This window comes from Eschrichtius robustus, chromosome 19 (genome assembly GCF_028021215.1).
Source record: "Eschrichtius robustus isolate mEscRob2 chromosome 19, mEscRob2.pri, whole genome shotgun sequence".
NCBI classification, from domain to species: domain Eukaryota; kingdom Metazoa; phylum Chordata; class Mammalia; order Artiodactyla; family Eschrichtiidae; genus Eschrichtius; species Eschrichtius robustus.
This window is the reverse complement of record NC_090842.1, coordinates 664,251-881,713: the sequence shown is the minus strand read 5'-3', so window position 1 is coordinate 881,713 and position 217,463 is coordinate 664,251. Positions and strand designations below refer to the sequence as shown.

General features: G+C 56.1%; 12 protein-coding genes, 1 long non-coding RNA gene and 2 other non-coding genes across 37 annotated transcripts; 9 read left to right on the top strand and 6 right to left on the bottom strand.

The window, feature by feature from the left end:
- Positions 1 to 9,414: 9,414 nt before the first annotated feature.
- SPG7 (SPG7 matrix AAA peptidase subunit, paraplegin) lies at positions 9,415 to 39,466 on the top strand. The gene is given in 18 exon segments (XM_068527369.1): positions 9,415 to 9,607; positions 11,794 to 11,896; positions 13,070 to 13,159; positions 19,619 to 19,860; positions 22,145 to 22,284; positions 23,286 to 23,388; positions 24,492 to 24,617; positions 24,884 to 25,046; positions 25,277 to 25,450; positions 31,716 to 31,840; positions 32,972 to 33,074; positions 33,631 to 33,741; positions 34,974 to 35,089; positions 36,267 to 36,423; positions 36,932 to 37,098; positions 37,626 to 37,703; positions 39,134 to 39,284; positions 39,287 to 39,466. Coding segments are annotated over 18 exon segments (2,379 nt in total). The 5' UTR covers positions 9,415 to 9,424; the 3' UTR covers positions 39,334 to 39,466.
- Positions 11,466 to 11,572, bottom strand: LOC137754013 (U6 spliceosomal RNA). The gene has a single exon (XR_011071692.1). It is a non-coding gene; the product is annotated as a U6 spliceosomal RNA (small nuclear RNA).
- A 5,935-nt stretch (positions 39,467 to 45,401) lies between the features above and the next one.
- Positions 45,402 to 47,689, top strand: RPL13 (ribosomal protein L13). Its single transcript, XM_068527415.1, has 6 exons — positions 45,402 to 45,488; positions 45,665 to 45,785; positions 45,908 to 46,049; positions 46,250 to 46,423; positions 46,916 to 46,972; positions 47,506 to 47,689. The coding sequence occupies exons 2-6, from the start codon at positions 45,682 to 45,684 to the stop codon at positions 47,662 to 47,664; spliced, it is 636 nt and encodes a 211-aa protein (XP_068383516.1). The 5' UTR covers positions 45,402 to 45,488; positions 45,665 to 45,681; the 3' UTR covers positions 47,665 to 47,689.
- Positions 46,111 to 46,194, top strand: LOC137754039 (small nucleolar RNA MBII-202). Its single transcript, XR_011071717.1, has one exon. It is a non-coding gene; the product is annotated as a small nucleolar RNA MBII-202 (small nucleolar RNA).
- A 2,114-nt stretch (positions 47,690 to 49,803) lies between the features above and the next one.
- CPNE7 (copine 7) lies at positions 49,804 to 59,177 on the top strand. Its single transcript, XM_068528806.1, is given in 16 exon segments — positions 49,804 to 50,050; positions 50,533 to 50,600; positions 50,786 to 50,968; positions 53,420 to 53,494; positions 53,640 to 53,709; positions 53,712 to 53,734; positions 54,248 to 54,331; positions 54,767 to 54,856; positions 55,093 to 55,191; positions 55,449 to 55,536; positions 55,911 to 55,969; positions 56,603 to 56,687; positions 56,690 to 56,732; positions 57,151 to 57,320; positions 58,044 to 58,336; positions 58,856 to 59,177. Coding segments are annotated over 16 exon segments (1,764 nt in total). The 3' UTR covers positions 58,943 to 59,177.
- An 11,910-nt stretch (positions 59,178 to 71,087) lies between these two features.
- LOC137753707 (uncharacterized) lies at positions 71,088 to 74,829 on the bottom strand. Of its 4 annotated transcripts, none has more exons than XM_068529006.1 (5): positions 74,631 to 74,755; positions 74,384 to 74,495; positions 73,941 to 74,053; positions 73,191 to 73,371; positions 71,088 to 71,731 (listed from the first exon to the last, which is right to left on the bottom strand). In XM_068529006.1, exons 1-5 carry the CDS (start codon positions 74,676 to 74,678, stop codon positions 71,709 to 71,711), a joined length of 477 nt encoding a protein of 158 aa, XP_068385107.1. In that variant the 5' UTR covers positions 74,679 to 74,755; the 3' UTR covers positions 71,088 to 71,708. The 4 variants fall into 4 exon arrangements, 3 of the variants coding, with proteins under 3 accessions (XP_068385107.1, XP_068385108.1, XP_068385106.1); XM_068529007.1 differs by having other exon boundaries at positions 73,288 to 73,371; XM_068529005.1 differs by having other exon boundaries at positions 71,088 to 71,676; positions 73,288 to 73,371.
- An 11,272-nt stretch (positions 74,830 to 86,101) lies between these two features.
- Positions 86,102 to 92,378, top strand: DPEP1 (dipeptidase 1). The gene is made up of 10 exons (XM_068529004.1): positions 86,102 to 86,380; positions 89,916 to 90,048; positions 90,264 to 90,396; positions 90,547 to 90,697; positions 90,843 to 90,912; positions 91,231 to 91,407; positions 91,497 to 91,581; positions 91,655 to 91,730; positions 91,865 to 92,000; positions 92,078 to 92,378. The coding sequence occupies exons 1-10, from the start codon at positions 86,277 to 86,279 to the stop codon at positions 92,243 to 92,245; spliced, it is 1,233 nt and encodes a 410-aa protein (XP_068385105.1). The 5' UTR covers positions 86,102 to 86,276; the 3' UTR covers positions 92,246 to 92,378.
- Positions 92,379 to 94,965: 2,587 nt separating this feature from the next.
- CHMP1A (charged multivesicular body protein 1A) lies at positions 94,966 to 101,945 on the bottom strand. Its single transcript, XM_068528440.1, has 7 exons — positions 101,658 to 101,945; positions 99,874 to 99,893; positions 98,106 to 98,183; positions 97,358 to 97,504; positions 96,978 to 97,106; positions 96,589 to 96,776; positions 94,966 to 96,339 (listed from the first exon to the last, which is right to left on the bottom strand). Exons 1-7 carry the CDS (start codon positions 101,662 to 101,664, stop codon positions 96,318 to 96,320), a joined length of 591 nt encoding a protein of 196 aa, XP_068384541.1. The 5' UTR covers positions 101,665 to 101,945; the 3' UTR covers positions 94,966 to 96,317.
- SPATA33 (spermatogenesis associated 33) lies at positions 101,882 to 111,159 on the top strand. The gene is made up of 3 exons (XM_068528439.1): positions 101,882 to 102,006; positions 102,263 to 102,430; positions 110,939 to 111,159. The coding sequence occupies exons 1-3, from the start codon at positions 101,970 to 101,972 to the stop codon at positions 111,142 to 111,144; spliced, it is 411 nt and encodes a 136-aa protein (XP_068384540.1). The 5' UTR covers positions 101,882 to 101,969; the 3' UTR covers positions 111,145 to 111,159.
- A 165-nt stretch (positions 111,160 to 111,324) lies between these two features.
- CDK10 (cyclin dependent kinase 10) lies at positions 111,325 to 121,546 on the top strand. Of its 7 annotated transcripts, XM_068528438.1 has the most exons (14): positions 113,429 to 113,752; positions 115,249 to 115,352; positions 115,482 to 115,554; positions 116,203 to 116,274; positions 117,290 to 117,392; positions 117,532 to 117,613; positions 117,714 to 117,781; positions 118,644 to 118,696; positions 118,865 to 118,934; positions 119,559 to 119,618; positions 120,006 to 120,129; positions 120,205 to 120,344; positions 120,583 to 120,635; positions 120,837 to 121,546. In XM_068528438.1, the coding sequence occupies exons 4-14, from the start codon at positions 116,256 to 116,258 to the stop codon at positions 120,941 to 120,943; spliced, it is 879 nt and encodes a 292-aa protein (XP_068384539.1). In that variant the 5' UTR covers positions 113,429 to 113,752; positions 115,249 to 115,352; positions 115,482 to 115,554; positions 116,203 to 116,255; the 3' UTR covers positions 120,944 to 121,546. The 7 variants fall into 7 exon arrangements, with proteins under 7 accessions (XP_068384536.1, XP_068384533.1, XP_068384534.1 ...); XM_068528435.1 differs by lacking the exons at positions 113,429 to 113,752; positions 115,249 to 115,352 and adding an exon at positions 111,325 to 111,708; XM_068528432.1 differs by lacking the exons at positions 113,429 to 113,752; positions 115,249 to 115,352 and adding an exon at positions 113,128 to 113,265 and having other exon boundaries at positions 120,217 to 120,344.
- SPATA2L (spermatogenesis associated 2 like) lies at positions 121,534 to 125,879 on the bottom strand. The gene is made up of 3 exons (XM_068528430.1): positions 125,799 to 125,879; positions 125,271 to 125,574; positions 121,534 to 123,393 (listed from the first exon to the last, which is right to left on the bottom strand). The coding sequence occupies exons 2-3, from the start codon at positions 125,571 to 125,573 to the stop codon at positions 122,479 to 122,481; spliced, it is 1,218 nt and encodes a 405-aa protein (XP_068384531.1). The 5' UTR covers position 125,574; positions 125,799 to 125,879; the 3' UTR covers positions 121,534 to 122,478.
- LOC137753323 (uncharacterized) lies at positions 125,751 to 137,131 on the top strand. Its single transcript, XR_011071449.1, has 4 exons — positions 125,751 to 126,102; positions 127,856 to 128,086; positions 135,027 to 135,409; positions 136,647 to 137,131. It is a non-coding gene; the product is annotated as an uncharacterized lncRNA (long non-coding RNA).
- On the bottom strand, positions 128,377 to 140,471 carry VPS9D1 (VPS9 domain containing 1). 4 transcript variants are annotated; one of them, XM_068528420.1, is made up of 16 exons: positions 140,104 to 140,471; positions 138,748 to 138,823; positions 137,269 to 137,361; positions 136,640 to 136,802; positions 135,203 to 135,395; positions 135,066 to 135,128; positions 134,634 to 134,686; positions 134,438 to 134,525; positions 134,236 to 134,321; positions 133,325 to 133,833; positions 132,116 to 132,245; positions 131,718 to 131,926; positions 131,371 to 131,455; positions 129,998 to 130,102; positions 129,626 to 129,711; positions 128,377 to 128,461 (listed from the first exon to the last, which is right to left on the bottom strand). In XM_068528420.1, exons 1-16 carry the CDS (start codon positions 140,200 to 140,202, stop codon positions 128,433 to 128,435), a joined length of 2,067 nt encoding a protein of 688 aa, XP_068384521.1. In that variant the 5' UTR covers positions 140,203 to 140,471; the 3' UTR covers positions 128,377 to 128,432. The 4 variants fall into 4 exon arrangements, with proteins under 4 accessions (XP_068384521.1, XP_068384523.1, XP_068384522.1 ...); XM_068528422.1 differs by having other exon boundaries at positions 135,203 to 135,314; positions 137,269 to 137,358; positions 140,104 to 140,470; XM_068528421.1 differs by having other exon boundaries at positions 135,203 to 135,314; positions 140,104 to 140,469.
- ZNF276 (zinc finger protein 276) lies at positions 140,389 to 157,718 on the top strand. Of its 2 annotated transcripts, none has more exons than XM_068528429.1 (11): positions 140,389 to 140,447; positions 145,733 to 146,036; positions 146,304 to 146,353; positions 146,446 to 146,892; positions 147,852 to 147,930; positions 149,128 to 149,211; positions 153,497 to 153,607; positions 153,688 to 153,763; positions 153,935 to 154,052; positions 155,183 to 155,282; positions 155,357 to 157,718. In XM_068528429.1, exons 2-11 carry the CDS (start codon positions 145,753 to 145,755, stop codon positions 155,595 to 155,597), a joined length of 1,590 nt encoding a protein of 529 aa, XP_068384530.1. In that variant the 5' UTR covers positions 140,389 to 140,447; positions 145,733 to 145,752; the 3' UTR covers positions 155,598 to 157,718. The 2 variants fall into 2 exon arrangements, with proteins under 2 accessions (XP_068384530.1, XP_068384529.1); XM_068528428.1 differs by lacking the exon at positions 140,389 to 140,447 and adding an exon at positions 140,947 to 141,236.
- Positions 154,449 to 205,141, bottom strand: FANCA (FA complementation group A). 10 transcript variants are annotated; one of them, XM_068528414.1, is made up of 43 exons: positions 205,038 to 205,141; positions 204,147 to 204,256; positions 203,694 to 203,787; positions 197,413 to 197,555; positions 197,227 to 197,322; positions 195,496 to 195,569; positions 190,258 to 190,370; positions 188,876 to 188,958; positions 188,498 to 188,531; positions 187,987 to 188,053; positions 186,500 to 186,612; positions 185,664 to 185,740; positions 185,254 to 185,395; positions 184,810 to 184,943; positions 183,451 to 183,561; positions 182,512 to 182,607; positions 182,359 to 182,418; positions 181,474 to 181,562; positions 180,649 to 180,849; positions 175,251 to 175,324; positions 173,827 to 173,940; positions 172,030 to 172,166; positions 171,623 to 171,693; positions 171,181 to 171,277; positions 170,580 to 170,767; positions 169,184 to 169,280; positions 168,093 to 168,269; positions 167,109 to 167,182; positions 165,617 to 165,745; positions 163,323 to 163,407; positions 161,897 to 162,060; positions 161,330 to 161,435; positions 160,438 to 160,494; positions 160,203 to 160,307; positions 159,420 to 159,532; positions 158,564 to 158,702; positions 157,621 to 157,683; positions 157,225 to 157,327; positions 156,746 to 156,821; positions 156,451 to 156,604; positions 156,222 to 156,314; positions 155,898 to 156,038; positions 154,449 to 155,761 (listed from the first exon to the last, which is right to left on the bottom strand). In XM_068528414.1, exons 1-42 carry the CDS (start codon positions 205,114 to 205,116, stop codon positions 155,931 to 155,933), a joined length of 4,440 nt encoding a protein of 1,479 aa, XP_068384515.1. In that variant the 5' UTR covers positions 205,117 to 205,141; the 3' UTR covers positions 154,449 to 155,761; positions 155,898 to 155,930. The 10 variants fall into 10 exon arrangements, 9 of the variants coding, with proteins under 9 accessions (XP_068384515.1, XP_068384518.1, XP_068384519.1 ...); XM_068528417.1 differs by having other exon boundaries at positions 154,449 to 156,038; positions 180,649 to 180,698; positions 180,789 to 180,849; XM_068528418.1 differs by having other exon boundaries at positions 154,449 to 156,038; positions 156,222 to 156,266; positions 180,649 to 180,698; positions 180,789 to 180,849.
- Positions 205,142 to 217,463: the final 12,322 nt, after the last annotated feature.

Sequence of the window (217,463 nt, the reverse complement as noted above, 5' to 3'; positions counted from 1 at the left end):
ACTTTACATTAAAAACAAATTCCCCAAATTGTCCCTTGGTACTTGAAGTTGTCTTAGCTGGAGAAGGGCCCAAAAGGAATAAACTTTTTTTTTTCAATGGTCTTCTTTTTTTTTTGAATTGAAATATAGTTAATTTACAATGTTGTGTTAGTTTCAAGTGTACAGCAGAGTAATTCGATATACATATATATACATATACATATTCTTTTTCAGATTCTCTTCCATTAAAGGTTATTACAAGATATTTTATATACAGTAGTGTGTATGTGTTAATCCCGAACTCCTAATTTATCTCTCCTTCCCCCCCAGCCCCTTTGGTAACCGTAAGTTTGTCTTCTATGTCTAGGAATCTTGTTTTCGTTTTGTAAATAAGTTTATTTGTATCATTTTTTAGATTTCACATGTAAGTGATATCACATGACGTTTGTCTTTCTCTGTTTGACTTACTTCACTTACTATGATATCTCTAGGTCCATCCAAAGAATAATCTTGAATCTAACTTCCCTTGTTAAATGTATGATGCTCATGGGGAATTCCCGGGTGGTCCAGTGGTTAGGACTCCGCACTCTCACTGCCCGAGGCCCGGGTTCAATCCTTGATCAGGAAACTAAGACTCTGCAAGCCACGCGGTGCGGCTAAAAAAAAAAAAAAAAATGTATGACACTCATAGATAACTTTGGTAAAAAAAATAATTCTAGTTGCATAAGAATTGCCATGTTTACCTTAGACCACAGCTTGCAAAGCGAGGTTCAGGGGGAGGTCCCCAAGACCCTTTGTGGGTGTCAGCAAGGTGAAACTCTCTTCCTGACAATGCTAGGAGGTGTCTATTTCCCTCTGCTCCTGAGTGCACACGCATGACGTGGGACAGCGACGTCCCTCTGACAGCTGAGGAACAAGCCTTCTTGTGTCTTAAACATTTCTCAGTTTTGATATGAACATGGTAAACATCAATAGACACAACCCACGTAATCAAAAAGTCTTGGGCTCTTACGTAGTAGAATCTACATATTGAAAGGCTTAGCTGGAGGCAAGGGTGGTGCAGCTGTGAACGCGCCAGGCCTGCACTGACCAAGCACCAGTCATGCCAAGGTCAAGTCCCGAAGAATATAAAAACATTTTAAGATAATGCATAGGGACTTCCCTGGTGGCGCAGCGGTTAAGAATCCGCCTGCCAGTGCAGGGGACACGGGTTTGAGCCCTGGTCCAGGAAGATCCCACGTGCCGCGGAGCGACTAAGCCCGTGTGCCACAACTACTGAGCCTGCGCTCTAGAGCCCGTGTGCCACAACTACTGAAGCCCGCGCGCCCAGAGCCTCTGCTCCATGAGAGAAGCCACCGCAATGAGAAGCCCACGCACCGCAACGAAGAGTAGCCCCCGCTCGCCACAACTAGAGAAAGCCCGCGTGCAGCAACAAAGACCCAACGCAGCCAAAAATAAAAAAATAAATAAATTAAGTAAAATAATGCATAATGTGTATTTAATACATGAACGGCAAGATGACCATGACTACGGACTCCGGAGCGGGCGTGTGCTCTGTCTTTTGTAGACAAGGCCCCACGGATCCCTCTCCCACGACAGTAGTCATTAAGAGCACACACTCTGGCACCAGACTGCTTGGGTTCAGACCCCAGCTCTGCCCCCTATTAACTGTGACCCGGGGCAGCGCGTTCACTCAGGGCCTCGGTTTCCCCACCTGCAATGGGGGATGAGAACACCTACCTGGCCGGATTCTCAAGAAGAATAACCCACCCAGCACGGTTCACACAACGCAACCGACACCTGTTAACCGTGACCACAAACCTAAGGAAATGCTCACATTAGTGCTGGGAGTGCCCTTCTGTATTTGATTTCTAGAGTTACCCTGCATCAAGCTCCAGTTCTCGAATGCCCACGGGAGTGAGCAGGGTGCACAGATGCTAGGCAGCCTGGGGGCCGTGGCTGGGCTGTGGGGACGGCTGTTCTCAGAGCCCTGGGGTCCAGAAGACGGAGCTGTGTGCCACCAGATGGGCGGGCGGGAGGACAGCAAGGAGGGAGAGAGGAGGCTCGGCCCTGGAGATCACGGGGAGATGGGAAACGGTGAAGCAGCGCATAAAGATGGAGCTCGGCCCAGCCTCGGTGGCTCGTGGGCTTGCACATGGCCCCGGAGCTGTCCTGCATGTCACTCACGCACCTGCCGATGGGTTTGCTGTGGAGGACGTGCCCTGCCCAGGCCCGGGCTGCAGGGCCTGGACGCCAGCCGCCCAGCTCCTGCCCTGACCTCAGCCTAAGAACCGGCCCCTGCCTGCTTCTCGGGGTCCTGGGCGGGTGCTGTGCTCGTGCACCTAACTCCCACGATATGGTAATCTGGGGACAGCGTGGGCATTCGGTGTTACAGGAATTAGTACAGTTTGTCACTGAAACCCAGATTTACTTCACAACTTTAAAGGGGATTCTAAAAGGACAGCTGTGCATGTAGAAGCACTCTGGCTGCCCCTGGGCTCCTGTGTTCGGGGCTGTGACCCCTCTCGCATCCGCCAGCTCCGGCCAGGCCAGCTTCTCCCCGCCCACCCTCAGGGTGCTTCAGTTCTTCCCTTCTGCCAGCAGAGACGGATTGTAAACACAGTCTACCGGATTTGTTCTGTTTATTCTGTTTATTAAACTGTAACCTCATATAGGATTGCCTTAGGGCCCAAGTAACAAATAAACTGTCAAACGAAATAAAACATAAAGCAGCAGGGGTGGAGACGGCAAAACCCAAACTGCACACTGCGATCTGAGGCATCTGTGAAGCCAAAGTATCCTCCTGTCTCCAAATAATCTCCAACTTGACCTGATCAACTCTTGTGCCCTCTCCAACCAGGGCTGGCTGGAGGGGGCACAAGAGGAATTCCAGAAACACAGGACCCCTTGGGGGAAGCTGCTGGGAGATCCTGGTGCCCAGCCGCCCGTGCTGGTCTATCTTTTCAACGATCCACGGGGGAGGGGGGAGTATGTGAGCCATGGTTGAAATTCTATGTAGAAGCGGCCACCTCTTCCTCTGTCAAATCAACCCTGTCAATCACAGAGAAAAGGCAGCAATGCCTGCGCCCCGGAGCCTCGTGGCCGCTGCCGCCGCAGCCCAGCCCTCACTTTGCGCCGCATCTGCGCTGAGGCTGTCCAGTGTGCTGACCCTGTGCTCGGCCAGCCTGGCCTCCCTGGGACTGCGAGGCAAGCCAAGCGGCCCGCCACTGGGGGAAACTGGAAGCTCCCCAGGTTTCCAGGGCCTCCTGGAGACCAGCCCCTGTCACCGCACCTCCCCTCCGCCCACGCAGGGTCTTCCTGCTCTCCCCTTCCCCACCTCCCATCTGTCTAGAGTCTGCTCGCCACGAAGCAGTCCAAATCATGCTTATAAAACAGAGCAATTGGGCCTAGGCTCAAAACCCTCCAGCCCCTCCAGCACAGAGGAAGGGTCCTGACCACTGGGCATTCTGGCCCTGGCCTGAGCCCAGCCCTGCCTCCCTCCCCTTCCCTCCACCCAACCCGGCCACAGAGCATCTCCCACCTGCACATTCCCAGCTTCTGCCTTCCCTTCCCTTCCAAGAGAGCAGATTTTATGTTATGCGTATTTCACCACAATTTTTCAGAAGTTCCCTTCTCTGTGGAGTCTGATCATCCCGCCTCAGGGTTTGTCAGTAGAACAGGAGGCCACTGAGACCAGCCATCACTTTGTTCACGGCCGTGTCCTCGGCACCCAGGACACAGCCATGCAGTAAACATCTGTCAAAGGCAATTTCAGTTTATACCACAAAAATCTCCCTATCTCTCCAGTTCCTTCCTTCTCTGCAACTGCTTTGGAGGCCTCTCACCAATCCCCCCCCAAAACTCGCCCCCAGAAACTCCAGCCTCCTACCCCATCTCCCCATCAGCTTTGCTTTGGACCAGTAACAGCACTGGTGTGTCTTCCCCATCCTCTGCCTCTTTCATCCTTTCTTTTGAGCTATTTTTGTCCTTTGTCTTTCTGTTCTGCCCTACAGAGTATCGAGAATGGGCCAGCCACCTCCGAGTTTGAGGGGACGGGACAGGAGGTCGGAGGGAGGCAGGTTTTCCTCAGTGGGCTGGCAGGAAAGGCCAGGACCTCTGCAAGCACTTGCTCGTCACTGTCTTTTCCCGTTTTGCTGTCACTGTCCAACTTCAATGTGGTTTGTGGAACATCTGCAGAGGCAGGCCCACCGCTGATGTGCTGATAAATCGTTAACAGCCACAGACCTCTGGGGTCCAGAAGCAGCCAGCCGGTGGCCACTCTGTGTCTTAATATGGAAAAGCACAAAGGCCTAGGACCGTCCTCCTTCCGGGAGACGGCATGCTCTGTCCAGCGGGTGAAACGGAGCCTCTCTGCGACAGCTGCTAGCTGTGTGTTATGGGCGCACAATCTGACTAGTGGCTACAGGATCCCAGAGCATCCTGTTGGCTACAGGGCACGTCCGATGGGGATCTCCCGGGAGACCAAACACAGACGAGCGAAGCCTTCCTTCTTTCCTTATCTTATCATCCCCCTAACAGGTAACCCGAGGGACCAGAGACATACCAAGCCTGTAACTTTCAGATGCTGGCTATAATGTGGACATCCAGACACGATCCCTCTTTCCTGCCAGCGGGACCCAGACAAGGCTGCTGAACAGGTGGCAGGGCGTGGAGGTGAACCTCGGGTGTCTGGCTGTGGCTCCCCAGTGGCTAAAGGACCTGGACAGGCAAACCCCAGTTTGAACAGACAGAAAACCCACTGCAAACTCGCACTGTAGGAAAGGGGTTGGCCCCTGACAAGGGAACGATGGGGGTGCCCACTCACTGTGACTGGATCTGGCGCGCACACCGGGCTGTCTGGAGGCTCCCTTGCAGCCTCCCCCTTTGCTGTGGGCGCGCCCACTCCAACCACAGCTCAGAGGGTGCCGGCAGCACTGTCAACTCACGCCTCTACTCCGTGAGCCCAAAGGCAAAGTCCTCTCCCCGTTTGCAAACACGAGTCCTAGGAACTCCCTCACGGTCCAGTGGTTAGGACTCAGAGCTTTCACTGCCGGGGCCCAGGTTCAATCCCCGGTCAGGGAACTAAGATCCCGCAAGCCATGTGGCTCGGCCAAAAAAAACACAAACTATGAGTCCTGAGGAAGGACTTGGGGGATGACTGTCCTCTCCCTGAACTAACAACCAATGTGGTGACTAGTGTGACGCTACAAAGGGCTAGGGCCACACGATGGGCAGTGAGGAACCCAGCGGATGGGCTTTACTGAGCAGGTATGAACAGCAGACATCTTCTCCAACCATCACTGCGGGCAGCAGCCTCCAAGCTGGCCCTCGATGACCCCTGCCCCCTGGGATTCATACCCTTCGGTTGTCCCTGCCACGTGGCACCACATTACATGAGAAGCCCATGGAGTCACACGGTGAGGAGCTGCTGCCACCTGCCAGGAGCCAGGCAAGGGCGTTACCTTGGACACTTGGCAAGTTTCAAGTGACCACAACCCCAGGCGTCACCTGCACTGCAGCCTGGTGAGAGGCCAAGCACTCTGGAACCATGTGGCAATAAACACTGGTTGTTCTAACTTGCTGAGTTTAGGGTAATTTGTTACACAGCAATGGATAACTGATATAATCAACAGAGCAAGTGGTTAAATTAGTGAATTTGGCATGTGCTGTCCAGAACTCTGGGTGTTAACACAGACCTGCCCTTTCCAGGCCCCTCCTAAATGTCTGTCCAGAATCCCACGCCCACGTCTGGAGAACTATTGAGGAATACATAGCTACTTAGTCATGTGCGAATTCCTGGACAGGTTTTTTGCTAGTGATAATGGACTTTTCCCCTTTCAAGAACAAATCTGATATTATGAAATCTTGTTGTATGTGTGAGTAAAACCCAATTAGTGAGCCATACGAGAAGAAATCGTTTCCTAAGAAAGATGTGCAGTCCAGAAACAAAATTTACCAAAATTCAGAGGGATGATGACTTTATTCAAACATTCCACAGGGGAGTGTATTTTATAGATGACAACCTAATATTGGCCAAAGATCTAGGTATAGGCCAGGTCATTCAAAGCTGCAAGACAGCCTCAGCCCAGCAGCTCACCATTATGGGAACAGTTACAGTCATTACCTTATGCGACAGCCAAAGGGTTCCAAAGGTCAGGCCCAAGTGTGGAGTCACTATGCTTTTTTAAAAATTTTTATTGAAATATAGTTGATTTACAATGTTGTTAGTTTCAGGTGTACAGCAAAGTGATTCAGTTACACATACATATGTGTATACATATATATATATATATATATATATATATATATTCTTTTCTATTTTTATTTTTTTAATATTTATTTATTTGGCTGCGTCGGGTCTTAGTCTTAGTTGTGGCGCTTGGGCTCCAGAGCCCGCAGGTTTAGTTGCCCCGAGGCATGTGGGATCTAGTCCCCCAAGCAGGGATCGAACCCCCATCCCCTGCATTGGAAGGTGGATTCTAAACCACTAGACCACCAGGGAAGTCCCTATCTATTCTTTTTTTAGATTCTTTTCCATTATAAGCTATTACGAGTTACTGAATATAGTTCCCTGTGCTATACAGTAGTTCCTTATTGGAACTGTGATTTTTTAAAAAAAGTTTAGCACTTTAGTTGCAGCCAAGCTGCCTAATTTGCGAAGAAGCAAATAATTATTTGCTCTGATATTAATAATGAAGCTTATATCTTAAAACCAAAGATGGCCCAAAAGATCAACCTCTGTCCCAGACTGCTAAAGTGTTATTCCTATTTTACAGACAAGGGGACGGACAGATGTCCTCAGAGCAGCTTGCCTGAAGCCCCTCGGCTGACAGCTGGCGGCACAGGAGCCCAGCAAGGGTCAGAGGGACAGCAGCAGGACGAGGCGCCTTGCTCCCCTGCCCTTCCCGCCTGGTGTCAGGGAGGTGATACAGAGGCCTAGACAAGCCTGGGCCGCAGCCAGTTCACCGTGATTGCCTCTGACACAGTTAAGGGAAGCCAAGACCAAAGGTCCTGATGTGCACAGGGTTCCGAGAGCTGAGGAAGTAGAACTGAGTAAACACAAGTCACAAGGTACAGAAAGAACAGAGAGCAGGTGATGGACAGGAGTGGCTCAGGAAAGTGAAGGCGGTGCCTCAGGAGTGCGGCCCGGGAGGAGCCGGGTCTGCTAAGGCCACCCCCCAACCCCAGGTCCTTCTCTTCCAGGGTCCAGGCCACTGGGCGTCTGAATTCTCTAACTGAACCCCCATCGCCCGAGGCCACTGCAGTGGTGGGACTGAGCAGGGCGGGGTTCAGAGTCAAGGTTCACCTCTCACCCGAGGCCTGGGTTGCAGCCAGTTCTCAAAGCACAGTAGTTCAGTAAATGTGTTTGGATGAGTGAATTAATATTTCCCAGAACCTCATTTCCCACGACATCCTGGATGTGGACGGCTTCCCAGCTGACGAGCTGCTTTCATGTATTTTTATTGCATTTTATCTTTACGACAACCCCGTGGGACACCCAATATCAGCCTCACTCTGCAGATAATTTTATCCCCATTTTACTGATGAGAGAATTGAGGCTTGGAGAAGGTAATCACTTGCTCAAGGCCACAGACTCAGAAGGACAGAAGCCAGCACTCCTTCCCCAAAGCCCAGCTCCTGCTATCACCCTGCACTGCTTCCAAATGAACCTCCTGCAAAGAGCTTAGGTTCCAGTAACACTTTTTACTTCAAACAATGTTAATAGGACTGCATCTTACACTCTCCCCAAACACGTTCAAATTTGTTAGAGGCTGTGAGTCACAAATTCTCTGTGCTGGGTGAGGAGGGAACCGGGTGAGGGTGGGGCTCAGCCACTTCCTGTTAGGGCGGCGTTGCACAAGCTTTGATAGGGTGCAAGGGGGCAAGAAACTACTTGGAAGCCTGGTCACGGTTACGGCACTGGTCTGGGGAGAGTGGACAGCATAATGTGGGTGGGACAGTTTAACCAGTGAAAGAAAAATAGTGAAGGAGGACACCGGGGAGGATGGATGGATTGTTCAGAGAGAAAGTGAGAAGGCAGGCAGTCCAGCTGTGCAGGTCAGGGGCAGCCCCCTCTCCACAATCAACCACACTCAAGAACCTGGCTGCCAGAGCTGGGACCTATAATCAGGACACTGCATTAAAAAAAATGTCCCTAAACCTTTGTAGCTTCAGGACCGAGGGGGGGAGCACATAGGACTTTTACAGCCATAGGGCAAAGAACACAGGCCCTGAGACCAGTCAGACCATCTCTGAAACTCTGTGCCATTAATTCTTAGCTGCGACCTTGGAAAGGTTACTTTAAAGTGTTCTGAGTCTGTTGCCTTATCTGTAAAATAGATGTAAAAGCATTTACTTCGCACACTTGTGAAGATTAAAAGAATGTTTGATACACAGCCAGGCACTAGCTGGCACTCAGTGAGACTGGTTATCGTCTAATGACCTTAGGAATTTGGGGATTACAGAAAAACACACAAACAAACTTAAGTCACCATAACACAATCAGCAGTCTCAGAGCTAAGGGTTCAAGCACCAGACCTCCCGGGGACTGGGAAAGAGGCCGGGACCCTGGGGTCCGGAATCCCAGGGATAAAACCACAGACTCCCCCACCCCCTCCCAGGGATAGAGCGGACTACCTCCCCCGGGCTGTGATCCTGGTCTCCAGAGCTGGGCACGACTTCCAGAGGGAGTCAGCCTGCCTCCAGGAGAAAATAACAGTGGACGAGATGGTTACCTCTCCAAAATTAAGCATCTGTAGGCCAAGATTGCCAGCCGCCTGCGCCGGGGGGCTCAGCTACCCTCTCCTGAAGTCCTTGCTCTTACCCTAAGTCCCTTCCTCGTCCGCTCCGTCCGCAGGACCCTCCGGGCACACCCGGGCAGGCTCTGCGGCCAGAACCCGGACCAGCGAAGCCCTCCTCCCCTCGGCAGCACCCTCTTAGCGCCAAGACCGCGCCGGGGTCCAAGGGTCGGAGTAGGGGTTAGGGTCCAGGTCTGAGGGTCGGAGTCGGGGTCAGGATCCGGGTCTGAGGGTCGAAGTCGGGGTCAGGGCTGCGGGCAGCCCTGCCATCTGCGCACGCTCCGCGTCCCTCGGGCTCCCTCGCTCGCTCTGAAGCCCCGGGACCCGTCGCGCCAAGTCCCTACGGGAGCGGCGGCTCGGCGCGGCGTTCCGATGTCCTCCTTGGCTGCAGCTCTACTCGAGGCGCTCCGCACGAGGTGGCACCTCAAACCGCTAGAGAACTCCAGTCGGATTAGGGGCGCGGCGGACGCCGCGAGCGGCGCGGGAATCCGCGAGCAGGGGACTGAGGTTTGGCAAACTTGACCGCTCAGGTGCCCCAACAAGGCCCGGACCGCGCAGGCGCCCCGAGGAAACCGCCCCCCCCAACCCCCGACCGCGCAGGCGCCCCGAGGAGGCCCCGACCGCGCAGGCGCTGCTTCCGGGTCAACATGGCGGCTGCGTTTCTGTTGCTTCGCGCTCTCCGCCTGGGTCCCGGGCCAGGGCCTGGGCGGCTGCGGGGCCCCTACTCTGGCTGGAGCCCAGGCAGCTCCGCCAAGACCGGGTGGAGGTGGCCGTATGTTGTCCACAGGCCTCTGATGGGTGTCGTCGGGCCTGGAGGCCGAGTCCTGCAGGTAATGTGCGGGGAAGATGCCCTTCCGCCGCCGGGTCTTCGTCGTCCGAGAGGCCGCTTCGGCCGGCAGCCCGGGGAAGGAGCGGGGGCCGAGGCGGGCGGGCAGGCAGCCGGGGAAGGGGCGGGGGGCGAGACGGGCGGGCAGCCCGAGGGAGGGGCGACAGGCGAGGCCGCACAGTTCATGCTTGGACTTTTCTAGTCCTTGTTTCGTGTGTTGGTATTTTCTGCCCGTCTTCCTGGTATTTTGAAATTGAATCGAGTAAGAGTTTCGTCCATTTCTGGCAGAGAACTATTAGCTCATATAGATCAGATCCCACCCAGATGAATTCCAGCACCTTCCAGATGCTCTAAGGGGGCTGTCAGAAAGTTTTTTGTGTGAGCAAATTACCTTGTAACTGTGTTTTACTTTTGTCGTGTAGCTTGACATGTTATGGATTCAAATTCATAGACCCTCTTTGTGAAGGGTGTGTTCCAGTCACTGTTAATGTTAATATTTCACTCTGAAAACAAAGACCCTAAGTTCTAAGCTGAAAAATCAGCTTTTTTCGCTGATGTTTTTTAGCCCTCTCTTAGGACCTCGACTCTCACATTTTAGGTTATAATGTATTATTGTTATTGTATTTCACCATAACTTGAGGACCAATTTCATATCCTAATCCTATTCTAGATTCCTGGCCACCTTTCCTGAGTCTGAGGGCAGCTATGGCTGCATTACACTTGTTTTTGTTTTTGCTGTTTAGTTCTGTTGAGAAGGAAAATCATAATTTATTATTTTTAATCAGATTCTTTGATTATTCTATGAAAATAAATAAGGACTGAAGTGGGCAATTCACACATACTTGTGAAGTCTAAACAGATAACCTCACCAGTGGCTATAATAGTAATAAAACAAAGTCATCTGGTTTAAACAAGCAGTGTTCAGGGCTGACTTTGAAGAATGCCTTTTTTTCCCCCACTGTATCTAACATGGTGATGTTTCTCAGTTATTGGGCCCAGTCCACACTCTGTGGTCCTCCCTTATATGCCTCCTGGTCATCACTGAGCCAGGAATAGTAGTATTAATTAAATGGGACAATAATTCTATGGACGAGGAATTTTTAACCTGCTGCTGACAGGAAATTACATGTAACATACTCCTTTGGTAAGGAGTTACTTTTCTCCGTAATAACAGCAGACCAGGGATGAACTAAGGGAAAAAAAATTAAAACTAAATAAGTAAATAAAACAGAAATGAAGAAATTGCCACCACAGAGATAGAAGAAATTAAGATGGACCGTTGACCATAACATAAAACACATTCAGACGGGAAACTGGTGGACTACCTGGGAACGTTCTACAAGGAATAGTCGTCTGGAGTTGTGGGGAGCAAAGGGTCTGGGCAGCCACTGTGGCCTTTGCTCCTTGGGTCCTGCAGAAGGGTTGTGAGCCTTGGCTCACAGAATGGCAGCCAGTGTTCTGCACCTTGAGTTCAGCATTTCTTTGACTTGCTCACTTGCTTTTAAGGTGTTTTGTTTTGTTTTGTTTTTTTATCAACATCCCCATTTTATTTTATTTAGTTATTTTTTTTTTACTATTTTTTTTAACATCTTTATTGGAGTATAATGCTTTACATTGTTGTGTTAGTTGCTGCTGTATAACAAAGTTAATCAGCTATGTGTATACATATATCGCCATATCCCCTCCGTCTTGCATCTCCCTCCCACCCTCTAGGTGGTCACAAAGCACCGAGCTGATCTCCCTGTGCTATGTGGCTGCTTCCCACTAGCCATCTGTTTTACATTTGGTAGTGTATATATGTCCATGCCGCTCTCTGACTTCGTCCCACCTAACCCTTCCCCCTCCCCGTGTCCTCAAGTCCCAAAATTATGGAACACTTCACGAATTTGCGTGTCATCCTTGCGTGGGGGCCATGCTAATCTTCTCTGTATCGTTCCAACTTTAGTGTATGCGCTGCCGAAGCGAACACTGCTTTTAAGGTTTTGATGTTGTTTGTTTTTTTCTTTTGATGTTATGTTAAAACTTTGCAATAATGCTCAGACTGTTGCTTCATATTTCAGGACAGTGTAAATATTACAAGTAAATAAATGTCAGAGCTTTTAGGAAAGATTTTGCAGCAGGGAATTAGCCTGCATTGCCTGGGCGCGCTGTGGTGTTGGTGTGACTGATTCTCTGTACCGCTCTTTTCAGAGTTTCCAGTTGCGACTGCTAACCCCTACGTTTGAAGGAATCAGCAGATGGTTGGTGAAACAGCATCTCGTCCAGAATCCAGTCGGACTCTGGAAACTTCTAGGTGTGTATCTTTTGAAGACAGAGGTGACAGGCAGAGCCTATGGCATTTGTGAATAAATTCAGAAAATGTTGCTTGTTTGGCATCGTCAGAAAAACGAAATCACGAAGAGGACCTTCGGCCGCTACTCATTGTGAGCCCTCAGATGCTCTGAAATGAAGTTTATGAGGAGGAAATTTGTCTAAGGTCTGAACAAGCCATTTTTGCTTCTTTTGAGTTGTCTCTCTTTTTTTTGTTTTTAATTCTGGTAATAATTGGGCTGCTTGACAAAGGTTTTTCATGTGCTGTAGCCAACTCTAGGAACGTTTAGTAAGGAGCTACAAACTGGCTGTGTATGTCTTACGTACAGAAGGCAAGTAAACACAGCCTACAGATAACGTGCTTTTACACTGGAGTTGCACCGTTTAATGAGATCTTGTGACATCCTGCCGTCTCTTTTGATCTTGGGTCAAAGGACCATAAGCGTTGACACCTGTACTTTTACTCCCCCCCCCTTTATTCAGTTGGAACAGGGAAAAAGTGAAATCTCCCACTGCTACATACGTGCCCACCCCGGTCACGGCAGCCTACACGTGCCCCCAGTGGCACAGCCGTCACCTCCAGACACCCCCGTGTCAGGGGGACATCGAGGCAGTTTTATTTGTGATTTTCTTAATGTGTGTGAAGAAAGGTGCAGCCCAATCACGTTGTGAGACGCTTTCCCCCGTTTTAAGCAGTGGTTGTTTCAGACCTTGGGCGAGTTAGAGCCTTTGGTGTGAGGAGTGGTCCAGGGGCGTGTCTGGGTGAAGGTGGTGGCCCGGGGCTGCTGTTGCTGCATCATGCGGAAGCCACTCGCCGCTGTTCATTTGTTTAAAGTCATTTAAAGTGACTGCATGTCTTAAAAGTGCTGTTCTCCAACAATTTCATGACACTTTCTCAAGTTTGTGTTCATCATTTTTATTTCCTCACGTTGGCTAATTTAAATTACAAAAACACGTACTTCAGTTGAAGTAGTTCATTATTTATAATGAGTAGATATTAGAGTAAGAATGACTACCCCAGCTTCTAGATCCTGTGCACGTAGCTCTCAGATAGTTTCTGTTTTGTTTTGGTTGTCTGGGAATACACTCTTCTCCTAAGGGTTCTCTTGTAGTTGCAAACCTGTTTGTTGTTAAACACTTTCCCTATTCCTTGTAGGAGGCACGTACTACTTTAACACCTCAAGGTGGAAGCAGAAGACTAAAGGCAGTGATAAAGCCAAGGGGAGGAGCCCTGAAGATGACGAAGGTATATCCATCAGATCTTAAGCGATGGCTGCCTTGGTTGTCTGCACGTGTGTGCTCTAGTCTAAGGAATAGGAAGTCCGTCCTAGGATCACACCTGCCCCCGTCCCTAATGCAGTTGCTGGATTCTTCCTGCCCATCCTTTTGGGGACGGCTTCATCAGTGCCTGTGTCCCGTGTTCAGAGTACCTGAAGGCGGGTGGGGTTGCTGTGCTCTGTGTGGAGAGGGTGGACCTCGGATCCGCCCTGGACTCAGAGCTCTGGGGGAGGAAGGCTCCAGGACTCCCGGGCTGAAGCCCCGCTCTCGTGCGCACCTGACTGGTGTTGGCACTGCCTCCAGGCCTGAGGAGCAGCCCCAGAAGCCAGGATGGTACGGGGCATGGCCCTGGGGAAGGAGTGGGGCCCCAAGCCCCGGGGCACAGCGAACTCGCTTGCAAGCCTCCTCTCGACTCTGGAATTAGGACTCGATGATTGTGTGAAGGGGAGGGAAGTGAAAAGGGAACTTTGGACTGAATTGACCTCTAAGATGACAGCTGGCTGCGGGGAGCTGATACACATGGAACTCGCTAGGCCTTAGGAGTGCTTGGAGCGTGTGCTCAGTGATTTGTGCGCTCCCTCTTCAGAGTGACCCCGTCACTGGCCCTTTCTACACACGAGGACGCTGGATGCCTGCTCTGTGCTGGGTCCAGGGAGGGACACACGCGTGGGGAAGTGGCGCCGATTTTGACGTGGCTGCAGTGGGTTGTGGTACGGAACCCGAGGCCCGGGGGCCCTGGAGGAGGTACTTTACCCAAAGGCCAGCCATGCTCAGAACCAGGCTCCTGTGAGCCCCAGACGCCTCAGGGGGGACGGCAGCCTGAGAAACGCTTTCTTTATCGGACCCCGGGCCTGTCACAGAACTGCACACAGACTGGTCCCGTTCCCCAGGCCCCATCTTTCCAGAAGGGTGCAGCCATCCTGGCAGCTTAGTTGGAACGAGACGGCTTCCCGACCAGGTTATGGTAACCGTGGGGAGGACCTTCCTCCCTAGTCTGGTCCAGAAACGTCTTCAGGAGCTGGGGGTCTGGAGGTTCGGCCCCAGAGCCCACTGGTTATGAGGTGAAGCCCCTTGTGCTCGACTTTCTAGGAGGGGCTGCGTTTTCCTGATGCTCACGTCCATTCTTCGCTGGCGGCCCCTTCGTTCACCTTGAGAGGAGCTGTAACTTTCCATTGGTCTTGACTCCTGTAGTGCCCTTGGTTGGGTTCAGATTAGACGTTTCTGGTTGTCGACCTCCTGGCCGCAGGCTCAGGGAGTGTGGGTGCTGCAGGCTTCCTTCATCATCACCCTCGGGGGAAAGCCCCCAGGGGACTTGGCTCTTCTTTTTTTTTTTGTCTTTTTATAAATTTATTTATTTATTTATTTTTGGCTGTGTTTGGTCTTCGTTGCCGCACGCGGCCTTTCTGTAGTTGCGGTGAGCGGGCTTCTCATTGAGGTGGCCTCTCCTGCTGCGGAGCACAGGCTCTAGGCCCGCGGGTTTCAGGAGTTGTGTCATGTGGGCTCAGCAGTTGTGGGTCACGGGCTCTAGAGTGCAGGCTCAGTAGTTGTGGTGCACGGGCTTAGTTGCTCTGCGGCATCTGGGATCTTCCCAGACCAGAGATCGAACCCGTGTCCCCTGCATTGGCAGGTGGATTCTTAACCATTGTGCCACCAGGGAAGTCCCCCCATGCATTCTTAAACATTTCACTGCGTGACCTTTGACCATGGGTATTTTTCTTTATTTTTCCTACTTTTTTTTTCTCCTGGCCTCACCGTGTGGCATGTGAGATCTTAGTTCCCAGACCAGGGATCGAACCAGTGGCCCCTGCACTGGGAGGGCCAGGGAATTCCCTCCTACAATTTTTTTTGATATTACTTTTTTATATTTTTCCTGCAGTTTCATTGGTTTTGTTAGCAGTTCCAGGTCTCTTACGCCACACGTTTCCACGTGAGTTTACTTTGCAGATTGTACTTCTTCTACCTTCCTGGGGTATGGCGCTGGCAATGCCAGTTTTCCCCGAGGTTTGTCGGCACCTGACTGTTGAAGGGGATCCCGGTCAGGAGCCCTCTGCTCGGCGCTTGGCAAGTAGCACTTTAATAGTGATAACTTGTAGTTTATCACCGAGATCATAGTTTTCCTTTAAAGCTGATTGTTTGAACACATGTGTCTTCATGTTCTGAGATATGTGATGTGTCTTCAAGTGTGTCATTCATTTCAGAGACATTCTGAGCTGGAGGAGGAAGGTGAGGGCTTGCTTGATGAGAAAATACGCAGGGTTATGGAACGCTGAGGAGGCTGATACTGGCAGATGTGAACATTGTTTCCTCCCAACAAGTCAATGCTGGATCCAGTAACACATAGATTAATGGAACAAAGTAGGAAACCCAGAAGCAGAGTCTACTTTGTCTAAGAATTAGCAAGTAACTAAAGTGGCATTTCACACGGTGGCAGAAAGGGTGGATTGTATGAGAAACGGTTTGGAACCATTGCTTAGTTGTTTGGAAAGAGATTAAATTAGACTCTCATTCCATGTACCAACATAAATTCTGAGTGGATTGAATCATTAAATTTAAAAAGCAAAACCGGAAAAGAATTAGGAGAAAATAGAGGGGACCATTCCTTAACTTGAAACGGGCAAAGCCTTTAGAAGGAGAAGGTAGGTGGGCCAGAGCAGCTTCTGCGTCTGCCTGGCCTGTGGCCCGTCGCTCAGGCTGGTGCGTGGTCCTGCGGATACTGACTTCTGGGAGGAGTGGCCAGGCCACTTCCTTTCTGCAGCTCCTGACCTGCCGTGGCTGCGGACACGTGCTCCCCCCGCTGAATCCCGTCGCAAGTTACCATCAGGCACTGTAGCGCCGGGGACCAGAGGCAGAGTCAATCTGGAGAAAGGGGCGCACCGGCTCCTTCCGTCCGCCCGTGCCGCCGTGCGCACCTGGTGCACACCTGGTGCACACCTGATGAGGCGGCGGCCCTGGGGCGGGTCTGCGCCTCCCCGCCGCCTTCACGTGGTTGTTGCATGCTTGTTCATTTTAGGCTGAACTGTAGCTTGCTTTGAGAAAACGGGATAAAGTTCATGTCCGTTAAATTTGCATTAGACGATAATTGATTGCTTAAGCAAAGATTTTTTTTCCGTGAGGGAGTCTTCTGGACTGTGAGGGAGTTGACTGGCCCGTGAGCTCTCAGCTCTGCAGACTGCGTGCAAGCAGCACAGCCCAGCGTCCCGCTCAGACCTGCCCTCTGAGAGCCTTGAATGAGAAAGGCCAGTCCTGAAAGGTTATATACCGTTCGATTCTCCCAACACAAGATTACGGAGCTGGAGAACAGATTAGTGGTTGGAGTGATGGAGTTGTCGTGTCTTGACTGGTGATGGATACGCAGACGTTGACCTGGGACGAAATTGCACAAAACTAAAACCACACAGGAGCGCGGGTCACAAGGGGTGGCTGTGTCAGTAGTGTCCACGTCTTGGTTGTGATGTTGTTTCCGGTTTTGTCAGATGACTGTTGGAAGGCCCTGAGCCCAGTAGATGCGGAAGAGGGGCCTCTGTTACTTCTCACGAGTCCGTGGCGCCTACAGTTACATCGTCGTGAAAGGTTAACAAACAGTGATGGCTGGCATTTCCAGAACACCTTTTGTGGACGGTGCCCCTTTATCCTCTGCGAGGTGCACCTCGTCTCCATCTTCAGGTTTCTCTCCAGGCTGTGGGTCAGGACCAGCCCCGTGGTGGTATTAACGAGAGCCGGGGTATCGCTGCGTCCTCCCAGTGTTCACGGCACAGTGCTCACGGCTGGGGTGAACACCTGGAGGGCTCCTGCAGTGCTCTCCTGCACGTTCAGCAGTGTCGTAACTTGTTCATTTGTCTTCAGGTGGCTGGTTCAGGTGACTCACCGCAGCAGGTGACATCCTCCGACCCCCAAGAAGGACTTGTGGGACCATAGTTTTCCAGCAGGCCCGCAGGCTGCTGTCCAGCGGGTAGACAGTCTAACGGCTTAGGAGGCAGCAGCCTTTCCTGGGTGCTCCGGGCAGTAGAGAGTTTGGGGTGATCCTCAGCTCTCCGCGAGCTGGATGTGGGAGGAGCTGTGCTCACGAAGGCCGGTTCACCCCCTGCAGACAGAACACGGGCAGAGGCGCCGGTCGGCAGCCTCGTGTCCCTGAGTCTGGAGGGATGATGGACTTGGTGGGAAGGAGACAGCGGGCCTTCGGAGTGCAGGGAATGTCCTTTCTGCCCAGAGCGTTCACATGCCTTTTCTATGTAGAGTCTCAGGGTCAGATCTTGTTTCATCTCTTACACCTCAAGAATCTTCCATCTGTTTAGCCGATCCTGTGTCTCACCTTCGTATCTTCCCTTATTGTTTCCCGTTGTCTTTCTTGGAGCGGCCCTCATGATTCCATACCTGATCAGTACTACGGATGTATGTCTTGTTACATTTGGTTTCCTTATGTTAAAGTTTCAGAAATAGAACTAGTTCAGCCAGTTCCAGCTGGCGTGGCAGGGCTGTCGGGAAGTGCGGGCCGGCGTTGATTGCCCCCCGCTGGGTTGTTAGAGAGCAGGGCTGAAGGTTAAATATTTGAGAGAGATGGCTTCTCACCTGAGAACATGAATCTGCTGTCCACAATCACAATAAGTGGTCGTCTTTATGAGCTTGAAATATCAGATACACTGTTATAATCTATTGTAAGATAGGGTAATACCCAAAATGTACCTTCGTGTTTTCTAAATGGCTGCTGCGACAGTCTTCTCAGGCTTCAGGTTTTTACTTTTATTTATTTTTTATTTTTTAAATATTTATTTATTTGGCTGCGTCGGGTCTCAGTTGCGGCACACGGGATCTTCAGTTGCAGCATGTGGGATCTAGTTCCCTGACCAGGATCGAACCCGGGTCCCCTGCATTGGGAGCGCGGAGTCTTAACCACTGGACCGCCAGGGAAGTCCCTCAGGCTTCAGGTTTCTAAACCGATTTAAAATGCTTTCGAATTCCTCCAGGCTGCCCGTTGGAGAAGCAGGTGGTGTGTGTGGGCGGCTGCACCTCCAGGCTGTGCAGAGGGCAGGGGGCCTGAGTCCCTCCACAGTCTGTCCTTGGAGAGGTGACCACGGCCAGCTCCGCTGTGTGTGTCGGCATGGCCTCTGGGGAGGGTGAGTGAACGGTGGAAGCTTTGGTTGCTGAGACAGGTCTGTCTTGGGCAGAGCTGGTGAAGAATTGTACACGCATTTCTCAAAAGGCGTCGTTAACCGCAGGTCTTGCAAAAGCTACATGGAGTGTTAGGAAGGATGGGCCCACCCTGCACAGGTGAGCGAGGCCGGGTTGTTCCAGGGCCTCCTGGGGTGTGGATGAGGTGTCCGGTGGGTGCAAGGACTGGGGAGGTGGGCTCCTGGGGGCGGTGGGCTAGTGAGACCATGTGAAGTGCTGAGTCGACAGCACCGTGTCAGTAAAACGCAGCCCCTGCCCGCGTGTGATTGGTGGGAGGAGCACTGTGGCCTGGCCTTTGCTGGGACCCTTTCCCATCTGTGCTGTGGGCCGGAGGGAGGTGACGCCCCGGGAGCTCCTGTGTCAGGTGTGAATCGGGGGAATTGATCTGGTGGTTCTGATAAAGAACGGGCCTCCAGACTCTGTGTTTTGCACTTCTAAGTGTGCTGTTTTTCCAGTGTTTCTGTGATGGGTGCCGTGCAGCTCACCTGAGTGTCACTCCCAGGTGGTTGTGTGGGGGGAGGGCAGGTGGTGGTGGAGAGGCTGTTGTCATCAGGGACCTGGGCGTGTGCCGCAAGCACTGGGAACGGGTCGGTATCTGGTCGAGCCAGGAGGGCCCGCGAGGGTCGAGGGTCGTAGTTGGGCAGATGTGCTGTCAGTGAGATGTGGCGTCACTGTGGAGCTGCGCTGGTCCTGGGAGCCTTTTTTTTTTTTTGGGGCTATGTTGGGTCTTTGCTGCTGCGCGCGGGCTTTCCCTAGTTGTGGCGAGTGGGGGCTACTCTTCGTTGCGGTGCACGGGCTTCTCATTGTGGTGGCTTCTCTTGCTGCGGAGCACGGGCTCTAGGCGCACGGGCTTCAGTAGTTGTGGCTCATGGGCTCTAGAGCGCAGGCTCAATAGTTGTGGCGCACGGGCTTAGTTGCTCCGCAGCATGTGGGATCTTCCCGGACCAGGGCTCGAACCCATGTCCCCTGCATCGGCAGGGGGATTCTCAACCACCGCGCCACCAGGGAAGCCCCCTGGGAGGCTTTTGACTTTAAAAATGGTTCCATGTTATCCGAGCAGGTGGGACCTCAGGGAATGGGATGTTGGTGACCTTGGACGGCGTGTAAGCAGTCACTGTGTTGAGGCATCGGCTAAGGCGCAGGATCATACCGGAGACAGACACTACCGCGGGGACGTGGGTGGGCGGGGCGGGGACGTGGGTGGGCGGGGCGGGGGCGGGGCTCCGCCCTGGCCTCACACCCGCTCCCCCCCACCCCGCAGAGGAGCGGCGGCGCCGGGAACGCGAGGACCAGATGTACCGCGAGCGGCTGCGCACGCTCTTTGTCATCGCTGTGGTCATGAGCCTGCTGAACGCGCTCGGCTCCAGCGGCGGCAACATCTCCTGGAGCGACTTCGTGCACGAGATGCTGGCCAAGGGCGAGGTGCAGCGGGTGCAGGTGGTGCCCGAGAGCGACGTGGTGGAGGTGTACCTGCACCCCGGCGCCGTGGTGTTCGGGCGGCCTGTGAGTGCCGGGCCCGGCGGGGTTGCTTAGAACAAGCTGTGAGTGTCTTGATCTAAGGAGGAGGCCTGGAGGCTTTGAGAAGGGGGCGAGGCAGTGCGGTCCCGGCGGGGCTGTGCAGAGAGGAGGTGGGAGGGCGGCAGGGGCTCTGGGCTGAGGGAGAGGGGGCAGCGGGCGTCCCGGCTCTGCCTGGCGGGTGGGTGGCTGGAGCCCAGCGGGCAGGGGAGGGAGGGGATGGGGCTGTCCGGGCTGAGAGAGGAGAGACGGGTGGGCAAGGGCCGGCCCTGGGCAGGAGCAGGAAAGAAAGGGGGCGGAGGAGAGGGGCCCTGCGAGGGGGAGGGGAGGCTGCAGGCTTCGTGCCAGGTAGAGGGTTGGGCGTCAGGGAGAGGGAGAGACGCCCAGTGACAGCGCTGCTGCGAAGCAGGTGGGTGGGCGCACGGAGAGCGGCTGTGCAGACCCTCCTGTGAGGATGAGTCCGTGTCCAGCCTGCCTTCCCATCTCCGACCCCTCTCATTTACCCCCAGGAACACGACGCCAGCGTTAGGCCCTGGAAAGGTGACATCGATACCAGAGTATTTTCTTTTTTTCTTTTAATATTTTATTTATTTATGTGGTTGTACCGGGTCTTAGCTGCGGCAGGCGGGCTCCTAAGTTGTGGCACGTGAACTCTTATTTGCAGCATGCATGTGGGATCTAGTTGCCCGACCAGGGATCGGACCCGGGCCCCCTGCATTGGGAGTGTGGAGTCTTATCCACTGCACCACCAGAGAAGTCCCCCAGAACATTTTCTAACACACTTATCCTGTTTGTGTTTCCCAGGTGCCTCTATATTGGCCTGAGAGCCTTCTGTGTTAGTACTTTTAATCCAGGATCCAGTCCAGGATCATGAGTTACACTTAATTGTTGTGTTTCTCTAGCATCCTTCCCATCTTCTGCTAAAAGCTTAGCCAGTGGGAACCCAGGCGCCTCTCTCCACGCGGGGAGGCTGAGGGCTTTCTGGCTGGACTCGCTCTGCTGCCTGGAGCTCAGGCTTGCTCCCGTGGGTGGAGCGCTTTCTCCCCGATGGTTCCCTCCCACGGTGCCCCAGAGCACGCCCCGCGGGCACCCCGGGCGCTGCTCTGCTTCTGGGCTGGTTGGGTGCTGGGCTGAGGGGGCTCATCCTGCCCGAGCCAGCGCGGCCATGGGCACAGCCCAGCCCTGCCAGCCTCTCCTTCTTCACGGCTGGGCAGATAGTAGAAGTTAAATTCCAGTGCGCTTGAGAGGCCAGGGGCAATGGTAGCCGCTGCCGGCCCGAGGGCGAGGGGCCTGGTGGGTGCTGCTGAAGCGGCTGATTCGGGCCCAGGGGATCAGAGAAGGCTTCACAAGGCGTGGGGTTGAAGGGGCTTCTGGAATCATACGTTTTGCCTTTGGATTTTGAAATAGAAAGAGGATCCTTTCCACGTTTTTCCCTTCCATCCAAATGGGCCAGGGAAGGTGTTTGAGTGATCAAGGATCAATGAAGTTCAGACCAAGCGTTTGGGGTCCGTTAGGTTAGTCCAGCCACTAAGGCCAAGGGGCGTTCCAGTGCCAAGCTTGGTTGTGATGGGTGGGGCCGCTGTGTGCTCCTCCATCTGGCCTTCTGAGCCCACAGAGTGGAGCCTGAGTGGCCACTCGTAACGGTGGTCATCCCGCAAGACTTTCAGGAGACTTCAGAGCAGGGGGAAATCTGGTTGCTCTGTTTAGATTCCAAGAGTGTGCTTAGAATCTGAGCCTGGAACAGTCTAACCCTGGAAAGCATGGGCTGGCTGCCGGCACGACGACTGACGTGGGCTTAGGGTGGAGGTGATGGGACTGTCCCGCCAGCGTCCGGGAGACGCCGCCCGCTCCCTCTTCCGTAGTCTCCCGTCTGCCTGAGGACCGAGGAGCCCACTCGGTTGACTGTCAGACCCAGCCGATGGTTAGACAGGGAACCTTCTTTCGCAGGGTGACTGGGGCAGCGGGGTCCAGCACTGCAGGTTCCTCGCCGAGGCTCTGCTGGGCCCTCACAGCGGACTGCGATCCGGGTGCTGAGTTTAAGGCGCACGTGCTGCCCTTCGCTTGCTTAAAATGTGTTTTCGTGAACATCTCACTGTAACTGTGTTGGAGAGAACGAACTCTCCCTAGACGTGGAGGGGTTTCTGAGTGGCAGGCCTCTGCTTCTGAAGCCCTGCCGTTGTCCACACACTGTGGCTGGGGCACCGTTCTCTGTCCTCAGGGTCAGCGGTCTGGCCTGTTCATCACTCGCGGTCCCTCTGCTTTCTGCCCCCAGCGGCTGGCCTTGATGTACCGAATGCAGGTGGCAAACATCGACAAATTTGAAGAGAAGCTTCGAGCAGCTGAGGATGAGCTGAATATCGAAGGCAAGGACAGGATTCCGGTTTCCTATAAGCGGACGGGATTCTTTGGAAAGTAGGTTGGTCATTTCTGTGTGCCTCTGAACTAAACCAGGCTTGACTTTGTAATGTGAGAAACAAGCCCCAGTAAAAATCTCACACTGGCTCTGCCTGCAGTGAGCTAGAGCCCCTCATGGGAGGCGGGCGCGTGAGGGGCGGCATGAGGTGGGCCAGCTTGGAGTCACTTTTAGGTACCACTTCCGCTGTCTGTGGTGTTTCCGAATTCGGCCCAGGTTGGGTTTGCTGTTGCCTGCAAACAGGAAGATGAGGCAGGAAAGGGAGAAGCAGGGTGTCCAGTGGAACTTCTTGGTTCCGTGCTGAAGAGAGACGTAGAGACGGTGCAGGGCCTGTGGGCGGCGGGGCCTGCAGACTCCTTGGTGGGAGCACGTTCATCAGCGGGTCACGGGCCATGTATCTGGACGCTACTGTGTGCAGAGGTCTGCGTCCCCTCGTGGTGACCGGCGGCGTCTGTGAGGTGCTGTGTGTCTGTCCCACAGCCTCTGGCTCCCGAGGGTGCAGGGCCCCTAGGCTGCACCTCTGCTTGTTGTAGGGAATGGAGGGGGCACACCTGGACGGGTCCCCCTCTTCATCTGGGGGGTGATGCCCTACAGTTTGCTCTTTTTACTGTTATACGGATTTTGCCTTAGTGACCAAAGTTGATGGCCTACTTTTGAAAACAAAATACGTGGAAGGTGGAGAGCTGCTCTTGGCAGGCATGAGTTCCCCCGGGGCTCTGGACGGCGGGTGACGTTCTGGCTTCACGCCACGGTCGGGTTCTGCGTGCCCAGCGCTGCTGTGCTCCAGATCTGAGACTTTGGGAGCATTTGATGCAGGAGGGTAGTTGGTGAGAATGGGACAAGGAAACCCCTTTTCAGCGCTGGTTCCACAGGCTGATCTCAGAGCGAGGGAGCCCTTCTCATCTTGGGAGCGTCTGCGGGCCCAGCCTGTGTGAGGCCTGTGTGTCGGCTGCCCGGCGGCTGGGCCTGAGCCTGTGCCCACCTTTCTCTCTCATGCTAGCGCCCTCTACGCCCTGGGGATGACAGCCGTGGGCCTGGCCATCCTGTGGTATGTTTTCCGTCTGGCTGGAATGACAGGACGGGAAGGCGGATTCAGTGCTTTTGTAAGTTGTACGAATCGTCTCCCCGAGCTTGTGGTCCTGGGATTCGTCTGTGTGTGCTGACCCTTTCCCGTCACCTGCAGGATGAGTGCACAGTGGACGTCAGCCTGGACGTCGTCCGGCAGCTCTTCTTTCCTTCCGCTTGGCTGACCTGGGGGGCGCAGCACCGGCTCCAGCCGAGGCCCCCCTCCTGGCGTTTGGATGGCTGAGCCAAGGGGTTTACACTGCACTGTGTCCTGCATTTTGCACTCTCAGCTGGACGTGACTATTTGGGGGTTTCCCCTGCTAGCTGAGACAGCTTTAAAGGTTGTCTTTAAAAGGCCGACCTTTATGCACTTCAGAAGTATTCTTCTGTTGTCATGGCATTCACTGTAACATGCACTTTCCCTCCCCCTCAAGTCGTACCTGGCCTGTCAGCCACATCAGCAGAGGGCCGTGGAGGAGCCCCTCCTGGGAACCGGCCGGGGGGACAGAGCGCCCCAGTTTCCCCTGGGACTGGGGCCCTCGGTAGCTCAGGACGTGCACACACGCTGTCAGTGGCAGCATGGTGTCTCGTGGGGTGCGCCGTACCTGGCTCAGCCAGTTTGATAGTTCTTGCACGCTTTGGGCTGTTTATTGTTGTATTTAAATAATACTGTGGCAAATCCCACGCAGCTGCATCTTTTGAGAGCCTGTCCTGAAGGAGATCGTGGCTGAGGTTGAGCCCCTCACCAAGAGCTTGTCTGTCCAGCCAGGTTGCGCTCCAAAAATTGACCAAGTAACTTTTTTACCAACATTCCCCAGAACTGCGTGTCGTTACATAACTTTTATAATCAGAGAAAGAAATCACACGATAGTGGGGAAGGTCACATAGCGAAATAAGATGGCTCATGCAAAGACGTTGAGTCACCTAGTTGACATGGGGAGTGTTTTCCTTTAAGGCAGATTGCTGGATGCCGGGCAGCTTTCTAGCTGTCAACGTCCTCGTGTGTCTGGACCGTGCCCTTAGCTGCCGTCTGAGTGAGTGGGGACGGTGGGGCAGGACGTGCAGGTGAGCCGGCACCCAGGGCTCCTCCGCCCTGCCCTACTGGGCTGCACAGGGCTCCGCCCTTTGTCTTTCTGCCCAGAATCAGCTTAAAATGGCTCGCTTCACGATTGTGGATGGCAAGACGGGGAAAGGAGTCAGCTTCAAAGATGTGGCAGGAATGCATGAGGCCAAGCTGGAGGTCAAGGAGTTTGTGGATTATCTGAAGGTGAGCGCGTGGTGGCGCAGGGGGCGGGGCCGACTGCCCGGCCCGGGGCCGTGCTACACGGTGAGCCCCCTGCTTGGCCGGCACCTAAGTGGTGGCTTCCGTGACCATGGTGCCCTGCGCTGCCTGTCATCTGTCACCGCAGAGCGCTCTGCTTTCCCAGAGCCACTTGGACGTGGCCAGTCCGTGACCCAAACCTCCCGAGAGTCACGTCCCGAAGATTGTCTGGAGCGCCGGAGGTCAGTGCGTGTCCTCTGCTGCTTTTCTAGAGCCCAGAGCGCTTCCTTCAGCTCGGAGCCAAGGTCCCGAAGGGCGCGCTGCTGCTCGGCCCCCCCGGTTGCGGGAAGACACTGCTGGCCAAGGCGGTGGCCACAGAGGCCCAGGTGCCCTTCCTGGCGATGGCTGGCTCGGAGTTCGTAGAGGTCATTGGAGGTGGGCCCCCCGACCACGTGTCCGGGGCGCGCTCCTTCTGCAGTGGCCGGGTTGCCTTAGGGAGTCGTGGGCATGGAGGGAACGGGGCGCTGATGTTCTGGGGAGCCGTGGTCTGGGGGGTCCAGGAGGGAGTGGGCCGGCACACGTGCAGCAGGGTCCGCCTGCTGGGGTTTCTCCGGGAGCAGGGTCCGTGCCCCTGACCTGCCCGCTTCCCCATCCCATGTCCTCAGGCCTCGGCGCGGCCCGCGTGCGGAGCCTCTTCAAGGAAGCCCGCGCCCGGGCCCCCTGCATTGTGTACATCGACGAGATCGACGCCGTGGGCAAGAGGCGCTCCACCACCGTGTCCGGCTTCTCCAACACGGAGGAGGAGCAGACGCTCAACCAGCTGCTGGTGGAGATGGACGGTGAGCGCCGCTCGGGGCCGGGTCGGCGGGGGTGCTCGTGGGCTGTGAGGGTTTGTCAGCACTGGGCACTCCTTCTCCCGCAGGTGATAACCAGAAACACAGCTCTCACTTTCCCACAGGCAGGGCAGTAGTACAAAAAGAAAAAGGAAGAAAAGGTGGGAACACCGTGTCGGGTTGGGTCACGACGGTGGTGGTCAGTCTCAGAGGAGCCCAGGGAGTCTTGCTGCTGTGAGAGTCTCTGTGCCCAGCGTGGGTGCGGCTGGTGCCTCAGATGCGCGGCCGGGGGTGCTGTGTCTGCTGCCCTTGAGGTGACCTCTGGACTGGCTTCCACACAATTTCTTTTTCTTTTTAATGGAATTGGGTTTTTTTTGAGCTATTCCTGTAAGATCCTCTTTGGAGTGTGTGTGTGTGTGTGTGTGTGTGTGTGTGTGTGTGTGTGTAGATATTGTGTTTGTTTTCATTGTGGTAAAATATACGAAACATAAATTTTACCGTTTTAACCATTTTTAAGTGCAGTGTTTAGTGGCAGTAAGTACATTCCCATTGTTGTATGACCATCACCACCATCTGTCTCCAGAACTTTCTCATCTTCCCAAACACAGATTGTCCCCATTTAATACCAACTGGGCATTCTCCCCTCCCCCAGCCCCTGCCCCCACCCCCACCATCCTACTGTCTGTGTCTGATTTAAGTGGGAATGTACAGTGCTTGTCCTGTTGTGACTGGCTTATCTCACTCAGCATCATGTCCTCAAGGTTCATAGGGTCTTAGTTCCCTGACCAGGGATCGAACCCACACCCCCTGCATTGGAAGCACAGTGTCTTAACCACTGGACCGCCAGGAAGTCTCAGAATTCCCTTCCTTTTTAAGGTTGAGTAATGTTAAACCTTAACATTACTCAACCAGGTGTGGATGGACCACAGTTGGTTTACCCACTCATCTCTCGATGGACTCTTCTGGCTGTTGTGAATAATGCTGCTATGAACATGGGCACACAGATATCTTTTCAAGTCCCAGCTGCGTAGGATCCATTTTTAATTTTTCTTTAATCAGAATTCTAGTGCTGTTTTAGGTATTGTAGATAAGGAAGACACTTTTTTCTCAAAGTAGTTTTGGTCTAAGAGAACCATTTATTTATATATATATTTTTAAAATATTTATTTATCTTTTATTTTGGCTGCACTAGTCTTAGTTGCAGCATGTGGGATCTTTAGTTGCAGCATGTGGGATCTTTAGTTGCAGCATGTGGGCTCTTAGTTGTGGCATGCGTGAGGGATCTAGTTCTCTGACCAGGGATTGAACCCAGGCCCCCTGCATTGGGAGCGCAGAGTCTTACCCACTGGACCACCAGGGAAGTCCCTATTTGTGTATTTATTTTCCTCTTTAAAGTATTCTCAGCGTTTGGGATGGTGGATCTGGTGGCCAGTGTGTGGACAGTGGAATCTGATTGTATGTGGCTAAGGGTGAAACTTTTTTACTTAGCCTCTCATTTTCAAATAGTTTCAGACTTACAAAAACAATGGAAAAGCAGTCAGAGTTCCTATAACTATTCCCTTACCGCACGCAGCCCAGAGGCCGACGTGGATGAGGCCTGACGCAGGTGTCCGGCAGGTGCCTCTGACCCGCAGATGTGCCCTTTCTGGCCCAGGGTCCAGTCCAGCCTCACGTTGCTTACCTGTCCTGTCTCCTTGGTCTCCGCCAGCCTGGGCCTGTCTCTATGCCCTTGTCCTTGTGACTGTGGCACTTCTTCCAGGCCAGGCCCGGGAAAGGACGTCCCCTGAGTGAGGTTGAGCCCCGCACATGTGGCAGGAGCAGCACAACAGCCTCCGTGGCATCACTGCGCACGGCGGTGGCCCCGTGCCCCGACTCTGGTGCTGGGACGCGGGCCTGCAGCGCTGGGCGGGTCGGGGGCTGATGCACGGGAGGCACTTTGTCATCTGAAAGCTCTGCAGGTTGAAAAGCGCAGTGTGATTGCTCACGGCAGAGGAAAGGGCTGCCTCGTTAGGTCCTGAGAATCATTTGCGTCCGGAGCTGCCCCTGGAGACCTGCGTCTCCCTCTCGTCCGGGTGTCCGTCAGGATGGCTCAGGGACTCTGCCCCGTGGTCAAGGTCTGAGGAGCAAGCTTCCTGGGGAGGACGTGCCTGGGAACTCGGTGTCTGTGCACCTGGGATGAAGCTCTGGGGGTCGCTCCCTGGAGACGGGGGCCCTCCTGGGGCCCCACCCCCGCTGCCCCCGGCTCTGACCAGCCCCTCCCGCGTGCTGGGCTGTGAGCAGCTGGACCCTGAGCGCACCGTCTGGTCGTCTGCACGTGAGACTCCGAGTCTCTGGAAACCCCGGCGCAGGGTTTGATGAGCCTGCTGTCAGAAGTGCTGCATCTCAGCCGTGGCGGCGGCTTCTCTTTAGAAGGACGGGTAGCCTGGGTGGTGCTGTGGCACACGGCAGAGTGTCTCCGGAAACCCCGGCGCAGGGTTTGATGAGCCTGCTGTCAGAAGTGCTGCACCTCAGCCGTGGCGGCGGCTTCTCTTTAGAAGGACGGGTAGCCTGGGTGGTGCTGTGGCACACGGCAGAGCGTCTCCGGAAGCCACGGTCGAGCTCCACGGCCCTGGCGGGTGTGCCAGACTCACGTCGTCCTGCAGCTGCCCACCCGAGTGCTGGCCCCGGGGGGGCTTGTGGGCCATGGGGGGACGCGGCGGGGTGCGCGCCCCTCCCCTCCGCTCCCCTCCTCCGAGCCGGAGTTTCCTGGCGTGTCGAGCGAGGCTAAAGCGCGACCTCACCCATAGTTGTGACTTTGTGTGCGTGACAGGGCTCCCTCGTGGCCCCGCTGTGGCCGAGCACCTGGGGCCCGGAAGCAGTACCCCCCGTCTCTCTGCTCCTGTTGCTTTTTGCGCTTGAAGCCAGAGACCACCCTTCCGGGTGACGTGCGCCCACAGGAAGCATTCCCAGCTGGCGCCTTCTCGGACGGGCCCCTCTGTGCCGCCAGGAGAGAAACAGCTTCCATCGGCTTTGCTGCAGCCGTGGCCCCCCAGGACCCGCCCCCCGGACCCCCGAGCACCCCCTCAGGGGCCCTGGCAGGGCTGGACCGCCGCCAGCGGGCCTTTGTGCGCAGACACAGCTGAGCGTCTGAGGAGCCTTTGTCACCCCTCGGGGAGGGGCGGTGTCTGCTCATCCAAGCGCAGAGTGTGCAGTGGGCAACCGGCAGGGGAGGGAGGAGGCCCACTGCACGGGCAGGGGCAGGGCACCTGCATTCCCGCTCACAGCCCAGCGGGCACAAAGAGGCCTTCGCGCCTCGCACCCCACGATGGACGTCTCCATCCACACCCCTGTGACCTCGATTCTGCCTGGAGTCCGTAGAAAGGCCCGGGTGCCTAACCCACAAGGACCTCCTGTATAGCATAGGGAACTGGAGTCAGTATCTTGTAATAACCTGTGATGGAAAAGAAGCTGAAAAAGGATATACGTACATATATACGTAAGCATAACTGAATCACTGCGCTGTGATTCAGTACTATACCTGAAGCACTATAAATAAGCTATACTTCAGTAAGAAAGTAAAAATTAAGGAAAAAGAGGAAACCGCAGGTAGCGCTCACACGGCCTTTTCCCTGTTAGTCTGTGACCCGTGTTCAGTGAATTTCTGTGTGCGGCGTGAGGCTTGGTCACAGCTCACTGTGTGTGTGGACGTCCAGCCGCTCCAGCACCTCTTGTTGGAGTGCCGTCCTTCCTGCACTGAGCCTTCAGCGTTGCGTGAGCCCAGCCAGGCGCCTCTGGAGAGCATGTTCTCGGACCCCGGCTGCTGGACTCTGTCCTCCTCACACACGCGTCCCTGTTACTTAGCTGTGCACTCGGTCCTGAAAGAAGGTAGAGATTCCTCTCACTTCATTCAAAATAGTGGCAAGAGCAGACGTGGTGAGGACGTGAAGCGACTGGATCCCAGGTCTGTGCGTGAACCTGGACTCTAATTTGAGTGAAGCAGCTGTGCAAACGCATCTGTGAAGCGGCAGGGGAAGCGAACCTGACCCCCTGCGGCGGGAGGGGGAAAACGTGCAGCCTCCCGGGAGACAGCTCGGCTGGCTCTGAACACACACGGCACGTTGACCCGGTGTCCACAAAACACGCGTGCACCGGTGTTCCCTCACTTGTAACAGCCGAAACCTGGAAAGAGGCCGTGTGTCCTGCGGTGGGTGCGTGGCTACGCCCTGGTGTGTTCTCATGGGGGCACCGGGCAGCAGTGAAGAGACGCTTGCTGTTGTTACGCCCGACTGCCTGGCTGGATCTCGGGGTTTATGCTGAGTGAAAAAGGCCAGCCTCAAAAGGCTACAGACCGTATGCTTCAATTTATACGAGACCGTGAAAACGACAGTTCTGGGAAGGAGAACACGCGAGTGGCGGGGAGGGGACGGGGCTGTGCAGGGAGGTCTTTGTGGTGGTGGGATCTGCCTCAGTCCGGGGTGGAGGCTGGGCACCGTGCAGAGAGATGCGTGCCCGGCACATGGGGTTGCAGCAGCTTCGGCTCCATGTGGGAGTCACCTGACACGCAGCCACGGGGACGTCTGTACAGTTTCTGCCACTTGCGGTGTGTCCACAACTATGCCAGTCCCTAAACAAGCCCTGTGGGCCACTTGCTGACACACAGGCCGTAGCCGTTCCGCGGAGCCCCCGCCTGGAGCTCCTGGCTCGCGCTCACCCTGGCCCGGCTGCTGCTTTCTTCTGCACTTGTTGTTCCTACTGTTTTTCAACGTTTTTTCACTGTTGTATAGTCTCAGGATTCTGTGTCCACAGCCCTGGCCTATGGCAGGCAGGCATTTGGGGAATCTGAGTGGGGAGCCCCGGCCTACAGCAGGCAGGCATTTGGGGAATCTGAGTGGGGAGCCCCGGCAGGTGTCCCAGGTAGCACTCTGGGACTCGAGGCGGAGGGGCTTCTCCGTCCCCAGGTGCCCCGGGAAGTGGACCCGGCCAGCTCTGCCCAGGGCCCCTCCCTCCAGCAAGCCTCTCGTTTCCATGTCAGAGTTTCGCTTTTCCTAAGACTTGAGCATAGGCAATCGGGGCAGAGGGGCTGGGGCATCACGTATGCTGGGGGTGCTTGCTTTTGTCTGAGTTTATTTCAAAAGTCTGGGTTATTTTAAGACGCCGCCTTTGTGTTGGGAAGCAGACGCTTTTCTGCACTGTCCACTCTCGAGCCGTGAGTGGGCCCAGGCTCCATGAGGTGTCTGGGCTCACCGCATCCCAAAACGCAGAGCCCAGGCTGGGAGCCTGGTCTCTGGGAGGCATTTCTTTGAAGTTCTGGAGTGATTTCCTTGGGGCTGGGTGTGGTTTGGGCTGTCCTGGTGGTGTCAGCCCCTGGGCGAGGTGGGTGCCCTCCCTGGGTCGGGGCTTGCTGGGCCCCTGGCTGCTGTCCTGGGATCGTGCAGTGGAGTGAAGGACTCTGATTTCACTTCTGTTGAAAGACTTTGTACAGGTGATTTGAAATTGTATTTGTCGATGTCAGTTTATTACAGATTCAGTTAGCAGAAGATGGATCGTGGCATCGTTATTTTTTAAACCGTGTGTTACCGAACTTTTCCGAAGCGGGGAGGGGCCTGCTTTGAGTGCCACGCCCCAGCCCAGCCTCGGTGCCTGTCGTAACTGCGGCCAGTTCTGTCTGCCAGCACCCCTGCCTCTTCCCCGTGGGTTAAAGCAGACCCAGAGTTCTGCTCCTTCATTAGGAGGAATACCTCCACATCATTGTGACACTGGTTCTTACTAGCGTCTAACATCCAGTCGGGGTCAGATCCCCCCGGCTGCTTCGTGGGGCGTTTTTGCAATTGTTTTATTCAAATTAGCGTCCAGCCCAGGTTCACACATAGGTGTGGGCCATTAGTGATGGTTTCTGGACTTGCTTTTAAATTCTCATGAGAGACCTGGGCCCTCAGTCCCAGTGTTGGAGGGGACATGTCCCCGCTGTCCCTGGCAGTGGTGTGGGGAGGTGCCCCTCGCACCCCGGGAACACTCTTCCTGCAGGGCTGCTGTCTGGATGTGGAGGATGGCCGTGGAGGGCAGAGCCGGGTTCCAACCTGCGGTTCTGCCTCTGGGCCGCGGCCTGGGAAGGAAGCGTTGGGTTCTTGCTCTTGTGGTTTTGGTGGAAGCGCTCAGGAGGGACGGGCCCAGGTGGGTCCACAGCTCTGCGTTCAGGTGCCCCGCCTCTCCCACCCCATGTCCCTCAAGGGGGTCCGTGGGGAAGCTGCCGGGTTGGGGGCCCCACCCTAACAGCCGCTGTCTGTTCCTTCAGGAATGGGCACCACCGACCATGTCATCGTCCTTGCGGCCACCAACCGAGCTGACATTTTGGACAACGCTCTGCTGAGGCCAGGCCGACTGGACCGACACGTGTTCATCGACCTTCCCACACTGCAGGTCAGTGCGGCCTGGCTGGTCTGTCCGGGCCTCGGCTCCCTGCTCTTCTGTTTTTTTGTTTTTAATTTTATTTATTTATTTATTTATTTATTTATTTATATATTTTTGGCTGTGTTGGTTCCTCTTTGCTGCGCACGGGCTGTCTCTAGTTGCTGCGAGCGGGGGCTACTCTTCGTTGTGGTGCGCGGGCTTCTCATTGCAGTGGCTTCTCTTGTTGAGGAGCACAGGCTCTAGGTGCGTGGGCTTCAGTAGTTGTGACGCGCGGGCTTCAGTAGTTGTGGCACGCGGCCTCAGTAGTTGTGGCGCACAGGCTTAGTTGCTCTGCGGCATGTGGGATCTTCCCGGACCAGGGCTCGAACCTGTGTCCCCTGCGTTGGCAGGCGGATTCCTAACCACTGCGCCACCAGGGAAGCCCCTGTTCTCCTGGTTTTGATCCTTGCTGTTTTCCTCTTTATCCTGAAACGTCTAGGCCGAGTTCTGCGGCACGGCCTTTGCAGAGCCTCAGAACCGTGTGCTGCACGGCTTTGGAGCACGAGCTGCATGGCTGCCCTGACGGGGTGGAGGGTGCGAGCCCCAAGGACCTCTCGGCCCCTCTGGCCCCACTGCCTCAGGCCTCTGCTTGGCCGTCCACCTCCAGGGGGTTGGGCCTTCGTGGTGGCCCCTGAGGGAGCAGGAGCCTAGCGTGGCCGAGGACCCAGCAGGGGCAGGGAAGGGTCTGGAGGGTGAGCGTAGCAAGTGGCTGGTGGGTTAACGTTCCCGCAGAGACCGACGTGGGGGGCAGGGCTGGGCCCGGGAACACCCAGCCTGGTCCTGTCCTAGGTCGTGCCCTGCCACTGCTTCCGAAGGCCTGGATTCCCATCTTCCTGACGTGGGAAACGCTTTGTATCACACAGGATACAAAATAACCTTTGCTACCTGTGATGTGCGATGTGCTTTATCTTCTCTTGTTTCCTTTTTTCCTTCCGTTTTTGAAACGCCGCCTGCAGCTCTGAGTTGGTTTCTCAGAGTAGAAGCTGACCTCGCGGCCGGTGGCTCCTGCCTGCAGGGCAGGACAGCGGGCTCCCTAGTGTCAGCTGGCGGGAGCCTGCACCCGTGCCCTTTGACCCGTGTCCCCTGTCCCGTGTCCCGCAGGAAAGGAGGGAGATCTTTGAGCAGCACCTGGAGAGCCTGAAGCTGACGCGGGCCAGCAGCTTTTACTCCCAGCGGCTGGCGGAGCTGACGCCGGGCTTCAGCGGTAGGGGCACTGGTCTTTGTCTGGGGCTGGAGAGGGCGGAGGGGGCCTCCCCAGGGACCCTCCACCCCTGCTCTGGGGCCCACGGCCAGCACAGCCGGGGTGGGAGTGAGGTGTGCACGCCCCCCACCCCCCGCCCCGGCAGTCCTGGTGGTCCTGCCTTTGTTCCACTGCTCCCCACTGGGGGCTGCCCCGCAAGGCCGTGTCTCCTCCCGGGCCCCCAACTGCCCTCCCCCACGGTCTCCGTGTTGTCACAAATCGGGTTTCTTTTCTGTATGGCTCTCGTTTTACAGGGTAATGTAAGTAGAAACCCCTTTTATTGTGGTATAAATTTCTTCCCTTTGGACTTTCTTTAACGTCCTGAAGTAGAACCTCATGGGTGCCAGAGAGCCCTTCTCACCCCTCGACGTGTGTGCGGAACACTAGGTGGAAGGAACCAACGGGGGTCCAGAGAGGCGGCTGACCTCGGCCGCGCGGCCACTCGAGGGGGGTGGGGCGGCCCCCTCCTCCCGCCCCCCATCTCTCTGTGTCTGCTTGAGTGCCACCCCCGTGCCCACAGGCGCTGACATTGCCAACATCTGTAACGAGGCCGCCCTGCACGCTGCGCGGGAGGGGCACACGGCCGTGCACACGTCCAGCCTGGACTACGCCGTGGAGCGCGTCTTGGCCGGTGCGTGGACCCGCCCGCGGGTGGGGGCAGACCTAGACGCCACGCGACGCAATTATTGCCCAAGAGGGAAGACGGGTCAGGTGTTCCTGTTTTTACGTCAGGCCCTAACAGTGTGACTTACCCTCTTTAGTTTAAGATACTGTCCAAACAGAAATATAAAAGGGTGTCACAAGCTCACATGTGAGTGTCTTCGGCCCATCGGCCAATGTGCGGGGCCTGAGCGCCAGACAGGCCCCTGCCCACGTCGCCAGGGCTTGGCAGCTGCCCCCCGGGCGAGGAGGAGGCCTGCTCTGCGGGAGGCTCCGTGCTCTGTGTTGGGCGGGGGCTGGCGCCTGCAGCTGTGCTCACCTGCTGGGCTGCACGCAGGGTCCTTGGCCTTCTGTGAGGAGAGCAGGACGAGCTCCCGTAGCCCGGGGGCAGCACCAGAGGCCATCAGTGCGCCTCGTGCTTCCACAGGGTTTAGACCGAGTCGTTGAGGACGGCACCGAGGAGCAGGCCCCTCCCACAGATGGGCCCGCCACCCTCAGTTTGAGTTCAGACCTAGGACAGGTGCCTCTGCAGCCTGGGCACAAGCCAACGTCACTGTTTCGCACATAAATTACATTTTGTGTAAGCCATTTCTTTTACGTGGAAGGTGGTGCGCTTACAGCGAGAGTATCCGAGCAGGAAAGCCTAGAGGAAACCCGTCCGGAATCCTGCCTGGTGGGTGGTGCCTCTAGCGGGGTGCTCCTGAGCTGCAGCGGCCGCTCCTGGGCCCGGCTCTGGGGCGATCCGACGGCCACGGCCCGTGCGTCTCAGGACGTGTCCCCTCACAGCAGGCGCTGGGGGTGGTCCCGGTCGCGTGATTTACCAAGTACCCTGAACCTAGAGCTTGTTCAGGGTGCAGAGATGGAAACGTGCGGACGTGTGGACGGTTGGGGACAGCGGACAGGACCTCAGCAGTGACTTGAGGGGGATGAGTGTAAGGTTGCGCGGTAAGGGGTCAGCTACTCGGGCAGGAGGACCGGAGAGCGGGGGCTGCGGCTGCCCTGCCAGGTCGGGGGGCCGGCAGGAGACCCGAGCTCGTGCCGTCGGCCCCGCAGCCCCGTGAGGGCCTTGCCGGAGGGGCTGCTGTTGGCAGTGTTTACACAAGTGGGGCGAGTGAGGCCTCGCTTTGGCGCCACGAGCACGGGTCTGGCCGCGTATCCGGGGTGGCCGTGCGCCTGAGCTCACCTTCCCGGGCATTCTTTCAGGGGCCGCCAAGAAGAGCCAGGTGCTTTCCAAGGAAGAGCAGAAGGTGGTGGCGCTGCACGAGTCGGGCCACGCCCTGGTGGGCTGGCTGCTGGAGCACACGGAGGCCGTGGGGAAGGTGGGTGCGGCGGCCGGGGCCTGGCCCAGCCCGCTGTGGAAGGCCCACGCGCTTGTGCGTGGAGGGGGTGCGGGGCCACGCCCTGGTGGGCTGGCTGCTGGAGCGCACGGAGGCCGTGGGGAAGGTGGGTGCGGCGGCCCAGGCACAGGGCGGGGTGGCCGCGGTCGCCCGTGGAGCTGAGGATTGCCAGGGTTGCCGTCGGCTCCGGGATGTGCTGATTTCGTGACTCCTGAGTTTAGAAAGCAGTGAGTTAGTGCACGTCGTGTATTTGGCAGGCGTACCGTCGTAACGCCTCCTCAGCTGTGTGCTTTCAAGACCGGGGGTCCCTGAGTGGCCCCTGCGGACAGTGCCCATGTTTGGGGCGTGGGTGCCCCGTGTGGAGGGTTGTAACCGTGCCCTCCACGTGGGCCTGAGCCGGGGGCTGGGTCCCCCCGGCTGAGGAGGAGCTGCCTTGCTCCTTGTTCCGTGACCCCCGAAGACGGGGTGTGCGGCAGCTGCAGCCTGCGTGTGGTGTTTCCCGGGGGTGACGGCTACAGCAGCGCGTTGCTAGTTGGGCTTCGTCAGCCGCTGTCCTGCTGCTTAGGCCGGCCCCCGCTGTGTCCTGGGCAGAGGGCTGTGACGAAGACGGTGTGTGCAGGAGCCGCCGGCCGAGAAGACCCAGTGATCAAGATGAATGTTTTCATGCAGTATCTCGAAAAATTAACATGGGAAAGCCCATGGTGAAGTAAAAACCCTAATTTAAAATTTCCTGTTCTTAGGGTTTTCCATTCGACGACAGAGAGTCGTGCTGAGAAAGCCCCCTTGCCCCGTGCTCGGCACTCTGCCAGGCGAGGTGGGGACGTGTCCTCCTCGGAGCCTCAGGGTGGCCTCCTGCTGCCAGAACCCTGCCCCGGGGGCTCACCAGGCGCGGGCTGTGGGTGGGAGCACGGGCAGCGCAGGGCCCTCGGCGGGTCGTCCCGTCCTCGTCACCTTTCCTTCCCTCGCGGACGCGTGGTCATGTGCAGGGGCCTCACGCCCCGACAGTGTGGGAGCCCTTCCCCGTGATGCGGTTATAAACATGGGGACAGTCACATTTGCTCCCTGCTTTGAACCCTCTGATTGAAGACTGTCTTACTCCACCCCCCGATCTCTGAGGCCTACATCCTGCCCGCTAACTGGGGCCACCTCTGTTCCGCAGGTGTCCATCGCGCCGCGGACCAATGCAGCCCTGGGCTTCACTCAGATTCTCCCAAGAGACCAGCACCTCTTCACCAGGGAGCAGCTGTTTGAGCGGATGTGCATGGCCCTGGGCGGCCGCGCGTCCGAGTCCATCTCCTTCAACAGGGTCACTTCCGGTGAGGGGCTGGCGCCCACACGGCTTCCACACCCTTCAGCCATTCTGCGTGGGGGCGGGGGTGAACCCAATGGCGGGGTCTGAGTAGCAGGTGCAAATGCAGTTTTGAATTTCATTAAGTGTTTCTAAAAGACGAGCTGTGGTCAAAGGTTTGGAGCTAAGCCAGACTTTCTAGATGATCTAGTTGTTACAAAAGCTTTTCCCCACGTGCAGACTGTAAGCGGAGTCTCGCTGGGCCGTCAGGAGGTGGAGGAGGTTCCGGGAGACTCAGGGCCCGTGTTGTCAGCTGCCCCACGGACCTGGATGGCGCCAGGTCGCTGCCGGTGCCGTGAATCCAGAGATGCATCCCGAGGAGTTGTTTTTTAAACCAAAGAGCATTTTTTTAAGTTTTAAGGACAGGATACAGTTGTCCCCGGGTACCCACCTCTGCTCTCAGGGGCCGGCAGGGCCCCGGGTGCCCCGGCCTACACCTCCAGGAAGGAACCCCCTTTTCTGACCCCGCACTCCAGGGGCGCAGGACGACCTGAGGAAGGTCACGCGCATCGCCTACTCCATGGTGAAGCAGTTCGGGATGGCGCCCAGCATCGGGCCTATCTCCTTCCCCGAGGCCCAGGACGGCGTCCCAGGCATCGGACGGCGTCCCTTCAGCCAGGGCCTCCAGCAGATGATGGACCATGTGAGTCCTCCCTGGTCCCGAGCTGCGTGTGGGTGGGAGAGAGGTCTCTTGTGTGCTGGCTGCGTGCCCAGAGGAGTTGGGCGAGGGCCTGCTGGCGCCCGGTGGGACCGTAGATGACACAGGACTGTGAGGGACGTCAAATAAGTACATGTCTCCAGTGATGGAGCCAGCACCCGTGAGCCCTGCTCACGAGCTGCCCACGAGAGACGACCGCAGTGTCGCTGGCACGTAGGCACCCGTGGGTGTGGAGGACAGATGCGGGTCCGGGGCTCCAGGAGCTGGCGGGCTGTCTGCTGGGCAGGCCCCTGGAACAGGGCATTCCCGGGGCTGGGGTGGGGGCAGGAGGCCCTTGACAGCCTTGCTCTCCTGTTCATTGTAAGACACGAAAGGCCGTGTTCCTGAACCCGTGTTTCTTCTGTGTACCTTAGCGCCAGGGCCGGGCCGCAGGGGACGCCGGGCCGCAGGGGACCCCACGCGCGGTGGCCAGCCGCCCTGGCCCATCACAGACTCTTGTCTTCCCTTTGCAGGAAGCGAGGCTGCTGGTGGCCGCGGCCTACAGGCACACTGAGAAGGTGCTTCGGGACAACCTGGACAAGCTGCAGGCGGTGAGCCCCCGCCGCCCCCGGGCCCTGCGCACGCCTGTCCCGCCAGGAGCTGGGCCTGCCGTCACTGCCCTGCTGGCGCGGCCGCTCACCCCTCCCGTGCACAGGACTCCAGAAAACGACATAACCAGCGAGCCCCACCCAGCTCAACCGAACGTAGCGCCTTTCACACCTCGTTTAGCTTTGTGTCATTGAACCTCTCAGGCCAGTTCCCTCAGAGGAGACGGGGGGACATCGCCAACCCTCCTGGGCCCGTTACCCAGTTTCAGCCAGCAGTGGGGTCTGGTCCACGTTGTTTAGTCCCTTTCCAGCTCTTACGTCTCCTGGAACTTTTAAACTAAATTGTAAAGCTTAGCATAGTTTCAGGTGCCCATGGAAGCACCAGATACAGCACAGAGCCCTCTGCCCCCGGCTGGTCCCCTCGTGTTAACATCTCCCATCAGTGGGGCGCGTTTTCCACAACACAGTGACCAGCCGGCACGGACACGTGGCGTTAACCGCAGTCCACGCTTCAACCACCTCGCCTAGCGCCCACCCCGCCCTCCGGTCCGTCCTCACGTCCGTCAGGCCCTCCTGGCTGGGACGGCTCCCCCTCCTGTTGCTCATGGCAGTGCAGGAGGGCTGGTCTGGTGTGTGTGGAACGTCCCCCGGTTGGGCTCTGTCTGGTGTCCTCATCGCGAGCCTGGGCTGTTGGGTTTGGAGGCGACCGCAGAGGTGAAGCTTCCGTGGACCCGGAGCGGGGGCAGCTCTCTGTGGACGGGCCGCTGTTCCTTCAGCGTGACGTTGTGGGCGTCGTGTTGTGGGGTCCCGGGAGCCGTGCGGAACCCGCCGGGGCCGGCCCGCTGCTGTGCGGGGCTCCCATGTGCGCCGTCGGACGTGCCTGGGCTGAGCACCATACAGCTGGCCCCTGAGCGCCGCCTTCACAGCCGGCCCTCCCTGCCCGCAATTCTGCACCTGCGGGTCGTGGGTCTCGTAGTCCTGCAGTCACGTTCACTGAAGAAATCTGCGTAGGAGCGGACCCGCGCAGTTCAAGCCCGTGTTGTCCCAGGGCCAGCTGTCGGAGCAGCCAGCGTGGGAGCGATGGGAACCCCTCAGCAGCGGCCGTGGCGGCTCTTCGTGGGTCCCTCCCCTGGTCCCATCGAGGCGGTCCTGCACGCCAGCTCCACTGCCCACATGCTGACGCTCACACGTGTTTGTAAAAGAAATTGAAGTTGCCTAAAATAAACACGCTGGGAAGGGAAGTAGAAAACTTAATGAGGCTGGCAGCTGGCCTTGTCTTTAAGGTGTAGTCAGGGAGCGATTCTGTGCTCGGCCGCCCGCCTGCCCGGGCCGGCGGGTCTGGGGGCTGGGCCCTCCCTCCACCGCGCTCTGCTCTCAAAGGGCTCTTGTCCGGGCCCTCGTCAGTCGCTCACACTGCCCTCTTGTTCTTCCAGCTGGCGAACGCCCTGCTGGAAAAGGAAGTGATAAACTACGAGGACATCGAGGCCCTCATCGGCCCGCCCCCCCACGGGCCCAAGAAGAGGATTGCGCCGCAGAGGTGGAGCGACGCCCAGAGGGAGAAGCCGGAGGCGGGGGAGGCGGAGGCGGCCGGCAGCAGCCCCTGCAGGGGGAGGAGCCGTCCTGGCCCCGGTAGCTGGACCACCTTGCTGGCCGCTGGAGCCGGTCCCTCCTCTCAGCCCTCGCTGGTCTCAGCTCAAGGCCCCTGAGATCTATTTATTGACTTCCCTGTGCAGGACAAGTAAATGTCTCTGTAGAGACGCACGGTTTCATTCGTGTTTGTGGGTCGTTCTTGCCTGTGGGAGGGTCACCGGTGCGCACGGAGCGGCCCCGTCTCGTGGGGGCCCTGAACGGCCTCGTGGTGCGGGGCCTGGGCTGGGCTCCTCCGGCTCCTGTGACTTGGTCAGGATTCTCAGGGCTCTGCCGTGAAAGGGCCTCCAAGCCCCTCGTTGCCCATCCTCCGCGGGGCCCCGTCCTGGGCTCGCTCATCAGTGGGTCCCAGGGACAGGCACTGGGCCTGGAGGAGTAAAGCAGCGTCACCTGCCGCCGCGTGGACGGGCGCACACGAGGGGCTCTGGGGGACACCCGGTTGTGGATGGAGGCCTGTGTTTCCTGCGTGGTCAGCTCTGCCCCGAGGGCCGTCCTGGGTCACGGGTACTGTATTCACAGGGTGTGATGTCAGCTGCGAGGTGACCAGTTGGGACGACTCCCTCTTGTAGGACTCTGGGAGGGAGGGCGTGGGACAGACGGACGGGTTGCAGTCGGCCCCCGAGTCCCTGGCAGTGTGACCCACGTGGGGGCTCCCACCTGCTCCTCGTTGCTTCCACCTCCCCTGTGCATCGGCGCCCCGAGGAAGCTCACGGGGGCGGGGCAGCCCAAGAGATGCTTCGCCATCTGCCCCAGTTCCCCAGGTTCCTTCTCAAAGACTAGCCGAGGGTTCAGAGGGTGAGGCTGGCGTCTTCGCCGTGGGGCGGCCTCCTCTGTAATCTCACACGGATGTGGCCAAGCTCATCCCCTCGTGGTTTACCATTACAATGGCCCACGTCTGGTGACGCTTAGCCAGGAACAGGATGTAAGTGGCGTGAAGCGGGCTGCCCTGCTGTAGTGGAGGAAGGTGCAGCCCGGCTTCCCAGGGCTGCCCAGTGAGTGGGCTCACGGCCGCCCAGCAGGGAGGGCTGCGGGGACAGCGCTCCGCTCTACAGAAGTGAGTTGTCCTAGGTGACGTGACCTCCTGGGCCTCAGACACGGCACCCGGGGAGCGCACTGGGCACAGGGCCTGTGCACCTCTGCTGCCTCTCACGCCTCCCTTACAGGGCTCCTGGAGGTGAAGGGGGTTCTCCCAACAGCAGCTCGTGGTCCCCTGGAGCAGCCAGACTGCACTGGGCAACCTGCCCCTGCCCAGCAGAGCAGGTGTATCGTGGCCTGACGGTAGCTTCTGGGACTGTCTTCGTCCGAGTCAGGTGTGTGAGGGCTCCTCGCTGAGATACACATGTTCTTTAAGTAAATGTACATTTAATACAATCAGAGCCCCAGAAAACCAGTAAAGACTATTAGATGAATTAACTTATAGAGTTCTTACATCATAATACAAGTTGTTTTCCACTCTCGCCTATGCTCATATAAACATGGGTTTTTGTTACGCTTTTTAAAAGTTTTTTAAATTTTTTTGTTGAGGTACATCATATTAGTTTCAGGTGTACAACACAATGATTCCTATTTGTTTGTATTGTGCCATGATCACCACGGTTAGTCAGTTAACGTTGGTCACCACACATAGTTACGGAAGTTTTCTTGTGTGTGATGAGAACTTTTAAGATCCGCTCTCTTGGGGCTTCCCTGGTGGCGCAGTGGTTGAGGGTCCACCTGCCAACGCAGGGGACACGGATTCGGTCCCTGGTCTGGGAAGATCCCACATGCCGTGGAGCAGCTGGGCCCATGTGCCACAACTGCTGGGCCAGCGCTCCGGAGCCCATGAGCCACAACTGCTGACCACAAGTGCCACAACTGCTGAGGCCTGTGCGCCTGCAGCCCGTGCTCCGCAGCAGGAGAGGCCACTGCAATGAAAGGCCCTCGTACCGTGGCGAGGAGGGGCCACCGCTCGCCTCAGTTGGAGAGGGCCCGTGCGCAGCAGCGAGGACCCAACACAGCCAAAGATAGACAGATAAATTAATTAATTTTAAAAAAAAAAGATCCACTCTCCTAGCAACTTTCAGATATTTGTGATTATAATAACATACTTCCAGGTGGTCACTTACGTTAGGTGTCCCTCGTATTACAGGAATCTCTCAGCCTCTATCAGGTTTACGTGCCGGCTGCGACTTCGGTAAGTTGAGAGGCTGGATGGTTGAGTTCTGTGATGAAACACTGTAAAATTATCCTGTCCCTGCTGAGTTGTTCGGCTCCTGCTTTTCCTAATTCAACCAGCAGCCCATATTTATGACACTGTTAGCGTGCTAATTTTTGCAAAGTGCTCTAGGAACATGACTTGTGTGTGTGTCAAAACACAATAAAAACATGTTGCCGCTGTGAGATTAATTTTTTTTATTAACTAATTTTTTTTGGCTGTGCCCAGCAGCTTGTGGGATCTTAGTTCCCCCACCAGGGATTGAACCTGGGCCTCGGCAGTGAAAGCACACAGTCCTAACCGCTGGCACACCAGGGAATTCCCTGAGATTAATTTTTAAAATCAAGACTGTGTGTCAGGGACTTCCCTGGTGGTCCAATGGCTAAGACTGCGGTGCTCCCAATGCAGGGGGCCTGGGTTCGATCCCCGGTCAGGGAACTAGATCCCACATGCTGCAACTAAGAATTCGCATGCCACAAATAAAGATGCCACGTGCTGCAGCTAAGAGCTGGTGCTGTCAAATAAATGAATAAGTAAACACTGTGTGTTAAAGGGCTCCAGGAGCTAGTGTTGACTGTCTTTGGAGGGGGCCAGTCAGGTGTAGGTGTGGGGCAAGCAATTGGGGCACAATTACAAGGAAATTCTGGGAGGCTGTGCATACCCCACCCCTCTAGGGCGCTCCTCCAGGAACCCTGACCCCACTGAGTGCTGAGTCCAGGGGCATTAGCCAGTCCTTTCAGTGGCCCTTGGAGGCCCAAGCCCAGGACAAAAGCCCTTCGGCAGAGTTGTGCCGTGGAGTTCTGTGGCAAGGAGGCAGGGGCTGTCCCTCTAGCTGAAGACTTTTTTTTTTTTTTTTAATTTATTTTTGGCTCCGTTGGGTCTTCGTCGTTCGGTCCTCATTGCTGCGCGCGGGCTTTCTCTAGTTGCAGCGAGCCGGGGCTACTCTTCGTTGCGGTGCACAGGCTTTTCATTGCGGTGCCTTCTCTTGCTGCGGAGCACGGGCTCTAGGCTCGCAGGCTCAGTAGCTGTGGCTCGTGGGCTGTAGAGCGCAGGCTCAGTAGTTGTGGTGCACAGGGGATCTTCCCAGACCAGGGATCGAACCCGTGTCCCCTGCATTGGCAGGCGGATTCTTAACCACTGCACCACCAGAGAAGTCCCTAGCTGAAGAGTTTTAAAACCCTGAGCCAACAAGTCTGTGTGTCAAGAAGGACGCCTACATAACAGTTCACTTCTTTAATCTTCCCAGCTGGGAAACTGAGCTCTCAGCAGAATGTCACATGGGAACTTTTGGCCTTGCTATTCTGCATATTCCCCAAGGATGTAAGTATGGACTATTCAGGCGTCGAAAAACTGTGTGGCTGGGTTGCCGGGTTGTGTGCAGCAGACCGAGGTCCCTGAACTGCAGCTTCAACTTCTTACCACTAACTCCAGACTTCAAACCCTCCCTGGTACCCCGGGCAGCACCCTATGAGCAGTCGGAGCTGCATGAGTCTGTGGGTCTGAAAGGGGGAATGGGGACAGGAATGTGTTTGAGATTAGAAAATAGCAAGGTATCCTGGTCCATGGCGGGATTACTGAAAGGCGTCTGAGATAGACATGGGAGGTGTGGGCTAACGTTTGTGTCCGAGGAAGTACGTCCCAGGCCAAGGCAACCGTTTATTCAACAGACATCTCCTCCAGGGCCTCTCTGCTGCAGTTAGGCTGCCAGATGGAGTGTGGGTTCAGTTCCAATGGACAAAGTGATTTGCGAGGCAGATGATGACCCCTCGCTCTCCCCCCCACCCCTTCTCGCCTGCACTGCCTTCCCTTCCCTGTCACCTGGAAGCAGAGCTGTGTGACCTTGACTTACCATGCATGCACTGGGCACTGCGCTGTGTTCTGTGGCCTAACAGCAGCTCCTCCCATTTCACACCAATAACTTGCCCAAAGTCTCAAAACTAGTACAAAGATTTTATACTAGCTACTTTCCTGTGGGTCACTGACCTTCCAGTTTAGCTGTCTGTGTCTGTGAAAGGATGCAGAGATTTTTTTTTTTTAATTTTTATTTTTGGCTGCATTGGGTCTTCATTGCTGTGCGTGGGTTTTTCTTTAGTTGTGGCGAGCAGGGGCCATCTTCATTGCAGTGCGGGGGCTTCTCATTGCGGTAGCTTCTCTTGTTGCGGAGCACAGGCTCTAGGTGCATGGGCTTCAGTAGTTGTGGTGCACGGGCTTAGTTGCTCTGCGGCATGTGGGATCCTCCCAGACCAGGGCTCGAACCCGTGTCCCCTGCATTGGCAGGCGGATTCTTAGCCACTGCGCCACCAGGGAAGTCCCAATGCTAATTTCTTAGCTTTGCCAACCTTACCATTGCCACGTAGGATGTTAATATTAGAGGACTTGGGTAGACAATATAATGGAACTCTCTGTACTACTTCTTAAATTTATTTTTATTTTTTATTTTATTTTATTTTTTTTTTAATTTTCTTTTTGGCTGCGTTGGGTCTTCGTTGCTGCGTGTGGGCTTTCTCTAGTTGTGGCGAGCAGGGGCTACTCTTTGCAGTGGTGCACAGGCTTCTCATTGCGGTGGCTTCTCTTGTTGCGGAGCACGGGCTCTAGGCGTGAGGGCTTCAATAGTTGTGGCACTCGGGCTCAGTAGTTGTGGCTCACGGGCTCTAGAGCACAGGCTCAGTAGTTGTGGGGCACACGGGCTTAGTTGCTCCGTGGCATGTGGGATCTTCCCAGACCAGGGCTCGAACCCGTGTCCCCTGCATTGGCAGATGGATTCTTAACCACTGCGCCACCGGGGAAGTCCCTGTACTACTTTTGTAACTTTGCTGTATATCTAAAAGTATTCCAAAATAAAAGTTTATGACCCTAACTTCACAAACACCACTTCCGAGTTTACCGAGAAGTGCTTTCTTGCATTTGCTAACAACTGTCGGCCAAACAGGACTGATACCGCCCTTGCTTCAGAACTCAGCACGTACCTATTAGGTGGCAGGGCTCCAACCTTCCACACAGCCTTGGCACGTATGTGTTAAAAAACTCCTCTGCCCTTTCACATGTTCTGGTCTCCCCAACCATAACCCTGTAATTCCTCAATGACTCCCAACCTGATTTTTCTAATACCCGAGGGTGTCTCAACAGGGCAGAAAACTATCAGCATCAGTATCAGCTACCTGTTTACTCAGTGTAGGACACAGGCCACCAAATTTCTTATTTTGTGTCATGAAATTCATAAAACATTGATTAGGTTTCAGGGGAGGAAGCTTGGTGACTGGGGTGAGGGTGGGAAAGGAAAGGGGTTGCTGGGTGTCAAGGCTTACAGATGGCAGGATGTGTTGGCGTCGTCCCAGGCTGTCCCGGGAACAGGAGGCGCCAGAGCCCAGGTGGCCCGGCTACTTGGTGTTTTTACGACGCTCATCTGCGTGGGTGGCAGTGTGCACAGCGGAGCGCGGGACAGCCGCGATCCGCCATGCGGTTCTTAGTTCCACACTCGCTGCGGGGTACTTGCCACCAACGGCCCGACCGCAGACCTCCGTGCGACACGCGCAGGGCGCTCTGGAAGGCCCGCTCCTAAGTGTACGCTCCGCCCACAGGGAGGGCAAGCAGGATCCACGTGGTGGCCGGGGCCTCAGACCAGGACGCGGAGGGCGAGGCCTACCGTGGTGCACGAGCAGGCCGGCCGGCCCGGGCTTCGTGGGACCCAGCCCGTCCGTGGGGCCGGGGGCGCGGGCGTCGCGGGGGGCGCGGGGGAGCGGGGGCGCGGGACTCGCGTAGCACGGGAAACGCGGCGCCATGTCTGTTAGGGCAGCGAGGGCCGCCGAGGGGAGGGGCCTCACGTCACTCGGCGGCCCTGGCTCTGATTGGTCAGAACGTTCCGTCGCTTCTGATTGGCCGGGCCCAGTATCATCCCAGGGTGCTCTGCGGTGTCCTTTCTTTTCCGCGGCCGTGAAGCCTCGGAGGAGGTGAGTACACGCGAGCGTGGCGCCATCGCTGATTTCCGACACCATCCGGCCCCATCTGCCGTCCCCGGCGTCCGCCAGCCGCCGTCGGCGTCGGGCCGTGGCCCGGGCTCTGTGCGCGCGCCGGCGGGCCACCGCGCCCGGGCCCTAACTCGCTCCGCGTTCTCCCCGCTCCCCAGGCTAGTCGGCCTCAGCCATGGCGCCCAGCCGGAATGGCATGATCCTGAAGCCCCACTTCCACAAGGACTGGCAGCGGCGCGTGGCCACGTGGTTCAACCAGCCGGCGCGCAAGATCCGCAGGTGAGCCGCCCCCGAGCGAGCGCGCCCCCTTTCTCTGCGCGCGGAGGGCGGCCGGGACTCGCGCGCCCGGCCCGCTGCGGGAGGGGCGGCGGGTGACCGCCGCTCGGCTTCTGTCTGCGCAGACGCAAGGCCCGGCAGGCCAAGGCGCGCCGCATCGCCCCGCGCCCCGCGTCCGGCCCGCTCCGGCCGGTGGTGAGATGCCCCACGGTCAGGTACCACACCAAGGTGCGCGCCGGCAGGGGCTTCAGCCTGGAGGAGCTGAGGGTGAGTGTCGCCAGTCCGCGTCCTGAGTCCCACGGGTTGTCCCTCGTGGCCCACAGCCAAGTGATGACATTCTCCGGAATCGCTGCACTGCTGTGATGAAAATGCGCTTGAACCCTTTTCCATCTGACGGCTGGGCTCTCCCGGCAGGGGGTGGGCACCGGGGAGCCCTCGGGGCTTCATCTGTGTCTGTCTCGGGGCAGGTGGCCGGCATCCACAAAAAAGTGGCCCGGACCATTGGGATCTCGGTGGACCCGAGGCGGCGGAACAAGTGCACGGAATCCCTGCAGGCCAACGTACAGCGGCTCAAGGAGTACCGCTCCAAGCTCATCCTCTTCCCCAGGAAGCCCTCGGCCCCCAAGAAGGGAGACAGCTCTGTGAGTACCGGGGTCCCTCTGTGCCCAGCCGGGTGAGGGCGTGGAGGTCTCACTGTGGGTTTAGCTGGGCTGAGAAGAAAACATATCTGTCTGTAGCTTTTTATTTCTCCAAAACCGGGTCTTCGTGCAGGGTAGTAGAGAGTTGGTAGATAACTAGAAGAAAGCCTCTGAGAATCCACAAACTGATCGCTAGGACTGCCGAGATTCACGGCGGGCAAGAGTGGTGGCACTTGGAGTCAGCTGTTTCAGAATTGGGAAAGTGATTTTCCTGTTACTGACCTTTGTGTGAAATTAACAGTCCATCCATATGGGCTTGTGAGAGTTGTTGTACGTGTGTATCTGCTTCACACGTGGGTGGCTCATTTTCATCTGCCTGTGCCTGCCATCTACTAGATGGACAGGAATCCATCGGCAGACGGGGGCCCCCAGCCAGGGGCTACAGGCTTGGGGAGATGAGCTGAATCCATCTAACTCCCTTCTCACTGCAAACAGGCTGAAGAGCTCAAATTGGCCACCCAGCTGACCGGACCAGTCATGCCCATACGGAATGTAAGTGGGCATGTTTGGAGGGAGCAACTGAATGACAGGGCGGGGGTTGGGTTGGAGGGAGTCGGCCTGGCATCTGGGGCCCATGTTGAGATTTACAGGTTTGTGGAAAAGACCTTCCTTCCACCCTGGGGAGAGCCTCCTGCGTCTTAACAGATGGACTCCTCGAGGGAAGCTTTGTGCACTCTCACTTGTCACCACTCCCTCTGTTGGGTCCTTTTTCCCTTTTCGCTATTTGGAAAGGCCAGGCTGTAAGCAACTCTCGGCATGTTTGGTGATCCTGTAACCTGAGTGGCAATTGACCAGGCCCTTGAGGCTCCTGCGAGTGGGGCGTGGGCCTGAGCCTCCCCTTCTCCAGGTCCTGTCCAAGCACAGTGCCCCGCCCACCCGTCACATGACTTGGGGTTGTTTTAAATCCACAGGGGAGTGGTATAGCCTTTTGGTGGCCTCCATGTAGCCTTTCTTGGGTGGGCAGATACCCCTCCAAGTCCTCTCAGTTTGCTGACAGCTGCTTCTGGGCCTGTGCTCCGTTCCAGGTCTACAAGAAGGAGAAAGCCAGAGTCATCACAGAGGAAGAGAAGAACTTCAAGGCGTTCGCCAGTCTCCGCATGGCCCGTGCCAACGCCCGGCTCTTTGGCATCCGGGCAAAAAGGGCCAAGGAAGCTGCAGAACAGGATGTTGAAAAGAAAAAATAAAGTGCTCTTGGCAACTTGTGATAAACCTGCAGTGTCCACGTGACCTTCGTTGTGTAAGGAACTGGGGCCTGGGGAGCTTTCTCCTTGAGGGGAACCTGGAGCACGTTCTTGTCCCTCGTCACAGCAGGCCTGCTCTGAGGGAAGCAGGTTCGGGGTCTGGGAGGCTTGTGCTTAGTGAGTTTTCTTGTCGGAACCCTCCAGTCCTGCAGGTGCTGTGCATTCGGTACCAACTACCTCAGGTAATTTGCAGGACTATTAAACCACTATTCTCATCTCTAAAACTAGCAGTTTATAAGGTGCTGATTTGACGTCCATGCTCACTTTGTATGTTGGGAAGTCATGACCCACAGAAAGGTCAGCTGGCGTGGAGGCCTGGGGGTTGGAGCCTGATGAACCATCTGTGAGAGAGGGCACATGGGGGGCTGCCTCTGGACAGCCTGGAGACACTGGTTCCATTTGCTTTGTGCTCAGAGACCTGGCAAGGAGTTAAGAAGCTACCCGAGGGCAAGGTAGCTGCCCGTCTGCTGGAGCCCCGGCTGAGGTGCTCACAGGGTGGGGGGCAGAGAGGCCTCTGGGTGGGTGTGCAGGGCCGGGGTCCACTGTGCTAGTGTCCACCTGGGCAGAACTGTTTGTGGGTTGTAGGTGCATCTCCTGGACAGATAACCAAAGTACGTGTGCTGGTGTCACCCCCAGTGCCTGCAGTGGCCACCAGTGGGTGCTGGGGCATTTGTAGGAGACTAGCGTTGGTCTGGGCAGTTACAAATAATTTTTGTTTAATATTCCCAGGCTGTGTTTTTCCTTCTTTATTTTTAAGTTACGTGGTATTTTTTATTTTGGAGGGAAGGTATGCATCTTTGCATTTTAACCCATGGGAGTGTCACCCCTCCAGGATGAATTTTAATTTGATTCTGTATCCTGTAGTTGCTTTGTTGAAATGTAGATAATTGTGATATTTTTTTAAAAAATTGAAAATCTAATTCCCAGTTGATTCAAGTTGTTGTAGTTTACAGGGAAACTATAGTCATTTTAGGTTATTTAGGGTTTTTTTCTACTTTACTCAACTTAGGTCAAGCCAAAGAGTAGACTAAGGGGCAGCTGTGCGAAGGGCGAACAATCCTTTTTTCTTGATGTCTCGCATAGGTGGTTGCACTTGCCATTTTTTTCCTTGTATGTTTTCTGGATGTTACAGGAGAGAAATATGGTCTTTGCATCACAAAAGGTCCAGAGGAGAGGAGAGGCAACGGCCTCCCTTCCCTAACCCTGGCCTCTGTCCAGAGCAGTTCATGCCCAATTCCAGGAATTTCCCAGTGTCCTTGTTCTTTTTTGCTCTCTCAGCTAGAATCAGTTCTCAGTTGCTTAGAACTAGACCAGAGGAAACTGAATGAGCCGACCCACCTCTGACCTGCCTGGCATGGACCATCCTGGGGACCTGGACGGTGGAAGCTGGTGATGGAGCAGGTGTGGGTGGGCCAGGGAAGGTGGAAAGTGATGTGCGGGGAATTGTCTAAGAACAGATGGATGAGAGAACGGGCACTCGTTCAAGTATTTATTGAGTATCTGCTGTGTGCCAGACACAGTCCCAGGCTGCAGGGACATGGCAGTAACCAAAACAAACTATCTTACCTTTGTGGAGATTGCTTTCTGAAAGACCTCTGGCTCTCACTGTAGCGTGTTGGGTGCGTGTCAGCCTTGGGTAGCAGTGAGGACTGCTCAACAGGAGGACCATGGTCCAGGGCCTGGTGAAGGCCTGCAGCCCAGGAAGAGAGGGCTGGCCTTCCAGATTCACCTCTGGGCCCACCCTCCTGGGAACAGCTCAGAGCTTTCTCGGGGGTTACATCTGGGGAGGCTGAGGACCTGAGGAGCAGTGGGAAAGGTGTGTGTTAGGCCTTGGTTCCCACCCTCCAACTGTGGTGCCTCAGCTGGGCTCCCCTCCTTTGAAAGCCCCAGTTGCACAGTGCTGGGGGACGAACAGATGAAACAGTGCGTGGTTAGTTCCTGCCCTTTTGAAAATTTCCCCAGGAAGGATGGTGCTTCCAGCAGAGGAGGTAAAGCTGGGTCACTGTTGAAAGGGACTGAGGGGGGAGGGGCTGGGAGCGCCATCAAGGCGGCTCCTACCAAGGGTATCCTCAGAGCCCCCAGATGAGCCAGGCACGAGGAAAACCAGGCCTCCCTCAGCTGGACGGCCCACCCGGTGGACACTGCTGCCACCTGCCTCCCTGGCTGCACTGCCATCACCCCTTTGGGGACTTTGGGCAGCTGTCCTCGTGGTCTTCCCCTCCTGCCCTGGCCCAAGGTCCCACCTTTGTGTCCTTGTCTGTGCTGTCCCTGAAGTGTGGGCTGGACCCAGCAGCTTGCTTCTGCTTGAATGGAACAGAGGTGAAGGATGGTGGGCTGAGGTTGGGTTATGAAAGATTTCACTCCCCCAGGAAAGCAGGCTACCATCCTGGGAGCAGCAGTATTGGGTGCCCAGGGCCAGCCCTGTGCAGAGTGGCTCCTGGTCAGGGGAACCCAGGAGGGGGATAGCCAGACTTGGACAGTGTCCCTTGTTCCATCTGGCCCTGGGCAGGTGTCCTGACTATGACTTCACAGGGGTTCGGATGGCCCTGCCAACTTGAGAGGGGAGGGGTTGGTGCAACAAAGCTGCGGAGACACGGGGGGCCTGGAGGGTCAAGGGAGGTAAGAGTACTGGGTTCTGGGTGGAGACGGGGGTCCAGGTGGAATCCCCCTGCTGAGTGAGTGACCTCACAAAGGCCCTTGGACACCCCCTCCCCTCTCCAAGCCTGCCTGCCTGTCTGTGGTGTGGGGATGGAACAGGCCATGTGGGGATGAGAAGGCCCTCGGGGGGCCAGAGGACTGCCTTTGTCTCAGGGAAGAAGGTGCCCTGGGTAATGACCCCCTGGGGCGTCCAGAGGCCTCAGCAGCAGGTGGTGGGCGGGGTGAGGGGGAGGGGTTGTCTTCCTACAGCAGGGCTTGGAAGCAAGTCCTCCAGGACCACCCGAGGGCAGATGGGTGGGAGAGGGGGCTCTGAGGGCTAGAGCCGGGGCGCAGGGCCTCGGGGAGTGCTCAGGTGGACAGATCCCACCCCCACCCTGGGGGTCTGCTCACCCAGGGCTGCTTGCAGGTGGACAGAACCGAGGTGGTCCGGAGCAGCCTGCATCTGGTCTTCTCCAAGGTCTTCACACTGGAGTACTACTTTGAGGAGGTGCAGAAGCTGTGCTTTGAGGTCTACGACACCCATGGGCCCAGCAGCCTCAGCTACCAGGATGATGACCTCCTGGGGGGCATGGAGTACACCTTGGGGCAGGTGGGCGCCCGTCCCCTTGGGAGGGAGAGGGAGGAGGGCAGCATGGACACCTCAGCTGGTCCTGAGGGCCGGTGCGATGGCAGTGGTGGCCTGGGGACAGGGTGATTACACACAGACTGTGTACCACGTGGTCTGTCTGACTCCATAGTTCCTTAAAAAATTTTTTTGAGTTAAAAAAAATGTTATTTTGAACTGGGTAATACATTCATATGGACCTAAATTCAGAAAGTATAACAGGTACACCCTGGACCATATCTCCCTCGTGCCCTGTCCCCAGGTTCGTTACATCCTTCTGGAGAGATTTATTCTTAACAGAGCAAAGGAACATAGTTTTTTCTCTAGATAACACTTTTAAAAACACAAACGGCATATACTGTTCTGCAGCTTGCTTTTTTTCACTTCCATGACATAAGGGAGCCCTTCCCTTGTCTCTCCCCATGGCAGTGACCGGTCTGAGGTCCAGCTGCCACCTGAGGGACACTGCATCCTCTGGTGAGGTCATTCCCGATTAGCTCTACCATTGTCAGTGTAACGGGAGCTCTTGCCACCAGCCACCAGCCACCAGCCACCAGCCAGACTGCTTAGCACAGGCTCTGGGCCAAACACTCGATGTGTCACACATTAGATTCTCGTGAGTGCTCTGGGGGTGCTTCTTTTTTATTGAGGTGTAATTTACATACAGTAAGATGTGTAGACCTTGAGGGTTGGGATTGATGGGCTTAGACAATTGTATACACCTGACCATCACCCAGATCACACAGGACATTTTTGTCATCCAGCAGGTCCCCTGCTCCTCTCAATCCCCTTCCCCAATAGTTTTGCCTGTTTTAGAATTTCATGTCCATGAATCACACAGTATGTTCTCATTTGTGTCCGACTCCTTTTACCCAACGTGAAGCCTGTGTGACTCATCCCCATTGCTGCCTGGGTCGGAGCCGGCAGGGTAGAGCCTTCCATCAGATAAGAGGACCAAGATTTAGGCAGGGCACAGCCCCACGTGAAAGCAACAGGGAAGAGTTCTACCCAGTGTGGGCCTCTTACCTGCCCTCACGAGCATGGAAGATGACAACACACAGGGACACACATGCACGGGCACACGTGTATTGGCATGCAGGCACGGACAGACATGCATGCACACGTGGGTGCAGATCCACGGACACACACAGATACGTGTATGGACACATCTGGACATACACGTAAACTTTAGTTTATGGAAAGGACCCCCCAGAACTGCCAGGTCTGTGGGGTCATCAGGGGCGCTACAGTCAGTGGCCAAAGGCTAGGACCCTGGCTTCAGATTCCAGTGGTGCGCCCTTGAGCAAGTCCCTGACCTCTGCTTGAACCTCTTCTTCCTCATCTGGGAAACGGGGACCGTGACAAGGCCACCTCCGTGGGAGCTGAGGAGCTCACAGGAAGCATGGTCACTTGTCAAACCAGCTAAACCAACTATCCTATTACTCCTAATAGGAGAGCCCAGAAGTGAGTCTTCAAATGGGAGAATCTGGGGGGCCTGGCACGTGGCCCTTTTTGGCCTCTGCTTCCCCCACCTGGGATGGGTTTCTCTTCTGCACAGGGTGTTCCTGTGTGCTCGGAGCTGTTAGCCAGGCACATCCTGTTGGGGGTGGGGGGCGGTCCTCTGTCCCTTCTGTCTCAGCTCGTCGGACAGGAGCCTGTGTGGAGCAGGGTGAAGAGGGTCAGCAGTGCCATCACCCACCACGGCCATAGCTGAGGACTGTCTTCGCTGGCCAGTGGAAGGGGGGGAGTCCCCACACATACAAAGTCCCTGGTCCACCAGCAGCCACGAGGGTGGTCGTCCTCTATCTTGTTTGCAGACCACTCTGAGAGCTGCCCCTGGTGAGCCGGTGTTGCTGGCTGCACACAGCATTCCCGGGTCAACTCTTAGCCCAGTCAGGGGCTCATAGCCCAATGGGGAATGCAGCCCCGGGGGGCCTGGTGAGGGAGGGGGAGCCCTGGGCAGGGGGCTGAGACCCCAGGGAGGGAGCAGCCCGGGGGTCCTGGATGAGGCTGGGAACCCCCATGGCCGCTCGCTCGCTGGCCTTGGGCTGTGGTAGGGGCTGCGCTGTCCTTGGCCTGATCCATGGAGGGTGATGGGTTCCCAGGGCATGGCTTCTGCTGCAGGTCGTACACACGCGCTCACCAACATGACTCTGGGCGGTCTCCCAGAGCCTCCCATTCCTCACCTGATGCGTGGGCGGTGGGAGGGCCCAGGAGGCGGTGAGGTGCGCTGAGCTGAGGGCCTGGTGGAGCGAGAGAGGGCCACGGGCTGGCCGCTGCCAGGCGCCGAGGGCGTGGTGCCCTGGGTGGTAGGTTTGGGGAACCAGGCCACCGAGGGTGAGTGGGGGCGTTGGGGAGGAGGCAGGGAGACCCAGGGCGGGGTTAGGGTCCTCAGGGGAGCAGGTGCGGACCCCTCCCTGAGACTCTGACTTCCAGATCGTGGCCCAGAAGAAGGTGACCCGAGCACTGTTGCTGAAGTTCAGCAGGAACGCCGGCAAGTCCCCTATCACGGTGAGGCCCCGCCTTCCACCAGCCCCGCCCCCTGCAGGCCCGCGCCCCTTCCTCGCTGAGGCCGGGGCGTCCAGACGCCTGCCCGAGGCTGGACTGCAGCCGGGCAGGGAAGGGTGGGGTCAGGCCCCTCCTGCCCAGCCTGGAGCATTGGCGCTCTCCCTCTGCCCGGGTGATAGCCGGGGACATCTCTGGGAACAACGGCCATGTGGAGCTCTCCATGCCAGGAAGCTGGATGACAAGGTGAGGGGCGCCCCCCTGGGGCCCAGCTTTCCCTCCTGTCAGGAGGTGTAGACAGAGCTACACTGTGTCCGCAGGGAGACAGGTGGCTGAGGAGTGGGACGCACTCAGAGCCGTGGGTGGGGCTGCCCGTCCAGGCGGTTGTGCTGCTGTCAGGGTCCTGTACGTGTTGCTGCCGTCAGCTCATCCTCAGCTCCCTATGCCGGGCACTCAGGGAGGTCCCCGTCCAGACAGTGAAGGAATTGGATCTGAACTCGGTTCTGGTCCTGCTGGCTCCTCACATGGGGTAGGGGCACAGAGCAGGGGTCTGACCTGGCGTTGCCTGCTGCCTCCCCTGGATGGAGACTGAAGCGGGGGTGGGGCAGGTGGGGGGCAGGGTGGGAGCTGGACGCGGGGGAGCCAGGGACGCTCCAGAGGGGAGGGCGTTGCTCTTCGGGAGGGCTCTGCCCTCACAGCCAGCAAGTGGCGGAGCCTGGACCCCACCGCTTGCCAAGCACACCCTCTGCTCCCCTGCAGGACCTCTTCAGCGAGCCGGACCCCTTCCTGGAGCTGTACCGGATCCACGATGATCAGCGTGAGCTGCTGGCGTACAGGACGGAGGTGAGGGGTCCCTGGCCAGCACCCAGGGACAGCACGAAAGGACAGGGGAAGGAGCAGCCCCGGCCCTCCCTCATCTCCCTGGCCCCCCATGGCTGTAGGGTCTTGACCTCCAAAACCGCCATCCCCCTTTGAACAGAGAGTGGCCAGGTGGGCATGCAGCTTCTGTCCTAGAATGAAGAATCCGGATTTGTTGTCACTACCTGCCCGTAAAACAAGATTTCAGTTACACCAGTGGGAAGGCGTTTCTTTTTGAGATAAATTAATTTGAGTAAAAAAAGGCTATTTAAGGAAAAAGAAGTCCAGGTGGTCCAGTAATGTGGGGGGTTAGGAAGGTGGCTCCAGAAGGAACGAGGTTCGGAGACGCAGCTCTGGGTTCGCAGGGTCCTGCCTGGAGCCTGAGGCAGGACCTCCTGAGCCGCCCCTCCCGGTCCCCAGGTGGTGAAGAACGACCTGAGCCCCACCTGGCAGCCTTTCAAGGTGTCTCTGAGCAGCCTGTGCAGCTGTTAGGAGCTTCGGCCTCTGAAAGTGGGCGGGGCGGGGCCGGCTGGCGGAGGGTGGGTGCTGGGGAGGGGACAGGGCGGCTGGGGGCGGGACTGGGGCGGGGCTGGGGCAGGGCGAGTCCCTCCAGACCACACCTTCCTGGAGTTGAGGTACGTGGGGAGGGATGGTGGGAAGGGAGCGGCCTTCCTGCAGGGGCATGGAGACACCCAGGCTGGGGGCCTCAGAGGGGCAGGCGGGCTGAGGGGTCCCGGGGTCCCCAGTGCCTCGTCTGGGATTATGACTCCCGCGGGAAGCACGACTTCATCGGAGAATTCTCCACCACCTTCGCGGAGATGCAGAATGCCTTCGGGGAGGACCAGGTGAGAGCAGGGAGGGCCCGCCTGTCCCCCAGAATGCGCTGGGACGCTGGCCCTGGGCTGGGTTGCCCCAGAAATTGTTGTGATGGCTTTAGAGAGGCTAAAGATGATGACAGAGCAGGACACCCACACCCAGAAGGTGACTGGAGTAGGGACCACCAGCCTGTGGTGAAGTTGAAGTGACAGATGCCGGTGGGGCAGGGCTTTCAGGCCTTCCGTGCCCCTTGCGGTGGGTGTCTCTGCCTGTCCCTGTCCCCCAGGCCCAGTGGGACTATGTGAGCCTCAAGTACACGCAGAAGAAGCACAGTTCCAAGAACTCGGGGGTGGTCATCCTGGCAGACCTGAAGGTGGGCCTCGGCCCAGCCTGCAGCCCCTCCCCCCCGCAGTGGGTGGAGGGGGTGCTCCCGCCTCAGCTCTGCAGAGAGTGAGCCAGGCTGGGGTGGCCGGCCACTGCCTGGAACCCCCCGTAGTCAGATGGACCCTCACGGGCCCCCATCCCAGAGGTCTGGTGCCCCCAGTGTGTGGAGGTGGGAGGGATGGAGGGGAGGAGGAGACAGAAGGGAATAGATGGTGGGGGGAAGATGGGCATTCAGGCGGCCTGAGGGCCTGAGAGGAGGGGACTGAGGCTGCTGGGCTCCTGGGGGAGGGCAGGTCCCAGGAGCCCCAGAGGTCCCGACCCGAAGCCCTGGCCTCAGTGTTCCCGGGGTGCGGGTGCCGGACGTTCTACAGGGTGTACTCGTTCCGGGACTACATCATGGGCGGCTGCCAGATCCACTTCACGGTGAGTCCACGGACCGTCCGCACAGCCTGCTGGGTGCATCCCAGCAGGATGGGTGTCAGCGCCCGGGCCCCACCCCAGGGCTCCCAGCAGCCCCTCCCCACCTTGGATGTAACTCAGAGCCCGTCTGGCACCCAGGATGGATGGGTGCAGAAAAGGCCCTTCGGCAGGGCCTGCAGGTCCCTTCTGTGTGGCCTCTGCACTCCTTCTCGTGACAGCCAGAATGGCCTGAGGAAAGTGAGTGGGCGGGGGGCACACAGGGACCCCAGCTCAGGGCTTGCTCCTCCCAGGCCCTGCCTAGTTCCTCCCCCACCCCCGCCTCCACAGCCCCTGCTATAGAAGGAGGTGCCGAGGGTCCGCTGTGACCGCGCTGGCTCCCTGCAGCCGCTGGCTGGTCTTGCCCTCAGAGGCGCTGGCCAACCCTGGGGACCCAGGAGCTTTGGGGTTGGCACATCCCTTCTGTGATCCCGCCAACACAGTGCTGGGCCCTCGGGCTCACACCTCCGGGTTTCCCTGCAGCCCTGGGCGAGTGGCTCCCCAGGCCTTAGTTTCCCTTACCTGTCAGATGGGGGTGCAGGTGCCCACCCCAGCCCAGGAGGGAGGGGCTCCTGGGTCTTCGCACTGTGGCCTCTGCAGGTGGCCGTTGACTTCACAGCCTCCACTGGGGACCCCAGGAACAGCTGCTCCCTGCACTACATCAACCCCTTCCAGCCCCACGAGTACCGCAGGCCCTGGCGGCTGTGGGCGAGACCTGCCAGGACTACGACAGTTGTGCCAGCCCACCGCCTCCCAGGCTCTGCGAGGAGTGTGGGTCAGCACCCGCAGGGCCCGAGATGGGAGGTGGGGCCGCCCCCCAACCGTGGTCCCCTTGGTCCTTCACACAGACATGGCGTCTGAATCCCACCTCACAGACCGTAAACTGGGGCCGTGGCGGGGCAGAGCCCTCGCCTGGGAGGTGATGGGGGCAGAGGTCCCGCATCCCGTCGGCTCTGCCCCTGCCTGCCTGCACGCTGGGTGGCTTCTTCATGGCTCTGGGCCTCAGTTTCCCCCATGTGGCTCGGGGCGGGGCCTGGACCCCCGTAGAGTTTCATCCTGGTCTCCTGGCTCTGTCGGTATCTCTCCAAAGTGCCCGCACCCACCCCAAGGGAGATCAGGGACCCTGGGTGATGGGGCCGTCTCTCTTCCAGCGACAGGAGGCTCTCTGCTTTGGGGTTCTGAGCCTGGATCCCTCCCAAGTATGAGGTAGGCGAGCCCGGGTCCCAGGACCCCTGGCTGCTGCCTCTCCTGCTGGGAACCAGCTACCATGTGACCGGCGGTGGGCAGGTTGCAGGGACCGCCTGCCGGCCAGAGGGCTGACCTTTGACCTCCCAGCACTGCAGCCCTGTCAGGCAGAGGGGGCCATTAGTCTGGAACCTTCCAGTTAGAAAGGACATTCAACTGGCTTAAGCAGAAAACTTGGGCGGTGGGGTGGGGGGGGGGCGGATTTATTGGCTAATGCAACTCAGAAGCTTCAGGTCCCCCTGGCTCCATGGCTGGAGCGATGCCCGTCACTGGTCTGCCCTTCCGCCCTCTGTGCGAAGGGTCTTTGACCTTCTTCTCTTGAATGTTTTCTCTCGTCCAGATTTTTAGGAACGATTTCTGAGTGGTTTTGGTTTTTTCACGCTGGAAATGGACCTTTATTTGAAGCAAGTCCCAGTCTGTCTTCTGCAGATACACTGGGCACCGGGCCAGGCTGGACCAGAGTGTGTCCTTTCCAAACTCTGTTCCTTGAATCTCAGCAACTCTTCAGGGTGTGGGAGCCCCTTCCTACCCAGGGCCCACAGACCTCTCCTCCTCCGGCCTCAGACCTGGGTCAACCCCGGCTCCCCCAGCCTCGGTCTCCCCATCTGTAAGGTGTGGCCGTTCCAGTATCCGCCTCAGGGTCAAAGAGAGCACGTGCTTACAGTTCATTGTGATTGCGTGTGTGCGTGTGTACGCATGCGTGCGTGGGTTACGCTTCAGCAAATAACGCTTTTAGAAAAGCTTGGAAACCATGGTCACCCCCAGGCCATCTGGTTGGTGGACTTTGGAGTTTGAGTGGGGGGAGACGCAGCTGCCCTGCAGGGTCCCTGTGACCCCTCCCCGCTGTGTCCCCAGCAGTACTACATCCTGCTGATCCTGACAGACGGCGTGGTGGCCAACACGGCGGACACGCGTGAGGCCATCATGCGCGCCTCCCACCTGCCCGTGTCTATCATTGTGGGGATGGGCAACGCCGACTTCACCAACATGCAGGCCCTCGATGGCGACGACGGTGTCCTGCGCTCCCCACGGGGCGAGCCTGCCCTCTGTGACATCTTGCAGTTTGTGCCCTTCTGGGAGCTCAAGAGCGTGAGTGCTGGGCGGGTGGTCGGGCAGGTCCCTCGGGCAGCGCATTGGGGCCCCGGGCCCCCCGCCGTCCTGAGCAGCTTTCAGCCCCTAGAAACTTTTGCATTAGAGAAGTGTCACACGGATGCCCCAGAGGGCAGGGCTCCTCTCAGGCAGCTCCCCCCTCCCTTTGTGACGTGGTAAGAACTGCCTGTCCCGTGGACACACACTCACAGCTTCACTGGGGACCCGGGCCTCCCCTCCTGCCTCAGCCGCTTTGCCCTGTGCCCAGAGCAGGGTCACACCGGCCCAGAGGGGCCCACCTGTGCCACCCGCAGTGCCAGCGCGGACGGACTGCCCAGCGACCGCGGTCTCATCGTTAACACAGGCTCACCCGGCCGCCCACTGGGTGAATTCCTGGTCGTGGTCCCAGGAGCTGGTGCATGACCCATAGCGGGTGGAGGTCATGGTGTGAACGGCGGCTCTAGGGGAGGGGGCTGGGGGATGGGAAGCCGGTCGGAGGCACACTGTCCCCACCCGCAGGTGTCCCCTGCGGCGCTGGCCAAGAGTGTGCTTGCCGAGGCGCTCAGGCAGCTGGTTGAGTATTACAGCCACAAGGAATGCCTCTGAGAGACCTCGGCGAGACCAGCCCAGGCTCCACTCCGTGAGGACACACGGTAGGGGGCCGGCCAGGACTGTCCACCATCTGTCTCTAGCACCCTCCACCCTGACTCCCCAGGGGCCTCCTGTCCCCCAGCCTACACCCACCATTGGCTCCGGTGACCCTGCTGCCTGGTGGGCCAGCCTCCCTCCGGGCCCCAGGGCTGAAGGAGGGACAGGTCCCCCTGGGCACGCCTGACCCTGCCTGAGCCTGGTGGGTGGGGGAGGGGGTCTGGGGGATTCCTGCTTTGCATCTGATCTTCATGGGGGAGGGGGCAGCAGGCAGCGCCCTGTCTCTGAGAAAACCCAGACCCCCCTGGACACCCATCCCTATAGCCAGATTCCTCTTTGTCCCAGCTGCATCCCCTTGTCTCTCGGTGTCTGTGGGGTCTCTGGGGGTGGGGGCAGGAGGCTTAGGCAGAATAAAGTGTCATCTTGTCCTTGCAGCGGCTTTGCGCCTTTACTGCCCCCCCAGCAGAGGCCTGCAACCCCTGGAGGGATGGGGCGGTGCACGTGTGCCCTGCAGCTCCCACACTGGAGCCGGGAGCTTCGAGTCAGGCTCACCAGCTCCTTCCTGGACTGAACCGAGGGCCGTCCCAGGAATGAACGGGCGCAGGGGCCAGTGCTTGACCGTGGGAGGGGCCAGACGGTGCGATGGCCGCCCCTCCCCGAGCAGCCTCCCCTTGGCTCCTGTGATTCCCTGCCTGAAATCTGCCGCAGCCAGGCTCGGGTGGGCAGGGGCTCCATGCACTGGTCTCTACGAGGACCCACTGTGGGCTGTGTGCTATGGGCTCTGTCAGGGGAGGGGGCACCACCTGCCAGCGCCTCCCAGCCCTCTGGGGGTGGATTTCCAATTGCGATTTCCCCTAAATTATCTTGTCGGGGAGAAACAAACTGTTCCGACCCTGAATCCAGGCCCACCCACCCCTCCATCCCTCCATCCATCCACTCTGGGGGCCTATTTTTAGCTCCTGATTCATCTCCCGTTCAGCGGGGATAATGGGTATCGCCATGGTAACCTGGCTACCACTGAATTCCAGAAGGGCCGATATTGGTCTCTTCGGGGATGCGAGGACACCCAAGAAGCAGCCCCTCCATCCACATCTGGGCGGCAGCAGGGCTGCAGAGCGGCGGTGATGTGGTCCCGAGCAGCGAGGGCGAGTGTCAGCAGCAGCCCAGCCGCTGAGTCCTGTGGGAGTGGGTCACCATCTCAGCGGCAGAAAGCCTTGGACAGTTCCTGGGCCCGGCTCAGGGGCGAAGCCAGCAGAGGCTGGTCAGCTGAGCTCCCTGGGGAGGCAGAAGCCAAGAAGAATGGGAGGGGTCCATGCACAGCACGGGGGCGGCCGTGATGGCCCCGGGAGCTGTCGCCTTGGTGGGACGTAGCCTCTCCCAGAGCATGTGGAGCAGGGAGGGGGCTGAGGTGTGAGACCCCAGCCTCTCACCTCTGGCCGACAAGAAGCAGAGAGCAGTCGGGCGGCGAGGGGGGTGGGGGGCAACCCTCAGAGGATGCCCTCCTGGGGCCAGAGCAGGTGTGGACGCGAGGACGACGGGGGGCAGTCGTGGGGCCCGGCCAGTGGGTGGTTTGGCTGGGCACGTGCAGGTGTAGGGGGGCCGCTGAGGGTGGTGGGGGCAGGAAGGTATCAGCTGGCTTAGCTGCACAGATGTGGTGATTTTACCAGCCGGTGCCCAGCCTAAGAAGGCGGCCAGCTCTGCCCACAGGCAGTAAAATAATAAAGTGATTACTGCCCCAGGGGCGGTTCAGATGGGCACCGACTGCTCTTGCCCCCCGCATCCGTTCCCACCTCCTTCCTTTGGGGGCCATCTCTCAGTCCATGTATTTCATGGGCCTGGACCACTGTCAAAGTCCCAGGGTGGACACGACCCAGGCCTGGCCAATCAGCGAGCGTGCTGTTCCCTGGCCACTGTGATTGGCTCTGGGTGGGCGCTCCACCTGGCTGGCCAATGAGACTGGGTCCTGAGACTTTCCCGCAGGTTGCTAAGCTGATGGGGTGGGACCCAGGAGCAGCTGGTGACCACTGCTGCCACGTGGGCAAGGCCTGCCTGAGGAGGAAGCCGGCACAGAGGAGGTGGACAGAGAAATGGTGCCGGGGGCACGTGGATCCGGCTCTTCCCTTTCCGCTCAGGCCAGCTGGGGCTGGGGGTGGGGCTTCTGTCTCTTGCCACCTGAAGATTCTGGCCCAGAAGGATGGCAAATACTCTCAGTTCACAGACAAGAAAAGCAAGGCTCAGAACAGTTAAGTGACTTGCCCAGGGTCACACAGCTGGCCAGTGGCAGAAGCGGGACCCGCCAGCCTCTTGCAATTCCTGGAGGTACAAGGTCCTCCATCAAGGGCTCTGGAATCCAGATGGGATCCCAGGGAGGGAAGCCCAGGTAGGGCTGGGCTGAAACCCCGGCGGCTGGCGTGGAGACCGGCAGACGAGACCGGCCAGCCCCCAGCTCTTCAGCACCGCACGTGGGGTTCTCAGCAGGCGGACGCAGAAGGTGCGCCGTGGCCTGGGGCCCCCACGGAGGCACCTGGGCCTGAGTGTCTTTAGAAGTTGCCTGCAGCACACTGCTCGGAGGGTGGGTTTGGGATTTGCAAAAGCCTGCAGTGGTCACTGACTTAGGCACCGGTCCAGAGTCAGGCGGACGCCTGGCCCAGCTCTCCGTGGACGGTCTCCTCAGCCTGCACGTGAGCCTCTGCTGTCACTTGGGGGCGCGGCTGCTTTAAATCACGGCCCTGGAGTCCTTGGCCGCCCCTCCCCCCGAGAGGTGGGGTGGCTGCACTTCTCCCCGAGTCCAGGCGGCCTTGGTGCTGTGTGTCTCCAAGGCTCCGTCCTGAACACACCACAGGGCTGCCCTGGTCCCTTGCTGCCTGGGTAGGGGCTCCCCAGCTCCTACGACACCTTCCTGCTCTTTCAGGACGGAGCCGGCCGTCCCACAGAAACGGGCGAGTTCATCCGTGTTTGCCAGTGTTCTAAGCCACCGAGTTTTGGTGTAACTCTGCACCCTCTTGTAAGGACTGCATGGGAGGGTGTGCGCAGGGCCTGGCACAAAACACCTGTTGGTAAATAAATACCGGTCTCCCGCGGGAGCGGGCTGCCTCTTCCTCGTTCTCTGCAACCCTGATTGTGGATGTTCCCTCAGCCTGCTGGCCGTCTGCCTCGCCCTGGAGGGGGCCCAGGGCTCTGGGCCCTGCGCCCCGCCCCGCCCAGTGTCCTCAGAGTCAGCCGTGGGCTGAGTCAGCGGGACAGGGGTGGCTCGGCAGCCGGGCTGCTCTTTCCTCTGCTGTGGCGGGGAAGCAGCAGCAGGCAGCTGTGAGTGCTGTAATTGACGTGGGCGGCAGGGCCGTCAGATGCCAGGCGTGCGGCCTTGGGCCCCGGGGGCTCTGGGCGAAATCTTCCTCTGCTTTGGCGTCCGCCCCAGAGCAAGGGCACCCTGGACCCTTGCCCAGCGCATACCTGCCCCCACACAGATCTGCAACAGCTGCCGAGCCCCGGCTGTGAGGACTTGGTCCTGGCTAGCTGCCGAGCGTGGCTCAGACCCCAGCAGCAACCCCGGGCCAGACTGGTGGGTGGCATCTCACAGAAGGGGACTGAGCTCAGAGACAGGAAGTCATTGGGCCTGGGATGCACTGGAGCGGGGTCCTGAGTTGGGCCACCCAGCCCGGTTCCCAGGGCCTGAAGCCCACAGCCAATAGGCCTCAGCTGTGGTGTGTGCGTGTGTGCGTGCGTGCGTGTGTGTGTGTTCCTGGGGACATGGGGAGGGGTCTGGGGGGGGTGGGTCTCTGTCCTCAGCTGCTTTACCAAAGCCTCTTTCTGACCCCCCTGGCCACCCTGGGCCCGGCCAGTCAGCCTCCCTCTGTGGGCCCTGTCTCTCTCTGGTCACCGAGCTGGGAGTCATCCAGACCAGGGTGTGGGCTGGTGGCCGTGAGCGTGTCTTTGGAGCTCTGTGCCCTGCCCAGCATGGACACTTGTCACTCAGTGTTGACCAGGATGTCCCTGAGAACATGAGACGTGATAACTTTCTCCAGCCCTGGGAGGGGCTCCAGAACAGTGCCCCAGGCTCCGTGCCCCAGGGGGCAGGATGGCCAGACCCGGCCTCCCTCCCTCCCTTGCCATGTGGCTGAGGTGAGACCCAGGGATTTGGCTTCAGACACTGGACAGAGCCCAGTGCCAGGTTGAACCAAGCCAGGGAATTGCAGGTTACGTCTTAAGGAACAGAAGTCACTCCCTGCCAGCCACGGCCCGGCCCTGGGCGCTGGCCAACCCCCTCCCAGGCCCTATCCCCGGACATTGGAGTCTGGTCATTCTGACCCTGCAGCTGGACCAGCAGAGCCGGACAGGAATCTATATCTGAATTCTCGCCCAGGAAAATCAGAGGAGATGCCGCGCTGTGGCGCCCTAGGCAGCCTCTTTCCGGGGATTTAACTTCCAGGGGCCCTCATGCCTGATGCTCCGTGGAGGCTCCTGGAAGCCTGGGACCCCGGGAGGGGGCAGCCGGCCAGATGCAGGCTCAGGTGGTCCCAGCGAGGAGCCCAGCTCCCATCCCACCGTGGCAGTCAGCCACAAACCAGGGACGTGGCGGTCCTGCCTCCTGTGGCTGGGGTGGGAGCCACCAGCTGTCAGCCCTGGCGGGGCGGGGCAGACCTGTGGTGTCATGACCGCCCCCCGCCCCAGTCGGTGGGTTTTTCAACTATGGGCCCCTCAGGACCCCAGCTCTTCATTCTGGGAGAAACAGTGGGTGTGGCTACAAGCTCTGGACCTGGAGGCTCCAGGTTCTCACCTGCTTCCTCACTCTATGTGCAGACGTGGGCATCTCCTGTCACGTCCCCCACCCGTGTCTGTCTGTGGAATGCGTGGGCTGACCCTGCAGGGCTCCGAGGGTGAAATAAGACGGCGAGCGTGGCCCACGAGGAGCGTCACTGGTGTTCCAGCCTCCATTCCCCCCCGACCCCCGACCCCCGTGGCTTCTGTTACTGACTCCAAGCTCGCTGCTCGACAGGCCAACAAATCAAGAGGCGAGGTGAGGGGCAAGGAATAGGGACTTTATTCCGAAGCCAGCAGCCTGAGAAGATGGTGGACTCGTGTCCCAAAGGACCACCTTCCCTGACTTAGAATTCAGGCTTCTTTTATAGTAAAAGGGGGGAAGGGGGGAAAGCCCTGGTTTTGACCAGGCTCGGGAGGGATGTGAATTTCTTTCCTCACAGGTGGGCTGGTCAGGAGGTTTCCAGGGAGCTAAACAAAGGTATTTTACCTTAACGCTCATTACCTGGGAGGCAGGGTTCCCTGGGATGGGCCATCGTGTATAATTTAAGCTATAGGCAGTGTCCCTCTCTTATTTTTTTTTAATAAATTTACTTATTTATATGTATATTTTTTGGCTGCGCTGGGTCTTCGTTGCTGCATGTGGGCTTTCTCTAGTCACGGCGAGTGGGGGCTACTCTTCGTTGCGGGGCGCGGGCTTCTCATCGTGGTGGCTTCTCTTGTTGTGGAGCACGGGCTCTAGGCACGCGGGCTTCAGTAGTTGTGGCACACGGGCTTCGTTGCTCTGCGGCATGTGGGATCTTCCCGGACCAGGGCTCAAACCCACGTCCCTTGCATTGGCAGGCGGATTCTTATCCACTGTGTCACCAGGGAAGTCTGGCAATGTCCCTCAGAGTGATTAACTCGTAATAGAATAAAGGCTCTTCCCTCTTACATGCCTCCAGGCTGACGCAGCTGTACTGGTGGCCCCAGAGCTTGAAGGTGACATCGCCACAGTGTCCTGTCCTGCAGAAAAGAGGTTGGGCCTTGGTTCCATGAGAGGTGAGCTTCCCATGGGTGACAGTGGGGAGGGTGGGGTCCTCAGAGCGGGCCCCCTCTCTTACTGTCAGGCCCAGGTGCAGGTCAGCACTGAAGGCCCTGGCTGGGTGGCCAAGGGCAGGCCAGGAAGAAGCAGGTTGAGGGTCAGGGACGGGGTCAGTCTAACGTCCAGGGGAGGTGGAGGCCGGGTCGCCCATCTTGGCCTTTAGACATCACTGAGTTTCGAGCTTCTGCTGGAGTAATGTGTTCAGTCCCCACAGAGGCGGGAGGGAGGGCAGATGGAGGAGAAAGCTCACATTGTCCTGGGGGCCCCTGGGCTCCTCGGGGGGAAGGCCAGCAACCGTCTCCCCTGTCCTTAGGGGGCACTCTCAAGTCCTAACCCCGGTCCCGCGGATGGGGCCTTCTTTGGAAATAGGGTCTTTGCAGGTGTGATCAAGGTCAAATGAGGTCATAGGATGGGCCCTGAGTCCAGGGATTGGTGTCGCCATAAGAGGAGGAAAGTGCCAATGATGGGACAGGTGCTGTCCCCGCCCCCCCCCCCCCCATGGCAGGCTGCACAGGGAGCGTGCCCCGACACCTTGGTTTTGGACTCCCAGCTCCAGGACCTGGAAAGAGTGAACTCCTGTTGCTTGTGGTTTTGTGCGGCAGCTCCCAGGAGGTGGGGAGGCTGGGGACCCAGGGGCTGCCTGGGCTTTGGTGCGTCAGGGGCGTCGAGGGACATCTGCGCTTTGTCTTATTTTTCAAATTTTCTAAAATAGTTTATTGTTTAAACAGAAGGACTCCATAACCGCACTTTGTTTTGATACACTATTTTCTCACACCAGGCATACGGACCTGTGATACGGACCAGTTATGACCGACTCTCCCTCCCAGCCCTGCCGGCCCTGGGGGGCGGCCACCTCCTGGGGTCCAGGGCCTGGGGTCCCTCAGGAGCTCCGTCCACCCCTACACCCAACGCTGCACAGAGCGCAAGGTGGCAGGACGCTGGCTTCCACTAGGGGGCGCCCCAAACCAGGCGCTCACAGGACCCCGTTCCGCGCTGACAGCAAATCTGCAGCTTCTTCCCCAGCTTTACTGAGACGCAGCTGGCAGGTAATATGTGTGAGTTTAAGGCGTGCGATGTGATGATTTGATACACTTACACATTTTGGGACAATTCCCACAACAAGGCTGGTTACCACCAGCATCACCTCCCATAATCACCTCTTCTTTGTGTGTGGTGATGAGACGTAAGATTACTCTCTGAGCAGCTTTCAGCTATACACACAGTATTGTGAGCTGCGGTCACCATGCTGTACATCAGATCCCAGAGCTTACTCACGACTGGAAATTTCTGCCATTTGACCAACACCTCCCCGTTTCCCCTCCCCCACAGTCCCTGGCCACCACCCTCTACTGCCTGTTTTTATGAGTTTGGCTTTTTAGATTCCGCATGTAACTGAGATCATACAGTGAGAACAGAGAGTCTTTTTCTGTGTGGCTTATTTCGCTGAGCATAATGCCCTCTAGGTTCATCCGTGTTCTAGAAATGGCAGGATTTCCTTCTTTTCTATGCTGAATGCTATTCCTCTGCGTGTGTGTGTGTGTGTGTGTGTGTGTGTGTGTGTGAGAGAGAGAGAGAGAGAGAGAGAGAGAGGGTGGGGGTGGGCAAGGAGGGAGAGACAGTCCTCTTTATCCATCGTCCACTGATGGACACTTAGGTTGCTTCCATGTCTTGGCTATTGTGCTGCTATATTGGAGTATATATTGGAATAGCACTATTGGAATAGTGCTGCTGTGGATGTTGGAGTGCAGATGTCCCTTCGAGGGTGATTTCATTTCCTTTGGATAAATACCCAGGAGTGGAATTGCTGGATCATACGGTAGTTCTGTTTTTAATTTCTTGAGGAAACTCCATACTGTTTCCATAGTGGCTGCACCAATTTACATTCCCACCAACGGTGCGTGAAGGTTCCTTTTTCTCCACATCCTCGCCAATGCTTGTTTTTTCTTGTCTTTTTGATAATAGCTATTCTGACAGGTGTGAGGGGATATCTCACTGTGGTTTTGATGTGCATTTCCCTGATGATTAGTGATGTTGAGCACCTTTTCATGTCCCTGGTTACCATCTGTATGTCTTCTTTGGGAAAATGTCTAGTCAGGTCCTCTGCCCACTTTTTAATTGGGTTATTTGCTCTTTTTTTGCTGTTGCGTTGTATGAGTTCCTTATATATTTTGGATATTAACCCCTTATCAGATGGATGGTTTGCAAATATTTTCCCCCTTCTGTAGGTTTCACTTTCATTTTGTTAATGGTTTCTTTTGTTGTGCAGGAGCTTTATAGTTGTATGCAGTCCCACTCATTTCTTTTTGCTTTTGTTGCTTGTGCTTTTGGTGTCATATCCAAAAAATCGTTGCTGAGACCAATGTCAAGGAGCTTTTTCTCTGTTTTCTTTTCAGGGTTTTGTGGTTTCAGGTCTTACATTTAAGGCTTTAATTCATTTTGAGTTAACTTTTGTGAGTGGTGTAAGATAGCAGTCCAGTTTCATTCTTTTGCATGTAGCTGTCCAGTTTTCCCAACACCATTTATTGAAGAGACCCTCCTTTCTCCATTGAGTATTCTTGGCTCCCTTGTCAAATGTTAGTTGACCAGATATGCAGGGGTTTATTTCTGGGCTCTGTATTCTGTTCGTTGGTCTATGTATCTGTTTTTAGGCCAATACCATACTGTTTTGATTACTGTAGCTTTGTAAAATAGTTTGAAATCGGGCCGTGTGATGCCTTCAGCTTTGATCTCCTTTCTTAGGATTGTTTTGGCTATTCAAGGTCTTTTGTGGTTCCATACAAGTTTTAGGATATTTTTTTTTCTGTGAAAAATGCCATTGGAATTTTGATGGGGATTGCATTGAATCTGTAGATGGATTTGGGTAGTATAGACATTTTAACAATATGAATTCTTATGATTTATGAACATGGGATACCTTTCCATTTATTTGTGTCTTCAATTTCTTTCATCAGTGCCTCATAGTTTTCAGTGTACAGGTCCTTCACCTTCTTGATTAAATTTATTCCTGGGTATTTTTATTGTTTTTGATGCTATTACAAAGGGGATTTTTTTTTTCTTTTTCAGATAAGGAAAATTTATAATAATTTTTGTCTCAGAGTGAGTATTCTAACATCTCAAGGCAGAAACAGTCATGTGTGTTGTCTGGTGGTAGCTGCTGCTCATTCCCCACTGGGCATTACAGTAGCTGTGGAAATGGGTTAACTCCAAATTCCTAAACACACTTGTTTCCAAGAGCTTGGGATGAGGGATTGTGGACATCTGAGAGGTCAGCCTTGTAAAACCAATTTAAAACATGTGACTGAGAAATTGATTTCAACGTGTGATTTAAAGTTGAAATCTTGGGCTTCCCTGGTGGCGCAGTGGTTGAGAATCTGCCTGCCAATGCAGGGGACACGGGTTCGAGCCCTGGTCTGGGAAGATCCCACATGCCGCAGAGCAACTGGGCCCGTGAGCCACAATTGCTGAACCTACGCGTCTGGAGCCTGTGCTCCGCAACGGGAGAGGCCGTGATAGTGAGAGGCCCGCGCACCGCGATGAAGAGTGGCCCCCACTTGCCGCAACTAGAGAAAGCCCTCGCACAGAAACGAAGACCCAACACAGCCATAGATAAATAAATAAAATTAAAAAAAATAATAAATAAAAAATAAAGTTGAAATCTTACTGGGTACATACAATATTGGACCAGCTCAGAGAGCTTTGGGGGCTCCAGCTTCACAAGTGTAATTTGCTAGATGTACAAGTTTCTACTTGTTCTGTGAGACAACTGTAGGAGCTAAAAAGAAAGTCAAATGGATTGAATATTAATACAATTAAACATGTTTATAGGAGCTTGTCTACGTTTATAAATGGAATCAAACGTGAATCAAAGACTTTAAAAGTGATGAATAAACAGAATATTAAACTTCGAAAACTGAATGTGTAAGAAACTGGGATTGAAAGTTTATATCATTAATAAAATGAATTTTATTAAATGGTAAAAGGCACAGTGAACCACATGAAAGCCACCAAATCTCACAGGTCACATCAGTTTTGGGAACTGGAACCATCCCTTTCCCAGGACAAGTGACTCAGGCCTTTACCCACCCCCCACCCCCCACAATGAACTGGCAGCCAGAGCAAGGGCTCCTGCATGGACCCTGCCTCTGAGGTCAGGTTTCTGCATGTTCGCCCCCCAACCCCCTCTCTTCTGGGACTTGTGGATGAAGTGAGACTCCAGAACCCCCAGACTCAGCTCTGATTGGGCTGCTTGGAGGCCAGCCCCTTACCCAGCCTTGGACTCCTTCAGAGCAGGGTCAGGGCCCTGCTGGAGGTGGGTAGTGAGCGGGTGATGTCAGGAGGGTCCAGCAGTGGCGGTGGGTGAGGACTGGGGGCGTGCATGCTGGGCAGGCGCCGGGGTCCTGCCGCTGCTCCGCCTGGGGCCTTCGTCGCCCGTGGAGCTGGCTGCCAGCTGGGAGACAGGCCAAGGGCAGCTCCGGGCCGGCGGGCAGCGGCTTCCACCCTCCTGGCGGATTCCCGAGTCCTGCCCGCACCTCGCGGGCTTCCCTGAAACCTCACCCCACCCCCTGAGGGGCCTCGATCGAGGCCAAGGAAGTGTGGATGCTGCCTGGAGACCCTTTGTCTTCAGGTGCGTGGGGGCAGGGCGGCGGTGCCCCGTGTGAAGGGGGAGACGTTCAAGCTCAGCCTGCCTGGCAAACGCGCAGGAGCTGTGGGAAAACGCTCCTTGGATGTTGCCGCTCGTGGGCAGCCTTCCGGCGGGTCCCGGCAGTCACCTTTGAACCACAGAGTAGCGCTGGGAGCTGACCGGGCAGGTAAGGGCACACTTAGAAAACGCTCTCAGCCACCCTCGGGCGCCAGTGAGACGGGGCCCGCTGGGGGCTCCAAGCCACGCCGTATGCTGCAAACACCCAGCACCCACCGTCCTGACAGACAGCAGGGTGCGTAAGGGCGCGCACACGCACGGGCACACGCACGCGCACACACACGCATGCGCACACACACGCACGCGCGTCTGGCTGAAGAAACACAAGAAGAGAACACACACAAAGCGCGTGTACGGATGAAGTGCCCTACCAGGCGGGGAGTGAGGGTGGTGTGGGCACCAGAGACGGGGGCGTGATTTCCCGGGGTGTCCGTGGGGACAGAACGGTCCCCAGAGCTGCCACCCCTGATTCCCAGAACCTGGCGCAGGAGCCCCAGGTGGGCCCGATGGAATCGTACAGCGTTAACCGAGCACTTCCCCCAGCCGGTAATCAGGAGTCGACTCACGCCCAGCCGTGGAGCGGGCCTGAACCCGCTGCTCTTCCCCGGGGCCTCCGGGTCAGGGCCGCCTTGGTTTGGCCTGTGAGACCCAGGGTGGGAGAGCCGGCCAGCGCCCCCCGGACTCGGACCCACAGAACCAGATTCTGGCAGCCTCAGCGTTTGTGGTAGTTTTTCGGTGGTGATAGAAAACTCCTGAAGGTACCGTTTAAAATCATCTTGATTTTTTGGAACCCTGTGAATGTATTACCCGTTCAAAACAAAGAGCCAAACACAAAAGTCAAAATTAAAAAGGGAAGCCCTGCCGAAGAGGGGGAGCTGGTGCTCTGGGCCGTGGGCTCCTCCCAGGCAGGGTCCTCCTGGAGTCTCCCTCCCGTGGCCGCTGGTAGGACCCACGCTGGCACTGAGCTCCGGTGGTTACCCCGAAGCAGTGGTGGCAGCGGATGTGGGGTTAGCAGCTCTGGGACGTTTTGCCCAGAGGCCCCACTGACCGGGCAGAACCCTCCAGCCAGCGTGCACCAGCCCCTCCGTCTCCTACAGCAGCCAAGTCGACCTCGAGGCCGCGGGGCCTGACCACCCGGCACAACCCGCCCATGTTTGCTTGTGTGCATGTGTATTTGTGCACATGTGTGTGCGTGTGCGTGAGCTTCTACACCTGTGGAGGGTGAGTGTGGCTCAGGGGCAGCTCCCAGCCCAGGGTGAGGTCCGGGGAGCCCTAAGGGAAGGGTCGAAGTGAACTCTGGACCAGTCAGAGGAGCTCGCAGGGCAGGGGGTCTGCTCAAGGCCCTGAGACAGGCTGGTGAGGGGGTGGTTCCGGGGCCTGGAGCAGTCCCATTACAGCCACGAGGTGCCCTCAGAGGGCTAGAGCCTACACTTCCCAGGCCGCCAAGGAGGAGAAGCAGGGGCTTTAATGTGTATGCTCAACGTTGACCACGCTCGAAACACAGCACAATATAATTACGCCCGTCAAAAGTCTTTAAGGAACATTTATAACAAGTGTTTCTGTACACGGCCCAGCAGGGGAGTGATGGGTCCTGAGATCCCACTGAAAGGGCTAAGATGAGCCTTTTTCGTCCTGTCTGACGACCCCCAGCATGAATAGCCCACCATAAAGACAGAAGTCTGGGAGCATGAATGGCGCTCCCTGGGTCTGGGGTCCCTGAGAGCCCCCCATACCCTCTGTAGCTCCAGGGGGAAGACAGAACCCCCGGGGACCCCCCGAACCGTCCGAGACCCCACCCACCAGGCAACTCTCCTGGCTCTGCCTGTCTGCCAGCCTTGGAGGACGCCTTACCCACTCAGGTTGGCCCAGAAAGGCCCCAAACTGGAAAATTCTGGGCTTGCAGCCAGGGGGCTGGGACTGAGCTGTATTTGGGGTCAGATGACAGAGGCGGGCCACCCAACAACCCCCCTCCGGCCCCCTGGGTGTGGACGCTTCTCTGGAGGGGAGGTGGGAAAGGGCCAACCCCGACCCCACCAGGACCAGAAGAGCGTGCGGCCCCTTCTTGAGGATGATCGAGAAGGGAACCATGGCTTTGCTTTCCCGTCTCGAAGTGCTGCGCGGGGGGACGGGCACAGAGCCGGCTTCCCTGTTGGTCTCAAGAACAGAAGAGGACAGACACGTCTTTATCATCTAAAACCATGGCTGTCACCTAATTAAAAGACATATTTGTTGTAAGCAGCGAGCACAGTAACACCCTCACGTGGTACAAAGAAATCCAAGTCCTGGCAAGGTGTGTCTGGACATCCTACTGGTGGCCTTCCCGCCACTTTGGGCCTCCAGCCAGGTACCATCATCTGCAGTAACTAATTACAGGTGTGTCCACCCCTCCCTCTGGACCGTCCTGCTGACTTCTGCTCGTCAGTATACAGAGAGCGTCCTCATTTCTCAACAACTGCAGAGAATACCTCAGTTTTTAAATCATTCTCGTCCAGGTGAACATGGGGCAGTGAACCCTGTGGCAGAGACACTGTCTTGTGTGTGTGTGCGGTGTGTCTGTGGGGTCGGTTTCCCAAAGTGGGGCTCCTCGTTCACAGGGCAAATGCAGTTTGATTTTAACTAACTTTTGGAGTTTGCCAGTCAGATTGGTACAAGAATCTTGCCGTAGTTTAAGTTGCCTTTTTCTCATTCAGCTTTTTTTTCTTTTTGGTCATCTCTTTGTTCATGCCCTTTGCCCGTTTTTCTGTTGGATTGCTTCTTTTTAAAAAATGACTTATTAAGGCCTTTTGTGCTGTAAGCATTATTAGAAATGTGTTTTCCTAGTTTGTCACTGGTCTTTGATACTCTCCTGGGGTGTGTTGGCCGTGCGTCTGTGTTTTTCTCTAATGCCCTCTATCTGCTCCCTTCCAGTGCTTTCTGATTTGTAGAATATGAGGCGGGGAGTCCAACCTGACCTGTTTTTCAGATGGTTCTATCCTTGCCTGAATACAATTTACTAAAATCCCACGGGTTTGATGGGCTGCTGTCTCCATGGGCTGCCTGCCTAAGCAGGGCAGTGAGTCCTGAGCGGCCGCTGTTCAGCCGGCACCCACCCAGCTCTCTCACGCAGCACGGCGCTCGTTAAGGAGGCAAGCGTTGGGTCTGGGGTTCCCTGGTGGTGCAGTGGTTGAGAATCCGCCTGCCAATGCAGGGGACACAGGTTCAATACCTGGTCCGGGAAGATCCCACATGCTGCGGGGCAGCTAAACCCGTGCACCACAACTACTGAGCCTGCGCTCTAGAGCCCGCGAGCCACAACCACTGAGCCCATGAGCCACAACTACTGAAGCCTGTGCGCCTAGAGCCCCTGCTCCGCAACAAGAAAAGCCACTGCAATGAGAAGCCCGCGCACCGCAACAAAGAGTAGCCCCTGCTCGCTGCAACTAGAGAAAGCCCACGCGCAGCAACAAAGACCCAACACAGCCAAAAATAAAAACAAATAAATAAATTTATAAAAAAAGAAAAGGAAAGAAAACGCTGGGTCCATCCCCCACCCCGTTCCCTCACTTTTGGACATTTGGTGGATAAAAAATAGCACCAGTTTTCCCACAGATATTCTTCCACGTGATAAAGTGGTAACCAAAGCTGTTAGCAATCTGTCCACTGATGTTTCTGGAATGTATACTTTATACCTGGTTTAGAGATACAGTTGTGAGCAAGACAGATACTGCCGTGACTTTGGGGGGCTCGCCAGCAAATGGGGGTCAGGCCACAGTAGCAGACGCTCACCAAGGAGTTTGAGGGAACTTCGGGGTCTGTGGGGTCAGAGGTCAAGATTCCTGTTGAGCGGTGGCGTTTGCTATGCATTACTGTCTGGAGAACAAAGCAAACAAGAAAAAAGCAAACAAGAATTTCTTCAACGTGGAGAGGTCGGGCTGGGGAGCAGTACCTCCTTCTTACACCCCAAGCACCCTGCCCTTTGCCAACTCCCAAGGCCAGTGCCTGGGGGCCCCTTCCCGCTTTTGTAGATTCCTGCTCCCCCAATGACTGAGCCCGGCTCACCCCTCAGTCCCCTTGCTCGGCACAAACGCAGTGACTGCAACGTGGGATTCTTGCCCTTTCGCGATAGTTATCACTGATTGAAATCTGGCTTCCACGGTCGGTCGGTGCCCCGTTGACTCGGATTCAGTCCAGCTGTTTCCATTTAAAGGGCCTGGAGGCCGAATTCCAGCCTTATTTTTCCTGAACCGACGACCCTCCTGTAGTGACCCCAGAGAGCCAGCCCCTGGCCCCGCCTTGATCACTAGCTCGCGGTGTGACTCGGATAAGTCACTCCTGGGCCTGGACAGTCCCACCAGCCGGGCCCTGCAGGCAGCGTGTGGGGTTTGTCCCCTCCGGGCCCCCAGCAGGGACAGTGCCGCCCTCCCCCCACCCACCGTCACCTTCACAGACAGGCCACAGGCGCGTCCAGCACCCCCGTCCTCAGGTGTCCCGGGGAGCCGAAGTGCTCGGAAAGAATTATCTGAGATAAAAGGTGGAGTCTGATGGCAATGTTCTGCGACGAAAGGAAAAGAAACAATCAAACAAAAAGTCCCCAGGAAAAAAAAAAAAGTCCCCAGAGCAAGCAGGGAGGACAGGGACAGCCCGCTCTCCGGCCTGGCTGCAAGGCTTCCCTCAGGAGGTGTGGGCGGCAGCCCAGCTCTTGGCTCCCAGAGAGAAGCCCCCCCATTGCCGGCCCCCAGCCCTGGGTCCCTGACACCCAGCCCGGGCTGGTCCATGGGGCGCCTCGGAGAGCCCAGCTCTGGGATGGAGGTGCCAGTGCAGGCCGGCCTCCGAGGCTCCCCGGGGGTCTCAGCAAGTTTGTCCCCCATCGGGGGCCGCTCACCTCTCCCCTCTGTCACGCTGCTTTGCCCTTTTCCTGTGACATCTTCCTCCCGTGAGAAGGACGTGTCAGTGGTCTCCCGGGCCTGGCATTTCAGGGCCTGTGTGACGCCCTCCTGCGTGGAGGGCAGGGCAGTGTCCCAGAGTGACCTCAGGGCACACAGCCCCCTCGTGCCCCGCCTGGATGAGGCACACGTCCCTGCGAGGGGGGTCCGTGCACTGGTCTCTGCACCCCCTGGTCTGAAGCTCACCTGCCAGCTGGGTGGCCTCTGCAGGCCATTTGGCACCCATGAGCCCATCTGTGAAATGGGGCACTAATTAGACCCACCTGCAGTGGGTGGGATGGTGGCCTCCAGAGGTGTGACCTCCAGGCCTGTGAACGTGACTGTGTTTGGGAAAATGCAGCTGTAATCAGGCCAGCATCGGCCTGGCTGGCGGGAGGACTTGGGCTCTGACTGGACCTGCAAGCGGCCCTGGGGCGGGGCCCAAGTCCAAAGCCGCTCTGCCTCGTGTGGGCCCTTTCTCCCCCTTGCCGGCGTGGCCCGCAGCTGGCCCCTTGGCCTCCCAGGGCCCAGGGAAGGCGCAGGCCTCTAGTCTTTGTCTTCCTTGTCCACCAAACTGCAAAGTGCACCCTGACCTGCCTGCCACCTCCTGAACCCTGTCCTTCAGATTTTCCTAGAGAAAGTCAGCCCGTGACCCTCAAACCTCCAGGGACAGAAGTCCAGTTCTCTGAGTTTTCACTTGTTCACACGTGACGCGATCATTACGTAGATGAGACATGACACGTCTCCCCCAGAAACTTCCCTTGCGCCCTCACCAACCCACAGCCCCTCCCGACCATCCCACCGCCCGGGTTACCCATCCCAGGACCCTGCACCCAGGAACTAAGGCTGAGTGTCCTTCTGTCCTTCTTCACGGCGTTCAGCCATGTTGTTGTGTGTCCACAGTTCCCGTTCATTCTGTGTCAGGCTCCACGTGTGGACGCGCTATAATCTGTGGGTCCGTTCACCTAGGGGTGGAGGTCACGGCTGCCCTCTGTGCTACGGTTGTGACGGCCTGGTTGCAATACAGCTCGCACGCTGTCTGCTATGCACTGAATGTTTGTGCACATCCCCTGACAAGGCGGGCTTGAGTCAGTAGCCCCTCTATTGTCCTTAGGGTTCGGTCCAGACCCGCTGAGGCCGGTGAGGCCCCTGCAGGCCCCTGCAGCTTTCCCTCTCCCACATCTCTGCTGTCCTCTGCCTAGAACCTTTCTCCCTGGCCACCTGCCCTTCGAGATTCAGCTAGCTTGTCTCCTCCTCCAGGAAGCCTTCCTGTTCTGCAATTCTGCCTGGCTGCCCTGCTGTCTGCCCTGCCCACTGCCGTCCAGGAACCTGCAGCTCTGAGCCATGTGGCCTGGGTGCGTGCGGCCCGTGCCTCGGTTTCCAGGGCTGGGAAAGGGGGGCTGCACCTGTGCTGCCCTCCAGACCCTCAGAGTATGCAGGGGGCTGCCCCACAGGCACGACCTCCGGGCAACACCGTGTGGCCCGACCAGCCACCAGAGGACAGCAGTGGAGGGGCGGGGGTGGGGACAGCTGCCAGGGCCACCTGGGGCCCATGTCGCGGGGTGTGGGTCTGAGGACCACGGGTGGCCCTAGGGGGCCCCGAGCCCCTGGTCTCACCCCCGAGTGTCCACCAGCCTCAGGCTGAGCTCGGGGCTCCAGGCCTGTTTCACAGACAGGACAGGGAGGCCGCCACACAGCGCTTAGGAGACCCCGAGCATTTTCCCACGAGCGTCTCCTTCAAATCTAGAGGGTCCCTGTGCCGGGCACCATTGTCCCCATCCTACAGTTCAGGGGGGGAGGCCGGCCCCAGCGGGAGGCCCTCGCCTGCCCTGCCCTGGTCCAGCCCAGTGACTACCCTGCCCTGTGGCAGGGCGGCCGGGCCGGGACACGGCTTCCCTGTTGCCATGCTGGACAGGGGGTGTAAACGGGCGGCACCCCAAGATGGGGGCCTCTGCAGGGAAGGGATCTGCTGAAGGAACAGCTGGTGGGGCCCCCAGACCTAACCCCCTTGCGGGAGGTGCTCCCAGCCTCGGGATTGCCTGTGAGGCCCACAGGGAGGGTGGCCTGGCAGCCCTGGGCAGGACCCTCGGGCACTGTCTAAACGTTCCTGGGATGTCTCATGCTCAAATACAGAAGCCCACCAGCCAACAGGAGACCCGGTGTCCCTCACAGGAGCTCATCCAGTGGCCACAGGCGCAGGAGGGGAGGAGCCCGGAGGCCAGCCTGGAGGAGGGAGCGCACTGGAGGCTGCCCCCACCCCTGTGCCCGCCTTTGCTTTGTCACACATTCTGTGGTCCTGGCTTGTCCTGGCAGCTGAGGACACACGAGGGAGTGAGACAAATCAAGCCCAGTGAGGATGGGGCCTCGGGGGCGACAAACGGGGAGCCCCTGCCCATCACACATCCTGCCAGACCCTGGCAAAGGCAAGACTAAGAATGTCAGCGCGCGTCACACAGCCCGGTTCTGACTGCGAGCCACGCGGCCTCTGTCTGAGCCTGGCAGCCCTTCCCAGGCCCCAGCAGCCACCCTGGGACAGATGGAGATGTCCCCCTGCCAGGCCCAGGTGCCGGCTCTGTGAGCTGGACCGTGCTGGCCAGTGTTTGGTGGCCCAGGGCACCCCAACCCCAGAAGGAAGGGCAGCCGGCCGTGGCGGTGTGCGTCCTTTGACCCCAGGCCTCCCGAGGAAGCCTCTCCGAGGGGCGTCCCCTGGAGATTACTGCTGACTCACCCATCTGAGCGTTCCCCAGGCTCAGGCTGACGAGGCGTGGTTTCTCTCTGGGGACTTTCAGAAGGACAGATGTGTCCCCCAGGGTCACAGATATGAAAGCAGGAAGGGTGCAGTGCAGCAGACGGGGCTCCCGTGTCCACACACTTGCTGGCAATCCCTGAGCCTCCTCCCTCGGGGACTCCTGGCCGGCCAGCCCCACGGTGGTGGGGGTAGGTGGGTGTGAGGGGGGAGCCTGAGCCAGCATGTAGGGTCTCACCTGACACCCCCGTGAACGGAGGGCTCAGGGCTGGGTTGGGGCCCTAAGGTGCCCAGACCCCCATCTCTGTGCAGAGCCCGCTTGAACCCTCTGTTTCTGGTTTAATTAATTTGATTTTTCCGTGTTAATGCACATGCTAAAATTTTCAAACAGTACAAAGAGTAATAACATCAAAAGCAGAACTCTCCCTCCCGCACCCCGTCCTCAGTGCCTCTGGCCCTCCGGCCATCCGGCTATGCCAGGGCCCGGGCAGACCCAGTGGGGAAGTTCTGCTCTCCAGCCTTTGTGCCCCCGGAGTGGTGCCACCCCACATGTGGAACTGGGACGTCGTCCTCCAGGGAGGGGCTGCACCTGGCTGCCTCCCCCGGCCCTGGTCCACAGTGCCCAGGGGGGGACACTCAGCCCTTCTCCACCCTGACCCGCCTCTCCTCCCGGGCCCTCCCTTCCCGGTGCCATTCACCCCGCACCCGCGCAGGGGAGGGTCAAGGGAGTTGATTTCCTCCAGAGCCTCAGCAGGGGGCCTCCTAGCTCTGCAGCCTCTGCTTAGATCCCCACCGCCTCCTCACTCTGGATCCCCTTGAACTTTGAGGTGGGGAGCGCCCCCAACCCAGGCCCCATGGCCACGTCCCCTTCCTCGCAGTACTGGCATCTGAGCTCCTCACAGCAGTGCCCCGACTAGGGGGCTGTCCCCACTCAGAGCCGGCCAGGGCAGAGGGCAGGCGGGAGTGCGGCTGTGCACGCCCCCCTGTGCCCCCGCCCGGGCTTCGGGGAGCCAGGGTGGGCCCAGCTGTGTGTGCCCTCCCCGGCTGGCGATGGGACTGCCAGGCTCCTGCCAGCGCCAACCGGGCTGTTCCCCACTTCCCACCCTAACCCCAGAACCCTGAAACCAATGAGCGCAGCCAGCCCCGAGCTGGGCCGGGTCACCACCCAGACCCTTCCCTGGGTTTGAAAGTCCCGTGTCTCTGCCAGAGGACGTTCCGATCCCTGATTGCTTTTGAGCCTCCTGTAGCTGGGAATGTTACATATATAGAAACCAGGGCCCCCTGCCTCTGGGCCCGCCCGCAGCCGAGGATGCCTTCCAGCCCTGAGACACAGCGGTGTTCCACCCCAGCAGTGAGGGCGGCGGGCAGGGGTGGAATCCCGGGCCCTCAGGTGCCAGGCTGCCCCCTGCCTGGTGACGCTGTGCGCCAGGCGGGAGGCACCCGGGGCCCAGGTGTCCCCCGTGAGCCTCCTCCCCACAGCTCCTAACTCAGCCCTCCCACCGATGCCAACGGCCTGCCCGAGGCGGCCCCCACCCCCTGACCGCCCGGCGCCCAGCCCAGCCCTGGCCCGAGGCCTGAGGCCCAGCCCGAGAGTCAGAGGGCGCTGAAACCCAGTGGGCCGTGCGTGCCGGGCACGCCTGTCTCACGTGTCTGCAGAAACGCGGACCAGCTGACACGTGTGCGGCATTCAGCCCTCTGTCCCGCGCTCTGAGGTGCGTCGAGAAGGCCCCCGGGGGAGTTGCTGTTCTGCGTAAGGGAGGTGAGGCCGCCTGCGGAACTCGGGTAGATGGAACTTGAGAAAAACAGAAACAAACCCCCAGGCCTCGCGGGGAGCCCGGCGCTGTCTGGGCTGCAGGATGGCTGTCTCCTCCTGCCACCGCAGGCCGCCTGGGCCAGGGAGCTGTGGAGAAGCCACCAGCCTGAAGGCCACTCCTGGGGGCTGGGTGGACGGGGTGTCGTCCATGAGGAAATTGGGCAGTGAGGATCTGGGGGCAGAGGTCCAGGTGGTGGCTTCATGGCTGGGCGTGGATGGTCGAGGGGCCTGAGGACAGCCCAACCCAGATGTAGCCGGGTCTGACGCTGTCTGTGCCCCAGGGCCTCCTGGGACACACCCCACAACCCACCAGGGGCGGTCGTGTGCCAGGCTCTGTGGGTGGTCACGGGCTGAGGGCATGGCTGCCAGCCCTGAGGTGGGCATGGGGGCTGGGTGGGCACAAGGACACAGAGACAAGGGCGTCTGCAAGGCTAAGCATGTGTGTGTTGTGTGCTGTGTATGTGACAGGACAGGCCTGGTAAGAGTGGGTGTGTGAGTGTGTGATCACATCTTTGTACTTACGTCTGAGTGTTTGTGTGATCACATCTGTGTACTTATGTCTGAGTGTGTGTGCTTATATTTACGTGCTAAGTATGTGTGTCTCTGTATGTGCACATCTGCATCTCTGAATGCATATGTGCTGATCATGTGTACAAGTCTGCATGTGTGTACTTGTAAGCATGTGCTGTGTCTGCACATGCAGGTATGGGACGTGTCTGAGCGTTCTCGTCTGCGATGTTCAGGTGCGTACGTGTGCAGGTATGGGGGTCACGGGTAGGTGTGTCTGCACGTTCGCTGTGTTGGTGTCTCGGGGCACAGGTGTCTGCACGCAGGTGGTTGTGCGTGTACACCTGTGTAACTGTGTATTGGATGTGGGTGTGCTCTGTAGCCTGGGTGGTGTGTGGTTGGCTGTGTTTGCACATCTCTCTGTGTTTGCTCACGCACATAGCGTGTGTATTCCTGAGGGATGGGCTGTGGACTCAGGCCCTGCATGCTGTTCTGGGCTGTGTCGGGGCCTGGGCTCTGGTCCCTCCTGGCTGGTCGACAGCCTGGCCCACATGGGTGGGGGCAGTTTCGGTGGACCCAATCTCGGTCCTGGGAGCTCGGGTGAGCGCCTGGCCTGCCGTGCAGGGGCCTCGGGTGTGTGAGGATCCAGTTGGGCCCTGACTGCTCCCTGGACGCAGAATCTGCTGTCTCTTCATGGGCTGCCTCTCTGTGGCTCTGGCCGAAATTTAACAGCGCTGTTTAGTTTCTGTGTGTTTATTTTCCTGTGTTCCTTCTGTTTATGGCAAGTGACATTGATGTTTCCAGTTAATAATATTACTCTCCTTATTTAAATAAAAAGTGATAATGCTTTAAAGCAAACTATTAAGCGGCTCCCCTGAGAGCTGAGCTGGCTGCAAGGCTGGGGCGTCCTCCCAGGGACCCGCCGGGGAGAGCACGTGTCCTCGGCCGCCACCGATGTGGGGCTTCTCGTTACTAAGGCGACTGTGGGGTGCGGCCATCTCCAGCAGGCCGAGGCAGTTTGGATTACTCACCCCATTTTACAGACCAGGACACTGGTCACCGGCAGCGGGAGAAGGGCCAGCGGGTCAGCTCCCTGTCGCCGCACAACACGTCCTCGGCGGTCTCCCATCGCTCACGTTTCCGGGCCCGGTGGGGCCAGCTGGTCTCTGGCCCGCAGAGTCCGGCCTCAGCCGGGAGCTGGCAGGGGGGCCGGCGGTCGGCCAGCCGGCGGGGAGCTGGGCTGGTGTCTGCCTTCCCGATGGAGTGTCCAGCACAGGAGCCAGGCGGCAGCACGGAAGTCACGCCCGCCGCCTTCTCTCTGCGGGTCAAGCCAAGTGCCCCTCCTCTCGGCGGACAATAAGGAGGGCGCGTGGATGGAGACGCGGGTGCTGCCGGCTCCGGAGTACACAGTCGGCCACGCGGGAGTTTGAACCCGGGGTGGCCTGGTCTCCAAGCTCGTGCCCTTAACAAAGCCTGTTCGCACCTCCTGAGAGCCAGTCTCTAAAATCAAAGGACGGGGGCCAGGCCGTCAGGCGCGGCTCTGTCTCTGAGGCTCACGTCCCTGGGCGCCGAAGCGGAAACCCTGTGAGAACCTCTATAGCGACACCCACCGCATCCTCCAGGTCAGAAGGTCAGCCTGGGATGGGCATCTCCTCGCCATGTCTGTCAAGGTGGGAGGACTTGACTCAAGCAGAGCCTGCTGTGTCAGAGAAAGGAAGGATCCTCAGCAGGCAGGTTCAGCCTGTTTCTGGGGACGAGAAGCTGGACAGAGGTGGCCCCTTCGGGAACACGTACAGAGGGGGCGGCAGGGGGGCAGGGGGCAGCAACCCAGCAGAAATCGGAGAGGAACTCGGTTCAGACGTCACGGGAGGGGGTGGGAGTGAGAGACGTGGCTGAAATCGGGCTTGTGGACGGCTGGATCGTGGACCAGCTGACCCCCAGCGCCCAAGTACACAGATGCACGACCCTGGTTGGCCCACGGCCAGGCTGACTCTGGGGGAAAAGACACCAGTGGGTCCTTCCCTAAAAAACCATTTGTTTTGAGAATCAGGGTTGCTACTGACATGCTCATGTTAGATGCTGACATTAAGGGCCCCCACTGTAACGGCGGCCCCCCTCTTGAAGCTGGGAGGCTGCCCGTGTATCCACAGCACAGCAGCTTGGCTACCACTACATCCTTAAATATTACGTATGAAGTGACCAAGACCTCCAGCTGGTTGACGACAGCCTGCACGTGCAACAAAAGGTCCAGATAAACAATGGAAAAAAAAAGGTCCAGAGGAAACATTATCATACAGTAAACAGGAGAAAACGAAACTTCTCACTGATATCAGACAATATGGCTTCCGTAACAAGAACAAGGTGCAAAGGAAAAAAAAAAAACCCACCGTCAACAGAAACACAAGAAAGCACTCTTGGGAGATTAAGTATATAATTCCTGAAAGAAAACTTTGGATAAAAGTGCTCGAATTCAGAACTGAGGAAATTCATAGAATAAATTCAAAGAACAGAATTTCTATTCTATTCATAAATTCACAGAACAGAAATGCATAGAATAAAAGCACGAGGAAACCTAAAACAGGAGAGAAAAACACAAGAGACAAAAAGGATCAACGCGGGATGGCCAGCATCTGACGGAGCGCCGTGCCCAGGAGAGTGGGCAGAGAGGAAGCAGGAGAGAAGGGACTCCAGGGCGTGTCCTGGGACCAGAGGCAGAGCTGGTGAAAGTGGGTGCAGGGCGGTCGGATGAAACAGAGTCTCCAGTGAGGCAGGACACTGAGAAAGTGCAGAGCCCACGGAGAAAGAGGGGATTCAAGGAGACTGTGCAAGAAAGCAACACGCCGCCTACAAAGAACTGGATTCCCGGCAACAGTTCGGTGCAGATGGCCCCGGAAACTTCACTTTCAGAGAGGAAACGGTTTATGACCCAGAACTGCATGGCCAGCAAAACTGCTGCTCAGTTATGAGGGCATAATAGTCATGTGCAAACCCTCCAGGACTTGGAAATCCACTTCCCGCACACCCACTGCTAGGGGTGGTTTGGGGACCAGCTCTACCAAAAAGGACATAAACTAAAAGGCAGAGGGCTCAGGGCAGAAATTAAGTGGGAACTATAGATCCGAAGCCAGGGGTGGTGAGGTAGGAGGCCCAGAGCTTGGAAGATTGTGAGGACATGGTAACAGCACCCAGTGGAAGGAAAAAAAGGCAACCAGAGACCCCAGGATGGACACTCAAACTCCAGAGCACACAGGTTCAAGGGTGAGTTCGGGAGCCTGACCCGCGGGGCCACAGGGCGGCGATCCCAGCAGGAGGTACCACGGTGACTTGTGTTCCGGACAGCTGCTGTGGCTGAGAAGTGTGAGCGCTCACACAAGCGGCCTGACCCTGAGCGCCCCGGCCAGCCGCAGGCTGTGAGTCACCAGAGAGAAGGTGTGGAGCACACGCTGCACAGCACGAGCCACCCTGGGCGTGGACTTGGGCCCTTTGGGTGTCATATTCCAGGGCCGTCGCCCTGGACATCCTCTCCTGTTTGAACAAGGGTGTACCCAGCCTTGAGTCTTCTCATGCTCGGGTCACCCTGGCAAGTGTGGGCACGCCCTCAGCTTAGCTCCTAGAAACGCCGGCCTCTGTCACCAACCTGCAGGAGCATTCCGCAGCTGATGTCACGAAACCTAATGTGAATGGCCCGGTGAGACCAGCTGTGCGGAACCGCGGGGGGAGCTGGGACCAGAGGAAAGGTCAGATGTGGCCTTGACTCTATCTAAAAGTTTCACATTTCGTTCATCATGGATTTTTTGGGGGGGCAGGAATTTTTGATTTTTAAAAATATTGCGTTAAAATACTAGTTATCTCCATGACTGAGGTTCCTAGTGTCCCCACTTTGAAATTTGCCCCTGAGACAGTGCCTTGCTCTCCCTGCCCTCGCCCGACCCGGGCACCTGAGCTGCAGAGGTGGGAGGCTGGGGCCAAATCTTACCCCGGGGAGGAGAGAGTCCGTAGGTGACGTGCAGAGTGGATGGTGGGGGGCCCGTCCCTCGGTGACATGGCAACAATGAGAAAATAACACTGAAAGTCCCCCTCCTGCAGTGCAACTGGGCCGTGGGCCCCTCTCCTTCCTTCCTTTCCACTGGGCTGTTAAACTAATGAAGTATTACAGAGGAATGAGCAGAGAATTTAAAATCCTTTAAGCAATTAAATGAATTCTGAATTTAAAATGAAAAGGTCAAAATCAAGTGTCTGGCAGATTTAAAGAGACAAACCCACGGAGCCACCTGGGGAGGGTGGAAGGGGTAAAGGAGAACTGGCAGACCTGGAGGGCCCGCGTGCTCACAAAGGAACGGTCAGTCTGCCGCGGGGGTCGTGGCTGCAATGCTGAGAGATGGCCCCTCAGCCACGGAAGCAGAGACACGTGGATCACACAGGATGCCACTATTCCCAGGGAAATGGCGAAGGAAGTGCCGCAGACAAATGAGAAAGAAATCAGAATGAATATCTCAAGAGAGGAGGAGACAAAGTATACAAGACACAGCAAACCTAGGAAAATGTGTGGTTACATTTAAATGAATGTCATGCCCCGTGGGCTGTAACTCTAGTGGTATGGAGTTTATATGTTGAAAGAGGCACACAGACTTCAATACGACTGTTACAAGTATGAGGGAAGACAGTAGCAAAGTAGTGACACGCAGAGGAACTTTCTAACCGTGGTAGGAAGGGAATCGAAGTAACACGAAGAACACCGCAGAAGCAAGAAACGGGAGGAGCACGGCCGGCCATAGCTTGGGAGGTAGCAAGGCTAAGGGAGGATGCAGTGCTGTCACCGTCATACTGGCTTACACGGTCACATTTACAGACAGAGACGCTCAGATGAGGTGAAGAAATAAAACACAGTTATATGCTCTTGCAACTTCCCTGGCGGTCCAGTGGTTAAGACTTCGCCTTCCAGCACAGGGGGTGCTGGTTCCATCCCTGGTCCGGGAGCTAAGAGCCCACGAGCCTCGCGGCCGAAAAAGCAAAACGGAAAGCAGAAGCAATTGTAACAAATTCAATAAAGACTTTAAAAACGGTCCACATCAAAAAAAAAAAAAAAATACAATCACATGCTCTTAAAAAAAGCCAACTCTGAAACAAAAATGATAAGGGGAAAATGTTGAAAATACGTAGAGACAAATGGAGCGGGCCGGTGTGAACAAGGGGGGACGTGTGCTCACAGCCGTGTCAGAGAGGAGGGTTCCGGGGAGAAGCCCCCCCAGCTGCAGATGGGCATCGCCCGCCACAAAGCAGCAGCGTCGGGTCACAGAGACAGGCCGGGGAGGTGGAGGGGGCTGGACACAGAGCACGGAGGACCGTCGAGGTGTTGGGGCCATGGGGACAGTGTGAAGGGCAGACGGGGTCCTGGCTTGGCATCGCGGAGGGACACCCTCGGCTTTAATGCCCGTGTCCCGGCCCAGCACCTGCTGGGCCACAGTTCCCAGGCAGCGTGGTCGGAGCCCTGGATTCCTCACCCTTCAAGGGGGTCTTTTCTGCACAGAGCGGTGAAGAGGGTGGAATCCCAGGGCCTGGCACTGAGGATGCCCCGGTGGGGAGCGGGGGCAAGTCCTCGATGGGGTCTGGGGCTGGCGGCCTCATCCCCGGGCATCTGGGTGGAGGACAACCCGGAGCCCCTCCTCCCGGGGTGAGTGGTGGGTGGAGGGAGGGAAGGTAGACGGCCCCACCTCTGCTCAGTCTCCCCTGCAAGCTGCCATTTCAACAGGAGGGAAACGGGGCTGGAGGCCCAGGCCCCGGGATGCACAGCTAATGACGGCAGAGCCAGGGTTGGGACGTGACCCCCTTCCCAGGCGGGAGAAAGGGCTTGGAGCTGGGCCCGTCCTGTCCTTGGGGCCGGGTCGGGGCTCAGGGAGGCCACCGGCCTGGGACCTGGTCTCCACAGGGCTGGTCTGCGTGAGGGTCCAATGCCATCCAGGGACAGAGGTGGCAGGGAGCCTAGCGAGGGGGTAGGGTCTCCACAGCTCAGCAGCCCTGAGGATCCAGGGTGGGCTGGGGTCACCCAGCTGCCCAGCAGAACCCTGGATGCTGGCCCAGCCCTGGGACCGGGATTCATGATTCACTGGGCCCAGTGCTGCCTGGGCATCCGGTTCTCAGAACCGTGCCCCCCACCCTGCAGCCCCTGCCTCCCCCAGGAGACCTGAGTGTGCGCCCCCCAGCAATAAGGAACTGCAAACGCTCCAGGCTTCCGACCCCAAGCCCCAGCATCCAATGTGCTCGGTCAGAAGCCTGCAGCCGGAGCGTGGGTCGCTGTGCAGACGCCCCCAGCACTGCGGTGGGGTGTGGTGGGAGTGCGCCTGCCGGGCTGTGCCCCACCTTCCAAGGAGAGTAACAAAAAACTACTTCACAGGCAAACAAAGGGGTACATTCAAGGACACAAAACTGAATCTTGTTTGCAGACCTCAGACACCGGGTCCTTGGGGCAGGACACAACAAACACTGGCGGCCCCTTTCCCTGCGCTAGCCCATCCTCTGCCCCGCCCCTGGGCACCAGCCCCGCCCCTGGGCACCAGCCCCGCCCCTGGGGTTTTACTACACTTGGCCTGGCCCAGACAGCGACGCCCAGCCTCAGGGGCGAGGAACTCCCATCTATCCACCCTTGCGGGGAATGTGCTGATTACTGATAAACAGGGGAGGTCCTGGCAACAATCACCTGGACCAAAGCCCTCTGTCTTCTGGCGCCCAGGACGGCGGTGAGGACAGACGCACAGGAGCAGCAGGGGAGCGCGTCCCTGGGGAGCGTGGCATGTGGAGCAGCTGGTGGTTCTGGCCCCTGGTGGCCGTCTGCACTGCGGACCAGTTCCGGGACACAGCGGTGAGGCTCATGCAGGGCACGCCTGTCATTGACGGGTAAGCCGCCACCCATGTGATGGGGCCGGGGGTCCGGGCCGGGGGAGCTAGGGTCGAGGCTCATGTGCCCTTGACCTGAGACAGGAGCTGCCCTGTCTCCAATGGGACTCAGTTTCTCCAACTACACTATGGCCTTTGCCCTTTGCTGGACTCAAGTTTTTTTGTGGGCTCTCTCAGGGCCCCAGAGACTTCAGTAGATGAGGGCCTGTGGGGAACGCGGCAGGAAGGAGGTGAATAGTGAGGCCCCCAAAGCCTCAGCAGCTCCCGGGACACCCCACAACCTGGACCTCTGGGGGCTGGATCCCAGCTCAGAGTGGGGCTGGGGCTGGGGGCCGTTGGGGCCTGGCCCAGGGTCCTGTGTCACAGGAAGTGCAGGTGAGGGTGGCGTCTGCTCTGGCCCTTGGGGGACCCTGTCGGCCCTCTTGACCCTCCTTCCTGAGACCCTCTCATCAAGCCTACCCCTCGCTCCATCCACCTGGGGTGACCCCATCAGGCTGTGTGCGCCCGGCTTGACCTCACCGAGGCATCTCACGCTTCAGTGCCCCAGGCCAAGCTCCTGGGTGCCCACTCCCCCTGCCCCCCTTCCAGCCAAGACCCTGGTGACACCTTGTCACTCTTTCCCTGGTGTCACAGCCAACCTGGCTGCGCCTGTCCCCTTCACTTACCCTCCACCCCCGCCCCTGTGCCTCTGACTGCCCCCTCCTGCCACTGGCCTGAGGTCACGTCTCTGCACTGCAGCCAGAGGAAGTCTTGGAGACACAAGTACCAGCCCCTGCCCTTCCAGCTCCAACTCCCACAGAGCTCAGAGCAGTAGCCGGAGTCCTCCCAGCGGCCCCCAGGGCCCCTTGACACTGCAGGCAGGCCTGGCACTGCCCTTGCCGCCCTGCCCCCGCTCCCACCCCCAGCTCCTCGGGGCTCTCCCAGCCCTGGGAAGGACACCACCTGTACACACACACTCCCGCCCCGCCTGCTGTTTCCCACCGGGTGCTGGGAAAGTTGGGGTACCCACTTGCCCAGCCTTTATGGGACAAAAGCTCTGCAAGAAAAGCAGAGAAAACGGGTGTCTCATCACATAAGACTGGCAGGGAAATGCGGGGCAGCCCTAGATAAGGAAGTGGCCATCAGGGGTCAGAGTGCACCCTTCCATCCCTCCCTCCCTCCGTCCTCCCCTGGTCCCTCCCCTCCCCCTCCTTCCTGGACCTCCCATCCCCCTGCCTGCATCTGAGGGTCCTCACATGGCTGGGTCTCCTCACAGGCATAGGAAGTTTGCTGCAGAGGCCGCTGCCCTTTGCTCCCATCCTGGAGGCCCTGCTGTCTGGCAGGTCTGGGCTCAGGGACCAGGCATCCCAGGCCAGCAAGGGCAGGTAGAATATGCCAACAAAATGAATGTTCCTTCCTTCCGGGGGACTCAGGGCAGCTGGGCACAGGGAGAGGGGGTCCGAGTTTAGGTGCTGGGAGCTGTCCAGAGGTCCATGTGAGGGGTAAGATGGCTCAAAGAGCCCAGACAGCCAGGAGTACTCAGGAAGCTGGGATCTGGGGAGCTGGGATTATCCAAGGTCTTAGAAAGCCAAGACTAGGCTGACAGGATCTAAACCAGTTAGTATTAGCTACTCCTGTGGGTAAGAGAGACCCAAATAAGTAGCTTCAACAACAGAGAAGTCCAGATGGAGTCCTGGCACAGCATTCCATAATGGTGTGGCCACCATTCCCACAGTTACCTCATGGTTTAACGTGGCTGCACCAGCTCCAGCCATCACATCTGTAAGCCATAGCTGGCCTAAGTGTGTGTTTGGCTGTCGTTTCTAGTACTTCCCAGCACTCGGAATCCTCCCCTCCCCTCTTTGGGTAGGATGGCAGGGTCCTCTATCACAGCTGAGGATGCTACCCAGGCCACACAGATAAGGAGGGTAGATCCGTCAGGCTCCAGAACAGACTCCAGAATGTGGCGTTGACCTTAGTGCCGATACCTACAAAGGGAGGACAGGCTGAGCCGAGGAGGGAAGAGCAAAGTGGAGGCAGCTGGAGCGTGGGGCTGGATTTCCTAGAGGAGCAAAGGAGTAAGGTCCTGCTCAGCGCTGCCTCGGAGACAGTGACCAGGGCCAGCCCCCCCCAACTCTGCAGTGAGGCAGTGACCTCGCCTTGCTGGAGTTCATCCACCCCTCAGTCAGCAAAGGCGTCCTGACCACCAGCCCATGCCCAGCAGTCAAACCTCACAGCTGGGGCAGGAGCTCCCCAGGAGACCAGGGGCAACTTCCAGGATCTGGAGCCCTGTGTGGGGCCCAGGGAGCCCTCACTTCCCACCGGGAGCCATGGCCACCTTGCTGTGGAAGAGCCCACCCCAGCGGGCCGGACGACCTGGGCCGTCACGATGTTGACATTGTTAGTGACCCTCACAAGGCAGCCCCGTGTTACAGATGAAGAAACAGACACCGGGGAGGGAGCCAGGGCTGGGGGTGGGAACTAGGTGTGGGCGAGGGTCCTGGGGAGAGTGGGCATGGCTGCTGGGCTGGGGAGGAGGGGTGGATGGGAGGGCCCGCAGTGGGAACAAAGTCCCCTCCGGGCTGTCCTCACAGCCCCCTTGTCACCAGACTAGGGATCCGCTGGTCAGCTCCCTGGATGTCCCGTGTGTGTGTGCCCGTTGGCTGGTAAAAGCCAGATGCCGACTGGTGGGCCAGGGCTGGGCCTGAGACTCTGAAATTCTAACCAGCTCCCAGGGGCCGAGTTCCCTTCCGGCACCTGGAGCTTATGGCTCCCAGCGGTCTCTCCCCTGGGGGCTGCTCCTGGTCCCCCTGTGACAGTTCCTGGATCCAGGGAGGAATGTGCCCCATGGGTCCTGCCCTGGAAGACGCCCACCTGACAGCCCTCCCCGTCTATCCCCTCCTCTCCTCCACCCGCACCTCACCTCCTGCAATGCACTCACCGCCTACCGGCTCCTGGGAGAACTTCAGAGGGCCTGTCCTTTGGAAGCACAGAGGGATCTTCTTGGAAATGGTGCAGGACTGTCCCCAGGGACAGAGGCAGCAGAGGGCCTCTGGGGCCCCCAGATCCCGCACTGGTGCCCTGCTCCCGTGGCTGCCCCCCAGGGTAGGCCACGCCCCACACTTCCCCACCCTCTCCCTGCAGCAGAACGATTTCATCTTTAATCTGTGAATCTCCCCCAGGCCTACACTCAGGAACCCCATGTCAACCAGCCTTGTTCATGGAGATTGTTTCAACTCCAAGCTCCCCCGACCTCCACGATTTTGAAGCCAAGCCGGCATCTGCCCTCCCTCTCCCCCAGTGAAAGGCTCCGGGAGGGAAGACCTGTCCACTTAGGGCTCAGCTCAGTGACCTGGCCTGGGGGTGCGGCCAGTTGAGAAGCTCACCTGTGCTCAGGTGTGTTCAGATAACAGCAATCACCCTGTGACCTTCCTAGTACTCAGTCCACGAGAAGAGGAGCTGGAGAGGGGACAGCCTGCCTGGGAGGGAGCTCGGGGGGCCCGGGTCCAAGTGGCCATCCTGACCTGCCCCTGACCCCTCCTCCTGGCCCCTCCAGGCACAATGACCTGCCCTGGCAGCTGCTGAAACTGTTCAACAATCAGCTTCAGGACCCGAGGGCCAACCTGACCAGCCTGGCCCACACGCACACCAACATCCCCAAGCTGAAGGCTGGCTTTGTGGGTGCCCAGGTATGGTCCGGCCCGGAGCCTGAGGCACTGGAGCCCATCGCCTCCTCCCTTGCTGCCCTTTCCTGGTGGCGGCGTACCGCCCCGGGCCCTGAGAGGGGGCTCCGATAGCCACTCAGGCTGTGGGGAGGGCTTCCGTGGCCGGAGGGAAGCCAGAGCCCGTGTGCCTGGGGCCCGGCTCCTCAGCTCCCAGCGCCTCCCCCCCGTGACCCTCCCAGTTCTGGTCTGCGTACACGCCCTGCGACACCCAGAACAAGGATGCCGTGAAGAGGACGCTGGAGCAGATCGACGTCATCCACCGCATGTGCCAGCTGTACCCCGAGACCTTCCTGTGTGTCACCGACAGCACAGGTGGGTGCCAGCGCCCACCAGCCCCGGTCCTGAGCAGGGTCTCCTGTGCCGCTCTGCGGTTTGTTTCACGTGGAAGCCAGTCCCCACACCCGGCACCCGGGCACACGTGTCGCCCGGTGCCCACCGCCCCTGGCCGGGCTCTCCTTGCAGGCATCCGGCAGGCCTTCCGGGAGGGAAAGGTGGCCAGTCTGGTCGGCGTGGAGGGCGGCCACTCCATCGACAGCAGCCTGGGCGTCCTGCGGGCGCTCTACCACCTGGGCATGCGGTACCTGACCCTCACCCACACCTGCAACACGCCCTGGTGAGCGGCCCCGGGGGGGCCGGCCGGGCGGGAAGGTCTCAGGGCAGGGGCCGCCCCGGCACCGGTCTCTCCTCCTGCGGGTCCTGAGGTGGGTGGGCCCGGGCAACCACGCTGCCTCTCGGGCGCCTGCTCTCTGCTCTCCCAGGGCCGACAACTGGCTGGTGGACACGGGAGAAGACAAGGCCCGCAGCCAAGGGCTGTCACTCTTTGGGCAGGTGAGTGGGGGGCGGGGCCTTGGTCACCCTCAGGGGACCCGGCGCGTCACCTGTTTCCTCATCTGTGAGATGGGCCAGCAGGACGGGTCTTCCACTGGAATCCACAGGTCATTAGAGTGGCCTCCAGTCTTCCAGCCACTGAAGGGCTTGTTAACGCCTGGCCAGTGCCCTTCCCCACACCTGGACTTCCCAGGCGGCCGCCAGAAACCCCAGAAGGTCGTGTGAACCCACGTGTGCACGGCACAGCCTGCCTGGTCCCAGGGTGCCGGCTGAGACCCTCCAGGCTGTGCGGGTCCCCTGAGCCCCGTCCCCCCTCAGAGCGTCGTGAAGGAGATGAACCGACTGGGCGTCATCATCGACTTGGCCCACACGTCCACGGCCACCATGAAGGCCGTGCTGCAGCTGTCCAAGGCCCCCGTGGTCTTCAGCCACTCCTCGGCCTACAGCGTGTGCCAGCACCGGCGCAACGTGCCCGACGACGTGCTCCAGCTGGTGGTGAGAGGCGGGACCGGGGCCGTCCGCTCCTGGGCTGGCCCTTGCGGCCTGGCCGCCCCGCCCACAGTGCCACCCTCTCTCCCGAGCAGAAGCGGACGGGCAGCCTAGTGATGGTGAACTTCTACAATGACTACGTTTCCTGCAGAGCAGAGGCCAACTTGTCCCAAGTGGCAGGTGGGCGGGCGTGAGCGGCCGGGGCGCCGGGCCGGGGCCTCTTGCAGGGCCCTCACGTGCTGCCTCTCCGCAGATCACCTGGACCACATCAAGAAGGTGGCGGGGGCCGGAGCCGTGGGCTTGGGTGGGGACTACGACGGTGTGTCCAGGTGAGGCGAGACCCCCTCCACGTGCTGTGAGGGGCGGGGGGGGGGGGGCGCCAAGGACGCCAGGGCTCGGGATGGGGGCCCCCAGGCCCTGCCCCCTGGGATGCAGAGCCTGGCTCTCTCCACCCGCATCTCAGGCTCCCCTCGGGGCTTAAGGACGTGTCCAAGTATCCGGACCTGGCGGCGGAGCTGCTGAGGAGACAGTGGACCGAGGCAGAGGTCAAGGGCGCCCTGGCCAACAACCTGCTGAGGGTCTTCGAGGCGGTGGAGCAGGTGAGGGGCCCCGCACTCCCCACGTCGCCGACCACCTCCTGCCCTCAGGCAGGCGGCCGACCTGTGTCTTTCCCCAGGCGAGCAGTCACACGCAGCCTCCCGGAGAGGAGCCCATCCCATTGGACCAACTGGAGGCCTCCTGCAGGACCAGCTATGGCTACTCAGGGGCCCCCAGCCTCCACCTCCAGCCGGGGGCCCTGCTGGCCTCCCTCGCGCTCCTCGTCCTCTGCCTGTGTCCCCTCTGACACCCTGGCGGCTGGAACGGCAGCGACTCCCTGTGCGCTCAGACTGGCCTGTCCTGGGCAGGCACCTGCGCTCCCCTGGGCAGCGCAAAACACAGGCACAGCGGGACCCTCAATAAAGTCGCCGGTCCTTCGAGTCTCGTGTCATCATCACCCTGGCCCTGGAGGGGGCTCCTGGCTGGACACCAGACACAAGAGTGCCTGAGTCCTGAAGGTCAGGGCCGGAGGGGTCAGGGTCTGAGAGGCTTTGCGTGGACGTTGCTGGAGGGTCTTTAAAATAACACACAGGCGCCAGCTGCCACCTCCCCACACACATCTGTACACAGGTGTGTGCACACACACAGGCACGCACACGTGTGCACACCTGCACCCCACATCCTCATACCGGTGCACACCCATGCACGCACATATACACACCCACACGCACTCACACACGTGTGTGCCCACGGCCCACCCCTGGGGCCAGCCTCTCTTCGCAGACAGGAAAGCAAGGTCCGGAGCAGGGAGGACCCCAGCCCTGCAGGGTGTCCTCACACACCATGAACAAGGCCCCTGCAGGGCAGGGCTTCGCCCAAGGGGGGCTCAGTAGCGTTCCCCCTGCCACCGGTCATTCAGTGCATGTGTCTTGAGATGAATAACTTAGTGGGTGACAGACCCTGGACAAGACCCCCAACACATCCCTGCTGGCCTCTTTCCAGGCCAGAGCCCCTGAGGATGCCCCTCTGTGCCATTACCCACCGGTGCCTGCCAGCCTGGGCCCTGGGAGCCAGCGAGGGCCTCTGGGCTGGGGCCCTGCCTCTCTCTCCCAGCAGGCACTCTCTCCAGGGAGACCTAAAGCCACCAGCAGGGACATTGTGGGTATTTGCTGATCACTTAGGATCAGTTTAACGTTAAAGGAGAAAAAAGCATGTCGAGGGTTTCTGTCCTGAGTTGGCCGAATCCTGCCCAACACGCCAGCCTGCCACGGCTGGCTGATTTATCTGCCGGGGCTGTTGGCAGCTGGAGGGCCCCCTGGTGGGCTGCAGGTGGGCACGCCTAATTTTGCTAACTGGGAGGGATTTTCCCATAAGAAACGCTTTACTATTCGTCGGAAATCATCTTAACCACATTAGAATCACACCAGAGGCCACCCCTCAAGTGCCGTCCCCAGAATCTGGTTCTGGGGACCCTTCTGCTCGCCCCTCATTCGCCCTGGGAGACACAGGCCTGCAGGCCTTTCCTGGGGGTCCTGGTGAGGGGCTCCAGGGAGGCGGGTGCCACACCCGGGCCCACCCAGCAGCGTGGAGTCTGCTCAGGAGCCCCTGGAGGGCTGTCTCCCCAGGTAGGGCCCACATCAGCGATTCTCCAACCAGGCAACAAGCAGCCCCAGGCCCTGTTCAAACCCAGACGTGCTCAGAGGGGACAAGGGGGGGCCCAAAGCCACAGGTGGTCACTCTGGCAGGCGGGCTGGGCACAAGGGGCAGGGACCCCACTGTGGTTCTGATTCTACAACCCCGGCCACGGTTCACATGCCCGAAAAACTGATCAAGACCAGCCAGGCTGCAAAGCACCGGCGTGAAACACAAGCCAAATAATCTAACAGACGCCAGCCACTTTGAAGAGGGCGTGGCTGAGAGCAGAGCCTTCTGACGACACATCGAGGGGCCCCGGCAAGGCCTGCGACAAACCCAGTCCTCTGGTGGGTAAGGGCGTCTCTCGGAGTGGGGTGGGGGGCAGCCAGCAGTGCCGAAACTAGAACTTTGTGCGGGGAGCAGGGGCTGAGAACCTGAAAACGGGGTTTTCACTGCCCAAGGAGTAACAAACCAGAGGGGGAGGCCTGACAAGTGCAAACTTGTGGTTCCCGTGCCCACGGGGTATGTGTGTGTGTGTGTGTATGTGTCTGTGTGTATCTGGACGTAGTTTCTGGTGCACACAGTGGGGTGCCCGGACGTAGTTCCTGTGAGCACAGAGGGGGGCCCACAGACGTGCTTCGCGTGAGCGGTGGGTTGCAGGGAAGGTGCCCGGACGTAGTTTCTGGTGCACATAGGGCGGTGCACCAGCATGGTTCCGGCGCGCACAGAGGGGCGCACCGACGTGGTTTCCGGTGCGCACAGCGGGGTGACCAGACGTGGTTCCCGTGAGTACAGAGGGGCGCCCGGTGGTAGTTTCTGGGGGCACATAGGGGTGCGCACGGATGTAGTTTCTGGTGCACGCGGGAGGGCACAGGGACTTGGTTTCTGGTGCACGCATAGGTTGCCCGGACGCGGTTTCCGGGGCACACGGGGTGGGGGGCGCCCGGACGCGGTTCCCGCGAGCACACCGGTGAAGACCCCCTGGCCTCGAGACCGTCCCGGTCACGTAGAGAAACGGGAGGGCCTGTGCCACATTCGGGGCTGGAGGGAACCACAGGGTAATAACGTGAGGGAGGTTTCCTGATTTGGTCGGTTCTACGGTAACTAGAAGGTTGACGTGAGGAAAGCTCCTACACAGAAGGATACAGAAGTTGTGTACTTGGTTTGCAGCTGTTACATAAGTTTAAAAGTATTTCAAGGTAAAATCGTAGAGGAACTGTGGATCTGATTCGGCCTCACCAAGCAGGGCCTGGGAATCCCACTCTTCACACCACCCTACCTGCCCTCCTTCAGAAACCCGTCAGCCTCCTACTGGCGGGCTGTACCGCAAGCCGACCGCCCTGCTTAAGGCCCCCACCCCACCCCAGGCCATTAAAGCAAAGATGGAGACGGTTCTCAGGGATCAATCTCTTTATTCACAACAGCATTTCAGGAAAAGGCAAACTTCGCCTGCTGCCCTTTGATGCGGCGTGGCCTCTGCCCCCAGCAGGCGTCTCCGTGGAGCTCTGCACCCCCTGGGGACCTTCTCTGAACCCCCAGCACGTGGGAGCCCCAAGGGATGATGGCCAGGGAGTAAGGCGAGGTCGGCATCACAGAAGAAACACCAGGTGGCTCTTGAACCCCATTCTCTCCGGCCTCACACCACAGTCCAGAGCGCCAGGCAGCCCACAGCACAACTTACTGTACAGAACACCCAAGGGCTCCAAGTCCAGGAAGACTCAAACGCAGAGAGCCAGGGAAAGCTCTCCCACGTTTCTGTCCATGAGAGCCCGTGCTGTGAGGACGGACGGCCAGCCAGAGGCCTCTGGTCAGCACCGACGACCAGTGCGCTCCAGCTGACGCTGGGGCGGGGCTCATCCCAAAGGCTCCCGATCTACTTGCTCCTTCTCTTTTGGCAAAAAAAAAAAAAAATCCCTGGAAGCTTCAGGAAAACGAAGTAAACTTCAGGAATTGGAGAAAACAGAAAAGTACAGCCTGTCTGAAGCTCCCCTCAGGCCAGCCCAGCACGTCATCAGAAGCACTGCCACTGCTGGCCCCACTGAGGGCGGCTCTCCCATCAGCCGCTCCAGCTTCAAGGTCAACAGCGTGAGCCCACAAGGCAGCAAGAGCCAGATGGGGGAGGCACCCCATCACTTATAGTGACAGGAGAAAAGCATCCCACCCAAGAGGGGGAGGCGCCTGCTCCTTGGCTGGGAGGGGCCTCAGCATAGACTCTGGCTTCCTAGAGGAGACCCCGCAGGGCAGTGAGGATGCAGACGCCCAGGGGGGCCGCTGGACCGGGAGCTAGGCGCCTGACACTGGGGAGCCTGAGCGGGGCCCATCCCGCTGGCAGGACCAGGTTCTAAACGGAGGGGGGGGCCTCCAGGGGTGCCCAGCAACAGGCTGCAGCCCTGACCCCCACCGGCTGACCACTCCCAGCACACCTGCCGTCACATGGAGTCTGAAAGCCCCCAGATCCACGTGGCAGCCACCAGCCAGTCCCTGGGGGTCTCTCAGAGGCGGTGGATGGAGGGGAGCCTGCAGATCGCCCAGCTGGTGGCCCGGAGTCACAGAAATTACCCACAGAAGTCAGAAGTTTGTGCAAACTCGCCCAGCTGGACACAGACCCACACCCGTGCTCAGAGAAGAGGCAGAGTCCCAGGCCTGGCAGGTGAGAGGGTGACAGCAGTGGGGAGGGGGCAGAGGCGGCCTTCCCAGCCCTTCCCCTATGAGGCCGGGATGGGGCGTGCTGCCGCTGGGCTCCGCTAATTCCTCAGGGCGGCCAACCTGCAAACGACAACAGGATTCCCTGAGGCCCTGGCAGTGGCTCCACCCCGGCTTTTCCAGGCCCTTTTCCAGGCCATCCTAGTCCTGTTTCTCCCCTTCCAGGGGGAGCTATAGACGTGAGCAGGGTCTGAATGAGGCGCGGGGACTGAGCCGCCGCTGGGCCTGCAGGCACCGAGGCCGGGGTTTCTGCATCCCTCCCGAGCTCCCGCCCAGCACGCTGCCCGCCCAGCCCAGGCGCCCCTGGCCCACCTCCGAGACAGCTGGTCCTCCTGGCTGCGCACGGAGCTCTCGCCCACGGCAGAGGCGCCCTCGGGCAGCTGGCTGAGCTGGTCCAGGACCTCGAGGCCGTTCTCCTCGGCGATCTGCAGGATGAGGCTGTCCACCTGCTCCTGTGGTGTGGTCAGCGTGGTGGCCGAGCTCATGGAGTCCTCCATCACCTGGGGGTCATGTGCCGGGCGGTCAGGGCTTCCAGGGCACAGCTGCCTGCACGGGCACCCGCCCCCGGCCGCAGGCCCCCCTCTGCCCTGCCGGACCTCTGCGGGCCGGTCTGGACTCCCCGCGAGGCGCCGGGCCCCCGGGCGGGGCAGGGGGCACAGGCCTGGCCGCCACCCGCACACCCGGGCCCCGGGCCGACGTACCGACGTGTGCACGTCCAGGTTCTGCACCTGCTGTTCAAATCTGTCCATCACCGCGGAGACCTTCTGCAGGTCCATGGTGCTGAGCGCCCGGTCCAGGGCTTTGGTCACCTGCGCCATGTTCTTGGTCACCTGGCGGAGGCGGGAGTGAGGAGGCAGGCAGGGCCCTCAGGGCCCCCGCACCCCCCGCCCCCGGCATGGCACGTCCCCAGATGGTGCCGTCAACGGAAGGACGGACGCCGGAGAGAGCCTTCGGGGTGCGTCTCCCGCTCTAGCACCACCCTTACTGTAGGGAATCCCGGCCTGACCCCTTGCGCCGGGCCAGCCCCTCGACTCTGCCAGCAGAAGCCGGCCCCGGGCACGTGGCCCGGCCCAGCACTCACCCCCTTCATGGTCACGGCCGTCTGCACCTTGGAGGCCACGGCATCCACGCGGGACGCCATGCGGAGCCAGTTCACACCCTCGTTCTTCTTGCGAATGGCGTTCTCGGCGTACACCCTCGCGCACTCCACGTTCTTCTGCTGAAGGGCCTGGAATGCAGGGGGAACGCCAGCTGCGGCCCGGCCCCGGCCAGTCCCGGGGTGCCGTCTGCTGCGGCGGGGCAGCCCCTTCTCAGCCTCTCCGCAGGTTTCTCATCAGAAATGTCTCAGGAGTGAGGGTGTCCGGGGCAGGGCCCCCGACCAGCCCTCAGAGAAAATCAGACAAGAAAGCCGGGCTCAGGAAAACACGGCCACCCTTCCAGGCCTCTCCACTCCCACTGACACACTCAGCTGCCCTCACACGACAGAGCTCCGCCTGGAAGCAGCAGAGCTTGAAAAGCCAGCGCAGGCGATGCTGATTCCAAAGGAATCACGACTATGGCGGTGACATGGCTTCAGACTGGGGAGTCGGCTGCGTTTCCTTTCTGCCCTGGGAGCCTCAGTCTGGGTGAGGGGTCATCCGAACCCAGCACCCCGGAAGTTACTCCAGCCGTTAGCCAGCCGTAAGAAAGCCCCCCCACGGAGAGCACGGCAACCCCAGGAGCCTCCAGCGCCGCCCCGCCCCGCAGAGGGGTTTGGCCCCTGCCCAGGCCCGAGGAGCACAGGACCGACCGGAGGAAAGGCGCGGCCCGGCGGCAGCGCCCGCACTCACCTTCTTCACCTTGGCCTGCTCCGCCTTGGCATCCTTCTCCGCCTTCTTGGCCAGCTTCTCCAGCTGCTTTGCCGTGAACTGACGGACAGGAGGCCGGGTCAGCACCCCGGCCTACCCCCCACCCCGCTCCCCGCCCTCCTGGGCTGTACGTTCGTGCCGAAGGTGGACATCACTGATCCCTCACGACTGCTGCCTCTGCTGGACAGTCCGCTGCCCGCTAGGACGTCAGTGCCCGTCCGTGCGCTTGTGCCCCTCAGCTGCTCCCCTCCACACGGCCCAGCTCCCAGCGGCCTGAAGCACGACGCACCGGCTCCCTGTTCCACTGCTAACAGCTGGGGGCACACTGAGAAACTGCCCACAGGCCTTGGCCAGCGTCACACAGATGCTGCCACCGTAAACCCCTCCCTCTCTGACCGCCTTGGTGTCCAGGCCTCAGGCTAACGTCTCCCCTGCTCCCGTGGTCCAGCCTCTGTGCAGATCAACGCTTCCCTAACCTCAGGCTCACGGGCACAGGGTGCTCACGGGCACAGGGCGCAAAGTCATCCCCGATTCCCGGTCATCAGACTCAATTCTGAGGGGCCTTTAAATCAATGTCTGCAGCACCTGACTCTCTGACCATTTTTTCTTCCTGCACCGTCCCGTGCAGTAGCTACTAGACACATGTAGCTACTTAAACTTAAATTACCTAAAATTAAGTGAAAGTAAAAAATCAGTCCCGCAAGCCACATTCCCAGTGTCTGATGGGGCCGGCGTCAGGCATCGCCATGTCGGCTACCCTAGCCCGGCTCTGCGCCCAGAGCCCCACTCCTGCCCCACCCACACGGGGCCCCTCCTGTCAGGGGCTCCGTGGCCCGCTCTGCGTCCAGGCTTGCCCAGCCCCCGGCCCACTGCCCTCCACACACAGCCTGAAGTACACACCGGGCCACCATCCGCCACCTCTAAACAAAGTCCACCACTCTGGCCAGGTGCCCTGGGACCCGCTGGTCAGCTGCAGCAGGGACCACCTGGCATGACCTCGCACACCCCAGCCCTGGTCAGTGGCCCTCCACAGGCCTCAGCTGACCAGAAGCTGGCAGGGAGAAGGCTCAGGTGACCCAAGGCAACAGCAGCCTTCCAGAGGCCAGTTTCCTAACTCTGGTCCTGTCAGCACTGTTCTCTCAGCCAACGTCACTCACCCACCTGGGAGGGTCCCCAGCCCTCGGGCCCCTCCCGCAGCCCTGGGTGCCCCCATGCACTTGGGACGTTTCGTTGTGGAAAAGAAGTTTCTTGTCTGTCCACCCCCACCAGCTACGTTCCTCAGGGAAAAGTCCAGATTTTCCTGAGCTGGGAATCTGGCCTGGAGGCCCCACAGCAGAGCCAGTGCAGCTGCTACAGGCGGGGGCCGAGGCACACCACTTCTCCCGTGCTTCAGAGCCCACCGTGGATGGGTACCCAGGAGGGCCCCCACAGGAACTGGGGCAGGAGCCTGCCGACACCGCCCCAGGCAGGACTGCTCAGCTGCCCAGAACGCCCTCCTGCACGTGCTTCTGAAGGACTTGAGGCAACCGTTTTAAACGCCTCGTGGACCATTAAGGGGTGCACAGACTCGCGCTCTCAAGAATGAGGCCAAATGACCTGCTTCCGCTCAGCCCGAGACAAGCTAGCAAGCCACCTCACTGACCCCTCAGTCATCAGTCTGGCTGAGCACTATCCTGAGTGTGACGCACACCATCTGTCCCCACTGACAACCACCAGGACAGGGCGGGGTGAAGGGCCATCCAGTACATACCTTCAGCTGGAACAGGGTGTCTGCAAAGAGAGGAGATGATTTGAGGACTGTAAGAAACGTGAGAAGCAACACTCCTAACCAGCTGGTGGGGCACTAAGACCCTCCTGGACGTGAAGAGCTGGCACAGAACTGGGGCCTTCAGGGAGGCCTACTCACACCAGCTCCAACCCTCCTTAGCCTCCCTGACTCTCCAATTCAGGAAAACACCAGGATGGCACCAGCTGACCTTAAGGGTTAGCGTGCGGGGGAAGGTCGTGGGTGCAGCGTGTGGCCCATGGTGAAAACTCTAGATGGTTTGTAATCAGTGCAGCTTTACAAAGGGTCCTTGGGAGTCCTCCCCAATTTAGTAAGGTTTAGTACTTGACAGTCTATTCTTTATGGATAAAAACAGCAGGGCGATGACGCTTACGCCATAAAAGAGCTGGCCCACAGAGACCACTCTCCATGGGAGCTGCCATTTCTGAGCCATCGAATCAGGCTCAGGTGCCCCCCTACCCTCAATGAGGAACTGGAGACCTGTGTGTGTTACTGGTTAAGTCCCTTGGTATCTGAATTTGCTACTCACTTACCCAAACTCAAGAGCTCGGTAGATTCAGCTTCATCTTAAAACTATCTCAGTGTATATCCCGTTCCTAAATTTGGGGAATGATTTCTGAAAGGGTGTACCACACTAGCCCGGAATGAAGAAACGAAATCCTGCAACCAGAATCCAGAACTACAAAGGTATGTGAAGGCTCCCAGCTGAGAGCCCAGCGGAGCTCTGTGCAGCTCTCACCTGTCACTGCGGGCCCTGGTCAAGGCCAGAGCTGTCTGCATCTCTGGAGAAACAGGTGGCAGGCAGTGTGCTCACTGCAGGGAAAGCAAGGCTGGGCTGGGTGTGGCCCAGACTTGAGTGGGAAGGACAGACTCTGAAGGGCAAAACCTAACCCTGGAGAAAAGGGATACGGGCAAAACAGAATTCCCTGGAGAGCTGAAGCTGAGCGAGCTGTGAGGCAAAACCCAACGTGTGTGTGTGTGTGTGTGTGTGTGTGTGCGCGCGCGCGCGCTCGCGTGGGGTGGGGGTGTGCTGTTCATCTCCTCTCTGAGGCAATCTGCATAGGATTTCCTTCATGACAATAACATTGCACAGCCTCTCTATCACACTAGCACTTAAACATCCTGGCAAATGTAGGGATCTTCATTTTATCCCTGATGCTTCCTGTTCTGGAGCAGAGCAGGGCAGAGGGCCCTGAGTGGGTGCTGCAGGCAGTGGAGGACCAGGCCGCCTGGGGCCTGTGCCTGCACGGACTCCTCAACCTGTTTTCCCATCTGCAGAATGGGCGCATACGGTTCCTATCTCAAGAGCTGTTGTGCCTGTACATAGTGAGGGCTTTCTGCCAGAGCTCTTCTTATTTCTCTTAGCGGTGTTCTGGGGGCAGTGGTGCAACTGTCTCCTTTTCGGGTGCCCTCTGACCCGGCATCCCAGGGCCCCAAAGGCCGATGTCCCTCACCAGTACCGCAGCTTGGCGGGGCAGGGGCAGACGGTCGTTAAGGAGGGCCGGGGAAGGGGGTCGGGAATCAGGGAAGGGGATCGGAGTCCTGGGTCGAGGCCCCGGGGTCGAGGTCGGGGTCCTGGGTCCCGGGGTATGGTGTCGGGGATCGGGGTCCCGGGTGGAGGCCCCGGGATCCGGTACCGGGGATCGGGGCCCAGGGTCCGGGATCGAGGCCAGGGGCACCCGCCTGAGCCCCGCCCACGGGAGAGACGGCCCCGCCCCGCGCGGCTCCGGAGGGTGGCGGCCTCTTACCGTCCATGGCCGGTCCGGCAGCGGCAGCCCTGTCAGAGGCGGACGGACTGGATCTCCCGGCGGCGTCAACCGAACAGACCGGCGCGGGCTGGCGGGCTGGCGGGCTGGCGGGCTGGCGGGCGGGTACCGCCGGGTCGCCGCCGCTTCCGGCGGCTGGGAGCTCTCGCGAGAGGACGGGCTGGTCTCGCGGGCGGTGGCGTTGCCGTGGCGACCGCGCGGGCCAGGGAGGCGGCGGCCAGGCCGCTTGTGAGTCAGTGGGCTGGGCTCCCACCGAGGTGCAGGGCTCGGGGCTGCGTCGCGGGGAAGTCACCTATGGGACTTTCCAAAAGCAAACAGAAACTCCGGAAAGGTAAAGGGCCGCCGCCCCGCAGTCTCCCCGGCGCGGCCCCGCTCCCACAAATCCTCCTGCGCCGGGTCCTCTCTGATGATCGTGCCTCGGGGACCTTTTCATCCGGGGAATATCCACGTGTAGGGAAATGGAGTGACCCAAGTCTTTCAAGCTATCTGATTTCATTCCGGACCAAAGCAGGCAACTGAAGAAGGGTGGAATCCTTTGCCCTAGACTCAGTAAAATATAGGTCTAATTAATTACCCATATATTTCAGGTGGGGAGCCAAAGTCGGGGCGCACCTATTCAATCCCAAAGGCTACGGAAAGGCCGGTGGACAGGCCTTCACAAGAGTCTGAGAAGCCTCCAGACACCAAGCCTGCAGAGAGCTTCCATGAGAAGAAAGGGGCAGCTAAGCGGCAGTGGCCTTCATCTGAAGTGGAAGGTAGGACACACCCAGGAGGGGACAGAACCTGAGGTGCGTTTGGGGATGGGGCGGACAGGAGCCTGTGGTGGGATGCTAGTAGCAGGGGGCGTGCCCTAACGGCGGAGGGGGTTTTAGGACCTTTAATACCAGAGTTCTGGTTGGCAGATGTAGTAAGTTTGGTAAAGGTTTAGGCGAGTTCCCAAGTGGTAGATGCAGAACACACAGTTGCGAGGGCTAGGCAGTGCGCAGATCCAAAGCAGGCCTGCTGTCCGCCCGAGGCCTGGACGCCTTTGGCCCCAGCGTCGTTCCACAGACTGGGACAGAGCCTGGAAAGCTGCTCCCCTGCGGAGCACGGTCCCGTGGGAGCCCTCTGCCTGGCCACAGAGATCACGGAGGGGACAGGACGTTGGTGAAACAGCTGGGCAGAGTTACTCACCGTAACGGCCTTTGGGTGTGGGTCGGGGTTGAAGCCACAGAAGCAGCAGAATGTGAGGTCTTTCATCAGTTTTATCACGTGGGGCGCGGAAACGGAATTGTTAGGTAATTAAAGCAAGGGAGGAGCGATGGGCTTTGTGTCTCCAGAACGGAGGCCTCTCCCAGGCCCATTGCTGTAACCGGGTAGGAGCCAGTGAGGCTGTGGCAGCGGGAATTGCCGAGTGACAGGGTGTGAGGGCAAAGCAGGGAGCCATGCCCGTGGGCTCCGTTGCCTGTGAGGACGCATGGCCGGTGGGTCGGACAAGGAAGGGCAGGATGGATGCCCGCCTGGCAGGGGAGAGGAGCTGGGCACAGACGGCTTCAGATCGAGGCCCCTGGGGGTCATCAAGGGCAGGAAACGTTTGAGATGAGAGCTCAGAGAAATAGAAAGTTCAACAAGTCAAAAATTCTGTGTATTATACAATTTAAAAAGTAGGTTTTACTACTGTTGGGTAGAAATCAGAAAATGATTGCTGGGCTGGGGCCGGGCCAGGCTAGCTGACTGGAACAGGGCCCGTGGGAGCTTTGTGGGGTGGAGGAAAGTTCTGCGTCTCATTTGGGTGATGACACGGGTGCGTACAGTTGTGGAAAACATGGAACACGCATGAGTCCTTGTCTCTTAGAGCCGCACCCGAAGTATCTTAAGGGCAAATGGACGCGCTGGGTGGGGATTTGCTGCCACGGGAAGGGGTGCACCTGTCTCTGCAGGTGCTACAGCCCCTCCCAGCCCACGGGTCCTGTGGTGTGACCTGGGGGTCTACGTCCCATCTCCAAATCTCTGCAGGCCTGACACTCTCCTGTAACCAGTGGAGTGGTGGAAGTGACTTGTGGGCTGGGCAGCCTGGCCGGGCTCACAGGGACGCTGGCTGTGCTGGGAGCCACCGTGCTGGGAGGTGCTCGGCCGCTGGGGAGGCCACAGGGGAGCTGCAGCCCGCGGCCCTGATCTCGCAGCCCGTCCAGCCCAGGTGCCGGGCTTGTGACGAGCTTGTCGTGACTCCAGCCCCAGGCTTGCAGTCTCCCCAGCCGAGCCACTGCCCAGCACGCAGCAGCCCTGTGAGCGGACATCCACGTGCCCAGCCCAGCTGAGCCTTCAGACAGCATCTGACTGCAGCCCCTGGGAAACCACAGGTGGTAACTGCCGGTCGAACCTTTCCTGAATTCCTGAGCCATAAAACGGTAAGAAAATGGTTGTTTCAAGCTGCTAAGGTCTGGGTGAGTCACTACTCAGCAGTAGTAGTAACCAGGACACAGGGTAAGAGCTGGAGTGGAGATCAGGTTTGGCTGGGGTTTATGAGGATTTGGGCAGCTGGGCGATGGGTTGTATTGTACTATTCCCGCTACTTTTGTCTGTGCTTCACATTTCGCGTTACAGAATCCACAAACATACATTGTACAGACCGAACACCACAAGCTGGCAGTCAGCCAATTCCAAAATGCTGCAGATTCTTCTGAAAAAATAACTCTTGATTTTTCTACAAATAAATGACTTGAAAAAAAGGTGGTGTCTTATAAGTCTGCTCAGGTGGCCATCACAAGTACCATGGGCTGGGGACTTCCCTGGTGGTCTTGTGGTTAAGACTCCACGCTTCCACTGCAGGGGGCGCGGGTTCCATCCCCGGTCAGGGAACTAGATCCCACGTGCCACGTGGTTCGGCCAAAAAAAAAGAAAGAAAAAAAACCAAACAAATACCATGGGCTGGGGGGCTTAAACAACAGACTTTGTTTCTCATCATTCTGGAGGCTGGGGAGGCCCTCAATCTGTCTGTGTTCCTGCGAGGACCCCTCCCTGGCCCGTAGACAGCTGTCTGATTGCTGTGTCCTCACGTGGCCAGAGAAAGAGGGCTCTGGTCTCTTCTTCCTCCCAATCCCTTTCCGGGGGCTCCACCTTCATGGCCTCACCTAAACCTAAGTAATTCCCAAAGGCCCCACTTATAAATACCATCACATTGGGGATTAGGCCTTCAACAGACGAATTTGGGGGATACAGACTTTCAGCCACAGCAGAGAGGACTGTTAGAAGGAGCCTTGAAAGTCCTAGGAACACAGAGCGGTGCGTGGACCTGGGCTACATCGTTCCTGGGATGATCCAATTGGGTATTAGGCGATAACAAAGGATCGATGATAATGTCCTTAGATGTGACAGTGCTATTGTGGTTATGCTAAAAAATATCCTCATCTGATAGAAGTACTGCATTTTTGTTTGTTTGTATGTTTGTTTTTTTATACAGCAGGTTCTTATTAGTCATCAGTTTTATACACATCAGTGTATACATGTCAGTCCCAATTGCCCAATTCGTCACACCACCGTGCCCACCCCACCGCGGTTTTCCCCCCTTGGTGTCCATACGTTTGTTCTCTACATCTGTGTCTCAACTTCTGCCCTGCAAACCGGTTCATCTGTACCATTTTTCTAGGTTCCACATACATGCGTTAATATACGATATTTGTTTTTCTCTTTCTGAAGAAGTACTGCATTTTTAACTGTCAAAAAATATGCTGAAGAAAGCCAGTTTCAAAAGGCCACATGCTGTACGATTTTATTCATGTAACATTCTCCAAATGACAAAATGATACAGATAAGAACAGACTAGGGACTGCCAGGGGTTAGGGATGGCGGGGGCCGGGGGTGTGACTGTAGAGTGTAGCATGAACGTGATCGTTGTGATGCTGGAGCAGCCCTGTGTCTGGATCGTGGTGGTGGTTACACGTGATCACATGGCACAGCACACACACGGTGCCACCCTGAGCCTTATTCTACTGCAGTTACCTAAGGTGCTACCACTGAGGGAGAATGGATGGAGGTACGGGGATCTCTCTGGACTACTTTTGCAACTTACTGTGAATTTATAATATTAAAGTAAAATGTTTTAAAATACATCAGAAATTATAATAATTAAAATAACATGATTCCCATGCAAGAATAGCAGGTCAGTGAAACAGAAAACATGGACAAGAGTGTGTGTGTATGAACGTTATGTATGTTTATATATAATTAGAGTACAATAAAACTGGCACCAAAAAAGTTAAGTGGGAAAAGGAAGGATTATATAATAAATTGTGCTAGAAAAACAGCTTAACGTTTTAAGAGAAAACGTAAGCTGGATTGTAACCTCCTGCTGTATGCTCTGATAAATTCCAGATGGTTTAAGAGTGGATATAAAAAGTGATTACATGTACATCAACTGTACTTAAATTTTTTAAAAAGGTAGACTTACTATCAGCTGATACAGGTGACTCAAAGGGTAAAGGAAAAGAACGGCTAGAACCATCTTCCAGATGACAGTGTGTGGTCATCTAAAAAAAAATTTCCTTGCTGGAAAAAAAAGGTGGCTGCAAAAAATAAGACGTAAATTTTATTCTGATTCCTCAAAGATATTACAGAGCAATGTTGAAGGATTTGACTACATTAAAATGTAAAACATCTCCCTAAGCCCTCTATAAACAAATGTAAAACAAATGGTAAGCTCAAAAAGTATTTGCAACAAAAACGAGAGGCCAGAGAATAACACATGATAGATGGAGAGCCTGGACACACTGTTGGTGGAAGTCAGGCTCCTTCCTGAAGGCAGTGTGGTAGCGTGGAAGGCAGCATTCCAGAGCCCCATCACTGCCCTCTGAACAAGGCTGTAGGAGCCCCTCCCTTACATGGGGGCAGAGCCTGTGAGTAGGATGGGCTGGGCTCCTGGGATCAGGGTAGTAACCCGTTCGTTTTGAGTTAATCAAAATGGAGCTTCTCCTGAGCACGTCTGACCTCATCAGAGAAGCCGTTGAAAAAGGTGAAAGTGTCAGAGACGTGGCTGTGAAGAAGTCAGCTCCCATGATGTGAGAGCCGCCGGCCAGCAAGGAAAGGGGCTTCGTCCTTGGCACACAAAGAAAGGAACTCTGCCTACAACCTGAGTGGCCGTGGAAGGTCCCCAGGTCCAGATGAGGATGCGGCCGGGCTGACAGCTGGATTGTAGCTTAGACTCCGGACACGTGGAGCCCGAGGTGATGTGTGCGCTGTTTTAAGTTGGCCACTAAAATGAGGTAACTTATTAGGCAGTAATTGAAAACTAGTACAGGTCCTGTGTATTAAGAACCCTAAAAGGATTCATGTTTCTTATTTTATTTTTACTTTTTATATTTATTTATTTAATTAATTTGTTTTTATTTTTTGCTGTGTCAGGTCTTAGTTGCGACACGTGGGATCTTCGTTGTGGCATGTGGCCTCTTTTGTTGCAGCACGCGGGCTTCTCTCTAGTTGTGGTGCACGGGCTCCAGGGCGCATGGGCTCTGTGGTTTGCGGCACGTGGGCTTAGTTGCCGCGCGGCATGTGGGATCTTAGTTCCCCGGCCGGGGATCAAACCTGCGTCCCCTGCGTTGGAAGGCGGGTTTTTTTAAAATTTATTTATTTTATTTATTTAATTTTGGCTGTGTTGGGTCTTCGTTGCTGTGCACGGGCCGTCTCCAGTTGCGGCGAGCGGGGGCTACTCTTCGCCGAGGTGCGCAGGCCTCTCACTGTGGTGGCTTCTCACGTTGTGGAGTGCAGGCTCTAGTGGCACTGGCTTCAGTAGTTGTGGCTCGCGGGCTCAGTAGTTGTGGCGCACGGGCTCAGCTGCTCTGCAGCATGTGGGATCTTCCCGGACCAGGGCTCGAACCCGTGTCCCCTGCACTGGCAGGCAGACCCCCAACCACTGCGCCACCAGGGAAGCCCAGAAGGCGGATTCTTTACCACTGGACCACCAGGGAAGTCCCAAAAGATTCGTGTTTCTAAATGAAGACGCTTTAAACCTCTGAGGAAGATAAGAGGAGTCTTGTTTTGGATTAGAAAGTCTCAGTAACATAAAGTTGTTAATTCTCCCTTATTCTAGCAAATCAGTACGACCCCAAACAAAAGAGCACAGGTGGTTTTGGGAGCCAGACCAAATTATCCCAAAGGTCACCTAAGAGGATAAAAATGTAAGAATGGCAGGAAACATCTGGAAAAGCAGAGGGACTGAGTCCTCTGACATGGAAGCGTGTCGCACAGTGGTGAACACATAGCACAGCATGCTCACGTGGGGTCCCAGAGAAGTGCCATGTTGCAGACATGGGGGAAGGACGGATGTTCCCCGAGTGCTGGGGCAACCCAGTTGACAACTGAGAAAACAAACAGTTAAACATGGAAAATAAAACTATGAAAGTATGAAATGGAGATGAGTAAATGTTTTTATAAGTTTGGAGCAGGGGATGCCTTTTCCAGTCTGACAAACTCTAAAAGCCATTAAGGAATAGATGGATGAATCTGTTGCAGAAAGCAACAAAGGAAGCTAAAAGCCAGGAGCTACTTGTAGTATAAATCACTAAGGGTGAATTTCCCAAATATAAAAAAGCTCACCAAAGAAAAAAAAAAGTCAATGTAGAAAATGCAGAATGACATGCATTCACAGGAGGATACATGCCACGGGCCCATGAACGAGTGACAACGAGATGAGATGCCCAGCCTCCCCATGGCGGGGGTGCCCAAAGCTCAGGGAAGCTGGCGGTGACCAGTGACCAGCGGGGGTGGAGTCAGCACTTCCACTGTCTCTGTAACCTGGGAAAAGGTTTAGAAAAGTGACAAGAAGCAGGAGAGTGTGGAGAGATGTTCTGCTGATAGCCTCCCAGAGGAAAGATAAATCTATATAATCTTTTGGCTGCACAGGGTCTTTTTGTAAATAAATGTATTTATTTTGTTTATTTATTTTTCGCTGTGTTGGGTCCTCATTGCTGCACGCGGGCTTCCGTAGTTGTGGCACAGGGGCTCAGTAGTTGCGGCACGTGGGCTCTAGAGCACAGGCTCAGTAGTTGTGGCTCACGGGCTTAGTTGCTCTGCGGCACGTGGGATCTTCCCAGACCAGGACTCGAACCCGTGTCCCCTGCATTGGCAGGTGGATTCTCAACCACTGCGCCACCAGGGAAATCCTGCCACGGGGTCTTAGTTGAGGCATGTGGGATCTTTGTTGTAGCATGCGAACTCTTAGTTGCAGCATATGGGATCTAGTTTCGTGACCAGGGATCGAACCCGGGCCCCCTGCATCGGGAGCGTGGAGTCTTAGCCACTGGACCACCAGGCAAGTCCCAAAATTGATATAATCGTTACGGAAAAGTCTGACAATATTTGCCAAAGTTTTCCTAGTAACTTACCTGACAGATAAACCTCCACAAGTGTATAAATACATAAATGCAGGAATGTTCATTGCAGCATTGTTCAAAAAAAAAAACTGGAAATAACCTAAATTATGTTCATCAAAGGGAGCTGGTTACGCACATGATGGGCCCGACAGTGAACTGCAGGCTGCCGTGGAGGAGGGGCCGCACCTGTGTGGATGTGGGGCTCAGCCGACTGCGTGGTCACTGCAACACTCAGCCTTGCACAGCGTGATCCCAGCTGCACATGTGCGTGTGTGTATGAAGTGTCCGCAAGGAGAAGCGTCATTCCATGTGCAGTCTCTAACCAACATGTATTATTTTCATTCTATTTTATTTTTAAATTATTTTTTTAATTTTATTTTTTTATACAGCAGGTTCTCATTAGTTATCTGTTTTATACATATTAGTGTCTACATGTCAGTCCCAGTCTCCCAATTCATCCCACCACCACCCCCCCATTACTTTCCCCCCTTTAACCAACATGTATTATTTTTAAATTAAATATTCATAACCTTTTAAGTAGTCTTAACACGTAAAAATGCTTGTGTAGATCAACATGAAAAAATGATCTCAATTTAAGTTAAATTCAAAAGGGACTTCCCTGGTGGCGCAGTGGTTAAGAATCCGCCTGCCAATGCAGGAGACACGGGTTTGTGTCCTGGTCTGGGAAGATCCCACGTGCCGCAGAGCAGCTAAGCCCGTGAGCCACAACTACTGAGCCTGTGCTCTAGAGCCCCTGTGCCACAACTACTGAAGCCTGTGCACCTAGAGCCCGTGCTCCTCAACAAGAGAAGCCACCGCAGTGAGAAGCCCATGCACCACAATGAAGAGTAGCCCCTGCTCACCACAACTAGAGAAAGCCCACGCGCAGTAATGAAGACCCAACACAGCAAAAAATAAATTAATTAATTAATTTAAAAAAATAAATCCAAAATACGATGAAATGCACATTTGGCTTAATGATAAAAATGAAAAGAAAGGATACTGTCAGTGCTCAGTGCAGGCCGTGGGCCATCGGCAGCGGGTTAGAACGACTGAAGCCATGCTTGCAGCGCTGAAGGTCGAGGTGGCTCTGGACCCGACCGCCTGGGACCCGGCGTCTCCCTCTGCCACCAGCCCTGGGCAGGTGACTGAACCAACCCTCTGTGCCTCAGTTCCTTCATCTGTAAAACGTAGTTCTTAAGAGGACCTACCTCAGAAACGTGCGGTTGTTATTCTAGGGCTCAGAGCAACGTCTAGCACAGGACGGGCACCTGTTCATCCCCCGTATAGCTGAGTTCCTGGGGTATTCAGTGTTCTAATTCTGTGCAGTACACGTGTGTGCACACGGGGACACACAGGCCTGAACGGACGGAGCAGGCCAGGAAGTGAGGTGGTGGAGGCAGCGAAGGGGCTTCTGCTTTTGTACTTTGTAACGTTTCACACGTCCCGTGCGTTCCTGGTAATCCTAACAAGTCTGAGAAAACGCTGTGGCGTCTGTTTCTAGAGCGCCCTGCCTGCTGAAGCTCTGCGCAGAGGGCTTCCACCAGGCTTAGAATCCTTTGCGCGCTGTGTGTCTGAACCTTCACCTCTGGGGCAGACCCTGCCTTTCCCAGGTCTCGCTCCTGCGTTTGTCACCCGGGCTGCCCGGCAGCTCAGGCTTTCCACGGGGATGGTGCGGGTGCCTGTCCCGTTCCCCTCCTGGAAGGAGGCCTCCAGGGTCACCACCGCGTGGCTGCGTTGCTGGTTGGTGTAAGCTTTGGAATGTTCACTTATGGTTTTGACTGCTTTCAACCTCACCCATTTCTTTTCCTGAGCCACAAACCTAATTCCTTTGCTCTGGCCCTAACACAGACATTGTCTGTTTTACAGAAGAGTTTTTCCACAGACTTACGAAATACCTGGATGTTTTCTTCCTTCTAGAGAAACCTGATGTAAATTCAGAAAAGAAGAAATTTGCCATCCCCCAGATCGTCGTCACCACAGCCTCAAAAGAGACTCTGATCAGCTACGGTTCCACAGGAATGGAGGAGCAGAGGACCATTCGGGAAAGGGCTGAGCCGGGCCCGTTCTACCGACACAGGAACCCCAGTACGGTAGACGCCTATAATTCACAGACCAAAGAATAAACTGGCGCCCCAGCAGCTGCAGTCACTCCCTGCGCTCCGAGTCTCAGAGGTGATGGCAAAGGGCTGCCCTATCCTGTGGAGAGCTGCAGGTGCCCCTTCAGTAAACAAGGCTCTCCCCAGCTTCTCCAAAGCCGCAGGCAGCTTGGCAGAGGGCAAGAGTGACTCTGGGGTAATCGGTGAAGAGATGACCAGACAGTTGGAGCTGTCTGGCCGTGCAGAGTGATGAACCGGCAGCAGGCAGCATCTCTTGCTGACTCTGGATGGGCATTAGAACCCTTCCCGTTCGCTTCGGAAGGAGCGTGGTGTAAGCACTCAGCAGGTACAGCGGAGGAGGTGTCCCCCACCCTTGAACAAAAGGTCGGACTCTGAGGACGAAACCTTAAGGTGTTAGGTCCCAGAACAGGGAAGTGCACAGTCACCTTGGAGGGTGCAAGGGCTCCTAGCTTGAGTATTAAGGATGCAAGGTATTATAGGATCCAGAAGAAGAATGTGGATGCAGGAGTGGTGGCAGCCATGGCACTTAGAACTGTGGAAGTGGCTTTGTCAGAGCTGCCCTGGGAGAAGGTGAGTTGAACTGACAACTTCCCCTCTTTCTGGCTGTGTTTGAGGGCTCCTGGTGGGGAGGGGCCGTTCAGGGGACCCCCAGCCTCAGCTGTCCATCCTCACCAGCAGCCCTTGGGTCAGAGTCCCCTCTCCTCCGGGGTGGCTGGAGAGAGTGCCCTGCCCCTCCGAGCTCATACGTTTAGTCTGATGACAGTATACGTCAGCTTCCTTCGCTCCTGGAACGGTCAGCAGGCCGTCCACATGGTCTGTCTCTGTCTATTGATGAGGGTCATATTCTTTAGTAGTAAACAGTACAAGTGACTTCCAATCCATGAGTTTTGGTATAACCCAAGAAAAAAGAAATCTCATATTGACATTGTTTACTAACATATTATCAACATCCTTATTTGTATTTATTTAGTATGTTTATTTATGCATCCTGACTGCCACGACTAAATATTTATACAGAAAAATCAAGCCCATACAAAGGTGAATTTGAACCCATTGGGTCAGCGTGCCTCTCCTTCTCTATAAAGTTTCTAGTAGCTGTTGCATTTCTATTATTTGACCTAGAAATTGCCCTCCTCCTACCCCTGCCCTGAGCATCTCAAACAAATAATCCAAAAACTGTACTTACCATGGCATTAATTCTAATCTCATTATTAGCCGTGAGCTTAGCTTATCAGAATTCTAAAAACCAGAATGAACTGAATGTGGTAATTAGGTTAAATTAAATCATTTTGACTCATGATTATTTAATTTCGTAATTATCAAACGCCCTGAACTTACATTCGCATCATTTTAGCATTTACAGTACAGTCCCCGTGACAGGAGAAGCTGCACCCCTCCTCCTACACTGGCCACTCACTGCCCTGCCTCGTTTTTCTCCTTAGCACGCCCTCTGCTTTACTTACTTGTTGACCGCCTCCAGTTAGAATGTAAGGTCCGCCGGGGCAGAGCCTGACAGGGCCGAGCACGTAGTGGGTGCTCAACACGGATGTGTTGGGTGACCCTTCGGTCCCACAGTCCCTCCGTCGCCGCGTCCTGTCAGTTCTTTCCACAGCTCTCGGACGCGCCCTCAGCTCTCGGTCCTCACCGGCCCTGCCCGAGCCCCCTCCCTCCCTGGCTCCAGGTCAGCCCTCCAGTGCTCCGAGGGAGAGCTCTACAGCGCAACTCCCGCGGCCCCGCGGCCCCCGCAGCCGCCCCCCAGCCCCCTGCAGCCCCCCGGACTTCGGCCTCCTCCTCCGGCGGCCGGTACTCAGCGCCCCAGCGCGGTCACGTGCCCGCACTTAAAAGTAAAGTAAAGCTAGAACCTTGCTAGTCCGAGTGCATCGTAGGAGTTGAGGTCCTCGTGGGTGGGGTGGGGTCTTCGGGAGGTTTCCTTGGTAACCGTTGTTGAGGAGGGGACGCCCCGGAAGTAAGCCGTGCGCTTGCTCCGAGGAACACCCGTCTGCGCCTGCGCACACGGGAAGTGGGGACGCTGAGCTCGGCATGGGGGAGCCGGAGCCGGAGCCGGAACAGATCCGTTTGAAGTGTATCCGTAAGGAAGGCTTCTTCACGGTGCCTCCAGAGCACAGGGTGCGACGAGGGGCTGCTCGGGGTAGTTGTGTCCTCGCCGGCGGCAGGGCGGAGCCGAAACGCACTGGGGCCCTCAGTGTCGCGCTAAAGCGCCAGGTTTCCGGCACGAGCGGGAACGACAGTCCCAGAGCTCCTCACGACAGGCGCGGAAGCCGGCGGCGGCCGTCCGGGACTCCGGTCCCGGCCGGTGCGCAGACCCTGGGGCGTGTCACGCCCGCGCGAGGGAAGGGCCGGCTCTCTGGCTGCCGGCCGCCTCGGCCAAAGCGCGCTCCAGCGCGGGCGTTTCTTAGTTTTGCGCCGGGGACGGGCGCCTCGTGTCGGGAGACAGTAGTCATGGAAAGAGTTGGAGGCGTGTCTCCCACCGGGCTGTGGGTGCACCGGGCGCGGGGCCCCACCTGTGACCCGGCAGCTTCGTTTGTGCCTTACTCCGTGTGGGGCCTCGGCGTGTGTAACTGTCACTTAGTCCTCTCGGGTACCCTTTGTAGAGGTGAGGAGGGTGAAGCTTAGGGGCGTTGGGTGGTTTCTCCAAGGTAGACGGCTCGTGCAGGGGTAGGTGTGAACCCTGGCGGCGGATTGTTTTAACCACTTGCTGGTGCTCTGAGAGGCCGCCTCAGTGTCCAGTAAGGATCCCAACAGACTGGCTGAGTGAGCGCAGGACCCCCCTTGAGCCGTCCGCTGCCGTCGTTCATCACCGAGACTCGCAGCAGCGGCTCTCGGTGGGGAGTTAAGACATACCCGGACGAGGACAGTGCAGGATAGTAGGTGCTGCGAGACGAAGTGTTGGGATTTTTCAGAGAAAGAATGTTTTCAGCTGGGGGCCAGGAAGCAGTTTTGAGAAGCGGTAGCATTTCTCCTGGGCGGGGAAGTGTGACTGCGTTTTGGACACGCAGAGATGAGGAGGGTTCTTGCCAGGCCTGGGGAGCAGCAGGGGCAAAGTCCCGCGAAGTACAGAGTGTACGGGAAGCGCCAGGGGTGCAGCCGGGAGAGAGACAGGACACTTAGGTCGAGCTGAAACCGTGGAAGGGCTTCAGTACAGGCCAGGTGACTCTGACTTCGTTCCCCAGGATGGAGGGCAAGGTAAATAGAGGCAGGGAGTCCAGAGAAGGGCTGTTAGAACTTGAACCTTGCCGCACGTGCTTCTCCGACCCAAGGGGAGGTGCTCATTCAGTCTGTTACAGCTGAAGGTGTATTAGGGTACAGGCTCTCTGCTAGAACATGGAGACCCCAAAATACAGTGGCTTAAGTACAGGACTTTATTTCTGGCTCCCCTAACGTCTCACAGGTGGGCCAGGCACTCAGGTTGTCTCTTTGCTCCACCTGTGGCCCACCCAAATCCCAGCCTGCCTCAAGGGGCAGGAAGGAGTGAGCGGCAAGCAGCCTCCTTTGATCAGGAAGTTGCACTTGTCCCTTCTGCTCACATCCCATTGGCCAGGATTTAGTCACATGGTCACACCCAGCTGCAAGGGAGGCTGGGAACTATGGCCACCAGCTGGGTGGCTATGTGCCCCTGGGCAGTGTTTCATAACCCAAAGGAGGAAGAAACATGTGGATGATTGAGACAGTTTTTGCCGCAGAAGTGTTTCCGCTGTGCTTGGTAGATGTTTCGTGAAGCTCTTCAAGCTTTTTCCACGTCCAGAGCTTGCTTGCTTCTTTCTTTATTTATTTATGGCCTCGCCCTGCAGCTTGTGGGATGTCAGTTCCCCCGGTCAGGGATTGAATCCAGGCCCTCGGCGCTGCGAGTGCGGAGTTCTAACCACTGGGCGGCCGGAGAAAACCCCAGAGCGTAATGTAGAGGGGTGCTGCGCAGTGGACTTTCTGTGATGGTGGAAATGCTCTGTTTTCTGAATCGTCCAGGACGGTCACCATAAGCCGCCTGGGGCCATCGAGCACTTCACATGGCTTGTGCAGCTGAAGAAATGGACTTTGAGTTTCATTTTAGTTAATTTTAACCAAATGTGGCTGGTGGTTCCTCTTTTTGGGCAGCACACATCGGGACCGTGGAATTGAAAGGGAGTGGTTAGACCGTCTTTGATCTCACATTCAAAGTGGCCAGCATCATCACCCCATTTTCTCACCTACAAACCCAGGTGTGTGGTCACCTTTCTGTTTGGTGAGCAGGACATGAGCTGGCTTTTTGGTACAAATTGAGTGTCCATATCCATCTCTGGTTCCATTAGCTGCCAGATCCCCTCACCGCCAGCACCTCTCTCTTTCAGCTGGGACGGTGCCGCAGCGTGAAGGAGTTTGAGAAGCTGAACCGCATTGGGGAAGGCACCTACGGCATTGTGTGTGAGTGGCCATGGTGGGAGGCCTGGGGGCCCAGGGACTGTCCCAGCAGCAGCAGCTGTGGCAGGGCTGGAAGGAGGGGACAGGTGACCTCTAATCCCTGGTGGAATTGCCACAGATTTCACACCACTCCTGAATAAACGCAAGCATCGGATTGCTAATGTGTACCCGTGAGTAGAGGTAGCTGTTATGGCCATAAAGTACACAGCTCAGAAAGCGGCCAGAGCTGCATCCACAGCAGCTGGGACATTGGTGTGCGTCAAACTGCTACGGGTTTGGAAGATGCACAATTTAGCACAGTGCTTTGGGGAGCCAACTTTGACAAAATAAGAGTTCCTTTTTCAAGAAAAGCTACCTTATTTGCTATTAGAACGTAGTAACCACAGAGCACAAAGCAGTGATCTGCATACCAGCTCTAAGAAGGAAAACTTACAGGGAGCTTCTCACAACCAGGGGCCCTGTACCAGCTCAAGCCAGAGGACGCCCCAGGGAGCACATCTCGCAGGGTCGGGTTCTGCTTGCAAGGAGTGTGGACGGGCTGTCACAGGGTACCCAGCAGTCAAGGGGGAAGAGAAAGGGAGCCCCCGTGGGGCAGGAGGCCACAAGGTGGGGTCGGGCTTGGATCCTATCCTGGAGGAGTTTCCATTCCAGATAGGGCCCGGGATACCCAAACGGATGAGATTGTCGCCCTGAAGAAAGTGCGGATGGACAAGGAGAAGGACGGTGAGCGCGGAGGGGCCGCGGACCGCTCTGAGCTCGCGTGGGAGGGGGAGGAAGATGCGAGTTGCCTGAGGCCCCCCCCAAGTCGCGCCTGCTTTTCCCAAGGGTGTCTGCATGATGGTCAAAGGAGGCTGATCTCTGGGGGCTGCAGCCTGGCCCCTCCCACACACTCTAGGCCTCAGCCCCCCCGAGCCCTGTGCAGTTCATCCCCTTCACCCTCCCATTGGGTGACTCTGCCTCATCTTCTGTCTCAGCTCAGCGTCACCCCTCCACAGGGCTTTCCCACCCAAGACTGAGCCGGCAGCCCCTGTGTGCTCCACACCCCCCTGCCGACAGCCCCTTGGCTGCCTGTGCAGGCAGGGCTGTGCTGGGCTCACTGGGGGCCACCTGCCATGCACAGGGGTCAGTACAGAGTGCTGCTTGCATTTGATGAAGGAGGGAAGGGTTAAAGGTGCTGGTTAGGATGGCCTTGCTTCTCCCTGAGGTAGCAGGCAGAGCCCTGACAGCGGGGGGCATGGGGGTCCCTGAGAGCTGATGTGGACTGGGGTTGGGGGCTCACTGAGGTAGCTGGCTGTCAGGGGTCCCTGTCTGCAGGGCTGGGCATCACAGAGGCTGTCAGGGGTCCCTGTCTGCAGGGCTGGGCGTCACTGAGGCTGTCAGGGGTCCCTGTCTGCAGGGCTGGGCGTCACAGAGGCTGTCAGGGGTCCCTGTCTGCAGGGCTGGGCGTCACAGAGGCTGTCAGGGGTCCCTGTCTGCAGGGCTGGGCGTCACAGAGGCTGTCAGGGGTCCCTGTCTGCAGGGGTGGGGGTCAGAGGCTGTCAGGGGTCCCTGTCTGCAGCCTGGGCGTCACTGAGGCTGTCAGGGGGTCCTGACTGCAGTGGGGGGCTCGCTGAGGCCGGGCTGGGTTGCAGTGGGGGGGGCTCGCTGAGGCCGGGCTGGGCTGCAGTGGGGGGGGCTCGCTGAGGCCGGGCTGGGCTGCAGTGGGGGGGCGGCTCGCTGAGGCCGGGCTGGGTTGCAGGGGTCCCCATCAGCAGCCTTCGAGAGATCACGCTGCTCCTTCGCCTCCGCCATCCAAACATCGTGGAGCTGAAGGAGGTGGTGGTGGGGAACCACCTGGAGAGGTGAGTGGTCTGCTTGCTGCCCCCACGTTGGGTCCTGCCCAGCCCCCTCCCTCTTGCCCTTCCTGCTGCCCCAGGAGGGTCCCTTGGCCCACTTGGGAGGAGGTGGGAGGTGGCCTGCGTTTCCCCCTCTTCTTTTCAGCATCTTCCTGGTGATGGGTTACTGTGAGCAGGACCTGGCCAGCCTTCTGGAGAACATGCCGACGCCCTTCTCTGAGGCCCAGGTGTGAGGCTGGGGGCTGTGGTGGCGGGCTTCCCAAGTCCTCGTTCGGCACATTGTGGCGGACGCAGGCTGCCCTGACCCTGCGTCCTGGCCCCCTGCAGGTCAAGTGCATCGTGCTGCAGGTGCTCCGGGGCCTCCAGTACTTGCACCGGAACTTCATCATCCACAGGTGGGCGGCGCCACGGGCCTGGGTTGGGGCAGGGCCTCAGGAGGCCTTTCTCCAGAGGAGTGCTGGCTTGTGACGTGGGGGAGGTGTGACTGCCAGTACTGACCCAGTGCCAGTTGACGTTGCCCAGTATGCAGGAGAGCAGCAGGCGCAGCCTCGAGGCAGTAGAGGTTCTGTAACTGCTCCTGGGGGACGGTCCAGGACCAGGTAATACCTGTTTCCTCCTCTGGGGGGCCGATGGTGCGAGCGAGTCAGGCTCTGAGAAGTGCTGCCGTGGAGAGAGCCTTACTGGAAGGCGGGCCAGGAAGGGCAGAGACTGGAGGGGCAGAGGGGAGGGTCCTGCAGGCCCGGGCAGGACCTTGCAGGCAGCAGCTCCGTGTGCCCTCGGTGGCTCGCATGGCCTGGGTGGGGATCAGACACAGCGCTGGAAGTCAGACCTGGGCTCACGGCCTCCTCTGCCAGGTTCTCAGAAAATTACTGAGAGCTCTCTCTGGTGTTCCCAGTTGCCAAATCGCCTTGCACTGCCTGCCGTCCTCATTTTTAAGAAGTGCAGGGACTTCCGTGGTGGTCCAGTGGTTTAGACTTCGCCTTCCAACGCAGGGGGTGCGGGTTCGATCGCTGGTCGGGGAGCTAAGATCCCACATGCCTCGCGGCCAGAAAATCCAAAACATAAAACAGAAGCAATATTGCAACAAATTCAGTAGAGACTTTAAAAATGGTCCACATAAAAAAAATTAAAAAAAATAAAAGTGCAAACAGGAGGAGACGTATGGGGAAATGTTCTAAGTATCACTGCGACGGTGACAGCGTCTTTACCCCATGCAGCATCTTCCTGGGAAGCACTGGTGTTCTCTTTCTGTCACAGGGATCTGAAGGTCTCTAACTTGCTCATGACGGATAAGGGCTGCGTGAAGACAGGTGGGTGCAGGTGCTGGTTCTGTGGTGGGGGCCTCCATGAGCGCCACCTCGACGGGGTGGCGGGCCGGTCCCGATAAGCACCCTGCACGCTACAAGCCGGCTGCAGACGTCAGTGGGCAGCCTTCACTGGGTGACACTCACCCTCCCGTCTGTCTGCCTCTGTCACAGCGGATTTCGGCCTGGCCCGGGCCTATGGCATCCCGGTGAAGCCAATGACCCCCAAGGTGGTCACCCTCTGGTGAGTCCCTGGGGACCATGGGAAGTGGGGGGGGGGTCATGCTGAAGCTGCACAAGGACCTTGGAGGTTTTTAAGCTGTGGGGCTGCACACACTCGGAGGCTGGGTGTGGATGGCTCCTGAGGCAGAGCAGGGCTGTCACCGGGAAGGACCTGCCCCGTCCAGATGGGGCACCGCTCTGCCCTGTGGCAGCCAGACCCCCAGCCTGGCTCTGAGCTGCTCGGAAGGGGCGGTGGCTTCACTGACGGGAGGACAGGAACAGTGTATGTCCTCTGTAATTATTTCTCACTCAACATTTTGAAGAAGAACGGGGTTGTGGTTTAGGGCAGGATGCCTCCGGCCATGTGTCACTCAGCCCCGACCTGTATAGAACGGGCCAGCACAGGACACTGCTGCACGCGGGAGCCGTCCAGTGACAGCAGCTGCTGCCTCGTGTGCTGTCGTGTTTGGCGGGTTTAGTGGAAGGGACAGCCGAGCTGGCCTTCATGCTCCTTCGTCCAGGCCGATTCTGGCTCTCAGGGAGGGTGGCGGCCGGTGGGTGGGCTGGTGCAGAGCCGCAGTGCCTCGCGGAGGCCGGGCCGGAGGAGAGGAACTGCCAGGCCCAAGGTGGGGGCTTCTGTTCGCAGGTACCGAGCCCCTGAACTGCTGCTGGGGACCACCACGCAGACCACCAGCATCGACATGTGGTGAGGGGTGGATGCGCCCAGGGCCTTGGGAAGGGCGGGGTGGTCTTGTGGGAGCTGGCGGGGCAGGAGTGGGGCTGGGGTCTCGCCAGCCTCCCAGCTCCCAGGAAGGTGGGCCTACGCTTGGGGTCCCGAGAGGCAGAGTAAGACGGCTTCGGCGTTCACGGCCCCCGTCACTGAGGACCCGCCCTCGTGGCCACTCAGAGAGGCCTGCTGGTGCCAGGTCACATGGCCCGGGGGGAGAACCCAGTGGTCACCTGCCCTTCCCGTCGTTACCTCCTCCCAGCTCTGCCCCCGTCCTCTGACCCCAGCACACGGGGGACGGGTCCCGGCGGAGTGGTGTTCTGCAGAGCCGGAGGAGCTGAGCTGAGGCCCCGTGCTCCTCTGCAGGGCCGTGGGCTGCATCCTGGCTGAGCTGCTGGCCCATAAGCCCCTTCTCCCCGGCACTTCCGAGATCCACCAGGTGGACCTGATCGTACAGCTGCTGGGGACGCCCAGTGAGAACATCTGGCCGGTGAGTGCCGGCCCTGCCCTCCCCTCTCCTGCCCCCTGCCGGCCACCAGCCTGCAGCTGCCACTCCCACCCACAGGGCTTCTCCCAGCTGCCACTGGTCAGCCAGTACAGTCTGAGGAAGCAGCCCTACAACAACCTGAAGCACAAGTTCCCGTGGCTCTCGGAGGCCGGCCTGCGCCTGCTGAACCTTCTCTTCATGTACGACCCCAAGAAAAGGTGCTGACCCGGCCTGCGGGCGGGCAGGGGTGCCGTGACCGAGAGGGCCCCTCCCAGACGGACGTGTGAGGCCCGGGCCTCTGCCCACCCAGGTCATGAAGCCCTTTCTGAGTCTCCTGTGGATTTCTGGGTCCCCGGTCCCTATCTGCCACCCAGCTGTCTGCTGTGTGGGGCGGGTGTGAGGGAGATGGGCCTCGGCCAGGCCCGGGCCCCACGAACGGCAAGGCCTTCTCTCCAGGGCGACGGCCGGCGACTGCCTGGAGAGCTCCTACTTCAAGGAGAAGCCCCTGCGTGAGTCTCCCCCGCCCCCTGGCCGGCGCTTGGCTGGGGGCCCCTGTCCGGGGCCGGGGCCGGTGTTGGGCAGGTGGGCGGTGGGGCCCGAGCAGGCACGGGCTGCTCTTGCTGCAGGAACCGTGTGCAGGGTCAGGAGGGGAGCAGAGGGAGGCGTGGGGGGCCCTCCCCACCTGGCGCTGAGCAGCCCCCTCCCTGCAGCCTGCGAGCCGGAGCTCATGCCCACCTTCCCCCACCACCGCAACAAGCGTGCTGCCCCGGCCACGTCCTCAGGCGCTGAGAGCCAGAGCCGGCGCTGCAAGCCCTGAGGGCAGGGGCCCCTGGGGTCCGGCCTGTCGCTCGGCCAGGACCAACCAGCTGCTCCAGCTGACTGCACCGCTTCCTGCACCTCCTCCGCCCACCGCTGCCCCAGAACGGCAGGGTAGGGACACGGGGGGATGCCAGTGGGTGCGCCCTGCAGGCCCAGACACCCTGAGGCTGGCCTGCCGGGTGCCACCTGGTGGCTCTGTCGTCTCGTGGCTCTGCCATCTGGTGGCTGGGCTGGGTCCACCTGTTGCCAAGCCCTCAGACACTCACTTCCCAGGAGGAAACTTGGCTGGGCCCATCTCAGGAGGTCTCTCTGGCTTGGGACGAGCCGATCCCACATGGTCACTTTTGTCCCCACTTGATCCCCAGGGTCTGCCTGGGAAGGGAGAGGCTACGGTGACCCCCCGCTGGGGCTGCAGGACTCAGTGGGAAGGAGGGGTGGGGGGTGGTGTGCAGCCAGCTTGGTGGACTGGAGTCTGGGCGGCTCTGAGCCCACCAGAGGGACGGCCTTGGGTTGGGGGCTGTGCCCTGTCCCCACTCCCCACTGAGCCCCCTGGGGAGGGGCATGGTTGGGCCTCGGAGAGATAAACGCTTTCCTCACAGACGCAGCTGGATCCAGCGTCCTTTAATGTACTTTGAGGTTGTGATTCATGTGACGGACAGGTGTGGGGAGGAGGGGCCACACACAAGACTGGCCCCGCCCCAGGCCCAGGTGGGCAGACCCACCCCCTCTAGCCCTGTGAGCAGGCTGGCGGCTGGCAGCTGGTGCATCTTTACCGCTGGACCCAGGTGGGCTCTGGGGTGGGAGCCTTGGAGATCTCCCATCCTGCCTTCCGGAGCCGGACAGCAGGAAGATGTAGCAGGGAAGCTGCTGGGGTACTGATTGCTCAGAAGCCCCCATGCTCCACCCGGAAGTGGGGTGACAGCCTCTCGGGCTCTGTGGCTCCCTATCTCCCGCCTGCTGTTCTCTGGAACTCGTGGGCACTCGCTCCGGTTGGAGACTAGATCATTTCTCTTCTGTCCTTCGGTCCAGCTTCCCCACCCAGCTCTGACTGGAGCCCATGGGGCTGGTCTCAGGCCAGCACTCAGCTCATTCAGTGCAGGTCTGTGACACCCATGGGGGGCCAGGTCCTCTTAGCCGGGTCAGCCATGCACCTGGCAGAGCCCCTAAAATGGTCTTAGCAAAGCTCAGGGGCTCATGAGGTCACCTGAGCCCCCAGGGACACTCCTCTCTGGAGCACCCCCTTGGGCACTTGCAGGGAGCAGGTCAGGAGCTGCGGCGCTGGGGCCGGTGGTGGGGCCGGGGAGGGTTGGGAGAGGAGGGGGAGGGTGCTCCCTGGGGGCGGGCCAGCAGCTTTCCCAGGAAGACTGGGCCCCCACCTCTCACGTAGCGGGGCTGAGACGCCATGACCCCTGACCCGCCGCTGTGCTCAGCACCCTTGGGGGGCAGGAGGGGCAGGGTGGCCAGTGGCCCGGGCCTGAGGAGGGATGAGGCCCAGAAAAGCACCGCGGAACATGTCTCCAGAAAGCCCTGGGCTTAGGGCCAGGCGGGCCTAGGGGCATCGTAGAGCAAGGCGTCCACCTGGGCTCGCTGAAGCCACAGGCGCCGCTGGTGGTTTCCGTGCAGGGCGCGCAGCGGGTGGCCCGGGCGGCAGGTGGCCAGGGCGGCACAGTGGGCAGTGTGCAGCTGGCGACACGTGTCACAGCAGAGGGCGGGGAGGGCGCCAGGGCCCAGGCAGCTGTGTGTCTGGTAGCCAGGGGGCTCGGGGACTCGGCGGGGGCTGGCCTGCTCAGGGGTTCCAGGGGCTTGGGGGGCGGCCAGGTCTCCGGGCCGACTGAGCAGCTCTTGGCGCAGTGAGAGGAGGGAGAAGACCTCGGCCTCGGGCTCCTCCTCCGAGGCCGGGCTGCTGGCCTCAGCCTCCCAGGCCCCGCCCCCCACGCCCCACAGTCTGGCGCTCTGCTCCCAGAAGAGAGGCTGGCAGGCTAGCTCCGTGGGCGGTGAGTCGGGGCCTGGCGAGGGTCCCCCGTATAGGCTGGTCTCGTCTGAGCCCTCATCCTCCTGCAGGTCCCGGTACAGGTCCAGCCGGGCCTGGCACCGGGCCGGGGAGCCACGGGGGGGCACAGGTGGCGGCTCCTCTTCACGGGCTAGTCGCTGCTGCAGCCAGGCCACGCAGGAGGCCACGTCCGCGCTGGCCCGCCGCGCCTGCAGCAGCTCCTCGGCCGGCAGCACGCTGGTGCCCAGCTGCGCCAGCACCTCGCCCAGGATCTCACACTCCAGACGCAGGGCAAAGCAGCCCAGGGCCACCTGCACAAGCTGGCGGGCGGGGGGCGGGGCGGCCACCATGAGGCGGTGGTCGTCCCTGCGCACATAGCCCATCTTCTGGAAGCTCTGGATGAGGAGGTCCTCCGAGAGTGCGCCCTTCAGCACGTGCACGTAGCCCCCTGAGAAAGTCTGCAAGGGAGGGGGCCGGTCGGCGGCAGCCCACCGTCCCGCAGACCTGCCCTGCCCTCGGCTGCACTCCGGCTGTGGCCTGCTTTGGGGGCCACCATCCTCACCCCCAGGGGGGCGGCATGGCCCCAAGGCGGTCTGGGATGTGCTGACACTCCCTCCAGAGGAGCTGTTTTAAAAACATACATGCTGGGAGTTCCCTGGTGGTCTAGTGGTTAGGATTCGGTGCTTTCACTGCTGGGGCCTGGGTTCAGTCCCCGGTCGGGGAACTGAGATCCCGCAAGCTGCGCGGCCCAAAACAAAAAAACCGTAGACGCTCAGGGCCACCCCCAGAGACTCTGATCTCACTGGCTGAGGTAGGCCCAGGCATCACAATTTTTTAATCTAACACATTTCACCTGGGTCATAGAACAAGCTAACTAAAGAGCCCCTACGTTGAGAAATCTCGCTGCCCTCTGGGTCCCCTCCACCTCCTCTCACCTGTGGGGGTTTGCTACTCTAGTCAGTTTCCTGTGTACCTGCTGAGCGGTCATGCAAACACACAAAGAATACAGGTGCTTATTTGCTCTGAGCAGGTAGCCTCCTGAACGCCTCATTCTGAACTCTGCTCTTCCAGTTTCCGAGAGCTTTCCCTATCACGACAGGGGCCTAGCCATTCACTTCTCCAGCTGTGCAGCTTTCCACCACACGGATGGAACATCTGTAGTTTTTGGAGGCTCCAGGCTGCAAAGGAACTAGAACGGTTCCTAGGATGGTGATCACGTGTCTCTCACGTGTCTACAGTTCCTTGATTCTGGGACCCTGTGAGCGTCCCTCTGCTTACAGCTGATGACAGTACCTCCACAGATGGGGCACTGCTGTGTGTAAGATTGTTCCCAGGGCTGTGCCTTCACCCCTTACAATGGACCTTGAGCTGGACTGTTCTCGTGTTTGCTTCATGGAGGAAGGAATGGATTCCAAAAGATTAGGTAACTTGCCCCAAGCCACAGAGCCGGCAGAAGCAGACCCCGTCCAGGTCTGCCCAGTGCTGAAGCCCGTGCGCATCTCAAGATCAGGCCTGTCTGTTCTGCTCTTGGCCCCCCGTGGGGCTGCATCCTGCCCTCTGGTCTGAATGGATGAATGAAAGTCCTAGAACCTCAGACCAGCAGGTGTCCCAGTGGAGCAGTGGGCTCCGAGGCTCACCTCACTGAGAGAGGCTGCTGCTGCTGCCATGGCAACCAGTGGAGGCAGCCGCCCACGTGCCCAGTGACATCATTACCTTCCCACTCTTCTGAATTAGCTCAGAGCACAAGGCAGCCTGCCCCCTCCTGCCAGCCTGCAGCTCACCTGGAGGGGCCCGGCCGGCCCCGGGCTCAGCTCTACCCAGGCTGGAGGGTGAGCTAGGTTCTTGTTTAGCCCGGCTCCCCTAGGACACGCAGGGGCACCCCCAGCCCCTGCCTACTTCATAGGGGATAACCCATCTCATGTCCTCTTCCACAAATGGGATCAGCCCACACCCTGGAGAGATTAGAGTGACCCTGGAATGCCCAGTCCTTCCCTTGTGCCTGTCCTAGGATTTCTATGGTAACTGGGGCCACAAAGCCACTTTGGGGACGGCAGTCATGCAAGCTTTAAGGAGGAGGATCCCCCTCGGAAGGCAGGTATCCAAACAGGTGACCTCCACCCACCCACCCCATGTTCTCAGCCCCAGGAGTACGAAGGGGAACCTCGGCCAAGAGATGCTCCAACACGCCCAGGACCCCTCAGCACACTAAGCTCTCTGAAGCCTATCAGCCTCTGAGGACACCTGAAATCCTTTATGCCCGACGGTAGCCACCGTCCCGATGGTAGCCAACCCCCAGTAGACTGGGCAGGGGCCCCAACTCGGCCCGGCGCCCTACCTTGATGGTGGTGAACTCTTTCCTCCAAGGCAACAGATACAGGTGCACGGCGGCCAACTCCAGCAGCTCGAAGGCGCGGGCCAGGCCACGCAACGCAGGGGCCAGGTCGGCGCGGCCCCACAGGCCATCGGTGAGTAGTGCCAGCGCGTCATCCTGCAGCGCCCCATGCAGGTCGAAGTCTTCCACCAGGATGTGCCAGAGCACGGCGCGCAGCGATGGGTCCCCGCACACGCCCGCGCGGCCGTGCCTAAGTTCGCGCTCCAGGCACAGACGGTAGTCCTCGGACAGCGAGCTGCTGCCCATGCTTGCGGGCGGGAATAGGGTATATCAGGACCCAGAGGCCCCTCCCTGTCCGCTGCGCGCCTCCAAAGCCCCCGCCTGCATCCACAGGTCCCCCACCAACTGTGCGCCCCTGGTATCTACAGCACCCCCCTCCCTGGAGACGTGCGCCACCTTAGTCTCCCTTCCCGAGCAGAGACCCCCTTGTCCACCAGATCGTGCTGTGGGCCCGGAGGACGACAGCCCTACCTGTCTGTCACCAGCAGTCCCCGAGCGCCCGCTGCTCTGTTCAGGCCTCTCCAGCAGCAGCTCGCTTCCGCCGGGGCCGGCTCCGCCCTTCGGCCGTGACGTTAGGGGCGGGGTCTCTTCGGGCACCGCCCCCTCCGCCAACGCGGAGAGGGCGGGGCCTGGCGAGGACCCGGGAGCACAAACGCGACGCATCTCCACGGCCTGCGGAGCCGAGGACAGGGGGAACACCGTGGACGCTCCCACCGAGGCGGGCGCCGACCTCCCGAGCTGGACCCTTGGGAGCGCCAGGGTGCCAAGGAAGCAGGTACCTACCGTGGCTCTTCGTGCGCCTTCCGGGAGCGGGGCCATCTCCGGGGGGCGGGGCTACCCAACAGGGGCGGGACCCTTCTCGTTGCCTAACGGGGATTGACCAGATACGGGAGGGAGGGAGGGGTCGAGCCGCCCTCTGGCGGGGCCAGCGCTCCAGGTGGAAGCCGGCCGGGCGTTTCAGCGTGATTTAAAACTGCAACCTCAGGGGACTTTCCTGGTGGTCCAGTCGTTTAAGACTCCGCGCTCCCACTGCTGGGGGCGCCGCACCCTCCCTCCTCCCCCCCCAAAAAACAAATCAGCAACCCGGGCCTCTTTGAGGCGGCGTGAAGGCGCCTTTCTGCTTAGGTCAGAGTCGCTTCCAGGCAGCGGATCCGATGTTCTGCTCTGTGTCCAACCCTGCTTCTCCGCTCCTGTTCTGAGTGCTGTTTGCGTGGCCCCAGGTGTTCGCTGTTAACTGTTGTGTGCTACTCCAGGGAGCATAGCTCTGTCTCAGTGTGCCACTCGAACCTGGGCAGGTCTTTGCACCGTCCTCCCTTGGAGGAGTAGTCGCATAGACGACCCGTTGAATGGAAGTGACGTTGCGTGGCTTTCCAGGTTAAGTCATAAAACTGCCTTGTTGTCTTGAGACGCTCAATTTTGGGACCTAGCCACAGACTGGGAGGAAAGCAGCTGCATGAAGGGGCCGGGAGGAAAGCAGCTGCATGAAGGGGCCGAATAATGAAGGCTGAATAATGTCCAAAATCCATGGAACCCGGGAATGTGAGCATATTTGGAAATAGGATCTTTGGAGATATAACCAGTTAAGATGAAGTCAGACTGGATTAGGGTGGACCCTAAACCCTGTCAGAATGATGTCTTTGTAAGGAGGAAGGTTACATACTTCGGGAGGAGGCATATGATGGATGCAGAGACTTGCAGCTACAGGCAGAGACTGCAGGAGCCCCCGGAGCTGGACGAGGCAGGAAAGGGTTCTGGTCTAGCACTCTGCTGGGCCACGGCCCTGTGGACGCCTTGACTTCAGACTTCAGGACTTTGAGAGTAAATTTTTGTTGTTTTAAGCTCCCCGGTAGCTAGTTACAGGAAATGAATGCAGGCCTCCCACGGCTGTTCCCACAACCCTGAGGCCCTCACTGATGGCAGACGTGTAGACAAATCTCCAAATGACCCCAACCCCTTGACCTTGGGTCACCCCAACTTGGAAGGTAGCTGACCTAGCTGATGCTGCAGGTGGGGCAGAGATAAGATGTCCCCACTGAACCCTGCCGAGATGGGAGTTTCACAAGCAAAGCAAATGGCTGTCGCATGTTTAAGCCAGTGAGTGGGCTGGTTTGTTACACAGCAGGGGGGTGGACGCCACACTGCCTCAGCACCAGCTGCGTAGGAGTCCTCCTGTGACCCTGGGCTATAACCGGGAGGAGCAGCTGGGTGGGAGGGTCAGTTAATACCTACCTCGGCCAGGACCGCAGCTCCCTGGACCATCGCCCAGCACGCTGCACACCGTGCGGCTGGGTCCAGTCTCCCAGGCAGCACCACTCTCCTCATCATCCAGCTGTCTCATCTTCACCAGTTCAGTGCAAGGGAAGGTCTGTCTTGTAAGTGTTTTAATTTGCATTTCTTGATTTTTAAAATGACTTTAAACACCTCTTCTTATGCTGATGAGCTTTTTAAAGTTCTTCTGAAGACAGCCTGTTCACAGCCTTTGCTATTTTCCTGACTGGGGCTCCTGCCTTTTTCTTGTTGATCTGCAGGATTTTCTGTGTGAAGAATCCATCACTCACCCGTCTTACGGAAGGCTGTAGGCTGGGAGAGGCTGAAGGACTGGCCCAGAGTCAGCAGCAGGAAGGCCGTCTGATCAGCACTTCCAGAGAGCTCCCCAAAGCCAGCAGGAGCGCCCACGGTCAGGCTTCGCTCCACCGTCCACCTGCTCTATGAAAGGGGGCTTAAAATCCCATCCTTGAGACCGCCAAGGCCTGGAGCAGGTGGGTCAGCCTCCCCAGGCTTCATGGCTGGCTGGGCCTTGTGTCCAGGGCTAGGGGGCTTCTTCTGGAGAGGGCAGGGACTCAGGGACTGAGAGCTTTGAGGGCAGGGCAGGGTGAGCAGGCGGGTGCCCGCCTGTCGTTCCTGGGGTGCTGGTGGGCAGGGGACCCCTGCCCACAAAGGCTCCCGGAAGAGGCAGCTGCCCCCGGAACTCGGGTTGGCCTGCCCTTGGGGTCACGTCCCCGGCCCCCTCTGGCCTCCGGAGTCAACCTGCTGGGCTCGAAGCGAGCTCTGCCACCGGGAGGTGTGGCCTGGAGAAGGCGTTTCCCCTTCCGTGCCTCACTTTCCTCACGAGGTTCCCGCACAGCCTTGGGACACTGCGTGCACAGAACACACAGTCAGGTCCAGCTGAGCCTTCCCCAGAGACTCCCACGCTGCTCCCACGCCACTTTCTGCCATGGTGGCAGGTGCTGCCCGAGGCTGGGGCCGGGCCACCTGCATGTGTTCCCCACCTGGAGAGCAACATGACTCTTGGGAACCCTTCGGGAGGAGTGGTCCAGGCTCAGGTCCTGCCCAGTGATGACCTCTGACCCTGCCAACCTGCTAGGCCCCCCCAGAGTGTGTCCAGTGCTAGAAGGAGCAGCCCCACGGATCCCACTCCTGGGCAGAGGTCTGGGAGGCGGGCTGGGCTTGGCGATGGCCCCAGGGGCCTCTGGGACCGTCTGGCTCTGGCTGGTTGGCTGGGAGTGGCTGTGCTGCCCAGGCCTCCGCCTGGCCAGCGGGATGGGGAGCAGGTGAGCCGCGCTGACGGAGACACCAGTGACCTCTTTATTTCCAGCTGGGTCAGTGGTTGCCCAGGGGCCTGTAACAGTCAGGGTGGGCAGGTGGTGGGGCTACAGGCAGGCGCCGACCCTTGGGTTCACACCGACCCCGAAGGGGCTGAGTGGGAGTGGGGATTTGCCAGGGGTCTCTGGATGTCCATGCCCATTGCCAAGGGTGGGAGTGTGGCTCAGAGCTCCCACACATGGGCAGGTGCCCTGGGGACACCTGGGTCTCCAGGACAGAGTGGTCAGTGACCAATAAATAAATAGCACAGTCTAAACCCACCTGGGCCCCAGGCCTCTCGTGGGGTGACAGGCTCTCTCCTCGACTCAGACAAGAACCTGGCTCAGAGAGCTCCGCGTGTCACGGGGGATGGGAAGGGAGAGAAGCAGACCTGCCCTCGGTCAGGCCCACGGCCCCCCTGTCCTTGGGCTGGCGGGGCCTGCGGGGCATCAGCGGACTGAGCCGTCGGACTGTGCAGGCCCCAGGGGAGCCCAGTTTCCCTGCACGGGGCCTCTCACAGGTGGGGACAGGAAAGAGAAGGGCCTGGTTCCTGGGAGCTGACTCGGGTCAGCCCCATCCTATCAGGAGCAGAGGGGGCCTCCTTGAGCCCTAGGGGCTGATGTCAGGCGGGGGCGAGAGCCCCACCTCGGCCAGCCCACCGCCCCATGCAGGTGCCTCCGGGCCAGTCTTTGGCCAGCCCGTCCTCTGCTACTTGCCCAGGGCCCGCCGGGGCAGCAGCTCCACGTAGCTCAGGGCGCTCTGCAGTGACGTCAGGCAGTAGCCCTCCTCTCCGATCAGGTACCTGCACGGAGGCGGCACAAGCACCTGTCACTGGAGGGATGCAAGGAAACCCCGACGTTCTGGAAGGGGCACCTGCCCTTGCGGGGCAGAACCTGGATGCTGAGGTCCCATGGGCTGTCAGGGCGCTGGGCTGGGGGACGGCCCACTCCCCAGGCAGACGCTGCTCAGGGGATGGCCCCCTGGCTCCTCTGGGCGGCGTGCTGGGTGAGGGGCAGGGAGAGGGGCCGTGGGCCCCATGCATGGGTGGGAGCACGAGCTCAGCCCCCACGCTGGCCCGAGGCTCCCACCTCTCGTGGATGAACTCCTCCAGGGCTGCACACTCCGACACCAGCTGGGGGAGGCCACTCCTCAGCGCCACAAAGGACAGGATGGGCAGCAGGTCGTCGGCGCCACTGTTGGGGAGACGCAGAGCCGGCCAGGAGGCTCCAGGGACCGGGGGCGCTGCTCAATCCCCACAGCCCTGAAGCCTCCCAGCTTGGTCCCTGGAGCAGCCTTGGGCTTGCTGGATGCTGTCCCTGTGCCCCTCCTGCCCGCCGGCCTCAGGGGGCTGGGGGTGGGCTCGGGTCAGCGTGACAAGAGACCACCTGGGAGTGCCGCGGCCATCCTGAACGGGGACCCTGTGCCGCAGAGCCCAGGGCTGGACCAGGGAGGCCCCACAGTGAAGCTCTCCCGTGAGCTTGCCCGAGCCCGGGGACGGGATGACAGAGAGGACAGCCCATGTCCCAGGCAGTCTGCTCACTCCTGGGGTCAGGGTCACTCACGTGCCACTCCAGGTACCCCAGACCCTCCGTAAGAGGCACCTAAGTGAGCAAGGGAGGCCCTGGGGGATGCTCAAAACCCTGGCGAGGGGCCCACGGGCCAGTACTCTGAGCGAGGAGCACGGAGGCAGACTGGTTTGAACCTGATGACCAACCAGGGACTCCTGCCCCCACCTCCCTGGGTGCCACACACCTGCAGGGACACACAGCGCCCCCCCCCCCCCCCCCCCCCCCGCTCCTCGGACGTCCGGAGGAGAGAGCTAGCGTGGGGTTGCAGCTGGGACTCGGAAACACTTTCAGTCCTGGGGCCCTTTCACCTGCTGCAACTTTTTCGGAGACCAGACGGTAAAATAGTGATGGTGGCCGGTGAGAGCCAGGTGGGTCCCCCGGCCTGACCCCGCCGCCCACCCAGCCGGCTGCAAGGACAGGTGCTTTCAGGGTGACCCCGGTCTCTGGCATAGAGTGAGGGTTCGCCAGCCCCAGGTGGGCGCCAGGGCCAGGGAAGGAGGCTGCTGGCTACAGGCCGGTCCAGGTGAGATGAGGCAGGACCCAGGTGGGGAAGACCCCTGCCCGCCTCAGGAGGCTGGGGCAGGGGCGGTGCAGGAACCCCAGGCTGGGGCTCAGCACAGGACCAGGGCGGCTTCCCCAAGTGTGCGCCTGAGGGGGGCCCACGCCACCGGGTTAGCAAGGGGCTGGACCGCGTCGTCAGCACGGTTGGAGCCCGGGGTCTTTGGTGGAAATGGGCCGCACTCTCCCCAAGGAGAAGCAGGGCCAGGCGCCGGGCGGGAACCCCAGGTCCCAGTGCCGGGGCCTGGGTGGAAAGGTTCCCGCTCCCCTGGCCTCTGAAGGCAGCCCCTCCCGCGCCCGGTCCCCACCACAGGCCGCGGCCTCCTGGGACTCACATGGCGGCGATGCCCGGCTGGGGCGCAGCCTCGCGAGCCCGGTGGTAGTCCTCCGCGCAGGCACAGATGACCCGCAGGGCCCGCACTGCGTCGCAAAAGCCAGGCTTCGGGTGAGGGGGTGGGGATCGCGTCCCGGTACGGCCCCGGGCACTGCCCCACCCCCATCGCGTGCAGGGCTGGGCAGAGCCTGGACGATCACCACTCATGTCCCACGGGACACACCCCCACCGGACAGGAGAAGGGCCTGCCGCTGAGGGGTGAAGGCGCAGACTCCAGTCGCCCTCTGGGACGGGACTCTGATCTGACTCCCTTCTCCCTTTACTCCAACCAAACCGTCCCCCCCTCACCAATGCACTCCAGCTTCTTCTGTGGGCAGCTCTCCAGGACCAGCAGCCCTAGCTCCTGGGCGGCGGCACAGTAGGGGTAGGCGCCGGCTGCCGTGGCCTCGGGGTCCCGGGGGAGGAGCTTGGTGGGGACGCCGACGGCCGCCGGGGGCGCGTTCCCGTACAGCTCCATGCTCCTGCTCAGGGCGGCCTCCCGCAGGCGGTGAACGCTCCTGGGGCAGAGAGAGGCCAGGCTCAGCGGCCCAGGGCCCCTCCCGGGAGGGGACAGGGGCGGGGCTGGGGAAAGCCGGCCACGCCCCGAACCGTGGGAGGGTGGGCGTGGCACCGCCTGCACACGCGCAACACCTGAGGAGGCCTGGAAGGAAGGCAGCTCAGGGATGCACACGCGGCGGGGGCCGTACCTGTACACGGCCAGCAGCAGGGGCCACAGCGGGGAGAAGAAGGGCTCCTCGATGCAGGCCAGGCAGCGGTCTTTGGAGGCGGCCGTGTTCAGGCCTTCAAAAGCCAGGAGGGTCAGCGAGAGCAGCCTGTCTGCCGGGAGCAGAGCCGGTACAGCGGCACTGTGGGGACAGCTGGGACCTCCAGCCCCGCTGGCAGCCCCTGGAGGCCTCTCCCATCCGCAGCCAACCTGGGGTGCCCAGGAAGGGTCCCCACCTGCCTGCTCCTCCCCGCCGCCCCAGAGCCAGCCTTGGGATGGGCAGAGCCACCGGTAGCTTCCCGGCTCAGCAGGAGGGGCTCTGCCTGGCCCTGCCTACCCCCACTTCAAACGCTGCGGCCCAGGTCGGTGCAGGGAGTCGGGGCCCTCATCCCTAGGGGTCACAGGGTCATATGCAGCTCCCCCAGGGGGCCAAGGAGACAAGCCTGGGAGGGAGGACATAAGACAGCTTCTTTCTGAAAAGGGTCTGTACCCCAAACTGTGGCACCCAGAGGAACTTCAGAAGCATATCTGAAGACAAGAAATCTGAGGCCCAGGGAGATGAAGGAACCCGCCCCCCACCGGGGAGCAGGGGGTACTCACCCAGAGTCTCTCAGACAACACGGGCCCCTGACTGCGAGGCCTCTCTCGCTGCTTCTTAGGAAACCCTGACAGCCTTCCTCCTTGGAAGGAACGTGAAGTCCCCTGCCTCCCTGGGCCCCTTACGGAACCCACACACTCTTCTCAAAATGGAAAAAGCTAAGAAGATGAGCCGCCACCAGGCCGCACACAGCTAGAGCCCTGGGTTTGGAAGGGCGGGGGTCGGACCTAACGGGGCAGCTAGGACCACCTGGCAGCCAGAGGCTCTGACGGCAGACCCTCCCCCAAACACAAGAGTGAAACGGACCCAGCTGTTCTCCCCGTGTGGCCCCGTGAGGAGACAGCCAGGGATGGAGGGAGACCCTGGCCACTGCCGGCCCCAGCAGCTCTCTGGGGCAGGGTGTGTGCCTCTCTGCTAAACTGGACGCGTGGCCCCAGGGGAGGGCTCTGCAGAGCAGGGCCGGCCTGGATGCCACCCAGAGGAAGCCTCCGCCGGACCGGGCCCATCCCTGGCCTGTGACAAGCTTTCCGAGGGTGCCGGCTTCAGACAGAGCAGTTCCCCCACCGCCCACCCGGCCCGCGCCGCGGGCCTCACCGATGGCGTCGTGTATGTCCTGCACGGTGCCCTTCAGCTGCTCCAGCAACGGCTCCTTCCTTACCCCTGGGGGCTGGGGCTCAGGCCGCCCCCCAGGGCCCCCGCCCCTCCTCTCAGGAGTAGCCAAGAACTGTTCCAGGTCCCCGAAGGAGCTGTCCTTGCCCGGCAGGTCAGATGAAGTGTCCGCCAGGGGTGAGGGAGGCCCCGCGGGGCTGCCGCCTGCCCCTCTGTCCGGGTTGCCGCGGTGGGGTGGGGGGATGGAGGCGCTGGCGGAGGTGCCGTCTGTGGGCCTTGGGGCTGGGCTGGGCTCCGGGGGGGAGGGCATGCAGTAGAGGCTCTGAGAGGGCCGGAGCCGCCGGCTTCCAGGAGCCAGCAGCCCGTCGGCGTCGGGGGGCAGGAAACGGCAGCCCAGGGCCGAGGCGGCGCCCCTGCTCACGATGGGGTACAGCGCCCGGTACACCGCGCACTGGAGCTTCTTCAGGAGCTGCGAGATGGGGTGGTCGGGGACGCTGCGAGTGGGGGGAGAGGCAGCGTGTGAGGGCAGCCCCGTCGGGCTGGGGCTGCAGTCCCCTCGCTGGGTGACCCGGGGAGCTGAGAAGGCCCGCCGACCCTGCGAGGCCCTTACCCGACCCCCACCCAACGGCCACGTGGCCCCGCCGTGAGGGATTTCAGAGAAGGGACGCACGGACTATTCCTCGTGGCTGAATGTTGCAGGTAAGGCCTGTCCCACCCCTCTGAGAAGCCAAAAGGCCATTCGCGGACAGGCGGCCCCGGGGTCACAGGCGGGGGCCTCCGAGAGAGCCGGCGTGGCCTGCTGCCCGTGCGGTCACCCCAGACTGCCTCGCTCCTCTCTCCTTAATCCTTTCCTCCGCCATCAGCCTGCAGCCGGGGGAGGGGCTGACGGCCGGTACCTGAGCAGGTGGGAAACCAGGCTGGTCACCAGGGACAGGTCCCCTGGGCTTCTCTTGAGCTTGGCCTTCCAGCGCTTTGGCCAGTCCTGCAGGACAGCAGACCTTGGGGGAGAGCCCGCGGGAAGCCCCTCCTCCCAAGCCAAGGCCACGCCCAGGGGCCCAGGCCTCCCTGCGGACGCCCCGCCCCGCCCCGCGCACTCACGTGGTCTTGCTCGTACTCGAGGATGGCGGCGTAGAGGGCTCGCTGCTCCCGGTCCTCGGGGGTCAGGGCAACCTGGCTGCAGAACCTCCTGGGAGAAAGGACAGGTCTGGGGGCCTCAGGGCTGGACAGGCGGGCGCGGGAGTCCCCACCTGGCCCCCCCCCCCCAGGAGTCCCGGGACCGAAGGCGGAGACGCACCTGTTGGCGGCCTCCTGGAGCCGCAGCCGGCGCTCCTCCATCTTCCTCTGCAGCTGGGGCGGCAGAGTCAAGCCCCTTCTGACGCGGCGTGCACGAACCCCCCGGCGTCCCAGCGCCCTGCCGGACACGGGGCCCTTTGGGATGGGTGGGAGGAGGGGCTGGGCCAGAGGACAGGCCCGCTCAGGGAGGGAAGGCAAGTCCTAGTCGACCTGAGGGGTGGAGAGGAGTCTGTGGGTGCTGGGAGGGGCAGGGTGGCCTGTGTAAAGGCCGGGAGGCGAGAGGAAGCGGGGCTGGGCAGGAACCACCCCCTGAGGACAAGTGTCTCCGAAAGTGGAAGAACTCTGTTTCCACACCTGAACCCTGGCATCTTTACTTCCCTGCCCCCTCCCTCAGCTGAAGCCTCTGCACACTAAGGATGGACGGAAAGGATACTGTCTTCTCCCGGGCTTTAGCGATCACCAGGTTCTCCATCATCTGCCGCTGCAGGGACAGGGTCTAGGACGGGAAGGATGGAATAAGGCCTACTCCCCCCACCGCCCTCACTCCAGACCCTCCTGGGCTCCGCTCACCAGGGATGTCTTCTGCATGGCCTGGCTGGGGTCCAGACGGGCCATCCGGGCCTCATAGGCAGCCTTCAGCTTCTGATTCTGCAGGGACGCCTCCTCCAGGGGTGTCAACTCCCTGGAATGGTGACAAGCTGCTGTCCAGGCTCCAGGAAGCCCAGGAACGCTCTGGTCACCTGAGGTCCCTTCCTGACCCTGCCTTGAGACCAGAAGGTGAGGAGGTGGTGATGGGGGCAGGCAGGAATGTAAAGGAGGGAGGAGGTCTGGGGTGGGCGGGAGACACCTGCCTCCCTGAAACATGGCCCTACTGCCTGGATTCCAGACCTTTATGCACACCAGTCACATGTGTTTCTTAACAGCATGAAACTCTTTGAAGGCACCACGTGAGCCAAACAGCGAGATTAGTTTGCAACCCATGAAAGCGGGGTGGGGGTGGGGGTGGGGGGGTGTCTCACAGCTACTCTGTAACAGCCACCAACAGCCCCCTCACCATCAAAACGTCTGGTCCCACGTCTTCCTGCTTTCATGGGTGGGAGGAGGTAAGTCATGGGGACACGAGACTATCCTGGGACGGAAGTCTGGTGCCTGGCCCTGCCCCAGAACTGCACATGCAGAGACAGGGTGTAGCTGTGGCTCAAGGCCTGGCAGCAGCAGCAGGAAGAGCCCATCCTCTTGCTTATCCTGCTGGGATTCTGGCATCTTTGTCTCAGTGTCTTTCACCAGTTCTAGAAAATTGCTTTTATCTCTTCAAATAATGCTCCTCTCCCATTTTCTCATCTTTCTTTGGAATTCCAATAACCCGTTAGACCTTCTATGTGTTTTTGTGTGTGTGAGCCATTCAGGGTATTTTTTAACGTTTTATCCAACTCTCTAATTCTGTCTTTAGCTGTGTCTACTCTGCTCTTTTAAACTTGTCCCCTTCTTTTTGTGTGCATGTGTGTATGTTTACAGGAGAATATAATATGTTGTCGTTGTTTCTGATTAGTGTTTAAAAATAATTTCAGTATTTTTAATTTTGTTTCTACTTGGTTCTTATTTGACCCCTATTATAAATTCTATTTGACCCCTATTATAAGTCAGATTTTATAGCTTCTTGTTCCCTGCGGGTATTTTCAAACTTGCTTTTTATTTCTCTAAATACAGAAAGCGTGATTGTATTATAATCTGTGTCCCATAACTCTATCTGAAGACTTTGCAGGTCTGTTTCTGCTACCTACCTCTCGTTTACAGTTTCTTGATTCTTTCTGTGCTTGGTTATCTTTGACTATGTACCACTCATTTTATGAAAGTTGAAGGTGCTTTGCTCCAGAGACAGCTTGCATTTGTTTCTGCCAGGCACCAGGTATTTCCATTCTGGGATCCCTTTTGACTAAATCCACCATGGTTAGCTCACTTTGCCTCCAAACCCAGGCTTAGCCCACCTTCCGTTCTGACCCATCTTACTTCTTAGAGCTTTGTGACTCTACAACCTGAAGCTTCTGGAAGATCTCAGGCGGCAGAAATGGAGAGAGCTTCCCTCCCTCATCTGAGTATACCCGGCGGTGTCGGCTGGTAGGAGAGGGGACGGGAGCAGCCACAGGCATGGCTGGCCTCAGGCATGTTTTCCCTGTAAGACATACGTAGCCAAGGGTCTGCACAGGGGCCTGACATTCCACAAAGGAGATACAGACTTGGGACTTCCCTGGTGGCTCATTGGTTAAGAATCCGCCTGCCAATGCAGGGGACAAGGGTTCGAGCCCTGGTCCGGGAAGATCCCATGTGCTGTGGAGCAACTAAACCCGTGTGCCACAACTACCGAGCCTGCGCTCTAGAGCGCGCGAGCCACAACTACTGAGCCTGCGTGCCTAGAGTCTGTGCTGTGCAACGAAGAGAAGCCACTGCAATGAGAAGCCCGCGCACTGCAACAAAGAATAGCCCCCGCTCACTGCAACTAGAGAAAGCCCGCGCACAGCAACGAAGACCCAACGCGGCCAAAAAATAAATTAATTAATTTAAAAAAAAAAAAAAAAAAAAAAAGGAGATGCAGACTTGGGGGGGTGACGTCCTAAGAAAGCTTTCTGCCGGACACCCACCAAGTTTGGCAGCTGTCGACTGGGCCCTCTCCAGACACTGCTCAGCCAGCTTCAGCATCTTCGAGGTGTCAGGGGTCACAGTTTCCCCAGCTTCTGGGGAGCAAGCGACAAGAAAGGTGGTCACCATCACCTCTACCGCTAATCAGGTTCTTGCTGGGATAGAAACAAAGGTGAGCCCACTCCCTCCTCATCGCTGACCATCTGCCTTGGGTTTACCTCCTGGCCCTGTGTGTGGCTGTCCTGTCCTCTCACCTGGACCATCAGAGCCTTCTCTATAACTAACTGGGCCTTCTCTCCTCACTGACGGCTTCACTTTACTTACAGCTCCTCCCCCAGGTGGGCCCTGCAGTCAGCACGGCTGTTTCACAGAGACAGTTTCAAAACCCATCTCCCGCCCTCTGGCTGTGTCCAAGCTCACCCCTGGTGCGGCTGGAGGACTTCTGTTCTGCACTCCCTCTGGGAATCGCTCCTGTCAGCAAACTCATGGTGTAGGAGCTGCCACCTGACACTCTCCCCTGGACCCCAGCAGCCCCGGCTCCTGATCCACCCCTGCTCCCTTCACGGCCGGACCCTCACCACACCCTCGTTCAGCCACGTTACTCCCAGTGCAGTGGCCCTCACCCACTCAGTCCTGCCCTTCTCTCAGGTCTCTCCTCTAGGACGTCCCCTCGCGGCTGCTCCCACCGTGCCCTCCTCTCAGTGCCCGGAGCTCTGCTAGAGCTCCCTGGCTCCCCAGGGTGGAGACTCCCACCCCTCCCTGACTGCTGTCGGGCTGCTGGACACCTCGAGCAGAATGTGCTCCTGACGGAGGCCTCAATTCTTCCCTCACGTCTGCTCCTGCCGCCTCCTGCACCGCCTCCTGTGCTCACTGGCCCTCCACCCCCCACTCCGGGCAGCTCACCATCCCCTTGGAATGTCTGGTGAGGCCCATCTTTAGAGAACATGCCCCAAGCCCTTCGCTCCTTCCACCTGAGGCAGTCCCACCGCTGCTGTCCTCACTGTGGAAGCCTCCTGGAGGATCTGCTCCCATGCCGGCCTCTCCCCACAAAGCCTCCACGAGCTTCGCCTCATGCCAGAACAACCCCAGGTCCATCCCAAGGACCTGCCGGCCCCAACTGCACCTTCCCCTCTCCAGCCTGCCTACCCTTCTTGTATCTGGCACCCACTCTCACCTCAGGGCCTTTGCAACGCCCTCTGCTGGGACGCTGCCCCCAGTCCTCCACCATCGTGCAGCTCACTCCTCCCTGGACTGGGGTTCAGTGTCCAGTCTTTGGTCATGTCCCAGCCCATCTCCATCCCCTCAGTCACAGCAGCCGTCCCTTCCTGCTCCCTGTCACGCTCATGCTTACTGAGTGCTCAGCCGCCCACCTTCTACTAATGGCCCAGCAGGTAAGACACAGGACGCCCCCAGGCCTGGGGCCCTGGGACCCATCAAAGGCTTAGCTGTCCATAGTCTGCCCGGCCTGGGAGGAGCTGTACCTTTGGAGGTCTCCACTTCTTCTAGCAGCACCTGGGAGATGTAGTGGACGCTCCTCAGGTATTCTGTATATGCCTCCTGTGCCCAGGGAAGAGAAATGGCAGCGGTCAGGCCAGTAGAGGCGCATAATTCCATCATGCCTGCTCAGTGCCCTTGTGGAAACACAGGAACAGTGGTGCCTGCTTATCTGTGAGATACACCTGCAGTGGCCGAGCGGGTTCACTGGTAACTGCTCTGCTGGGGCATGGAGAGTACCCCTCTTCTCTAGACTTGAAGCTGGCATCACGGCCTTTCTCTCCAGCACAGGAAGGAACGGAGGTTCTCTGTCAGTGGGCCAGGGTAAGGAGCCTTGGCAGGTGCTGCCATTCTCCACTCTATGCAACAAGTTCTCTTCCTGTGTAACTCAGGGGCCATTCACTCAGTGGCTTTAAAAAAATATTTCCTGGGAGGTGAATCAGGGAGTGTGTTGTAAATCTCAGAATCACTTTCTGACTCGGATTCTGGGAAACCCTTTCCCGAACCCCAGAGTAAGTATTCCCTGGGCACGCAGCAGTCTGACACTAGAATGTCAGTATTTTCAAGAGGGTGATCGTACCGTCCTGTTCAGGGCTCCCTGACAGAGCTCAGGGCGTTTGGAACCATAGCATGGTGCTTTGCTTTTTGTTTGTTTTGCTGCATCCCCGTTCTCAAATTACCCACCTTTAAGTCTACACCTCAGATAAGGATAAAATGGGTTCCGGGAAGGATTTCTGACTTGGGGGGGCATTTGCTGCCCTAGGATCCCGACTTGGGGAAGGCAGCGGATGGAAGACCGGAATGCCTTTCGGAGGCACCCGCGGCCTCCTCCCCTCCTTGGGCGGCCCGGTGTGACTCAGCCGGCTTTTCCACGCGGTCGCCACCCTTAGGATTAACACTCGTTCTTGGAGACAAGCCACACCCCTCCCCCGCCGGCATTTCCTTCCAAACAAGCTCTGAAGGCGACTGGAAAGCCGCAGCTAACCTCTTACGGATACCGTCCCCTTCGGGAATCTGACTAAAGCTACGGGGCCCGCCCCCAAACTATACAAACACACGGGATTGTCTGCCAGGTACACTTTGGAAGGCTGCTTCACGGACCCTCCTGAGTCCCCTTCACAAATGAAAACACCTCGGCTCATATTCCCGACTTGCTGAACAGACGGGAAAACTGAAGGCAGGAGCCGGCGGGAGCTGTCCAAGGTCACGGCCGAGGCCCGAGCCCGCGCCCCGGAGCCTTCGGAGAGGCCTGGAGGCGCCCACCCCGCAGCCCCGCCCTCGCCCACGCCCACCGGGCTGGCCGCGGGTCGGCGACCGCCCCCGCCTCGCCCCGCCCGCCTCACCCGGGGCCGGTTGCCGGTGTCCAGCTCGATGGCCCCGTTGGCCAGCTTCATGGCGCATTGAAGCGGTTTCACCGCGCCGTCCCCGACCGCAGCGGCCATGGCGCCGGCGGGGAAGGCGGTGGCGGCCGAGGGGCGGGGCGGTTGGCCCGGATACCGGAACGCGGCGTGCGCGGGCGCGGGTGCCGCCCGAGCCCCGGACCGCCGGAAAAGGCGGTACCGGCGTGCGGCCACTTCCGGCAGCCCCGCCCCCCGACGCGCGGCGCGCTCCGCTCCTGGAGCTGAAGGGGCGGAGGTGGGGGTGACGGAGCTCTCGAATACTCTCCTCCCGCAGTTGCCACGACAGTGTAAGTGCAACTACCGATGCCATCATTCCTTATCGGTGACAGGGCAACCGCGTACGCCCCGCCCCTTTCCCTCCTCATGCCGTGCTGCCCCGCCCTCCTCACTCCGCCCCTCCCCTCCGCAGTCCCCTCCTCCCCTCATCGCCCCGCCCCTCCTCCCTTTCCTCGCCACTCCCCTCCCGCTGTCAATCCGTCCAATCCCTGTTTCCTCACCCTCCTCGCCCCCATCACTCGCCCCGCCCCTCCCTCATCGCCCCGCCCCGCTTCCAGTGAGTCCCGCGGAGCCGAACGGCGGAGTCGAACTGAATGAGCGAGCACAGTCCAACCTAGCGGACGAGAGGCTCCGGGCGGAGCAACACCTAGCCCTGCCTCTTGGCCCGGCTAGCCGACCAGGGCCGAGCGGGGCCGAGCGGGGCCGAGCGGGGCCGAGCGGGGCCGAGCGAGGAGGAACGGGGCGGAGCGCCGGGCCGAGCAGGGCCGGGCGGGGCCGGGCGGAGCCGAGCGGAGCCGAGCGGGGCCGAACGGAATCGGACGGGGCGGAGCGCCGGGGCCGAGCTCAAGCCGCCGCCACAGCGATGAAGCGGGACCGGCTCGGGCGCTTCCTGTCGCCCGGGGTGTCCGGGCAGCGCGGGAGCTCCGGTGGCGGCAGCTGTGGCCGTGGCCGGGCCCGGGGCCGCCCCTCCCGCAGCGGTCCCGACGTGGCCGAGGCGGCGGCTTTGGTGGCTGCGCGGCTGGGCTGGGGCCCGACGCGGGCCTGCGCGGACGCGGGCGAGGACGGCGCCGACGAGGCAGGTGGGTCCTGCCGTCCGGGCTCGAGGGGCGGCGGGCGGGGGCCCCCCGTGACCGCCGAGTGCCCCCGCGACCCCCCAGGCTCACGGTGACTACCCAGCCCCCCGTGGCCACCCGTCTCTCCGCGACCACCCGGCCCCCGGGGAGCACCGGCCCCCCGTGACTCCCCGGCCCCCCGCGACCACCCGCTCGCCCCCGCGCCCCGCGCCAGCCCGGCCCAGGGTGCCTTGGCTCCTCAGAAAGCGGACTAGGCCTCCCCGCCTGGAGGGGGTGAGGCGGTCTCCGCGGCGGACGCCGCAGCTGCGCTGGGTGATGTTTCGCAAGACAGCTGTCCTTTCGGCGCCCACTCTGAGCTCACTGAGTAATTAGTGCTCAAGTCTTGCCGTCTGTCGGGCGGGCCTGAGTTTCAGTCGTGGTTTTGCCCTGTGCTCTTCGGATAATGGCTTAATCTGGTCTGGGCCTTAGCTTCCTCTTCGTTAAAACAGAACTAAGAGGGTTAAGTGTAGGAGTGCCGGGGCCCCCTCCTGGCAGGCGGTATGGGCGTTAATATGCACTTTGCCTTCGTGTAACGCTCTTGCCCCCTCGAGAAGGACTTCACGCTTCTCTCATGTAGTCCTCCCCCGGGGCAGAGAGGGAGGTGGCATCGTCTACACTTGCAGACAGGAGACCCCCGGAGAAGCAGAGCATGGGCGCGGCTCTTTCAGTTCTGGTCGCAGGAGGGTGATGTGAAGAGGAATGAAGTTTCCAGCTTAGTTTATGAAGTTCCATAGCTGTGGAGGCATTTATTTATTTACTCAAACTTTCTTTTTTATTATTATTTTTTTTGGGGGGGGGGAGTTTTTTGAGGTATAATTGGCACATAACGTGATATTGGTTTCAGGTGTACTAGGTAACATCCATCACCCCTTGTAGTTAGAAGTTGTTTTCCCTTCTAAGTTCTCTAAGATGAGAACTTTTAGGATCTACTTTTAAGATCTCAGCAATTTTCAAATATACAACGCAGTATTATACTGAAGTATCTGTAGTTACCATACTGTATAGCACATTGCCAGGACTTATAACTGGAAGTTGGTACCTTCTGACCACTTCATGCATTTCACTCACCACCCCACTCCCCTTCTCTGGCAACCACTAATATGTTTTCTGTAACTGTTAGTTCAGGATTTTTCTTTTTTTAGATTCCACGTATTAGTAAGATCATATGGTATTCATCTTCCTCCATCTGACTTACTTCACTTAGTGTAATGCCATTAAGGTCCATCCATGTTGTTGGAAATGGCAGAATTTTCTCACTTTTTCATGGCTGAGTAAATATTCCATTGTGTATATGTACCACAGTTTCTTTAAACATTCACCCATTGGTGGACACTTCGGTTGTTCCCATACCTTGGCTATTATAAATAATGCTGCAGTGAGTATAGGGCTGCATATGTCTTTTCAAGTTAGTGTTTTCATTTCCTTAGGATAAACACCCGGCAGTGGAATTGCTGGACCGTGTAGTAGTTCTGTTTTTAATTTTTTGAGGAACCTCTATACTGTTTCCATAGTGGCTGCACCAATTTACATTCCCATCAACAGTGCGCAAGGGTTCCCTTTTCTCCACACCCTCACCAACACTTGTTATTACTTGACTTTTTGGTGATGGCCATTCTGACAGGTGGGAGTGATATCTCATTGTGGTTTTAATTTGCATTTCCCTGATGATTAGTGATGTTGAGCACCTTTCCACGCACCTGTTGGTTATCTGTATGCCTTCTTTGGAAAGAGGTCTCTTCAGATCCTTTGCTCATTTTTAAAATCAGATTATTTGTGCTCTTATTAGAGTGTTGTATGAGTTTTTCACATATTTTGATTATTAACCCCTTGTCAGATACATGATTGGCAAACTTTTTTTTGTATTCAGTAGGTTGCCTTTTCATTTTGTTGATGGTTTCCTTTGCTGTGCAGAAACTTTTTAGTTTGACGTAGTCCCATTTGTTTATTTTTGCTTTTGTTGCCTTTGCTTTTGGTGTCAGTCCAAAAAATCATCTCCAAGACCCATGTCAAGGAGCTTATACCTTTATGTTTTCTTCTATGAAGGAGTTTTATGCTTTCAGGTCTTTCAAATCTGTAATACATTTGAGTTTATTTTTGAGTATGATATAAGGTGGTGGTCTAGTTTCATTCTTTTGCATATGGCTCTCCAGTTTTCCCAGCACCATTTTTTTTTTTGAATTTTATTTTTTTATACAGCAGGTTTTTATTAGTTATCCATTGTATACATATTAGTGTATATATGTCAATCCCAATCTCCCAATCCCAACACCATTTATTGAAGAGACTGTCCTTTCCCCATTGTATATCTTGGCTCATTTGTTGTAAACTAATTGGCTCTACATGCATGAATTTATTTCTGGGCTCTCTATTCTGTTTTATTAGGTTACATGTCTATTTTTATGCTAACACTGTACTGTTTTGATTACTGTAGCTTTGTAGTATAGTTTGAAATCATGCCTCCGTGATCATGCCTCCATATAGTTTGAAATGACGCCTCCAGCTTTGTTCTTGTTTCTCAGGATTGCTTTGGCTAGTCATGGTTTTTTTTTTTTTTTGGTTCCATATAAATTTTAAGATTGTTGTATTTTTGTGAAAAGTACCAGTGGGATTTTGATAGGGGTTGCTTTAAATTTGTAGATGGCTTTGGGGAGTGTAAACATTTTAGCAATATTCATTCTTCCAACGCACGAGCATGGACTATCTTTCTATTTATTTGTGTTTTCAGTTTCTTTCTTCAGTGTCTTATAGTTGTCAGTGTACAGGTCTTTCACCTCCTTGGTTAAATTTGTTCCTAATGATTTTATTCTTTTTGACACAATTATAAATCTGGTTGTTTTAATTTTTAATGGTGTGTTAGTATTTAGAAGTCAGCCAATTTTTGTATGTTGATTTTGTACTCTACAACTTCACTGACTTTGTTTATTCTAACAGTTTTTTTTGGTGGAGTCTTAACAGAGTCTTCTATATATAATATCATGTGCAAATAGAGGTTGTTTTACTTGTTTCTTTATGATTTGGGTGGTTTTTATTTTTCTTGCCTAATTGCTCTGGCCAGGACTTCCAGTACTATGTTGAAAAGAAATGGTGAGAGTGGGCATCCTTGCTTTGTTCCTGGTCTTAGAGGAAAGCTTTTAGCTCTTCACCATTGAGTATGATGTTATCTCTGGGCTTGTCATATATGGCTTTTATTATGTTGTGGTACACTTTCTGTCTGTACACAACTTATTGAGGTTTTTATCGTGAATGGATGTTGAATTTTGTGAAACATTTTTTCTGCATTTATTGATATGATTGTATGATTTTTATTTTTTATTTTGTTAATGTGTGTCACATGGATTGATTTGGGGAGGTTGAGCCAGCCTTGCATCCCTGGAATAAATCCCAACTGATCATTGTGCATGATCTTTTATTTACTTATTTATTTATTTATTTTATTTATAGATTTTTTTTTTTGTTGCATCGGGCCTTGGTTGTGGCACACGGGATCTTTCGTTGTGGCGCATGGACTTCTCTCTAGTTGTGGCACGCAGGCTCCAGAGTGCATGGACTCTGTAGTTGTGGCGCGTGGGCTTCAGAGCGTGTGGGCTCAGTAGTTGTGGTGTGTGGGCTTAGTTGCCCCGTGGCATGTGGGATCTTAGCTCCCCAACCAGGGATCGAACCCATGTGCCCTGCATTGGAAGGCGGATTCTTTTCTTTTTTTTTTTGGAAGGCGGATTCTTAACCACTGGACCAGCAGGGAAGTCTCCGTGATCTTTTAAATTAATTGTTGAATTCAGTTTGCTGTTATTTTGTTGAAGATTTTTACATCTACGTTCATTAGGAATGTTGGCCTGTAATTTTCTTTTCTTGTTGTGTCCTTGTCTGGTTTTGGTGTCAGAGTAACACTGGCCTTGTTGGGCTTCCCTGGTGGCACAGTGGTTAAGACCCCGCCTGCCAATGCAGGGGCCACGGGTTCGAGCCCTGGTCCGGGAAGATCCCACAAGCCGCGGAGCAACTCAGCCCGTGTGCCACAACTACTGAGCCTGCGCTCTGGAGCCTGCGAGCCACAACTACTAAGGCCGCGTGCCACAATTTCCGAAGCCCGTGCGCCTGGAGCCCGCGCACCGCAACGAAGAGCAGCCCCGGCTCGCTGCAACTAGAGAAAGCCCGTGCACAGCAACGAAGACCCAACGGAGCCAAAAACAAAAACCCCAAAGAACTGGCCTTGTTTTGGAGGCATCTGGAGTTCTTTGAGAGGTTTTCTAGCCCAGAAGGCCCTCCACTGGCCGTTCTCCCCGAAGGCTGTGTGTTCGCCTGGGAGGCCGGAGCCAGAGGCCTGCCTTTGGCCCAGACCTGCGCCTGTGTTTAAGGGGCATGTCTGGGTAGGCCCCGCTCCAGGAGCTGGGAGGCTGGCAGAGTGTGGGCCTCGCCTCCCCTGGGAGCTGTCTTGCATGCCTGACTTCATGTTTCCTGTGCTTGCCCAGGAGCGGCCCGGGCCCTGGCCATGGGGCACTGTCGCCTCTGTCACGGGAAGTTCTCCTCCCGGAGTCTCCGCAGCATCTCTGGCAGGGCGCCTGGGGAGAGCTCGGAAAGGCCGCCCCCTGGGGACCGTGTTTTTGTCCGGGACTTCCAGCGCCTCCTGGGGGTGGCCGTCCACCAGGACCCGGCTCTGTCCCAGTTTGTCTGCAGGAACTGCCACGCCCAGTTCTACCAGTGCCACGGCCTCCTCACGTCTTTCCTGCAGAGGGTCAACGTCCCCCCCACGGGCCGCCGGAAGCCTTGCGCAAAGTAGGCGCCCTCTCCTGTTCGCTGGGGGCGTGCAGGAGACCCCGCGCGCGGGGCCGCGTGGGCACAGGGCGGCCCGGGTGGGAGCCTCCACACGGGGAGCCCATCGTGCCGGGTGAGGCGGACGCTCGTGAGCGCCAGCGCGACGGGTGTGTGGGCAGGGGGGCCCGGCGGGCGGCCTTGGCGGAGAGGGCTCAGACTGCCCGCGGAGCAGCCGCCGGGCCGCCGGGCCCGCTCCTGCTCTCAGTGGGCGGCACTGCTCCTTTGCAGGGTCGGTGTGCAGCCTCGGACGACGGGGGCGGAGGAGGGAGCGTGTGTGGGTGAGTGCACCCCCGGGGTGGGGCGTGGGGTGGGCGGGGTGGCAGGTGCGCGTGCCGACCGGCCACGGCCTGGCGTCTCTGCCTCTCCTCAGTGGACCTGATCGCTTCGAGCCCCCAGGGCCTGCGCGGCTTGGTGGGGTGGGTGCACGGACACGCGGCCGGCTGCGTGGCCCTGCCCAGCCTCCAGAGGACCCTGTCCTCCGAGTACTGTGGCATCGTCCGGGCCGTGTGGGGCTGCGACCGAGGGCACGACTACACCATGGACGCCGACTCCAGCTGCGGGGCCCTCTTGCTGGACGGCGCCTTGGGCGTCAGGCGGACGTGGGACAAGGATTCGGCCCCGGGGCTCCCCCGGCATCGGGGGTCCAGCCCCAGCGGGGCTGCCCCTCAGAGCTCCCGGGGCAGAGCGACTGCGGCCGGGGCCGAGACCGAGACGCTGCCCAGCACGGACACAGCCCGGCCTCCTTCAGATGGCGACCCGGTGGGGCCTGGGCCGGGCCCCCCGCCTCAGCCAAGCCTCCCCCACAGCGGGGCCCCAGGTAGGAGGCACCTCTGGGCTGTCTGACCAGGATTCCTAGTCCTGGGCCAGGCAGAGCCCTCGACAGGAAGCGTGTGTTGGGGCGGTGGCTGCGGTGTCGTGCACGGAGGGGCCGGGGTGATGCCGGGGGCCGCCTCAGTGCCGCCTCACAGCCGTCTGACAGCAGGGAGGGGCCAAGGACCCTGTTCCAGCGCTTTCTGCGAAGGCACCCTCGTCTGCCCTCCAGGCTTCCTCTAAGCCTGCGTGGGCCCAGGGCACGGCGGGTGGAAGAGGATGGGGGCCTCGTGGGGCACGACGGCGGTTGGTGTCGGAGGCTCTCCTGAGCCAGCTGCAGGTCACTCCCGGGGCCTCAGCCAGCGCCCGGTGGGACCAGTGTGGACGGGCTGCTCTGGGCGGCCCCTTGTTCGGGGCCCGATCCCACGGCACTGTGGGTTGGGCGCCGCTGTTCGCAGACGTCGTGTTAGGAGGGCCAGGCTGGCTTCTGGCCCGCGTCTCTCGGCCCCCATGTGGGCGCCTGTTGCCGTGCGGGCACCCGGCTGCCCCGTGTGCTGACCCTCAGCCACCGGACGGTTCAGAGTGAGGGCGACGCTCATGCTGGAGGGGAGAGACTTGTGCTGCACGGTTCTTAGAACTGCTTGGGTTTCTAAGCTGTGTGCCTGCAGTACTCGGATAACAGTGATTTTTTTTAAATGTCCCAAAACATCCACAAAGTACAAGTCATCCCATCCCAAAGCGGCTGGATCCGAACCCCCCTGGGGAGGGGCTGGGCTTGCTGGTGTTGCTACTGTTGGCTCGACATGGGGGTGGCCCGGCGCTGGGGCCACCCCCATGTGGGGGATGGGTCGGGAGGTGAGTGACTTGGAGGCAGGGGGACCCCGGGCTCCCCGTCATCCTCACGGGGAGCGCCGCCTGGCCGTCTGGGGGTGACAGGTGACTGGAGTCTTGTTCTTTGTTTCTCAGGGCAGTTGGGTGAGAAGCAGGTTCCATCTCCAACCTCGGATGATCGGGTAAAAGACGAGTTCAGTGACCTTTCTGAGGGGTGAGAGAAGAGTGGGTTTACATAGCCTAAAATTCCTCCTTGGAAGCCAAAGGCTGCCATCCCAGGGGCCGGCAGCCTGGGTCTCGGCCGGCCTCCCCCCTTTCTCTGTTGGGAGGAGGGGAGCGGCGGGGGGTGCTTCTAGGCTTCCGTTCCTGACTGGGGGCTCCTGGGTCCCCGGGGCACCTCAGACCTGATGGAGCTGCAGGGGGCCTGCCCAGGGTGGTATGGGAGTTAACTCTGCTCGGATGGGCCTCTGGCGGGTCCTTTGCTGCTGCCGCTTGTCTCGCCCTCCAAGGCCTGAGTTTTGAGCCAACCCCAGGCATGACTAGAACAGAAGCCAGCCTCTGGCCCTCTGTCATGATGTGTTGGTGACATGGGGGTGGAGGCTCCCTACAGGAGGGCAAACCTTCCTGGAAGGGGCACCTGTTTGCTCCTGGGGCCACCCTCGGGCTCCAAGACCAAACCTCTCGGGATGGAGGCCGCACACCGGCCAGCCTTCCCACCCTGCCCTGCGAGCTCTGGCTCGACTGCAGATGCACTTTTGTCCAAACAAGTAGAAGGACAGCGTGATTTTGGTGCCGGTGACGGATGACCCAGGTGCTGGAGGAACCCCAACGTGTGCGCCACAAACTCCCCCGGGGTCAGGAGGCCGTGGCTGTTCCGTAGCCACCAGCCAGCCTTGGGCCTTTCTCCGTGGGGAGTGTGGCAGCTGGGCTCTGTCCGCTGCCCAGCGGAGCCTGTGTAGTGACTCACACACTTCAGGGTAAAGGTTACAGACGCACAGATGTTTTTTTGGCCTTTGTGACCTTTGAGATGACTGACAGCTGACCTCTCATCTGGGCAGGTGCTCACAGTTAACGGGGGTGAGGTGACATTCTAAAAGCCCACTTCCTGAGAAGCCCACCTCTTGTGAGGGTCTTCACACCCTGCCTCGGGCCCCAGTAGAGAGGCTCTTTGGGAGTTCGGGGTCCTGGTGTCATGATGAGAAGTGTGGCTTACCGGGGATCGTCAGCTTGTGACCCTGGCTGGCGTGCCCTTTCTGTTAGGAGATGGGGCTGGAGACTTGGGAATTTTAGGCCTTTTGAGGAGAACTAAGACGTGCAGTGTGGGGATCCACGTGGTGTCTTTAGACAGGAAGGTTCACTGGCTCCGTCACCGGCCCCGGAGCTTCGCTAAAGGTTCTCTCTTCTTTCCTAGAGACTTCCTGAGTGAAGACGAAAATGACAAGAAGCAGAATACCCAGTCCTCAGACGAGTCCTTTGAGCCCTACCCGGAAAAGAAGTAAGGGGGACAGTGGTGCTGTAAGCTCGCGGGGTGTGGGAGGTGTCCAGTGGGTGACCTGGAGACGTGCGTCTGCCCGGGGGGGCAGCGGGGACTGGACGGAAGCTCGCCGCCCCTGTCTGCCTTGCTCAGCACATGCTTTCTGCTTCTCTGATGGCCTGACCTCCCCAGCTCAGCACAGTGTGGCTTCTGGGTGACCCGGGAGGACCTGCCCAGTTCAGCGCAGGGACCTGGCCTGGCATCACCCCGGGGGGGGACAGCAGCCAGCTGTGCGAGGAGCCCTGTGGATGTGACCCCGCCACCCACCCGCGTCTGCTGTCGGCCCCACTTTGCCGGCTCATCATCTGCTCTCGGGTCCGCCTCTGGCACTGATTCCCGCGCCACTTCCTCGTTGAGGCAGCCTGCCCCCCAGCAGAGCCTTGTGTTCTCTCTCCATTAGAACACCGGCTTGTGGCAGAGAAGGCCGATTTTCACTTGTGTGCCCAGGAACACCCCAAACACCTCCAGTTAGTAGATGCCCAGCCTGGGCCTCTGACATGGAACAAAATCACAGGAGCACCACACCATCAGCCAGGAAAGCACAAGACAAAACAGAGAAGCAAGCATGACTTCCTTTTCTCCTTTAAGTTCCCGTGTGGGCTGTGGGTAGAGAGACAGGAGAGGAGGCGGCTCAGGAGATCCCAGTCAGGGTGCGGGGCTGGCTGAGTCAACGAGCCCTCGAGCAGGCCTGAGTGGACAGACGCTGCCTGGGGCCAAGAGGGGGCGTCAGGCGGGCTAGGTTGGGGAGACCACATCTGCTTCCATGGCGCCGCCCGGGGCTGTGGCAGGAGCCCCCGCTCCCCACCCTGAACTCCCTGAACCCACCTCTTATGTCCTGCTGCCCAGCAGGCCTGGGGCCACTGGTGTGGGGACAAGGACACCTGCGGTGTCCCTGGGTTTCCAGGAGGCCCCTGGGAGGGCACACAGACACATGCTGTAAGACAGGACACACAAGGTATGTGTTCAGAGGCCTGTGGGAGGTGGGACTGGGCGGCAGTGGGCTGGCGGAAGCTCTGGGCTCAGCCCTGACGGCCACTTGGTGCCTCAGGTGCCATGATACGAGTGCCAGCTGACGTCCTAGGATGGGGCCTCTGAGCAGCCGTGGTCCATGTGACCTTGCAGCAGACGTGCCTGTCGGGGTCCGCAGCCGGGCGGCAGGGGCCAGGGCTCCAGCAGGGAGCGGGAGAGAAGGAGCCTGAGCGGCGATGGGAAGGAAGGGCGCCGGCAGCCCCGCGTTGGGCGCTGTGGGCACGGTCCTCCTGCGTCTGCAGGGACCTCAACACCTCGTCCTTCAAGGACTCACCTGAGACACCCGTGGGCTCTCTGAAGCCTCCTGCTCTCAAGAGACGCGTAATCCTGTGCAAGCGCTGGCTACGGTTCAGCTCTGACTGGGTGTCCAAGCCACACAGCAGAGGAGGAGGGTGGAGGCCAGGCCGGAAGAGCAGTTATTAGACAAAAGGAGAAGCAGCCTGTACAGTTGTCGAGAAGGTTCTTGTTAATACACTGTTTAAAGAGGAGGGCAGCTGTTTGTTTTCAAGTGTGGTAAAATATACGTAAGAAAATTTACTGTTTCACCAGTTTTTAAAGCGTACAACTCAGTAGCATTTAAGTGCTTTCACGATGTTATGCAACTATCACCACTATTTCCAGATTTTTCCTGTCCCAAACAGAAACTCTGTCCCCATGAAGCAACGACCTCCCCTCTCCTCCCCACAGGCCTTGGCAACTCCTAATCTAGGTATCCATTCTGGGCACTTCATACAAGTGCAATATAACATGTTATGTGTCCTTTTGCTACGGGCTTCTTCCACTTAGAATAATGTTTTTGAAATTCATCCATGTTGTGATGTGTCAGTTTGATTCCTTTCTATGACTTGAGTAATATTCTATTGTAAAGGGACTTCCCTAGCAGTCTCGTGGTTAAGACTCCACTCTTCCACCGCAGTGGGCATGGGTTTGATTCCCTGGCCAGGGAACTAAGATCCCGCGTGTTGCACGATGTGGCCAAAAAAAAAAAAATTCTATCGTATGGATGGACCATGTTTTGTCGATCCATTCATCTGTCAACTTTTGGTTGTTTATACTTTTTTGGCTATTGTGAATCATGGTATAAAGGCTGTTGTAACAAGTATCTGTTTGAGACCCTGTTTTCAATTCTTTGGGTCATATGGTACTTCTTTAACTTTTTGGGGAACTGCCACAGTTTTCTACAGCAGCTGCACATTCTACATTTCCTACTAACAGTGTACAGGGGTTCCGATTTCTACACATCCTCACCAATATTTGTTATTTTCTGGGTGTGTGTTTGTGTTCTAATAGCCATCCTAATGGGTGTAAAGTGGTATCTCGTTGTCATTTTGACTGGCATTTCCCTAGTGACGAGTGATGTAGAGCATCTTTTCACGTGCTTGTATCTTCTTTGGAGAAATGTCTATTCACGTCCTTTGCGCACTTTTTAATTGAGTTGTTTGCTTTTTTGCCATTGAGCTGTATATTTTCTCCCTTTTCTCGCTCCCTTCATAGTGCCCTTTGGTGCACACAAAATTATTTTGAAGTCCAGTTTACCTGTTTTTACTTTTGTTGGCTGTGCTTTTGGTGTCCTATTTAAGAGAAACCATTCCCAAATCTAAGGTCGCAGAAGATTTACCCCTAAGAATTTTAGTTTTAGAGCTCTGCGCCATTTGAGTTAATTTCTACGTAGGGATCCAGCTCCATTCTTTTGTACGTGGATATTCGGTCGTCCCAGCACCTTCTGTTGAAAAGACTGTCCTTTCCCCAGTGAGTGGTCTTGGCACCTTCGTCCAATCAGTTGATTGTACTTGCAAGGGTTTATTCTGGTCTCTCAATTATTCAGTTGGTCTGTATGTCTGTCTTTCTGCCCGTACCGCACAGTTTTGATTATTGTAGCTTTGTAGTAAATTTTGGAAGCAGGGAGTTTGAACCCTCCAGCTTTGTTGTCTTTCAGAATCGTGTGGTTATTCAGTGTTATCTTGAAATTCCGTGTGAAGATTTGGGGGCTTTTTTTTGGTAAAAAAACACCATTGGGATTTTGATAGGGATTGAACGTACAGATTGCTTTGGGGGATTACTGCCATCTTTACAATCCATGGGTATGAGATATCTACTTATTTAGGTCTTTAACTTCTTTCAGCAGCATTTTGCAGTTTTCAGTGTACAAGTCTTTCACCTTGGTTAAGTTTATTCCTAAGTGTCTTATTCCTTTTGATGCTATTAAAAATGAATTCTTTTCTTAATTTCCTTTTTGGACCATTCATTGTTAGTGTATAGAGATAGAACTGGTTTTTGTGTGTTGATTTTCTACCCCGCAATGTTGCTGAATTTATTTTTCTGTGTGGGTTCTTTAGGGTTTTTCTACATATAAGATCATGACATCGTGAAGAGGTAATTTTCTTTCCTTTCTAATTTAGATCCCTAGTTTTTTTTTTTTTTTTTGCCTAATTGCTGTGGCTAGGACTTCCAGTGTTCTGTTGAAAAGTGGTGAAAATGAGCATCTTTGTCTTGTTCCTGATCTCAGAGGAAAAGCTTTCAGTCTTTGACCACCGAGCATGGTGTCAGCTGTGGGCTTGTCGCTATGGCCCTAGAAGTTTCCTTCTATTCCTGACAGATTTCCTTAAACTCCTGGATCTAGAAAGAGAAGTGTGCATGTATCTTTAAGTCTTTGAAGGACACCACAGTGGGGGAAGTTGCTGTGTCTGGCCTGGTCCTCTGGGGCCTGCGAGACTGGCTGAAATGCACGACCCCACACGTGTGGAGGACAAGGTCCTCACTGCCCAGGGGCTGCGGAGTGGGGGACGGCAGTGGGCGCAGAGCTCTCTCTCCTGGTTGCCGTGAGTCTCCCAGCAGGTTCCAGAAGAGTGGATCCTGACCTTTTTTCCAGCTTAACGATTGTCTTGTTGAGGGACTGACCCCCGAGTCTCCCCTGCCCCACCATTTTCCATGCTGTCTCTAAAATTATGGTGTTGATGTTTCAGAGAGGGAGTGAAAGCTGTCATGAAGGCCCACTGCTGTGTCCCGAGGGGGCAGTGCAGGGCCTCCACCTCCCTGAAGAGCTGTTCTAGCTTTGGTGGCCAAGGGTCAATTTGAGGGCCAGCCAGTCAGCACGGGGACTGAAGCAGGTTAGCCCTGGAGGCCCGAGGAGACCCACCTCCTGTTTGAAGAAAAACGAGCAGCGCATATGCAAAAACAGTCAGAAACATCACCGACTGGTGTCCTCTTTTTCCCCCAGGGTCTCTGGTAAGAAGAGTGAAAGCAAAGAAGCCAAGAAGTCAGAAGAACCAAGAATTCGAAAGAAACCTGGGCCCAAGCCGGGCTGGAAGGGCAAGCCGCGCTGTGAGAGGTGAGGGGCCGGGGCCGTGCAGCCCGTCGGGGCCGTGCAGCCCGTCGGGGCCGCGGCTCCACGTGTGCTCTGCATTGCAGGGAGGAGCTGCCCACCATCTACAAGTGTCCTCACCAGGGCTGCACGGCCGTGTATCGTGGGGCTGACGGCATGAAGGTGAGGGCCCCGGCCCGTGGGGAAGTGGGGGAGGCCGGACAGGCCCGCGGTGCTGGGATCTGTTCCTCTGGGGAGAGGAGGGTGCCGAGCAGGGCCTGTGGGAGGAGGCACGTGCTGTGACCAGGGGTGTCGGCCGGGCCGAGGCACTCAGGTCCCCGGTCCCTCCTGTAGAAGCACATCAAGGAGCACCACGAGGAGGTCCGGGAGAGGCCCTGCCCGCACCCCGGCTGCAACAAGGTGTTCATGATCGACCGCTACCTGCAGCGCCACGTCAAGCTCATCCACACAGGTGCGTCCCCCCCACCCACCCCCACGGACAGGGCTGCCTCCTGGGAAACGGGCGCCAAAGAATCCTGGTACCTCTCTGTGGGTCTGTCATGTTTTTTTAAATCGTTACTAAGAAAATAACGTGTGCTTTTTGGATTATAAAAGTGACCCGCATCCACTGTAGAAACTGGGGGAGGAAGCACAGTGAAGACAGTGCCCTGGTCATCACCGCCCCCTTCTCTCTCTCAACACGCGTTCATACCTTGGAATCGTTCGTGCCTGGTGCACATCGTCGCCGCTTCCGCGCAGAAGGCAGCTCTCCCAAACCACACCCCCTTCTAGATAGATTTGTTACATCTGTGTCTATCCCTAAGAGAGAGTTTTGTGTTTCGAACTTTGTAAAAATGATTTACTTCACTCAGATTTGACCGTTTAATTGTTGGCGCACATTTACTTGTTGGTTCCACAGCGAAACAAACAGTTTTCCTGTGTTTTTTTTTGCTCCAAGTGTTCTTGTCTGTGTCTCCTAACGAACACAGTAATTCTCTTGGGTTGGGTCAAGCTGTTCTCAGTCTGGTGCCAGTGGTCGTGACCACAAGCAGTTTTTGGTTTTAACACAGAAGAGGAGACTAGATCGGGTGCTGACGGGACGGCTGCCCCTAGTGAGGGAGGAGCCTGCCTGGGAGGCTGGTTCAGGTACTGGTAGATGAGCAGCGGGACGTGCAGTGACGCGGGGCGGGAAAGCGCGTGGCAGCATGCCCCGCTGGCACGGCCCGCAGTGGAACCACTGGTGTGGGCGTGACGGTTCAAGTTCTGTTCAAGGGTGTTAAGATTGCCTTTGCAGTGGGTACCCCGCAGTGGGCCCAGCGTGGCGGTGGGTCTTAAGAGTAGCAGCAACTGTGATCGGTCGGTCATCTATGAAACCTTACTGATTTGGCTTCCTCTAAAAATTTGTGCTCAAGGAAATCGGCCTAAAGGGCAAAAAAACAGGCTCCAGATGAAACGTACACAGTAGTTGGAGAGGAAGCCGCAGCCAGGTGACAATTTCAGGCGGCACGGAGGGCTCTGTATCAGAGCTGTGTCACCTGTAAGGCACTCGGGCACCGAGGGGAGGGTGTCAGGGCCTGTGGTCACTGCCTCTCTGGTCCCCAGAGGTGCGGAACTATATCTGTGACGAGTGTGGGCAGACCTTCAAGCAGCGGAAGCACCTCCTGGTTCACCAGATGCGCCACTCAGGAGCCAAGCCCCTGCAGTAAGTGTGGGGGGCGGGGGGGGGGGGGTTTCTCCCACCAGCGGTGCCCTGGCTCACCTGCCCCTGGCCCCCAGGTGCGAAGTCTGCGGGTTCCAGTGCCGGCAGCGGGCATCCCTGAAGTACCACATGACCAAGCACAAGGCCGAGACGGAGCTGGACTTCGCCTGCGACCAGTGCGGCCGGCGGTTCGAAAAGGCTCACAACCTCAACGTGCACATGTCCATGGTGCACCCCCTGACGCAGACCCCGGACAAGGCCCCGGAGCCCCCGCCTGGGCCCGCGGCGGGGCAGGCCGTGAAGGCTGAGCCCACCTGAGGGCACGCCCGCCCCTGAGCTCAGCGGGCAGTGACGGGGGTTCAGGCCTGACGGCACAGCTCTGCACCCCAACGAGCCCCTGCCCCGCGTGCTGGGTGGCAGGGGCTCAGCACACAGCTCACGGGGCCTTGTGGCTTCTGCTCCGGGACCGGCAGTTTCTTCTCCTGTAAACAGAGTGACTTGGGGCCAGAGGCAGACTTCAAAGAATTGATTCCTCTTCCCCGCTGATGCAGTCGAGGTTTGTAACCCACGTTTCAGGGCAACGAGAGCTCCACGTTACGCTTGTAATAAATTATTTACCGAGGAGCTGGGCTATGCCCTGCGCAGATCCTGTCAGAAGAGACGGGGCTCCTGGCAGAGGTCAGGGTCCAGCACGGCCTGCTGCCTGCTGAGGAGGGCGGCACGCACTTCCGGGTCACAGTCCGCACTCGCGCCCAGCAGCTGCAAGAAAGCCCGTGTGCTGGGCCCGTGCTGCCCCACGGCCCCCAAACACACACCCAGGGCCCGGGGAGATGCCAAGTGCTGGACGCCGCGTGCTCGTTTTCCCGAAGGTGTTCAGCACCCTCACAGGGAACAGTGATGGGGACTTGAAGACAGACAGCAAGGTGAGCATCTGGGCGTTACCTCTGCCACGTCTGAGAAGCTCCTTTTTGGGCACCGAGGTATCGACTGCAGCAGAAAAAGACGAGCATTTGTTATCAGGCTTACGGGGTCGCCCTGGAGAGAAGACAGGCAGAGCCGCGGTCAGGGTGCCCACAGCTGCGCGCTGCGCCAGGAGGGGCTGCCCAGGCCGCAGGCCCCCAAGAGCTGGCCGCCCGGGTCCATCTGGAGACAGGCCTGGCCCTGCACCTGCCTGGGCCTGGAGCTCCCCACCGTGGGCCGGAGTCCAGACTGCACCAGTCTCCCCAGCCACGAAGAGGCCCACGAGCTTCAGGTACATGTTAACAGCAACGTGCAGGAAGGCATCTTCCTGGAGGAGGGCGTCCTTGTCAAAGTAGGACAGGAGGCTGAAGGCAGAGACGGACGTCAGGTGACCCGGACCTCACAGACCTCACTGAGGCTGGTGCAGGCAGCAGAGGAGCAGCCTTTCCCGTCTCGAGGGAGCCCCGCCGCCCCCTCCCCCGACCAGCAGGCCCCCGGGGGGTTACCTGTAGAAGGCGACCGGCAGCAGCCTGACCTGGTGGTCGGGGGCCAGGCGGAGGAGGGTGCGCCCCAGGCCGGCATCTGCAACACAGAGGGGCTCCGTCAGCAGCGCGGGTGCCTCCCTGCAGGGTCAGGGTCTTCACGGGCGTCGTGTGCCTGGTGACGCAGGGGTGATGTCCTCATGCTGCAGAGTCGAGCTTGGGGGCCGGGGTCCCTGGGATCCTCGATACTCCACTAAATTATTTTGCTTATTAAATGAATCTATATACTCACCAAGAACAAAAACTTGCAAAAATGAGTTTCCAAAGTGAGCCCCAAGGAGAGGCTCATGTTTAACCATCTGAAAGTTGCTTCTGAAGAGAAGGACTAAAGAACGAGGCCGCAGTCTGACCCTGCCGCCCCCTGTGCTCCCGGCAGAGGGCTGGGAACCAGGACAGACACAGGCAGGCCGGCAGGCCGGCCGGCCGGTCTCCGGATTTCTCACCCGCTTCCGTCAACTGAAAGAGCGGCAGCCAGGAAATCCTCTTCCTCTGCAGACACCCCAGGACCTCGGCACAGACGTCCAGGGCCTTCAGGGAGCCGATGGCCTGTTACCCACAGAAGAAGAGGGAGAAGGACCCTAAGGTGACAAGCGTGCAAGGAAGAGGTGTCCACCTGGGGCCTCTGGACATAAGACACCAAGAGGCAGGCCAACGGCCTGGGGTTTTCTCTCCTGAGAAAGCCTTCGACACAAAGGTCCCAGGTGCCCCCCCGCGCCCCGCCACGAGACCCTAACTCAGGAGGTCTCGGGGGAGATGGGGACCCATGGTTTCAAGTGCCCTGGGGGGGGTCGTGCCAGCTGCTCGCCGCCCTGCCTATGGCGGCAGAGGGTCTGACCTACCTGCGGGGTCAGATGTGAAGAGAGCAGGCCCATCAGGGAAAAAAAAAACAGGAAAACCAACAGCTGCAAATAAAAACAGGTCCACTCGTAACATTAAACTACCTGTGCTCTGTTCCTAATTGGACGTTTACAGGCCTAGGTTATAAATCTCTCGTAAGTGGATCTCCAGAGAAAGAAAATTTTCCAGTCACTCTTAACAGAGAGAATTTAATGGGTTATAAACTGTTACTGCTTGGGGACCTGTCTCTGCTGATCCCCCAGGCCAGAGTGTGTGGAGGTGACAGTGGCCTGGAGGCTCTGGAGCCACTAAAATCCTTCCAGCAAAAACAACCTGAAAACTCTTAAAAATAGACTCTCCCTGGTAGTTTCTTACTTTAAATTATAATCACTAAAAACTCACAGCTCAGCAACTGTTCTCAGGCAGGTGTTGTACGGCCTGAGCTACTGGGGGACCCTGGCTTTCATAGAACCAGGGGTTCAGCTGGAGGAGACACAGGGGAGCACGCCACAGCTCTGGGTAGGGGGCCCCGGGGGGGGGGGTCCCACAGCTCCCAGTGGGGCCACCAGCCTGCCATCCGAGCAGCCCTCTGTCCACCCTTGGTCTCTGCCAGCAGCTAACTGGGGTGCGGGTGCCTCGAGGCTATGAAACGGAAGGTCCCGCTGGACAGCTGACAGCCAGCCCTAACCCCCCACCCCGGGGTTGCGTTGATAAACAGGCCAAATAAAAACACTTTGAGAATGAAATGTAAAGTACCCTTTTTATCAGCAAACCTGAGAATCTACGCCTTACTAAACCTACAAACCCAGTAAGTTTTTGCTTCCAAATAAAGTTACAAGCACCCCAAACCCTTGTCTGTCCTTGAAAAGCACAGTGTGGTCAGAACCCTGAGAACCAGTGAGGCTGCTGGAAAAGGACACGCAGGGAAAGGATCTCATTCTTAACCTCCTCTCCTTGGCTGTCCAGCTGCCCCAGCTCCTGTCGGATGCTCTCCTTCCCGGCCCGTCGAATCACGAAGTGCAGGGCAGCCGCGCAGAGCCAGGCCGGGCCAGGTGCGGGGGGTGCCGCAAGGGGGGAGAGGACGCTGCCACAGACAGAGGTGTGTGTCACCACAAGAGCCCCCAGCCCGTCACAGCCAGAACCCAAAGCACACCCCCCCCCCCACCCCGGCCCCACAACCGGTCTCCACAGGCTGGCCCTTGGCTGTCAACATGCCCCTCTGCCCCGGACACAGGAAGTGGTACGCCTGGCGGGGGCGCCTGGTCCCGGCAGCCTCAGCTTTGCAAGGAGTCCTCCCCCCAGAGTCTGCACCGGCCTTCCACTCAGCCCCCGCTCCGACTGCAGTGTGATGTTCATGGTTCTCCAGCAGGTTAAAACTGGGCCAGAAGTTAAAAATGGAATATAATGCAGTGATTTTAAAAAGTTCTCTGCTCTTGCAGAATTAGACTCAGTGGGCAGACTTGCTTTTCTCGTTTTCTGAGATTTCGAGCATCCCTGACCCTTGTGGGGCGGGGGGGGGGGGAACACAGGTGCCTCGGATAAAAACGGGTCACAAAGGAAGATGTAGGGAGGCTGGATGGGGCCAGCAATCCCTGCTGTGACCTCCGAGGACAGCACCCACTCGGATGTGAGAGGAGACGGGCAGGTGGACCCCGGACGCCAGTCTGACGGAAACGTGTCCGCTTGGCTCTGCTTCCCCCTTCCACACGTGGGCCTCACAGAGCCTCCCCAGGGCCCCCTCCAGCTCCCGAGACACCATGCACGTAACCTAGAGTGAGTGGGTCCCGCTGCCCGCACTCACCTCGCGGCAAAGTGCTGGGCCTCCTGCAGCCTCCGCAGCTCTGTAGGCAGCGGGCTCTGGGAGCATCTCCTCCACCGGTGGTGAAGCTCGGGCTCCAGGTGCGGCCACCACAGCTCACGGGAGAGAACGGGCACCGACAGGTCAGTTACCCCCCCCTCACCAAGAAGATCGGGAAGCCTCGGCTGACACTGGCGATCTGCGCGGGCAATGTCTGCCCGCAGGCTGACACCCCCAGAGCCTGTCTCCCGCTCATCAAGTGCTTCAGAACCGCGAGGACAGCGTCTCATTTAAGGCCCAAAGCAGCTCCGTGAGGCACGCTCATCCTCATCCGCGGAGGACGCGGGATGTGGACAGAGGAGGGCCCGGTCCTTGGACGCCCCTGCTGAGCTGCAGAGCCGTGAGCCAGAGGCCACTGCCGCCCAGGGAGCTCAGCAGGGAACGCGCAGCGTCCTCCCTCCTGACAAAAGCGAGAAGGGGTGAGAAAGCCCGCGTGGGAGCCCCACCCACGGATCGTCACGAGAAGGCCGGGCCAGCACGGGCTGGGGCGGCAGCCGGGCCAGCAGAGCAGCAGTCCCCGCTCAGCTCCAGTCAACACAGAGCAAGGAGGAGGAGCGTGAACGGCTCCGGGCACAGACAGACTCCTGAGGAGCCCCACCGCCACTCCTGTGGTCTGTCCCCACTGCTCCTGGTGCATCTTCCCCTGAATCACACTGCCAGGAAGCCCTAGGCGGACCCCCGGCTGCACCAGGTCCAGGAACACCCCTGAGAAGACGGGGAGCCTACCAGAGCAGAGGTCAGAAGCAAGGGGCACTGGGTCTGGCAGGCAGTCAGGGTCAGGTCGGCTGCCAGGGAGGGGTCTCTGCTTCGTGAACAGGCGTTGAGGAGCCCCTGCGGGAGGAGACACGCCCGCACACAGGGTTTGCACGTGGACCCAGGCCCCAGGAGCTGCCACGCACGCAAGGGCCCAGCCCTGGGGTCTGAGCAGCGACGCTGGAGGGGCAGAGGGAAAGGAAATTACCCTGAAGAAGTGGGCCGTGATGTCGTGGGTCAGGGCGCCGTCGTAGGAGAAGTTTCTCTGCAAAACGGTAGAGGCCAGTGAGGAAGGCACGTGCAGGACAGGGCAGGCAGCTGCTGGAGGCTCCACCAGGTTAAGGACACACGGGAGGATGGCACCGCCATGGCCCACGGAGGGCTGGCTCCGTGCGGCTTCGCGTCCACCCCCATGCCCGCCAGCTGCGGCGCAAACCCCATGGGCCCAGGCGGGCGGGCCAGGTGCTGTCCCGCCGTGTCCTCACCTGGCTGCTTTCACAGGCCGTTCTCAAGGCTCGAAGGGAAACGGCCTTTAGAACGAACTTAAAGAGAATCTCATCTCATTTCTGCTGCTTCCCCAGTTACCTTTTAAAGTTGCACACAAACGAACAGAACCTCAGGTCAAGCTCTAGTTACGTGTGCATTTTTAAAAAGCGGGAACCCATCTTTGGTGTAGAAGCCGTTCCCCTGCAGTGGGCAGGGGAGCACTTATGCACGACCCTGACGAGAGCCAGGGCACCACCTGGCTTCCGTGCCCCCAAAAGAAACCGACGGAGGGGAGGCGAGGCGGGCAGGATGGTCTGCACATGCGGGGCCCAAGGTGATCACCCTGGGGAAGGTTCCGTGAAGGAGTCGTGCTCCGGAGGACGGGGCTGCCCGGTCTCTAGCCTCGCAGGCCGGTGCCGAGCCAGATGAAGGGCTCACCCGCGGCTCTGAGCGCCATGTCCTACCCTCAGAGACCCGGCGTGGGCAGGCAGGACACGCACTGAGGCCGTTGGCTCCACGTGACCACGGATGCACTGGTGAGTTTTCCAGAGCCAGCCTGAGGTGCCCACGTGGCCCCTCGACCCCATACCCCAGCTCACTTGCCCTGCGCCTACCAGCTCCGAGTTGACCAAGTGGAAGAAGTCATCGCAGTCAGGGGCGGCCAGCTGCTCCAAGCGGGGGCTGCCGACAAGCACGGAGGGGGGCAGGCCGAGGAGGATGCTGGGAGGAGGGAGGCATGGACGGTGACCCCGAGAGCTACGCTCGGAGCGCAGCCAACCCTCCCAGCCCGCTCGGAACTGGCCCTGGTCTGCGGCCTGTTGCCCTGCTGGGCCCAAGGACACTCACTTTGTGTCCCCAAACCAGCTGTGAAGTTACACGATGACCAAGGGCGGGGAGCAGTGCGTTAAACAACCAGTTCACGAGACCGGGAAGGACATCACAGCTCAGCCGCAATGCAGTGAGGACCCTGAGCGCACATTCCACACGAGGTCTTTGAACTGAGGGGTTCCTGAAGCCCAGGAGGAGAACGTTCACCCCCAGGTGCTTTCACACCTCTAGACCCTGCTCTCCAGGGGACCCAGGGAAGATGCCGTCCCAGGCTGGGGCGGGGGCCAGAGACAAGTGACTAGTGGGAAGAGAACCCAAAGTGAAGACAGACCCTGGGGCACGAGCCATGTTACCGTTTGCACATGAGCAGCTCCCGCTGTCGCTGCAGGCGGCTGGCCACGTCCCACCCTCGAGCCAGGGCCTGGAGGCGTCTGCAGAAAACTCCGAAGAGGAAGTGGCCCCGGGGAGCAGCATGGCCGAGGGGCGCCGGGCCCTGCTCCAGGTCAGCAGCCATCTCCTGGAGGAGAGCACGGCCAGAGGCAGAAATCCTGGGGCCTCTCACTCCCAGCAGGCCCCTGAGGTGGGGCCGGCAGAGTGAGTGCAACTAGCCTTTTCACTTGGAAATGACTGAACAACTGCAGGATTTTGCAAAAATGAAGAAAGAACAGTGCAAAGAATACCCTTCCCCAGACTCTCCATGGCTAACACTTTACCCGTTTTATCACCTGCTCCCCTGTGCAGGTGGGTGTGTGTGCACAGCCTGAGGGTGAATCACACAAGTGAGGTGCACACACGGCCTGCAGGCACACGTGTTGTCTCACCCCCCAGATGCAAAGCACCCGTCTCATCATCGCCCCGTCATGTGTGACCCCAACCCCACGTCTCCCGCTGTGTCTGCCCTCACAGGTCACCTTCTTCTGCGTTCAGTTATGACGGACATGGAGGACAAAAGTCAAGATGAGGGCTAGGGGGACTCGGGTCCTTTTTTTGTGGGATGTTTTACTCATTTTTAAGTAAATTTTCCCAGTGCTCCAGACCACATCTTCCATGATTTCTCTTTCATTCCCCACATGTTCTAAAGTCAGGCACTTTTTAAGAGTGACAGCGGGAACACCGAATCCTATAATACAGAATTGCACGTACACTTCCAAAGTTACAGACCCCCAGTGCACTCAGTGGACGAGGATGCAGGATGGGGCCTTGCTCCGCACTCTGACCCCAGAGCTCACTCTCAAGAGATCCGGGGAGAGCAGGACGCTGACAGAAACGCACCTTTCATTTCAACATGAGAAACACGGTTTCTGCGCTCTCCTAAAAGTGCTCCTGCCTTGGTGCCAAGTGACCCGGGAAACAGGAGAGTCTCCCAGCCTCCGATATCTGCAAACTCTTGATCCTCAGGCGAGTGGAGGGTTATTTATATCAATTCTCAGAGCCTGACCTCCCAATGCAGCACCAAGAGTTAAAAAGCAGAAAACCGGAGCAGCAACCATGTTACTACCAAGGTCAGTATTTTTACTTCCTGTTTTCAAATTTTAAACGTCCTAAAGCCTGGAGATGCTTCCCATATTACAGCTTTCGTTTCCATGTTCCTGTGATGTTCACAGTGAGGTGAGTTCACAGAGCACGTGGTCTCTCTGGTCTAAGCCATTGTGTATGTGACTCAAGCTTTCATTCTGGTCAGGTTCCTTAGGACTCACTGTGGATATTCATAATAAATATCTTAATAGCACGTGGCTTAAACACAGTGGACACACTTGAGTTTTACATCTTCTAACTCACCTGCAATCTGGAAAAAATATCCCGATTTCCTGTGCAGCCACCAACAACCAAATCAGAATTCTCTGAGCGATCGTAACTCCTTGAACTGAAATGAAAACAACAGTGAAAGCCTCCTAAGTGTCTCCTAACTGTGCTGGGCTGCCTGCTTCTCTTCCTGCCTCCAGAGTGGCCTGTGGTCACAGGGCCAGGAGGTACCCAGAGACTGCAGGACACTCACGGTGTCCCAACAACAGCAAAAAGCCAGCAACCAACTCAAGCAACACATCAAAACAATTACATGCCACGACCAAGTGGGATTTATCCCAAGAATGCCAGGTTGGCTCAACATGCAAGAATCAATTAATGCAATAAACATATGAGTAGAATAGAAAACCAAAAACCACACAGATAAAGCATAAAATTAAATGCTACACCCTTTCATGATTTAAAAAAAAAAAACCCAAAAAACTCAACAAACTAGGAGCAAAAGGGACCTTCCTCAACCTGGCACAGGGCATCTATGAAAAACCCACAGTTCACACCGTACTTAATGATGAAAGACTGAAAAGTGTCCTCCTAAGATCAAGACCAGGACAAACTGTCCGCTCATACCACTTCCAGTCAACACTGCCCTGTAAAGTTCTGGCCAGGACAATTCAGCAAATAAATAAATCAGTACATATAAGGCATCCAGATTGGAAAAGAAAAAGTTAAACCATCTCTACTGGCAGATGTCAAGACCTTATATATAGAAAATCCTAAAGAATTCACAATAAAAAACCATCAGAGCAAATAAGTGAAATTAAAGCAATGAGCCTATGGTGCTAAAAAGAATAAAATACTTAAGAATAAATTTAATCAGGGAGATGCAAGAGTTGTGTGCTAAAAACTATAAAACGTTGTTGAAAATATTAAAGATGACCTAAATAAATGGAAAGCCACCCCATGTTCATGGATAGGAAGATGGCAACGCTACCCAAACTGATCTACAGATACAGTGCAGTCATTATCAGAATCTCATCTCATTTTGCAGAAAGTGATTAAGTTGATCCTAAAATTCAGGTGGAACTGCAAGGGACCCAGAATAGCCAAAAACAATCCTGAAAAAGGACAAAATTGGAGGATTCACATTTTCCAATTTTTAAAATTTATTTATTTTTGGCTGTGTCACGTGGCTCGTTGGAACTTGTTACCCGACCAGGGATTGAACCCAGGCCCTTAGCAGTGAAAGCGCAGAGTCCTAACCACTGGACCGCCAAGAAATCCCTACATTTTCCAATTCTAAAACTTACTACAAAGCTATAGTAATCAAAATGGTGTGGTCTTGGCACAAGGATAGACGTATAGATAAGTAGAATAGAATCAGGAGTCCAGAAGTGAACTCTCACATGTATGGCTAATGGACTTTCCACAGGAGTACCAAGACCATTCAACAGGGAAAGGACAGTCTCTACAACAAAAGGGGACAACTGGGTAGCCACACACAGAAGAATGGGGCCAGATCCCTACCTCACACCATATAAAAAATTAACGCAGAATGGATCAAAGGCCTAAAAATAAGAGCTAAATCTAAAAATAGATGAATAAGGCTTCTTCAAAATTTAAAACTTTTGTGCATCAAAGTACCCCTTCTAGGGAGTGAACCGATGACTCACAGAATGGAAGAAAATATCTGCAACTCATATATCTGATAAGGACTGAGTATCTAGAATATATAAAGAACTCTTATGACTCAATAAGCAAATAACCCAATTTTAAGTAGGCAAATGATCTGATTAGACATTTGTCCAAAAAAGATACATAAATGGTCAACCAGCACATGAAAAGATGCTCAACATCATAAGCCATCGGGGAAAAGCAAATCAAAACCATGAGATAACACGACGTACCACCTCAACACAGCAACCACGAGGACGATGAGAAAAACAGGCCACGTCAGAAGGCCACACCTGGCACAGCCCATACGGTACCAGGAACACCTGCCTTTCACGGCAGGCAGTTCACGCCAGTGCTTCCTGCACTGTGGGTGACAACACTGGCGCCCACGACTTGCCTGAGATTTCATTCTCGTCACATTTGCTAATAACCCTGATACCAGGAGACAAAGCAAAAAGACCAAGTCACTGCCACTGGCAAATCTATGCACAGAGAGAAAGCTGATTCCGGAAGCTTGCCTTTATCTCGAAAACCCAAACTTGCGATCAGGATATGTTCAACTGTGCTCTGTATAACACAAACTGGACTGAGAGAAATAAAAACGTTCTTAGAGCTACCAAAATCAAAAGACGACTCTTCTGGGCACAAACGTTCCTAACCTTTGGCAGAAGTCCATGAGCACGTCGACAAGCGTGGCGCAGGCGACTTCCAGGTCTCCGTCACAGCCCCCGGTGGCAGAGGGCGCGGGGAGGAAGTGCTGGTGGATGGCCCACTGGTGGAAGTCCCGCCTGCAATGCAAACGCCAGGGTCTGTGCTGAGGGAGGCACGGGCCAGGGTCCGCTTCAGCCAGGGGTGAGAGGGACTGCAGGTCCACAGCTGCTGAGCTGGGGGTGGAGGGGGTGCCTGCACTGTCCCAGGTCCACCAGCAAAGCATCCAGATATCGACCAGGCTCCGTGGTGCTGAAGCAGCAGCACAGACAGCCACCAACACTGCAGTCTGTTCCTGCAGGAATAACAGGACCCAAGCAGGACCTCCCCACGTGACCACGAGAGGCAGGAAGCGAGCCGCCAAAGCCTGTTTGGAACTGCAGTCAGGAGAGAAGGAAGGAGGCCCTGAACAGGACCCCACACCATCAACACACAGTGACCTGAGGGTGAGTTAAGAAGGGGTCCGATGGATCCGCCGGCCAGAAAACTAGTTCCTTCTTTCCCTCCTGGCAAGGAAGGAAGCCCGGGCTCGTGAGCACGTGAAGGAAGCGCACAGGAGGCAGGCCGCGCACAAACCTGAAAGGTGGAAGCGCCCACCGAGCTGGGAAAGGAAGCGGGTCGTCCCTCCCATCGCCCATCGCTGTCCTTCCTCATTCTACTTGTTCCGTCAGAATCTGACACCACGCCACGGCACCCCCGTGTTCAGGGACGTCTCTGACCACTCCAAGTGCGGTGGCTTGAGGACAGCCACCTCTGGCTCCTGGGCCCCCTGACCCACGGCCCCTCAGCACCTGCTCGAGGCCAGGAGAGCACACCTGACGTCTTGGCGGTCTCAGTCACCAGCCCTGGGACTCACATGGGGCTCAGATTCTGATTCGCTCACCCCTGGTGCCGTGCCTCAAAGCCAGCACTCGGCAAGGCGCTGCCCACCCTCCCCTCTGCTTCCCTGGTTGGCCAACACCAGCTGAGACCCTCCAGGGCTTCCCCACTGTGGGCCCTCACCAGGCGCAGCCTCCTCTGCTCCTTGCCCGCTGGCACCAGCTCCCAAAGCCCCGTCTGGTGTCTTCAGCGCCCTCTAATCTGCCTTATTTATCTCCCTGCCCGCCCCCAGGCTCACACAGGGTCCGGTTCTGCACAGTTCCTCGGCAGAACGGCTTAGGGGCATTGGGGCAGAAGTGCAAGTGGGAAGCCCTGTATGTGCCTCGGGTGCCCCATCTGTCTTGTTCACGCTGCATCCCCAGCTTCTAGAACATTCTAGAAGTGTCTGGCAAACTGTAGGTCAATAAGTGTTTCTCGAATAAAAGAATGAATGAATAAAATTGTACTCATACACTGTTATGTTAAACTGAACATTAAATTGAGGATATAATGACAAAACTTAGACTTAAGACAGTGTACAAAACTGTATTAACATTTTAAAGGGTAGATCCTTTAAACACTTACCTTTCTGTATCTGAAAGAGAATCAACTTCAGGCTGAATTTCTAGTTCCAGCTGTAACCAATCTCTGTAAGTCAACTGAGAGAAAAGGACCAAGTGACCACCACAGCAAGGACAGAGCACAGAAGCCACAGGTTGGGGCTGTGACGCTGCCCTCTCATTATAGCTGGAGGTCTCCTGTGTGTCTGTCAGACATATCGTCCTACGCCATCTCCCAGGGTTAGACTGGGAGGCTGGCACCAAGCCCAGATGAAGAATCAGTCATTTAACTCTGAACGTGAAGATAACCAAAACTGTTCAAACTGGTCTTTAAACTCAGTCCTCCACACTGCTGCCTGGTCCTGGACAGCCCGCGGCACCTGCACAACAATCACGTTCTAGCTCACCGAGTTGTGCAAATAACCAAAAGATAAACTTGATGTGAGAACATGCTTCCAATAGTCACAGCTCCACACGTCAACACAGACTAACCTCAAAACCTCACACTGTGTTTAACAACGTGTCCCAGGGACATGCATGCAGCACACGCAGGGTGTGTAAACGCCGGAGCCGTGTGGCGCCAGCAGGGACGTGTGTGTGGATAGTGATCGAGGCACAGCTGCTCCTGCCTCATTGCTCCTGGTGTCAGACAGATGGTCAGACCTACTCGTGTATGACTGATAATTAACAATAAAAGAGTTGAAAAAAATATACAATAAAACGACACAACTTTTTCTCTAAAGACCAAAACAAGCCGGCAAACATCCAAGAAATAAATGAGAAGTTATGAAGAGGTGGCAGAAACAGTCACATGGGCACGTTGTCTGAGTGGCCAAGCTCCCAGTGACTGTGCTTGGAGACGCCCGGCCCCAGCTCGCAGCCTGACAGGCGTGTTTAAAATATGACAATCCCAGGAGTGATTTCCGTCGGGTCAGGCCCGCCCATGTCCTGCGCCCACAGAGCCCAGAGCGTGGAGGAGCGAAGCAGGGGAGGGGCCGGCGGGACCTACGCGGAGCCCCTCCCGCTGCAGCAGCTCCCGCGAGGTCCTCTGCTTCCACAGGCAGAGGGCGGCTCGCCGCCAGTCCGCGGAGGGCAGGCACAGGGGCCTCCAGGGGGAGCTGGCCGGGTCCTCCCAAGAGGGCGGGTCTCGGGCCTCTGAGAACCATCTGAACACGATGAACTGGAACTGAAAAAAGACAGGGGCGTGTGTGCTGTGAGACTGAGGAGACAAGCAGGGGCCCGGCTGCGCTCGGCTGGCAGCGAGGAGCCCCGGGTCTCAGTGGGCAGCCAGCCCTGACCACGCATCTCTGAGCTGCCGCGTCCTGCAGCCGCGCACGGCCGTCCCCCGCCTTCTCACTAAGTAGTGTGCTCACTGGCTACAGGAGATGCCCCCTCGGTGATGCACTGAGCCGCACATCTTTGCCTTAGGAGGTCGGACCCCCGCCCTCACGCTGACAGAGCCACAGGCTGCTTGAGGGGACCTCGGGGAGCTTGCGACACAGGGCAAGGACTTCCTCTTCTGGGCCGCTCCTCCGGATCTCCATCCCACACTTTAAAATGTTGGCACCTGGGACCGGGAGCACAGGGGCACCTGGACCCCAGGCTGCTCCTGACGCGGTGGAGCTCCCAGCAGCGCCCAGGAGTCCGACGCGGAGCCTGGAACTAAGAACCAGGCTCGAACCTCAAGGGAGACGTTCCCTAAAGCTCTGCAGGTGCAGCAACACTGGTTCCCGCTGTGACGGCACCGCCGCCTTTGACACTGAGGGTTCTAACACAGTTTCCCAGGCCGTCTTCAGAGGAAGTGCAGGGTGCTTCTTTAAATGCTGACACACTTTCTATGAACGTCAATCTTTTAATTTGCCTACTTCATAAATAAGGAGGGACATCTGTAGTTGTCACCTTCCAGCCCCTCCTCTTAACTCAGATGGAAGGAAAAGGCAGCATTCAACCCAAGCAGACGGCAAGTGGCGCCAGGAGACAGTCTGCTACCAACGAGGCCGGTGCCGAGCGCCGAGATGGAGGCCACGCAGGCTTCAGGCCAGAAACCCGTACAAAACTGGAGGTTACAGGAGAGCAGAAAAAGGAACCCAGAAGACTCACCTTTTTTATAAGGCCTGGAGACAAACAGCTGTACAAGATGTCACGTGACTGGGAAGAAAACTTACACAAAGAATAAGAAATTGCCGCTGTACAAAATCTGAAAATAGAAAACAGAAATTATAACACAGAAATGGGATCCATGCAAAATAACAGGTGGAAGAAGAGCGTGAACTGCATGAAGTGAACTGAGAGCCTCGCAGCCCGACGGCCGCTCGGTGCTCAGCCTCAGGCCCAGCCTGGCCGGCTCCGCCGAGCCCTCGGGAAAGAGCACCCCAGTCACGCCGTCTGGCCTGAGCTCTTTCCACGTTGACGAGAGACTCAGAAAACACATGAACACGCAGGCTCCGCACGTTAAGGGCTTGCTTTCCCAGCGTGTCAAAAGCCACGGTCAGAACAAAGGGAATGAAATGAGGAGGTGCGAGGTGGGTGTTCCCTGTGTGATTGCGTAAGGCTCTCGTTCACCTGCGTGATGGCAAATTATTCACTGTTCCTACCTAAAAGAACCTCAGAGCCAGAGTGAAGCACGTCCTGTTTCCAACTCAGCCTCTGCCCGCCCATGGTGGGCTGTGCCGTGTGGGAGGGAGAGGCTGCCGAGAACAGAGGTGACCATGAGGCCCAGAGAGTCAGGACTGTGGCGAGGAAGGGGCCCGACTCCCAGTGGGGACTTGTCAGTGGTGCTGCTGTGGATGGCGCGGACAGCTGGCGGGCACTGGTCCCAGGCCGCGTTCCTGTGCTCAGCTCTCCCTGTCTCTCCTAATGCCAGCTCAGTCCGTGAGCCGCGACCCTGGTCCCAGCCAACATCTCCCACCAGAGCCTCCGGCTTCTGTCCTGACCTCAGCAGCCACAGTAAGCCCTTCGGACCCGAGTCACACGTGGACTCCCCAGGGCTCTGCCCATGGGATGGCCACTCTCACCCAACCCCCGCTCATCTCTCACACCCGCCGACCCCAGGCTACGGGCTCCCTGCGACTCACCGGGTCCCGTGAGGGGGCCTAGCACGCAGTGTGCACTGAGCGGATGAGCACGTAACTGGACGATGGGTCTCAAAACCCTCTGGATGGGACAGCTGTGTGTGTAGAAACGTCCCCCAGAGGAAGCTGCTCACCACAGGGAGACCCCGGAACCTAACCTGAGGGGCAGGTCCAACCAGCCGCTGGCCACCTGACCCGGAGAAGGGCCCCTGCAGCCCATTGTGAGCATCTTGAAAACCAGCTCGCAAAGTAGGGTGATCTCACTTTTATAACCAAAGATACCAACACACACATAAATACACCCAAGATAAGGTTCTGGAAGGGTACAGACCAACATGGTAAAGAGTGGTCATCTGTAGAGCATGTGTGTCTGTGCTAATTTTATCTGATGAACGTGTGTTACTTTTGACAAGAGGGACACTCACTTCAGACACAGGGCCGAGGACTCCTGGGTCCTACAGGGCAGGAGGATGTCGAAGAGCTCGGGGACGGGCAGGCCCCTGGCAGGGGTGGGAGGGCCCACATGCACCTCCGGGAGGGCAGACCTGGACTCGCCGAGGTGGACGGCCAGGGCAGCCAACCCCACCACATGTGAGGCACTCAGGCTCGGGCCCTAAAATAGGAAAGAAGAGTGGTTCAGGGACTTCCCTGGTGGTCTAATGGCTAAAGACTCCGCGCTCCCAATGCAGGGGGCCAGGGTTCGATCCCTGGTCAGGGAATGAGATCCCACATGCCGCAAGAGCCCACATGCCGCAACTCAAGATCCCGCGTGCCGCAACTAAGAGCCCGCATGCCGCAACTCAGTAAGAGCCCGCGTGCCGCAACTAAGAGCCCGCGTGCCGCAACTAAAGATCCTGCATGCCGCAACTAAAGATCCCGCATGCCGCAATGAAGACCGGGCACAGCCACGTGCATACATACATACATACGTAGATAAGTACAGAAATATTTAAAAAGAAAAGAGGTTCGGCGTTGGGGGGGACAGGAGGGAGCCCGCCTCCTGGCTGGAGGAGGTGGCAGCCCTACCTGGTGACGGAGCAGTTGGCAGAGCCTGCTAAGCAGAGCCGGCAGGAGCCTGCGTCTGCACAGGGTCCTCACGAAGTGGGCGGCCCAGGGGCCCTGCCTGTGGGGACAGCCACAGAGAACAGTGGCAGCGGCCAGGTCTGGCCCTGCACTGCCCGCCTGGAGCCTGGTGGACGAGCAATCAGGCACCAGAGACCGAAGAAAGAACCAGGCTGTTCCCCAAACAGGAGGGTCTCCTGTTGCGACGCTGACTGTCGCCACATCCCTGCTGGACAAGTCAGCCCCCACCCCACCCAGGCCCTTCCCCAGCGCAGCGCGAAGTCGGGGGGCAGGACCAGGGCCCAAGGCTCAGAGCTGGACCAGGAACGACGGCCACTCTCATCACAAGCACCCAGGCTGCCCCAGGACAGCTCCAAACCACCCGGTGAGACCACCCAGCCTCTACCTGTCCGGTGGGGCGACGCTGGAGGCCGCCATGAGGTTCTGACAGAAAGACGTCAGCAGGAGGTCCACGACCTGAGAGAGGAGAGGTCTCAGGGCCGCAAACGCACGTCACAGCGTTTCCACCCTGGACGCACAGGGCCACAGTGGAGCTGACGAGACTGGAAAACGGGCCTCCATCCGGAGAAGAGGCTGCAACGCCTCGGCACAGGAATCCCCAAACCCTGGGAGGGGCCCCCAGGGGTCATCACGGAGCTTCTCAGCAGAGAGCAGGGTCAGCAAACCTACCCACAAAGGGCCACGAGCAGCCTCTGCCACAACTTCCTCCCAAACACAGAGTCTGTACGCAAACGGCAGCACCGGCCCGAAACCCTCGACTCACATGTGGTCTCCCTGGCGCCCCACACTCACCCTCTGCTCCCACGGCCGCAGCTCGGGGGCCCGGACGCTGAGCTGAACCGGGGCCCCCTCGACGTCACTGTCATCCTCGCTGAGGCCCAGGGCGGAGCGGAGCTGTTCAGAGATCACTGCCATCTGAGCCGACAACGCTGCAAGGCAGGGACCAGCGCCATGAGCAGGGGCGCCACCCACCACCTCAGGGGCCACACTCTCAACTGACCCTGGGGCCGCTCTCGTCCCCGTCTGGCCAGCAGTGGAACTTTTCTGCAGTGCAGGTGGCCAGGCTTCTCCGAGGGGCTGGCATAGCTCTTCACGTCACCAAGGCCCCAGTGTCTATACCCCGCGCCCCTCACCCGCCAGCCACCTCTGCACACACTGACGCCCGCTGCGGCCGCCCGGCCCTGCCTCGGCGGCTCTGCCAGCACAGGGACTCGCAGGCCTGGCTGGCTGACCATCTTGCGGCAGCGCTGGGGCCCCACACGGGCCTCAACCTCCCCAAGAACCACGTGCTGCAGGAGCAGAGTTCGGAAGGGCCACGCTGGCCACGAGGGGACATCCTGGGCCCTCAGGACGACCACGGCGGAGGCAGAGCTAACAGTGCAAAGCTGGGGCTGCCGACCCTCCACCACAGGTGAAAATCTGTGCGTAACTTCTGACCCCAAGCTTAAACTCCTCACAGCCTTCCGTGTATTTTGCATGTCATGTGAATCTACGTATATTTTATGCATTCACGACATACCTAATTTTCTCAATATTTCTAGGCAATGTGGTTTATCTGAAACTTTTGAAATTGTCATTTATCTTCAAAAATTTTCCAGTATATTTACTGAAAATAATCTGCACATACTGAGTAGACCCACACAGTTTAAAAACTGTGTTGCGGACTTCCCTGGTGGTGCAGTGGTTAAGAATCTGCCTGCCAATGCAGGGGACACGGGTTCGAGCCCTGGTCCGGAAGATCCCACATGCCACGGAGCAACTAAGCCCCCGTGCGCCACAACTACTGAGCCTGAACTCTAGAGCCCGCGAATCACAACTACTGAAGCCCGCGTGCCTAGAGCACGTGCTCCGCAACAAGAGAAGTCATCGCAATGAGAAGCCCGCGCACCGCAACGAAGAGTAGTCCCCGCTCACCGCAACTAGAGAAAAGCCCACACGCAGCAATGAAGACCCAACGCAGCCAAAAATAAATAAATTAAAAAAAAACAACAAACTGTGTTGTTCAAGGGTCAACTGTATTTCCTCCGTGAGACTCTCATAGGAATTAAATGAATTCATGATAAATAAAAATCCAGTGAAGTTACTAGGTAAAAAGATGCCTCATGTATTTTAGTTTCTGCATTTAGCATAGCAAAAATCTAAAAACACTGGAACCTGTGGACCACTGTGGCCACGGAGCGCTTTGAACTGCTCATGCTTGTCCTCCAGACCCCCTCATAGGAAACAGTCCCAGAAGCAGAGGCTCAGCGCTGAAGAGCACAGCCACCCAGGAGTAAAGGAAGGAGAGAAGCCCCACAGCCAGCAACGCAGCTTTCCTCCTCTATGTCTCCTGTCCCACCGGGATGCCAAGTAGCAGAATATCCGTATTCTACCCAGACTTTGGGACAGCCTGAGTGTCAGAAAGGAGGCATGCTCCACACCCACCAGGCCGTGGTCGGGTGCACTACCAGATGCTCAACTGCAGGGAAAACGCACTGACCACTGCCACTATGGGCAACAGAGCAGCTACCAGCTCTGAGCACGTCAGGACTGGCCCGTGCACCCACGGACACACACTGCGGACGGCCCGACCCACAGCCCCGTCCTCACCGTCGTGCTGGGGGGGATCTGTCACTGAGGCCCTGAGCTCTCGCAGGGCAGTCGTGAGCAGGCCCAGCGGCTCCTCCGCACAGCTGGGCTCCACCTCCCTTCGCGAGGCTGCATCTGAGAGACAGGAGGTAATTTTAACAATTAAGCAGGTTAGATCAGATAGGAAGCGCACAGACCTGACGCTGTCCCTGGCTTCTCCCTGCAGAGGGCACACAGAGGACTGGGGCCCTACGAGGAGGGAAGTGAAACGCTCTCCCCTGACGGTGGATGTTAATGTCCTATCAAAGTTTAAACATTCATAAGGAAGTTTAAGAAAAACCATGGTTCTATACACACTATCGCCACAAGTGTAAAAAGCAGGTATGTAATGAATAAAGACCAAATGCATGTGGAGGGAGGCTGGGCGGGGAGAGCAGAATTATGGACAGATGATGGTTTAGTCCCTGTTTCTCAAACTTTTAAGTAACATTGTGATATTGTTCTTTACAACAGGATGTTAAGATCACTATATTAGAGGGGATTACCAGTCCTCAACGTACATTTAATAGGTTTACTAAAAAATATTAGCCCTGTGAGACGCAGCATTAGAAAACATTCTAGAGGCCCCCAAAAGCAGGACCATGGGGTTAGGAAAGGAGGGCAAGGCTTCACTCAACGGTGGACACAGCCCTATGGCCCCCTTGGCATCCTGTCTGCAAGATGTTTCGATACTGGTCCAAACAGGTGTGGGTCTCCCTGGCTGTCAGAAACCGTGGAAGATTATGCAAGGAGGGTTCTGGCAGACAGAATTAGAAAACAGAGCTGCAGTCGCTCATGCAGCCTAACTGGCCCTGCAGGCGTCAGAGGGATTGACCAGCAAACAGCTGCACCATTTCAACACCGACAGACCAGGCCCTGTCCTGATGGCGCCTCGTTCCTGGGGGGATGGGGTGCGGACAGCCTACCCAGCTGCTCCAAGCACTGATGCACGCTTTCACACACTGGCCCAGGTCTACATCACTGTCCCCTAGAAGCAGAAAGATCCCCAACAGTCCAAACGGCCAAAGAGCCATGGCAGACCCCCTACTAGGACACGGTGCAGAACAAACACCACGGGCCTCGGGCCTGGCTGGTCACCTGACTTTAAAGCTCGAATTCAGACAGGCAAACAGAAACCACATCACAACCTCAGCGGGGCACACAAAGATGAGAAACGGTCAAGCGGATTTTGTACTGCACGCGTGTTCAAGGAATGACGTCACAGGCAGCCCTCCTGGTGTCACAGCTGTCCCAGGGCTGGTGCTGGGCAGTCTCTGAAGCCACAGCTGTGGCCAGACCCAGCATGACAGAACCAGACCAGATGGACCAAGGTGCCACCGACACGTCTCGTGATCAGGGAAGTGGAGATGGGCACGTCTGGGGACCAAGCGACCCACTGACCTTACCTTCTGGCTTCTCTCTGACAGTGGAGCAGGCTTGGCGGTAGGTGGCGTATAAGGAGGGGGGAATTTTCTCCGCTCTGGATCAGAAGAAAACATGAAGATAGTCAACTCGGACTCAGATTAATTCTCAAGCTTACAATCCCAAAGACTATCATAAAACAGAAATATGCAACAGAGTAAATCTAAATAAATTATACAACACCCCACAGCATGACCCTGTGTTTAGGAAAAACATTGTCCATATGGACTTAAACGGTCCTGACTACTTCATACGTCCTATATAAACATCTACCAACAGTGGGTTTTGTTGTGTAGTGAGATTATAAATGATTTTCACTTCTCTCATTCAAGTTTTGGTAATTCCCAAATTTTAAAGGTGAACTTATATTACTTTTAATGAAAAATGCTAACTAAGGAAAGCATCCAATTAATGCCATTAAAAATACAAGTCCTGTGATGAGGACACGGGGCATCTGCAGGGCACGGACACGGCTGACAAGTTCTCATGGCACAGCAGCAAGTACAAGAGCCACAGAGCATTGCCCCCCCCAACAGTGCTGCAAACCGTGACAACGAGATTCAAGCAGAAGAACAGAGACATGGCTGTGCTCCAGAGTGAGAATCCACACCAGCACTGGAGGGAGGCAGGGAACTTGGCTGGAGACTAGGAACTGAGGGCACGACCCACTGCCCTGGGGACTGGAAAGCCTTCAGTTTAAAAAACAGAAACCAATGCAAATAAAAAGAAAGAACAAATTCAAGGAAACGGAGAAATTCACAGAAAAGAAACTGTCAGTCATCACTTTCATTAATATCTTCAGAGAGGTAAGACAAAACACTGCAGCTGTGAAACAAGAATGGACTGCTGGGGGCTTCCCTGGTGGTGCAGTGGTTAAGAATCTGCCTGCCAACGCAGCGGACATGGGTTCGAGCCCTGGTGTGGGAAGATCCCACGTGCCGCGGAGCAACTAAGCCCGTGCACCACAACTACTGAGTCTGCACTCTAGAGCCCACGAGCCACAACTACTGAGCCCAAGTGCCATAACTACTGCAGCCCGCACGCCTAGAGCCCATGCTCTGCAACAAGAGAAGCCACCACAGTGAGAAGCCCGCGCACCGCAACGAAGAGTAGCCCCGGCTCATCACTAGAGAAAGCCTGCGTGCAACAACAAAGACCCAACGCAGCCAATAAAAAAAAAATTAAGAAGCTATACCATGCAAATACCAAAAAAAAAAAAAAAGCTGGTTTTAATAGCAGACAAAATAGAAATTAAAGTAAAAAGCCTAACAGAGACATTACATAATAACAAAGGGAAAAACATCCAGCAAGAGAAGCCTGTATTTTAACAATTACGAACTTTCTTGCAACAAGACAAATCTGACAGAATTATAAGGAGAAACTGACAAAATCACAACCACCTCCACAATAAACTGACAAACCAAAGACGCAGAAAACTATTCAGGATACAGAAAACTTGAGAATAAGCACAATTTAACAGACAGACCCTACAGTCCAAAACTGAAGGACATGCGTTGTTTTCAAGGATGCGCGGAATGTCTGCAAATTCCAAGCAAATTCTGAAAGGAAGTCTTGACAAGTAGAAAAAACTCCATACAAAGTGAATCATATTCTTTGCGAAAAATGCAATTAAATTGGAATTCAACAATAAAAACTCATGGGCAAATACCTAAATGTTTAAAAATTTTAAAAATTTACTTAAAACTAACTTACAAATTATGAGAAAATCATAGCACAATGGTTGAGTATTTAGAACTGACCGACAGTGTAAGAACTACACATTGAAACTTTTGGAAGGCAGCTAAAGTGATATCTGCAGGTAAAATTTATTAAAATATGCCTGTTTTAAAACACAAGAAAAGTTATAAAACAATAAACCACCACTTTAAGAAGTTATAAAAAGAACAACATAGTAAACCCAAAGAAAACAAAAGGTAAATAATAAAGTTAAAATCTAAAAACAAATAGAAGATTTTTTAAAAAACAGCAGGGAGGGGGACTTCCCTGATGGCGCAGTGGTCGAGAATCCGCCTGCCAATGCAGGGGACACGGGTTCGAGCCCTGGTCCGGGAAGATCCCACATGCCGCGGAGCGGCTGGGCCCGTGCGTCACAACTACTGAGCCGGCGCTGTACAGCCCGCGAGCCACAACTAGAGAAAGCCCGTGTGCAGCAACGAAGACCCAACACAGCCAAAAATACATAAATAAAATAAATAAATTTAAAAAAAAATTAAAAAAAAAAAAGAAAAAAACAGCAGGGAGGGGCTTCCCTGGTGGCACAGTGGTTGAGAATCCGCCTGCCAATGCAGGGGACACAGGTTCGAACCCTGGTCTGGGAGGATCCCACATGCCGCGGAGCAACTAAGCCCATGCGCCACAACTACCGAGCCTGCGCTCTAGAGCCCGAGAGCCACAACTACTGAGCCTGTATGCCACAACTACTGAAGCCCGCGCACCTAGAGCCCACGCTCCACAAGAGAAGTCACTGCAATGAGAAGCCTGCGCACCACAACGAAGAGTAGCCCCGGCTCGCCACAACCAGAGAAAAACCCACGTGCAGCAAGGAAAACCCAACGCAGCCAAAAATAAATAAATTTAAAAAAAAAAACCCTCTTAAAAAAAAAAAAAAAAAAAAACCAGCAGAGAAGGGGTTTCTCTGGTGGTGCAGTGGTTAAGAATCCGCCTGCCAATGCAGGGGACATGGGTTCAAGCCCTGGTCCGGGAAGATCCCACATGCCGCAGAGCAGCTAAACCCATGCACCACAACTACTGAGCCTGAACTCTAGAGCCCGCAAGCCACAACTACTGAGCCCACGTGCCACAACTACTGCAGCCCGCGTGCCTAGAGCCCGTGCTCTGCAGCAGGAGAGGCCACCTCAATGAGAAGCCCCCACTCGCCACAACTAGAGAAAAGCCCATGCGCAGCAGCAAAGACCCAATGCAGCCAAAAATAAAAATAAATAAAATAAATAAATTTATTTTAAAAACCCAAAACAGCAGGAAGGACACAATATAAAAGACTGGTTATGTGATAAAATTAATAAAACAGACAAGTCTTTAAGTAATGAATGAGTCATAAAAAAAGGCAAAATTAACACTAGCATGAAAAAAATTTTAAGAAGGGATGAAAAGTACAGATGTGATTTAAAATTTTTTAAATCACAATAGAATATCATGAAAAATGACACATCAATAGATTTTCAAACTGAGATGAAATGGACAATTTTCTAGAAATATATATAAAAGCTAACTCGAGAATAAAAAACCTGACTAAACCGATAACCATTCAAGAAACTGAGTCAGCAGCCAAAAGTCTTGCCTCCACAAAGACACCATGAACAGATGATTTTGCAGCCAGATTTTACCAAACCTTAAGGGACACATGATCCCTGTGTGACACAAACTATTTCAGGGGACAGGAAAGAGGGAAGGCTGCCCGGTTCGTTCTATGAGGAACCAAATACCTTAATGGCAAAGCAGCCAAGGTGAGTCTAACAGAATGAGACACAGATGCAAGAATCCTAAATAAAGTATCAGTAAACCAAATTCAGCAGTTTATAAAACAAAAACCTGTTACCAATTAGGGGGTATTCCAGGAACGCAAAGACAGTGGAAAAACCTATCAATGTAATTATCACATAGCCGATGACAGGAGAACAGCACAATCATCTCAAGGGATGCCAAAAAAAAGCATGAATTCCTGCTAAAAGTCCTTAGCAAATTCACAGAGGGAACTCTTTTAATATGGTAAGGAGCATATACATATATATATATATATACATAGATAAAACTACAGCAAATAGAATTAATGGTAAAACTCTAGAAGCAGTCCTATTTCAGCCAGGAACAAGACACGAGGCCAGCTTTCACTTCTACGATTGCTCATTATACTAAAATCCTACCCAACACGGTGACAAACACTGAGAGGCATAATAATCTGACAGGAGGAGGCAAACTTGATCTTGTGGATGGCATGACTGCATAGAAAATCTCACCACCCACTGGGAGTAAGTTCAACAGTTAATGGAAACAAGGGCACCTACACCTCAGCAACAGCCAATGAAGAAGACAGAAAAGAACATGCAGTTCACAACAAAAGCTAGGTACCGAGTAGCAAGGCTGACAAAAATTTACAAGAGTTTTATGAAGAAAAACCACAAAACACTAGTAAAAGACTTGAAAAAACAAAGACGTACTATGTTCCTGGAAGGAAAAACTCAGTACCATAATAAAGCCAAATATCCTCAAATTAATCTATAAAATCAATGAAATTGCACTCAAAATTTTAAAGTTTTCATGGAGATATAGCCAAGGATGTTCACTGAAGCACTGTTAACAAAGCATAAAAGTGGAAGTAACCTAAGGGTCCAACTCCAGGATGGTAAGTTAATCTATTTATTCCGTAGGCATGTGGCCTGCACCCTGGGGTGTGCGATGTGGCAGTTTGCAGACACAACAGAATTCCACACAGCATTAAACCAACCAGAGCACACGACCAACGGGGGGAGTGAAAATGCAAGTCACAGAACAACACACACTGCTATCAAATCCACTTTGAAAACACACAAGACCACACTGTGTGGTGTGTTTGTGTGTGGACATAATTTACAGTTATAAACATATAAAACAAAAGGATAAAAAATAGAGGAAAACTTTATGCACCAACTTCAGGATAATGATTTTCTTGGAGGAAAAGGGGAGGGGATCAGAGACCTGGGGTAAGACGTATCTGGACTATTTCAAGAAAAAAAAGGAAAGATAGCAAAAATATTAATGTGAGTGGGGCATAGGGGTGTTTTTTTACTGGTCTCTTTACTTTTGGAATATCTTATGCCAAAAATAAATAAAAGTAAGGATCCCAGAGAATGACCTAATCATAAGATGAAAAAGCTTCTTTTTACTTTCTAGGCCCTTTATCTTTTCAATCTTCTCACAGGACCCATCACTTCACATAAGACACTGGAAAACAGGGTTTATAGTTTTCTGTTTCTGCCACCTCTCTGCTCCTGGAGGTCCTCAGTGTGAGCCGGGGGACGGGACCCCCGTTCTACACGTGGTCTCCACTCTCCCCAAATCATCACAGTGGGAGGCTTTCACCTCTCCCTTTTCCTTCTTTCCTTAAATTCTCCTCCTTTCCCAATGATTATGTAGCAAAAACACTATTTTCTTTAATTCCCAGACTAATCATCCTAAAAGTTCACTGAAAAATGTTAAGTTGTGATATTCAGAATCAAAGAAATTTTCTTTTTAACATTTTAACCGACTAATTTTGAGCCAACTTTTTATAAGCAAAGCATACATGTGACAAAACGCATTTCTCTACAGAAGAGCCACAGCTCCTTGCGCTGTTAGCCCCCAGATGAGCCGCGCTGCCATGCGTACCTCCTCAGGGACTCTATGAGAACGGCCCGGGAATCAGGGACCCTCGGGAGCTGAGAGGGAAGACAGGACTTGGGTGAGACGCCGACAGGGACCCCGCTCTCTGCCGACCCGGCCCCACGTTCACGGCGACGTGTACTGACCACTCGCGGTGTGAGCAGGGCGGGGAGAAAGTGGGACAGGTAGTAGGACCTCCGGAATATGCTGCAACAGAAAAGGCCAGGCTCAGGGGTGCCCCACCTCGACCAGAGGACCCTCAGTGAGGGCAGTGACCGTCCACGTCCAGGGCCGTCCCTGCAGGCCAGAGCGTGGGCCACGTGCTGTCACGTTTCAAGGCTATGACACTGTATCACGTTTTCAAGTATTCTTTACCACTGTTTTGGGACACTTCACACAAAGGGAACTCTGTGCTGGTGACCACCTGCACCCAGAGAGTCTGGAGGATTCCAGATGCATGACCCTGGAACCTGGGTTCATCCGCGGCCACGAGGTTGACCGTGGGAGCTGGAAGCTGTGCGCGTTTCCCAGAGGCAAAGCCTTAAGAAAGCTACCCCACAGCTACCCCGTACTGGTAGCAACCAGAATTCAACGTGTTTTGGCGTCACACCAAATTCAACAAAATTTTGCTATTCAACTCCCTGTGCTGGCTTCACACGGTCACCGTTGAAGCATGAACAAGAAAAGTCATCGTGGCCAAAGGGAGGGCCTGTTCTGGTCCCTCTGAACAGTCTGTGCTATGGGGCACCTCGGCTTTCCGCAAGGGAGCTCATGTCACAGCAGGGGCTCGGCAGCACCTGCCCACCAGCCCTTCAGGCAGCGTAACCCCACCTGGCCTCCAGGACGGCGGCGGGAATCTTCCCCGTGTGTTCAAACACCATGATGGCCTTCTCAACATCCTGGGACGTTTGGCGGTGGGGCTGGCTCCAAGCAGGGAGGACGGAAAAGAACAGAAGATTTAAAAGAAAAGGCAGAAGCAGAGCAGGGCCACGGTTCTGTGGTCGGGCGATAGGCATGACAGAGTAAGCGGACATGCAGACAAACTCCCTGATACCAGCAAAACCACAAGGAGGGATCAACTGCTGCCCCCGGCCCCCGAGAGCTCAGCACCTCCGGGAAGCCACAGCCACCCCCAGGCTCCATGTGTCTGTGCCCTCCACCCCGCTTCCTGCTGCCCTTCTGGCAGAGACAAGGATCCCAATGCAAGATTCTCAGGTGGGAAGGTGCCAAGACCTAATTTTTGAGATTTAAAAAAATTATGAAATGGCAACTTGTGAACAGCAATAAATCTTAAATAGAAAACTATGTTAACTATTTTAAAGTATTCGCCTAACAGTCCAACAGGAAGGGCTCTCCAGGGACTCGCAACTTTGAAGTAAAAGTGTCTTAGGAAAGCACACACACACCCCATACGGCCATCCGACATTTGGTCTACATAAATATAGTTCACACTTTTTTCTGTAATTCCTAGAAAAACATGACACCGCCCTTCCCCAACTGTTTTACAGACCACTTTGTCCGTGAAACCACGGGAAGGGGGACCTACTGGAAGAAGCATCCCTGTAAAAGGTGACCCTTGCTGCTGCTCTGAACAGTGTGGATACGACAGGACAAACACTGGAGCACAGCTCACCCCGGCTGCCGCACACGCACTGGGGCCCAGACAGAAAAGGCTCAGACACGCAGAGACGCTCAGCGACGAGCCCAGGACGTTACCTCGGTGACGTCCCCAGCTGAAGACAAATCCTCATAGAGCCCCATGTTTTCTATAGAAACCTGCAAAGACACGGGCGCATGTGAGGACCCAGACAGGCACTGGCCTCCGCGCAGAGAGAGGAGGAGCAGGCAGCAGGGGAGGCTGGGACTCGCCTTGAGGTCGGCGAGGCGCGTCCTGGCCAGCGCCACGTAGTCGGTGAGGAGAGCGCGGTACTTGCTGGGAACCAGCGGCGGGTGGAGGACGTGCACCTGCGGGCAGAGGGCGGAGCAGGTCCATCAGCCCATCAGCTGTCCTGACTTTCTGGGGGAGACACTCGTACTGACGGCAACAAAGTTGAAGAATTAGCCAAAGACCCCAGGGGGGTCTGGAGGTGGGGCAGACGGAGTCCTGGGTGAGGGTCTCTGCACGGGGCCGGGAGGGGCAGCAGGTGCCCTGCCCCAGAGCCGGCCCCGCCCACACACACGCAGCCCTCCTCCCCTCAGAGGGAGGCGTCGGGGCCCCAGGGGCAGCAGGGACTGAGCTGCACGGGGAGACCGGACTCCAGGCTGCGTGAGTTACGTCACATGTATTCTTTGAAATGAAATATGCATTTCTTAATTAAAAAAAGAAGGTGAGATTCCTTTTCCAAGTGCCCTACCCCTCAAAGCAAATGCTGGTTATGTCATCTGATTACAAAAGAAAGCTCATTGCAAGGCACTTTCTAATCATGAGACTAATGTACATGGTGATAAAGAACGCAAACTGGAGCGTGAAGTCTTCCACTCCCAGAAGGCACGTCCAAAGCCACTGGGGGCATGTTCTTCCAGATCCTTCTCCTTCAATATAAAAATATATCATTTTTAAAAACCAAACATGGGACCCAGGACACTCACTGGCCTCAGTGTCCGTGGTATGGGGACCCCTTTCTATGCAGGCACCAGGCCCCCTTCGCTCACTCACCAGCTCCTAGGACCACACGCGGCTGGTTTCTGGGCATTTACTGTAAGAAACATGCCTCCCCAGGAGTGCACCGACACCCCAGGGTGGCGTTTGCATTCTGTGACTGTCACTTGCGGGGCTGCCCTGAGCCGAACGTGCCGCCGGCCTCTCACCTGCAGGTACCGGGGGGCCTCGAAGGGCACGAGGTCAGACAGGAACTTGAAGAGGAAGACCAGCGCCTTCTTGCTGCAGCTGTGGAAGCCCCTTGCGCTCCCGAAGGCGGCCTGTGAGGAGGATGGGCATGAGGCGGGGGAGACAGGAGGACCTGCCGTGGGGTGGCCATGGCTACATCCCGGCCTCAAAAACAGCAGAAAAAGGGAAGCAAAGCCACTTCAGTTCATTTGTCTTTAGGACGACATGGCTGTGGCCTAGCTAAACAGATGGACTGAAAATATATTTAAAAAATTAAAAATATATTGCTGTAGAAAATGGTAAATATGGTGTCTTTCTATGAACGTTAGAGACAGGATTTGTTAACCACCCTGCGAGAGTCCCTTCCTCACAGGTGAATTCATTCCACTCCAGCCCCAAGCCCGTCTGAGTGGACGAGATCCCTGCAGGGGTGGGGCCTCGGGCAAAGTGCCCAGGCCACAGCAGGAGAGTGGACTCTTATAGAACCCAGGGCGCCCAGGGGTGCCTGTGGGTGCCCAGGGCAGGGAGGTTCTGAAGAGGTGTCGACCCTGAATATGTCCCGATGAGCCTGCAGAGACCAGCACTCGCCTCACGCCAGCCGTAAGAGGCCCACCTGCCACATCACGAGGCCCACGGAAGCTCCTCCTCCAAAGCACACCCTGTGGTTCTTCGGAACAATTGTGCCGTCAGACAGACGACAGGCACGAAGTCCTCAGAACGAGCACACAAGGCCGACACCACTGGCCCTACTGCCGGAGCACTGAGTGCACTCCGGTAAGCCCCTCGGGGCCAGGACTGTGGACGCAGTCACTGAGTCCACGTGCCTCCAGCAGGAGCCCCTGGCCCGCTGTGTGGAGCTGGGGTAAGCGCAGGGCCAGGAGGGAGCTTCATTCCGCAAAAGAAAGAACCACACCCACCATCTCTACGGCACACCAGGCACAGAGCCGGGTGGATGCAGAGAGAGGCGGGCTCTCCAAGAGGCCACAGCTACACCACCCAAAGCTTCTGCAAAGAACAGGGCTCGTAAACCCAAATCCACACACGCCCAACCTTCAAAGCTGATGTCCCAAAGATGCCCCCCAGGCCCAGCAGCCTGGGAAGAGCGGCAAACACGCGCAGGTGGCGGGAAACAGGGAAGAGAGGAGGGCGCTCCCCCACAGACGTGAAACCAATCACAGCGCAGCACACTGTGCAAAAAAAGGCAGCTGTGTTCGCTTTCACCCTTTCCTGCTGGATTTCACTCATTTTTCTCATGAGAGACGGCAGGAGGCCCAAAGAGGCAGATGGGAAGCTGAGCAGTCTCGGCAGAGCCGACCCCAGCGGGAGCGCAGGCGGCTCACCTGGAACCAGGCGGCATAGGACGGGAAGGCAGCTGGGCCCTCCAGCGCAGCCTGCCGTGCAACCAGGAACGCCAAGACCATGCTGTCCAGGTCACAGCTCTCGAACGCATGAGCCAGCAAACGCGACACCCAACCTAGGTGAGGACAGTGGCACGGCTGTGGACGGGGGCTGGGGCGGGGGTAGGGGGGCAGGCAGGACAGTCCGCTCATCCAACACCGACCCCCAGGCCCTGGGTGGCGGCCCGCACGCAGCCTGGCGGCGGGTACACGGGCAGGCCGACAGCAGAGGGCGGTCCAGAGGGCACTGGCTGGGCAGGCGGGAAGGGCTTCCATCCTCACTGAGCCAGACACAGCGATTCGGCCCGCAGGCTCGCCCCAGCGCCGGTCCACGGATCACACGCGCACACACGCACGGAACACAGCGGGGCTCCCATCCCCGCGCACCGTTAACCAGCTGCTGTGCGTCTGGCAAGCAGATCACCAGTGTGGACACGCAGGACAGCACGTGTTGCCAGTTCACCTCCCGTGTCTCCAGAACTTCTTGTAAGCAGTCCACTAGCTCCTCTGGGCTCAGGATCACGAAGAGCTGCAACCAAAGTGTCAGAGCTGGACCCTCGCCTCCCTCCCCCTCTGCATCGTACACAACCTAGACTCGAGACACCTGCCCCTCCTGACCCCCACGGCCAGCAGCGGCTGGAGGGAGTTCTCATTTGAGGACAAGGTGCTTTGCCCACGTGACAAGTTCAGTCTCTGGACCCGGACGGCGGTCCAGCCACGGACGGCCGTGGCTGTGGCATCTCCTGGGACCCCCAGAGCCCGTGCAGCAGGTCTTGGACCCCACCCCGTGCACTTACCCTACGGTACAGGCCACTGAGCAGAGGCGGGGTCCTTGCAAAGCTCCACTCTCTCTGCATCTGAACAGCGTCGGAAACTTCATTCAGGAGGAAACACACAAAACGTCACATCAGTAATCATCAAAAAGTTCAATATCAATAAAGTACCTTGTTTTAATTTGCACTTTTCCAAATGTTATGTGAACTTCACCATTTCCCCATTTTCCAGCCATTTTTTTATGTCATGAAATGTCTGTGTCTTTGGTAATCCTTGATCATATCTGCTATAAATATCCTCCAACCCATCAATTACACATTAATTTTGCTGCTTTTAAACTTTCACTATGAATAAGCAGTCAGTGAGGACGTGTTGAAAGGACACGGTTGGAAAGCATGCATCAGCCAGGCCAGGCCCTCCGGAGGGGCAACAGCCTCTGTCGGGGGCTTCCGTGGGCCCCTGGATGCAGCACCACAGAGAAGGCGCCATCAGGAGCCTCACAGACCGCCCAGCCCTCACGGGGCAGTGCGTCAGGCAGAAGATGACTCGGGTGTTAGACACCTTTCAGAAAGCCATGCACCCACACAGAAAATGCTGATGTGAGCCGCAGAAACAGAACCTTGGAATTCACAGTATGAGCACTGTTTTAAAAACCTATCTAGAAAAGACAGGAAGGGCTTCATATTAAAGATATTCTACTTTGGCAACGGGTGACGCTTCTTTAATTCTAAATTTTCTTTATGGGAAAGTGTTGCTTTCAAATGAGAAGATATTTAATGACAAATGGACTGTCCTCCCCGTGCTAACGTCCGCGGCCCGAGCTTCTGTCAAGGGAGGCACCCAGGGCACCAGGACCCACCTTTCAGCACAGGCTTGTGGGTGAGGATCTGGGTCAGAGTGTGACAGAAGAACCTCTTGGGAGACTCGGTTGAAATTATACTTCGATACATGTGTCCACTGAACACACTGAACCTGCAGACGCAGCAGAGGATCTCAGGGGAGGGGACCCCTGCAGGTTGCCGCCACTCAACAGTGCCAGCACCTGACAGCGGCACCTCACGCACGAGGAGCGGCTCACTGGCAAAGCAGCCAGGGACCTGCAGGCCCCCGACTCCAGACCCCCAGCTCAGGCTCACAGGCTGGCCCTGCCCACGCTTCCCCAGCCAGGCCTGCAGCCAGGCTGCCATGCCGCAGACGGAAATGGAATCCAGGGGAGCGTCGCTTCAACAGGACAGAATCAAAGGCAATGGAGTCGCTGTCACATGGAGAAGCAAGAAGATCAGAGTGAGGTCACAGAGGGCTGGGCCTCGCAGGAGGTGACGGAGGTCACAGTGACCACAGCCAGTGGCTGGACCCAGGCCCAGCACACGTCGCAAAGCCTCGGTCTCCCCATCTGTGAAATGGGAACCAGAGGTGGCAGGGCCATGGTTCGCATTGAGCACCTGATCCTGCCCCGGCACATGGAGGCTCTCAACCGCACCTGGAGCCAGGGACGTCCTTCTCCCGACAGGAGAAGCAAGAAAAGGAGAGGGAGCAGGATGTCACTGACAGGTCAGGAGGGACAGAGGGAGACCGGGACTGACAGCAGGGTGTCATGATCAGCCCCACCCGATCCCTCAGGGGAGAGAATCCAGGGCCCTAGCAGCCATGTGAACTGCCCATGTCACACGTGCAGTGAGGAGGCTCCAGGCAGGACGGCCACCCAGACTGGGAGGGGACGTCTGATTTTACTCTAAGTGTTGGCAACTAACTAAAAAACGTGAAAAGTCATGATCTGACTCTCGGGACAAGTCTGAGCACGGACTCAGCACATCGTGAAAATGCATAAAACATAGAACAGAGCAGTGTTTTATATGCTGATTAGTAAAGTACTCACACAGCAGGTTTGAGGACTATTAAAGTAATCGTGGAGAAGAGGTAATCAGGAGCAAAATAATTGAAAAATGGAAAGAGTAACAAAGCCTGGAAATGCTGGGAAATCTCCTGGGTTCCCAGGAGAGAGCCAAGGCCCAGGTGGCCTCACCCCATGTTACTCTGAAGCAAACCTGACACCCCAACGTTTGGTCCCCAAGTACCTGGATGCGCCTCCACAGAACCAAGGAGAGCAAGTGGAGGGTCCTGCGGGGGCAGGCATGACAGGCAAGGTCTCCCTGGCTGGGACTCCGAGGACCCCCTCCCCTCAGACCCGGAGGTGGCATGGGTCCCACAGGAAGGGCCTCATCTTCAGAGGACTTCTAGTGCTTTCCAGCTCCTGATGTCACCACAATGGCAAAGGATCACTGGGCCTCCGGGGGCGACCAGCATACCTGGGACCACTCAGCCGGCAGGCCCACCTCCAGAACTTACCAGCAGCTCACTGCCTTGTGTGCTGCGGACCCCTCCTGTATCCCGGCCGCCAAAGCTTCGAGCGCGGCTGAGGCAGAAAAGAGACAGACACACATCATCACCGTCCATCATAAACAGCCCCGACCAAGTGCTTCTGGGCAAGTCAGGTAACGGACACCTTGCCATCACAGGCCTCCTAGGCCCCCGAACCCCCCCGACGCACAAGCCCTGCAAGATCCCAAGTGTCTCAGTGGTACCAGACTTAAGCCTTGAAAATCAAGCACAATATGTAGGCAAGAAAATGCTTCCCTAATGAACCATTCAACTGGTCACCACTGCTGCTCTGGAGATCAAATGTGAAGCCACCAAAACTGACAGCAGGAGAAAAACAAGTAAGTTGGTGAGTTTAGACCCAATCACAACCGTGAAAGAGGCCTGCCAGGAGCAGCACTGAGCTGGAAAGGCGGCGAACCGCAGGAATCCCTAACCAGCAAGGGAGGCCATTTACAACGTGGGCCACAGAGCCACTCACAAGCCAGCATCCTCTCGAGAACAGCAACGGCCACCTGTGGGGACAGAACACTGCAGTTACACAGGGGCACAAGCGAGCCAGCTGTCACCCCAAAGTAAAACAAGACTCGACTTTACAAAGAGCTCGTCTCCAGATTCCCCCTCAGGCACAGCCCAGGATCTGGGCCGTGGGGAGGGCTGTACCCTCGTGGGCCGTGGGGAAGGCTGTACCCTCGAGAGCCGTGGGGGAGAGACCACCACCCAGGCCCGTGCCCTCACATCTGCACTCAGGGGCGCCCTGTGGTGACAGCAAAGCGGACTTCCCCGTATAGAGCTGACAACTACAGCGTGGGTCCCTCGTGCTGCAGCCGCTGCCCCACGAGGCCTGGTGTCCTCCCACCTGGGTCATCCACTCCGGCTCCACGGTTCCTCTCACATCCACGTTCTTCTGGAATGCCCTCAAAACAAGCATTTGCACAAAATCTGAAAGCCACAAAACCAAAGCATTTACATACACTGTGGTCTCTGAACAGCCGTGAATCACACAGACCACCAGCTTCAGAGGGGCCGGCAGGGTGAGGACCTGCACGGAGCTGGGGGGACACCGGCTCCTGGCCCCAGGGAGCCCACCGACCACACCACCAAACCCAGCCAAGCAGAGCCTCTTCCCCGAGCCACAGTCCACGCGAAAAGGAAACACAATCCATCAAGTTTATAGGAAGGATTTTCTCACTGAAAACAAAAAAGTATCGTCTAAGGGTTTTACGTGGCCTTCCTCTCAGCCAATCTCCTACACCAACCATACACGGACGGTTCTAGGGCCCGGAAGCATTACATTGTGGGGAATGAGGCAGGAAATGGACTCATACCTTCTGAAAAGGTTACGACCAATGGGACTGAAATTAAAAAGATTTTGTCAAATTTCAATTTAAACTTAATCTGGGACCAGATTACAGGATTCAGGAATTGGAAATAATTCACATCACCAAGAAAGTTTTAGGAAAAAGGAATGCACATTTTGCAAAGGAAAACAGTCCACAAGCCAACTAACTGTAGGGAACCCCTCCCCTTGAGGTTTCCGTTTACTTGTGGACTGCATTCCTTCGGCATGACCGGTGACGGCGGGCCTGCTGACTCGGAGAGAACGGGAAGGTGCCAGAAGAACAGGGTGTGGCGCTGCCCAGGCGTCCACAGCAGGGCAGCCCTGCTCACCCAAAGTCCCCACATTCAGATAAGGATTCCTGCCCAAGCTCCCACTTTGCTTCTCCCGGGCACCTTGTAAAACCACTGCCTAGAATTGAGCCGTGGAAAGCCAGTGGCCAGGGTACAAGCACTGGTGCCTTCCGCTGTGCTCTCTCCCGCTCGCTTGTGACCTGGACGGAGGACGGCCCATCCCCAGCTCCCTGGGATCTGTAAATAACCAACCTGTGACCCTACGTCCTTTGCACATTGTCTAGGAGCTGCGTCTTCAGTCAAATCAGCCCTGGACTCTCGCTTCCCCGAAGTGGGAGCTGGGATGCCGGGGGAGCCACCTGCCTCTGCTCGCAGGTCACAAGGTACACATCCTTAACACACCAGCTCCGGCCCAACCCATCGGGTCAACAGGCTGACATTTGCACACAACTCAAGTTCAACGCAAACCCACAACGACAGGTACAGACTGCAATGACTTCCTGTTGGAGTGTGTGGGCCGCTCTGCTTCCCACAGATCGTCACAGCAGAAAGCATTCCCACTGGTCTAAAGCAATTGTACCCAAGAACCCACCACTGCCGTGAACTTACCAGAAAGCATAGCCCTGGCGACGTCGGCGTGCTGACAGGGTGCCTCTGTCTGCTCACACAGCAGGCGCAGGTCCCTGGAGAGCCAGGCCACCACGGCCTGAGAGTCGGCATGGCTGGGGGCACAAGCACACAGCTCACCTGACCCCATTATTCCACTTTCTTTCACACTCACTCCACTGACAGCAAGCTGGCGACTACCTCAGCCTTCCCGTCCCAAGTCACAACGGGGCCAGCAGATGTACAAGGGGCATCAGGAATGGCTGCCACTGATGTTAAAAATCATCACTTTTTTCAAATAGTTTATTTATTTGGAGTAGCTTACTGTTCTTGGGGGAAAAAAGAAATTTCAGTAATAACAAATAGTGAGAGTAGCGATCATGGGCTCTAGATGTCAGCAATGCAGCAGCCCTGCAGGACAGCCCATGTCTGGGTGCAGAGCAGCGGGGTGGGGGAGCCCTCACACGCCTCCCCTGTCAGATTTTTATTTCCCTGGAGAATAAGGATGATGAGCATCTTTTCACGTGCTTGGCTATCTGTAAATCTTCTTTAGAGAAACATCTACTGAAATCCTTCGTCCATTTTTTAATTGGATTATTTTTCTTCTTGTTAAAGTTTAAGAATTCTTTTATTCTAGATACTAGGTTCTTATCAGATACATGATTTGCAAACAATTTGTATGCATTGTCTTTTCATTGTTCTGATAGGGACGACACACTAAAGTTTTAAAACTTGATGAGGCCTAAATGACCTATTTTTTCTTTTGTTGCATGAGTTTTCGGTGTCATAGCCAAGAAACCCCTGCCTGATCCAAGGTCATGTAGACTTACCCTCAGATCTTCTTCTAGGAGGTTTATGGTTTTAGCCCTTAGGTTTAGGTCTCTGATGCACTGAGTTAGTTGCCATCTGTAGTGTGAGGTAGGGTCCAACACCATTCTTTTGCATGTAGATGTCCAGTGGTCCCAGCACCACTGTTGAAAAGACTGTTTTTCCCCATTAAATGGTCTTAGCACCGTTGTCAAAAATCAACTGACCATAAACGTATGAGTTTACATCTGGATCCTCAATCCTACTGTTTATCTATATGTCAATTCTTATGCCAGGACCGCACTGTCTTGATAATTACAGTCTTGTAGTAAGCTCTAAAAACCGGATGTGGGGACTTCCCTGGCAGTCCAGTGGTTAGGACTCCACGCTTCCACTGCAGGTGCACAGGTTCGACCCCTGGTTGGGGAACTAAGATCCTGCATGCCGCATGGCATGGCCAAAAATAATTAATTAATTAATTAATTAAAATAAAAACAGGATGTGTGAATCTTCCAATTTTTTTCCTTCTTTCTGAATAATTTTTGGCTATTCAGGGTCCCTTGCATTTCCATATCAATATTAGGACAAGCTTGTCAATGTCTTTAAAAATGCCGGCTGAGATTTTGAAGGATCCTGACTGAGTTCACAGATCACATTGGGGAGCAGTGCCATCTTGACAATATTAAGTCTTCTAATCCACGGATATGGAACGTCTATTTATTTAGGTCTTAATTTCTTTCAATGATGCTTTATATAGGGCTTCCCTGGTGGCGCAGTGGTTAAGAATCCACCTGCCAATGCAGGGGACACGGGTTTGGGCCCTGGTCTGGGAAGATCCCACATGCCATGGAGCAACTAAGCCCGTGCGCCACAACTACTGAGCCTGTGCTCTAGAGCCCTCAAGCAACAACTGCTGAGCCTGTGCGCCACAACTACGGAAGCCCGTGCGCCTAGAGACTGTGCTCCGCAACAAGAGAAGCCACCGCAATGAGAAGCTCACGCACCGCAACAAAGAGCAGACCCCACTCACCGCAACTAGAGAAAGCCCGTGTGCAGCAACGAAGACCCAATGCAGCCAAAAATAAAGAAATTAATAAATTTATTTTAAAAAAATGATGCTTTATAGTTTTCAGTGCACAAGTCTTGTTCTTGTTTAACTTTATTCCTAATTTACTCTTTTTGATGTGTTATTAGATGAAATTACTTCTTAATTTCACCTTCAGGTTGTGCACTGTTATCATACAAAAATACAAGTGATTTTTGTGTATTGGTCTTGCATCCTGCCACCACACAGAACTCACTTACGGCTCCAGAACTTTTTTATGCTGTGGATTTCTCGGGATTTTCTGTATGGAAGATCATGTCATCTGCAGAGTTTTACTTCTTCCACTCCAATCTGGATGCCTTTTTCTTTCCCCCTTGCCTAATTCCCTGGCTAGAAACTCCAGTGATGTTGAACAGAAGTGTTAAGAACATTCCTGATCATATGAGAGCCTTCAGTCTCATGACATTGATGTGAGCTGTGGGTTTTTCACAGATGACCTTTATCAGGTTGAAAAGTTCCCGCTACTCCCAGCTTGCTGAGTTTTTATCATGAAATAGTATCAGACTTTGTCAATTGCTTTCTGCTTCTATTAAGACTGTCCTTTTATTAGATATGTTAATTAATTTTCAGATGTTAAACCAACCTTGCATTTTGGGGATACATCTCCCTTATTATGGTGTTTAGACCTTTCATATGTTGCTGGATCCAGTTTGCAAGTATTTTGTTGAGAATTTTTGCATCTATATTCATTAGAGACATTGGTCTGTAGTTTTGTTTTGTGACGTCTCTGTCCAGCTTTGATATCAGGGTATTACTGGCCTTGTGGAGTAAGGTGGGAAGTGTTCCAGCCTTCTTTATTTTCTGGAAGAATTTATGAAGGGATAGCACATTTCCTCTTTAAGTCCTTGGCAGAGTTCACAAGAGAAGCCAGGCCCTGAGATTTTCCTTGTGGGAAGCCTTTATATTATTAGTAACTCAGTTTCCTTTCTTGTTACAGATCTATTCAGTTCTTTTCTTTTCAAGCCGGTGCAGTCTTTTGCATTTTTCTGGAAATTCATCCATTTTATCTGTTTTCTAATTTATTGGCAAAAAATTGTTCACAAGGACTTCCCTGGTGGTGCAGTGGTTAAGAATCCGCCTGCCAATGCAGGGGACACGGTTCAAGCCCTGGTCCGGGAAGATCCCACATGCCACAGAGAAACTAGGCCCGCGTGCCTAGAGCCCGTGCTCCACAACAAGAGACGCCACCGCAACGAGAAGCCTGTGCACCACAACGAAGAGTAGCCCCCTCTCGCCGCAACTAGAGAAAGCCTGCGCGCAGCAACCAAGACCCAATGCAGCCAATAATTAATTAATTAATTAATTTTTAAAAAATTGTTCACAGTATTACCTTAAAATGCTTTTAATTTCTGTACGGTCAGCAGTGATAACCTTTCTTTCATTTTGATTTTAACCATTTATGTCTTTTTTTCATGCTAAGTCTAGCTAAAGGTTTATCAATTTTGCTAACCTTTTCAAAGCCCTTTTCTTTTTTTCATTGATTTTCTCTATTATCTTTCCTATCTCATTGATTTCTGCTCTAATTGTTATTATTTCCTTCCTTCTGCTTGCTCTGGGTTTGGTTTGCTTTTCTCTCTCTAGTTTCTTACGGTCAAAGTTTAAGTCACTGATTTGAGGTCATTCTTTTTTCTCATGTAGGTTTTTGCAGCTATAAATTTCCCTCTAAGCACTACTTTAGCAGCATCTCATAAATTTTCATGTGTTGTTCTCCTTTTCATTTGTCTTGAGGTATTTTCTAATTTCCCTTGTGATTTGTTTGGCTGACCCATTGATTATTTAAAAGTGTATTGCTGGGTTTCCCTGGTGGCGCAGTGATTAAGAATCCGCCTGCCAACACAGGGGACACGGGTTCGAGCCCTGGTCTGGGAAGATCCCACATGCCGCGGAGCAACCAAGCCTGTGCGCCACAACTACTGAGCCTGCGCTCTAGAGCCCACAAGCCACAACTACTGAGCCCAAGTGCCATAACTACTGCAGCCCGCACGCCTAGAGCCCATGCTCTGCAACAAGAGAAGCCACCACAATGAGAAGCACGCACACCGCAACGAAGAGTAGCCCCCGCTCACTGCAACTAAAGAAAGGCCTCACGCAGCAACGAAGACCCAACGTAGCCAAAGATAAAAATAAATAAATAAATTTATTTAAAAAAAAAAAAAGTCTACTGCTTGATTCCCAATATTGTGGATTTCCCAAATTTTCTTCTGTTGATTCTATTCAGTTCCTTTGTGGCTCGAGAACATGCTTTGTATGGTTTCAACGCTTTTAAACTTATTCCAACTTGGTTTATGGCCTGAACCGTGTGACCTATCCTGGAGCTGGGCACCACTGGGTGGGACGGTCTGCGGGCGTCAGGTACGTCAGCTGCGAGTGGGGCTCTCTCTTGTCTCCGGGTCGTTGCTGGTCTGAGCAGGTGATCCACCCGTTACTGAAAGTGGGGGACTGAAGGCTCCAATGATCATAGTTGAAAGTCCATCTCTCCCTTCAACTGTCAGGTTTTGCTTTATGTACCTGGTGCCCTGACATCAGGCGTGTATGCTAGGAGATACGGTTTTCACGTAGTCAAACTGATCAATCTTTCATGACTTCTGGATGTGACCCACGTGTCATGCCATCACTGGTTTCAATACAGCATTTTCAACTGTGCTTGACAGTCCCCCAAACTAGACATTCTCTATTTTCCCTGACCAGAGAATAAACACGTAAACCTCCAGCCTTCTGTCAACCAGGGGAGGAGTGATTGCCTGGCTGCCTACAGCAGAGAAGACAATCCACCTACAGCTCCAAATGCTTCTCACGTGTGTTCTCAGTCAGCTCATTCTGAGCCCTCCTCCCCTTCACTCCCTCACCCAGAGGCACCGGGCGCCATCGCACCGCCAGCTCACTTGCTAAGTCATTCACCACCAGCCCCTCCGCCTCCTGCTTCTCCTCCCCTAGACTCTCCCAACCTTATGGGGTTATTCCTTTTATAAAACCCCCTTTCTGACTCTTGGTGGGATTTCAGGAGGTAAGAGTTGCACACATTCTATCAACCATATTTACCTGAATGTCTCTCTTTTAGTTTTTAAAAATACTTTATCGCATTGTATATCTCATACAAAGAAAACATTACCAAGTCTGTGCATGATGAAGACTTCAATTATAACAAATGTTCTCTTTAAATAATAAAGCAACTGCTTCTCTGGGTGATTTTTGGCTTTACATATAAATAAATCATACTAGATTAGAAAAAAATAAATTATGTAATATTAATTAAATTTCATGTTACATAAAATTTTAATTTTTAATTTAAATGTTCAATTTACTTTAATGGTAAATAATCACTGGTATACCTTTCCAGCAGCTCTTGGAGGCTTACAATGTTTTGAACATGAAGGCGCCACACAGCTTCAAGCAGCAAAGAATTCTGCAGAAAATCACAGAAACTATGAGTCCTTCACGCACACATTATCCTACAAGACGTTCAGCCTGTGTGCTTAACCACGTACTCTCCTGAAGACCAAGCCTCCCAACACTCACATCACCACCTTCACCCCCCACCACTGCCACCATCATTCCCAGGTTCAGGCTCAGGCTTGCTCTCTGCCCAGCCTCTAGCTTAGTCCACTTCCAGGTCTTTCTCCACTATGGCCAACACAAGATTCCAAAATGTAACTGGCCAGGCCAATCTCTCCTCTTCTTTAGAACCCTTCCGTGGCTCCTCCCAGCTTTCAGGACAAAGTTCAGACTCTCGTCTGTCCTCCCAGGGAGGCCCTCCAGGCTATAGCACTGATGCGCCCACCCCCTCGAACAGGGAGCCCCAGTCGGACTCGGCCCCAACGCCCACAGTGCCCTCCTCTTCACCCAGGAACTCATGCCTCACACTCCACGCAACTTCCTTCCAGGAAGCCCTTCCTAACCACCCAATCAGCCATGGCCGCCCACCCTTCTCTGCTACCTGCAAACACTGGGACCATCCCAATCCACGTGCATTTAGCTAGTTACCAACGGGCGCAGGGGCCATACCAACGCCTGACAATCAACTGAGCTCTACACTGTATGCTGGATAAAAGGGGGGAAAAAACCATGAATGCACCATTATCTTGGTTTTTTTCTTTCCTTCTTCTATATACTTAACTGATCTCATTTAGTAACTAAGCGATAACTTTCAACTGTTCAAAAATCAGTAAATCAACTACATTCCAACATAAAATTAAAATTAAAGGGACTTCCCTGGTGGCGAAGTGGTTAAGAATCTACCTGCTAATGCAGGGGACACGGGTTGAATCCCTGGTCTGGGAAGATCCCACATGCCTTGGAGCAACTGAGCCCGTGCGCCACAGCTACTGAGCTTGCGCTCTAGATCCCGCGAGCCACAACTACTGAGCCCACGCGCCGCAACTACTGAAGCCTGCGCGCCTAGAGCCCGTGCTCCGCAACAAGAGAAGCCACCTCAATAAGAAGCCCGTGCACCACAGCGAAGAGTAGCCCCCACTCGCCGCAACTAGAGAAAGCCCGCGCATAGCAACGTAGACCCAACGCAGCCAAAAATAAATACATAAAATAAATAAATTTATAAAATTAAAAAAAAATCTATAGGCCTACTGAATTCAAAATGTTTTAAAACCGAACAGATAAGGGAATTCCCTGGCAGTCCAGCAGTTAAGACTCCACTTGCTCCCAATGCAGGGGGCCCGGGTTCAATCCCTGATAGGGGAACTAAGATCCCAAAAGCCACGCAGCACGGCCAAAAAAAAAAGAAGGATTTTAAATCACTTTAAATCACATTTTTCTAGTTTACTATGCTATCCTGGGAAATTGTTCATCATAATATACCTAAGAAAGCAAAACACGGTGTTTCTGTGCATAGTCTATTCTAATAAATATTGCTAATGATGGGTGAATATTGACAAGTATGGTGATTGACGGTCCTTCTTTCCCAACCACAGAGACACCCCAGTCTCTGTAATTAATGCAATGCTTGCTGGAATTCCTAACAAAACATGGGGATTTTACTGGCTCCACCAAAATCAACAGGACACTGCTTGAAAACCCTAGAGTCAGAGTTACAATCTCAACTTTACCTGTACTTTCCATAATTCTTGACAGAAGGAAAGACGGGAAAACATGCTTTGTGCTAATAAATTCTGAGCGATCTCAAACAAGGAAGACAGTTTCTTCTGAAAAGAGAGATTAAATCTTTTCTAAGAAACGGTATTAAATGTCCAATTTTCCCAAACAGCTGAACAGCAACTCGTGCTGCGTCTTACCCTCTGGTCTGGCGTCATCAGCACCTTGGGAGGGGGACCTGCATCTGCTTCACACACCTGCACGAGGCCAGAGGCCACCACCTGGCTGGACAGGACGGCTGCTGGAACACCCAGCTGCGCAGCTTGGTCCCGCAAAGCAGAGCCTTAAAGATGAGACAAAACACAGACACACACAACAAAATGTACAACTGAAGTAGATTGGTTAAATGCCTTCTCCGAAGCTCTAGCACCACAGAAAATTGCCTTTTGAAAGGGAGAAGAGATCTGGGGGGAAACACGAGGTATGAAAGTAAGACGACTTCAGTCTAATTGAAGAAGCTCACAAGAATCAGGGCAGCACCTGAAGCCCATGGTTGCATATACACATCTGTGCATTTTGTATGACAAAAACAAGGGAGCTTGGCAGATACATTCTGACCAAGAACTTTAGCAACTCTTTCCAAAGGAGCACAATCAACTGAGAACTTTTAACAAATTTCAGTTTTTTATAGTCACCACTCCCACAACCGTACGTTGATGTTTGACTGGACACGGGGTCTGGCTTCCTGATGCCAGCCACACACATGGTGGGCATCGCATGCCACAGGTGTGCCCGGTCCCTGGGCTGCCAGGTGGAAGCCGGGCCCACAGGCAGCCACCCGCCTCCTGAGGATCAGCCCCTGGTCTGCACTCAATAAAAGGAGAAATGCTGGGCAGCCTGGAAATAGATGATGCCAACAAGAAAATTGTTTTCTAGTTTATGTGACTTCCAAAACTAATTTAAAAAAACCAGGAAACTGTATCACATGCCCATTACCTTCAAGGCTTGAAACACAGACCACTACAGAAGTGAAAACATGTGCAATAGTTGTAAAGGTTCCAAGTGACAGTACTAGATACTATCCACCACTGTGGTCAAGAAATAACTCATGGGGCTTCCCTGGTGCCGCAGTGGTTGGGAGTCTGCCTGCCAATGCAGGGGACATGGGTTCGAGCCCTGGTCTGGGAAAAGCCTACATGCCGCAGAGCAACTAGGCCCATGAGCCACAACTACTGAGCCTGCGCGTCTGGAGCCTGTGCTCCGCAAAAGAAGAGGCCACGATAGTGAGAGGCCCGCGCACCGCGATGAAGAGTGGCCCCCGCTCGCCGCAACTGGAGAAAGCCCTCGCACAGAAACAAAGACCCAACACAGCCATAAATAAATAAATAAATAAATAAATAAATAATTTTTAAAAATCTTAAAAAAAGAAATAACTCATGATAGAAATGTAGAAAATGCTCATTTCTAGCCATTTATTTCCAATTTGTATCTATGGGAAAGTTTATCCCTGTTTTTATTTACAAGGCTTTTATTTTTATACAAATATGAATATGTGTGGTAGCCACTACCTTCAGCAGGAAAAACAACTGAAAAATTCATGAGTTGAGAGTCTACTTATATTTCTGTGGTCAAGGTGAAGAGCTTCTTATCTAAGTTCTCATGCTCTGATCCAAAAGTCCACACAAGGAAGCGTGTGGCTGAGCTGGTTCCCTGCACCCCGCACAGTCTGCGAAATCCAAGTACAATTCCGGCCGAGAGAAGCAGCACCGTGACCTTGAGGGATCAGCTGCCAACGCAAGCCTGGGGTGCAAGGTTATCAGAGTAGAAATTTAAAACAAATTAGTGGATTAGTTAATACAGTCGTCCCTCAGTATTCCAGAGGGATTGGTTCCAGGGCCGCCCGTGGATACCAATATCCGCAGCTGCTCAAGTTCCTTACACAAGATGGCGTACTGTTTGTATATAACCTACACACATCCTCCAGGACACTTTAAATCATCTCTAGATTACTTATAATACCTAAAGCAATGTAAATGCTGTGTAAATAGTTGCTGGCACACAGCAAATTCAAGTTTTGCTTTTTGGAACTTTGTGGAATTCTTTTCCCCCCTGAATATTTCCATCCAAGGTTGGTTTAATCCACAGATGTGGGACCCATGGATCCAGAGGGCCGACTGCATCTTTCTGAAATGACAGTCATTACATAATAAAAATGTGAAAGACCAGAAAATAACTTATTTTTGTTATTCCCACAGAACTCTCCCTGTCTTCGTATTCTCAAAGTGGGGCGGGGGACCTAGAAACATACAAGCAGACCTTGATTTATCGCACTTTGTAGAGACTGCCTTTTTTTACAAACTGAAGGCCTGTGGTGACCCTGCACCCAGCAAGTCTATCAGCACCATTTTTCCAACAGCACTTGGTGTCTCTGTGTCACATTTTGGTAATTCTCACAATATCTCAAGCTTTTTCGTTATTATCACATTTGTCATGGTATTTGTGATGCGCGATCCCCGATGTCACCACTGTAACTGTTTTGGGGCATCACAAACTACACCCATAGATGATGGTGAACTTAATCCACAAACATCCTGTGCGTGCTGACTGCTCCACCTCCCGGCCGCTCCCGTCTCTCTCTGTCTCCTCGGGCCTCCCTCTTCCCTGAGACACAATACTGAAATTAGGCCAATTAATAACCCTACAGTGGCCTCTAAGTGTTCCAGTGAAAAGAAGAGTTGCACATCTCTCACTTTAAATCAAAAGCTAGAAATGACTTAGCGAGGAAGGCACGTCAAAAGCTGAGACAGACCTAAAGCCTCTTGCACCAAACAGTTAGCCAAGCTGCGAAGCCGAAGGAAAAGTTCTTGAAGGAAATTAAAAGTGCTACTTCAGTGAACACATGAATGATAAGGAAGCCAAACAGGCTTATTGCTGATATGGAAAAAGTTTGAGTGGTCTGGACAGAAGATCACACCAGCCAAAACATTCCCTTCAGCCAAAGCCTGATCCAGGGCCAGGCCCTAACTCTCTTCAATTCTATGAGGGATGAGAAAGGGGAGGAAGCCACAAAAGCAAAGTCTGAAGCCAGCAGGAGTTGGTTCATGAGGTTGCAGGACAGAAGCCGTCTCCACAGCACGAAAGTGCCAGGTGAAGCAGCAGGTGCTGATGGAGAAGCTGCAGCAGGTTCTCCAGAAGCTCTAGCTCAGATCACCCATGAAGGTGACTACACTGAACCACAGATCTTCAATGTAGAGGAAACAGCCTTCTACTGGAAGAAGATGCCATCCAGGACTTTCATAGCCAGAGAGGAGAAGTCAATGTCTGGCTTCAAAGAAGAGGTTGACTCTCTTGTTAGGGGCTAATGCAGCTGGTGACTAAGTTGAAGCCAATTCTCATTTACCATCTGAACATCCTTGGGCCCTTAAGAATTATGGTAAATCAACTCTGCCTGTGCTCTAAAAAAATGGAAAAACAAACCTGTATGACAGTACATCTGTTGACAACATGGTTTATTGACTATTTTAAGCCCACCGTTGAGACCTACTTCTCAGGAAAAAAAGATTCCTTTCAACTGCTCGTTGACAATGCACCTGGTCACCCGAGAGCTCTGTTGGAGATGGACAATGAGATTCATGCTGTTTTCATGGCTGCTGACCCAACACCCACCCTGCAACCCATGGATCAAGGAAGAATTTCAACTTTCTACTCTTATCATTTAAATAATACACTTCGTAAGGCTATAGCTGCCGTAGATGGTGACTGCTCTGGTGAATCTGGGCAAAGTGAATTGATGGCCTTCTGGAAAAGATTCACCATTCTAGATGCCATTAAGAACATTTGTGATTCATGGGAAGGATGTATCAAAATCAAAATGTTGACATTAACAGGAATGGGGAAGAAGTTGACTCCAGCCATCATGGATGACTTGGAGAGGTTCAAAAATGCAGTGAAGGAAGTAACTACAGATGTGGAGGACATAGTAAGAGAACTAGAATTAAAAGTGGAGCCTGAACACCATTTGCAATAACCTAAGCGACGTAAGTGTCCATCGACAGGTGAATGGGTAAAGAAGATGTGGTAAATATACTCAATGGAATATGACTCAGTCATAAAAAAGAATGAAATAATGCCATTTGCAGCAACATGGATGCACCTAAAGATTATCAAAGTGAGTGAAGTCAGACAAATGTGGTATGATATCACTTACATGTGGAATCTAAAAAAATGATACAAATGAACCTATTTACAAAACAAAAACGGACTCACAGACATAGAAAACTTACGGTTACCAAAGGGGAAAGGGGGGCAAGGTGGGACAAATTAGGAGTTTGGGATTAAAATACACACACTACTATATATAAAACAGATAAACAGGGACTTCTGGCAGTCCGGTGGTTAAGATTTCGCCTTCCAATGCAGGGGATGCGGGTTCAATCACTGGTTGGGGAGCTAAGATCCCACATGCCTTGGGGCCAAAAAACCAAAACATAATACAGAAAAAATATTGTAACAAATTCAAGAAAGACTTTAAAAATGATCCACGTCAGGGACTTTCCTGGTGGCACAATGGTTAAGAATCCACCTGCCAAGATGAGCCAGTTTGCAGGGCAGAAGTTGAGACACAGATGTAGAGAATGGACATAGGGACACCAAGGGGGGAAAACTGCGGTGAGGTGGGGATGGTGGTGTGCTGAATTGGGCGATTGGGATTGACATGTATACAGCGATGTGTATAAAATTGATGCCTAATAAGAACCTGCAGTATAAAACAAACAAACAAACAAACAAAAAAAAAGAATCCACCTGCCAATGCAGGGGACATGGGTTCGAGCCCTGGTCTGGGAAGATCCCACATGCCACGGAGCAAGTAAGCCCGTGCACCACAACTACTGAGCCTGCGCTGTAGAGCCTGTGAGCCACAACTACTGAGCCCACGTGCCAGAACTACTGAAGCCCATGCGCCTAGAGCCCATGCTCCACAACAAGAGAAGCCACCACGATGAGAAGCCCACACACGGCAACGAAGAGTAGCCCCCGCTCGCCGCAACTAGAGAAAGCCCATGCGCAGCAACGAAGACCCAACGCAGCCAAAAATAAATACATAAAAACAAATTTAATTAAAAAAAAATGGTCCACATCAAAAAATCTTAAACAAAAACCAAAAAAACACAGATAAACAAGGACCTACTGTATAGCACAGGGAACTATATTGGATGTCTTGTAATACCCTATAATGGAAAAGAATCTGAAAAAGTGTATCTAGAGAGAGAGAGAGAGAGAGAGAGCTATCTATATATGTATAACTGAATCACTTTGTTATACACCTGAAACATTGTTAAGTCAACTATACTTCAATGTAAAAAATTACAGAAATTGAAAAAAAAAGAGTAGAGCCTGAAGATGTGACTGAATTGCTGCAACCTCATGATAAAATATGAAGGATGAGGAGTTGCGTCCTGTGTCTGAGCAAAGGATGTGGTTTCTTGAGATTGAACATACTCCTTGTGAAGATGCCAGGAAGACTGCTGAAATGACAACAAAGGATTTAGACTATTACATAAACTTAGTTGACAAAGCAGCAGCAGGGTTTGAAAAGACTGACTCCAGTTTTGAAAGTTCTACGGTGGGTAAAATGCTATCAGCCGGCATTGCAGGCCACAGAGAGAGGATCTGTGAAAGGAAGATACAGCAGACTTCACTGCTGTCTTGTTTTAAGAAATGGCCGCAGCCCCCCAGCCTTCAGCAACCTCCACTCTGGTCAGTCAGCAGCCATCAACACTGAGGGAAGACCCTCCACCAGCAAAAAGATTAAGGCTCTCTGAAGGTTAGATGATGGTTAGCATCTTTAGCCATAAAGTAGCTTTTTGAATTTTAATAATAAGAGCATTTTTTAATTAAGGTATGTACATTTTTTTTAGACATAATGCTGTTGTACACTTAGTAGACTACAGTATTTATTGTGTAAACGTAAAGTTTATATGCATCAGGAAACCGAAACATTCGTGGGACTTGCTTTCCTGCAATATCCGCTTTCTAGCAGTGGTCTGAACCCAAACCACAGTCTCCCCAGGTCAGCCTGTATCTCTGGCTGCTTGCTGCACTTCCCTGCCCAGCAGAGCCTGTTCTCACCACTTCCAGAAACGAGGGGCACGTTTCTGTCCCGTTTTTCCAAGGGTAACTTTGGTTCCTACTGCTTCTGAGTCCCATGCTGACTCACTGTTTTTAAACAAGAGCCTCATAACAAGCCTCAAGCAAGTCACAAAAACCTGTGGCTGGTGACCACACATATAAGCAGAAAACCATTACCTGGGGGAATTTACACATCTGCTTGTTATAAGCAAATCAAAGTCACTTTACATACAGCAGAAACTAACACAACATTGCAAAGCAACTATACTGCAGTAAAAAATTTTTTAAAAAGTCACTTAACATAAAGCTCTTCCATAACTCAATCTGTTAAGAAAATGAAGCTCTAACTTACCTATCAATGAACTGGAAAGGTCAGTGTGGGCCCCAGGACCATCATAATCAATCAACCGGCTGAGACACAGCTGTTTACGGGGAGGACCGTCTACCTGGAAACCAAACACCAAGCGCTCCATTTTAAAATTCAAGCCACGTCCTGAAAACAACCAAAGTGTACACAGTGCTTGCCCACTGCGCTATTCCCAAATGTTCTGAGGTACAAAAGCATTTTAAAAGGTGAAACTTACGGAAGCCTTTGAGAACTACCAGATTCCTCTCCGGACTGTTTTACCTCCAAATAGATACATGCTCCCGGTTACTTTTCTCACCTGGACGGCAAACTTAATGGGTGCTTCTCCCAGATACTCATGAGGCTTGCCAGGTGTCCCTTCATGAAGACGACGCTTGGCTGGGCTCACAAACCCCAAACCCAAATGTGCTCGCGAAGGCGAAACCAACCGCCACTCACCTCAAGCACGAGGTCGCCCAGGTTTAGGTGTCTCCTCAAGAGGCGCACAGCCGACTCCCCGACCTTCGGCTCACCTTCAGGACCCAGCTGCTGCCTCCTGACCCTTCCCGCTAGGGGAGAAAATCAGTTTCAAAAAATTACAGCACTCTTTAAAAACTCAGGCAAGGAGACACCGTGACACCCTGTACCCCTGGAGGGGACGCAGCCGGGAATGTCGCTTCCATGGGCTTCCTGCCGAAACCACACAAGCTTAATCTAATCCCGAGACACATCAGACACATCCAACTGAGGGCCACTCCTCCAAACACCCAGGTCGGGAAGACCCAGGAACTGCCACCCTCTGGAGAAGACCGAGGAGACGGGAGTAACTGCCACGCGGGAGACTGGTCAGAAAAAGGACATTATGGGGAAAACTGGTGAAATCTGAGTAAAGTGTAGCTTAGCTGGCAGGATGATACCAACGCTAGTTTCTTGGGATTGATCCTTTCAAAGAGGTTACGCGACTCTGGGGCCAAGCTGAGCTGCAGTTACCGTCATCCAGGCTACTGGGGGCGGGGGGCGGTGAATCTTAACTCCCTACCTTCTGGAACCACCCCTCTTGGCCACTCGTTGGACAGAGTGGACAGAGGGCTGCCAGGAGGGGACAGCTCGGGGCGGGGGTCGGGGATGAGGGGGGGACGGGTCGGCGTGAGGCGGGGACAGGCCGGGAGTCGGGCGTGAGGCGGGAACGGGTCGGCGTGAGGCGGGAACGGGTCGGCGTGAGGCGAGGACAGGCCGGGCGTCGGGGGTGAGTGGGGGACGGGCCGCGGTCGGGGCTCAGTGAGGGGGGGACGGCCACGGGCCGAAGGAAGCTGGGGGGGGAAGGGGTCTTGGAGCCCCGCGCCCACCTACCCAGCAGCTCGACCCAGGCCCTCCTGCGGCCCCCGTGCCCCGGGTCCGAGGCAGCGCCCCGCGCCCGGGAGGCCGACATGTCGCGAACGAACCACGGCCGACGTCTCTCGGCTTCTGGCCCGCGTTGCCTTCCCATTGGCCGCGGACAGGCGCGCGCGCCCATTGGCTGCCAGCTGCCCGGCCACACCCTGCAGGGGCGGAGCCTCGGTAGCCATCTTGGTGGCGGCGCGCGGCGGCCATCTTGGTGGTGGCGGGAACGCGGGAAGACCGACACCTGGGCCAGGTAGGTATCACTAACGTTGGAGGTTTGCGGCGCTGATTCAAATGGCATCACGGGCGAGAAAACTGTGCCATCCCTTGTGCATTATTCCTGTCGAGATGACCCAGAGCTGGGCATGAAGAAACAATCCGACAAACCCAAATCCAGGGAGACGCTAAAACCGCGCTGCCAGTTGGGAACCGTGTAGGACGAGTCTGCGCCCTCGTCTCCCGCGGAGCCCGGGCCGGCGGTGTGACTGCGAAGCTGAGGCTTGCTCTGCTTTGACTTCAATTAAGTGTAAACGAGAGGCCGCCTGGTGGACAGCGCAGCTCACCCCGGCCGAGCACACCCAGGGGTCGCACCCACAGGGGACACACCCACAGGGGTCACACACATGAAGTCCATTTCCAGCCCCTCTCCCCTCTCTGGAGGATGGGGGGGAAGGAGGGCTGAAAATCCCAGGCTTGTAACCATGGCTTGGCCTTTCTGGCCTTCAGCCCCTGTGCCGGAGCCAACCAGGAGCCCACCCAGTGTCCACTTGTTAGAGAAAAAAATGCTCCTAGTATTCTTCCCACTTAGGAATTTACAGGGGTTTCAGGAGGTCTGTGCCACGATAGGCACAGAGACCGACATGCATTTCTGTTATCTCACAAACACTGTGCAGCCCCGTGTCTCAGTGTCCAGGTTTTCACACAACGTGGTCCCATTGGCCGTGAAGACCTTGCGGGTGCAGGATGCCCTCAAAGAGCGCTCACTGCCACCTCCTGAACTGCTTCCAAGTGGCTGGAAACTCCGAGTTTTCAAGTTTGCCTGCACGCCACGACCACCCTGCATAACTGCTGCTGCCCAACCCAGATTGGGGGCTGCTAAACTTGGGTAAACAAGGGTCCACTGGAGGTGGGCCCTGCTAGACAGCACGTGGCCCTTGGGGATTGCAAAAAGCGGCCACGAGTCCTCCCCCCCGTCTCCATCCCTTCCGTTTGGGCTGGTAATGGCACAGGAGTGACGTGACACAAACAGGAGTTTGAAAAGAGCTGGTGCTGAGAGCCAGGTACCTCCAAGGAACACACCTGAGCCAGCCTGCTGAGGACCACCCACGTGGAGGAGAGGTGGCCGCCCAGCCAGCAGTCCCATGCCCTGGCCAGCAGCCTGCCTGCTGCCAGAACCTGGAAATTAGGCCATCACAGGCCATCCAGCTGCTGACTACCCACCAGTGAGGTAAACAAGGGGGAGAGGCTGGCTGAGACCAGAACTGCCAGAGACACACACGACTGCGCACTAAGCAAACAGCTTAGGAGGGGAGGGGAGCACCCACGTGGCCTTGTAAGCACCGTGAAGACCTCGGCCTCCACGCCAAGTGAGCAGGGCCCTGGCGGGTGCACGTCATGAGTTATGCAGCTGGTTGAAAAGAGACTGTAGGGAGGCAAAGGCAGGGCACAGAGGCCAGGGAGATGGACTCAGGCTATTATTCGGCAATGGACAGGGGGCTTGACCAGCATGGTGGTCATGAGATGGAGAGAAGTGATGAGATCGGTTCCTACTTCGAAGGTTGATCTGCCAGGTGAGGAAGAAGTGCAGAGTTTTCTAACCCGAGCCATTGGGAGGGTGGAGATACACATACATCATACAAACATATATAATATGCACATACACATACATCATATACACACATATACATCATACACACATCATACATACACATGCATCATACACACATGGATCATATACACATACACCATATACACACATCATACGTCATATACACATACATCATACACACATACATCATATACAGAAACACACCATGCACACATTCACACATACGTCATATACACACATACGTCGTACACACATGCATCATGCACACAAACATACATCATATGCATACATACACTGTACACACACATACATCCGTATATCATATACACATGCATACATCATATATACACGTGCATCATATACACATACATCATATACACACATATACATCATACACACATACATCATACACACATCATACACACACATCTTACGCAGGCATCATACACACATGCATCATATACACATACATCATACACACATCATATACACACATCATACATACATCATATACACATACATCATACATACATCATATACATATACACGTACATCATATACAGATACACATACATCATTCACACATACGTCATATACACACACACATTGTACACACATGCATCATACACACACACATCATATGCATACATACACTGTACACACACATCATATACATACATGCATATATTATATACACATGCATACATCATATATACACGTGCATCATATACATACACACATGCCTCACCTGAGAGGTGGAGACACTGGGAGGACGGTTTGAGAGACAATAACAGGAGGGGCTCAGAGTTCAAATGTGAGTGTGTCAGATTCAAGATGCCAGAGCCCTGAATGGGGCTGCCAGGGGAAGTAGGTCGTAGAAGCTTCAACACACACGTACATACATACACCTGCACACGCATACACACACCCCAGGCACACCAGAGCTACCCCTCACTGCCCATCACCGCAGTCCTCATCCTTCTGCTTCAAAGAACGATGAAAAGCAGCTATTTGAAGCACATCGAACATGCCATTGTCATGACTGCGTGCCTCCTGTGCTGGGTGAGACCTTCTATCAGAAATGGGCCATAGCTCAGTGTTTCCAAAGCATCACTCGTGCATGTGCCTTCCCAACGTCCACTGATAATCAGCATTATTTAAGGACTATTTTCCGTTAAATTTAATCACTTCTTAAAAACCAAAATCTAATTTAAAAGAAAACTGTATGTGCCAATATAAATGGAAAGCCATTATTCTCCTGTATCATAAACTAAATATGAAACAACTTAAAGAAATTTGTTCAAAATTTGCCTTTGTTTCACCTGAAATCACCTCGCGAATTTAACTTGCATCTACGATGTGGAAAGCTGCAAAGACCATCGCTGAGGCTGGACTGGGACAACAGAAAACACCGTTCCCATCATCACCAAGCTAACAAGTGCTGAGTGACAGCAACAGCAGCCACCACTCCAGGTGAGGCCAACGTGTGCAGAGACAAGGAAGGCTGTAAGCGGAGAGTGGGCAGCTGCACTGAGAAAATCCCTCAGCAACCCATCCCCACCATTAGCACAGGGCAGTGCTGGAGGAGTCTTGTGTGGAAGGTGGCCACAGCACACTGAAACGCAAATCCAGCTCAACTCCAGACCAAACTGACTCACCCCCCACCCCACTAATGACCGAGCAGAGAAGGAGGCATGAACACTACCTCAGACTCTCCTGGCCCACACACAATGTTGGGCATGCAATCAAAAATTACGAGACAGACAAAAGAAGCAAGAGAAAAAAAATCAACCCATCCCTAAAAGGCAAGGTAGGTAACAGAACCAAACCCAGATGTGGCCCAGATGTTGGAACAGTCACACAGGGAATTTTAAGTAACTATGATTCATATGCTAAAGTCTCTGGTGGAAAAGGTGGGAAACGTGCATGAAGGAATGAGGACATTCAGCAGACACGTGAAAAGTATGAAAGAGAAAAACATGGTCACAGAGATAAAGAGTGCCTTCAGTGGCTCATCCGTGGGCTCAACACAGGTGAGGAGAAACAAAAATTACTCTAGGGGCTTCCCTGGTGGCGCAGTGGTTGAGAATCTGCCTGCCGATGCAGGGAACACGGGTTCGAGCCCTGGTCTGGGAAGATCCCACATGCCACGGAGCAACTAGGCCCGTGAGCCACAACTACTGAGCTTGCACGTCTGGAGCCTGTGCTCCACAACGAGAGAGGCCGCGATAGTGAGAGGCCCGCGCACCGCAATGAAGAGTGGCCCCCGCTTGCCGCAACTAGAGAAAGCCCTCGCACGGAAACGAAGACCCAACACAGCCAAAAATAAATAAATAATAAATAATAAAATTTAAAAAAAAAATTACTCTAAATGGAAAACAAAGAGGAACTTAAGAAAAAAAAAAAAAAAGCCTCTAAGAGCTGTGGGATAGTACCAAATGGTATAACATACATGTCACAGGACTCCCGAAAAAAGAAGAAAGAGAAAACAATGCAGAAAAAATATTTGAGAGATAATGGCCAAGAATGTTCCAAAAATAATGAGACAGCAAACACCAGATCTAAGAAGTTCAGAAGACACAAAATAGGATAAACATGGGATCACACACACACGCACACACACACACCCCATATTCAAACTGCTGAAACCAAAGAAATAGAGAGTCATGAAGGCAACTAGAAAACAAAGGTGCTTTAAATGCAGAATAACAAAGATAAGAATTACAGCAGATTCCTCTTTAGAAACTATGCAAACAGAAGACAACAAAGTGACATATTTAAAGGGTTGGGGGGAAAAATCAACCCACATTTCTATACCTAGCAAAGACATCTTTCTAAAAATAAAAGCAAAATAAAGACTTTTTCAGACGTGAAAAAGTTTATCACCAGACCTGCACTACAATAAATATTCAAGAAAGCTCTCCAGTCAGAAGGAATGTATCAGACAGACACTTGGATCTACACAAAAAAAATGAATAAATTGAAGGTAAATATAAATCACTCTAAAAGGTAATTGTCTGTTTAAAGCAGAAACAGTAGCGCTGTATTGCAGGTTTATTGCATATGTAAAAATAAAATGTATGCCAGTGCTAGCCCAGAGGACTGGACACAAGAACTGGAAGTGAACAGCTGTAAAGACCATGGAACATATCAATTGTGACAGTGGTTATATGACTGTGTTTGTCAAAAATCATTAACGTGTACATTAAAATGGGTGGATTTTACTGTCTGTATGTTATACTTCAATTAAAAATTTAACTCTCAAGGGGGATCACTGAAGGTGGCGGAGCAGGAAGACCCTGAGCTCACCTCGTCCCAAAGGCACTCCAAAATTACAGCTATTTACAGAGCAGCTATTGATGAAAAAGACTGAACCACTAGAAAAGATCTTCCACGACTAAGACATAAAGAAGGAACCTCAACGAGATGGGTAGTCAGGCGGGGTCGTGGGTTAGCCAAGACCCATATCCCCAGGTGGGCAACCCACAAATGGGAGGATAATTACAACTGCAGAGGTTCTCCCTAAGGAGCGAGGGAGCCCCACATCGGGCTCCCCAGTCCAAGGGTCTATACCGGGAAGACAAGACCCCAGAGCATTTGGCTTTAAAGGCCAGCAGGGCTTATTTTGGGAGAGCCAGAGGGCAGTGGGAAAGAGAGGCTCCACTCTTAAAGAGCTCACGCAAAACCTCACACGCTCCAGGACCCAGGGCAGAAGCTGTAATTTGAAAGGAGCCTGGGTTAGACCCACTGGCTGATCTTGGAGAGTCTCCCGCAGAGGCAGGAGGCACCTACAGCTCACCCAGGGGACACAGACACTGGCTGAGGTCTCATTCTACCGCTGGAGCTCATTCTACCATGTAGACTCTGGTGCTGGCAGAAGCCATTGTGGAATCCTCCTCTAGCTTATTAGCCTCAGGACCCAGCCCCACCTGGGCCCACCAGCCTGTAGGAACCAGTACTGGCCAAGCAGCTATCTAGGCAGGGACATGGCTCCATCCACCAGCAGACAGGCTACCTTATGACCCCGAGCCCACAGCCGCCCCTGGACACATCCCTGCCCACCAGAAAGCCCAGGACCTGGCCCCGCATACCAGTGCGCAAGCACTAGACCTCGGACCCCAAAGCCCTGCAGCCAGAGAGCCTGGGACCCAGCTCCACCCACCAGTGGGCGGGCACCAGCTCCAGGATACCCTGGGCCCAGGCCCCACCCACCAGTGAGCCTGCTCTAGACTCTGGACCAGCCTCACCCATCAGCAGGCAGACAGCGGCCCCACAGCCGGCCTTGGTAGGATCAAGCCCAGCTCTGAGACACCTTAGGCCCCTCAACTAGCCACCCAGGGATCCAGCCCCACTCTCCAGCAGGCACAAGCTTCGGGACATCCCCGGACCCTGCAGCCAGCTGTGTCAGGAACTGGCCCCTTCTATCAGCAGCCCAACACCACCTCTGGGACCCCTGGGCCCTGCAGCCAGACCCCAGAGCCTGGCTCTGTCCACCAGTGGGCCTGCACTAGCCCCAGGACCTGGCTTCACCCATCAGTGGGTGAAGCCCTGGGATCTCCTGGACCCTGACCCTGCCCACCAGTGAGCCAGCACTAGACCCAGGTTCCGCACCCAGCCACCTCATGACCCAGCCCCGCCAAACACTCACTGGTGAGATTTCCAAACATGGTCTTTATGCGAATTGATAGTTCTTTTCTAGTAAGCTATTCCATGCAGGTAGTTTGTATTTGACAATTTATAACACTGATCAGACAAGAGTAGGGAGATGTTTACGTCACGGAACAAGGTGATTTTAGGCAGTGTTCTCATGTGTCCAGACCAGCAGTAGCCTCAGCACCACCCAGGTTTTGTTAGACATGCAAATTCTCGGGCCACATCTCAGACCAAATGAAACAGAAAATAATCTGGGAAGGGTTCCAGACACCTAGGTCTTAACAAGCCTTCCTGTGCATTCTGATGCATGCTAAAGTGTCAGAGCCATTGCTCTAGGAATATAAAATAATTGTGATGATCTGCAAACCTCAAGTGCAATGGTTAACATAAAATAAATTTTACCCGAATGGTCAGGGTCATCACTAAAAATGTGCTGTTGCTTTGTGAATGAGGAAAGGTCAGGTTTATTTCATTCACTGCTATACCCCTATCAATTAGAACACCGTCCAGCATTTAGAAATGCATTGATAAATCCTAGTTGAGTTAAATAATTTTTTAAAAGAATCTGTTGTTCAACTTCACTCCAATAAGAGAAATGCAAATTAAGCCATTTTTCACCCATCAAAGATTCAAAGTTTGATCACACTCTGCGTCAGGGGAGCTTAGGGAAATAAAGACCCTCAAACATTACTAGTGGGAGTGTATATTGTACAGCCTCTGTGAAGGGCAGTTTGATAATATCCTTTGCCCCAGCAAGTCCATTTCTTAGAATTTATACTGCATAAGTATCAGCTGTGCTCTTACACTGTCCAAGATACTTGGGGCAGCAGTGATTATGCCAACAAAATCTATGCCCTCACGAATCACTGCGTACAAAGTTATCCATTCAAGACTGGAAAAAACCTGCCCCCCACCCCCCCAGCAGGGATATGCAGCTGTACAGAGAACGCAGAAGCTCTTCACGTGCTGATACGAACCATTCCCCACCACCCACCCCCACTGATGAGTAAATAAGCAGAGCACAGGACAGGGTGTATGGTGTGCGGACCTCAGAGTATAAAGGGGACATGTGTGCTTGAAACAGGCATATGACAGTTCTAGAAGGATAAACAAAAGACCAGATACAGTGACTGCCCCTGGGGCCAGTGTCTGGTGGAAGATTTTGCAGTTTACACCTTTTTGTACTTTTGAACATCAATCCATGTCAAATTAGCCAACAACAATTTACATAGTTATTTCTACAATCTTACCAAGTTCAGGCCCCAGCAAGCCTTTGAGGCTGACCCCACCATCCAAGATCACATGTCAGCTCTGAGGTAAAGCTTGCTTCACTCCAGTCTGTGCAGCGGAAGACATGGTACAACAGAGAAGTTCATACAGCAGCTAGTGTGTGAGTGTACATTTGGAAAGCGTTTGATTCATTTTTAACTTCCCTGTATTACCTGTTCAAAACACTGTTGACCTAAAACAATGAAACGGCCAGTTATTTTACCAGCAAAATGGGTTTACTCAGGAATAGCAAAAAATTGCAATTCAGGACATGCAATCTATGGCGAACCCCAGGCAAGCCCAGAGGACAAGGGAGAGGAACTTCTTTTATAGAGGAGAGAAAGGCGTTTGCGGAGGGGATGTTGTAAACAAAGGGTCCATTGGAGGAAACTGGGACTTGGAAGTGTAGTGGCTTTTCATTGGCTGAGCTGTGGTGGTCTCTCATTGGCTGGGCTGTTGCGGGCAGGGAGAAATTCTTCCTTCCCCTGATGGGTAGGAAAGTAGTAAGCTTCTTCCTGTTGGGTCTGCAGTTGAGGTGGGGTCGTAGGGCGTGAGTGTTCCCCCTTCTGGCCTCCCGACTCCATTTTAAATGAGGCTTCTGTTAATTTTCACAACATAAATAAAACTGCAAATGACCGCCAATGTCATCAATGGGGAGTAAACAGTGTTCTGGAGTATTTTCTTGGCTCCTGATCAGGAATCCAGGGTAAGCGTGTAAGTGCTCCTCATGCCCTCCCTCACAGGACAGCCCTGTCTGCCTCCCCTCCTCTTCCCATCATCTTGTGGGATTTCCTCTCATCACCTGGGTTTAGCTCTGGGTCCCCGCCTCTTCTCCTGTCTCCACCTCTTCCTAATACCAGCCTAGAAATCCTGCAGCCATGCCAGCCCCAGAGCCCTTTCCCCAGAGCTGTACTGGGCTCCCTTCTAGAGATCAAGCACAGCCTGGCCCTATCTGGCATCCCTGGGGGTTCGTGGGCTTTATCATTATCCCAAAATAATCCTAAAGCACAAAACCACAGCCTCTCGAGTTTCAGCTTTTCCTCCCGGACCCCTGAGCCCTGCCTCGCTGCAAGGATCGTGACAAAGACGGCATTCAGGGGCCTCTGAGTCGTGGACACAAGGGCCTGGTTGCTCACAGCGTTCAGTGTGCACAGGTCTCTTGGGAGAAGCCGACCTGTTTTTCAAGCTGAAGTGGAATTCAGTGCAGGCTGAGAGCCTCTGCCTTCCCCTCACAGCAGGTGAAGTGGTTCTACCTGTGTCTGGGGGGAGTCGAAGGGCCTTTCATCTCAAGTTGTCTTTGATGTTTAACCCAATTGCTCATATGCCTGACTCACTCTGACCTTTGTCTCAAAACCCTCAGCGCGCTCTCGGTGTGGTACCTTGGACCCTGGAGCCCTGCACCCTCCCCTCCTGGAATCAGGTAACTGTATTCCACAGGGCACCTGGGCTTGCAGTCCTAAATTATCTTTTTGGTTTCCAGGGGCCAAAAATTAGGATCCTTTAGTTTCTGTGTCTGCAAAGATGCTCAGAGGTATAATTCCTGGAGATCTGAATCTCTGGCCAATGGCAGTCATGAGCCAACCACCCCTCTGATTGCACTGCCCTGGCGTGGACATGATCTGTAATTCCCTCAAAGCATCAGACACAGAGCATGGGAAAAACCAGACATAACCAGTGGGGTTATGTAGCCACCTGTAGCCCTTCCCCGACTGCAGAGACTGTGTTTCCTTGTGGCTGTTTCCTTGAGAGACTGGTGGATCCCTGGGGGGACCTGGTCAGGTTTTTCACTGGTCTTTCACAGGTATAAGACATCAACACCCAGTGCTCCACAAATACGTGTGCATGAACAGCCTACACTGTAAGATGAATATTCGGGGAGTGTGTTCGCTAATGTGATAACTTGACAGTGCTTCTCCAACTCCAAGCACTGGTGGATTAGTCACATCACTAAATGTTTCGATTCTGTTTCCAAGCACAGCCTCCCTTCCCTGGGCCTTCCTTGTGCACTGGAAATGAAGGATAAAGGACATGGCTTCAGGAGTGGGCTACTGACGATCCCGTCATGTAGAAATGACCTGGATCCAACGCTTTCCAGGTTGGGTTCATGACTGACCATCAATTTCTATCTTGTTTCTCTGTTGAGACTCTGAACAGCTGGAAATACAGTTTCATTGCTAAAATCCAAGGGGCAACTTCAAGTTATGGAAGAACTAACATCTCTTTGACGCTGATGTTCTGTGTTGCATACTTGGTGGACAAAGAGCTCCATATATTAACCCGAGAGCCACTTTCTACTGGGATAAACCCCATGCCTACTTTTTTTTGTGTGTGTGGCCCCGCCCGCAGCATGCAGGATCTTAGTTCCCTGACCAGGGATTGAACCCGTGCCCCCTGCATTGGGAGTGCAGAGTCTTAACCACTGGACAGACAGGGAAGTCCCCCCATTCCCATTTTAACCAGGCATCGTCTGCTCTCCCTCAGTGTGTGGAGCCCAGACAGCTGTCAATTTACCCACACCACTTCCTTATGGCAGAGCCCTCAGTTTGATTTAAAATATTGACTAGGCTTTTTAAAGTATGGCTGTGCTTGGTACTCCACCCCAGGAAGGAAGTGATTACCTTGACTCTGACTTGTGACCAATGGGTGGAACTTGTCACTATACCCAGAGCTTCTAGCAACCAGATCAGAGCCTGCTGCATCTGGTCACTCGAGTCATGGGCCCCTTTGATCAGTTTTGGTTTGGTGAATTCACTTCCTTTCCCTTTATTGACTTAGATGCCACTCTCGGGCTCCCAGTCTAAGAGCTTGAAACCCCTCTCACTGCCACCACCACCTGCAGGCTGCTGCTTCTCACCTTATGTCCATTTCTAGATCTCATCTGGGGCTTTTTTGGGAGATGTATGAATAAATGACCTGGCAGGGAAAAACGATATGGCTTCTAGGAGCACCTGATGCTTCTGCTTCATTATTTGCTTGTGGCTAGAGGGACAAACCTTCAGATACCAAGAGATATGGAAGTAGAACCTACCTAACTTAAAATTTTTTTTTAGTAAAACCCCAGTGTTCTAAATCTTGCTGGCTGAAGTGCACAGGGATCCCTGAAAACACAATTAATGCCAGAGCAGAAAGGGTATCATACGTTACACAGGTGACCTCAGGGCCCCTGCATCAGGCAGGTGCGAGTCATCACTATGCCATCCACAAATTGGCACTTGCCATCTACCTCTCCGAGGATTAAATCATGAGGTGCTTCAGCTGCTGAACTTCAACACCCCCTGAAAGGAGTTTGGGGTGGAAATCAGGAAACAGGCCCTCTGGGCACTGGGAAAAACTGGCAGAACAGTCCGTCAGATAGCCAGATATTTTCAGAAGAAGATTTTATGAGCCCAATTCTTGCATCTCCTCGTATCTAGAAAAGCACTAAAATCATTAACGGTGACATCTGCTCCTCGTGACCAGCAGCAAGTCTCTGCAAAAATGGGCTTGACTGCACATACCCCCATTCACCAAAATCATGTATATACTGACCTCTCCCCCTACCCCTTTGGAGCAGTTTCTCAGAGCTATCTGAAATGCTGTCTCCTGGGCGATAGTCCTCATCTTACCCTAAATAAAACTTAACTCACAACTCTCACGTTGTGCGTTTTTTTTAAGTCGAGAACTAGGTCATTACCAAGGCCCGTGGTCACCAAATGAGATCCTAAAACCGTCTGGTCAGTAAGGGAAACCTGAGGCCCTTTGAAGAACAAGGAAGGTACTTCTTGCTACAACCCAACCAGCTTCCAATTAGAGTAATTACCACCTTGTGCTCTGGGGCCAGGGTGCCCCTCCTGAGATGCTCCCACCACCAGGAGTCGAGGGGTAGCTCGGCCTACGGGAGGAGCAGAGACCCTAACTTCGGTGAGCTGGTAATGTTTCAAGTGGAAGTCTTTATCCCCACGGAATCTGAAAGCAAAAAGCACCCCTTGCGTGGGCCCATCAGGAACCACCAGGTGGGGGACGACAGCCCTGCGGATCGCACATCCCTGGCACTGTGTGTTGTGGGTCAGGGCCTTTCCTAACCACCGTGTGGGAACTCCCCACTGTGGGTTTCTTGCTGTCGCTGATCTAAGACGGACCCGGAGATTCTCCCTTCCCTCTACTGGCAACCATGGATGGGGGTTTAGAGTGGGTAAAGATTAGGCGGGAAGATTGACCTGAGTCCCAGGTGCCTGCAGTTCACTCCGGAGACTGCAAGCCCCAGGCCCCAACTTTCCATCTACAAAGTGGCAGCGCTGCCGCGATTTTTGGCTGCATAAACGCTGAGAGCCAGGAAAGCCCTGAAAGTGTCTGGCTGCTGAACACCACAACTTTTGATACAATTCATCTTTACCAAACTCCTTTTTGTTGGAAGATTAAAATTCCAGATGGGGTTAACTGACAGTAAGGAATTCCCAGGGAACTGTCAAGTTCAAAGTTCCACCTCAGACCTGAAAATATCGCCAGCATGGAGAAATTTCCAGGAATCTGCACGACATCTGCTCCCCAGGGGGTCCAGGGTCGGACCCTTGCCTTCTTGCCTCTTATTTCCCAGGGCCGTTTGGCCATGTTATTCTGACCTGGTACAACCAGGGCTGAACAGGCCTCGGCTGAGCCTGTGAGCCGGT

Bases quoted from the DNA above. Each gene is read 5' to 3' on its own strand.
- RPL13 (XM_068527415.1), top strand. From the start codon at position 45,682: ATGGCGCCCAGCCGGAATGGCATGATCCTGAAGCCCCACTTCCACAAG. The intron at 46,050-46,249 runs GTGAGTGTCGCC...GTCTCGGGGCAG, and splicing joins TCAGCCTGGAGGAGCTGAGG to GTGGCCGGCATCCACAAAAA. The intron at 46,424-46,915 runs GTGAGTACCGGG...CACTGCAAACAG, and splicing joins CCAAGAAGGGAGACAGCTCT to GCTGAAGAGCTCAAATTGGC.
- LOC137753707 (XM_068529005.1), bottom strand. From the start codon at position 74,678: ATGGGCTCATGGGTGCCAAATGGCCTGCAGAGGCCACCCAGCTGGCAG. The intron at 74,496-74,630 runs GTGAGCTTCAGA...CCCTCCACGCAG, and splicing joins AGAGGCCACCCAGCTGGCAG to GAGGGCGTCACACAGGCCCT. The intron at 71,677-73,287 runs GTGAGCGTCTGC...TCTGTTCTTGAG, and splicing joins AAGTTCCCTCAAACTCCTTG to ACCAACAGGGAAGCCGGCTC.
- DPEP1 (XM_068529004.1), top strand. From the start codon at position 86,277: ATGTGGAGCAGCTGGTGGTTCTGGCCCCTGGTGGCCGTCTGCACTGCG. The intron at 90,397-90,546 runs GTGGGTGCCAGC...CTCTCCTTGCAG, and splicing joins GTGTGTCACCGACAGCACAG to GCATCCGGCAGGCCTTCCGG. The intron at 92,001-92,077 runs GTGAGGGGCCCC...GTCTTTCCCCAG, and splicing joins TCTTCGAGGCGGTGGAGCAG to GCGAGCAGTCACACGCAGCC.
- CHMP1A (XM_068528440.1), bottom strand. The intron at 98,184-99,873 runs GTATGTACTGGA...CCTGTCCGTCAG, and splicing joins ACACCCTGTTCCAGCTGAAG to TTCACGGCAAAGCAGCTGGA. The intron at 97,505-98,105 runs GTGAGTGCGGGC...CCTGCATTCCAG, and splicing joins AGCAGGCCAAGGTGAAGAAG to GCCCTTCAGCAGAAGAACGT.
- SPATA33 (XM_068528439.1), top strand. From the start codon at position 101,970: ATGGGACTTTCCAAAAGCAAACAGAAACTCCGGAAAG. The intron at 102,007-102,262 runs GTAAAGGGCCGC...CATATATTTCAG, and splicing joins CAAACAGAAACTCCGGAAAG to GTGGGGAGCCAAAGTCGGGG. The intron at 102,431-110,938 runs GTAGGACACACC...TCTTCCTTCTAG, and splicing joins GCCTTCATCTGAAGTGGAAG to AGAAACCTGATGTAAATTCA.
- CDK10 (XM_068528431.1), top strand. From the start codon at position 113,179: ATGGGGGAGCCGGAGCCGGAGCCGGAACAGATCCGTTTGAAGTGTATC. The intron at 116,275-117,289 runs GTGAGCGCGGAG...GCTGGGTTGCAG, and splicing joins GATGGACAAGGAGAAGGACG to GGGTCCCCATCAGCAGCCTT. The intron at 120,130-120,204 runs GTGAGTGCCGGC...TCCCACCCACAG, and splicing joins CCAGTGAGAACATCTGGCCG to GGCTTCTCCCAGCTGCCACT.
- SPATA2L (XM_068528430.1), bottom strand. From the start codon at position 125,573: ATGGGCAGCAGCTCGCTGTCCGAGGACTACCGTCTGTGCCTGGAGCGC. The intron at 123,394-125,270 runs GTAGGGCGCCGG...CCTCCCTTGCAG, and splicing joins AAGAGTTCACCACCATCAAG to ACTTTCTCAGGGGGCTACGT.
- VPS9D1 (XM_068528420.1), bottom strand. From the start codon at position 140,202: ATGGCCGCTGCGGTCGGGGACGGCGCGGTGAAACCGCTTCAATGCGCC. The intron at 131,456-131,717 runs GTGAGGGGGGGA...TTTGCGACGCAG, and splicing joins GAAGAAGCTGGAGTGCATTG to TGCGGGCCCTGCGGGTCATC. The intron at 129,712-129,997 runs GTGGGAGCCTCG...GCCTCCGTGCAG, and splicing joins GAGGAGTTCATCCACGAGAG to GTACCTGATCGGAGAGGAGG.
- ZNF276 (XM_068528428.1), top strand. From the start codon at position 141,020: ATGAAGCGGGACCGGCTCGGGCGCTTCCTGTCGCCCGGGGTGTCCGGG. The intron at 141,237-145,732 runs GTGGGTCCTGCC...GTGCTTGCCCAG, and splicing joins GGACGGCGCCGACGAGGCAG to GAGCGGCCCGGGCCCTGGCC. The intron at 153,608-153,687 runs GTGAGGGGCCGG...TCTGCATTGCAG, and splicing joins GGCAAGCCGCGCTGTGAGAG to GGAGGAGCTGCCCACCATCT.
- FANCA (XM_068528411.1), bottom strand. From the start codon at position 205,116: ATGTCGGCCTCCCGGGCGCGGGGCGCTGCCTCGGACCCGGGGCACGGG. The intron at 186,613-187,986 runs GTAAGTTCTGGA...CTGCGTCTGCAG, and splicing joins CACAAGGCAGTGAGCTGCTG to GTTCAGTGTGTTCAGTGGAC. The intron at 156,822-157,224 runs GTGAGAAATCCG...TCTGTGTTGCAG, and splicing joins CTTTCAGTTGACGGAAGCGG to ATGCCGGCCTGGGGCGCACC.